Source organism: Larimichthys crocea, chromosome III (genome assembly GCF_000972845.2).
Source record: "Larimichthys crocea isolate SSNF chromosome III, L_crocea_2.0, whole genome shotgun sequence".
NCBI classification, from domain to species: Eukaryota; Metazoa; Chordata; class Actinopteri; family Sciaenidae; genus Larimichthys; species Larimichthys crocea.
Window position 1 is genome coordinate 21,046,158 of NC_040013.1, and position 288,358 is coordinate 21,334,515.

General features: G+C 41.8%; 9 protein-coding genes across 19 annotated transcripts in view; 4 read left to right on the forward strand and 5 right to left on the reverse strand.

Moving 5' to 3' along the window:
- Positions 1-6,491: 6,491 nt before the first annotated feature.
- On the forward strand, positions 6,492-8,535 carry olig3 (oligodendrocyte transcription factor 3). Its single transcript, XM_010746085.3, has one exon. It carries the CDS (start codon positions 6,936-6,938, stop codon positions 7,788-7,790), a length of 855 nt encoding a protein of 284 aa, XP_010744387.2. The 5' UTR covers positions 6,492-6,935; the 3' UTR covers positions 7,791-8,535.
- A 22,963-nt stretch (positions 8,536-31,498) lies between these two features.
- On the reverse strand, positions 31,499-35,459 carry LOC104931550 (amine sulfotransferase). Its single transcript, XM_019258969.2, has 6 exons — positions 35,223-35,459; positions 33,924-34,132; positions 33,722-33,848; positions 33,112-33,206; positions 32,820-32,994; positions 31,499-31,708 (listed from the first exon to the last, which is right to left on the reverse strand). The coding sequence occupies exons 1-6, from the start codon at positions 35,374-35,376 to the stop codon at positions 31,590-31,592; spliced, it is 879 nt and encodes a 292-aa protein (XP_019114514.2). The 5' UTR covers positions 35,377-35,459; the 3' UTR covers positions 31,499-31,589.
- A 22,985-nt stretch (positions 35,460-58,444) lies between these two features.
- atl2 (atlastin GTPase 2) lies at positions 58,445-73,707 on the forward strand. Its single transcript, XM_019258971.2, has 14 exons — positions 58,445-58,603; positions 64,284-64,450; positions 65,073-65,285; positions 67,515-67,646; positions 67,752-67,856; positions 67,947-67,997; positions 68,102-68,158; positions 68,317-68,409; positions 68,535-68,673; positions 68,779-68,906; positions 68,990-69,046; positions 69,147-69,218; positions 69,310-69,741; positions 71,761-73,707. The coding sequence occupies exons 1-14, from the start codon at positions 58,531-58,533 to the stop codon at positions 71,878-71,880; spliced, it is 1,839 nt and encodes a 612-aa protein (XP_019114516.1). The 5' UTR covers positions 58,445-58,530; the 3' UTR covers positions 71,881-73,707.
- Positions 73,708-75,040: 1,333 nt separating this feature from the next.
- On the reverse strand, positions 75,041-116,531 carry LOC104931166 (equilibrative nucleoside transporter 1). Of its 4 annotated transcripts, XM_019258972.2 has the most exons (14): positions 116,411-116,531; positions 98,940-99,053; positions 89,041-89,132; positions 88,827-88,908; positions 87,571-87,752; positions 85,834-85,973; positions 84,407-84,541; positions 83,847-83,944; positions 82,999-83,080; positions 82,163-82,248; positions 81,946-82,054; positions 81,134-81,219; positions 77,959-78,158; positions 75,041-76,728 (listed from the first exon to the last, which is right to left on the reverse strand). In XM_019258972.2, exons 3-14 carry the CDS (start codon positions 89,067-89,069, stop codon positions 76,617-76,619), a joined length of 1,341 nt encoding a protein of 446 aa, XP_019114517.2. In that variant the 5' UTR covers positions 89,070-89,132; positions 98,940-99,053; positions 116,411-116,531; the 3' UTR covers positions 75,041-76,616. The 4 variants fall into 4 exon arrangements, with proteins under 4 accessions (XP_019114517.2, XP_027133549.1, XP_027133550.1 ...); XM_027277748.1 differs by lacking the exons at positions 98,940-99,053; positions 116,411-116,531 and adding an exon at positions 98,537-98,816; XM_027277749.1 differs by lacking the exons at positions 98,940-99,053; positions 116,411-116,531 and adding an exon at positions 98,080-98,103.
- A 7,743-nt stretch (positions 116,532-124,274) lies between these two features.
- On the reverse strand, positions 124,275-127,036 carry LOC104931182 (zinc finger protein 135). Its single transcript, XM_010746127.3, has 2 exons — positions 126,738-127,036; positions 124,275-125,496 (listed from the first exon to the last, which is right to left on the reverse strand). The coding sequence occupies exons 1-2, from the start codon at positions 126,907-126,909 to the stop codon at positions 124,538-124,540; spliced, it is 1,131 nt and encodes a 376-aa protein (XP_010744429.3). The 5' UTR covers positions 126,910-127,036; the 3' UTR covers positions 124,275-124,537.
- A 2,868-nt stretch (positions 127,037-129,904) lies between these two features.
- On the forward strand, positions 129,905-150,213 carry adss2 (adenylosuccinate synthase 2). Its single transcript, XM_019258975.2, has 13 exons — positions 129,905-130,284; positions 137,950-138,052; positions 141,065-141,133; positions 141,239-141,289; positions 141,453-141,519; positions 144,148-144,255; positions 145,154-145,235; positions 145,319-145,445; positions 147,316-147,470; positions 147,814-147,938; positions 148,110-148,207; positions 148,656-148,805; positions 149,416-150,213. Exons 1-13 carry the CDS (start codon positions 130,057-130,059, stop codon positions 149,466-149,468), a joined length of 1,416 nt encoding a protein of 471 aa, XP_019114520.1. The 5' UTR covers positions 129,905-130,056; the 3' UTR covers positions 149,469-150,213.
- Positions 150,214-172,916: 22,703 nt separating this feature from the next.
- zbtb18 (zinc finger and BTB domain containing 18) lies at positions 172,917-183,174 on the reverse strand. Of its 4 annotated transcripts, none has more exons than XM_010746158.3 (2): positions 182,738-183,174; positions 172,917-177,546 (listed from the first exon to the last, which is right to left on the reverse strand). In XM_010746158.3, exon 2 carries the CDS (start codon positions 177,527-177,529, stop codon positions 175,832-175,834), a length of 1,698 nt encoding a protein of 565 aa, XP_010744460.2. In that variant the 5' UTR covers positions 177,530-177,546; positions 182,738-183,174; the 3' UTR covers positions 172,917-175,831. The 4 variants fall into 4 exon arrangements, with proteins under 4 accessions (XP_010744460.2, XP_010744452.2, XP_019114518.1 ...); XM_010746150.3 differs by lacking the exon at positions 182,738-183,174 and adding an exon at positions 180,443-180,622; XM_019258973.2 differs by lacking the exon at positions 182,738-183,174 and adding an exon at positions 178,855-179,124.
- A 21,107-nt stretch (positions 183,175-204,281) lies between these two features.
- On the forward strand, positions 204,282-254,753 carry akt3a (v-akt murine thymoma viral oncogene homolog 3a). Of its 4 annotated transcripts, XR_003462293.1 has the most exons (15): positions 204,579-204,846; positions 210,441-210,896; positions 231,793-231,918; positions 236,107-236,218; positions 239,175-239,319; positions 239,734-239,865; positions 240,054-240,119; positions 241,039-241,107; positions 243,557-243,679; positions 244,494-244,622; positions 249,585-249,799; positions 250,157-250,244; positions 251,446-251,548; positions 252,213-253,778; positions 254,367-254,753. XR_003462293.1 is itself a non-coding variant. In XM_027278006.1 (14 exons), exons 2-14 carry the CDS (start codon positions 210,851-210,853, stop codon positions 252,296-252,298), a joined length of 1,440 nt encoding a protein of 479 aa, XP_027133807.1. In that variant the 5' UTR covers positions 204,282-204,461; positions 210,441-210,850; the 3' UTR covers positions 252,299-254,753. The 4 variants fall into 4 exon arrangements, 3 of the variants coding, with proteins under 3 accessions (XP_027133807.1, XP_010744471.1, XP_010744488.1); XM_027278006.1 differs by lacking the exon at positions 204,579-204,846 and adding an exon at positions 204,282-204,461 and having other exon boundaries at positions 252,213-254,753; XM_010746169.3 differs by having other exon boundaries at positions 252,213-254,753.
- A 38-nt stretch (positions 254,754-254,791) lies between these two features.
- The window catches only part of sdccag8 (SHH signaling and ciliogenesis regulator sdccag8), a 46,796-nt gene continuing 13,229 nt past the window's right edge, over positions 254,792-288,358 (reverse strand). The window contains exons 14-18 of one of the 2 annotated variants that reach the window (XM_019252963.2): positions 279,500-279,627; positions 275,463-275,571; positions 271,661-271,792; positions 257,871-257,997; positions 254,792-257,583 (exon numbers count right to left, since the gene is read on the reverse strand). In XM_019252963.2, coding sequence (XP_019108508.1) covers positions 257,545-257,583; positions 257,871-257,997; positions 271,661-271,792; positions 275,463-275,571; positions 279,500-279,627 — 535 coding nt within the window. In that variant the 3' untranslated portion in view covers positions 254,792-257,544. Of the gene's footprint in view, positions 257,584-257,870; positions 257,998-271,660; positions 271,793-275,462; positions 275,572-279,153; positions 279,317-279,499; positions 279,628-288,358 lie in introns of those variants that run through there. The other variant, XM_027278005.1, reaches the window with a different exon arrangement.

The following is a 288,358-nucleotide window of genomic DNA, read 5'->3' on the forward strand; positions in this document are numbered from 1 at the left end:
ATCTTTTTACTTTTTAAAATGTTGAGATTTCATTTTTTTTAAATATATAAATCTCAGATCTCCTTTTGACGGAGGCTGGAGGGTTTTGCTTGGCTTCATTCTTAGATCTCAGTACTGGTGTTGCTGTCTTCCATCTGCCGTTCGAATGCTTCAACCTTTGTGAAATCTCTTTTTGCGAAGCTTCAAACTGTGGTTTGATGGCGTCTTTGACGGGCAAAATAAAAGGAATATAGATCAACAGTTACACATGCCTTTGACATAATATACTGCAGGACTCGGTGGAATGGTCTGGATTTTACTTCAACAAGTATACAAGTGAAAAAATCTTAAAAACCCCTTCTGATCCTAAAATAACAGGACGGCCAATTAAATAGAGCTCACATCTTTACCATGTACAGTGCAGGCCTACACATGAATAGAAGGAAAGTTTAAGCTCTTTTGTATAAAGTTTATAATGTAATTAAACATACTGAACAACATACATTCAAAGGAAAATCAAAAACAAATAAAACACTGTGCGAGCAAGCACGAAATCTCTCTAAAGCAAGACTCTTCATCTATGTTTCTGAAGAAGGTAAAGTGTTCATCAGGAAGAACATAAATATTGTTTATTAAATAAAGTTCTCAAATGTTGATTGGTGGATTAAGAATTAAAGAATATTTCTGCCCAGGATTTGTCGTCCTGAAGACCGATTGAACTGGTGGATGTTTGGATGTTTTTGGTTCACTGAATCTAACCAGCACTTTAAAAAAATGTAGTGGGATGATCTGATTTTATGGGAATCTTTTTGTGCTGGGACCTTTTTGACCCATATGGATGTAGTTACACAAAGAGAAAAACAAAAGAAATAAAGTAAGCGCACAGCTATAATTGAAAAATGTAAGAGAATAAATGAAACACATTATAAAACAAATATATGAGAAAACAATATCATTTTAAAGTAATGATTTCAACAAAGTGCAGCATAACATAACATAATATTTTATTATCACATTTACAAGTAATGCAAATATATCTGATATGGAACTGTGTCATTTTTGAAGATCTGAAGTAAATCTAAAATATATTTTTAACACTACTTTTTAGTAAACAAATGGAAGTGAAGGTTCTCTGTTTACTTGTAACTTACTTTTATTGTTTGTTTGTTTGTTCTCGGGTTATTAAAGTCATGATTGAATTTACACTGGAAGTCCATTCAGAAAAAAATGTTAGCAGTGTAATTTAGAGATACAGATTTTTTTTTGATCACATCGTACTGAACTGACATGCTGATAAAAAAGAAATATGCTACACTCATAGTAATGATTTATTCCTAAAATGTCTCTAAAGCGCGATAATTTGTTTGATTAATTCAACAGATACAAGTGTTTTAACAGGTTATTTAGAAGTCTGTCTTCGAGAATTGATTTATATAGTGGTAAATATTACAATTTTCCTTTAGGCCAAGACAACATGGCACATTCTCGGCTTTCAGCAATGGTTTGGTTCACACCTCGAACTTTTCAAGTAGTAACAGAAAGTTTCTCATTCGTCTGCAGATTTAATCTACAGATTTGAGTGATGTTACTGTTTAAGACAATTATTTTAGCAGTATTTACTCTTAACATAAATGTTATAATCCTAAAGCAACAGTAAACCCAACAAAACCCAATCTACCCTAACCCAATCCAATCTACCCCATTTTCTCCCTTGGGCCTCCAACAGGTAGATCCTGTGAGAGGAGTATTAAGAGAGTTATTCAGTGGTTTGTATAACCTGAAGAAGACCGGTTTAGGTAGGTTTTTAAATAAATACATATCTCTTTAATTAAGAAGAGACTCTCTCATTTCATTTTTTAAAATACTTACTGGATTTTTTTCCTTTTTCTGGAAGTGTTTTTTGTTTGAAAATATCTTTTCCGTAAGCACCATGGGTAACTGGACGGCGGTCCGTTATGGCTGATGCTGACGACAACCGCCCCGTGAACAGACATGGGACTGGGGTTACGGGAGGTCCGAGGGTTGGGTGGACCATGCACCCTCCTCCCCCCTCCGGAGGGAGAATGTCCCCTTCCCAACCCAACCCAACCCAACCTACCCTACCCTACCCTACCCTAACCTCCTTCGATCCTTGACCAGGCAACAGCTCCAGCTTACCTGCAGAGAGAAGAGAGAGAGCACACCTTCTTTTGTTTGTTATAAATAAAAATAAAACATAACCCAACCCAACCCAACCTAGCCTAATCTAACCTAACCCATCCTTTCCTATCCGATCCTTGACCGAACAGCATCTGGTAGTGAGAGAGGAGAGTTGTTCAGTGTGCTAGCCTGAGGAAGACCCATACCGGGTCAAAACATTGCATGTATTTTATTTTGCACACCTTCCTTTGTTAACTGTAAATATTTGCCTTTTGTTTTTTGTCTTTTTTAAATAAAATAAATACATATCTCTTCAACTAAGAGACTCTCCCTTAATTTTTTTTTTTCGTATACTTACCTGATTTTTCCTTCCTTTTTGAAAGTGTTTTTTGTTAAGAAAATATTGTTTTGAAGAAACAGAGCACCATGGACAACTGGACGGAGGTCCTAAATGGAAGACGCCTCCAGTGGGCCTACCACCAGCAGCAATTCTGGGACCGAGATTACGGGAGGCCTACTGGGTGGATGGCCAGTGCACCCTCTTTCCGATACCGGAGGGAGAATTTCCCTTATCCTAAAATAAAATTCCAGTAATTACTATAACAAAAAACTAACCTAACCTAACATTTAACCTGCGCTTTAATGGTTCCAAATTGCTACAGATGATCATAAACATTCATTGAAACTAACTTTTTTGTCAATTTGTCAAGATTTGGATAAATGTGAAATTTTGTATTTTATTTATTTTTGTTAAACTTTAAATGCAACCTTGATGCCTTCAGCAGCGACCTTGACCTTGTGTCTCATATTGTCTCCCCTTAGGCACTGTACTGTTTGTCACAGTGACAGTGAGACAGCCGTTGCCGACTACTGTCTTCACATACTGCTGGAACGACGCCTCCATTGACTGTTTACTGCCCTCAGCTTATTAGAGGGGGTCTAGTGACCTAGCCCACCCAGGAGGGAGAGACGGAGGGGATTGGTTGTTTCTGGAGAGCATAGGTTCACTTCTCTGATGTGTTTAAACCGTTAACGCGTGGGCGTTTGGCTCAAAATGTTTACATTTAAATCTTGTTACTCATGTGACAGGAACTGCTTTACAGACTAAACTTTGTAAAACATTGTATTAAAAATAATAAACCCGTCCAAAACAGACTTTTCTGTCTTTTACAATGACTTCTTTCTGAAAAGTTATTAGTATTTTTAAACATAGTTTGTTAGATATATGTGATGGTAACTGCTCGATGACTTTAATTACACACAAATTAGTCAGAACATTGATCACAAATCACTGCCACTGTTTTGAAGAGTATATACTCTATATAAAGTCTTCATTTGTAGAGTTAATGTCAATATAATCCATGATTACTTTGCTTCTTCAAGAATAATGATGAGTGAGTGTGGGTGAACTAAAACAGTAAAGTTGCGGATGCAAACTATGAGCTGATCCCAGTGGTGTTTTAAAGCAGCCTGTCTTGTTAACAGTGACATATAAGATTACTAACAGGCCTGATGGTGTTTGCACATTGTCACTTAACTTCTGCTGCTTGACTTAAGTGAGTAAGGATCATTATGAGGTTAAAATTAGCCACAGAAGATTTTGCAATAAATACTGGCCCAAGTGAGACAACTACATAATTATGCATTTTGAGTTAAGTCTTTATTATTTTTTTTGCGGCATCCACTCATGAACATTGGATTTCATGCCTTTGTCGTCCTGGGAAGTAAATTTCAGCTTGCACAATAAATTATGGGTTTAAAAATGGGTAGACCCAATGCAGACTGTGTATACCGTGGTCTGTATGACATGTTAAGTACATTTTAGAGGCTAATAAGGTTTCCCTGGATGAAGAGACAATGATTGTATCAAGTAATCATGCACATTCAGTAATATGAACATTTGAAAGAAGACTACATTTCCCATATAACCTTTCACTTTCTTACACTTTGCTGTTTGAGCCATTTGTGCTAAAAGCATATCTTCCTCTTGGTATCTTCAGCTGGGCAACAGCTTCCCAATGGGGTCACAGGTTAAAACCAAGGTTTTATGAAATGATTTATAAATTAGGGAAGCAGAGAGAGTCAAAGAAAAGGCCTGAAGAAGCCAAAAGTTCGCAAGTCTATTACATCTTGGAAGAGCACCTAATAGTGTTAACCTTACCTGGTACTAATGGGTTGTTTGAGCACAACAAGCTCAAGTTTCACCTTGAAACTATCACAATGTGCTTTTGAAATTCAAATATATAATTAGGAACCAGTAACAAGTTTAGAAAGAGCTTAATAATAACAGTTGACCCGCCAGTGATATAAAAAAAATGACACCAACACTGAGTCAAAACCCAAATGTTGACCCGGTGACTTTTACTGTGTAACTAACTGTCCTTTTGCTGCCCACAAAACTGAAGTGAGAGGCCAAAGAGCCACTTAAAGAAGCGAGAGTCTGGTGAGAAGAAGGAGCAGAGAGAGAGAGACAGTCTGCGAGAGAGAGAAAGTGTGAGAGGAGGAGAGGTAAACAACAAAAAAAGAGAAAGATACGAACAGAGGAATAAAGGGAAAGCGAGGAGCTTACGCAGTGAAAAGAGCACATTAGGGGCGACCTGCTGCGACAGTAGTGTGGGGGGAACGGTGAATAACTGCCTCCATTTAGACCAGGTGGTGGTGTGTGGAGCTAGGGGCCCTCAGATGGACACACACACACTCAAAAATACATAAATAAAGCAAAAGAAACTCATTCAAAAGCATGTGTTTCTGCACAAATTGATACCTGACACACACACACACACACACACACCTCCTCTGAGCTCTCCTCTATCCCTCTCATTCACACATTTCTCCACATTGGCCGGATTAGGAACACTTTCTCTTGGTTGTGCGAGGCTGCCCCGCACACAAAGAAACACTTGGGGACAGGATTAGTAGGCTTACAGCGGATTCACATATGTCCAGTTCAAGCAATTGGTATTCAAAGCTTTACACTTTCAAATGCCACCAAGAGAGAGCAAAGCCGACCAGCGCTTTTCTTTGCATTGGCAGCACCTTTATGAGAAGGGCTCTTTTGCTGGGCCAACAATGAGGCCGTGAATACACATTTTTACTGTTCTACCAGGGGGATCTCATTGGCGAAGGATAGAGCAGCGAGAAGAGTTTGAGGCAGACTTTATTATCCGGGTTTGAAGTGCTGGCTGGGTGGGTGGATGGGTGTACAGACAGACGGATGGATGGATGGAGGGATGGATGGAGGGATAGACAGATGGATGGATGGTGATGTGGTGATGGTGGTCAGGGGATGTTATTGTTGTTGGTGGTGGCGGTTGTGGCCCGTTTCCTCCACTCCACCTCCACAAAACAGATCTGGAGTAGACTCTTCAGAGTGGAGAGAGCAGCTCTCAGCAGCTCAATGTAGACAATACTGACTCAATTTAATGTATTCTCCTGATATTTTAATAAGACAATGACATTAGAGGACAATAAAAAGGTGTTTTATGATTTATGGATGTTTGATTTTTATTTGCTTGCATGTTTTTTTTTCTTTTTCTTTTAATTCTATTTATTTATTTTTTATTACTTTCTCTTGTTTAAATACTGTAGTTTGGCATTTGTAACACTCCATATTTTGTATATTTCAATTTTTATGTGTTTTTATGTTTGTTGTGTGCAAAAACAAACAAAGTCATTTGAATTAAATTCTTGAAATGCTCATCCTCATTTTCAAATAATCAAATGCTGATTTAAAAAAAATCTAAATAGAGTTTTTCTGATGGATACATTTGTTTAAAAGAAAAGAATTAAACATCCAGTCACAACAATAATGAATAAGAATAAGTAACACATGGAAGCGGTGAGAAGTTTTATGAAGGTAAACTCTGACGCCCACATGCTGCCATATGGCCAGCAGAGTGCCGAGTGTCGGAGCGGGCATGTTACCTCTGTCCCAGCGGAGGCCGCGCACCCCTGCGGCAGCAGGAGCCGCTGAATGGGAAAGCAATTTCCCTTCTCATTCCTCCTCATTCCCTCAGGCAACCGGAGACTTTGGTTTAAAATCTCACTGTCCGATAATAAAAACACCCCCCTTCTCTTCAAAGTGACCAGAAACGGTGTGTGAGAGAGGTGGATTTCATCCTTTTTATGCCTAGAATAGTGACATTTATGTTTTGCGATGTTCTAACATTGATGATTTTGTGCGTAAAAATGTGCATTGCGCAGAAGTCAGGCCACAACGAAGGTGATACACAAATAAATCAAGTATGAGACAAAACATCTTCTACAACATTTATAACTTACAAAAATCTTTATCAGAAAGCAGTAATAAAACTGACCGGTTCGTCCCAGCAAGAGAAACTTTCTGATCCAAGAGAATAGAAGATAAGAGAAGAGAAGAAGAGGAGAGACGCGCTGTGCCCCCCAACAGTGTCCTGACAATGGCAGTGAATGGTTGCGCACCGCGGTCACTGGGACAGTCAAAGCACACCGCCCCTTTTCTAACGGGCACGTCATCCTCCTAACTAGGCGTTATGAATAGGAAAGCCGCTTTTGTCTGCCCGCATGTATAAATACCCACTATCAGTGTCCTCCTCACCACAGAGACACACAGAGAGAGACAGAGAGAGAAAGTCGGCAGAGGCAAAGTGGTCACCGATGTGATAAGAGGCACAGAAGCGTGGGACAGGAGGGCTTCAGACAGCATCAGGTGACTGAGAGGCTCCAGAGATAGAAAGAGAGGAAGAGAGAGAGAGAGAGTGTGAAAGTGAGTGAGAGAGAGAGAGGGAGGAAGCCAGCAGCGACCTCCTACCCAACAACCTCGGAAGCGAACCCATAAAATGAATTCAGACTCCAGCCCGAGCAGCAGAGCCTCTTCCCCGGACATGGACGGCATGTTTCACCAGCTCCACAATCATCACCACCACCACCACGTCGGCTCCTCCGTGTCTTCATCCACGCAGGGTGGCGATCAGCTGCGTCAGAAGATGAGCGGCGTTGAGCACCTGCGGTCTGGAGACGGCAAGTCAGCGTCCGTGGGAAGCAGCAGAGACAGAGACAAGTTCAAGCTGAAGAAACAAGTCACCGAGGAGGAAATGTACCACCTCCGTCTAAAGATTAACGGCCGGGAGCGGAAACGCATGCACGACCTCAACCTTGCCATGGACGGCCTGCGCGAGGTGATGCCATACGCGCACGGGCCCTCGGTGAGGAAGTTGTCCAAGATCGCCACGCTGCTTCTCGCCAGGAACTACATCCTGATGCTCACCAGCTCCTTGGACGAGATGAAGAGGCTGGTGGGGGAGATTTACGGAGGGCAGCACTCAGCTTTCCACTGCGGCACCGTGGCACACCCCGGCGGACACTCCGGTGGTCCCGCCGCTGCAGCCGCAGCCGCAGCAGCCGCTGCCGCCGCGCACCAGGTGCACCCTCTCCTCGGGAGCGCGCTGTCTTCCTCCACGTCCTCCACTTTGACGAGCGCGCTGCCCGGACTCACGTCTATCCGTGCACCCCACTCCCTCATGAAGAGCTCCCCGGCTGCGCCCCCGACCCTGCAGCTGGGCTCCGGCTTCCAGCACTGGGCCGGACTGCCGTGCCCATGCACCATCTGCCAGGTGCCTCCTCCTCCACACGTCCCCATCACCTCCAGCGGCCTCACGAGACTCACAGTGGAGGGCAAGGACGGGATGAAATGATGGCCGGAGCGTGTGCCAGACACGCAGAGACTGAGAGATGTAATGATGTTTGTAAATAGAGAATTCAGGGCATGAGGGTGGATTTGGCCTCACTGGTGCATGTTGTTGTTTAGTCTGTTTTCTTGTTTGGCGTATGAGAAAAAAAAGTGTTATTTTCCTCCTTGTAACAAGGACATAAAGATGATTTTTTTGCCAGTTGAAGGTAAAAAAAAAGAAGAAAAAAAAGTTGTGTGTCATGCAACAAGATGCCACGATCCTCTTGTGTTTGTCTCACACCAGGATGTGAAGGGTGAAGGAGGATGCATGAACATTTTTTGATTTATCATTTGACTTTTATTTTAATTTTTTTTTAATGTATCAGGCGTCATTTTGTGAAAACGAAGAATGCTCTCTGTGCCTTGTACCAAGGATTTTAAACTTGAGTTCTATATGAAAAATAATGACATTCATGTGTTTGGCTAAAAATGATTCTGCCACAGCAGAAGTGATCTTTTCAAATCTAAGTTTTTTAGGTTTATTTTGTGTCTCCATTTGTGCTCTGATTTCCATTCTTTAATTTGTATATTTTGTTCTTTTCCTTTTTTCCCCCTGCATGATGGTATAATTATCGCAGCATGATTGTTTTTTGCTGAATTGAATTTGTTATGCCCAGAGACCCCGTGTCTTTATTTTTGTACATTGTTGATGACTGATGAAATATTTATTATCGCCCAGCGTCCCTGGATGAAATTTCAATAAAACTGAAATTATGGATCATATCTTCTTGTCTTCATCTCTGTTTCTGAACGTTACAAACGATTTAACATGTTAAACTAACTGCAGCCTACTTTGCATACATTTTATTTGCTATTTATTGCTATTAATTTCTTTTTAATGGGCCCTCATTGATGGCCCCAAAAATACTCCTTTATTTGAGCTACAGTATTTATTTCTGCACGTCTTTCAGCATTTATTTTAGACTATATTATATATATATTATATATTATACTATATTTTTATTCAATAAACTAAAGCAAGGCCTTAATACAAAAATCTAAACTGTTGGCTCTACAGACTCAATATTTCTGCTTTGCTCAATTACTTATGTGAAATAAATTGATATGATTACATTTAACAGAGTAGAGTCAATGTTTAACAAGAAATATGTTGATAATAGACCTAAAAGAAAAGCTACAAGTAAGAGGATGAATATTACTTTCAGATAACTTCATTTCTTTCTTTCCTTTAAATTATTTTTTATCAAAAATTGAATTAACCTTTTAAAACATGACTACAGCAAGACAAGTTTGTCTGTTTTTTTTTAATGTGGTCTGATTTTAAGTGATGAAAGTGGGCCTTCAGGTAGATTTTCTAGCCATTCGTACCACTCTACAAACAATATAAAACAGATCTTCAAACCTGATTTTATATCAGCTGGTAATTTTATTTTCCCTCTGTCTCATCTGTGCACCTACAGGCCCCATATTGCACAATAACAAGAGCTAATGATGAGTTAAAACACACACACACACACACACACACACACAGTCAAACAGCATTTATTCAACATTTCCGAGCAGCTCACAACAAAAAATGTTAAGAAGCAGAAAATGAGGATGAAATGAGGGACTGAGCTGCAGCCTAATGGAGCCCGGGTTGAATTGTTCCCTGTAGCAGCTAGAAAGTGATCCGCCTTGGGGAGCGCAGAGCAGTTTGTCCGCCGGGTCCCTTGGGTGTTTCTCCGTCTCATCTCTGCAGCGACAGAATGTATGTTTGTGGAGATTACAAGTTAATTGTTCATGGGGGACCAAGAGGAGAAAATCACATCACAGAAAGGCGTCGGGATTACAGGCTACTAAATGCAGAAGATTATACATTCAGACCCCCTCCTCGGCCTCGCCACATGCAAATGAGTGTGTGGATTAAAAAAAAAGAAGAAAGAAAGATAGAAAAAGAAAAGGAGTAGAAGCTCTTTTGTAACTTATTTGGAGGGAAGAAAACACAAGTTCGGTGGCTGAGTTGAGAAAGAGTGAAAGAGCTCATTTTACACTTCTTCTTTTTTGTCTTTAGGAATGAGTATAGCCTGTCCGTCCCTCGCAGGCTGCCAGATGGGATGTAAATAGCTGGGTAGCTGCAATGGCCTTTTAACCACACAACACTGAGGAGGATGTTGTCAAGGGAAGCTGGCGGTTTGCGAGTTAATAGTCATGAGTTGGGGTAATTACTTAAGGTTTATTATGCTCTGGTTTCAAAGGAAATGGACTCTTCAATGGGCTGAGAAATACTTCTTAATTCTGGCTAATTAGGAGCTGAGTAAAGCAACTGCTGCTGCTGCTGCTGCTGCTGCTGCTGCTGCTGCTGCTGCCACCAAGCACTGTTACATTCATGTAGGGCGACCGTTTGTAAGTAAGCCACAAAAATAATGCACAAGACGATCATGCACATGCAAATAACATGCACAAAACAAATGGCAGTTGCATATTTAAGAGGTGAATGTAAATCACTGCTTTTTTCCAGTTTCACTCTGGGAGTGTGAATGTGGTCGACAATCATGAGAATTTAATATTTCCTTTCTGTAATTCAGCTAAAATCCTGAAAGTACATGAAAAAGTAATTTGCACACGATTGAGAGATTGAATTATGGTGGTGCTTATCTTCATAGCAGGATTCACAAAACAATCAATAGACTCAGACTTTAATTTGCAATTTTAGCTACAACACAACAATTAAAACAAAGTAAAAGGTTGAAATATAGTTTCACACTGACCTGTGACTGAAGAATCACTTTTTCTTTCCACCAATCGTACTTTGTAAAACATCTAAACCTCAAAACACAAATGGAAGATAGATTATACGTGAATAGTCCAGTAAAACACTTATTAAAATACATAAAGAAGCAAAAATATATAAAAGATCAGCTAAAACAATATGCCTTAAAGTTAAAAAATGTGTTTGCACAGATATACAAAACACGACAACCTTAAAGGGTTCATGAGTAACCTCAGGGAGAACAGTTCACATTTAAAGCAGCATACTGCATATATAAAAAAAGACAGACACACAGAAGATTTAATTTCTCCAGAAATCGTGTGTGTGTGTGTGTGTGTGTGTGTGTGTGTGTGTGTGTGTGTGTGTGTGTGTGTGTTGTTTCGGGCTGTGGACAACTGAATGGACTTGTGGCCATCGGCTCCTCTTTTCATGAGGCTTGACAAACGACTGGTCCTTCACAGAGCACACACCTGTTACTGGGAGCCACTCGAGGTTTATCACTTAAAGCAACACTGCTTTGTTCACACACATTAACAGGCCTTTTTTTTTCACTCTTAGACACGGATGCTAACAAGGCAACAAACGCTGTCAGCACTCACTCGGTCGGCCCTGTGAGGAACCTTTTCCAAAAAATGACGATGACTCCCCTTCACAAATCTGCAGCCTTTTATTCAGATATGTTCAAACACTTTATAACTCCAGTTGGTATAAACATCTCATTTGGCAATCGTTGCATTCACTCTGAAGCGAGTGTGTGAGTTTGAAGTGGTCTGCTGGTTTGTTTACTTGCTCGGTCAGTGAGCCGCGGCGGCAGGGCCTGGTGCCTGAGGGCAGCAATTGAAAATAAATTTCAGTTGAATAAGGGGCAGCGGCCGCATCAGCCGAGCTGCTGCTAGGACAAAAGCAGTTGAGGGGATAAGTTATTGACCAGGCTGACAGCCTGAACGAGGCTGATTATAACTGCCTGGTCGTGCTCTGTGTGTGTGTGTGTGTGTGTGTCATAGTCAGTGAAGCAGGTGCAGAGGCCATTCCCTTTCTGTGTCTACCTCTCTCTATCTGTTTCTCTCTCTCTCTTCCTGCCCTCGGGGAAGCCTCGGGGCCCTCTGCCCTCCTGTCCTCAGCTGATTCCATAGACTAATGTTTAACCCATACTGCCAAAACAGAAAGCATATTTCCATCATAAGAGCGCTTTGCCATCGCCATTAGCGACTGCGCTCATTTGCATGTTAATTGTGCAGTTAGAGAGGTGGTGTTGACACTTCCCTTTGTCCATGCAGGGTCGCGGGAAGTGAGAGGATGGGGCTGCAGAATGACATCCATGTGTGTTATTGTTTCAGGCTGGTTGTATCATCTGTTATCACGGGACTTCCAAACACAAAGGAAAATAGATAAAGTTAATTTAATAAGCTGTAAGATTTGAATTGTTATTATAAAATGTGATGAAACTAGTTAAAAGTGAAGTCATTTTTAAAAATACGGAAAGCAACTAAGAACATTTACTTATTTTCTTAAGTACAATTCTGAGGTACTTAACTCAAGTATTTCAACTCTATGCTATTTTGTACTTCTACTCCAACATACTGCAAACACAGCCCTGCATTGATTTTCAGTATTATTAGCAAAAATATAAAGAATTGATGCATAAATGTGTCGGCAGATTTTACTTTTTGTAGCTGGACAAGGTGGAGCTAATTTCACCTACTTTAAACTCGAGTAACTATTATTTTCAGGTGAGTGTAGCTGAGTAAAAAGTACAATATTTGCCTCGTAGTGTAAGGTAGTAGATTTAGAAAGCAGCTAAAAAAAAGGGAATACTACATTAAAGTACCTCAAAATTGTACTTGAGGTACAGTACTTGAATAAGATGTACTTAGTTATATTTCAGTTAAAATTACCACCTCTGTGCACACTAGGAAGATAAGATGAGATCGACTTTATTGATCCCACGCCGGGGAAATTCACTTGTTACAGCAGCTCACAATATACAAGGTGGATAATAAAAATGTGCCTATAAAGGCAGAGGCCTTACTGTAGCTCACCTGGTCGAGTCCGGTTCGATTACGACCTGCGTGGCCCTTTGCTGCATCTGTCATCTCTCTCCTCACTTTTCTGTCACTCTTCAGCTGTTAGTATCATATAATAAATGTTAAAAAGCTCCCCCAAATCACCTCACTTTCCGGCAGCTGCAACATTAAAACGCTGCTCAAATATTAATGAATCAATAATAACTAATTTGATGATTGATAAAAATAAAAAAATTATAAAAATGATAAACATTCACTCATTCCAGCCTCTCAGTTGTACGTTTCTGATCATAAACTGAACATCTTTTGGAGTTCTGGGCTGTTAGTTGAACAAAATGAGTCATTTTATTGCAATTTGGGACATTTGATGAATCAACTAATTGAAAAAAAGAAGAGAATAATCCTTAGTTACGGCCTTAAATATCCCATTTCTATTCATGTAATGCATAATGAGTACTTTTTGATACTTTATGTGTAATGTTTTAGATTTTTTTATGCAGGACTTTTAAGTAAATTACCATGTGAGCATGATCATTGTCAATATTATTAATTACCGGCCTGTAAAATAAAGAAAATATAACACACAGACAACCTTCCTGACAAAACGGACATGCTGTGTTTACACAGCATACAAAATATGCACAAGAAGACAAATACACACACTTTCATTTGTTCACACACACACACACACACACACACACACACACACACACAGACACGAGGCAGTTTTGGTGTGAATTTTTGTGTGTAATAAATACAGATTCGGCCAGAAAGAAAGTGTGTGCATGTGTGTGTATATGTGTATATGTGTGTGTGTGTGTGTGTGTGTGTGTGTGTGTGTGTGTGTGTGTGTGTGTGGTGTGTGTGTGTGTGTCAGCAGTAATATCCTCCTACGGTGACTGACAGATGGCGTTCAGTGTTTGGCCGTAAATGTGCTCTCTGAGTGTTTGTCTGCGTGCCAGTCGCCTGTAGTTTGGAGACTCCCCGTGAGAGTCTAACTGTCCTGACACTGCTCAAAACCAACTGTCCTTGATTGTCAACCATGGATGAACCGCAGTGTATGTGTGTGTGTGTGTGCCTGAATATGTGTGTATGTGTGGGTGGGTGTGTGTATGCGGTGGCCTTCTGGAGAGAGCAGAGCAGGCCAGGGGAGCAGATGTTAATGGGAGAGATATGTCTATCTAAATCTCTGGCCACCACATGCTTCAAATCTGCCCGGAGGAACGAGTCTCTCAGCAAGATGACATGGGGAAAACAGAGCAGGAGAACTTTTTATTTTTTTCTTAAATATAAGAAATGGAGAGGAGCTAATATTGTGTATGTGTGTGTGTGTGTTTGTGTTTGTGTGTGTGTGTGCCAGCTCCAGGCCTGGCACAGTGCTGGGTGACAGTCCCCTCTCAGCGGGGAGAGTCGGGCGACAAAGTGAAACATGGTCGTGAGGAGAGCGAGCCACGACTGAAGCCAAGAACAGACAACACAAATAGAGAGATCAGACCACCTCTTTGTGACGGTCCAGTCCAAAATGAAATAAAAACCTGTTTGATAATGTTCCGCCGCTGAAAACAAAATGAAAAAAAAAATAAAAGAAAGTTCTGAAATGAACAGAGTTTGAATGTGGACCAAGTTGTTTGGGCTTTGAAGGCAGCGTGATGTCCTTCTGTGGTTGATGCCGTAAATGTTGATCTCACTTTGTTTTTTGCCTGCCATGAAATCACTTTCATGGTGGACATTTTCAAACAGCCAGACACTTTTCAGGAGATTGAATTTAGCCACTGACTGGTGATGCATGCCAAGAAGCCTTGATACAGATAAATGCACATAGATACGGTGGGACGAGTCTGACATTTATATCAGGACATCTCAGAGTGTATTATCAAGCTTATACCGTGGCCTAGTTTTATCATTTAGCTTTTTTCTCTCTCTCACAAGGCCAAATTTCACAGAGTACGGATGCCATTAGTTCTGTGTGCGCCACAGCTGTTCCAGTCAATGTTTCAAACCCCATCAGAAGTGCAGCAGTCCGGTTCAGAAGCGTGTCCATTGTATCTTTTGATGGACACCGTAAGAAGTCAATCTGCAGCTGGAGCTGACGAGGAAGTCAGACAGAGAATCCAGTCTGATCGGCAAAATGCTTCTGAAAGGCTCCTGATGGGGTTTGAAGTTGGTGGAAAATGGACTGAAAACGGGCCATGATGTGACAGAGATGAGCTCTGCAGGGATTCCCAGTTAGTTTCTTTTATACATGATCCAACTCTGCTGTCATTTCAGACCGACTTACCTGGTCAGCCTCATCACTCACCTGTTTGTCATTCCCCTCGTTACTCCCTAGTATATACAGTGTAACCGGTACTTCGCCACTAGATCTCTGTATCCCTCAGTATTTCATTAGCTGTGACACAGTGTTGACTGCACAGATCTGTGAATGTAGCAACAAAGAGTATGATGGGACATGCAGGTTGTAAACACATCAGCACCTCGTAGTCATGTTTCTGACTTCCCTTTTTGCTATGTTGCTTCATTTCCAGGTCTGAGCTATTAAATTGGTAATATTCCTGATGCAGGAATACTTAAATGACAGGGTAAATCTGGATTAGGTTACCATGGAAACATATCTTTACAGACTAGCTGTTTTTTTTAGGCTTACAGATCCAGTGTGTCAGATTTAATAGGCTCTATTTGCATAACTATGTTTTCATTAGTGTATAATTTTGCTCTTTTCTAATTTATCTGGGTAATCTGGGCTAATGTCACATGAGCACACCTGGAGGTTTGAGCTGAAGTATCCAGCCTTCTTTCCGTCTCTTTGTCTTCTTCTATCAACCGTTCATAGTTCAAGTCAAATGTTTTCCTCAAACGACCATCAACGAACATCAGTCAAATGACTTTATGACACATGGAAAGACTCGTCCCAGTCAAATGACTTGGTCAGAACTAACTGTACATCTGTACCACGGCTGATGGACTGAAGTGACCTTTGCTCTTTTTTCTTTTGCAGCTTATCTTTCTTTTGTAGCTGAACTTAAAAAAAAAGATTCAAACAGAGCTTTGGGAATTGCACAAACATCTCTGTTGGCATCGGTATGAAAGCAGACATTACACCCTTTGTGACTGGATGTACGTGGCTTGGCATCAGCTCACATTTACACTCTAAAGCCAGTCTAACCTTCTTGTCTATCATGAATCGGTTTGCAGCAGAAGTCAAATTAACATGGATCATACCTCTCTGCTCTCTCTCGCTCTGTCCAGATGTTACTTCACTTTACCTGCCAGCTGACCCGTTAAAAGCATGCTCCGAAAAGGTCTTCAACAAAGAAACTCACATTTTCAATACATACACATACACCTTGGGTCTGTCTTTGAGTATGTGATCTGGCAGTGCTGTTAACCCAGGCGTTAGCCCGCTACCTAACCCTCTCTGTGAGCTGGCGGTGACGTTAAAGCAGACATTAGCCTCCTCAATCTGGCCTGGATTCAGCTGGCACGTTCGGACCTCATTGATGGAGCTGCCAGGCGGACTTCATCACAGTTGGTGATTTTGATCAATATCAACGTTAACAACACCCAGACAGCTTGTTAGAGAACAAACAAACATGTAAATAATGCGTCAACACGTTCTGATGTTCTGGACGGGGTGGCTATTGGTGGAGGGGTCAAAGAGAGACAAATTCATTTCAGCGTGTTATCTCACACCTTTTAGCCGTACATCAAAGACATGGATGGACACGGTTGATTGGTTGCAACCATTGATTCCAGTTGGCGACCTTTCTTGCATGTCTTACCCCACTTGCACCCCAATTTATTTCTGTCCATGATCCATGATCCGCAAACTTGTCAGACCAAAAAAGACTAAACATAAAAACCTGATGTTAACACTTAAATTTAATCCTCCGGTTTGTAGTTTCCGATATTTCTGACATGGAGAGGCTGTCTCCATCTTCATAAAGGTTACTATGTAAACCAATGTCAACAATGAGATGTAGTCCAGGACTTAACTGTTCTATCCAACAAAGACATATTTTTCAATATGTTTTATATATCTTCAACAAAGTGATGTCCATGTAGCTATCTGACAAAACACTGGCTCATGCTCATGTGTAGTTTAAGCAGCATTTTATTGTCAGAGCTGCACATCGGGTCGATGTATTGGCTGGATTAAAGAAAGAGGAGTGGAAAAAAGCCTAGCTTGCAAACTGACAGTCGGTCACTACCGGACGGTAAATTCACACAGTTTATACAAAAGACACATCATCGTCCTTTCCTCTTGTGTGGAGCAGATTATGCTTCAACGGAGGAGGTTGAATAAAAGTGGTGTGACGTTAACTGTGTTTTGAATTGTGGCTCTATATTCCCTCAAAGCTGAAGAAGACACTTTCATATTGGTCAACGGCACAAAAATCCACAAAAAAACAACAAGAAAAATAGAATGCATTGATTTACTTCGGGAAACAACATAAACTGATTTACCGTTTAGCAGGCTTAAAGACTCACTCAACATGTGTCTGGTTTCCTTCAATCTGAACTCTGCTGCTGGGTTTAGATCTGACTACTTCTCTGCACTCCACAGTATCTAATAATAACATATAATTGTATTAATAATAAACAAATGTTCTTATTGCTACGGGAACATCAGTGAACAGGATCAACCAAAGAACAGGTTTACCATCCCGGCACAAAGATCACTGAGCAACAACGATCTCACCATGTTGCTGTGAAGACAGCCAGCCCCCCCGGCCAGGACGCACCAGGCTCCGCTTGGCAAGGCTGAGCGGTGTGAACGCGGCACCGGCGAGGAGAGGGAAACACACGGGGAAAGCACAGCTCTAATTATAAACAGGCATTATCATGGGTGTGAAACCAGAAGTGACAGCAGCAGTGGGCAGCCAGACACACACACACACACACACACACACACACACACACACACACACACACACACACAAACAGCGTCTGTATGGGCCAGAGTCATCATATGGACAAATCAAAACTGCTCTGGCTCAGTAATGTCTGGCAGATGTTAACGCTTTGTACTTAATGACTCCCTCAAGACCTCACCCAATCAGACAGGACACAGTGATAGGCCGGGGGATGTGTCTACTCTGTGTGTGTGTGTGGGTGTGTGTGTGTGCGTGTGTGTGTGTGTGTGTGTGTGCTGCAGTAAGTAGCCGTGTGGTAGAAATGATGATCTTCAAATTCATTCATGTCATTAAAACTGGTTGAACATCTGTAATATTTGAATCGTATGTGTCTCAGTTTAATCGGAGGTTTCAGACAAACAATTTAAAATGTCTGATGGTGTGTGTGTGTGTGTGTGTGTGTGTGTGTGTGTGTGTGTGTGAGAGAGAGAGAGAGAGAGAGAGAGGAACCCTTCTGTTACCAGAGAGTAATTTCATGCTTGACTACTGCATATTTCAAAGAATAACTAGATTTTTATTGCCCATCGCAGCAAAGTTCTGTAAAATGAAATGATCAAACCAAACAAGGCAGAGTACAAACACACTTACATATCTGCTCTGTGATAATTAAAGCTTGGTTATTTTATGGAAAATTCTAGAAATGTAGTTTTCGGGTTGTTTCGTACACATCTCCCCTCTAAACTGTTTTGAAGTTTCATTGCTGGTTTTGATTATTTTTTAGTGTTTCACTCGTCTTCTTTCTCCTTCAATCACGCACAAAGCGTTGCTGATTTTCCCTCAGGATGATGATGAGGATAACAATGACAATAATCCTAGTTTTTGTTATTATGTTGATGTTATCGGTTTTAATAATATATTGGAAGGATGGTTGAATCTAGCGACTCCTGACTGATTTCTTTAGTCATTTATCTCTTTTTACTCACTCAGAAGTGCCTTTTTCTGTTTTTAATCTAAAAAATAAAGAATAATATGACAATGAAAATCAAGTTTTTAATCTAAAAAATAAAGAATAATATGACAATGAAAATCAAAGAGATTAATTTTGTGTCTTCTGTTTCAATGTATTCTACATATTTGTTTGTGTGGTGTCTCCCAAAATGATGCAGATGGGCCTACGTATCCATCCATTTTCTCTCACCACTTAATCCTTAACAGGGTTTGCGGCAGGATGCGGGGTGCACCGTGGACAAGTCATCGCAGGAATGTAATGAATTGGCATGAAGAAGTGAAGTCGTAGCTTTGTGCAGCAATCTTTCTCTGTAGTACATAATATCATAAAAGCAGCAGTGCTCTGATTTGCTATATTGAAAATGTCAGCAGCAGCAGATGCTGTGCTAATAGCCACTGGATGCTGCACTGGAATCTAGCAGCTGGTAACCATGACACTAACTACCACCAGGGACAATGGCCAGGCTATCCACAACCCTGTTGCAGTCAGGTAGCGGTACACAACACTTTATCACAGATTGTTGGAGAATACATAAGCTTCAGTTTATTCTTGTTGGGGAAGAGTGGCTTGTTATCAGCACTCAGAGTCAGATTTGGACTGTTTAAAAGAGTACATGACACATTTATCTTCCTTGTCAACACTTGGTGCTTACAATACCCACAACACAACATGGCCGTCTACAGTTCGGTTAGATTTGAATGTGCCACCGTCCCGATCTGTACCTCCTGCTCGACTACTACAACTCTGAGTGCGCAGCTCTCGACAGAGATGAGAAGGAGTTGAGATGACTCACTCGTTAGTTTACAGTCATGATGTGACACGGTGACATATGTTCATCACATCTACTGTATATGCATGTATGTGTGAGTCATATGTATGTGTAGGCGATAACTTAAATCATGTTTTGCAAAAGTGGCGTCAAAGTTTTGCAAAGTTATTAATGCTACTTTAATAAATAATAATAATAATAATAAACTTTATTTATTTATATAGCACCTTTTAAAATATAGTTACAAAGTGCTTTACAATAAAACAAAGCACAATAACAACAAAAAGAAATAAATCAATTAAAATGAGACTAAAATATGACATCAGCTACACACGACTGTAACATGTCGTTTGTTCTGGAGCTGATTATTAAAGTAGTTAATGAGTGAGCTATCTTGCATCCTTCTCGTCTCTGTTGAGGGCTGCACACGAGCAGTACTGCTCAGGCACAAGGTACAGATCAGGAGATGGTGGAAAGGTGTGTTATGATGATATGAGATAATATAGATTCAAGCTGCTAACCTCAAGCAGGTTCGTGAGGTCTGATTGGTCTGATCTGTCTCCACACCCCCAGATGTTTTTGTCAAATTTCGAACTCGTAATCTCGAATTTATCAGACTTTCAACACAAAAGGCTTTTCCACACTTTTCAGACAGTTTTAAATGTTTTATTACAGCGGCTGAATATAGTTCAAGTTTGGCGCGTAGGCTCTGACCTCACCACTCCCCACAGACATAGAGGAGTAGGAGATAGGGAGTGATGAGCAAACATCCCAAAGCTCCTGGATGCAGGTGGATGCTGCGTGGTGGTGATACTGATGCAGGACAGCAGTGGCACTGACAGAGCAGAAGGAGAACTAACGGCATAATAGGGAGTGTGAGGCATGCCTGACTTAGCTCGCAGGCATTGCTGCATTAGTGCCATTAACCAAACAGACTTTGATCTGTAAAATCGCAGCAGAAAGTTAAAAAACCAGCATACACTGAGAGGAAAAGTTGTCCTCAGCAAATGCACCAACACACGAGCACTGTCGCTTTCTGACGCCCCACCAACAAGAACTGTCACTCACCCCCACCCCACCCTCCACCTTTCTCCGTCTGTCCGTCAAACAGGAAGAGCAGCCCCACCCCTTCACCCAAACCCCTCCATCTGTTATCATCTCCCCTTCTCCACGAGTGCTGGGGGGTCGGTGGGGGCCATCCACGGGCTGGTCATCCCGTTAGAGGCCTATTAAGAGTCCCCGGGCTCTCTGCTGGGGCCTACTGGGGAGAAATCCATATCAATACCTGTCTGTTATGCCTCCCACCGTTAGACACAGCTAGGCTGCCTGCCTGGCACAGACAGCACTGCATGGGCCTCCTGTCGAGACCAAGAGAGAGGATGGGGTTTCAATGTGAGTGTGGCGCTTGAGTGCGGACCTCCTGTCAGTCCTCCTGTTGCACCGATGGACCTGAGAAGACAATGCAGAGTTTGAAAAGGCACACTTCCAAGTCCTGTTGGTGTCTTTAATACCATCAGTTGTCTCTTTGGATCACATCTGGCCTGCAGAGTTTACAGCATGCCGCTTCCTCCAACAAGCTGAGCGAAAGGAGGTTACAGAGGTATGGAGAAAGTGTTTGAGGGCAAAGACCTACATGTAATCAAACTGTGATGTTGATGAGTTGGTAAAATATGCAGCGATTCACAATATGTTGCAATATGGACCAACTCATTCATGCACAAAATGTATGATTTTACTGTTTAAGCCACTTGACTTTGACCTTTTTTTATTAATCTTCTTTTATCATTCTCTTTTCTTTATTCAGTTTTGCTGACAAACTTTTAAACTTGTTGGTGTCTGCTATGGTCGCCATAAGGAGCACCAACAGAATCATCTTGGCCAATGCCAAAATATTGTTCCAACAACATTATTTGTCAAGGTAATGTTGTATTCAAAACAATGACACCAACTTAACAACAACTCAGGGTCTATTTTTATCCTAATATACAGTATGATCCTCCTCAGCAAAGTACCTGTTTGAATTTCAATTGTATCTGACTACCTTATGGTTACTTCTCACGGTATGTTTGCATGCAAGTTTAATTTCAGACTTTAGGTAAATGGAACAACTGAGTAAAACTCCATCAACTGATGAAGAACATGTGATATGAGCCAAAGCTCCAGAAAAACAACTAAATGGACATTGGGATGAGATTTTGCACATGATTAGAGCGCTACCTTTAGCGAACTATATCAACCTGACCTGTAACTAATACAAACTTTAACAAGAAACCTGTTTAAACCAGCTGTTTTCAGCACATGCTGCTAGTTTTCTCTTTGGCTGATAGTATTAAACAGGAAACCACGATGTGAAAGAGGATGAACAATAACCCTGGTTGTATTTTGTGCCATAAAAACAAGAAAGAAAGGAAAGCCTTGTAGCACTTACCGACCACACAGTGATACAGCTTTTTTAATTTCTTAAAATTAAAGATACTTTAATTATTGATTATAGTAGCTTTGATATGATTTTGATAGCACTACCAATCACATGCCTCCAAATCTAGTTACCCAGACCAATCAGCACTTTTCTTCCATCTAATCCGTCATATCAGTAGGAAGTTTAAAACAAACATGTCGTGTGCATCCATCTGTCTTGATGTTAGCAGAAAAAAGAGGTCTGTTCCCTCATTAGCAGCTTATTAACAGTCCCAGCCCAGCGGAGAGCACTCTCCCTGGAGGACAGGAGCCCGGGGGGAGGGCATTCGAATGGCAGAGAGGGCTTTGTTTCTGGGTCTGGCCACTAGACCGCCCCCCTGTCCGGGCCTGCCCAGGGGACGCTGTGTTATGCATGGAGGGGATAAGGAGAGCCAGAGGAGAGGGACGGAGAGAGGAGGAGAAGGAAGGATGGAGCAGGGAGGAGATGGAGAAGGAAAGTTAACCGGAGGTCATCCATCAAACCTGCTGTCAATTTTCCCACCTCCTGTGGAGACACAGAGAGACGGATTAAATGCTGCCGGTATAAAACCAAAGCTAAATAACTTTCTCTAAGAAATCATCATTGTTGGTGTTTGTCTTGACTTTATTTCATCAAAATTGCAAATCCCCAAAAAACATCAATTTGATTACTGTTCTGCAAGGTGGGGGTGAAATTTTAGACTTGCTAGGCCAGTACCATAATTAACAAATGGCTTTCATGTGAATTACAAACCTGATCGCACGATAAGTCCTCCCAAATGTTCGATGTTATAAATCTAATTAAAAAACTCCTTTGTGGCTGCATTTCTGCCAACTGCTACCTGAATCTTCACAGGAACAATCAACGACATGCGAGCAGGAACGCATTGTCAGCAGGTGGTGCTGCCCCCGGATACGTGCATGTGCACGGCAGCTTACACACACATGCATATGATAAACAGCTGACAGGTGTTATGTAGTGAAATTTCCTAGAGTTAAAACTTTCATGGAGATAAGTTTACAGCACTGTAGCATAGCTGCTCTGAGGAAACGTCAGTCTGTATCACTGCAGCAACCAACCACACAGTTGGCAACACACGAAGCAGTCGAGTACTAACAAACCATGCTTTATACTAAATTATGCATTGCATGATAAGATACATCAGTGGTCTGTGCTGCCGAAGACATCCCCACAATCAGTTAAGTAAAAGTCCAGACACAAAACAACTATTAGAGCTCGCTCTCTCTCAAAAAACGTCTCTGTTTCAGGACTCTGAGGTCAAGATTAGTCTGTAAATCCAATCCATTGTTTGAATACCAGGAGATCAGCATGAGCGAATCATTTCAAACATCCAAAATTAAGAAAGGAAGACACGATGGCACTAGCACTCGATGCTACTTCAAGGGGCTGCAGCAGCCTACCACTTCCCATGCTAATCATCAAGTGGAGCTGCACAGCGGCGTGCAAATCCAACAGTGTTATAGGGGTGTAGAGCTAAATCAGCGGAGTACTCTACATTCTGTGTGCTCATTAAATTATGAGAGAAACTGTCTTGTGATACAGTTTGCAGGCTACAGGGTTGTGACGTGTACCAGAAGTTAGTCGACCATGGAAATGCAAAGCAGTGCGAGCCCTCAAACCTCAGTTTACTCTGTTTGGATCAATAAAAATCACTCACAAAGCTGCAGAATCATTTTAGTTATCTATACAATAGAGTAGTACTGTAGCTTTTAAGATTTAATACATGTACATGTTCTAATGTCATTTTCCCTCTTCACCCCAATAGCTGTGACGCCACTTTTAAGAGCATTTCTCTGAGCTGCTATTTGTCCCCATACTTGAATAACACATCTGTTCAATGTGTGTTTGTGCCAACACAGACATGTGTTGACCTCAGACCAGAGCTGGACCCTGCAGGTCTCGTGGTATTTGTCGGGGTTTGTAATGACGATCAGAAAAAAAAAAAACAGGGTTCAAGTCTCCGCTGATCACACCCATGCAGCGCCCATCTGTCCAGCGTGCGATATGTACTGTACATCTGATGAATACATACAGCACGACAATAGACACGCAGACAAAAGCATGCTGTATGTTAGCACACACACACACACATGGCCAGCTTCCCAAGACGCACACATTTTTAACACCATCTTCTACTAGTTAACCGTCTAATTATACAGTCGTCCTCGTATTTACAGTATTGTAGAAGTGACACAAGCTGGCAGATCCTCACAATGCTTTACTGGGCTCTGTAAGGCAGCTGGTTAGCAGAGGGCCTGAGTAGGAGGAGGGAGCTGGCAACAGCTGTCGGAATGAATGCAAGTAGTTAAACACGAGTTCTCCAGAGGCTTGATGTACACAGCGATCACCTGAAGCTTTATAGTCCTACACGGTGAAGAAAACAAGATGAAAATGAGAGTATGTGGGAGTGAAAGGTGGCACAAAAGTTCAAGTCTAACAGAAATATATACATTCTCTGTCACTGCTCTGTTTAAATGAATCTGACACGGCTTTGGTTAAAGTTTGATTAGGTTTCGATTAAAAAATAAGTACTTTATCAAGGTCGTCATGGTTACAGTAAGAAGCAACAGTTCAGGTAAGATCGGTAACTCTTATTTGGAGACAGGAGACAAACGTTGATCTCCCGTGTCATCCGTCCACCTCCACCTGCTCCCCGCACGGACTCCAGTTAAAGCAGTTCACAACAAACATGAGTTTTATTCCAACTCTACTTTTTGTCCCCGCTCTCTGCTCGTTCTCCCTCTCTCCTCCTCCCCCACTCCTCTGCCCGGCTCTCGCCCTTCTCTTCCCAGCCTGCTTTGCGGGCCCGGAGGCGCCAGCCGCACCCTGTCCCGTGCAGTCTCCTGCCGTCCCGCTGAAGACCGTGAAATCGGCATGATTAATAATTATAATTATTGGCAAACGTGCCAGCTGCTCTGTGGCATTGGGCACCTCTGATTTATGGTTCTGTAAACGCAAACAGTCATTGTCCATATTCAGAGAAGAAAGGAGGGAAGGCAGGAGGGGAGACCGAGGCAGACGGGGAGTTTTGGACGCCTGCCCTCAAAATATGATTTTATCTTCGGAAGTCAGCAGCCCTGTCCTGCAGGCATTGTCCTCCGTCCCTCCCTCCTTGCTTCCAACCATTCGTCTCTTGTTCTGCCCATGCTCCTCACCTAGTCTGTGCTCCATGGAGCATTGCTTTTTGATCTCAGTGGGCTTCAAAGGAGTCTGGGGCCACAGGGTTTCGAGCATTGTGCAAGCAGACTGCTGGCTTTATGAACAGCCTATCGTTAGCATTGTATTACCATGGTCTTAGTTCTTAGTGTTGAGGTGTATGTCCACAAAGCTGCATGCAGGGGTTAAGGACAATTAATGATTCAGAAGAAAACTAGCTGTCCGAGATAAATCATCAATTATCTGGGCATAATTAGATTTTCGTGACTCAGTAATAAACTGGAAAGCAACCAAGAGTCTGTCACAAAGTGGACAACGCTGACGTGGAGTTCTTATTTGTGTTACCTGCATGTGTACGTGTGTGTTTACGTGTGTGTGCTCTGACTGATGGAGCTTCACAGTCTGTTCATCAGGCTCTGGGGGTCTGCTGATGTGTCTATCACTGACAGAACGAGACTATGGATTACCTCGCTCATTAATCACCATCAACGTTGGCAGCTTGCGCTCACGCTCCCTCACATAGACTTGTGTATCGCGTACATGCGCTGGTGCAAGCTCACACAAGTACGCCTTCATACAAACACACACACACATACACACACTCACATATTAATCTCTCCACACACAGACAGAGTAGTTGTGACAGCTACTGGCCACCAACCTGTCCGCAGCCTAATCTCATTAGGGTCCTTCTGGCATCTGGGCCTGTTCTGCTGAGGGATGGTCTATGATGGAGTGAAGAAGACAAGGCGTTCAAGCGTATAATAGATGTCTAAATCATCTGGCCTCAGCCAGTGGGTCCTCTTGCTCATGTGATGCTCTGGAAGCATGCAAGGGAAACTACAGAAGACAAACAGATACCCGGAGCTGTGCAACTCTGCAAAGTTTCAATTCAAGTTGCTTGAACAAGGTAGCAACAGTAATAAACTACATGAAACCGTGGTTGGAGGTGGCACAGTGACACTCATCACACCTGTCTGCCACTCTCCAGTCTGCTGCAGGCCTGGCCTGTCCTGTCTGGTCCTGGAGTGCAGTGTTGTACCTGTCAGTGTTGTGCAGATGGGCTCCAGCTCCCTCAGGTACCTGGGCTAAATACCCGTCATTAATCACCACATAAAGCCTCCCCAGCGGGAGATGCCCCAGGTTAGACCACATCAAGAAATAAATTGGCTGAAAAATGGCTCTGGATGAAAGCTCTGTCCCAGGAGAGAAGAGAGAAGAGGAGAGAAGAGGAGAGGAGAGGAGAGGAGAGGAGAGGAAAATCTCAAAGCCGCCTCCTCAAGCCCACTAAGTGATCTGTCAGCGAGCTAAGCGACATCATCATTCACTTGGCCCCTATCGCGTTCCCGCGGTGCTGACAATCTCGGCTGTTTGCTTTCAGATTTGTACACATTCATCTTCTTTATTTGCCAAAGTGGCTATGCTTAGACGGAAGGCTGCGCTTTAACACTTCAAGTGGGGGGGGGGACTTCAGGTCCATCAGGCTTTAAATAAACACTCCTGAAAGATCGGATGATAACATGAGAGGGAAAAAAAAAAAAGATGCAGACGAATGGAGAATAGCAATACTCCTCTCATTTTGAAGCTCCAAACTCAGAGGTTAATCTTTTGAGAACATAAAAACTCATTCAGGTGATTAAATAATCCATAATAATCTTTCTTTGACCCACCTTGAGGTCATGACCGAATCTTAGAACAACATTGCTTTAGGCCTCACACTGATTTAGGGGCCAATAACATCAGAAAAGCTAAATTGGGACACTGACCTCTGTAATGCAGGGTCCTATCAGCAGAAGAGAAACCTGTCTTCTTTTAGCAGTTAATCAATCAATCAATCAAAATGTATCCACACGTTTCATCTATGAAGACGCAATAAAATGTGTAAGAATATACCACAATGAAGAGCGTAAAGAGGCAAAGATGAGTTAAAAAATAAAATAAATAGAGGAGAAATGTGGATAAAAACATAGATAAGGTCAAGGACGTGTTGTAGTGCAGGTGTCCAGACCTGTCCACCTCAGAGTAGCATGTCTGTCCAGTCCTATGATTAATGACCACAGGGACGCCGCTGGTCAGCCACTGAACCTCTGCTCTATTGACACCGGTCCACCTTTCACGAGTGATGTTCTGCAGCACCTCGGGGCCTCGTGGTCACTTCAGTCAGACACCCTAAAAATTAAATATGTGCTGAAAGGTGTTAGAGCTAAACTGTTTTTGTCGTTGATGTATCTTTGTAAAGTTTAACTAATGACACAATAGGCGTGATATATAGATAATTTATCACAGCCAGTTAGTTACAAGTACATTTACTCATGGACTAAACTTAAATACAGTTTTTAGGTAAATTCATTCATTATAATGAAAGTTATTTTGCTGATTATGTTTCATACAAGCTTCTGAAACAGAGAGAAAAGTCTATTATTATATAGCTATAGATACTGAGCCAATAAAACGTCTGCCCGTACAGTGGGAATATTTCAACTTGTTTCAAGAATTTTCTAAACTCAACTTTTATTATTTATATTAGATAATTTTATAAGGTTATAAACAGCAAAACAAAATAAAGTTTTTAAGACTCTGGTAAAAATGATCCAAACCTTGAGTTGAGTTGTTAAAATCAACTTAGCTTTGACCAGCTACATTTAAATCCTGTATCATACTGTGTAACACCATAGAAAGGGCAGTACATTATGCTGATAGTACCTTGTACTTTTACTTTAAGGTCTAGAGTGTCAGATTTAAACAACTACAGAATATGTCACAAATGGAATACCATATTCATAACTATGTTTTCATTAGTGTATAACCACCTTTTGTTACTTAGAAGAAGCCTTTAATTAACATGTTTTACTATGTAATATTGCCACTTTAGATGCCACTAAATAAAACTTAAAAATAAAATGATTAAAATAAAATGATTGCTGTTTGTTTGTAAATATTGCTGTTGTTGAGTATTTCAAGCCGGAAAATCATCTTGATGATCATGCACTTTTAATTTAGGTGAAAAAAAAATGTATTAAATTGTTTTAATATAAGATCAGACTCATAATCCTGATTCTCTGACGTCCATGAATACAGTATATTTCTGTAGATCTACCAGATTGTTTTTAATCTGATTGTTTTTAAGTGTTGTGGAAAAGACAAAAATCAGTGCACAGCTAAAAATAAATGAACGGAAATGAAAGCACCACTTCCTGAAGTAGTTTCAGACTCAGCAGAGATCACATGCAGACTGAAATGTGTGCTGACTCTGAGCTCAAACGTGGCCTTTACCTCTACATCTCTGCACATCAGAATCTTCAACACAGCACACAAAGGCATAGCAGAGGACCACAGGCCATTATGTATTTTAAAAAGAGGGGCATGGTGAGCGGCCAGGTTATGCTCCTCTATTCTTCTTATTCTTCCTTCACCAGAGCGGTCGGTGTCAGTAGGAGATTGCGGGACAATGGAGGTGATCTCTCTGATCTCAGTGCTTCTATTGTGGCTCGTCGTATTATTAATGTTCATCTCTGAGAAAAGCCACGGCCTCTGCCTCGCTGCTTCTGCATCGCTCTGTCATTTTCTCTCTGCTGGACTTTCTCTTCAAACAGCTCTGACATCTCCGTGCTGTATTGTCGCTGTCAGACACACAGAAAACCTAAAATAAAAACACACACACCGTCAAAGAAAATGTAAGTCACTCTCTCAAAGTCATTATCAGGGTATCAGGTCAGATTTTTTTTGATAAGTACCTCTTTTTCCAAGATAATAATAAGACCATATGTCAGATCTAGACTCTGTGCCACAAAATAATCTGCAATGCTGCAGAAATTATCTTTAAATTCCTTCCCATCGTGCCTTCACTCCAAACCCACGTTCCCACTCATTCCCATGGTCTTTGTACTCCTACGATTGTGCAAAAACTGGAACACTTTGAAGGTGTGATGCCCACTCTCCTTTCAAAAACACACAAAAAACGAGAGAAGCCACGGTAGCTGTCGCTCATTTATCAGTGGTGCCGTGGGCTGCCCATGCCTTGCTGTGCCGTGCTTGGGGTCAGGCTTCCTTCACTGTGGACTCAGAGTAATTATTAACCTACTGGGATTGTCCTGCAGTCCTTTGGTCATCTGGGACTGCTGAGTGTCAATCTGCAAAGGTCATGACAAGGCAACACGGTGATGAAGAAGGAGCTAGAGAGTGAAAATAGACAGAGAGAGAGACAGAGGCTGACTTAATGATGAATTAAACTGGAAAATTAGACCACTTTCATGACTTTCAAGAGGCATGGCTGATGGATTACACACTTCTTTTCTCTGTGCAAACATTTAAAGGGTTATATTTTTATATTTTCTTATTGCTAACAATCCCATTTAAAGAGTAAACAAACAATGATTGATCGCACTAAACAGAAACTGATATAGCTTTTTTCCTCTGCAGTGTTCAGTTAGTCGGTAACACATTTCAGGGATTGTGATGCACTAATTACACTACAGTTACTAATTCCAGTCACTCTCTGTTACTCTATAGTTTGCAAGATGGCTCGGTATCAGTTTGATACCGCTGCATTCAGTGAACAGATCGCTGCAGTACATGTTACCTTGACTGCATATTTAACAACTCTGCAACGTTATCATGGCACAGTTATTATTATCATTGGTCAAGATGTTTGTGAAGTTGTGTGATCCGGCATTATGCTGCCAGAGTTTATTGCATCGGCAAATAGACAGTATAAAACATGAATGTCGTATCCATGACGTCACCCGTAGGTTTCTGAGAGACATTGTAAAGCTCAGAGTGTGGTGGCTCTGGTTGTCACCATGTTCCTCTGCCAGCTCCCCATTAATCGAAGACGGTGAGCGTGGTTGAAGCTGATGCGAGCTGAATGAATCCTTGTTGCTCAAACAAGTCACCTGTGATAGCACCCACCTGCAGTTATGTTGTTAATTATGCATAACTAGCAATAGAGACCAAAACCCCTTTTTGTACCAGGCTGTAAACATGTTTATTTCTGCTGTGAAGTTGGACATTATAACGTGGGGACTTATGAAGACTGACTCGTTCTGTAGCCAGCCTCAAGTGGACTTTCGAGGAACTGCAGTTTTTGGCACTCCGGTATTGGCTTCACTCTACAGCCACTGAGGTTTCTTTTCTTCACACAAGGCTGATGTTGGTCTGAATGTGGCCTTAAGCATTGCTTTTTTTGTTTACTGTTGAATAATTAGTAAACTTAATTAGTAACTTTAGTTAATTTCTTTTTTTATTAAGTAATTTAAAAAAAATCATAATTAATGACCAAGTGTCTGAAAATAGTAAATTTTTAAAGTATCCACGTAAGTAAAATGCTCAGATTTGACATCAAAATATGTCTTTCAGCCAATTAATCGATTAGCTAATTGACAGAAAATTAATCTGCAATTATTCTGATAACTAATTAATCATATAACTAATTTATCAAAAAAAAGAAAATCACTCGATCATTTGTGAGGATTTGCTGATTTCAGTCAACTTGCAGCTATAAACTGAACATCTTCAGACAAAAGCTTTAGGAAAGTTATGACATATATATTTATTTTCTGATGTTTTATGGACCAAATGATTCATTATAAAATACAAACATCCTTCACTAAAAGATTTTAAATGATCACACAGCTCTTTCTACCCAAACTAAACATGAGCAATATTGACAGAATCAACGATAAAGCTCCTAAAGCTTCCCACTACTAACTCAGCTCAGACCCCCTGTGTGTGATATAACCTGGGAAAAAGTGCTTCTTTTTTTTTAATCATGGGAAGACCATGGTGTGGACGTTCTCTACATAAAACCCACCACCTCAAACTGAAGGTAATTTATGCTGCTGCTGTGGCATTGTGGCCTACAGAGCCTTTGTGAGGCAGCGCACAACACATCTTCTAAAGATGTTTGGGTCTTGTGGGGAATAAATTGTGCGATTCGTCTGCGATCCAGCTCTATATCATATTCGGCTAGCTTGTCGGTGCCACTGAGGTGGTGAATGGGCCGCCAGAGGCCCAGCCACTAGCGGGTGGTCTGACACAGAAAGGTTAAATATGGTTCAGCCACGGATACTCTCAAAGGACCTTGCTGTTAAAAAAATAAGTTATGTGGGTTGTATGTCTTCACGCAGTCAGGAAATTGACAATACTGGCGCAGTGAGGCACAAGGCTGTCCCAGGGCTGAACTTCATGCTTGACCGTCCAATTGAAAAAAAGAGTCACAACATCACTTGTTTCCGGCGGATTTATTGACGGCTCATCAAAGCCCTGGCTAGACAAGAGGTGTAAAATGCAACACAATGACCATGCCTATATAATGGTTATATTCATCGAACTTCTTTGTACTCAAAACTATCAGGACAAACTTGAACCCAATGACAGGAAAGATGGAAGAAAACAAAAATGCAGCAGATAAATGGTTGAAACATTAACATAGTACAAGCATTAAGAGGTGCCTTAAATACTAGGAGAGACACCGAACCACATCCCCTGCACACACACCGCTATGACTTGTATGGTTAATTAATTATTTATGTCTGCTTTGTATTAAGTCAACAGCTCACTCAAATGACAGAAAAGCATATTTTTCACATAGTTCACACAGTTTTCATACTTGCCACCACCCCCTGAGGTTAAATATATTTTTCCTTACTTACATATTTGTGATCATAAAGAAACAGGAGGGCAAGCCTCCAAATTACATTCAAGTATGACAGGTGTTTTAATTGATTGTGAGCTCATGTTGAGGGAGACTCTCCAGTTTCAGGCTGATCCAAGTTCAAGAGGAGCTACTGTTTAATCTCCCAGACACAGGTCAGAGGCAAGTCACTCATCCTCTCCTCGAACACTTTGTCAAAATGTTCGTTCTGGGCCACGGTGAAGAAATTCTTCCAGTCACCTGCTACACCTGTTCAAACACAGAAAAATCAAAAATAAGAAACTTTTTTTATTGCCAAGTAGGTCTTGTAGCTGTTTTTGGTGCATAACAAACATTAAGTAAAAAAAATATAAGGAAGATAAACAAGTACTAAAAGATATCAATATATTCCCAATATGTTTTTAAAGTGAAAAGAGCTGTACAGTTTGTGCAGGAATGTGCAAACTATTTCGGGGGGAAAAAGGTATGACCCAGAAAATACACTGCATGAGGTATGACTCAGAAACGGCTCTGCTCCGGAACGACAGCGTACTCCGTCGTCCGCCAACTCACACATAATCAGTTTGTGATGCACACTGGTGTGGCTCTGCCGGACACCGAGCGTCACGAGATCTCGCGAATTCACACATAATCACGCAATATTGCTGGCTGTAGTCTCTTTGACTCCTGCAATGGCATTCCACGCCGCATCTTTTTTGCTGGTGTCATAAAGGATGTGAGGTGTCATAAATTAAAGGTTGATTTTAGACCTCCAGAATCAACTTCTCCTCATCCATGGTGTGGACGGGGTGAAAAGACGCCTGAAAACCTCTGACCTGTTTCCTACTTCAGGTCGGCCCGCCCATTATGTGTTCTTGTAACGAAACTCGATCCTCGGTGAACACTGAGTATTTTATTTTGAAAATCAACCTGGGTTTTATTTTGTATTTTGTAGCTGATTTCCTTCCCCACACAATCTGCTCTGTGCTGAATTTATGCACCGTGCTCCGGCGTCTGGGAAAATTAGAAGCTCTGCGTATGTGTTGCGGAGGGCTGCCGGACGCCGCAGTCGTTCCGGAGTCGTGTCGAAGTGGAACCGGAGACTGTGTGAGCTGACACATTGACTAAAATTGAAACGTATCGACTCAGCCGCCGTGGCGGAGTTGTTCCGGAGTCGTTCCGCATGCAGGGGTGAGGTTTTGGTCCTGATGGACCGCAACCTCCTGCCCGGTGGGGAGTATCTCAAAAAGTTTGTGTCAGCCACAGTCAGAGTCCTGAAGAGATGAAAGATTTCAGCCAATCACCTTCTGAGCAGAAAGTGAGAGGTGTACTGGTCTCTACTGGTCTGCTGCTTATTTCTTTTATTTCTATGGAATCAAACCTTTGCGCATGGTTTTCTTCTTGTAGCGGTTGGTTTCAATAAGGTCCTTGTAGTTTGCCTTAGGGTCGGCCTTCATGTTTTTGAAGGTAGACATCTCCACAACATGATCAATGGCTTCATCCGTCAAGTTTTTTCCCAGGAAAGCACAAACCTTCACAACTTCCCCTCTGAGGTCCTGTCAACCAGATGTTTTGATAATATTTCAATATGGCATAAAACAGAAACCCCCACATCCGATATCTTAAACTCATGTTACTGTGTTGAAATGTTAAACATCCAGAAGATTCACAACCTTCAGCATGCTTTCATACTGGACCCAGAGGATGTCCAGTTGATCTTGTGCTGCATGATATTCTCTCACATGATCAAACCATGATCCCATGTAAGCTGTTGAAGAAAAATATGTATGTCAGTGCTGAATATAGCCAGAAAAGATGAGTGAGACTTGCTGGTTTTCTGTTTCATAAAAAACATTCAAGCAGCAACCTCTGTGGCTGTGAAGTGAAGCCAACATGGAAGTGCCAAAAATCTACAGTTCCTTGAACGACCACTAGAGGCTGGCTACAAAACAGTGTGGCCTCCTTGATTGACAGGTGGGTGCGTTACAGATGGCTTGTTTGAGCACCCAGGTGACATCCAGCTCGCCTCAGATTAGCAGAGATGCAGAAGAGGTAGGACTGCCAACATGGCGATAGATGGTGTGAAGTCACGTCATGCATACGCCATCCATTCTTTATACTGTCAGTGATAAAAACCTAAATAACTACTTTTAACCTCACAAAAGTAAAGTGAGTTATATTTCTTCCAGCTAGATGTTGACTTTGATTTATTTCTCCCCTTTGAATGTACAAATAAACACAAATAAATGCATAAATGCAACAACATAGTTATACTGAACCTACCATTACCATCCAGGAACTGCTGAAAGAAATCCCCAAAGCTCTTAGGTGAGTCCAGCATGACCCAACTTTGGGCAAAATGATAGAGGGACACCAGGACATCTTTGGGGTTCCTCCATACATACACAACCTAAAGGAAAAAGATATTGTACTGTATGTGTATATCTGCTGATACAGTTGTTGCTTGAATATTAGAAATGGTTACCTTGACTCGTTTATCCGTCACTCCTTTGGGCAACATGTCAGGGGGGAGATGTGACCCAAAGATCCGAGGATCTGGTCTTTCTCGGAAAGGGTGGTCTGCAGTTCTCTCCTCCAGCCAAGGAACTCGTACCCTGTTGGTGGCATCTTCTACCCAGTCAGGCTGTGCAGCCTCCATGATCTTGACCAGGATCTGCTGCATCCACACTGTGCCTACAGAGTACAATAAAACAGAGGATGCTTGAAATACAAAAGAGTAGTAGGACCATACAGACATACCCAAATATTTGTAAGTAACACTTATAATGTTCAGTTTCAAACTGAGCATTATAACCTTTAATTTACTGTACTGAACAGACATGTGCTTGTTTTCACTAAACAAAAGTAACAGTCCAATGATCTTTTTGCTCTCACCAAACCATGGGGATACCAAATGCCAACTATTCACGCGTTCCTTTGGTCCACATCCGTAAACTCTCGACACACTGCTTGCACACTTTGTGAGGTGACTCATGGCTTGTCTTGATCAGCGAGTTTTACTTTAAAATATGCAAAATCAGGGTCAGAGTCAGGGTTGTTTAGGCATTTACGACGAGAAGTAGCAGGAGCAGACATGATCTGGAACAAAGGAAATATATACCTATGTAAATAAAACACTAAGATGGAATAGTTACAAGCTCTGAAAACTACAAAAACAGCATTAAACCAAATAGAACTTACAACGGTATGCCCGTGGCTACAAGGTTAAGAGAAAAGCCAGCACAAATCCTCTTTAATTCCTACTATGCTGGTTTTCTGTTTGCAGATATTGATAGTACTGACCTAATGGGAGATGCACACACCTCTCACCGTACGAGACAGTGAATTGTCTCAATTGTGTGTTACCTGGCATGTCATGTGATACCTGGCAGAAAGTTACCTGTCAGGAAAAGTATATGTGAGGCCACGCCTTTGATGTGCTATGTCTGTGCTGACTGAATTGTTTGAAAGTAAAGCCTAAGAGCAAAGAACTCTATAACAGCAGTCCTGTGTCATATTTTTACAAAGTGAGATCCACAATGTAATACTTTAGTAGACATACTGTTGTGTTACAAGTGTAAACCTTTGACTACGACTGCAAATATACACTGTTGCCCAGTGTTGTCACAATCATTTCCTGAGAAGAGGTAAACATATTTTGTTCCAACTTTATGGGCAGGAGTATTTATACTTCACATTACTGATGACTATTTTTAAAAGCATGTATGTGATATTATTTGTATTCAGTTGTGGTATAGCGCTAAAATCATTGCAAAAAACTGACCTGACTTGGGGTATGTGATGAGGAAGATATCCGTAGGACGGATCTCAACATGCTGGAGGTCATCAAGATCCTTTGGTCGCAATTTGTCCCTGACCAAAAAGTTCTTCCTTTTGTACCTGAACAGGTCAGGGCTCACTAAGTCCAGAGAATCCATGGGTGCCCAAATTTAATTAATAAATGAGAGCTGATCTTAAGGAAACTAAATTATTATTCTGCCTAACGAGTTAAAACTTTCTATCTTGCTGCTCTCACTCAGAATGATTAGTGACTTGACAGTGCAAGTATTTCACAAGGTGGAAGAACTTGTTCCTACAGGTGAGCGTGTACATTCAGTTGTATTACGTATGTCTGTGAAAATGTATATTTACATTGACATATTTTACTTAATAGTGTATTTAATAATAATACTGCAACCAAATTGTGTATCAAGAATAAAACTGTTTGCAAATTTAAAATATTTTTCAACTTTCAACTCTCACGTGAACAAGGAAACCACTGCACCCTTTTTCTAATAAACACAGAAGAATGTGACCTGATGTCACACCCAGTAAATTTGCCTTTTGAACCTGTCTGATATCAGACCCTTTGTTTATGTCTGGCTCTGAACTTAGTTAGAACTTACTTTGGTTTCCTTAATCTAAATGATCTAAGTGATCCTTAATTCTATAAAAATAGAGTAGCATTGCACTTGTCCACTACATATATTATTACTGTCATTATTGCTACCATATCTCCATTACAGTTTATAGTTAGTTTATGATTTGCTGCCTCTGTGCATCTGTGTCTCTCTATCACAGTTTCCACTGCTACTGTAATCATTTTATCATTCATTGTAGTTGTACAGTTTGCGTTGATTTGTTCTGTACATCCATTGCACGTCTGTCCGTCTTGGGAGAGGGATCCCTCCTCTGTGGCTCTTCCACCTTTTTTCCCTGTTAAAAGGTTTTTTGTGGGCAAGTTTTTCCTCACTCGAACCGAGGGTCTAAGGACAGAGGGTGTCACTCCCTGTACAGATTGTAAAGCCCTCCGAGGCAAATGGTACTTTGTGACTTTGGGCTATACAAATAAAATTTGATTTTATTTGATTCAGCAAGTCTGTTTTTTAGGTCGCCTTGACCAGATTATGGAGAAGTCAAGCACACACACACACCATACACACTCATGGGAAGCACACATACATTACTACACATTTGCTCAGAATATTTACTACGTGATCATAAAAAAAGTACAGGACAGTCGTGTCCATATCTGGTGATTTGACTATGTAACAGTGATGTAAGAATGGTTCTAAAAAGCTGTAAAGATTTTAAGTAAAGGAGTTCGGATCACAAGCAGCTCTCCGTGTTATGTGGTTTCATAATCTTTATGCAGATAATTGCTTTAAAAAAGCAATTTACAGTTGTGCATGTGCCAAATGATGAAAGGCAAGTATTAATATAAAAAAATATAAATAAGGAATAATATATAAAGATAAATATAATAATAAAAGCAGTAGTAGATTTACCAAGCCGATCTCAGCAGTTAGGTTCCTGAATTCCTGAGTTTGGGGGACCACAAAAGCCCAATCACCAGAAAGCCACCATCTGTTCTTAGATGGTCTCAGATCTCAGATCAGATCTAAGAGGGCGCCCAAACTGATACGTGGATAGTATATCTCTTAAATAAAAAGAGGTAAAAGTGAAATGTTTTAATCAATGCAAAAAATAACTGGAAGCCAATGCAGGGAGGTCAGAGCTGGAGTTATGGATTGAATGTAACAGGTACTTGCAGACTCTGATAGACACACCCCTAATGTCCTGCACACAGTTGTGTAGTCAGGTAAATCTCTGCAAAAAACCTCCAAAGACTGGGCTGATATTCTGCTTCATAAAAAAACAAGAGGAACTGTGTAAATGGGTTTGTTTGCCTCTGACATGGAGAAAGTCGTGTTTTGATATTTTCCACAGCAGACAGAGGTGGGAAGAGGAGGGGTGTGTGTGTGTGTGTGTGTGTGTGTGTGTGTGTGTGTGTGTGTGTGTGTGTGTGCGTGTGTGTGTGTGTGTGCGAAGAGGATGGGAAGGAGCTTCAAAGCCTGGGGAAGAGGTCTCTGGCTAGCCCCCCCACTGCAGCCTTGTTCACATGAGAATCAATCTGGTGCCAGTGTTTGATGTGAACCGCAGATAAAAGAAAGGAAACAAAGAATGACAGCGGGGAGATATGGAAAGATGGTGCACAAACAGACAGGGAGATTAATGGGACAGACAGATAAAAAAAAAAAAAGTAGAGGTATGAAGTGGTGCGAGAAAGAAGGGCGGGAAAGACACGTGAAGACAAACTCGGGAAGAGACTGAAAGGCAGGCAAGAAATCAAACTGACTGATTGACAGAAACACGTAAGTAGGAGGACAAAGTGAAAGACAGACTCAGTCTCTCAGTCAGACGGACACGATCCATCAGTCAGTCAAGACATCGAAGGGCAGAAGAAGGTTCAAAGCCAGCGTGGTGGACACCAGTGCAGCGTCTCCTCACACGGTCTCCCCGTGACACCAGGAACTCGCATTAGCATCACAATACAAACTGCATTATCATCATCGCCATCACCATTATCATGAAAAATGAAAATCATATTGAGTTCAGAGCAAAGCCTTCAGCTAGACAGCAGCTCTCGATAAAGGATTCACCCCACTGGAATGTGGAGGTTTTCTCTCTGCTTATCAAGAGCTGTGAATTCACAAAAATATGTTCTCATACAAGCACTCGAATGCTAACATACTGTGTGAAAGGTAAAAGAGCACAGTAATAAATCAGAACCCCCCCGCCCTGCCACTTCTTTAAACCTGAGTCTCACATGATCAGAGCAGAAAACTGCCCCCTTGCTGGTCCATCAGTCAGTCGTCATGCTCCTCATGGAACAGTGTAGGAATGTTGTTTTATTTGTACTAAGTTGAACAGAAAAGTCAGAGTTCTGTTATCACGGGCCGCGCGGGGACAATGAGAGGCGGAGAGAGCAGCTTTTCGGCCTTTTCTTGTTTTTATTTCAGTCGAAACAGGCTCTGACATTGTTGTTCTTTCTGCTAATTAAGCTGTTAGAGAGAGGGGCTGGTCTGACAGGGTCCTGCTTGGCAGGGAGGCAAAGAGTCAATGGGCCGAAGCTGAACAGGAGACATTTATGGGCTGCCTTAAGCCATTGTTTCCCCCCACCGAGGATCTTTTCAGGCCGGCCGCCTCTGTCTCGGTGACCTGTACAATGAGAAGAATGCCACTCCGAGAACCAAGAGCCAGCCACAAAGAGCAGCCCCGCAGAATGAGGATTTCACGGCACTGGGCCGAATCCGGACGCTGCCAAGATTCCACGGATAGTTCTCACTTCTTCTTCTGATTATCACACTCTGAATCACAGTCCAGAATAATGAAACTGAAGATATTTCGTTTCCTCAAATCAAAATATTTCAAAGTATAAATTTCCAATTAATATGCTCAAAAAAAAAAAAAGAGAGAGATGGGACTTTAATCAACTCTTACAGAACTGTCGAAGTTTGTCCAGCAGCAGTTGCTCGAGCCACCTGTTCCTGCTACAGAAGCTGTCGCCCAGCCTTGCAGATTAAACAGGTGAGATTAAGGCAAAGCTCTGGGCAGCTTGCAGAACATCCCTTAACACAAGCTACAAACAACCCTTCTGTGAGTGTGTGCATGTGTGTGTGTGTGTCCATTTGATGGTCATCCAAGCGTCTCTGTGTGTTTACTTGGACGGCGACGCTGATCCGTCCTCTCTTGCCGAGTCACACAGCTCTGTCTCTGGCCTGAAGATGAATTTGTGATCTGCTTTGCATTGTTGCAGAAAACTTTCTCTCTCTTTTTTTTTTAAATTGCAGTTTTCTAGTGACTTAAAACAAACCATTTCTGTGTCAACACCACCTGCTTATGTCTTATCAGTGTGCCAGTTTCTGCTCCTTTAGCAACTGCCATGTGTTGTCATAATGTAACTCCATTTACCACAAAGTGTTGATCGGCACTTTCAGATGAGCCAACACCTCGCACAACAAAGCGGCCCAATTATAGAGCCATTTATGTGTTTGTCAGGGGCTTCAAATGGGCACTGGTTTCTCGGGGTTGCCATATTGGCGAGGTCAGGCGCAGCATCTGAAAAGGCAGCTTTATTACAGAACAACCCATCCCTCTCTTAGATGAATACCCCCACCAAAAAAAAGAGAAAAAAAAAGGAAGAAATAAAAAATGACAACTTTGTTCTTTATAACAGTTTGGCTTGAGCCTGCCTGTCTGGCTGCTCTGCAGAGCGCAGCAGCATGTGTTTCAGGGATTGTCCTGGAAGCGGGAGTGCAGAAACAGCAGGGAGCAGAAGACAAACAGGCAATTCGTGACTCATTAAACAAGGCGACGGTGGCCAGCACAGTGGAGGGGTGTGAGGACCCGCGTTCCAACCGGGCGATAAACCCCCCCTGTACCAGCTGGAGCAGGCATCTGTCAGCCGCACGCCGCACCATGCCACGCCACCGATTATCAGCAACAAGCCATATCTGAGTTGCCGGCCACAGCCATTTTCAAACACCCTACACTTACATAACAGCCCTGATTGGCTCACATGGGACCCGCAGGTCGACTGACAGGCTTCACGTTGGAAAGTTGTTGCAGGCCGAGTCGTGGAAGGAGGCAAAGCAGGACCCTCTCTGTTACACCAGAGGTCGACTCCTGTCATTTTGTCATTTTTATTATGAGCAGCAGGTTGGCAGTTAACACCAAAGCAAGGAAAGGACACCAAACTCAGAATCAGAAACAACCTGCTCCCAGGGCAAAAGTTGAAGTCCAGGTAATAATACTACAAACTTATAGCACATGCAACTGAGAGTTACTTGTAATAGGCCATTGTGCTTCTATCTGTCCTTGAAAAACTAAATGAAATGCACATACAGATTGTACTGGGTGTGGTTTGAGACAGGTTTTTAATGAGTTAGAAATCTGTGAATGGTCGTAAAAGTGTAACACAGAGAAAACTGACCTCAAAATAGAGATAAACCGATATTTTTTAGAAAAACAATGGATCATGATGCAGCTTCCTTCATCTTAACAGAGCGTTTTAGGATCTTTCAGCTCGTTATTTTGATTTTTAAAGCTGAGCGTTTTAGGATCTTTCAGCTCGTTATTTTGATTTTTAAAGCTTACAAATGTATTGTTTTGGTTCTCATAGCGTTGTTTTCAGCATCAGCAGCATCAAACAGCAGTTAGTTAGTTAGTTAGTTGCTGAACATAACGGAGCATTTAGCCACTAAAGAGCAAAATATTTTGCACATATTTTGCAGGAATTGGTAGATACAAAAAACTAACTCCAAATTACGTTTGCTAATAAGTATAGCACATGAACCTAAAAGATGGTAATATGTCAGTGTATTGTTCACAAAATATTTCAGCTAAAAGGTCAAACAATCAGTTATTTTAATAATTGCTAAATTCTTGCAGTGATATCATGTGTAAGTATAGTATATGAGGTTTAAAAATTCTACTAGTGTGATAAATGGTAAATTAGAAGCTCTAGTTTCTTTAACAACTATTTATTCCTCCATCTGTCTCAATGAAAAAGAAAAACAATGTCAGAAGAGAATATTCTCCCTGAAAAAAAAAATGAGGTGCTAAAACCACAACATAACTCAACAATAACTTATGACACTGTGGATGCAAGGTAATCAAAATCCTCCATCGCCTGGAAAACCTCAACATCAGCACAACTTTGCAACGAGGTAAAAGTTTGCTCTCGATAGAATTTAACGAGCTGCTAACTGCCTAATTAAACGCTGAGAGCAGATAAAAGCATGAAATATAGATAAGCTGAAACGCTGCTTATAGCTCTACGGTCCGTCCTGAGGAAGACAGTGATGTCTCCTAAAGCCGCAATCAGCAGAGCAACTAAACTGCGCCTCGTCCTCCACCCGGTTGTGAATGTTTAATAAGAAAGTGAAGCTAAACATGCTGCCTCACAAGCCATGAATAAGGCCGAATCGTCTGCCAATGGAGCGATGTATAAAAAATCGTCTAACTTTCAATGAAAAGCCAGCGTTAATGTGGTACTTCTGAAGCCCATGGCACTTTCTAGGACTGAGGGATTGGGGCTTTAACAGCGCTCATGGTGTGACAGAAGGGGCCTCTCACTCTCCTCAACAGTGGTAGCCAGGGTTGTAATTCTGACTTTAGCAGTCTTTACGACTCCCTCTACTCATTTCTCTGGAATATGAAAACATCAGCATATGGCCGCCGACAGCACCGAGGCTAAGGAGTCAATTTCCCCTAAGTAACATTGGGACAGGGGTGACATTCATTTCAGTACTGCCCCCCTGGCTCAAAAAAAAGAGAGGACAGAGGAGAGACCGAGACAGTGAGAGGAGACAGATGGTGAGACGCACAAGGACAGAGAAATTCAGAGACAGACAAAGATGGTTTGACTCTCATTTTCTTGTACCAGCGGGTCTTCATTGCCTCTCTGTCTCAGTGTGTTCAGTGTGCAGTTCACAGAGTTTCATGTGGCTACCAGGAACAGAAAATCTGTCCGTCAGCTGCCAAAGGTTCCAGCGCCGCTCCGTTCCTCTGAGCGCTCTTAAAAACCCGCTGTTTCACACCCATGAATTACACTATTTATGGCCCTGGTTAAAATGGGCAGTTTCTGGGCACGCTGCATGTGTGTGTCTCTGTTTCTGTGTGTGTGTGTGGGTGTGCCATGTGGCAGATGGGAAGCAATATGGCACACCTCTGCCCAGACAGATGTGGCACAGCACATCACAGTGAGCCGGGAGAGGGATCGCAAACCTCAGGAACATCTGGACCTGTGGCAACCTTCACCCTCAGCCAACAAGCTAACTTTACCTAGCAGATAAAGACCTCTGAGGAGAGGAGAGGAGGAAGTACTGGCTCGTAACATGTCTCCAGTCTTTGCCATCCTTTACATCGCATCTTCATCTCTAGCCACATTTTGACTGACAGATGAGGAATCCCACCTCCCTCAGTGAGGGCTGTCAATCAATTGCTCTGTGGAGTGGAGCGCTGAGGCCTGTCCCAACATGGGCCTGTCATGGCCTGCTGCACAGGAGTACATTCCCACCACTCAGGGGGCAGCCCGACTGGTGCGGACTGGGGCTTCTTTTGGGGCCGGGGTAGTGAGAAATAGGGTAGGGCAATCCAGGAGAGACAGTGATGAAGAGGAGGACAGGAGATAGTGTTGTAAACACCTTTTCATTTACTCCCCTGTTAAGTAGGGATGACTATGTTTGGTCCAAAATGAATCATTTCAACAACTATTAGATGGATTGGCATCATTTTTTATAAAGATATTCATGTTTCCCAGATGATCCTCAAGAATTTTCCTCTACCGCCACAAAGTTTCCCAGATGATCCTCAAGAATTTTCCTCTACCGCCACAAAGACTATTGGATGGATCGCCATGAAATCTGCTCAGGATGAATCACTTTGATGATCTCACTGACATTTGTGACAAATAGTTAGCCAAGCGACAACCAACTGTGGCTGTGAGAGTGAAGCCAATGCAAGTGCAGGTGCAGACGGCATGTTTGAGCAACCAGGCGTCATTCGGCCCGTCTCAGGTCCGCCAATAATCCACATATTCGCCGGAGGTGGAAGAGGCAGGACTGCCAACATGGTGGCGGCCAGAGCCACAGATTTTGAAAAAACGTCTCCTCTGAAATCTGTGAGTGACGTCACTCATATGGCGTCCACTCTTTATGCTTTCATGCATGTAAAATCTTAAGGCTCGTTCTTTAATGTGAAGGTTTCTGAACAGCAGCTGACTGTAAGGAAATTAAGATAGATAGATAGATAGATAGATAGATAGATAGATAGATAGATTAAATTAACCAAAATATATTGAAATGTACATTTTGTCAAATCTATTGGATCTAAGTCTAAGATTTGAGAAAAAGAATAAATGGTTAAGTAATTTCGGGAACAAGTTTCCCTCCTGCCAAGACTGTGATGAAACAAAAAAAAAAGTGTGTTTCACAGATAATATTCAACATTAGGTAAACCATAATAACACACTGAAGCTCAATTAAACAATCAAAGAGCAATTTCACAGTAGAGCAGACAACAGCAAATTAGCTGACTTTGACTAAAACAAACATTTGTGTTTTGTTGTACTGTAACATACAGGACACAGAGATGAGACAGCAGTGCGAGGCGGTCAGAGAAAAGCTGTTTTGTGATATCGTGCATGATTAATTAAAATGTCGCACGTGTCGCTTCTGATGTAGGATACAAGCAAAGTCATCGAGCCACCCTTTAAGGACCGAACTACCTCTAACTCCACATTTCAGTAATATATCGTTTAAAGTCTTTTCACATATTTTCAGCAACTATTTTTCAACATAACATATTTCCTGCAACCTGCAAATCTAACTGGAGAAACCAGTTAAGCCAAATGGTTAGAAGAGTCTTTGAGGAACGTGTTTCAATCTGATGCTTAGCTTTGTGACTGAATTAAATAATAAAGGAGAGGCACATACTTGTGCTGTTGTCACTTGTACCCTTGTTTCTGCAAGTGTGTGTTATATTTAGAGTTAGTTAGCCCTGCCTCCCATGAACCCTGCTTCTTGTTACATGTTAACAAAATGCCTTGCATAATTATGACTCTTATGGCTATGACAGATAATGCTGGAATGCTACACATTTCATAACTGAACATAATGAGTCTTGATCACAGTGTTTATCTACGTGCATTTTTTTTTTCTACATCCTTGCATTGGTCAAAGGTCACATCATTTAATGGTGTTGTATTATTTCCCGTGCCATTACGAATCTCCCGTGGGAATAAAGAGAAGGCATATGTTGGACAGAGGTGTGCTGGATGCTTGTAGACTGAAGTCCAGATGTCCTCCTGTTCACACAAAACACCGTCAATATGGATCACATCCTCGTATTCTCGCTTCAAACCAAAACATCCCAAACTTTGGGGACTTTAAGCAGCCAAATAAATATTTATAACCCTCTGGAGTCCATATGTTAATTGGTAAACACATTTTGTCAGTTATTTTTAATATTCCTGGAGATTTAAAGGCACACATAGTCTTTCAATGATAAAGTAAAATTCCTTTACACATATATTGACTCTATTATAGTTTTATTTATTACATTACAATAGTGAAACAATACGTTCTACAATCTAGAGAAGTTCTATAATAAACTTTTGAGTTTTTTACATTTTTATAGGCGCCTGTGTCACTTGACATGCATTTTTTGGGGGGTCCCGGCAGCTTTATTCTGCATAGAAAGCCTCCTTGTTGTTTGCACACACACACTTGTATAAGGCAAAGAGTAACCTCACATTACATTACAGCAAGAAAACCAATAGACAGACGCCTTCCTCAGCTCCTCAGCTCCTCAGCTCTCTCACTCCCTCTCTCAGTTCTTTGAATAATTAGTGATGTGTGTCAATATTGTGGCCCATAGTAACCATATGGTGGGTGCAGGCAGACAGGCCATTGTTGGGAGCTGTGAAATATTGTGTATCCCTGCGAGGGCTGGAGCCAGCAGAGGCAGGAAGTGTTGTCAGGACTGACAGGGACATTGTGCGCTTGAATGGGCGAGTCCTCGGTGGCAGGGAGCACCGCGGACCCAGACAGAAAGTCTTGACCCTGGCGAGAAAGGCTGATTAGGCATGGTGCTGCAGGCCTCTCCTTCATCCACCCCCACCACCACCACCGCCACCCCTCTCATCCACACCCCCCACTGGAAGCCGTTAGAGCCGGAGCAGAATACAACAAGGCCACTTAACTCAGCGGCGCCTTTTCACTGCGCGCATAAAAACACTCATATATTCATGTCAGGGGTGGAGAGGAGAGGAGAGGGACGGGTTCTCGGGGCTGCACAGTCAGTGTGTGAACTGATTAAAGTGTGTGTATGTGTGATTTGTGGGAATGACAGTGTAACGTGGAGAGTGTGAACCCGACAACTGATCTGATGCCTCTTAGGTAGAATAAAGTATTTCAGATTTACTTTGAGCAGTCCAGGCTCACTTTTTAACATGCATCAAAACTAAGTGATGTCATTAGTGCGCTGTGTAGAGGACAGATTGGAAATGATGCTAAGCCTTTTGTTTTACAGTCCTCATATCGCCACAGTATAATCAGACAAACACATTAGTTCAGATGTAATAGAAGGAGGCCAACATTATCCTGTCACATTAACAAGCTGTGGAGTGCAGGAAAACGGAGCAGCTAGTGCATCCTGACACTACACAAATCCTTAAAACACCACATAAAACACCCCGACAAATATCCAAACTCTTAACTCGGTAAACATTTAAATTCAAGAAATCCTTCAAAATGTCGAGGAGAGGCATTTCACCGCAAAACTTCTTTGGCAAACATCTGAGCTTTATGGCCTAACATTTTATTTGTTAATTAACCATTTAACAAATGAAATATTTAAACACAGAAAAACATCATGTCACTCACAAGATTACTGAATAAATTAATGTGGTAATAGATTATCCTAATAGACTGGATTCTGTATATTTGTAATTATGGACGAGGGACTTATTTTCCTTCCTGAAAAACAAGCTGGGTAGCTTCAACGGAGGAGCGACTTCATCTGGTTCGGTTTCTTTTCACCGTCCTCCGAGTCTTCTGCTCCTCTCTGCTCCATAACTGCCTGATCAAATACACTTACATCCACGTCGCCTCTCCTCCTCGTCCCTCCATCCTTCTCCTCTTTCATCCTGTCCTCCTTTCCCCTCTCTGCCAATTATCTCTCCGTCAGTCTGTCACACTTTGTAGTCTAATAAAGGCGTCCTAAATTGATGCCCATCCCGCCTTTATCCCCCTGATAAAGCACAACAATTAAGGCTCATGTCTCTTTGCTCAGGGCCCTTTGATGGCGCACAAAGCTGCACCCAGAAAGAGGGAGAGGTGGTGGAGCTGCACTCATGTTAGCAGGCAGCTCTCTCTCTCTGTCTCTTTCCCTCTCTTCAGTGAATGCAGGTAAAAACACAAATCTGTGCACAACAACGCATATTAGAGATGTGGGCTTGGGTCACATGACTTGGACTCAAGTCAGGCTCGAGTCATGAGTCAGATGACTTTAAACTTGACTTAACAAAATCCTAAAAGATATTTTAAACACCCTGTGACTAACTCATACTTTAGCCCTTTGAATAATAATAACAAATCTACTAGAAACCTGAAACCTGATCAGCAACTTCAAGTATTTTACGATAGAATAAGCATCCAAAAAACAGCTATGACCAGCAGGTACCTCTACCTGCATTAATATGAAACAGCAAATATTTTAAACAATTTGTTTTATATAGGGTTATTTTATTTTATAGATTATTCAAAGACAGCAGGTAAAGTCCATCAGTATCAAATCAATATTTTAAGCTCATCAACCCAATCATGAATACGGACCTCAAATATTTAGATCAGTTAGTTTGTAATAAAGTGTAAAAGTTAGAAGACTACAGCTGTTTGATCAAAAATGTATATCTTCTGCTGTTCTACTTATTTCTGGTTTTATCTGCGGTTTGTGATTAATAATTAATCAGTGTAATTAGTAAGTCAAAATGTTAGTTTTAACACCTTGTAACGTCTATTCTGAGACTTACATGTCAGGCAAACACCAGCTTCAATATGTGTTTTAAAAAGAAGTAATAGTTGCCCTATATTATGCTGTAACATGTGCATGATGTAAATTATTTATATGCCTCTGTATAATGCAATCTAAGAATGTCCTATAAGAGAGATAATGTACCTTAAAAGACCAGACAAAGTTAAAGCGTGCTGCTAACTTTCTCCTTTTGCTTAACAAACAACTGACAAGTCAAACAAGAGAAAGACAAAACATGTCTGTGGAAGCATCAATAATGATGTGAGTTTATGTAGTGTAATAATATAACATAATTTGAGGAGAGTGTGTTATTATATTCCCGGCTATCCTGCTGTGAAATGTGAAAAATCAAAACTTCCGTCTGAGGCGAGAAACAAAAGTTTCTGTCTTGGAGGAAAAGAGAAAATTGTTTGGAAAATGATTGATAAGAGTCTTGAAACAGCAAAATGTGGCGAGCAATCATATTTCCTCAGGGTATTTCAAATTTGTTTGATGAGAATTAAAACTTAAGATAATTACTGAGTGAATGCCAAAACAAAAAGGAGGAACGTTTAAAAAACACAGCGTGATTCCCGCAAGAATGTTCAACATGTTACCTCTTTGTTTATTGAGTCTGTTTTTTTTTTTTGCTATATGCCATGACACTCCGGGGGGTAAGATGTAAATTTGAATAGTCAGTGGAAAGTAAATGGAAAGGTGTGAAGGAAAGCAGAAGACACAACGTTGTTAAAATCCATCTTCGGTCTGTGAAGGATTCAAATCTGCACCCTGTTATTATAACGCATCTTTTCACCAGAGGTGGATCTGTGCACACAAACTTTTCCACTCAAAGAAACACAAAATAATGCACGACGAAATAATATTTGTCTGAACTATTTAAATGTTAGATGGAAGGTTGAACTTACCTGTTCCTTCTTTGGTTGCTGTTTTTATTTCAGATTAAAACTATAATATTTAAGACTGCCCCCAATGCCTTTTAAGAAACATTGGGCATTTCTCGTTTACACAGGCTCTTATCCAAGTGTAAACCTGTAGTGTGATGTCACCCATTGGTTTGTGGATAACCGTTCTGAAGCCTGGAGCTTGGCATTATTGAGTTTGCCATCTTGGTTGCAAAGATGTCAAGCAGGTCTACAGCAGCCACAACCTGTGAGACGAGAAAGCAGAAAAACTCCAGGGAAGAAGCTAAGTTAGTAACGTGCATTGAAGCGACATGAATGTGTACAGATGCAGAGAGGAAGAGAGAACTGGTTCAGGACACACCTGAGCCACCACTAAAAAAAGAAACGTCTGAAGCCGACACTTAAATGCGGGGAGGACGTTTGCCTCTTGAACCCAAACTGGGAGTTTGTTTCACAGGAGAGGAGTTTGATAGCTGAAGGCTCCGGCTCCCGTTCTACTTTTGGAGACTAAAGGAACCACAAGGAATCCAGTCCTCTGAGAGCTGGGGTAATAGAGTACAATGAGCTCTTTGAGATATGATGGGGCCTGACTATGAAGAGCTAAACGGGAGAAATGTGATCTCACACTACGTGCTGCAGCATTGTGAATCAACCGCAGCATCATATACAGCATGAAAACATACATAAACAAATAGACAACAATGTACAATGTCTACACAGATTAAACAGCTTCTGTAAACTTTAAACAAGGGTACAAATAGTGCAAGGTGTGTTAGTGAGTTTTTGTGCCCGGTGGTTGATGTGTTCCACCACATTCGATCCAGATTCGCTGAGGGCTGTACTCGGGCTGTGAACTGTCTCTCCCTCCAGCAGCACCGGCTCAGCAGTGTAGTTACCTGGGAGGCAGGACTATGTGACTGAGTAATGCTGCTGAAACAAAAGCCCTGACAGCAGAAGTGTGGAGAGAGTGATGAGACCCCCTGCTGGTGTGTTAGCTAGCCTGGCCTCGGAGTCTCCTCCCCAGTTTCCCCTTTTACACTCCTGCCCCTGAGGGCTCGGAGTCCTGGAGACAGCAGGATCCAGAGAAAGTCCAGGTTCTGGTTTATCAATGATTACCTAATATGCAAATGTTGTAGTCAACTTGTGCTCTATTCCGAAACAAGTTTGGAATTGAAAAACTGAAGCAGGGAGTACAGTTTTGAGCTACTTTATATTTTAATTTTTACTACATTTCAAAGGGGAATATCATAGTTTTTATGCTACCACAACAATTTGACAGCTATATTTTATAATTGATGCAGTGTATAAATCAAACTATCCAAAAGTGATATAAAATATTTTAAATGAGCTCAACCAGCAACAATATGACAGTCAGTGGGTACTGCAAGATCTTAAGACTTAAGACCATTTTTATTATAAATAAAGAAACACCTGAACTGGGATGTGTAACCATTTTTCTGGTTGCTCTTAAAAACACACCATGAGAACAGATTTGATAGTGTGTGTGTGTGTGTGTGTGTGTGTGTGTGTGTGTGTGTGTGAGCTTTTCTTATTACAACGATGCATGAATAAATACACCCAGAGTACAATTTACTTTGTTGATAAAACATGGCATGTGAAGTTTTTGAATAAAGAAACAAAAAAACACTCGATCGTCAATGAAAATGTCTCCAACAATAGTCAGTATTTGTCTCACACTGGAGATCAAGCTTTCTGTGGCTATGACACGAGGTGACACAACTTCTCCTGGCTCCCCCGTCTTTGCCAGCCTCTTGTGGTTGCCAAGGTAAACGTCATGGCGACCATGGGATCGGCCGCAAGCTCGGAGGGACGTCCGGCTGTGATGGGGCGCGTGACATGATACTCAACAATCAGACACCATGACAACCTGGCAACAATGCTGTTGATTCAGCAACCCAAACTGTATAAGGAGTTGGAGAGAGGGGACAATAAACATGTTGCTGAGCGGAGCAAACACAGTAAGGTGTTACAGGATCATTGTACGGGATGAGGCTGTGTTTTAAGACCCACAGAGGAATAACAGGAGCTTAATGGATGTGGAGGTCTTTCAGTACTTTTGTCTATGTCTCTTTCTATGTGGCACAGACTTTTACATTTAGAAAGCAAAGGCATATTTAGATTAATAAACATCTTTGCAACATTTTTACTTAATGATACAGACCAACATGTACACAGAGACACCCGTCCTGAAGTTGGAAATATAATCTGTGAAATGTTTTTTCAAGATGAGTTGTCACCTTTCATTTTTATGTTTTATATTGATCTAAAAGAGAAAAAAAAATGCACTTACCCTTCTCTTGTGCACATTAATCCTGGGAGACTTTCTTCGATTAACACAAGGAGACCTGTGATGGTCAGCTACCTGATGCTGAAACAGACCTGAGTGATCATTTTATCTGAAATGGATGAAAACTGAAACCATAATATATATAATCGGATTAGTATATTATCTGTCTCTAAATACAGACAGGGCTGCCCTGCCAGATTTGTGTTGACATCGCAGCCTTGGCATGTAAAATAAGAGCCTGTAAAGCATCAAAGTTGGTGCTTGACGTGAAAATGAATCTTTATGCCGATGACATGTTGTTATTGTTGTCTGACATGTGCCATTTAAATCACATACTCTCATCGACCTTTGATTCAACTAGCCCTGTTTCTCCTCTGTTCAGTTGGGAATACAAGGTATGAGGTACATAAGAAATAATATTACATGATCATTTTCCAAGATATTACATGTAATACAGTATTACATATAACCTTGCAGGCCGTTTTAAAACAATAAGAGAAGACCACCCTCTCCAAATATGTGTGTCATGTATGCTGTGTGTTATTATTGTCTGTGAAAATATGAATTAAAAAATAGTAACAGTAATAATGCTTAACTCTATCATCTGTGAGAAAGTGTATTTTTTTGTCAAAATGTAAATGAACATTTTGTAAGATTACTCATTGCTGTTTACTTTTTACATACAGCACTGGTTCTCAAACCTTTTCCATCATGCCCCACTTCAAAAGCCAAAAAAAGTTCACACGCCCACACCTACAATTTTTATCATTAACAATGAAAAGATCAAAAAGAATAGTGAAATAAAGGTCAGCATGTCTCAGTAAACTCTTGTTTGTTTATTTTTCCTGCATAAATCATCATTCATTCAAATTAGCTTCGCTCCATATTTTGTGTCTGGTCATCCACCCACCTCCCAGTGGCTTTTTGCGGCACCAGTTGGGGAGAACCACTGATATACAATAAATAAAGAAATGTATCACAGCAACATTTAAAAACACAATAAAAAAGGAAAATAAAACCCAATAGATGAAAGTAACAGTAGACCAGAAATACAGTTACACTGAGCAGTAATACGTTTGTCATAGAGCTGAGGCAGCATCGGTACCACCAGGTGACTGCTTCCTAATGATCCACGAGACCAATTTGGTTTATATTCTGCAAACAGATCAGAGATGTATTGTGTAGCCAGGTTGTTAAGTGATTAATAAACCAGCATCGCCACTAAAATCTACTCTATAACTGACTGGAAGCCAGTGTAAAGAACAGGAGTCGTGTCTTGTTAAAACTCTGGCAGCAGCGCTCTGACTGTGCTGAAGTTGTCTAATAATATTTTTGGAGGAGGCCGGACAAAGAGGCTGTTACAATAGTACATCCTGCAAGAGATAAAAGGCATGAATGACTTCTTCCAAATTATGTTTTTTATTTATTTATGTTTGTTTGTTATTTATAGGAAGCACGAAGAGCACGAGAAACAAACAGAGAGATGTCAAGCGTTATCGTTACACTCTGACTGGCTGCACAAAACTCAAACCTACACTGCCACCATGTGGTGGTTTTAAAAGGTTTTCCATAATCTGCAGTGTGCGAGATATTCTTTCTATTGCTTAATAGCTCTCACAAGTTTAGACTCCCAGAACAATCCAGTATCAGTAGATGGATAATGGTTTATATTGTATAATAGTGTTAATGGTGACATGTTGCATCTGTGTATCTAGGTGTATCTCTGTGGCTTGATCATCATCAGTTACTGTGGCTGTATATTAGGACATTTTTGTCATTTCAGCTTTTAGAAAATTAGTATAACAGACTTTAAAGAGGTGTGATATTGTGTAAAAGAATACCAAGAAAATGTTAATAAATAAAAAAAAAAGTTGGTGCAAGTATGTGCAAAAATGTGTCTCTTTGAAAGCCTTTAATAAACAATGCAGGAATTCATTTATTTTATACAGTCATAGCTAGAAAGAAAGAAAGTAATCCACTAATATAAAAGTCTGTGAAGGTTCTCACTCGTCTCGGTCATCTTTCTTTGAGAAGGGGTTCAATCTGGGGCAACTGGACTTGGCTGTAGATCCATGAAGACGTCTACTTCAGTTCTAAACCAAAGAGAGGATGGATCCAGTTGACCCAGACTTAACCCTTTTCCAAAGAACATAGTAATATAAAATATAAAAGGCTGGATTGTGTTGCATTTGGAAAGTTGGACATCAAGATCTGTATTTTGGTAGGAATGTGTAAAAGGCATTCTACAGATAAACAATGCAAACCTTTTTTTTTACTCTTTAGTTAATTCAGAAAATTTCATGGATGCAGTATTTTTTTTAAATCTTCACTGTTGATCCAATCATAAAAAGTTCCTCACTTTTCAGGGAACTGACTTTATCAACATGAATCTGGATCCAAGGTGGGAAGCCTTCATCCACAGATCCAGATATTTCAGACATCCAGCTGCACTGGCTCATGCAAAAAAAAAGAAGTTTCAACATCACTCGTCAGACTGCATGAGGATTTCATCAGGAGAGAAGAGTCTCCCTTTGTGGGAGGGAAGTCAGCACTCCTGCTGACAGGCTCCTTCATGTGGAGACCTCCATGTGCTGGTGTAGAATCAGAAAAAGCAGAGCTGAGAGGACGAGGAGGAGGAAGTGACCGTTTGCATCAATGCTGGTGGACAAGAGATAAAGGAATACTGACAAACATGTAACTAAGATACATCTCCTGATTTTTGTTACATTAAAATGTGCAACTGATTGCAAGTTCTTCTTAAAGTCCTGAAATGTGTTTCAGACGTATATCAGCAAAATATAAAAGCAGCTACGAGGAGCTTTTCATTTACTTTATGAACCTTCTTTAAGTAATTTAAAGGAGAATCTGACCCAATGTAAGGCATTAACAATAACTATATAGAAAAAAGCAATGATCTCCTCTTGTTTGTTTGTTTATATAGCACCTGGTGTCTCCATGTTTGAAAATAATGCTGCAAAATTGGCTCCTTGGACATTAAACCTAATGCAAAGTAAGCTGTTTATAATATATATTATGACTTTATTTATACTGATGTCCTTTTTGTATTATTTTTCCTTCTTATATTTTTATTACTAAAGGCGACCAAGAGACATTCCCTAAAATACAGGGCTCAGGGTTCTTGTTTTTTGTTTGTTTGTTTGTTTGTTTGTTTTATGATTTATTAATATTATATTAGCATTTGTTGTTGTTGTTATTTTGTTTTTTATATGTAGCTGTATCTGTTTTATTTAGTTTTTTTTTATAGTAGAGAAAATTTTAAAACCAATAAATGTATTCAGAATCATTATAATCAACTGCTTTCTCCTACTTGTGCTTTAAAGCTTGCTTGACACATGGACACCACTTCTTGCTGTTTTTATTACGGGACATGTATTTGACACTGCAGGCACTAGAGGGAGCCCTCTATTCAATATCCACCACTTCCTGAGCTAAAACAAATTTACACTAGATGTAATTTTCTTCTGAACTGACTGCAACATGAGGCCCAGGGACTGGCTTTCAAATATGACGTGAATTTTAATGGGAGTGTATAAAGTATAAATAGGACGGAGCAGACTCATCCCTCAAAGAAAAGTCCCAGGTAGAAGGCTTTACACTCCTGGACAGCTCCTTCGTAACCATCCGGACACATCTGGATTTCAGTCCTGGTCTCGGGGTTCTGTCACTGTTCTGTGACCCTCTCTCTAAATTTATCAGGGCTTGTCATCACGTGTGTCTCTCATATTTCTGCTGGCCGATGGGACCAGCTAAGAATAGAAGAGCACTGACACAGATTAACACTGGCTGGTCTCGTCTCTCCCTCTCACTCTTTCTAAAAAAACAATTATTTTCCATCTGTCACTCTTACGGCCTTGAACCTTCTCCTCCCTCTCTGCGTGTGTCTTGACCTTTACGTTTGTTTAACTACTGACCTCATCCATTCTAGTGGATGGAAAAAGTGGGAGGAAGGAAAGGTGTCTCTCTGAGGAACCTGCTGTCCAAATAAATAAAGGACCACAACAACCTGAACAGGCCTGAGGGTACATACTGCTTGTGGGTTTTGATCTTTGAATCTGAGCCAATGCCAGACTTTCAAATACAATTTTCTTCTTTCTGTGAATGTGTAGCAGCACAGAAAAGACTAGAGAGTCCTTCACTGACTCCTAAATGTCACATCTAATCCCTGGATGGAGCAGGATCTCCAGCATTAGAGGGGTTGTCCCTCAGAGAGAGAGAGTGTTGATCCAGCACTAGCCAGACACCCAATCACAGTAGCTTATCCCTTGTCTCCTCCTCTGTATTTGTCTCCTTAACTGTATGTGAACCATGTTGCTGTGTATGTGTGTGTGTGTGTGTTGCTGTGTAGCTAAATGCCAATGCAAACACAGCTCATGCTGCAGCTAATGCAAACAGACCAAAACACACCCGCTGCAAACACATTTTTTTGTTTTGTTTGGACGTTATTAGTTGCAATAATATTATGATTCGTTCATTTAGTAACTGTTGTGAAGTTTTGTTTATATCACATGAATTCAAGCTGTCGTGAAACTGTAAAAGTACAAATTGACATTTTCTGAATAAGTGTGAAATGCCAAGAAAAGCTGACAAGAGTAGCGATTCTGTACAATAAGATAAACATTGGCATAAGACTATGCCAATAAAACCTTGTAAAACAACACGGATACCAAGTAAGGCTGTTTAAATTCTGCTTGTTCTTTCATTAGACGGTTTGGGTGATGGCAGCGTTGGTCTGTTAGATGGTTGGTTGATCAGTCCACCACTTTAGCCCATACTGAAATATCTAAACAACATTAATATTACCATGAAATGTTTTGCAGACATTCAAAGGATGAAGTCTTATGACGCTGACAACTTTTCCTCTTGCACCACCGTTAGGTTTATATTTGCAATTTTTATATAATTAGATGAAATCTAGGAGAGACGTGTCCTCTTTAGTGCAAATTTTTGCATGTTCATGCTAAACTAGTATTGACTAAAACAAACATTTTGCCTGGCACACATCAGAAATGCATTGTCATTGTGCAAATGTTAGCATGCTGCATGCTTTGAGAATTTAACTCAAGGCCCTACTGTGCAGCCTCATAAATCCAATAGCATGGCTGGAGACTTGTCTTTATCAAATCATCACATATTTCAGTGCAATTACTCTAATTACAGTATTCCACACAAGCAAACAGCAACGCCAGGCCTCCCCAGCCAACTGGAAACTGACGTAGGATTACAACGCTTGAAGAAGCTGCCCTCCTATTTCTACATCTCTGTCAGCTGATAGACGTGAACAGCTGGGTAAACACATGAAGCCTGTTTATCCACCTAGTTGAAGAGCTTTTATAGCTTCTTGTTTACCAGCCATCATCATTGAGAGCAGACATTATAAAGTTAGTAAGTGGTGAAGAGCAATTTCCCTCCTATCTACATTGCAAATATCTGGCTAAACAGGAGATTGGTCTTATCTTTACTGCAGGCTGATTGTAAATGCAAAGGTAAACTGTGGCTCAGTGTGTAGACATTATACCATGCCTACTGGAGGACACAAGGTACAGCTAGAACAGTGAATACATGAATGAAAATTGTATGTGCGTCACTTTTAAACAATGCCACTAGTGGCTTTGTGAGGTTATGCTTAGGCACAGTGGTGCTCTGAGCTGAATGTCAACATGCTGTGGACAATGCTGACATGTTGATGTTTACCATGTTAACCAATTAGATTAGCATGTCTGCTGGCTATCATTAGCTAATTAGCAGTGTTATAATACTTGAGATCACTCTTGGACTCCAGACTCAAAAGCCTCAAAAGCCATTTTTTTGAAGCTCTCTGTCTCCGCTTGGAAAGATTTTAAAGATTTATATCAGAATATCACTAAACAGCTTCTGTATTATCTGCAATTGAAGCAGGAAGTTTTTACATCCAATCAGAGGAATGATTAACAAATAAATCAACTAGCGCCTTTCTGTCGGGCCTCACAGTCTGCACTGATCCAGAACGTGGCAGTGCGCCTGGTGTTCAATCAACCCAAAAGGGCACATTACTCAACGAAGCTCCACTGGCTAGTGGCTACCTGTAGCAGCCTGCATTAAATTCAAACCCCCAATGTTTGCCTACAAAGTAGTCTCCGGTTCTGCACCTAATGCCCTTATCCAGGCAATTGTTAAGTCCCGATCGTTGCACTCCACCAGTAAACAACGCCTGGCTCTGCCACCCCTATACACTCAGGGTGATCCAAATTTTTCCCATCTGTTGTTCCCCATTGGTGGAGCCCTACCAGTTTCTACCAGAGCAGGAGCGCCCCTCTCTACCTTCAAAAACCTCCTGAAGACCCAGCTCTTCAGAGAGTATCTCCTCTCCTAGCACTACCAACAACTGGACATGCTAAATCGATCCTGCTTCCTGACCTGTCACTTAATTCTATGCAAGTAGTACTTATTGTTGCACATGTCCTTGTCACACTGTACCTTGACTGTTTTCCTTTTATGTAACTGTCAGCTGACTAAATGACTAAATGTGATGTAATGCAATAACTTGTCTCATTTCTAATTTTAAATTTTTGTTACCATTAACAGCTGTCACCACTCCCCGCCCTGTTTCACACATACTTATGTGCAGGAAATTCATCCAGAAATGCAAATCACTGAACAGATACATCAGGGAGGTAAAGCAAGTCAGAAGAGTCAAAAAAGTGAAGCAGCTTTGTACACAGTGAGTGTAGGCAGACCCAAGATATGTTCAGGAAATTGATGCAATTTCCTCGAAGCTCCCATCTCACAAACCAGCATTGTTCATGGTAATTACATTAGTAGATGGAGTACTGACAAATGTCTAGACAAGACAAATAACATGACCATAAGGCTTAGTAGCACAGGAAGAGATGGTGATGCTGTGGTCATAAATGCAAAGTTGCAGATTCAACGCACGTTCCTTCTTGTGAATGTGGATCAGGCTGTCTGTGTTTCACTATAGCACTAAATAGAAAGGATGGTAAACTATGGACTGTATTAGATAATCACTAACACCAAATCCACTGATCGAAACAGAAACAAACAAATAAACTCATTACATTTATAAAAGCATGCTGCATTCTTCTGGATGAGTGATCCAAGATGCATTTCTTGTAAATGGGTTGAGTCAAATTAGGGACCCTTGAAGTGATGAAAATACATTTACTCAGGTACTCTACTTTGTCTGAGTCACATTGTACTTGTTTTTAAATGTAACTTCCCAACAGTAGAAGTACTGTTTACAGCCTGATTTTTAAAAAAAGCTTATTTTAAAGAGGGCCAGATTTGATAATGTGAAGATGCCTGCAAGCTAACATTTTAAAAGCGTTTAAAGCGTGCTCTTGTCTTTAATAATAAAATCATTCAGAAAGTAATATTTTGTGTTACATCTACATTAACATAACACCAGTAATTATGTCCGTTAGAGGTTCATGTTTAACACATTCAAATGCTTCATTATGTCAACCAAAAAAAACAAAAAACTAATCTTCCAGCCATACAGTATTTGACAATCCTAGCAGTTGCATAAAATCTGACCGCCATACTTTGGACATCCCTGTCCTAAAGGCTGTTTCAAAGAAATGTTTAATCTGTTTTTTGTTTGTTTTTAATAAAAACTGTAAATTGAGTCTAAAAGGTGGGTCTCTAAAACCACCCTTATATCCTGAAATAATAATGAAAACATCATCTTGGTTCCCGTGGTCCGTAGAGGGTCTAAAACTCTTTACTCCACCCTATATTTTAATCACAACAAATAAAAATAAATACCATAGCCATTGTTTACTTAGATTACGTATTTTTGTGGTCAGGTCTTCAGGTTTTTTTTAGTTATCAGCATCAAAACCACAAAAAAACACATTTATTTGGAAGTCAGCTGTTCTTAAATTTGATTTAAAGTAGTATTTGTTTTGATAACTTCTTTGCCTTTATGCTGAAATAATAATGAAAACATCATCTTAGTTCCTGTGGTCCTTAGAGGGTCTTAAACTCTTTACTCCACCCTATATTTTAATCACAACAAATCAAAATAAATACCATAGCCATTGCTTACTTAGATTACGTATTTGTCAGGTCTTCAGTTTCAAAACCACAAAAAAGCACATTTATTTGTAAGTTAGCTGTTCTTAAATTTGATTTAAAGTAGTATTTGTTTTGATAACTTCTTTGCCTTTATCCTGAAACAATAATGAAAACATCATCTTGGTTCCCATGATCCTTAGAGGGTCTACATTTCTTTACTCCGCCCCTGAGTTCTGGCTAAAGATAGAGTCAAAGTTACCATTTTTATAACATGTCATTGCAGTATATTTAAAAATATATATTTTATATTTTAAAAGAAAAAAAACTTAAAGTAAGTAAACAATAGTTTGCATTGCAGAGCGAGCACGTGGACTTGACCCAGCTGCGGCAGCAGGCTCGCGGCAGCATGAACTGTGCAGACGGCGCTGTGACGTCAGCCAGACGTTAGATTTCATTAGTCCAAGATGGCGGAGGTGAGCGGGCTGAGGAGCAGAAACCACTTCGAGCCCAACTGCAAAAGCCGAGCCGTTAGCGAAGGTAAACCGTCTGTTTGTCACGTTAAATGTAGATTAATGACAGCGAGACAGCGTGCGAAGCTGAGGAGAGAGGGGGTTGAAATCCTAAAAGTGTTTGTTTTTAGTTTTTAAGGTCGTCTTTGTCTTTGTCGGTGGTTAAACTCTCGCTTTTCCGTTAGCCAGACGTTTTTTTCAATTGTGGTGTCCTGCCAAATGTGGTGCCCGTGCCAGAATATCCCCCCCTCTCTCTCTTTTAGCTAACAACACAGTCCAAACTGTGTAAGAAAATCAGCTAGAAGGTCAGTTTCTCTCTGTCAAAGTGTTCTCTCTCTCTCTCTAACTTAATCTGAAAAGCTTGGTGTTTTGAAAACTGATTTTGACCCGGATACTAAATTAAACGACCGCGACACCTGTCGTGCTCCGTGGCCGTCACTTTCACCTGGTCCCCCGGCGAGAAGCAGCGGGTGTACCCGCGGTGTCGTCTCTCTATAAACCCGCCTGTAGTTGCACAGTCACCGGGTATTGGCACCAGCCTGCATCGTATCTTAACTTTGAAACTAACTGGTTTCCTGTAACGGGGGGTGTTCAGGCTAACGACACACATACGTTAATCTAATCCCCCCTAATGACTCGGGTATTTTTACATACTCTATTATTAGCCTGTACAGACTTATCCACGTAATTTCGAGGCTAATTTTGTCCTCTACATACATGAGGTTGTGTTGTGAGTGTATTTGTTTAAAGCCATGAAAAGATGACACATTTTCTTAAAGGAAAGGGTTTAAAGTTTTGTGGATTTTGGTCCCTTATCACTGCCATTTAGAAAGAGGTCTTTAAAACACCTTAAACTTGAGTTTAACAGCTGTTTTTCAGGAAGACCTGAAAAAAATATGGACCTATACTTTAATCACAACAAATAAAAATAAATACCATAGCCATTGTTTACTTAGATTACATATTTCTGTGGTGCGGTCTTCGTTTTTTTTAGTTATCAGCATCAAAACTGCAAAAAAAAAAACACATTTATTTGTAAGTCAGCTGTTCTTAAATTTGATTTATTTGACTTCTTTGCCCAGCCTCGTGTTTATGGAGCCAAAACAATCAATTAGTTGGCAATAACTTTGATGTGAGTGTGTTTGTTGTTGTCTCTGTCGAATGAAGCAAAAAAGCATTTTTTTGGTAGAGCCCGACGAAATGCGAGTATCAGCATATACATTGTCTAATAATATATCTTTACAGAAAATTGTTTTTTTAATGATTACGTTCTTGGTGAAGTTTATTGTTTTGGTGCATGGATATAATGTTTATTATTAAACTGTATCCTGCCTCGATTACTGTTTGATTTTGTGCCTAATCCAGTGTTGAGGACGTTGCATTACACTTTGTTCTTCCATCCTAAAAGATAAAAAAACAATTCAGATGGCAGTGTATAATAAAAATATAAATCAAAAGTGCTACAGCACACACTTTGTGGCTCATCACTGAATTATGAGAAGCTCTCTACTCACGATAACCCTTATGTCTACTTTTATACAGGCCACTCTGTGGCAACATCATTCACTCGCTGCACTTTGTCCTCACAGAGACTCCCTGTTGGTCCACTTGTTGAAATTGAACATTTGCCCTCCTTGACTCTTGTCCAGGGAGGCCATGTCAGGTTGTCTTTTTGGCTCTGGTGTGCAGGGGGAAGTCAGTGTACCTGCATCTTAATGTGCTGTCGTGGATAAGTGGGAGACTTTTTCGATAAACTCTGCAGTCTTTTGACGTTTGATAAATGTTGCCTGATCACTCAGAATTATTTAAAATGCACAGCCTGGATCAGAGAAGTCTCAGGACGGGAGTTCTCGAACAAGACTAAACATAAAGTAGTATATTTTCTTTGCAGCAGCGATTTAAGGTCTAAATTCCTGCACTAAATCTCTTGAAAACACGAAACCTCCCACATTCAGACAGCTGGTAGAGTTAAATGGACCACAGCCTTATCAGAGCGTGCCTCAGATATAGGCTAGTGCAGGAGTCCAGGGAAAGAGAGAGCTGATTTGGGACACGAGTGTTGAGATGTAGGCTGGCTTGCGTAGATGCGCTCTATTCCTGCCGCACATGATTAAAGATAGACCCTCGTCAGAAGTGGAGGGATGCATACACTCGTGTGTTTGATGCACTGTCCCTTGGTAGCTGTGTGTGTATGAGCAGGAAAAACATGTAGGCCAGTTAACATCTGCTCGGTGCCTCCACAAGATAAGAAGTAACGTGGCTAATTTTAGTTCTGCCCTCGTTTTCTGCAAGCTGAGGAGTGGGACGGTGCATCAGCCACTTTATCACGAAGTGTGAATGTAGCATATCCACCGGCTGTTCGTGCTTCCTCGCATGCTTATTGTGTTTTGTCTCATCTCACACAGCAGAATAGTGTCTTTGTGTTGGTCTCCTCTGTGGCTGTAGTCTGTGCCACTTCATCTCGATGAGAGCAGCTTCGGACTCGAGGTGGGGGCCGCAGATGAAGGTGAAATATGCAGGGTTAATTTGTGTGCTGAGCAGATCACCGTAACTGCTACGAGGGCTCACGGCAGCTCCTCAAACACTCGCACAGCACAGCACAGCATTGCTGTTGGGAATTTGCAGCACCTTTTGCAGGTTGATCTTTTGAATGCCCCATTTACGGTTGTCAGCTTGAGCAGGAATATCACTTAATATCACTGAAAGCTACCAGTGCTGGGCCCTGGAACACTGCTTTTAAAAAAGTACATCATGCTGTTGGTTTTATAGTTGTAGCAGTCGATTGTTGTTTTTTTAACCCCTGTCGCCTTATATGTGTACCCATGTACTTGTGAAAAAGGTGTACTCTCTGGCTGTGACGCGACCTGGCTCCATGCGTCAAAGACAAGTTTGTTTGTTCAGTGTAAGCTGCTTCGTCAGCGTGTGTCAATCACATGTGTGTCAGCATCCAGCAGTGATGGCTGTACAGGTATAAGTTTGGTTCTGTTTCACCATTATCGCTCTCTCAGTTAAACACGATTAATTGATTTAACTGTTTAGATCACTGGCTCTCAAACTGGTACGCAACCTCCCTGTAGTGTTACTTGGACAAACCTCTGAAATGTTTTTTTTTTCTTCAAATATTATATTATTCAAATAAACAGTGAGCACTATCACTTATAAAAGAGGCTAAACAGGCTCTTGCTGTGACTTGTTCAGTCAAGTTTTGTGGTGTTTTAATAAAAGAATAACAAACAAAATCTAAACTGTCATAACTTTACTTAATGAGACTAATGTAACAGAGACAGTCAGTCAGAAAATATTAAAGCCTGACTCCCCCTCTTTGTCTGAATCACACCACCAAGTGAACAGGTAACTAAGGTGAAACCACACAAACACAGGCCTTGTGCCAGTTACCGGAAAGTCTTATGATTCAGAGAACCTGTGTGAACTCGAGCAATATTCACATTTCCTGTGTTGTTGTTTTTTTTGTGAATACCAGCCTGATATGTAATCACATTCAGGCAGGTAGCACGTATACATCTGTGATTAGTTTGTTATGAAATGAATGCTTAGCTTTGATTCTTGATGCTGGATTTTAACGTCCATCATCTGACGTTGTACGTGGTGTAAAAAGTTCGAGAAACACCAAAAAAATACAGAATAACTACTTGTGCAGCTGTTGATGTGTGCTGGTGAACTGAGATAAAATTAGAGATAAATAATTTAACAATATATAGATTTAGTATCTTTAGGCTTTAGGAAGTTAATAGATTAATTAAGAAAATAATCAGTAGGTTAATTGCCCATTAGATGAAGTCCTATTAGGGATGGGAATTGATAAGATTTTTACGATTCCATTATCGATTCTCATAATGATTTGTTTCTTTATCGATTCTCTTAACGATTTGTTTCTTTATCGATTCTCTTATCGATTCTCATTTAGGAAAAAGGAGAACAAACAGTTTGATCAGAATCAACTCTGTTTAGTTAGAAGATCACAACCTTACAAAACCAACAGCGAGGCCAAAAGAGGCCCATGGCCTAGAGAATAGTAACAATGTGTAACTGTGGCAAGAAGCACATGCCGTTAAAATGGTAGGCAGTGTGTTATTTACCTTCCGTAGTAACTGCAGAGGTGGTCATAGCCTGGCTGCTGCTGCGAGGTTGAGATTCATCTACAGTCCAAAGCGTGTCAAAAACACGACATTCATTTAAAAATATTGCATGTTGTGTGCGCAAATGTTTCTGCATGTTCGTCATGTTCCCTCCTGACGCTGTTATCTCCACTTTGCCATCTGTTTTGGTAAAATGCAGCCAAACTTTGGAGCGTTTGAACCGAGTGGGTGCCATTGTTTACTACTGATTGCACTGCACGTGCCAAACTTGCGTAAGTTACGTGGCGTAATTAGTCGTGCTTGCTGGAATCGAGCGTGCGTAACTTCTTGCGGAAGATACGTGACGTAATTCGTGCTTTTTGGAATGGATAAGAGAATTTAGATAAGTTAGATAAACTGCAAAACGATTCCATGGAACTGAAACACACAGAACCGGTTCTCGATTCCCACCCTAGTTGTTGTGCAGTCATGCGTCTGAAAGCGGTGTTCATGATTGTTGTTTTTCGCTCAGTCGGACAAAACAGAATATTCTCAATTTGTTTTTACTGGCTTGATTAGTCACAAGTCTTGCTCGAGAAAAACACTCATAGAAGAAGCACATGCTGTATTAGTTTTCTCATTGTCGGATGTTGGCTGAGTATCGCAGGTGCGTCTTCGCAGCAATAACAGGAGTAATCTGTCGGATCCTGCTGGTTTGCCTAAAACTAATTTGTATGTGGTGAGAGACGCTGCGGCCGTGCTGCGACTTAGAGTTGAGTGGTTCATCACTTGAAATATTTGAATGACGCTTGCTGTCATACCTGTGTATGGCAGAGAGATTGCCACTTTCTGTAAGTACTTCAGGGAGTGTTGTCTTCAATCCTTGCTCCAGTGATTTCTAGAACTGTAAAGAAAGTGGATAACGTTACAGGAAAAATATGAAAGGTTAACAGAACTTTAAATGTTTTACCGATCTTTAAAGATTAAATATTTGAATTTCCAGTTTAGTCACATCAATTAGAAGAAAAGAAGTTTAGAATAAATGCCAAAATTTGTCAGTTCCTTAACATTTTATAGACTAAATGATTAATTGATAAAATAATCAGCAGATCAATCGATTTAAAAAATAAAATAATGCCGCCAGGATGAGCTACCCGTCTGCCTGCGCTACACTTTGTGGTTTAGCAGCACACTTGCTCACACTGCAGTTGTGGCACTGCGACAGGAAGCCAGTTTTAGAGGAAACATGCTTTAGATTTACCGGAGAAGACTTCGACATAAACATCAAAAAGGCTGTCCTCGTAACTTCCTTTCCTCCTGTCCTTTTTTGCTGCCCCTTTTTTGTGATTGTCAGTGCAGGGCTATTTTGGAGTTGACCTAGATGTGTAGAGCAGAGTGGATAACAGTAATTTAGCCCGGCACAAAATGCTGGAAAGATTCCTGTTTCATAATTTGACCTCGTACGGGACTTCTCACTTTCTCTTCTGCTCCTCAGAACAACAGACACGTAAGCAAACTTGACAAATAATGAAACCTATTCCTTTAGAAAAAGCGATTTCCTCTCACTTCTCACTTTACGCCTATTGTCTGTTCACTAACATGCATCTTTTCCTCGTGGCTTTGTCCTGTCAGGTTTAAGTGGCATGGAAGAAATCCCCATTCGTCGGCCCGAGCGGAGACCTCGTTTAGCCAAGCTCGAAGACCTGGATGATGAGCCGCTACCGATAACCGCAGCCTCAAACTCTGGCAAAATTGTCAACCTCACCGCCTTACCAGATGAAGAGATTCAAGAAGAAGAGGTCAGTCTTGCTGTATTTTCATGCCACATTACCATCTAGGACGAGCAAGCTGGTGTACTTGAGTTATCTCTCAGTATTGTATCTAGAAGTGTTTTTGTCTGATTCTGTCTTCACTATAATGAAAGACACAGAAAAGGCAGCGAAACATCACATCAGAGAAGCTAGTGCTATCAAATATTTGACATTTTTGCTTGAAAAATTACATAATCGATTATCTGAATGCTTGACGATTCCTTCTCCTTTGATCGACTCGTCATTTCAGCCTTAATGGCAACACGGATCACCCGAATCCTGAAGACAGGATGGACAGATAAATGTATGAACATGAACTGCAGAGGAAAAATGGTAGAAAAAGCTTAAAAACTCCTCGCTGCATGTTTTCTTCCAGCAGAGGAAAACAGAAACAAAACATTTTGTGGATATTTAATGTGAAAGTCTTTAAATTCTAGCCGTGTTTTTCTTCTAGTCTTTCCTTTTACGTCAGGAAGGAGTTCATGTCCCCTTGTTGGCTAAACTGTGATTTCCGTGAAAGCTGCATCGTCACCGGTGTAATCACTTAAAGCGCTCTCGATGCCAAGGGGAAAGCCCTGATTCATTGCAAACTCATGTCTCATGTCTCCAGGCTGCAGCAGAGGAAGAAAAGGCCAAGCCCATCCAGATCGTCGTGGCCAACGAGGACGAGCACAGCTTCGAGCTGGACGCCGCGGCGCTGGAGAAGATCCTGCTGCAGGATCACGTGAAGGACCTGAACGTGGTGGTCGTGTCTGTGGCCGGGGCCTTTCGCAAGGGCAAGTCGTTTCTGCTGGACTTCATGCTGCGCTACATGCACCGTCAGGTGAGATAAATAATGTGTGATGCACATTCCCAAGAAAAGATTAACTACTTAACACAGGAGGTCATGTGTTCTTTATAGAAAGTTTATAACATACATAAAATACAGGTACGTGATGAGTCATTTGTACAAGCTGGACTTTGACTTTGTGTATTTCTACTTGAAAGAGAACTACTTGAAGAAGTTGATTTGTTTTTCTGTTCAATTTTGGTCACACAATATTAAAAAATGACCAATATCAGATGCATTGGACTTCTATCTATTATTACCTGTCATTTTAATTTAAATGTTTAAAGATAATGATGATCAGAGACATCGACTGTACGCTCACTTCTAATGTCAACACACACACAAAGCTGATTAATCACTTTCACCTCCTTGCTGCTGCTGGATGATAAACATTATCAGTTACACTTGCTTGTCCTTCGTCGACTTTTTTTCTTTTCACATCAGTTATTTGGCTACCGCGACAATCTGCGATAGCAAAGCTGTGTAGTGATATAGCCAGCTAGACAAGGATGCCATGCATGTGAGATCAGAGAGGAGACTAAAAGCTCATTCATACACATTCCTGATTTAAAACATGACTTGAATCGATTAATCAAAATGAATTTCTTTTAATTGACTAATCAATTTATCGGTTGAGCTCTAGTGTAAAGTTAAGTTGTATATTGTGGCTGTGATTTATTGCAGATGCAGACCTCTTTTAAAAAACTGATTTATTCACTTTTCTGATTTTATTATTAAATCCTACACTGTTCCTGAGGAGAGAATTAAGAGTTAATGTGATTTTTGATCTTTTATTTGTTCTACAGCTGACGAGTCCTGATCTGTTAATTAATCACAAGTTTTGATTTTAACTTTATCAATTCAGAAAAGGGCAGTGAGGCCATCATTTCCATATAAACAGCCTGGCCTGAAATTTGATATCAGCTCTGATACAGCAACACATTTTTAATCAATTATTTCCCGGCGCTGATACGTTGACTTTTATATGCCTGTAGTTCTTGCCCTCGTGCACAGCGTCAGTGAGATCAGTAAAGTCCGCTGAAGCTGCGATTACACGCGCTGTGTAAACATAAAACCGCTCACCTTTCCTCTGAGGCTTTGACGTTGTGCAAGGTTCGCAGGCAGTCGAGGTTGTGAAAACAGGTGGGCTAGAAGAACTTGTGACACAGATGATGAGATTACGACCAGTGCTGGCACGTGTACCAGAATGTTGACCGGGGCTTCCTGTTTGGTCTCATACTAAAAATACTGACTCAACCAGATGAGGTGCAGCAGAGGCGTATGAATAAGACAGGGTGCTGTCACTCTGTCTCACATTTCTGGATTTTATAGGATAATAAATCAGGTGTCGGTGTAACCCGCCTTTCTTTGCCTGTGTGTAAACACAAATGATGTCCACACAAACACACATTCACGAGCATGTGTGACACAAGTAGCAACAACTAGTCCTTCAGACCTTCTGGCAGCAGCTGGACACACAGAGACAGCCAGGATCGCCTTACACTCCCTCACATATACTCAAACACACACTGTTTATCACACACCAGAACAGACTGAGGAATGTTCAGACCGTTCCTCACAGCTGTTGAACAGCATGAACTCGGGTATTCATGCAAGTCTAACCAGATCTGCACGTGTTCACATTTTTCACCCAACACTGATGCTTTTTGTTCAGGCATTAGAAACAGCAGTTAATGTTGCAGGTATTTGTTGTTAATTACCATCTCGCTCTGCTCTGCTCTGCTCTGCATAAGATCCTGGTCAGCACAGATGTATTCCATGCTTTGTCTTGCAAATCAGGAATTTGCTTGTGAGGTTTGTTTATGCACTTCCTATTTGTGGTCAGCAAACAAGGTCACAGCCTTACCTTGCCCTTTTTTTTGATGAGATGCTCTGGTTGACTCGTGGTAGTTTTGTTTTGCGTCATGTTTTCAGTCTCAGGTTGAAGCCTTGTGCTGCAGCGCCTCTAGTCGTTTTACTGTGGGAGCCACATTTCATTCAGTGAACTGTTCACACTTGCTACTGTGTACACTACACTGTTTACAAAGGTCCAACCTAGATAATGATTAGCGGTTATCAGTCAACATTACTGATAGATGACAGGATGTTTATACACGTCTCTTTTCTGTAGTGAAGGTTGTGAAAATACAAAATAACATACAGTATATATTTCACCTGTCTCTCTCTTTTCTTACCTCCTCCCCCTCTCTCCCTCTGCTGCAGGGTGAGTCTTGGATGGGAGGTAATGATGAACCGCTGACTGGGTTCACCTGGAGAGGAGGCTGTGAAAGAGAGACCACGGGAATTCAGATCTGGAGCGAAGTGTTTGTGGTGGACAAGCCCGATGGCAGCAAGGTAGACAGTACTCAAAGAAACAGTGAGCCCTGACATGGTTCAGACTTATCCATGAGAAGGTGGTACGTATCAGATCCGTGCAAAAACTCTGTGCTGTCTCAACAGGTTGCTGTGCTCCTTGTTGACACTCAGGGAGCATTTGACAGCCAGTCCACCATAAAGGACTGCGCCACTGTGTTCGCCCTCAGCACAATGACCAGCTCTGTACAGGTGAGACTTAAAGCACGTCCTGTTCGGTGTAAAACACTTCTCTTAACATGTCATGCATGTCTCATGTTGTGTCTGTCTCTATGTTTTCAGGTGTACAATCTCTCCCAGAACATACAGGAGGACGACCTGCAGCATCTGCAGGTTCGTGTCATTTCTTGTTCCTCACAGAAAGAGGCAGCACTCGAGTATTTCACTGTAGCTTCTGTTTGCTGATCATAATTTTTGTTTTTCTCTCTCACATGTAGCTCTTTACAGAATACGGCCGGCTGGCAATGGAAGAGATCTACCAGAAACCTTTCCAGGTACAGTTGTTGACCGTCTTATTAAACATTAGACATTCATAAAATCTAGCTATTCAGTTAAATATGTATTTATTTTTATTATAAAAAGTATCAGGGCCACCACAGAACCATTATTATCTAATCAAACATAACGTGTGTGTGATGTTGACGTGTTTCAGAGCCTGATGTTCCTGATTCGGGACTGGAGTTATCCTTATGAACACAAATACGGACTACAAGGAGGCAACAACTTCCTGGAAAAACGACTACAGGTGAGCCTGCACGTTTGTTTTTCAGGATACAGGCTGCTGGATGAAGGAATTCAGACACACCACACCTCCTTACACACAATGTAATGTGTGTACACATTTACACATACTGTTGTTTGCTGACTCAGGTGAAGCAGAACCAACACGAAGAGCTGCAGAACGTGAGGAAGCACATCCACTCCTGCTTCTCCAACATCGGCTGCTTCCTGCTGCCTCACCCCGGCCTCAAGGTGGCCACCAACCCGTACTTTGACGGCAGGCTGAGAGGTGACAAAATAGGAAACATACACATGTATTAACAATGAAGAGTGACGGCTAAAAGCATGCTGGGAGTGTTTAGAAGACAATCAGGGTGTGTGTTTGTGTTTTTAGACATCGATGACGATTTTAAGAAGTCGCTGGCCAACCTGGTGCCACTCCTCCTGGCCCCAGACCGGCTGGTAGAGAAGGAGATTGGAGGCAACAAAGTCACCTGCAGAGATCTCCTGGAGTACTTCAAGGTCCTGCAGGATTGCATTAAAGTCCAGTTTTTTACACTGGTCACAAATCACGGTGTGATAATCTGTGTTTTACATTCCTGCAGGCTTACATAAAGATCTACCAAGGAGAGGAACTGCCTCACCCAAAGTCCATGCTGCAGGTTAGTTAGGGTCTCAAAACTGAGAGATCTTATTAAGTATGTTACACTTTTTAGGTTTGAATTCTGAGCATGAATCTTGTTGCGTTTTCCTGTTTGTCAGGCGACCGCAGAAGCCAACAACCTGACCGCCGTGGCAGGCGCCAAAGACATGTACAGCAAGAAAATGGAGCTGGTGAGGACGATCACGATCAGTTCAACAACATAAAGGTTACCAGAGATTTCAACGTGTCATTGAAGGGTGTCCACATGTCCTTCACTTTCAGATCTGCGGCGGGGACAAGCCATACATCGCCCCGGCCGACCTCGAGCGCTGTCACGAGGAGTTCCGCGAGCACTCGGTGCATTACTTCCGCTCCGTGAAGAAAATGGGCGGCGACGAGTTCTGCCAGCGCTACCAGAACCAGCTGGAGGCGGAGCTGGACGAGACCTTCACCAACTTCTCCAAGCACAACGACGGCAAAAACATCTTCTACGCGGCGCGCACGCCTGCCACACTTTTCGCAGTCATGTTCGTCACCTACGTGGTGTCCGGGGTGACGGGCTTCATCGGCCTGAGCACCTTAGCGGTGCTGGCTAACCTGGTCATGGGCGTGGCGCTGCTGTCGCTCTGCGCCTGGGCGTATGTGAAGTATTCTGGAGAGTTTCGGGAGGTGGGAACGTTGATAGATCTGGTGGCCGAGACGCTCTGGGAACAGGTGGGTTGTCGATCATCGGCGAGTGTGTGTTTGTCCTGGTTAATGTAGATTAATGTAGTATTAAGCTTGAGTCATATCATAGTACTGATGCACTGTCAACGGACCTGAGGTGATGTCCTCAAATTAAATGTCATACATCACCCAGAAACAAAAAGGTTTATTTTACTGTGATTAGAAAACTGAAGAAAAGCAACAGATCGTCGCATCGACACATTTTTCTGTCAGCTGACTGATTGTTTCAACCCTACATCGCAAAGTTTGTCTACCAGAGAACACAGACAGGTTTGTTTTTCAACTGTAAAACGTCCCACTCAGTACAAACACAACCGGTTAATAATCGGGTTTAATTGATCCACATGAGAAATGTTTAAATTAATTAACTTAATCAGCAGATATTTTGTTATTGGATTTTGTAACTCTCAGGGTACATTCAGACAGAATCTGCCACAGGTTTTTCCATTCATTTAAGTAGGGTTGGTGCATTTTTGTCGGCCAAAAAACACACAGCGTCCCACAGCGGAGAACTTAAGCCATATCCAACTTTTGGGAAAATGCCGCCCGACATCACGCTGAGGCTCTAATCAGACGCTCAGACCGGTCAATCCTCCACAGTCAGCCTGAAACTGAATCTAAACTCTGATACCATGCCTGTTGTGTTTGTTTATTTCATGAACCAGCTTCTAAAGACTTCAGACTTTAGTATTACGTATCATCAGTTTATTGACACCTATTTTATATATTCTGTGTGGTGTTATGGTAGAGATGAAAAAATCTGTGCTGGCAGTGTGTATGTCACTGCAGACATGATCTGACCTGAGGACAGTTTAAGATGTCTTTTCTCTCCATGAATATAAAGGTATAGAATATTTGTATGTGTTTTAACTAACTAGTTTTCTGTAAGTTTTCGTTTCCTTTCTGTCCTCGGCATGTTTGATTGTCGTCTCTGTCTTCACGTCCCGTCATTCATCTCACAAACTCATTGTTTCACTTCCCCTTTCAGTCCTCCCTCCACACAATCAGGAGTTTAAATATGAAGCCACAGTTAGTTTGTTTGAATGTTTGGGATTCACCACAAGCTCAGCCCTCGTGTCTCCTCTGACTTCTCCCTCCTTCCTCCTCTTTTGTCTCTCTTCCTCCCTCCCTTCCTCCCTCCCTTCCTCCCCTGCTTTACAGAAGACTGTCAGAAAGGTGAGAGGTGCTGCGTCCTGTTTCTCTGATCCTGTGCCTGCCGGTCTTAAACATCCTGCCTTGTTTCCTTTCCTTTTACTTTCTCCTCCCTCTCCACTTCCTGTTACCGGTCTCTTTTCATTTGTTTGGTCTCCTCACATCTATCTTTCTTTTTGTTCCTCCCTTCAAACTTCTGGTTCTTTCTCTCGGTGTCTGCCTGCCCGTCAGTCTTGTTCCTTGTTTAACTCTCCCGTTCCTCCCTGCTGTCCTCTCAGGTGTTTTCCAAACTTTTGGAGCCGGTCAGGAGTCGCCTGGCTTGGCCCGTCTCTCTCCTCACTTCGTTCCCATCAGGAGCGACACTCGGACTCGGAGCTCCTCTCAACAACAACTACAAGAAGACTAAATAGCTGCTGGACGCCCGGCGGATTTACAGACTGTTAACAGTTACTCGTCATATTGAAACTTCTGCAGTTTGCTGGCTTCTTTATTATTAATTTTCAGTCCAATGGTGCTGGATTCTTACACTTTTACACTCTCTGAACTTCACTGAATGTACCTGAAACACCGGCAGGCTCGGCCCATCTCGGGATCTCAAGGACTTTGAAGCCTGCTCAAACGGTTATTAAAGATCTTGGATGGCTGATTTTTCTTAAATAATTCTTTTGAATCTTTTTGTTTCTTTGGTCGGCATGTTGAAGACTTGTTCTTTTTATTTTATTTTATCTTCAACGTTTCGCTTCCCTAACCTACTTTTCTTTCAGTTTCTTTGTCCCCTTTTATAGACTTGTTTTCAGACAAAGTTGACTTGATGTATTCTCACGTGAAATCCTCCTTTTGTCTCCTCTCCGGCAGGTTTTGAAGCCATTAAGTGAACATTATATGGAAGACAACGTCAGACAGACGGTGGTTAACTCCATCAAGGCCAGCTTGACAGAACAAGTCTCTCAGCACACTAAGTTAAAGACTCACTGACGCTCTTCCTCCTCCTCATCTACCCTAAATCATCATCTTCATCGCCCTCCTGCCCGTGTTCAATCCTAGAACTGTGGAACTAGTTCAACACCAAAGCTGACCACCTTTCTTCCACCCCGACACCTAAAACACCCATCATCACACCACCGCCAACCCACCACGCCATCTTTTATCTGCTGTTGTGGACCTGAAGGCTCGCTGTCTGCCCTGCTCTCCATCGCCCCCCAGTGCCTCAGAGCAGATCCTGCATGTTTCACGAGAGGACCGAGCAGAGAAGCCGGCAGTGTCGCCTCTTGCCAAAAAACAGCCTGAAGGGACTGTCATCTTCTCCAGTGTGCCATGCTGTGATAGACGAAGCTTGTGTTGTATTGCATACTGTAGGCTCACACACACTTAGAGATATTTGCTGGTAGCGGACTGCACTCGCTTCAGGATTGAGCTGTAATTCAGGGAATACTGACACCGCTGTGGGCAGCTGTTATCAACAATGGATGCAAACTTTTCTCAGCTCAGTTCACTTTCTTCTTCAGCCTGTTTTTATTAAAGTTTCCTGCAAAGCACAAGCCACTAATCGACTCGGAAAACTAATAATGAGGTACTCGCCGTGTTCCATGTTGTTTTTGAGATTTTGGTAATTCTACTGACTTGAACGTAAACTGTCACGTACGAGCTCGAGAGGCTGTTTTAACTGTTCTGGTTAAACTGATCTGACTCCTGAGCTGAAATCTAGCAAAACTGTAAATCGCAAAAACTCGTAATTCTCCTGCCGGGCTGCCTCCACTTATTTATTTCTTCACACTAATGTTGTCACCCTGAACTGTAGGAAGAAGCCTCAAGCCTCTCGGCTGTTTTATTTTATTGAGAACTGATGTGTTTTATCTGGCCTTTCGTGTCTTACGGCCGACTTGCCAGTTGTGTTTTGCGTGGTGTTAAAGAGCTTCTGTGTTTGTGGCATTAAGCTAAGAGCTTTTAGAGCCTCTATAGTCAGGTAGTCATTTTGTGAACCATCATCTCTTCCACTGCCTTTCATCAAACACGCTCCAGCCCCGCTCCCCCTTCACATTTTTAGGACCGCTTAGAGAGTTAGATGAGATGTTCGATGCCATGTTTTAAATATAAAACCACTGCCAGCAGCATTAAGACTGGAGGCACGTGTTCATTCGCGAGCTTTAGAGGTGCCTCATAGTCACCTCACAGACATGAGAGCGGCATCAATCTGATTTAACTCTCTGCAACAAACTCGAGTAGCTTAACTGATGAGAAACACATCGACCCTCTGCCTTCCCGCCCTCGTCCTGTAGAGTTAAATAAATTTGAAACAGTTTTTTAATATCCCCTTTGTTCAACAGCTGCGTCACATCTGTCTGAGCTCTTCTGCATCGATTCCATCCACATTATTTCTCGCCTCAAGCGCCAGTCTGGTACTGTACAGTCTCTCGTTTCTCTGTGTTCACATATTACAAATCGGGCATGTATGTTGAATTAAATATTTAAATAAACTTTGTATACATTTTATAGTGAATCAGTTGACAATGGCTGTTTTGTTTGTTCTTTCTTCTTCTTCTTGATCAACAGTCTGTGGTTTGTTTAAGAACGATAAGTTGCTGCTGTAGGGTTTGCACTAGTTTTCTCCTCTCTTTTTTTTTTATGAGGACGGACGTCGATGGAAACGCGGTGTGAATCGATTCTGATAGGAAGATGTTTTGATTGTGACGAGTGGGTTGGAGATAATGTCTGTCTGCCTTTTAAAGATATCTCTGGTAATTTATTTTTGAATAAAATGTTTACCTTAAGAATAAATCATCGATTAAAGTCTTTTGGCTCATTTGTGTCTGTTTTTATTTCATGGAGATTTTATTCAGACATTTAACTTGTGTCTTATCTCTTAACATCCTTTGAACTGTCCCTGCAAAAATAAAGTTCAGTTTACACTCTGTTTATTGGATTAATAAATCCAAAAAAACATTTCTAGGAGGATATACCTGAATTGTCGGCAGTAGCTCAGTCTGTAGGTGAAATGAAAAAATATCAAAGTTCACAGCATCAGACACATTTTATGTGCATGTTTGTCTAATAGGCAAGCACATAATCACACACTCATACTGTGTTGGCGTGTTTGACAGCTCTCTGACCCGGTCATGGCGCCATGGTGAATCAAAGGGTGACCGGTTCAAGTTCAGCATGGTGCAGTATATAGTACACATGGAGCATGGACTGGTAGCTGGGTACTGCTGAAATGTTCAGCAAGGTTCACATTAACACCTTTAGAGAGCAGCTATAGGTTACCAATTAACCCATTAAGGTCGTGTCTTTGGTAGAACATACAAAGTCCATGCCTGTATATGTAAAACTTAACTGAAGGAATCAATAAAGTTAATGTTCTTCTCTTTTTTTCAAGCCAATAAGGGCAGTTTGTATGTAGCCTGAGAGGTAAAAAAACAGTCTGCTGCTCCTTTTGTGAAAGGTCTTGTAGTGATGATACTTGAAATTAACACCCTCAGCTCAGTTTTATGGAAATAATCAACATTATTGGAGGTTTAAACAGATTCCTTTGAGTGTGTGGCTGGGAAGTAAAAGAACAAAAAATTCCCAAAGAATATCAATAAACAATAAAAGCAAAAAGGACAAAAAAGAAAAGAGCATTTTGAAAAATGAGGTGGACGTGAGGAAACGGTGCACTTTAAATGTTTTATAACCAAAATGATCCTGGACCATTGTTTTTAAATTACTCAACAATGTTTCTGAAGCATTTGTGCATTTATTTTAGATGTCATTTCAGTGGGAAAATGTGAGGGTGCGTAGTGTCTGAGGAAATGTGTGTTAATGCAAGTTTATTTTCAGACGTGTGTAAACAATACAGAGAATCTGTAAAGACTCATACAAGGTTTATATTTGTGTTCTCTCTGTGATTTCAGGATATTTAAAAGTAGCTTTCTTTTAGTGACCTCGATTCATAAAAATGACCAAGAAGAAGGAGAAGGAATGGCTGCATTATTCTGTGACTAACCCTGTGTTGCACAGTTAACTTCATTTTTCAGTCACATGCAGAGGAAGCACACGGAAAAGATCAGCTGAGGAACGCAGCCAGTTTGTACTGTACTGTACATTCAAGGTGATTAAATAAAGTCTGAGTGACCTGGAGGCAAGACAAGAGGAGGCAGATTCTTAAAAATACAGATTTATTTCATCACAGGACTGCTTCAAGCTGCGACGTAAGTAACATTTTAATGGTCCGTGCCCGACTACGACGACAAAACACAGTCCAGACGGACAGACCAACGTTGTGCTATTAAACAGGCTGTTAGAGTGTATAGATGGTGTTATGAATAATATTGTGTACAACTAAAGCAGACTTTTAAAAAAAATGCAAATAAACAAAAAGTAACACTGACAGGCACAAGACCTTTAAATCACCGCCAACCATTCGTAACAAAACTAACTCAGTCGAGTGGTAAAGATACGACTATACCGAATACTAAAAACTACTTCTGATATAAAACTTTCATGAGAACACCACGAATGAGAAAAAGGCTCAAAAAGACTCACAACTTTCTGATTTTTTTTTTGTCTTATTGCTGCAGATTTCGTGGCAAAATCTTGTTTGTTGTTCAGGAAGACACAGTAACAATACTGATAAAAATAAAATAAAAAACTTCACGATGATTTGACTTCTGCCCCTGTTTGGTGAATCAAGACTAAACTAAAGTAACAGACCCACGCTGGCACGACTTCATCTCAAACTACACGAGACAAACACGACGAATATTCAGCTGTTAGTGGGCCAGATTATTCATTAAAACCTCGTCTTCAGGATCTCGTCTGACTCACTCACACACACACACACACACACACACACACACACACACACTGAAAGCAGAGGGAGCTAAGCGGTTTACTCGCCGTCCGATGGGTCATGACCTCCCTTCAAAGTTCATCATTTTCCCCATGTTGTCTTCATGTTTTTTTTTTTTTTGGTTTGATCAGAGTTAAAAGCTGCAACAGTCCAGAGTGATGTAACGTTCACCTTTCATGTTTGATGTGCAAACGTCATAAAAAAAACAACAACAACAACAAATAAACAGAAAAAAAGTCACTTTAAAAGAATCGACAGGTTAAATTTAGTCGTTAACGTCCACGAGCCTCGTTTGGAAAAAATGTGCCGCCGTAACTTTGCGTGAACTGTGTGAATGTTTCAAAACTAAAGTGAAAGAAATTTACAACCTAAAACTGCGATTTTAACATTTTTATCTTCCTGTGCAAAAGAACGTTTTCCAAACGAGGCTCGTGGACACGACGCGTGCAGACCGTCTTCGTTAACACTGCATGGGCTCATGTTTCGATACATTTGTGACACTTGGTAAGAATTTCTCACGTCATCTGCACGACGAGTCGACTACAATCAATGTTTTTTTTAATACGCTTTTGGTTTCCTTGTTGAATCGCACTCCTATCACACTTGATTAACGACACCAGTTCCTCAAGATTTTACACACTTGTGCTTGGAGGAAAAAAAGAAATATTCAGTAACCTTATTCAGCTTATATGAATGAGACGAGTCTCTACTGTACACTTCAGAAGACCGAGGTCCTCTAGTCTTCTACTCTGCTGTGCTGTCTCCGCTCAGTCGGAGGTTGTTGTAGAGAAGTAATCGAAAGGTTCTCCCATTAAAAGGGTGAAGACAGGTTGGAGGGCGGGTTGGTCTAATCTACGTCTACCGAGGGGGTCTGCTGGAGGTTTTAGATCATGGCCCGGAAGGCGAATGAGATTGCAGCTCCCAGAGCCAAGCCGAGGGACAGGAAGAAGGCCATGATAGCGCCCGCCGTCTCTGCCTCATGCGGTGGTACTTTCCTGCAGAGAGACAACAGAGGGACAAACTCCATCAGGAATGAGCGCTTCATCGTTGATGTTTGAGCTAAAGTAGGGAGGCGGAGGCACCACAGTGTCGGAGGACCAGGCTGGTCGTGGTGACTTTTCCATTTATAATTCATCGATTATCTTCCTTGTAAAGTTTCCAAAGACGCTGCCTACAACACTACTGTGGGAAGCTCTGAAGTCAGTGAGTTCAAGTCAACGAGAAATACCCAGCTCTTAACGCCAAAGACAGAGGCTGCTTTTCTTGGTGGAAGTGCGCCAAAGACGACTTTTAGCTCTAAATAAGTTCCCAAAAACAAACATGACCGTTGCGTGCGCTGTTTCTTCTACTCAGTGTTCAATCGTGCCGAACATAACCGCTGTGAAACGTAACGTCTCTCTCATTTTCTGTTATTTTGCAGCACAGACTGAAGTCAGACTCAGAAACGGAGGCATGATTTATAAAAATAAAACATGATGCACTCATGAAGGTTCAGTGTCTTCAATCAGGCAACCCACATGAGCTTTGCGTCTGAGGAGGAGACCGCTCTCCAATGTTTTGAACTTGGACTGCAGTGCCCATTTTAACCGCTAGATGTCAGTGTTGTACAGAAAGTTACATATTGTTCCTTGTGTATTTTTCCTGTCGTTCAAGAGGCTGAAGAGAAGTTGACTTGTGTACAGTAAGTATGGCGCTTACAGCTCAGAGCTGCTTAGTTTAGTTTGCCGATTGGAGGCAGAGTAGGACAGATCTTTACAGAACGCTGTGAACTGGAAGCAGGAGAAAACAGCTACGCCTGGCTCTGTCTGCACACCAACACCTCTGAAGCTCAGCGATTTATCTCATTGGTTTCATTTGTACACAGACAAACACTGAAAGACTGCAGGAAGTCACAGCGCCCAGCTGATCGGCACACATCCCGCCCAAAAAACCACAACAGAACTTTGTACATAAGTTAATTTTGAGTTTTAGAGGTGGTGGTAGTAGAACCTCTGATCGTCTTTTTCGCCTTGCAACAGCTGACTCACCTCGAGCCGAGATGACGAGTAGGCTCATAGGCGTCCGGTAACTCACTAATTTGTAACTCCAGCCCCAACAGATGTCATCAACTTTCCTCACGTCTGCAGTTAAACTCCTTAAGATCTATAAGCAGACTTGTAAGAACAGTGGAGAGTCTGTGTGTGTGTGTGTGTGTGTGTGTGTGTGTGTGTGTGTGTTTTTCATACTTGGGCCCGAAGCACATGCAGAGACTGGCCAGGTATCCGTTGGAGAAGGAGAACAAGATCATGAAGATGATGTACCAGGCGTCGTGGGAAAACAGCACGGGGAGGTAGTAACGAGGCTGGACGTTACACAGCATGAAGAGAGGGACGAAGACGACCCGAAGACCGACCAGGACGGGAAGCAAGATGCTGTCTTTACCCGGCTAGAGAGAGAGAGAGAGAGAGAGAGAGACGGCAACATCAGTTACAGGGACAGACGAAGAACTTGATAGAACTTAATAAAACTTTGAGGTGCTTTTATTTCCTGCAGACACTGTAAATACAAACGCGGAGTACTGTAAAACTTGACGGACAGCTGGGGCTTCCATTTTTTTCAATCGCTGAACTCATTTAATTCCTTTCATTATCGTTAATTAAATTATGGAGAATCACCACACATCATTTGTCATAAAAATCAGGGTTACACAGCTATTAGATGTTTTAATTTATACGATGTTTGTTCCTATTTATTACATGTCTTGAGGGTACTTCCCTTTATTGCTGTTTTCCTGAGACTGGCAGGGTAAGGTAAAGTTCAGGTTAATGTATAAGTAGAGGGATTCCAGAACAGAATGAGGGTCAGGGACAGGTCAGAGAGGTGACATCTATATTGGGGATATACTGGCTACTGATTAGGGGATATGTTGAAGAAAACTGTTTAGATGCTTTATATGCAAATTGTCTGATAACAATTTACAGGGGTTGAGACAGCCCATCTTTAGGAAACTATAAGAACCAACTGTCAGAGCTCCTCAGGGAGCCTTTTTCTCTGTAACCCCTTTAGTGTGTTGCACTGTGAAACGCTCCTCTTGTACAAGAACAATAAATTCAACTTAAACTTTGATAGTTTGAATCCGATCCTCCTTATTTAAGGGTTTTTCTTAAAAATTCCCATAACATCATTAGATACTGACAAAGGTTCAAACATTTATATCTGTATGTGTATGTATCTAAGCAGCTTAGAACGAGATCAAGCAGGCGACCCAGCGGGCTTCAGGAGGTTTTATACATCCAAAGAACTTTTAGAAAAACCCGACCCTGCGTCCAACAGAGGAACTTAAAGTTTAATTAAAGTTTTACTGCATGTGTGCTTGTACAGATTAAACTTTGGTGCCAACATGTGCAGATAAATCTATATATACTGGGAAATGCAAGCATTAGGGATGCTCCTGACAACTAATTTTGACGTTTATTAAAAGAAAATGTAGACTAGAAAACAGTCAAATAACACAAACACACAGGCAGGCTTCACAAGATACTCTGTTGCTCTGGTATCTAGGTATATCCTGAACCGTTTGTTACATTATCAGCCCTTAAATGTTAGTCTGGGGATACTGCTGAAATGGGAAAGACGTGTACAATATCGTCCTGATGGAAGAAAATGAAGCAACGTTCGTGTTATTAACGTTGCAGCTGTCAGAGAGCAGGTAAACTAACGTTATTTTTATGATGTGACTGATCATTTCTCAATGTTTAATGTCATCGTAACTTAATGACACGGGTATTTTCGACAAAACTTTATTCTTTCCCCATCAGAGTCATCTCAAACCAATTTTTTTCTGTGGGGTTAAATGTTAGAGAGTTCAAACACACCACAGTTGTGACAATAACTTTTGAAACTAGTTCAATAACGAACCCTCTTAATTTATCTCAACTGTCCGACGATTAGCGTTAACAATCTTAGACCTGGAGTCACAAAGCACCTCAGTGGAACCGTCAGGATCCTGATCAGCGTTGTCTTATGATGACAAATTAACTCACATGATCCTGGAGCAGCTGACTGCAGTTATCTGCACTAATACACCAAGACGCTGCATTCAAGTGCAGGTCAGACTGGGTTAACCGACTGTGCTCAAATTTGCACAGAATGAATTGATTCGATTTGATTATTTCCTCTGGATCGCAGGAAATTAAGACTGGTTTGTTCGTCTCTGGAGAAAGTTTTCAGAGATCTGAATTTATGCTGATACAGAAATAAAAACATTAGTATGATGAATAATACATACAGTTTTCTTTAGACTATTTTAGCTCCACGGTATCTCTGGCTGTCCTGTGTTTTTAGCATAAGTTAGAAGTGCCTTTGTATAACTTTGTGTAAAGTGTTTATTGCAAAGATAGATCTGCGGTCTCTGGACAATGATAGGCGCCAGCTCACGAAGAGGTGTACCACCTCCAACACCGCTCCGAGGACGACGACTGGAGCACCAATCCCCGATGTCCAATCTGACGGTCTACGTTATTTAAGTGGCAGCCAGCTTGTGTTTTTGTGTAGAGCTCACCTTTGTACTAAACTTGTGATTTAACTGTGAATGTTAACCGCTGTGTTTGTGTGGAAGTATTTAGTTTTCTACCTGGGGAACGGGCTAGATTTAGTTGTTAGGTTTACAAGTGCTGTCTCAGCATGTTTTTTTGTTATTATATAAATGACAGTGAGGTTTTTCTTTCCCATTTTGATTATATTTAGATAGTACAGATTGATTTTTATAGAGGACTCTTTCGGTGGTCTTGATTTTGTTGGTTTAAACAGCGTCCACTCGCCCTTTGTTCACGAGTCGGGACGTTAAAGCAGAATAAACATACACTCATGACACAATGTTCAGATGTGTGGCATAGCTGAGGGTTTATTATCAGTTTGTTTCGATGTGAACAAACATCCTCGTGTCACTCTTCTGAGCACCCAGACCACTTCCTTTACAAAGAACTCATGCACACACACTTTCTTTCAAAACAAACCTCTGATCTCAGCAGCCAAACTCGTCACTCAAACTCTTAAGAGGCTGATGTTATTCCACTCGGGACTCAGTGATTTATTCGTGAGTAAACATTTTGCGCCCAAAGGATGGAAACAAGCGCGTCTGCTGTCGACTAAATATTTTGATGTGGTCATTCTAAAAGTGTGCGTAAACATGAGTGCTGTTACTGGAGATGATTTATTAATAAGGAGTCTACAGTTCGAGCATCCATAACTGTTACTACTACTAAGCTCTGCCTGACACCTGAATAGATCACCTGAACCTGCAGGAAACTTGACATTATCTGGGATCAAGCCTGTGTACAGGCCGGCTCTGAACCCAAAGAGGAAACCCAAAGCTTCAGAGCAGGTTAGACAGACTTGAGAAAGGTTTGTGTTGTTACTGACCCACATACAGACGGCCGTCAGACTCCTGCCAGCCCAGTCCATCACGTTGAAGAGAAGGAAACACGATACAGGGATGAAGTAAGTTTCTGAAGATAGAGCAAAACAAACGAGCTGTTGTTAGCAACAACAAGATTTACATCAATTGCACAACCTCTGTGGGCTTGAAAGGTGAAGCTGAAAGGTTTGTAGCCTTCTCGTTTGTGAAAGACGACAGTCGTGGCCAGTTTGGATTCACAGCAGTTAGTTTGGTGACCCAGAAACATCTCAAACTACTTGGTGCAAACTTTTCAGAGCAACAGTACAAGCTCAGAAATCATAGATTATATTTCTCTATGATTGTACTTATATGAAACTATTTGACTGAACTTGAAAGAGAGGATTTAATAAACAGACAGAGGTGTGACAGAGTATTTTCTTTAAGGAGATAACTGTATGTGTTAAAGGGATTCAAATGAATCTGTGGTGGCAGTATAAGAACAGCCTAAGGACTCACTACGTTAACATGTTGGTGGGGTTTATGCATCTCTGTGATCTTGGGAGCTGTGTTGCCTGGGACAATAGCCCCTGGTAGGCTCTCCCAAGGCAAATTGGTCAGATAAAGACAGTCATGAATCAACCCGATCTGGACATTAGCCCATGATGTCCAGATAAAAATTTTGCCCCACAAAACACACACAAAAAAAAAAGAAAACAAATTTGAAATGACACAAACTTGACCGACTGTCAATTCAAAAGTCCGATCTCTAAAGTTACAGGCTCACTAGCTGCTGTAGCAGTGTAGCTGTTTGTACAGATGTTAGAAACAGACTCACCCCACGCGCCTCCATCTGCTACAGTGGACTTGACCTCGACTGTTACGGCTGGGAAGGTCCCAATGGTGACGGTGAAGATGAAGCACACCGACAGAGCCATCACCCAGATCTGATTAGAGAGAGCACGAGACCAACATTATAATATGTAACCAGTTTAATCTCTGTCATGCAGGTAGAAAGAGGTCATCAGATACACAGTTTGTGTTCGTATGTTCACCTGTTTGAAGATGTTAAACACAGACACGCTGGCACTGGCCTCTTCGTCTGTCAGACTCACCACCGGCCGCTTCTCTGCGGCACTTTCTGAGAAACAAACCGTTGTCTGTCATTATTGCTGTGAGTGTGAGTGACACATTGAGTTAAGAACATCATTCCCACATTTGAGTGGGTGCATGCAGCATCTGTTTGTTGTTAGCTTTCTTTTTCCAGGAGTAAATGCTCATTTTCTGCATAGGCATAACATTAGATGGCTCCCAGTTGGAGCACATTTAAGGCTCGGAAGAACAGAAAACTCTTCTGGTTGAGTCACGCATACAACAGATGAGCTACTGTTAGAAAATGTATGGTTCTTCATCTGCCTGAATCATAACAACAACAACAAAAACACTATGCCAAAAAAGAAACCACCATGCATGCACCACTGACCTCTAAGAGTAAGCTAAAGGTTACTCCAAACAGGAGAGTCAACAAACAGACCACTAAAAAACATGATTACTCAGCTGACAGTCTGCAGTTTGGCTGAAGTTGGACATCTTGATTAAGACACTCAGGAGGTAGAGCGGTTTGTCCACTAATCAGAAGATCGACTCCTTCTTGGGCAAGATACTGAACTCTAAATTGCTCCTGAAGGTTGTGCTGTGTGTGGATGGGTGAATGTGATATGTAGTGTAAAAACACCTTAAGTGATTGGAAGACTAGAAAGGCTCCATATACAGGACAGTCCATTTACCATACGGTCACAAATATCAATTAAAGTTACAGCTCCAAGATCTTCTCTGACTTTTAACGCTGAGGTCAAACTACAACAAAGACAGCCTCTAAGCATGTATGCACCTTTTTTGAGCAAGTCCATCTTGTTCTCCTCATCAGCAGAGGGTCTGGCTCCATTACTCTCAGTATAGAACTGGAAAAATTCCTGCAGACAAAAACAAACCAAAACATATAATTAGCTAATTCCTCTGAGCCAACAGAGCAACGATAAAAAGACACAGCGAAGACAACATGTTGAGATGTTGGCAGATGTGTTTTCTATCACCTCACAGACTGAACAGTGTGGCACTTGTCTACAGTTTACAAACTGATTTCCAAAAAATGGGAACACACTTGAAATGACTTTAAACCAGCGGTGTCCAGACTTCTTTTAAAACAGGGCCAGATTTGACAATGTGAAGATGCCTGGAGCCCAATACTAACATATAAAAAATGATATAATAAACAATAAGAGTTACATACAAATGCACTGTTGTGTAACAATTTTGTTTTCATTATCTTTAATGGTACTGTAACCAAATCTAAGCCAATCACACGGGAACAAATCTAAAAAACAGTTCTTCCCTTCCGTCACATCTGGAGTCATATAACACAGAACACATTGAAGCTGATACAAATCTAAACCTCATGTTCATTCTAAACATGACTTATTATGAGTAATGCAAAGTCTGTTAACATTAACACCAGCAGTTATGTCTTTAAAGGTTCAAATGCTTCGTTATCTATCCGCCATACAGTGTCTGATAATCCAACAGGTCATAAATAATATATTATAAAACGAAGCTGCGGGTTGCAGGAAATCTGTCTGTGGGCAGTGATTGGCCCACGGGCCGGACTTTGGGCACGCCTGCTTTGAACAAACACCACACGGTAAAAACAATGTTTGGTTCAGAGAATACGACGAGTCTTACCATTCTGGGCAGAGCGAGGTAGGACATTATGGCCAGGAGAATAACAACACAGGCTGTGATGAAGTAACCAAAAGCACTGTCCTGCAGGGCTGAGCCGCCTGTGGACAAGAGACAAGACCATACAGCATCAGTTCAGATTTATCACAGCAGTTTTTCTTGTGGGTCAGAGTTTTAGGGTGCATTGAGACAGGATCTTACCGTAATAAATACGGTATAACCGTATCTAATATTCCAGTGAAATGATAATAGTACTGTTGATTTCACGTGTACGGTTGATGTTTTAGTCCATATTTTAAAATGTCTGTAGCCATGGCAGTAAAAGAATGTAAAATATGTCATTAAATATTAGTGTTTTACTGCATAATTAACAATCTTTACATAATACTAACATACACTACTTTATTCTGTATAAATTCCTTTAAAATGCTGTCGTGATGATGGTACACCAGGAGCTGATTTGCTCATTCTTCAATTATAACAACAATAATATTAAGTTTGCCATTGAACAAGACAAAGAAAAAAAAAAACAGTGCAGCTTGTGCTTTGAGTGTGAGACATACTGGCCAGTGCGCAGATCATGGAGAAGGCAGCGAAGGTGCCAGCCAGCCCCTGTCCACTCATGATGGGAGTGGTGTAGGAGGCGGGAAGGATCCCTGCGAGCCCAAACAGACTGCTCTGAAGAATGGCCCCGAACGCTGGGGAAGGACACAGAAAACAAGACAAGGATGTTAAAGGACTTATTCTAAAGAATCACTGTGACATAGAAAAACACATTGCCAACAGGCTTTTTCCAAGCAAACCTGCATTACATCTATGGATCACAGCCGTTTATATACAGCCACTTTGGGAGTTAATTAGCTGCAGAACACTGATGTCCACTAAGAGGAATGTGCCGACGTCGATATCAAAGCCTGAAGGTCACGGCGTCAAACATCAAACATGATGGGCTGTTCTTCACGGGGACCTGGGGGTCAGGACTAGCCCAAACAGGGGGTGAGGAGGGAGGAGGGGGGTGAGCTTATCCCTGCTGTTCAGCGAAGCATTGTAAATAAATAAACGCAGTGAGATTACAGACTGTGTTCTGAAGCTCAGTGTGCTATGAGAGGAGGATTTTCCCAACACAGTGGATGCAGATGTTGACACATGGAAATAATAACTTGCAGGAGTTTACCCTAAAAATGAGGTAAAGGAAGCCGATTACAACAACCCTGCAACTGCTCTGTGTTTTAGAGGTGCTGATTCAACCTCATCCTTCCTGAGGAGTCCCGACAAATAAAGAAATTAAACTGAAGTCAAACCACCTCCTAAAACAGGTAAACTCTTAAAACAAAAACTAATTATAAACAAAAGAAGATACATTTTAAAGTCTGTTAGACCGTGTGTTATTGAAATTATAAACGAAAAGAGAGGCACCAGTGCAAACACTTTTAATTGATTTATTTCGGCATCATAACAGACTTTATATGCCAAATAAAATATCTGACTTGGCCTGTCTGTTTGTTTCAACCTAGATTTTCCTCCACATCTAAGATTTGTTCTGCAACAGGTTGGTTGTTGCGTACACGGACAGTCAACAGACAGTTTGCAGAAACAGTTTTTTGTACCAGGCTGTAAACGTTTATTTCTGCTGTCAAGTTTGGCATTTTAATATGGGGGCTTATGGAGACTGACTTGCTCTACAGCCAGCCTCAAGTGGATATTCAGTTTTTGTCACCTCTGCATCGGCTTTACTTCATGGTGACAGAGCTTGGTACCAGCTATGAGAAGCAGGTAATTGTTGTGTATACTTAAGAAGATGGGTTATGTCTCTGCTACATGTGTGTCTTCTGTCACAAACTGTCGACAGCTAGGGTTTGTCCGTGGAAACACTTCAAACACTACTTCTATATTATACTTCATTTTGTTCTGTGACCTAAACTTGTTTGATAGAGGTTTGAGACACAGTTATATCATGCCATTATAATTAGTTATAAACTTAAAAACTCACAGTTGATGCAGATGATTTTGATCATAGTGAGGGTGAAGAAGGGCAGTGGGGCCATGTCCACCTTGACGAGGATCGCCGTCAACAGGAAAACCACCAGGATGACCGTGAGGCTGCCAGAAACACGCAGCTTCTGAGGAATCCTGCGTCGAGAGAAATGAGGTAATGCATGTTTTTATGAACATTTTCCTATTATGATGTAGGCAGGTCAAGTTGCGGTCGTAGCAACGGGAAGACGAACATGGAGTGCATCGGGTCACAAAGAGCCAGGCTTTGTTCATGAAGAAAGGAAACGTATGCTCTGAGACTGAAAATAAATAAACTGAAAATATTGAAAATAAACAAAAAAGTTCATCAGAAATAAACCGAGTGTATTGAGGAAGCAAGGGCAGCAGGAGAAAAAGAATACAGACAGCAGTGTTTCCTCTACATTCATTTAGGAGTTGTGGACCACCACCACAAAAACTCCTCATACCAAAAAAACCTCAGACCAAGAGGGATGGATGTGGAGAAAATACCTTAAGTTAACTCCTGTTACAAAACAATTAGAAAGGAAACACTGGAGACGGAGACTGGAAGAGACACAGGAAGAGGTAAAGATGGAGATGGAGGGAGGGGAGTAGAGTAGAGAACATAAATAGCATTCCTGGGTGTGTTTGCGCAGGGGAAGAGTCGTACGTGGTCGGGGTCCACCCCAGATCTCTCTCAATCCGACTATAATTAAAGCAAACATACCGGAGGAATATATATATATATATTATATATATATTATATATATATGCTGTCAATCGATTAAAACAAATTAACTAATTAATCGCAAAAATCTCTGTAAAAATCTCGATTACTCTATCAATGAATGTATCAATAAATTAAATGCATTTTTCTGAGACTGAAGCTTATAATGAATATTTATTTATGTAAAATGATCAAATTAATGTAGAATAAACACAGAGAAAGTATATTTAAATTCATTCATTTTATTGGCTTAAGGTGCACATATGCACAGTGAAAATAGAAAAAAGCCAGAATGAGGAAATATGCTGACGAGTGCCACACTCCTGTAGTGTAGACTGGGTGTTTTGCTTTGAGGTGATATGTTAAAGTCGTGTTACTTCTGTGGAATTTAAATTCGGCTTTGCAAACTGTGCAAATTGCCTTGTTTGTGTCCAATGAGCCGTCGGGCAGGGTAGGATAGATCATAGACATATATACATAGACTCTCCTTTAGTTAGGATAGATCATAGACATATATACATACACTCTCCTTTAGTTAGGATAGATCATAGACATATATACATACACTCCTCTGTAAGTCGCTTTGGATAAAAGCGCCTGCTAAATGCAATGTAATGTAATGTAATGTAATGTAGACGCCTCATTGAGCACGTTGGTCCGTTGCTGCGATACGTTACCCTGTCTGCCATATTGGATGTGGCAGATCTGCCCGTAAAATAATACAAGCAGGGCATCTTCACGTAACAGGGTCATGTTACCTAAAGTGGCACGGGGTTACTGAGAGGTACCGATAAGCAGGAGAGTAGCCAGAAAGAGCGGGAAAGGAAAGGTGCCTCAACAGATAAACTAAATCTACTGGAGGACAGCATACATGCAGACACTAAACCCACTTAAGAGGGTTGATCTTATTGTGCTCTCTCTCTCCCCGACTTCTCACTTGTAGCTGTCGTGGAAAAATGTGTAAATGACAAAGACACAAAATCTCAGCGGAGCGTGGTGGGATACCTCTGGTGTATGAAGGAGTTGAGGCAGGTAAAAATGAGCAGAGGCACCATGGCACAGAGCGTCATCACGTTGTTAAACTTTGACTCCAGCACACTGCGAGTGTCCAGGGTGTCCAGAGTCATGTTGGTCGTCTGATTGGAGGAGAGGTCCGTGGGTGTGTCCTTCAGCCGACTTGTGAAGTACTAAAGTAAAAAATGGAGATGCGCAATTTTTTTTTTAATGATTGTTATCAGCTCTTGCAACTCAACAGTAACAGTTAAAGTGAAGGGTGTGTCATCATGAAAGTAATTTGTGGAGATCTAAGCAGCATTTAATGTGTTTCACAAAATTATAATAATAAGCCTTTTAATAATTATGCTTTCCAAATACTAAGAGGTGTTTCTAATATTTTGTTGAGCCCATTTATATCATTAAGGGTAAATTAATATTAGAAAATAATACGATTTAAGCAGTACCACATATTATAGTCTCTAAAATGACCACAGAGCTGAATCAAGACCTCTCTAAAAACAGCTTCAACAACAACTGAAAGTCCTAACGAGTGTAGGATTTCTTGTTGTTTTAGGCCACATTAGTTTCAGCTATATGTAATTTAGAGTGAATGTTAAAATGTTTCATACACGTTCCACTTCATTATTTTTTTTAAGTGTTTAAAATATGCACAAATTAAACTCGAAAATGGTTGAATTAACAGTCTATAAATGCAAAACTGATGAACTTCACACTTGAACAGCTTTTACAGTTATAGTTTGTGACCTTTTAGTCACTGCTTAGCCACATTTCCAGTCCACATCTTCAAAGTGCATCTTTAAAGTTTCCACTTCAAAATAAATAAGCTCTAGCTTCAATAAACATTTCTGCCTCGGGGTCAGTCCAAATTATCTCTCCCCCAGGATAACAAAACTGGAATTCCAAATTTCAAGAAGTTAACCCCTTAAAGCTCAAGAAGAATGGCCGGGGATTAGATAGGCCGGGGATAATCCACCTGGCTGGAGACAGGTCGGCAACCCTGAGTGAAACCAGGTGGTTTTAGAAAGAAAGGTAAACAAACCATCTTTGTTTTTTCTGAAGGGAGGGGAACTTCCTATAATTAAAGCTTAGCCTTCAAATTAACTAACCACAAGGCCACCAACAGGGCTCCTCGTTTCACTTCCATCGGCTAACTGAGGGTTAACTTCATTTGGCTGCAAATTATATTCTCACGTTCAAGCGGTTGCAAATGTTGCCAAGTTATGCAGAAATGCTGCTCCACTAACCATTGTTGCAGTCATGAAGAAATTCCATGGTAAGAGGGTTCCCAAGCCCAGGATGAAGAAAATGATCCATACAGCATTGTATCTGGGAAAAAGAGAAGTTCACATGAAAACATGAATGAAGTCATTCAGCGTCATATCAACAGTTTTTTCACTGGAGCTCATCCAACCCTCATTCTGCACATGCTGAATCTAACACAGAAAGATTGGCTCTTACTTGTCCCGAGGCGCGTTGATGGCCGTCATGGTTCTCGTTAAAGTGTCAGAAGCTCGTGCCGCCAGTCAGGGGTTTATCAGGAGGCACCAGGTCTGAAATGCAAAGATAAGATAAAACTGTGGCAGCAGCAACAACATCACGTGGCCTCTTTCTACATTTAGACGTTTTAATGAGACTGTTTAATCAATGTGTCAGCCCATAAACAAACAAATGCATTATGCAATTTGAACAGAAAATAAAACAGCTAATTAATTCAGATAAAACTGTGAGATCCAGATTAAAATCAGCTACGAAGTCAGCGGTAGAAAACCTCATTTGTGGCACTGTGAGCATTACAAAGAGCGACAAACCGGCCGGAGAAACAATAATTGCTTAAACACTCACAAGGTCACATCATAAGAAATCTTGTTAAGCTGCATAATAGTTGTGCAACTCACAAGACAAGCCTCACAGAGCACAGAATTTCTTTTAAACATGCTAAAAAGTTTAGAATAAATGCAAAAAACTTACAGCTCAGTTCAAATCAGGGTTCCTCTTCAGATGCAACTAACACAAAGGCCAACCAAGCTCTGTATGCTTCACTTTATACCATACAGAGGTTTAGAAGGTTGACACCCTGCTGTCTGCTGCTCTGCATTAGACCTGCCCTCTTTGCATTTCAACGTCCATCCCTCTCCGTCTTTACCTCGCACTGCCCTTTCTCCTCGACCCTCCGTACACATTCTTAACACTGAAATTTCAAACATGTGAGGCACTCTTTGCCAACCAGGCGTCAACTCCTGGATCTCTGTCTTTATCAAGTAAACGGCAAATAGTGCAAAAGTCACATCCTTCCTTCCTCGACAAGATTCCTGAGACAATTATGTAAGTGCTCAGAAAGGAAACACACCACAACTAGGATGATAACATGAAGGACTGTTTTTAAATTACATGACGTGTACAATGTTCTTGACTCTCTTGACTTGATCCCATCTGTTCCACTGTTATTTTTCAATCTGCACCCCTGTGTCTTCATTTCTCCCTCCATTTCCTCCCCCAATGTTTCCTGCGGCCTACTAATTTCTCACCTCATTGCATCTCCTGTTCTTCTTCAATGCCTCTATCATTATTTTTTATGTCTGCTACTCCGCTGGCCTTGATTGTGCAACTCACGTTTTTTCCTCTAACCGCCTTCCCATCACTCCTCTTTCCTTCTCAATCTGCTCTTATCTCCAATCTAACTTATCCAACATCATTTTCCCGTGGAGCTGATGGAAGACATGTGCTCAGATAACTGTGTGACACCTTCTCCAAACAGGATAACAATTCTTCAAGGACGCGCACTCCTAATAAACACAGAGCAATTTGGCATCAAATCAAGGTAAACAACACAAGGCAAAGTTTAGGTTGTCTCAGTAAATACGCAGATCATAAGCACTATAATGCAGCAGCTCTCAAATGAAATGCACAGATCCATTGTAATAGGCCAATAAAAGTTTTTAAAAGGCACTATAAATCAATCAGTGTGAGCGGATTCGCAGCAATGCGTCTGCACAGGCGGAAGAAGAAAAGGACTGCTCGCGATGCACGGCGTGCAACACGTTTGTTGGGATACACACAATGTGTTTTGGAGAGCGAGACAGAATGTAAAACACAACTTTTGTTTGTCTACAAGAAAACTCCATGGAGGACAAGCTCACAAAAAAACAATTACACTGTTAAGCAATGGATACTGACAACAGAAAACCAGACTCATTCATAAAATGAGAAGAAAATAAGACTGGCATGTATGATTTGATTTATTCACAATATGAATAGACTGTTGCTTTTGCTGACATGTTTGATCTGGCTGATCATCAGTGCGAGGACAGACTGCTCTATATGAAGGACACACACACACACACACACACACACACACACACACACACGACAGCCCATTATCATGCTTCGCAACTATACTGAAAGTCTGAGAAACAACGGTTTATGAGAAAGGGCTGTATGGCATGTGAGATAAGACATGGGACTGTTAAACAACGACAAGACCAACCATGCATACATTGCGTGAACATGACCGATAAATTGGCAAATATATCGTCTGATATCAGTTTATATTTCTGTCAATAGGCAACAAAAAGTTTTGATAGAAAAATTGTAGATATGTGACCTGAAACAGTGACCTAGTCACTAAAAAATTAATATCTCAAACACCAGTAATAGACATATTAGTTTGTTGGTTTTACCCAATAGATCGTCCACGATCAATCAACCAGAATCGCCTGGTTTGTGGCTTTACATCCAGCACCAATCAGCATCTCCATTCTCAAATTAACAGTAAAAAGCTACTGTCACAGATACACACACGGTAAAACAACCAGCCTCCTTCCATATGTAGCTTAACTTCCATTGTGAAAATGAGTTTGTGTGATCTAAAACCTGTTTTTGGTTTTCTTTGGGTTTTTTTTACTGACTTGTGGAGGGAAAGGAAAGTCAACACAGCAGACAGAGACGTAGAAGCAAAGAGGTGTGTGTGCAGAGGTTTAGGTGCATGCAACAGCTTAAATAAGCCTTGTACAAAAAAATGGTGAATTTTTAATCACTGACAGTATAAAGACTGGATGGCGTAGGAATGACGACACCCATACGAGGTTTCTGAAGAGCTGTTTCAAAGCTCAAAATCTGAATTTGGCCACCGCCATGTTTGTAGTCCTGCCTCTTCCGCCTCCTGGCTAAACTAAAAATGGCTTAAAACATGGATCATTGGTTGGTCGAAGGACGCCTGAGGGCTCAAACAAGCCATCTGTAACTCCACTTACCTATCAATAAAAGTGGCCACGCTGTTAATTCTGCATAACTTTAAGCCTGAATATAATTTGAAAGAGTTCCATAAAAATTCACCCTCAGTACAGTTGTCATGAACGGGGAAATTTATACCAGGCTGTTTATTTCTGCTGTGAAGTTGGACATTTTAACATGGGGACTTATGGAGATTGACTCGTTCTATAGCCAACCTTAAGTGGCCGTTTGAGGAACTGCAGGTTTTGGCACTTCTACATAGATTTCACTTCACAGGCCTGATTTTTATACACTTGTTGAAATTATATTGAGGCTTTAAGTAGTAATGTATAATTAAGAGCACAATCCCATAATGATTTGTCAAAAGGTGGCAGGACTATAATTTTAGCATCAAAATCTATAATAAGTGCATCCCTAATTACTTTTAAATACAGTATATGGTCAGTATCCAACTCACCCTGCATGCCTCCTTATTTCTTGTTTTTCTCTCTCTACTTCTGGTAGTCATGACACATTCAAACTTTATCATAGTCGAGGGTATTAGACAGTTTAAAAGCACACTGCATGAGCCATGTCCCAGATTCCTGTAATGTCTCCTAAACTAACGTGTGATGAAAACGAGCCAGCTGGCATGAGTTGCCTGGTGTTGAAATGGTGCCCACGACACTCACACACATTCACACAGACACTTTGTAGTCTGCAGAGTGGCACAAAACTCCAGCTTGGCATTAATCTGACACTTTAACTAGCCGGCCTCTCAGCAACATCCAACAGCAACAATCGGCACTCGAACGGAAAAAAGATTCAACGGTCAAGACAGTAATTTATTGTTTCCTCCTCCACTGTTGTAGTAAAAAAAGTACAGTTCAGGTTGTGCCAGACAGCTCTAGCTGCTCAGATTAGTCCGCTTACCATGGTCACAATTCTCCGCAATGTTTTAATTATGCTTACTTGAAATCCTGGTTTGGTTGATTTCACGGGACGTTATAACTTTCTAAAAATTAGATTTCCTGCTTGAGGCTTCTTCTTCTTCTTTGTACAAGACCCTATGATATCCACATGCAAATCTGCTGCTGGTCAGATGATTACTGAACTCTAATTCACCCCTTGTTAAAAACGAAGTTGGCATTTTTATTTGGCTCTGTCATCAACTTGTGGTTTCATTTCCCTATGCTTGACATAAAGTATATCCAGAATATGACAAGGATAAAGCATGTTCTAAAATCAAACTAATGTCATTGCTACCAAGAAAGATACATTGCAGTAAGTCCCTTATCAATGCAGCTCTCTAAACCCAAAGTAGTTGGCAGCATCAAGCATCAACCTCCATGGCTGTGAAGTGACGCCAATGCAGAGTCTGAATTTCTATTTTACTCACCCATTCAAATTATATAAAGACTTGAAGTTATGCATACTTAACAGCATGCATAGCATGCAAAGCGTAATTGTCAGAAAAGTATGCTGGAAACACTGAGAAGAAACAATAAGTTTGAAGGCGTACGATGTCAATGGATTGAACAGTTTGGAACCAGTTTACAAGTCCAATTTTTCTTGTCTCACCAGCATACCTCTCTAACAGGGTCGCCTTTATTCCCAGCCTGACGCAGAATAGTTTGATGGTGGTCATATGATGAGGTGAAGGAAGAACAACCGCTTTCCTTCGAGGTCATTTCCCAGTGCTTATACATGGTGAACGCTCTTATCAACATCTTAACATTTCCCCTGAATGGATAACAGGGAGATATTTCTCTTTACACCATCGGTAATGATGAAAATTAGCATGTCAAATTAATGCCAGGAGTTGTTGTGTTTGCCATCAGTGAATCACCTGTATGCAAATATACAAGATGTCATGTGGCAACACTGGAAATGTACAAACATGACCTGCTGGTTTCCATTCCAGTAATCTAATTACAGACTATTTTACAAATGGGATACAACCTGAGCGCAGTTAACTGCAATTAAGTAGCTAGTTGCAGAAGGACCACAAAATTGAATTTCTCACATCAGTAGCAGCAACAACACAGTATAGAGGGGCCTTTACATTTTCTAAACCAGACATTCAACAGCAGCAAGAACAGGACAAACCGGACACTTACTACTAAAATCTGTAGTCCTGAAAATTAACCGAGGCTAACAGGATACAACAACAACAGACAAGAGAATTATTATTCCCTCGTGGAATTGGATTTCCGACCGTTTAAAACTGCTTTCTATGCACAACTCAAAATATTTACAGATGATTCATGTGACGTTCACATCTGTGCCTGACAACCACGTTTCAAATTCCACATCATTCCTAGAATGACCAACACACGCACGCACGCACGGGACATCTTAAAATGACACTTGCTCAATAGCCCCGTCCAAGAACATTCAAGCAGCACATTGACCTTTACAACCTTAATCACTATTTCACGCTGTGTTTCCTCCAGCTCTTCTTTCAAGGACAGTGTTGCTGACTCGTTTCAGAACAAGTCCAACAGCAGACAGACTAGAGAAATGGAGGAATGTGTGGGCGAATATTTCCTGATCCTTCAAAGCAAAGATGCAACATCCTTTAAAGATTACATCATGCAGAAAAAAAACCTGACGAACCACCAAGATGTCCCGAGATGGTCGGTCTGGTTGATGAGAATAATGGGCGACAGGATTAAAGATGAATTAAAAGATTCAATCTGGATTCATGCCTCTGGTGTAGTCATTGATTTATAGTTACACAAGCTGGAGTTAAAACAGAAAGGACTCAGGACCCAGTTGAGCCACCAGAGCACCCCAATTTATGTATTTATTTGAGTATTTTTGAGAAACTGTAACAAGTGGGAAGGTTGCCATGAAAACTGCTTTCATGAGTAATAAAAAATAAATGTATCCACCTACAGAGTAACTGACGAGTGCAATCATTATAGTATAGAGTCAAAGTGGTCAGATGAAAATTCTCCATTCTTTAAATGTGTATTGATTACTGGTGAGTAGTCAGTTGAATAGGTAGGCATAAGGCAGACATATAGTGGTTTGGTGATATTTTAAAAAAGACATACAAAAGCAGGAGGGCTGCAACAAACAATCATTTAAATTATTATTATTGATTAATCTAAATCCAGCATGGACCATGCGTAAAAAAATGTATTTCCCAGAGAGGTAATAAAGTCTGTGGCGTCCTAAAGTCCAAGTTAACATACTAAACTTGCGTCTGACAAGTAGTCCAAATGGCTAACGATATTCAGTTTTTTAATTATATTAAACAGAGCAGCAGCAAGTGTTCACATTTCTCAACCTTAAGAAAGACCGCTGAAAGTGTTGCTGTGCTGTTATGTACATTCAAACACAACATTCAGACGGGTCTATATTCTGCAGAAATCATGTGTCTACACTTGCAAGTGCAAGTTAACCACCACTAACCTACACCAATCACATTTTGTGGTTTCTTTTAATATGTGCAGGGCATGAAATGTAGGTGTTATTTTTGATATTTGTATTTGCAGCCAGTCACCTAGGCAGCAACTGCAACATTAAACTTCGCATCACATGCACACACTGTGGTTTGGTGGGAAACGCTCAGAACTCACAGTCAGTAGCCGCCGTCCCTTCGAAAAGCTTGTCTACACGAGCCTTTCATGTCAGCCACTGGCTTTATACTAGTGGCCAACTTAAATCCCGTTGATACAAAAATAAAAGAAATAAAACTCAACAGATTAAACAACTTCTCGATCTGAACTAAAGTTCAGTTCAGGGAACATAAGACTGAACAGAAAGACCCCTGACAGGTGGCCAAATACATAGTCACCTCATCACTTCCGCATGGTCAGAGAGGCATTTTGGTATTCAGAGGCAAACTGAGCGGAGGCAGCAGGCCTAGGTAACACTGTCAGGGTCCTAATACTGTGATTGACAAAGAGACACAGAGAGACCGATGAAATGAACTCAAACAAACCTCAAACAACAGTGGCTGGTTCTTTATTTTCTGAGAAGCCAGGGGACAGAAATATAATCAAAACACAAAATATTAGCTGTTTTCAGTCCCTCGACAATAGATGACACTACAAACCCCTGATGCAAATGTTCTCACATCAAGATTGCCAATAACCTTCTTTATCACTGCAAAACATCTTTGTTTTAAAAGACAGGGTGCAGCTTCGGTCTAATCAACACCATTTCTACGCCCTTTTCCCCTTTCAGAAATTACCTGAATCACGTGAAATCCCCCATCGCGCCACAGAGAAGAGCGTCATGCTTTTGTAAAACGGATATAAACAGGATAATACACCTAAGAGCAGGAAACAACAGCTCAAAGAAAGGAAAAGAGAAACTAATGAGAGTGGCATGGAGGTGAAGCCTATGGGGAAAATCTCTCATGCCTAAAAAGGGGAGGGGGGAGGACTTATAATCCATTGTCTTCACCCTGACCCGCCTGCTTTACACCACAAATAATTTCCCGCCTCAGAGAGCGAGCGGGAACAAAGCCCATCTCAAGCTGCCTGTCTTTTTAGTTGGTTCAAGTGGCGGATTGGTAAACTGGCAACCACAACTCCCCCTATCGCTGTGACTACAGTACAGTCAGCACTGATGAGTTTAAATGAGTAAGACTAAGTGAGGGCAACAGTTCCCATAATCTCTTTGATGAGTCAGTTCAGTAATCTTATCTTCACACGAGGGGTTGCCACCAGACAGAAATGATAACTAATTAGTTTTCTTATTTGATGTGTATTACACCAGTCAGCTCGCTCAGTTAACACATTGGAAAACTTAACTCCCACTGCCCTACAAAACAGATGCTCATGTGGACCCAGCGGTGGATCGATGCTGACCCATCAGCTGTTTGAAAAACAAAGCCTCCATTATAGTGTGCTCGTCTCCTTGCTTCAGGGTCAGCTGAGTCACAAATAGCACAGACATGTGTGACATGGAGCCAAGCCAGGAAACACTCACACATCCTCACTCTCAGGACTACAAAAACTACCCCCTAAAATGATTAAAATACCATGCAAGTACTTTTCTTATCTACTTTGTGTACTGGGAGTTGTTGTAGCAATAAAGTCCACCTTATCTTGCATACATAACTATGTTTTCTTTAATGTACAAATACCCAAAAATAAGAATCATCATGTTTTTGAGACTTTTACATCTAAAAGACACCATCACGCCTCGTCCACTGAGTCCGCCATGTCTCGACAGACCAGGACGGACAAACTTACATTGGCTCCATATTGGACCTTTAAAGTAACATAAACAGATTTGACATAGATTCACCTTGCAGCAGTGCCTGATGTTAAAAATGACTGAACCGTCACGTTTTTGAGACTTTTACATCTAAAGACACCACCGGTCCCTCTTCCACCACATTTCTACAGTAGCCTGTAAAGGAAACATGTAGGTTTCACCACACCGCTTGATGCCACTAAATCCTCCACACTGCACCTTTAAAAGTAACTAAAACATCATGACAGGGATTCATTAGTACAACCTACATAAACACAGATTTAACCTTGCAGTAGGAGTTAGTTAGTGCCTGATGTTAAAAAACAATGAATCATCATGTTTTTGAAACTCTAAAACACACCGTTGGTCCTCTTCTACTGAGTCTGCAATGTTGCAACAGTAACCCTGGATGGACAAACTAACATTGGGTCCATATTGGACATTTACTTTCCTACATACTGGATCTAAAAAAAAAGTACAGTACAATGACATATTTTAGCGACTAAAACAGATTGCTGCAAGGTGCATCGGCTCTATATAGGACATCAACTCTTTTGTAGGAGCCACAGAAACATGTGGGTTGCACCATGCTGCTAGATGCCACTAAATCCTCCACACAGGGCCTTTAAAGTAACTCAAACAACATCACAGCGATGTATTAGTGTAACCTACATAAACACAGATGTGACATAGATTTAACCTTGCAGCAGGAGTTAGTTAGTGCCTGATGTTAAAAACCAATGAATCATCATGTTTTTGAGACTTTTATATCTAAAAGACACTGTTGGTCCTCTTCTACTAAGTCTGCAATGTTGCAACAGTAGCCCAGGATGGACATTTACTTTCCTACATACTGGACCTTTAAAGTAACTAAAAAAACAACAGTACAGTGACAGATTGCTGCAAGGTGAACAGATTCACCGGATCGGCTTTATATAGGACATCAACTTTCAAATTTTTTGTATGAGCCACAGACAAACATGTGGGTTGCACCACGCTGTTAGATGCCACCAAATCCTCCACAGAGTAACTATAACAACATTACAGCGATGTATTAGTGTAACCTACATAAATCAGCTCTGACACAGGTTCACCTTGCAGCAGCAGCTTGGTGTTAAAACCAGTCACAAGCTCATAAAACTTGTTTAACTTGACGGATTTAACCATTTTTCCCTCCAGTCAGTCAGTCACGTCCTGTGCTGCCACACAATATCTAACCACGTGTTCGTGCGGGTTTGCATCAGTCACACACACACACACGTGCTCTCGCACGACTCTCGTGATTAATCACCACGGTCACTTAAAATGTTTAACCTCATTAAATCTACATTAATCACGCGTTAATTCAGACTTCAGAGCAACATTTAGGACTTTTAACAACGTTTTTGCGGATGTTATTTAATGTTGTATGGAGGCAGAAGATAATAATTAAGTCATTTCAGTCATTAAAATAAACTTAAACAGTATTTTTATTGTTTAATTAAAGACACTTTGACTAACTCTAACCCAGAGTCGCCTGGCTTACCCGTCTGGTTAACGTTAGCTGGTTTGGTTAACGCTGCGGGCTTGGCGGTAAATTTAATATTCCCAGCTACAATCAACAAAGGAGGCATGTCCCCCGGCGTCCAGCATCCAAACACCGGGTACCCTTGTCTTCATTTAGACTCACATGAGCAGTTAGAGACGTCAAAATGAACCGCGGAATCGATAAAAAATGAACAAAATTGACAAAAAATCGCCTGAAAACACACGAAATAAATCAGAATACCACCTTAAAACGGTTAACGTTTATTTAATTCGAATTCGTCTCTAACGGTCAGTTTTCGAATGGAACGGCCGCCGTCTCCTCGTAGATAACGGTTTTAACTGACACACGGTGACAGTTAGTTGGTTAATTAATTAATTAACCACACAGGTGGTTAACTCACCTTTACCATACGAGTCTGTGAAGCCTGTTTCAGTCCGGTCCAGTCTGTCTGCCTCCTCAAGAAGAGCTGAGCCTGCCATACAGCACCATGGCAGTGTTGCGTTCAAAGCTCCTCCTACAAATTAGAAGCAGTACACTTTTTTTCAGCCATAACATTAAATTTAAAAAAAAAGATAACAAAGTATTACTAAAGTATGGCGATTAGCCAAAACACGATGTAAAAATATCATTTTGATGTTTTAGTTAACTTTAGGTTATTCTGGAAATCGTAATTTCCCATCGTCATGAAAGGCACCAGGAGGCAAGGGGGAATTTCATAGTATTTGTGTGGGATGACATTAAAATGTCAATCCGTTACCCATGACTTTCTGGATGTGTAACAGTGTGCCAGCTCTGACTGTCTTCTGAACATCTGTGGTTATGAATAATGTCTTTTAGGAACCCCCCCTGGTGATGTGGTGCAATAAAAGTGCTACGACTTTCAGCCACTGAGCGATAGCATTACATATCTTTTGTATATTTCATGTTTGGGCTGTCGAAACACCACTAAATGCAGTGACAATGGTTTATGTAATCATGATGTATTATTACTGAACCACAAATTATTTCCAATATTACCCACACTACACCAAGAGATATGTGCCATACTGTTGTATTTTGTATATGTGGTGGGAAATGACTTCATCTCACAGTATAAATCATATTACATAATCTTGTGCAGTGATAATTATGGTCACTTGAAAGCGATGAATACAGTCGGTCTCTTATTTAGGGAGATTCTTTCTGGCTGCTTGTCCTTTTTTGGGGGGACAGAAAACTGAAGGCTGCTGGAAGTAATTTGTGACTGGCTTGAATTAATTTCCTATCTTTCTGGAGCATTAAACACTGTAGCTGCTGGCATCAAATTAGTCGAAATAACTTGCTAGAAATTGATGGGCTGTTTGTATCCTGTTTATTCATATTTCTACCAAAAGAACAATGGAAATATAACGCTGTTTCCAAAAAGGTTGACACACTGTGTTAAATATAACACGAAATGTGCTGATGTGCACTGAAACCCCATATTTAACTAGGGGTACACAATGACAACTTATCAAATGTTGAAACTTTTATTGTTTTTTGGAAAATTATATGCCAAAAAAGTTGTGAAAGAAAGAGCATCTGGAGAGGCTGAGACTTTCTGAAGTGAAGATGAGGAGGGATGCACCACTCTGTGAAAGACTGCGTTGGCAAATGGTGCAAACGTTTAAGAATAATGTTTCTCAATGTACAACTGCAAAGAATCTGACGATTTTGTGGTCTACAGTTCATTATGTCATTAAGAGATTCAGAGAATCAGAAGAAATCTCTGTACACAAGAGACAAAGCTAAAAACCAATATCGTACAATGGGGATCTTCAGGACCTCAGATGCTCAAACATGCACTGAAACTCTATCATGCAAAGAGGAAACTGTAATCAAACAAATCCAGAAACGCCTCTGTCTCCTTAAAATGAAGTGTGGCAAAGTTGAAAACTGTCCCGTGGACTCAAAATTTGAAATTGTTTGAAAATTATGTATTAAAAGAGTCTGGGTGCTAAACTGGCCTGCCTGCAGTCCAGACTTGTTGCCTATTGAAAAAGTTTGGTGCATAATGAAACATAAACCACAATGAAGGAGACACCGAATTGCTGAGCAGCTGAAATCATACATCAAGCAAGAACAGGAACGTTTTTTAACTTTTTAAGATGACAGCAAAGTCTCATCAGTTCACAGATGCTTAAAAGCAGAGGTGGTGAACAGAGTAGTAAACTGTCCCAACTTTCTTGTAACATGTTGCTGACATCAAATTCAAAATGGGCGTATCATTTTCCAAAAACAATAACATTTCTCAATTTCCGCACAGCCTGCCAACTTTTTTTTGGAACTTGAGCCGTACAAAACAAAACAAATTTGGACAACACAATAAGCAATTCATAGACTGATTGATTCACAATTAAACTGTGGTTTGTGTGAATATATAGGTAGAGATGGTGCTTGAATTGAACTGTATAATCATGTATTCTCAGCATCAATCTCACTTATTCCCACAGTGTTTTTTCTAAATGCAAAGACAGCACATGTATTCCAGCGGAAGGTCAACGCTAACTTTGTTTAACAGTCTGAGGAATTTATTGAAGGTCAAAACAAACTAACTATAACAAACAAACTATAAGAGAGACAGAGTGTGCCTGTGGGAGCTGTGGTAGAGTGGTAAAACTGTCACGAAAGTAAGATTTATCCGTACACAAACAATTCAAAATATTAAACTATTGTCTTTTATAATGATGTGGAAAATATGACTAACTTCACTAAAAATGTGCAACTCAATGTCCTGCTGTAAATCAGCCTGAAAAGCAATTTGTTCTATTCCTTTTAGAGTACAACTTGTTTTCTTAAGTGTCTGCGAGAAGTGACACCAGAGTATAATTTCATCATAACGCTTAGGTCTGTCTGGCCCGCCGTGCCGAGGCGTTGTTTACATGCTGCTTGTGAGTCAGGACACACTAAGCACTGGTCTCTGCTGTTTGCTCATATAGTCCTGGTAGGTACAAAGTTATCCACACCCTGTCTCTGCCCCTGTCTAAAAAAAGCATGCTGTGGTTAAGAAGAGAAACCATGTGTGAAGGAGCTCTAGTCTGGCTGCTTCCTCACTAACACAAACACAACGAGGAGGAGCTGAGAGACTGAAGACTGAGGGACTACTGTACTGTCTCTCTCGGCTGGTGTGAAGACACAAGACTACGCTTCGTTTCCACCAGTGGCCATACAAATGTCCTTTACTCCGTCTTGTTGAATATGTCTCTACTCTGCATTCCTCTGAGGCTTGTTTACTGGCTTTGTACCCAAAGGGTAAAGTCAGTCAGAACACAGCCTTGAAGGGGTTTTTCCATGGAGAAAGAAAATAAAAGAAAAAGAGAGAGGCGGTGAGACAGAGACAAGAAGAAAGAGAGTGAATGTCTTTTACGAGACACCATTATCAGCTGAACATCCATGCAGAAATTAGATCAACTGTAGCTTAACAGGTGCATTGAGGTGGCTGAGGTCTTTGCCACTAACTGATCTTCACAAGGCACCTGTGCGACAATAAATCTGCCATAAACAGGCCATGTGTGGCCCCGGCAAAGGCTGAACACTAAGCCCATCCCATATTTCAACACAGCGGCTTGGAACAAACTGTCAAGAAGAACCTAGAGGAACATTCAATTGCCTCCTTTTTGTTGCATGGTTGTAGGCATTTCTATTGTCAGATGAAAATCATCAACTCCTACACTTCCTGCTGACCCCAGACAGTTCCCTCTCGTGCCATTTTTAGAACACACGTTTCTGAGCAAATAAACATCATAGATGTCTAATTCGAGAATATCCTGTGAAACCTGTGGCATAAGAGGCGAGCTCACGGAGAGGAGGAGGGCATGACATGAATGGGCTGGAAGTGGCTTTCTGACCACATACTGAGATTCAAGAGCACAGAGGTAGGAAGAAGGAATTCCAATGGATGGCCTCTTCAACCTCTAAATGTCTCAGGAGACTCAGCGAGAGTGAAGTAAATCCCATTTGGGATTAAGGCCTGTCTCCATTTTGGAGGATTATGGTTTGGATTGAAGCGACAAAGACAGGCAAACAAAGAAAAAAGTCCCTGGGCTGTGGGTGGACTGTGGTTGTTACTCTGCAACCACAGAAATCACCCTGAATCCTCAAAAACAGATTGTTGAGTTCACTCCGTTCAATCAAACTCGTCTAAAAATGAATGAAGATGAAATGTTTAGCATTCTGTTGAATTTCTGATGCATTGCTCACTTTTTCCAGGTCCTTGCTCTGTAAATGAGATCTAATAACATCCTTTGTTTCCCCCGTCTATCAATAACCTCATTATGTATTTCAGCTGCACCCAAACAAGCACAAGCATTCATGTGATGTAAATGAGAGAAACTGAAACAGGACTTGAAGCAAAGTAGGAGTACACATCAATCATTTTGGCCAACAGTGAATTCTAACTCTTCTTCTGCTCATTAATTTTAGGAATTATTCAACATCAACAGTTGCAGATGTTGTGGAGGAGGAGAATTGTGTGAGCGGGCATTCCTTTAGTTTCTGCATTCCTGTGCTGTTTTGCTTGAATTTAACGTGTGTTGTGATGGTGGGATCCTGATAACAGAGCTGGTGTTAAAGGTTAAATCCACACATGGACAAAAAGCTGCCGCCATCTACGAGTTGGAACTTTGAGTATGGTTAACCTCTGGACAAACCCCAATTTGTGATGTTACAACATTATATTTTTCATGAGTAATTAAAAAGTTATCGTCTCAGACAAGCAGCAACCTCCATGGCTGTGAATGAAGCCAATGTGGAAGTGCCAAAAGGCGTCATTCAGCCCGCCTCAGGTCCACCGACAATCCAATTGAACCTGCCTGGTCCTGATATGAATTAAACATGGGAACATTAGCTTATTCTTTTTATAAAAAAAGTGCAGCATCCCTTCCTAGGAGGAAATTGGGTTGTTGTAATTTCTACGGAAAGCCCTCCTTGAGCAAAGTCAGGTCATGGTGACCTTATCCAGATCCTGGAATTCTTTGGTATTTTCCCAAAAAGCCAAAGTTAAGAGATGTTGATAACAAGTTTGGCCGTGAAGTCGAGCCACATATGGAAGTAACCAATTGACTAGTAGATTGTATGCACATGGAAAAGCTGTCCAAACTGTACTTGATGTATGATTCAGAGGCAAGACTGCCAAGATGATAATGACCAGAGCTACAATAGTACCATATTAAGCTTCAAAACAGCTCTTCAGAAATCTGTCACAGATCACATATGTCTATTCTCAGTGGTCTCAAATAGTTCATTTCACTTCTCTTCTTGAAACTTATTGTCAAATAAGAAGCGCCTATGTTTAGTTTTGTCTTTCATCACCACACACTGCATAGATAAGACTAATTGACACCTGGAGGAAGTAACAAAAACACCACCCTTCAGGCCTGTTAGTTCCTTCTGTTTAAAACAAAGAAAGATAAGATAAGGATTTACTTATTTACTTAAATGCTTAGCAGATTGTTTTGCTCTGCATGTTGTTTCCATGTTTAGTAAAGCCTGAAAATACCTAAATGACAAGTCAGTGGATGCTTTAATGATGACCTGATTTATTTTATTAATTCAGTCCATGGTTTATTCTGGTTCTGTTCCGGCTTTTCGTTATCTACACCCTTCTCTACTAATAATAGATTGTTGGAACGATGCTGTGTTTTCTAAACCAAGCACTTTTCGGTTGTTCCAGAGATCTTAATAGAAACCTCTTCTATACAGCAGGTGTGTGGATGACGTCGATAATAAACATTGTACATCTACTGACGCACTGGAACGAAACAGCAGTGACAGCATTATCTCTGGTTGTCACTGTTAGCAGAAACATTGCTCTGCACTGTAGACTAATACACTTATTTGAAGAAGTTACGTATAATTTCTATCTAGAGATGCCTCTGTTAGCAGGGCAGCATCTAACCCTGGTCGGGAAAAGGGTTGTCAACAACTTGCATTAATGCTAAAGCTGGTGTGTCATTGGGCAGTGGGCTTTATAGGTTTACTGTGTGTGTATGTATGCATTTCATACATCTTAAATTAAAGGTTTGTTTTGGTTTTTACTACACACTATTTAAACACCTTAAACCAGTACAGAGCCTTTGCTGTATATTAATATGATTAACTAAAAAGAAAAGCAGCTGCACTTAAAGTATGAGGGTCATTTTCTTTCTTTAAGCATTCAGAATTTTTTAGCTGGAGACCATGAAATATTTCCAATTTGCAGCAGCAAAAGAGGTCAGAAATTGCAGTAAAAAAAAAAAAAAGAATCTCCAAAATAAGTTTTTGACACAAAAATGCGAGTGTTAGTTCATACAAAATAAGTTTTTGACACAAAAATGCGAGTGTTAGTTCATAGATTCTCTTGCTGGGGAAAGTTGCAGCAGACTTTTAGATAAATTGGTACAAAGAAATTCAATTTATTTCTTAAATGACAAAACGTTAAATATTACATTTTGTTTACTTTTATTGGTTGCAGAGCGCAGAGGTTTTCATGTTTACTTAAATGTATTTGTGTCGTGTTATGCGTGAGCGTCAAAAAACAAACAAAAGAAAACCATCATCTGTTGAATCACTTCAGGAAATATGAATTCCCAGCTGACTGTCTGTTAAAATACTCTGTTGTTAGTAAACTCTGGTCCTCTGTATATTCAGCTTACAACCATCTATAGATCTGCACTTCACTGATTTTCCTCTTTAAAAGATCATCTATCCTCATCCTGGCCCATCCTTTTATCTTATCAGACGCCATCAGCCATCCTGCTGGGCTGTCCTGATAAGGAAAATAATCAAACAGAAGTAACTGAGGGCAAGGTCTTATTTTTCTAAGATTTTGGAGTGCTGCCATTATCATGTTTTCTGTGGCGTGGCTCTGTCAATTTAACATCCTGTTTGCCCATATGAAACCCATTACTCAATTGTTCTCTCCCTATTCCTACGTGAGAAGGCACCAATGATCTTTTCCAGTCTTATTGACCATTAAGCCTCGACTGTTTGCAGCTCACTCCTCTTGTTTGCTTGACTCTCTGGATCCTGAAGGGATATCTGGTGAAGCCATTTCGACCCCCAAAGACAATACTCAGGGTTATTATTGTAGAAAATTCCACTCATTCCATTGTGTGGACCCATCTAAATACCTGGGCAAAATATTACTAGAGGTAAAATGGAAAACATATTCTTTGTAGTTTGGGCCAATCAAAGGTGTGGTCAGAGGTGTGCTCTGTTACAAGATGCTCTGTTATATGTACTACATTTTACAGCTGCTGCATGTGAGGCTTTATAAAGTGGCAATAATAAATATTTTTATAACAACTATATATCAGACAAATATAAAACCTATATTACAATCTGAAAGAGGTGCATATAAACCTACAGTGAATTATTACCTGAATCTGCAGCTCCCCTCAGTTTTATGGTTGAGTCTCAGCTCATTGCATTTATATAGCTTTCATCTGAAGTTTTACAATTTGCCTCTCACGTGAGCTGCTGGTCTGAGCACCAGGAATGATTTTGAGTGGTTTGGTATCTTGGGAATACTTTTGGACAGGAGCCGCTTAGGATCATATAGCCAAACCTGTGTCCAGCAGACGACCTTCTCTTCGTCCTGAACCACAGTCGGCCCTGTTTAGCTGTCTGACCCCTAACTTTACTGTTTCAGTTCACTCGGACTGCCCTCAAAATGTCGTTTTTGTTCAGACTGGGTATCTGTTTTGAAAAAAAGCCCCCCAAAATCCTTTAATGTCATAACTAAGGCCTTCCTTGTGTCACTATTTTGTAGTGTAAATCGCGAGCCAGAAACAGGATTTAAAGCTTGGTACATGAAATAAACAAAGCCAAAACACAACAGGTAGAGTACCAGAGTTGAGTCCATGAATCCACCTAGATGGTCTAAGTTTCAGAGATATATCATGCTGACTGTGAAGGAGTTTGACTGGTCTGAGCGTTCGATTGGTGGCTGCAGCATAACATCGGGCTGGGTTGCAGGGTTGGACTCACTCCTAGCTCTGTAAATAGGAAATTGTCAGTCAGGATTTGTGTCAAATAACATCAAATTATTTGCCCCAAAGACATGCAGCTCACCTTCTAGTTGTCTAGTTGTCTACTTGCATATTAACTCCACAACAGTTTACGAAGCTACAACGTAGGTAACATTACATAAATGAGTTGTGTCAGTCATTTGTATTATAAAGTGGTATTTGTCACAGCATTACATTTCTCAAGAATCACTCACTCCACCTTTAAAAGCCATGCACACCAATACAGGTGTCATTATTATGGCTAATTACAGGACAATCTACTAATAAAAATGTTTCAAGCACAGTTGCACAAGCACACAGCTGGGCAGGGCTTTAAAACTATTCCTCCTGATGTAAAACAGCTGAATGACGAGACTGCATTTTTAATATATGTGCATCCATCAAACCTTATTTTGTTCTTGAGGTTTATTTTTTACAGGCAAAGATAAAGTCATTGCAGAGTCTGTTACCGGATCCCACAGCTGCACATGATAGCATATGGCAGCAGGGATGCCTGCAGTGTGACACGTACATGATTAAGTGAGATGCATCTGCCACATGCAGGATTGACAACCGCGTGTGATACATGTCCCAAGCCACAAACCTTGGTGAAACTCCAGAACTGGAAAAAAGTTTAATTCCACGTCTCTACAAATCAAGATGCAACAGTTACACTATGATATCGCTATTAAATACCAAAAATGTTGCATTTTAGACACTTTTTAGGTTCACTACATAGCTCCAAGGTCATTATCTTATTATATAAGATGTGTACACATGGAAATCTGATAGAAGAATAAATGAAAAGGTAACATTAGGCAACAGAATGTTTCTTAAAATCATTTTTGTAAATGAGCTGATGATTAAAGTTTACATGAGACAGAGGTCAATCAATTAAAGGTTACACTGTGCAGATTTTGACCACTAGTGGCTCTGTAGAGCAAACATATTGTGTACATATGTGTGTACACAATATGTAATGTGGAGTGAAAGATTGCAGAGGAGAGGGTCCATAAAAGCTGCTGAGCCCAGTTGCATTCTCCTCTTCCCCAGCTCCGGTTCTGGCACGACACTGGCTCCGCTCCCCCTTAGCGTTCACCCAAATCTCAAGCCTGAAAACCTCCTCTGTGGTACAAACACTAACACACCCCCAGTGTTCAGCAGCTACAGTTCAAAGCAGTTTACTCTACTGTCAACAAACAGTCAAATTTAAACTGCAATATATTTAATAGTATATGCAAAATATAGGATAAACTGGAGCGTGACTGATATTCCGGTAGGTATTGGCCGATATTGGTCTATTTATGTTTTAATGTAGAGTTATTTCTATTTTTTACATTTTAAATAAAAACATTTTTCATGTTTTATTTAAGTTTATTATAAAAAAAACAATCCTCTACACCATTTAAGTATCGTCAGGCTCTACCCTACACTGAAGCCTGTCCCGTCCTCTCATTTCTTTAATCACGTTGGCCTCCAGCTACTCCATTGTGTTAGACGATCATTGAGCTTGTCACGGCACAGGAACAGTTAGCTGACCAGTCTGTGCTGAAGTTAAACTGTGGTTGTCTAGACGTTGAATAAAGCAGTCTCAGCAGTCTGTGGAGTAATACTGTCAGGATCAACAAAACTGTAAACCTCAAAAAGGATGTGTGCATGTGCAAAAATGAACCCAAGTTTAAGCTGAGGACTCGAAGGTAATTTCCTCTCTGGAATATGAAGGAGCTTATCCAGCAGGCAAAGAGTGCAGCAGCTTTTGTCCTTCACTATCTTGACTGTGCGGACCTGCAACTTTTAAGGTCAGAGAAAACGCCTCGATCTGAGTGTCTCAGCTTTTTCTCACACAACATATTTTATGTATTTCCCAAGTGCATCTCAGTATCTAAATCTCTAAACCTAACCTCCCTAACATTCATATATTTTTTTGGAATCTGCATACATACCAATTCTCCTGACCTGAAATATTCTCTGTTTCTGCCATTCCTCATCATTTGACTGCCTTGAACCTCATGCACCTGCTCACCTCTTATCACCCCACCCCACTCCCTGCAATACATAGCCCAATTTCCACCCATTCCCTGTCAGGTAGTGTTATATGTTTCTCATGAAGCGGTCCAGGAGCTTAATCTCCGCGCCTGGTACTTGTCTTCTATGATTTTCTGCCTGTAAACCATTTTTTAAGTTCCCCACCTTCAAATTTGGCTCTCTATGTTTCTATGCCTGATGTCTTGATTCTTGCCCTTTGACTCTAAATATTTTATCCCTGTCTACTTCGTTTACAAGTCTTTCTTTTGGCTAAAACAGTTTCAAACAATGCCACAAACCTCTGTCGAAAAGTGCAGTATTGCCCAGAAAGCGGCAATTATATCTTTAAATCTCTCTCTCCAGATTTACTCTTGTCTGGCGGCCTCTTGCTCAATTACTCTCTTTTTCTTTTCTTAGCTTCCTCCATCACCATCACCCTCTGTCTTTTCGCCTCTCGGCTTCACAGAGGCTGCTGAGCCTGATTACATCACCTGCTTGCCCAGCTCTATTTCTGGCACAACTTCCCATTTTGGAGATGTTATGGGTAAAAAAAAATGCAATTATATATTTCCCCATATCTTCAACTCTCACTTCATTGTACGCAGCAGTAAACATCTATAATTCACACCAAGATCACTGGCCAGCAAAGATACGAATTCAACAATATCTTCACAACACAGACCAAACAAGACAAGCTCCAAACCTCAGCAGCACAATCACTGACAGAAGAAGGAACAAAGCATTGTATTAGCTTTGACTTGTGCCAAAGATGTGACCACAGTTCCAGCTCCGGGAATTGGGTTCATGATTTATGTCTAATAAGTGTTACCTCTCCAAAGTAAGGTGAAGGTCAGGGTGGTGGTGATGTAGCATGTCAGACTTCTCTACAGGAAATCAGGGTTTTGTATCCTGTAACTCTTTCCAACTTAACCACACAAACAACAAGAGATCATTTTTTTTCTTTTCTTGTGACCTTATTTGAACCTGGTTTCTGGTGGAAATTAAAGTTATAACCACTCCCTTTCCTTTAGATTTTATCAAGCTAATGTGGTTGACCACAAAGAGGTTTGGATCCTTGATAGACCTCTTGTGAACAAATTGTTATTTAACTCCAAGAAAACTAAATGAACTTTGTTTAAGACTTGGGCGGGATAGTGCTGCATACTGTCCACAGCAATCACACATATAGAGAATCTCATCGAAGCCAACTGAAGTAGGAAGCACATGTTCAGTTCAAAGTGAGCAAAAGTCAAAGTATCAAGATGTTAAAAAGGATGTAAAGATATCCAGGATCCCGCATAGAACATCAGGTTTATAGCATTTGGCATTCAATCTAATAAAATCCAGCTGACATTGAACATAAACCAGGGTCTTGCAGAAACGTCCAAAATCGACATTCTTGTAAATGTTGCAACCTCTCTATCAACCTCTCATCCAAAAACACCATGTTCTCACAAGAGCTGAACAGATACACATAACACAGCTGAACGCCTCCTACAAAATATATACAGACCTCTCTATGATACAATTAATACAAGGATGAAATTGGCGTGATATGCAGCACTGGCTATGTTGACTGTACTGCTTCTAACTCATCTCAGCGTGGTCCATTTTCTTGATTGCGTCTTCCTTTGTTTCGCTAACGTTGTGTTCAGAGATCTCTTCTTTCGGGTTGTCTTTTAACTTTATCTTGCTTCTTTTTTTGCTTACTCCACCCATACCTCAATTTTTCTTTAGAGTTGTACTTATTTTTTGGCGTTTTTTGGGGTTTTTTCAACCAACTTGGGTGAGCTATTTAACTATGCTCCCACTCTCTCCACCATCTTCCCAGAAGTCTAAATCTAAAGCTTGATCGCCTGCAAGCAAAACTATGCATTCTGGGTATATACCCAGAAAATTTAGTTAGTAGTTTGTCAGTATTGACAGATTTTGGACTTCTTCAAGCTTAGAAAACAAATGCTCTCTTCTGGAAAACTAAACAAATGATATAAAGTAAAGTTATGATTAAAGGAGATTGTCTTCATGTTCTAAAAAGTTTAAAAATGTTCCACTTAGATTGTTTTCTGAATACTGCATTTCTGTTGCTAAGTGTTTAAAAGGCTCTTCAGTGTGTGCAGGGTGAAAAACATGAAACCACTGGCAACAATGACGATCTTCCGATGTTAAAATGGCAAACATATGTTTGAGATTATTCCAAGGAGTTTCCCTGAACCAACATGGGGAGTTATGTAATCATTCCCTGCTGAAAAAAAAGGGGGCTTTCTAACCCTTTCAGTGCAGGAACATTGAGACACTACCACATTCTTTTATTGTGAAATATACTGTATTCATTTCACCAGAGTGATGTGGGTCTGTGTGGAAATGTGCTGATGAAAGCCAAACCTACCCTCCTCTAAACACAACAAACTCATATGTGTGTGTGTGTATAAGATATTTTATCCAAGATGGGAAAACAAACCTAAGCTTATCTAGTTATGGAAAGTTAATGAGACCACATTCCAACCATGTTTAAACTGAGATGAACTGCAGCAAGAATTATTTTCTCAACAAATATGCTCAAAGAATTTTTACCTGAGGGGGTTTTTAAATCTGTATTTTCTTTCAGACAACAATAGGAGCTCTCTCAGCTTAACCTTTCTCCTCCCTTCCCTCCATCTTTAAGGCTTCAGATCAGTTTACATTTAAAGGAACAAGATAGTGCAGCTGGAGAGACCACACACACGAGCAAGCAACAAATACTAGTGCAGAAACCATTATCAAGCGAGGTCAACAATACAAGACACAGCAGCCACCTAATAAGCTCTCGCCAACAACTAAAAGTCAGTCTCAGATTTATTTTATTTTCACTTCTTACCTTCCTCTGTCAACGTCAGCCCACAGAGGCTGCTATGTCTGAGTACATTGCCCTCCTGCCAAGCCCTGGCTTTGGCATGACTTCGCGTCAGCATTCACCTGCACCCGGACCCTAAAAAACCTCCTCTCTCCTGTGGTACAAACACTAACACTCCCTCCATCAGGAAACTCTGTAAATCACAGAGAGTTGATGCGGACCTGCTGGAGGAACATCAGATGGAAAACCATGGATACCATTCCTGGTCAACATGATTTAAAATGGTTACGTTATAGTAGAAAAGTTGCGTGCTGTTAATTTAACATTTGCTAAATAGCATTAATAACAAAGTACAGCTGAGGCTGATGGGAATGTTTTACAGGTATTTCTGTCATAAACCAAAGTATCTAACAAAATGAACTTTTGAACCTTTGGTGGTGTCGCTGGATGAAACATCAGATGATCACCAAAGCCAAATTTCATGCCCATCCATCCACCAGTTTCTGAGACTTTTGAAAACCCACACGCCAACCTCATGGTGGCACGAGAGGAAAAGTCTTTAGGATACATCGTCCCATGAGTGTCTGTGCAGAAGTTATGTATTTGTCTTTGATTTTCCAGTCTGGACCAAAGTGCTACCTCTTTGGTTGCTGATATTACCATCCATACATCAACAAAGCTGGCATGGCTAAAACAAAAATCCAAACATTTGTTTGTTCTAGCCTCTCAAATGTGAGGATTTTCTACTTGTTTCTGTTTTATATCATTGTCAATTAAATGTTGAAATTGAGTTTTGGACTCCAGCTCAGACATAACAAACAATTTGCAGACGTCCATGCATGCCCAGGCGAACGGTGAAGGGAATGTTTCAGTATGTATGAAAAATAATCAACAGATAAATCTGCTCTTGCTTTGCCCTCCCTGATTCATCAACATTCTTGACCTCATGTACCCGACGACATCTGGTTGTAAACACAATAACGCTTTTTACAATCCAATCTCAGTCACCTGGTTTCACCCACCTGCATCATGTTACCCTGCTCCATACTTATGCGCTGTTACCCCTGTGTGGTTTTTAGATTTCTAATTATAGTCATTTAGTTGTCCTCATGGGAGATCAGGTGATTGAGAAAGAGTTGAGTACAACTGGGTTAAGGAGGGCAGAGCAGAAGGCTGATTGCAAGTCTAGCAGGAGATTCAGTGTCTTGCACTTCATCAGGAAACATGTCTGTCTTTATACTCTGCGACCTCAGTCATGGGACTTCTTTCCATACAGTGCTGCTACTTGAGGAGACTCACGTCTGACAGAATAACCTCACTATGACGTCATCTGGGTTATAAGAGAAAGCCTCAACACAAACTGGAGGTTTTGGGGTCTGAAAGACGTGTACGCTCACCAGGTGGAAAGGGCCTGAAGAAAAAGATGCTATTATTAGTTGCATTGTGGGAAATGTAAGCCCACATGGTGCAATAAAAGTCAGGATATCTCAGCCTCTGCCTCTTTGTTTGCTTTTTTAAAATTATTATCTGTCTCTTGTGAGTTGCCCCCGCTTTAGGGACGCGCAAACTAAACTGATGATGCACCGCTCTATTTATTTTATTTGTTAACTCTAAAATACTCATGAGCTTGTCTTGCAGTTGCTTATTTTGTCTAAACAAAAGTTAGTTTATAATGACATGAGATAGAGAAAACCTCATCAATATTTCAGCTATAATAAAAGGTGATTGTCTTTTGTTGTTTGTCTTCGTCTTATTGTGTATTGTAGCAACCTTATTGCAACAATAAAAATGTATTAAAACCAACAAAAGTTCGAGAAAAGATGCAAATCTTTACTCGGTAAAGCTTGAATCTACAACTGTTTGCCATTTTTATTTGATAACTTACTTCAAATATTAACTAATGGTCCTGTCTGATCAGTACGCCAGCCAGACGTGTTCTCATGTGTTGGGTAAAACTTTACAAACTGAGTTGTAAAATAACCACAACCCACAAAACTATGACAGAAATGCAGGGCGTTGACTTTAGACGACTGTGAGCAGCAGCATGGGAATAAATTAGCCTACAACACAATAAAGTTCTGTGACGCGGTCAAACACAAATAGATAACTGATGACGTGGCAGCACGACACTGCAGACAGCAGACAGACAGACTGCAGGGAGACAGACGAGCACCGTGCAGCAGTGAGTTCTTCAGACTATCTGGAGGAAACCGACAAATATGAATCTGTAGGTCGATGGACGTGTGGCTGGAGAGCATATGAAAAAATTCATTATGTGGGTCTCACGGTCAGAGAGGAGAGTACATGTGAGGGAACAAGACACTGCCAATAAACCACACAGCTGGACAGACCACACACACACATTCTACTTGTTTCTGTTTCATATCATTGTTAATTAAATGTTGTTGAGGTTTGGACAAACACAGGTTCCTCGGGCACAAGACGTCCTTGTGTGCCCTATACCAAACCGTGAAAGGAATGTTTCATTATGTTTGACATCTTCTGAAAAAATAATCAACAGATAGATCTGCTCTTGTCGTCTTTCTTGCTCTTGCTTTCCCCTCAGTAAATGATGACCTTGTGTGCCCTGATTGTTCAGTATTCATAACCTCGTGTACCCGGCGACATCTGGTTGTAAACACAATAACGCTTTTTGCAATCCAATCTCAGTCACCTCTGCATCACGTTACCCTGCTCCATACTTATGCGCTGTTACCCCTGTGTGGTTTTTAGATTTCTAATTATAGTCATTCTGTTGTCCTGGTGGGAGATCAGGTGATTGAGAAAGAGTTGAGTACATCTGGGTTAAGGAGGGCAGAGCAGAAGGCTGATTGTAAGTCTAGCAGGAGATTCAGTGTCTTGCACTTCATCAGGAAACAAGTCTGTCTTTATACTCTGTGACCTCTTTCCATACATTGCTGCTACTTGAGGAGACTCACGTCTGACAGAATAACAGAAAGCATCAACACAAACTGGAGGTTTTGGGGTCTGAAAGACGTGAATGCTCACCAGGTGGAGAGGGTCTGACAAAAAAAATGCTATTATTAGTTGCATCATGGAAAATGTAAGCCCACATAGTGGAATAAAAGTCAGGATATCTCGGCCTCTGCTGCTTCAACTTTGTTTGCTATTTTGCTATTATGTGTCTCTTGCAAGTCGCCCCCGCTTTATGGACGTGCAAACTAAATTGATGACTCACATCTTTATTTGTTGACTCTAAAATACTCATGAGCTTGTCTTGTCTTGCAGTTGCTTATTTTGTCTAAACAAAAGATAATTTAGTTTATAATGACATGAGATAGAGAAAACCTCATCAGATCCACAACACGCAACATCTCAACTAGAATTGCGCAAACTAAAATTAAATCCATCCATCTTCTGTAACCACTTATCAGGGTCAAGAGGTGGGCTACGCCCTTGACAAGTTGCCAGTTCATCACAAGGTTATCACACAGAGACAAATTCACTTTTACATTGACCCCTTTTAGAGTCACAGATTAACCTATTAGCAGCATGTGTTTAGAGTAGCTGGTGAAAATCCACACAGTGCTAGTGCTAGACAGTGCTACGCACACCCGTAGATTTCAGGAGAGACGTTTTGAAGCTTGAAATTTGTGCCGCTGCTACCATGTTGGCAATCCTGTCTTTTGGATCATCGGTGGACCAGAGGCGGGCTGAATGACACCTGGCTGCTCAAACAAGCCACCTGTAACGGCACCTACCCGTCAATCAAAGCAGCCACCTTCAGTACAGTTGTCATGAACAGGGAAATCAGCTATAGAGGGCTGTAGACATGTTTATTTCTGCTGTGATGTTGGACATTTTAACATGGGGACCTATGGAGACTGACTCACTTCTGGAACCAGCCTCAAGTGGTTTGAGGGAGTGCCGTTTTTTTTGGCACTGGCTTCACTTCACAGCCACTTCTTGCTGCTTGTTTAGCACCCACTACCTGCTGGCTGGAACTCATGTTGTATTCATAACATCCTCTTTGTGTTAACACAAACAGACCCAGGAGAAGTTTGAATTTACAATTATTTGCCACTTTTATTTGATAAATTACTTTAAACAATTCTCCTGTGATTCAAACTGCCATCTATTAGTCTCCTAATGATCAGCTACTTGATTAAGGATGAATGTTTTGGCAACTTGATCCAGAGCTAAGCATCTTGAACATCGCTCACACCATGTGAACAGCTTATCACTGTGTGAATAGCAGCTTTCTCAAATCCCCAGCACGGCTGATAAGTAAGCAGTTACAAAAGTTATCAAATACACTCCACCAACATTGTATCAAGCCCACTGAGGTAAGAGAGGTTTGAAATGTGTGTGTGTGTGAAGACAGTGTTTACATGACAGCCTCCAGTAGTGCTTTTTTAGCTCAATGGGGTCTATTCTAGGAGCTCTTTCATGCTGCCCCCTGCTGTGTGAGTGTGTGTGATTGTGTGTGTGAGGAGGATCTATATTCTCACACTGTCACCTGCTGTGATGCCTCAACTCAGACTGCGTGCAAGTCTCAATCCGTGACCTGCAGCAACTTTGGAGTCCAAAGCGAGGTCAGCTTTCAACTTCCTCTGCAGCTATAACAACATGCACGCTGGATTATTGACACAGAGAGAGATATTCCAGATCTTAATATAGACTATCAAAGCGGCGGCATGGATGCTATGTAGTCTGATATCACGTATCAAGTGCAGCTATCAGTAAATGGCCTTATTAGTCACACATCAGCCGGCGCGCTCTGCGCATTGTGATGCGTCTGTCGCGTCCAAGGCGCGCACTGCGACTTTGCGACCATTTGACCTTGTCACGGTTCCAGCTGGAGCTCCATCAGCTCGGTTATAAACTAAACAAATGCATTAACGCAGCAACATGCAGCTAATGAGCATCCCATACACTACCCTGTGCCCCCTCCCCCTGCATGGCTCAGTGTTTTTTTTCTGTGTCAGCAGGCCGAGCTCCGTCCTTCACTTTCTGTCATCGACGCAAGAGAGAGAGAAACAGACTTACCCTCAAATACGAGCAGCGCGTCGCTTCGTGGGCAACAATGTTCATGCATTCATTCGTCTGTCTTTCTGTCGTCCCATTCAGCTGCAAAAAACTTAACGCGCCGTCATGCAGCTGGCACACACAGAGACAGGCTGCACAGGGCTGTGGAGAGGAGGAGGAGGAGGGGGGGTGATCTGCCTGGTCCAAATTCCAGACAAATAACAGATCAGCTGGTTACTTTGGGTTTTTACAAATAAACCACCACATTATAATCCCTTTAGAGCAGGAATCAGAGTTCAAAGCCAGATACTGGGGCAGGGCTACGAAGGTATTCATGCAATAAACTACTCACTGTCTCTGTGATGCACTCCTCTCCATTGATACTTCAGGGCTAAAGAGTTTACTCGAGTATTACATTAAAAATCTCAGTCAAGTTTTACATATATAAGCCTGAAACCCCCTTTGTTGGGCTGAAATTTAAAGTACAAACAGTTAAACACAGTTTATTGTATTCGCATGGGGGTAAATGTGCAGGTGAGTGGGTGGTCAAGTGGATTTGGGTGCAGAGCTGGTGGTTGCAGATCTCCAAAGTGCACATGTGGAGATGTGCAACAGTTGGACGTGGCAGGCGAGGAATTTCTGAGTCACAAGAAGAAGAAGAAGAGTTTCCACCAGCACAGCAACAAGATTAAAACTAGAGTTGGTCATAGCATAGTTACCACAAGGGAGTAATTTGTATTTAACTCACCTGTTTAAATATCACTGAGGCTTAAAGCTATGCAAATGCTCTGACTGACAGCTAGGTGCTGTTACAGTTGGCTTCTTTGAGCACCCAGTTGTCATTCAGCTCGCCTCAGGTCCACCGACACTCCAACGTCTTCGACCACAAACATCTGTTTTCTCTCATTTCTTCATCAATCATCAAGCAGCTGGAACTGAAATCAGCCACAGCAACCAAAAAAAATACAACCGAAGGGCAGGTAAATGTGAGCTAATGGGTTGTTATTGATGGAAGAAAGTGTTTTCTGTTGCATGTCCTATGTGGGATTAGATCCAGGTAACAAAAACACTTTAAACTTTTTGGGTTAAACACATGGTTTAAGTCACTGACATGCTGTGAGAGCCTAAACACATGATTTAGTTGCTATGAGCAGATACTGGGAGAAAACAAAGGAAATATGTTGTTAATGAATATTATCTGGATACGTTCTGCATAAACTATTGGCAACTTGGTGGATATGTTCAATAAAAATGTTTTTTGGCATTATATTTCTTTAAAAAACGTAACCGCTACAAATAAGCATTATACTGCATGTAATCCTGAAGAGACAGGGTTGCACTTGCATCACTCTGGCAACACTCAGTGTGTTTGCATTGACACACAGCATCAGTTATATATAGTGCATACAGAAAGCTATATAAAGCCTGATTTTTTTAAACAATGGTCCAACAAATAATAAGAAACATGAAAAAAAAAAAGGTTTTGGCAATCAAACATCTTCACAGCGTGCAGGCCAGTAAAGATAAAAGAGTTGGATCGTCCCTTGGGGTGTATTCATAAAGCTTCCTAGTACAAAGAGTTGCCTCCTCATGACAAAATACTAAGAATTATATCATTTTCTCAGAAGATAAATCTTGGTAAGTTATTCACAAAGCTCTTAAGAGAGCTCCTAAGGTGGAGCAGTGTGTGGGGAATAGGGAGGAGGACGTTTAATAGGCTTAACAGAGGAGATCTGTTGGTGGTGGTGGAAAGACGAGAAAGTAGGAGGCATATTCTCCAAATGCTGACTGATAGTGAGTTAATTAAAAGCTGGTAATCGAGTATGCATGGATAATCAATCTTATTAGGGATGTGCTCACAAGATGGTTTGTGAGGCTATGGTCACTGTGTGTGAATAAAACTTTCACTTCTAGTGGAGATACAGACATTGTTTCTCTGTTTTATGTTGGTGAACTTTGAGTGGCGATGTCAGTGGCTGAGCGTATCACATATACTTGAATGCACATCAATAAGCATTGCCTTATTGAGGTGAAATGTAGGCAGTGCGGTACTACTGGTTTGTAGCACGTTTCAGGGGTCAACTACACCTATAGTATTTGCAATTGGTCATAGCTCGCCAGTCAAAGTTCAGTTGCATGCAAAAGTAGAGATGCAAATCTGCTTTTACACCATTTCATGGTGGATTTTCGTGTGATTTCATGATCTTGTGAGTCCAAGTGCCTCGTAAGGTTAGGTTAGCATTGCTCTACTAAGTCACTAAGAGTTTGTGAATACGACCACTGAATCAAATTTTTCTGAGGGTTATCTAATGATCAGTGGTAATGAGGCAGAAAGTGAGTTGCGCAATGCTCGTTTCTTTTGCAGTACAACATTTAAAGATCCGTACCAGCCGATATCTTTGCAGAACGTTGGAAAAAAGTTAATATTTGTGGTTAATCAGGAGCGGTTTGACAGCTCACCAACAAAAAAATGGGAACTCTTCTCTTATAATATTAAACAAATGCTTTGTTTATAACCTTTGCTTGCATCTTTTCATTCATGTTCCTGGCTAAAAATCATTTGGGAAACCACACTGTACAAATAAAGTAAGAGATGACAAGTGAGGCATCACTCGATCCGGTAATCAGATCTGTGAAGGACAAGTGTGCAGAGGTATGTGACGAAACAACTGTGTTGGAAACCTCGCCACAGCAACAACTGCAGCAGCAACAGCATTGGTCATTCTCTATTCCTTTAATAGCATAGCTCCTCAGAGCATTAAAGGTCCAGCATGTACTGGGATTAGCAATAAACTAAACAATACGACAAATGTATCATCTGGACTTTCTCAAGGTTTTGCTACAAAACAAGCTGTCTTTGAATCTACACCATCGATCTAAAACATTTACTGCAGAAATGGGTTTTAAAAATGTTTTAAAAATGAGTTTCAGTGCTCATGGTCCTGCACTTTCTCTTACAGCGTCACCTCCCATCCACTCCCACATTAAACAGATGTGTCAACATTATAAAAAATATGGAAAATACTGATAGATTGAAGCCCTGCAATGTATTTTGTGTGATGTCCACCAGATGTTTTCTCCTCTTCTCTGCACCAAACCCACCTCATGAGGATGATCCTGAAAGATCTCTCACTCCATCAATCTCCTTTGCATCACAAACACCTTTGGATCACCTCTTGGATCCGCACCTGGGCGATGATTTGGATCACCCTCAAATACTTTGGGCTCCCTTGGTGTTTGCAGAGACTTTTCACTGGGTGGGTTGTGCAGTAATAACCTAGTTATGCAACCGAGGGTCAGATGAATTCCTGTTGATTGCTAGGGAATGAATTTTTTTTAAATGTTTCACACACCCTACATACACTAACAGAAACATTGCCAACATAACCTCTTTCCTCCCCTCTTGAGACACAGTCTGACCCACATAAAGAAAATCCCCCCAGTTCGCTTGAGTAACTTTCACATAATTTAACTTCACAGAAGATTAACCTCTTGCCCTCATTTTTCTTTTTCAGAAAAGTGGGCCAATATTCTCAAGTAGCCAAAGTCTGGGTCAAATACCACTGAGGGAACACACAGAGCAGTATACAGTATGGTGTAGCAGGTAGTTTGTTCGATGATTTAGCAGTGATTTAAACAGATCAGACCAGCTGAGGTTACAGATTTCAGTGACTGAATCCCCATTATGGCTAGACATGTGGGAACCTGTTTCCAAGGATTCAGGGGGTGGGGGTTACATAACCAGATTAGGGTAGTTGGTTTTAGTCTTGAGGGTCACTGATGCCCGATTAGCTCTTTAGCTTTACAATCTAAAATCTGAATCGCCTGAAGCGGCTTCCCAACACAGAGATTCCTGAATGAGCTCCTGTTCTGTGTGAGACTTTCAGGCCACCTGGGAGTGATCCAAGTTGAGCTTTTTAGGCCCTTTATGGTCCGGTGATTAGACCAAAACATCATGGATGACTGGCTCAAAATCTGGTGACTGTGTGAATGCAATCTTGCAGCTGCATTTTCTATTAGAGTGAAAAAGTAAGTTCAAATAAAATCTTTGATCAGCAAAGGATCTGCTCCCTGATGAATTCAGCAGAAAATCCTAGCTTCTGTAGATTTTGACTCGCAGTAATATTCACTTGGCTGCTTCAGACACTGATCGTACAACCCTGATTTTAAAGTTTGTGGACCCCTTGTAAAAACACAACTGAAAACAAAACCCATTTTTGACCAAAGACAAGATGTTCAATCTTCGAACTGATAAACATCCGTTCTGATTTTAAACAAATATTTTGAGTCAGGGTTGTACAAAATGTTCCAAATGTCATGATAACAATGTTGTACTTTGTCAGTAACTTACAAATACTTTTTAACGGTTGAGTGGTGTGATAAAAACACAGTCAAATGACCAAAAATATAATGTTTTAAGAAAAAACCTCACTGTCTTGAAGGATGACTGGATAAAAAAGGCTCCTGCAGTGCCACCTACTGGTAAAACATCTTCCAAACAAGCAGATTATTTAAAGTAGTTATCAGCAGCTTAACTCATCCTGTGGTGCATTAAAATAATGAATGATGACAAAATAGTGTTCATTAATAAACACTTTATGCTTATAAATGCTAAATAAGGGGCTGTTAAAGTTAAGCTTTAACCTCGACTTGATCTTACACACACATGCAACCTGGCTTGCTGACAGCAACAGCACACATTGCAGTCAAATACCAGCTGGACAAAGATGCCTCTATCAGTGTTAAAGTGAACAACAAAGTATGAAACTCACTTTCTCTGGCCTGCTCACTGGCAGGAACATCAACGCAGGAGGCCAGAAGCTGGATAATGGCTTGGAAGACTCTGGAAGTTTCTTCATACTGCAAGAGACTTCGGGAATATCAGAGGAATCTGGCCTCTCATAACTCTTATTTAGCTAATCAGCTGCAGATTTATGTTCACTCTCCTACATGTTGTAAATGGGCATGGCAAATATCTGTCAGTCCAAATCTGCGTCTCAACTGACAAGGTTTGAGTGTAAAACTTTGTGTTTACAAGGTGCTTTTTCACAATCCTAAACCAAAAAACTAACTTGGGGTGAGTTTGGTTGAAGCCAAAGAAAAACGTCAGGAAACATGTTTATATTGTTTTTAGTGATTCATGAGTTTGTTTCTGCCCAGAAGTTCATGTTGCGTAACCACCACAATCCTTGTCCCACTAGTAATCATCTCGGCACAAACATGCATTGTGGCCGATCCGATCCCAAACATACAGCTCTAAATACAGATGTGAATTAACCCCACTGAAACACTGCCGATAATAAGACGACAAATAAAATGAGAAAAAGGTTGTCATAGTGAACTTCTATGGATATTAAAGCTCTAATAAATTAATATTTTTCATATTTAGTGGTAATAAACGCAGAGTTCTAGTGTCAAACTCACAGAGCAGTATTACCCAACTTGAACAGCAAACAAAGTTAGCAACTAACTTAATTAATTAATTCTAATTCATTAGTACAACATAGAGATTCAAATAGAGTCAGTACAGTGCAGGTTGGCAAGCATACAATTCAACATTCACCAGTTAACCATAATATTATGATCACTGACAGGTGAAGTGAATAACATTATCTCATGATCATGACGTGTCACTGGGTTAGATATATTAGGAACAAAGTGAACATTTTGTCCTCGAAGTTGATTTAGAAGCAAGAAAAATGGGAAGATTTGTGTGACGTTGACAACAACTTGGTCAGAACATCCCTAAACCTGCAGCTCTTGTGGAGTGTTCCCTGTCTGCAGTGGTCAGTACCTATCAAAAGAGAACTGGTGACAGGGGCATGGGTGGCCAAGGCTTGTTGATGCACTTGGCGAGTGAAGGCCGGGCTGTGAACGCCCATGTTTCTCTCTAATTTGTACACATACATAGAAACTCTCAGACCTGTTAAATAAAGCATCGCCATTTAAAGAGTAGAGAATACAAACAGTTTTTTTTCTTGTATCACCTTAACAACCCCAGGGGTATGAACGTTGGCAACGCATATTAGAGAGTAGTGATACTAGAATGTTATGGTGGGCAATTGATTAGAAAGGAGAGTTTTCCTCAACCCCTAACCAAGAGATGCAATCTGAAGTTTACTTGCAGGAACATCTGGAAAGGCTGTTAAATCCCCCTCCTGGTGAGGGAGAAATCCCACCACATGTAGAAGACTATAATGTGCACATGCCTCTATTAGACCACCCTATTACACTAGCAGAAGTCCAACATGTGATCGACCATCAGTTGAAGCCAGGAAAAGGATTTTTGTATCTGGCTACTCACTAAGCTGGACCCCTGCTAGATTGATCATGTTATTTAAGAAAGGTAATCCCCTGAAATGTGATAACTATCAGGGGATAAGTGTGATCGATAGTGTTGCAAAGTTGTATGACTATGTGCTAAATAATCTGTTGATGGCCTGGTATAAGTCATCTCGGGAGCAAGCAGGAGCCCAGCCACAGAGAAGCTGCACTGAACATATTGTAGCACTCAGGCTTGTGTGAGATTGCTTTTATAGATTTTTCTAAGGCTTACGACAGAGTAAACTGTACCGAGTGTTAAAAAGTTTGGGGTGTGGTTTTACTATGATTTTAGCTTTGATGTCAATGTACAATGTTACTACAAGTATCTTGGGCTCCACCACAATAACATCTACTATCTGTTTAAGACAAGGATCTCCCACATCCTGTTTGCAATGTTTGTCGATAGGCTTCTTAGACAGATTAAACAACAGCGTGGAGATGATGGATTTCTGAAGTGGCTGCATGTTTTAATGATGACACTGTTGTCCTTGCAACATCCAGAGAAAAGCCGACCGGGAAACTGAAAGTTTTGGAAAAATACTGTGAAGAATATGGCATGGTGGTTAAAGAAGATAAAACAAGGACACAAGGACAGGCAACCTATTCAACTGAACTCATTTATAGTAAGGCACTGCAACAGTTATGGCATGCCCGAAAATCTCTTGATAAAATGAAGCACTTAAACAAACTGATAATTTTTCTATTAACTAATTATGATGTTCCATTTTGTGCTAAATTAAAAGTGTTTGCTTTTTCATCAGCTGTTTTATATGGGTGCGAGTCTCAGCTAAAAATTCCCTTAAAGTCTGTTGAATCTTTATATGACTGGGGTGAAATCTTTATTAGGGGTGAGGTCTACCACACCAAACCTTATTTTCCTGGTGGAGGCAGGGCTCCCTCCAGTGCAAGCGGCAGGGTATCCAAGATGACCCCTTATGGTTTGTTCTTGAAATGACAAGAAAGGAAAACAAGGTCATGGATTCATACCTAAAGGACTTGATGGATGACCAAGACCACATTGAGAGAGATCGTGCAGACATGATTGTGAAAATACGCTCTAATAAAGGAACAAGATACAAAACCTACCAAGTCATCAACCCGGACATGTCCATCCACCCCCTTTTATTCCAACACTGCCCCATACATTGAGGACCACTTGTTGCAGCGTGTAGAAATGGGAAGATGGAGCCGCATACCCCCCACACCTACGTGTGTGTCATTGCAAAATTAACTAACTATCAGACAAGCTGCTGCTGAAGAAGAAGCAGAAAGCACGTCAGCTGCAGAAAACCTGAAAAAGTGTGTCTTACTACAGGTTAACTGAGTATTTCAATGACTGTTAATGACTGCCAGCAGCACAGCGGCCCCCAACCTGTTTCATTTATACGGACCGGAGGATAAATATGACGAAGAAACAAAGATAAACCAGCATAAAAACAAATATAGGGTGCATAAAAAATACAACTCACCATTACCCTGAATTAATGGAAGCCCTGAAACAAACTGAATGACGGATGTATCTGGTCATTTTTCAAAATAAAACATCTTTCAGACTCTGATAATCAATAAAATATTTTTTTATTCACTCCTTCTGTGTGGACTGTTAGCAAATGACAAATGAACCAGTACCGGTCTGCGGCCCTGTGTTTGGGGACCGCTGGTGTAGATTCTTCTACCTAAAAGGAACAAAATGGCACATATGTGGTAAACCTTGCCTCAGATTTACTGTTCCTGCACCGAACATACATGTTACTAATCATGTTATCGCGAGCTGCTCTTAAAATCTCAAGACTGAACTTTTTTTTTGACAACTAAGTCGACGCTTTAGCACTTTTTACGTTTCTGAGCGTGAGTCCCTAGGTGGTATTTCAGGTGTGTGCTCTGTAGAAACCCTCTGCCGCAGACCTCGCACTGGTGCGGCCTCTCTCCTGTGTGGCTTCTCATGTGCTTCTTCAAATGTCCGCTGTGGGTGAAGCTTTTGAGACAGTACGAGCAGCAGAAAGGCTTCTCGCCCGTGTGAATCCTCATGTGTATCTTTAAATCTCCTTTGCGGCTGCACTCTTTTCCACAAACGTGACAGCGATGCAGCTTCACCCCGGCGTGCCTGGCCATGTGTTCAGCCAGCGCGGTCGTGCTGTTGAAGTGTTTGCCGCACACGTGGCAGCATTTTGAGCGTTTGTGTGATTTAAGGTGCGTGTTGAGACTTTCGGTGGACTCTAAGGTCTGTCCACAGACGGCACAGAGGACGTCTGCTTCCTTTGAGTGCAGGCGGGAAGCATGATTGATCAAGTGATGGTCGGAGGAAAACGATTTATCGCAGAGGTGGCAGCGATAATTAGGTGCAACTGAATTCAAATGTGATAACTCGGTGGAAATGATAACGGCGCTCTGACTTTGGTCTGTCTGTGTATCATCTGTAAAACTTGCATCGGGTCTTTTGTTTTCCCATCCCCTTCGGATCAGAGTTTGTGAAGTTGAAGCAAGAGGTAGAACGAGCTGTACCGCTCTAGTCTCCTGAAACTGCTCCTCGCTTTCCTCGCTGCTCCTCGGTTTTAAAGGCGGTTTTGTGTCCTCCTGCTCATTTCTCTCCCAGTCAGATAAATGAGGTAGGTATGACACATCAGCTCTAAACTCTTCAACATGCTCTTCTTCTTCTTCTTCTTCTTGTTGCTGACAGGCCCAGACTTCATGATCTTCCTCCTTTATGTGTCGAGGCTCTGCGTCCCTCAGCTCTTGCTGCTCAGGGGGCGTTTCCTCTTTACAGAAGGACGACTGAGAGAAGTCTGGTAAAAAAAAAAAGAATAAATAAAGGATTTAAAACTTCCACATCTTTCATATTCTTATTCCTTTATTCCAGTTCTTATCCAGTTTTTGACCTTGTTTTGATATTACACTTCTAGATTTTGGATGCTTCTCTTTTAACCACATAAGGTTTTCAGTCATCACATGTGGATTTTAAGAGTTATAACGACTTGTCTTCTGCTCGGGCACACCCTGAAGAGTGTGAATCTGGAAATCATCATTCATGCATTCATAACCAGTCGGCTAGATTACTGTAATTTGTTGCTCTTTGACATAAAAGTAAAAAAAAAAAAAAAATTCTCTTTTGTCTCCAGCTCATCCACAACTCTGCTGCTAGAAGTTTGCCTTGGACAGAGAAACATGATCACATCACACCGACTCTGGCTGACTTACATGGGCTACAGAGTTTATTTCAAGATTTTATTGATTACTTATAAAGCCCTGAGAGGCCTTGCTGCGAGTTATTTAGCCGATCTTTGTGGCCCTTCGTCCTCAGATGCTTCATTCCTGGTCGAGATTTAGACAGATAGATCGAAGAGAGGAGATCAGGATGGCAAACTCTTTTATAAAAAGAGCATTATTTGATCTTTTTATTCTAATTTTTATTGAGTTATTGTTTTTCAAGCACTTTGTAACTGACTTTGAAAGGAGCTATATAAATATTTTTTTATTATTATTACTAATATTATTATTTATCGATCAACAAAAACAAGATATTTAATTATTATACATTGCTTTAATTTTCTAAAAATATTTTATCATATTATTATTATTATTATTATTTTTATTATATATTTTGTTAGTCAGAATTTATACCCTTAGATTAATCAGTAAATTATGCTGCACTTGTTATTTATTTTCACAAACAACAAGATATTAATAATACATTGCTTTAATTTTTCTAAATATTTTATATTATTATTTTATTTTTATGATACATTTCATCAGTTTAATCTCTTCGATTTGAATGACACATCAAATTAATTTGGATTTGAATATATATTTTGAATATGTCAAATTTTTACCTGAAACTAAAAACAAACAAACAACTAAATTATGACAAACAATCACTAGTTTCATCACCAGAGAGTGTTCAGAGTCATGACAAACATATTAACATGCAACATAGATGTAAGTGAACAGAGACGTCCTGTGCACGCTGACACACCTCCAGGCTCAGGTGTGCTCTGACACTGACAGACAGGTAACGAGCTGCACACACCTGTTTGCTGCCCGGACACGCACAGACCTCTGAGACGGTCAATCTCCTGTTTGCTGCTCGAAGCTTCTTCTTCATATTTTGCGATTGTTCGTTCAAACACTTGAAATATTTCCTCGGCAGCAGCTGTCAGTCGCTCGTTTACAAAAGCCCTGAGAGTGAGCCGTGTAGACATCTTAATATTAATTTGATATAACTCTTATGAGGGTGTGAATGACCCCACAAAAGAGTGATGCACAGAGAGGATTTGGTGTGGTGCTAACTCACATGCTACGGAAGAAACAGCAGACAGTGTATGCGCATGTCAGAGCTGTGCTGCCCCCTGCATGTCCAGATAAAACCACCTGTGTCTGTGAATCCGCTGATTTCTTCTTAGAAATTAAAAGAATTACAGGTACTACTAAAATTAGAATCATTGTAATAGTTGTTTTATTCAGGCAATTCAACATAAAAGGTGAAACCAACACATTTTATAGACTCATTACATTAGAGCAGCTGCCCACCCAGTCCTTTATTATAGAGACTGTGTCTGTCCCATTATTTAAAGATAAAAACAAACAGAAGAGGAGTTCATCATAAAAACTTCATAAAAATTAAATCAACATCTCCAACAGTCCAAAAATAAGATAATTAAATGTGGACTATTGAATATCAGGTCCCTGTCCTCAATGAATTAATATCTGATTATGATATTGATTTAGTTTGTTTCAATGAAACCTGGCTGCAGGAGGATGAATATGTTAAATGAAATGAAATCTTCTGTGGCTCTTCCTGAGGTTTCTTCTTCCACCTTTTTTTGTGGGCAAGTTTTTCCTCACTCGAACCGAGGGTCTAAGGACAGAGGGTGTCACTCCCTGTACAGATTGTAAAGCCCTCCGAGGCAAATGTACTTTGTGACTTTGGGCTTTACAAATAAAATCTGATTTTGATTTGAAAGTGAGATATTTCAAGCTTTTTTTTGTTTTTGTTTTGCTGATTAGGACTTGCAGCTTCATAAAACCTCAAATTCATAAACTCAGAAAATTAGAATATTGCTTGAAATAAAAATAAAAGAAAAAGGATTTTAAATACAAAAATGTCAGGCCTCTGAAAGTAAAATCTTGCATCTGTACTTAGTAATCTAATTATTTTGGATAAGTAAATCACTCACATGCATTTCTGCTCACCACCAGAGGGAGGCAAATAGTTGAAGATACAACAACATCTAACCAGATAATTTTTTTTTATGTTTACTGTATATACAGTATATACTGTATGCTTGAACTTCAATTCTTAAATTCATTTTAATTTCAATAACAAAAAAAAAACACTTAAAAGTAGTACTAGTTATTTTGGTGGTTGTGAAAGGTCCAATGTAGAGCCAGTGTTTGGTGTTTTGTCCTTTCTGAACCTTTACTTTGGTGACAGGTTTTTGGTTGTTTGCAATTATAAACTTCACTTTTTGAAGGAACAGTAGCCCAGAAAGGACAAACTCAAAGATAAACACTAACAGTGTAAAGAATGGACAGAGCATGTCACCCATAAGTTTCCAAATCGCCGCTTTGACTTTAGCTGTGCTACATCTTCCACCTCCCGGCTAATCTAAATATCAGCAAAGACATGGATCATCAGTGGACATGAGGCGGGCTGCAGGACGCCTGGGTGCACCTGTAACTGCACCTACCTGTCAATCAAAGTGGCCATACTGTTGATTATGTGCAACTCTTAAAGCCTTAAAGGTCCAGTGTGTAGGATTTAGCGGTACCTAGTGGTGAATTTGCAGATTGCAACCAAATGAATACTTTCTTTCTTTCTTTCTTTCTTTCTTTCTTTCTTTCTTTCTTTATTCTTTATTCACACACATATTGATATCCAGTAACTGTCATTATTTAAACTTAAAAAGAAAAGAAGATTATATATCTGTGTGTGAATCAGATCTCCTGTAGAAGCTATCTAAAGCTTATTGAGGGAGCCTGTGCACATGCAGAACAAAACAAGACAATACACTAGATAAGAACATTAATAGACATTAGACAACAGACAACATGGTCCCCATACATACTAACAGTAGATTTATCAGAGGTTGCAGCTCTCTATATAAGAATTAATCAGTTTGAAGGTGGAGATTTCACCATTTTTAAACTCTCATCGAGCTCTTTCCAGATCTGCGGTCCCCTGCATGCAAGAGACAAGCTGTTACTTTTTAGTCTTCTTTTTTCCCCCAGTCATTAGATGTTTATTTCTGGTATCATATGCATCCTGAGGACCGCAAACCAGAACCAGCACACATAGTCCTAAGACTCACCCTCTTCTTCCAAGCATGTAGGAAAAACTCATATAAAATTCACAGTGTTTGGTTTGTCCATGGTGGACTCTGTGGGAGAGGACCCGCTCTTACTGTAGCTATAAAAAGCTGATTTTAACCCTAGAACACTAAGGTCGGGTGATTTTCACCCACATAATTCTTGTCATGTGTCCTATCTATGGTTTTTTCAAGAGGCATGCGTTCGGGTGATTTTCACCCGACGTTAGTGATAGAGTGTGCCATTTTTTGTCTGTCTCTCCCACAGTTGTCAGTGATACAGAAAGACTGTGCCTTCACCAGACAAGGCTCACATGTCCCAGGAATGGGTGGACCAAAGAACAAGTTCCCAGCTCCATTATTTTTTTTTGTTAGGAAATTACTCGTTAAGGATTACCTGATTTTTCAATAATTTTGCCGCCTTTTTTTATTTTATTTCATGTGATATTGTATATTCGGAAATTAAAGAAGACTACTACAATTTGGCATACAGTGTTGTACTTTTACATAAATTGATGAAAACTGTTTTTTATCCGGGATATTATATCAGGTAAAATATACCCGACGTTAGTGATAGAGGGTGCCATTTTTTGTCTTAGGGTTACGGCCATAACAAACCACAATGATTCATATAATCAGGTGATTACAGACTAATGAAAACATACTAATATAATATTATATTCCATTCCTGCCACTTACATGTCACACAGTGGACCTTTAAGTGGAACCTGAACACACCTCCAGAGTGGTCCATCAGATTCCAGAAACCCATATCAACCATAAGATATTAAACAATCTTAAACCTTTTTAATTCATCCTGATTAAACCTGCACGTGATTAATCTGTAAGATTTTAAGCTGTGTTTGTCTTTTTTATGTCCACACCTGGGTATGAACTACGCATGTGCAGGGGGGCAGCTCCTCACTCAGTCACTCAGTCCTCTCTCGGCTGGATTTGGTGCAGCAGCAGCAGTAGCACGGCACGGCACGGCACGGCAAGACAGGGGCGCACAAGTAGTCAGCTAGCAGCGACCCAAGTGAAATGTCGGAAAGTGGGAGTCAGGAAGCAGCAGCAGCCTCCACAGGAGCAGGAGCAGGAGGAGGAGGAGGTGCCGCTAACGGCAGCAGCGACAGCCCCACGAAAGGAGCACCTAGACCGGCTGTGGGCAACAAAGTGACCGTGGTGCTCGGAGCTCAATGGGGCGACGAGGGGAAGGGAAAAGTTGTCGATCTCCTGGCACAAGACGCGGACATGGTGTGCAGATGTCAGGTCGGTGTGTCCTCCTCCTCCTTCATGATGCTAGTAACCGGAAATCCTGACAGGTAGACAAGGCTAACGAGCTCACGAGCGCCCTGAAAACAAGGTGTACCAACAGCTCGCGAGCTTTAAAAAAAAACAACATCTCCAGTCAGTCACTGTCTGTGTTTTTTATTTATTTCATTATTTTATTTCTTAAAGCTAATGTCACCTTGAATCCCTGCTAGCTGCTTTAGCTCCTTTTTAAACGCTTGTGATGAGTTGACTCCTGTCGTGTGCACATGACAAAGATCAGCTGGAGCTACCTGCCAGGTGCATCACTGTTTGGATTCATGCAGGCAGATCATTACATAATAAGCTTCAATCGCTTAATAATCACTGAGCCGGGAGATGATGATAACACTACTAAGCTCTGGGTGCATTTAAATGTTTGTTTTTTAGCTCAAATAAAGGTGTAACCAAATAACTAACATGTCTATTGTTGCTCAGTGTAATGAGCAATGCATGCACGCTCTTGTTCTTTATAATCATAGGGATTAATATAATTTCTCACCACCAAATTTGTCTAAATATTACAGGGAAACCCATCACAATTTGGTGATATGTGTAAATAAAGCCCAGCAGATATTGGCCTATAGCAGACATATGGGAAATTATAAACCCTGTGTTGTTTTCTGGTATCAAAATGCAAAGTTTACTGTGATTCACAGCTCTACTGCAGTGTTAACTAGATTTCATTAGATTATTTAACATGTTAAAGGATGTATAACCTAAAGAAAGCTGCAGCCTTCTGACTACACTATATACTACGCTTTATTAACTCTGGGCTTGTGGTGCATTTAAATGTTATTTTTCCTGTTCTTAAAGGCTTCTTTAGCCAAACTAAAGGTGTAACTAACTAACTAACATGTGTAAACTTAATGAGCAATGCATGCACGCTCTTGTTCTTTATAATCATAGTGATGAATATAATTTCTCACCCCCTAATTTGTCTAAATAATTTGGCCTATAGCAGACATATGAGAAATTATAAACACTGTGTTGTTTTCTGGTATGAAAATGCAAAGTTTACTTTGATTCACAGTACTGTAGCTCTGCTGCAGTGTTAACTAGATTTCGTTAGATTATTTAACATGTTAAAGGATATATAACCTAAAGAAAGCTGCAGCCTTCTGACTACCTTTACATGGACATATCAGTATCAATATCATGTCAGTATCACAATCCATAGTGTAGGTCAAAAGTTTTGCTCTGCCTTATCTGTAATTGTTGAATCTTTCCGCTCTAAAATCGATATCCGCTCTCAAAAAGTTCATATCGGTCTGTCAGTGTCAGTTCCAGCCATCTGTCCATCAGGATTTAAATAAGTGTTGTCTTGATCCTGCAGGCTGCACTTAGCAGACATGTCGGTATAGGCTTGTTATGAATATGCAGACTATTTTTTTGGTACATAAAGAAAGAAAATGCAAAGTTTTTTCCAGCAAAGTGAACTCTAGAAAGGATATTTAACTTAAAGAAAGCAGCTTTCTGAGGACCTTTAACATAAATAGACATATGGGAGGAGGATCCACATAGAAATTTTTAATTTTAATTTTAAAAGTTTGGCTGCTGTGTCTGTAATCGTTGAAATTTTCCGCTCTAAAATCGGTCTGTCATCGTGCATCAGGAGGCTTTTTTCTCTCTCTTGTTTTCAACAAACTTGTGTTGTCTTGGTCCTGCAGGCTGCACTTATCCACGCTTTGAGGGGCCCATACATCCACACCAACCTTATCATTTGACATAGGTTGGGAGGGCGCAAAACAAGACAACAGAGTGCGTACATGTGACGATAACATTTACTCAACCATGTGAGGATGACACTGCTTCCTTGCTAAAGCCAATATAACATCAGAGTTTGGGGTGTGTAATCATGGTGTGGTGTACTTATGAGTAAGTGATTGTCTAGCCTGGCCTTCCTGCAGCGTGTGAGCTCATGAAAAGATTGTAATTGTTGTTATTTTATCTTATCAAGCTGCCCTCCGTTCTTCTCTTTATCTGGACTTGGTCGTTGGCTCAGTGGTTCTGATGCTTTGTGTTGCATTTGTCCTGTACCCGGTTTACCCAGAAATAGGTGAGACAGTAAAGAAAGAGTAGAGCGAGCTCCTTCCCTAAAAGCTTCTGCTGCCATGGCCCACAGCCACATACTTAAACCACATCCAGTCCAAGAAAGCTGCAGCCTGTTGCGTACTGGTCATATTTGGACTACAGAGTGTAATTGTGTACATTGTCTTCACTCAACCTGTCTGGACTTCAAATAATAACAACCTGTCTGGTGATGGTGATCGTCGTCTGGGCAACAAAACATGTGAACAACTCGGTTTGGCTTCTTAAGCACAACAATGTGGAGTACTTCCTATTTTTGTTGAACGGACTACAAACCCTCGCAGCCGCCCGCTGTAGTTTCTGTTGACACTCTGCCTGCTGTGGAGTCTGTGTACATGTACACTGTAGTGAGAGACTCTTCAGAAACAAGCTGAGCTGTGCTCACGTAAGGCAGACGATAAAGTCAGAACGACACCTCCAATCCTGTAATTCATTAATTTATTTCACAACACCACAGATGTATAAAATCCAAGCAGCAACTTCGGTGTCTGTGAAGAGAAGCAGCCACTTGAAACGTCCACATGAGGCTGGCTACAAAACGAGTATGATCAACTTATGGTGACAAAAATGCTTTTAAACTATGGCTGCTGTTTTTTCCTTCATTTGGTTACGTTGCAGTTGCATGAAAGCTCAAATTGATTTACAAAAGTCTGTCTTGATTAAGGTTGACACACTTTCAACCACAGACTTATTTTTAGTGTTTGTTAATTTAACACAAACGCCAAACTTTTCACACACCAATTGCCTGAATGTTGTCTAACCACAGTCAGCCATACAGGAAGCACGGTTAAATAAAATGCAGTCTAAAATCGGTAAACTTCTGATGTAAATGATTGACCTGACCGCACATTGCTTCACAGTTTTTAAAACTCTCTTTTCTAAAAGCATGTTTCTGTCAGTACCAAAAAAATTGCTACAGGTAACACTAGAGCTGCAACAGTTAGTCAATTTTATTGATAAGTTGATTAACAGAACATTAATTAGTGACAGTTTTGATTATGGATTAATTGTTTTAAGTGGTTTTTCATGCATGAATGACAAACACTTCTTAACTGTTAATCGTATCTGATTTTAAATGAAATATCTTTTGGTTTTTGAGTGTTGGTTGGACAAAACAAGCACGTCTTCGACCAAATTGATTAATCAAGAAGATAATCGGTAAATTAATTAATAATATAAGTACTTTTTTTACTTGCATCTCTACTTAACAACCATGTTCTTTAGCCCCTGTAATACTACGGACGGTCCTGCTAAGTTCAGAAGACTATTTGTTGTCTCTGTTGATAACACGTTGACATAACAAGGATTCTCCTGAGCTTCTGACCTTCCTTACTTCTGCCGACCTGCCAAGGCAGGAGAAGTGTAAAAATAAACCGCCTTCTGGCAGTCGTCCGGCACAGCGTCCCCACCATACATTACGATATGTGGGTGTGTGTGTCTGTGTCTGTTGGGGCTTGTTGGTGTGTGTGTGTGTGAGCGAGCTGTGAAGTGCTGCGTTGATCTTTTTATAAAATGAGCTTTGCCAGCAGTCTTTGCTCGGTGTTCTTTACAGCCGGGACCTCTAAGATCCTAGAAGTCACAGTTGCAGTTACAAGAAAGGAAAGAAGGGTGTGTAGCTGACAGCAGCGTGCTACAGGCAAAACACATCTCAGGAGTGTTATTGTGTTACATATCAAATATCCATATCATGCTTCAAGTGAATGGTGCAAATATTTGCTTATTATCCTTTCCTTAAAGTCTCCAAGGCGCTGTTCGGTTGAATAATCCGAGACAAAGTTAACACAAGGTGTATCTTTGGAATAAATTAGTCAATAATTAATCAGCAGCTATTTAATGGATTAATCATTTAACTCACAAAACTATAAAACTTTCTCTGGCTTTGCTGCTTTACTTATGTATGTTATTATATTCATATATAACAACCGTTATAATAGGCATTTTTTCACGATCCACAAACAATGAAATTGATTAGTCAATAAAATAATCAACAGCTGGAGAAATCTAAGAATCAGCCAGAGACTTAGTAGAAACGTTGGTGAACTCTGTGTAAAGGCAATTTCTTTCAAAATACATTAAATATGTTGGAAAATAGTTGCTGAAAACATGTGACTTTGAACGATATATTACTGAAATGTGGAGTTAGAGATTAAAACAGTCAAAGATTTTGTGGGCGGTCCTTAAAGGGTGGCTCGATGACACGCTGAGGCCACCCTGAGCATACCCCTGCACCCAAGAGAGCGCAGCAGAAAGACGGAGATGAATTCATCTCGCTCAGAGTGCTTCAAAGTTAGTCATGTAATTTTCTGAACTCGTCTTTCACGTTTAAGTCACTTCAAAATTACTGCTTGACTGCTCCCAAGAGTGGGCTTGGCCTCAGCACATTCAGCAGACACACCCCCACAGTCGTGGAGCTGAGAATACTGCACTTTATCTGTCTAATTATGCTCCTATTCTGCTTGGAGAGAAGATACTCGAAATAGTCTGAAAGGCTCGGAAACAATTTTATCAAGTTAAGCGGATGGTTTCCTGTCTGTAGGAGCCCAGCCGTGTTTGCACTGTGGGTTTAGCCAGTTTTTGTTCATCAGGAGACACTTTATATGCTGCATCATGACGATACCACACAAAAATTCAGCGCCATTGACATGGTTGCTATGGATATGTTCACTGAAACCAAAGTCTGGTTTGGCCAACAGAGACTATTGTCTTATTGTTAGTTCTTTCACTGGGTATTTTGGTAAATAGAGGCTGTTTGCACAAGATCTTTTACGACTTAAAGGGGATAATTAAAAAGGTCAGACACGTGTTATGTCATGTATAGAAGTCAAACCTGCCTAGCAGCAGAAATACCAACACAGCTGCTGATTAGTCCTCCAGAAATGACTGACATGTATCTTAAGTTTCCTGTCAAACAATACGTAAAACAGGCAGGTGGTTGCCAACATCAGTGCTTGAACTGGAGACCTTGAACCTATTCAGGAGGTGGTTTCTGCGCCCTGCTGCTCAGAGACGGTGTTAGACACAGCATATGTGTTTGTAGGCATTGTGTAATTTCTTTAGAAGATATCAAGTAGCATAACTCAAATTATGTAGATCAGGGATGTCCAAAGTACGGCGTTACGTTGAGGTTTTAAAAAATATTTAAAAGGTATGAAAAGCCCCCACCTTGAATATTTTTCACCAGCTGCAACTGCTTATGAGTAATTTTTTAATCAACCTTCTGTATATGAGCTGCTGTTAGAAGTGAATTTACATCAGTGGTGGATCACTGAAGTGTATCTCATCTTATCTTTGATATAAGAAAAGTGCCAAACATTTGCTTGTTGTAGCTCCTCAATTACATGATTATAAACCAAATAAGTCTTTTGTAGGTTGTCGGACAAATCAATTTGAAGACATCGATTCATTAAATTTTTACTAGTTCTTACATTTTCTAGACTAAATGAATCACTTATGAAAGTAATCGCTATCCTCTAAATGTTAAATACAAAGTCACATTTCCGGTTGTGTTTTTATAGTATGATGGCGTGTGCTCACAATTTGGTTTGAAGATTGTATGTATTCAGTTTGCGTCTTAGAAATATGTGTGAGAACTTAAATATATAAAATAATAAATCTATCAAAACAAGCAGTTGATTGAAGTAATCACGGATATCTAGCTACAGATTACTGTATTAATCCTAAAATACATTTTCTAGTTAAACTGAAATGGTTCAATCATGTTTCGTATTTCATATAATTACTCATGATTAATTAATTCTCATTCTTGATTAATTTTCTGTGGATCAACTCATTAGTTAACTAATTCTGACCCACGTGTGCCCTTTCAAACCGGGGGTGAGATCTGTTTTTATCCCTAGTCAGGAGCGGGGTCACAGGTCCAGATCAGGTAACACATCTTTGATCGACCAAGACCAACAGTTAACTCACACCAATGGAAATTTCTCTACGCCCTCGTTCAGAATAAAGCAACGACCTGTCGTTCACATTTCATAGCACTTAAGTTTTTTGTCCACACTTTGTTCCTGGGAATGTGGAGTCTGTTTTATTTATATCAATATCATAAATCACAAATTAAAAATATATCTCCAGGGTGCAATCTGTACAGCACACGATGTTCTCTGTCCTTGGAGAAGAAGAACTCCCCCAAAAATAAGCTTTAAATTCAGGAAGAGCAACAGAGGAGTGTCCCCTCTGTCAGGACGGACAAACATGCACTAGATGTCTTGCGGTGGTCAGAATAAATCAACACAGTTTGGACAGATTGTAAATGTCTCCATCTCTTATCACTGAGCTCAGGTGAACTTGCAAAACCGCTCATCTGTGACGCCGATCTGTTAAATCAATTTCTTTCTCTTATTATTATAATCCTGGTGGATAATCAGTGCACAAACCACAGCTGCACAGTAGCAGGTGAGTAACGTAAGCTGAGTTTCGGGTGATGGGAATAAGAGGCCGATCACGGGACTGTATGAGTGTTATGTTCGGCCAGGGGAGGAGTGGATCATAAAAGTATTTAAAAAGGAGAGGCATCTGCCCCTCCCCGTCTGTTCCTCCCCCTTCTCTCCACCTTCAGGGAACTGCTGCGGCCAGGAATAACTTCATGTGGTCAAAGCACATGCTGGCCTTCATTTATATCCACAGGCTACAAGCAGTAGGAACACATCCTGGTCACAGGAAGTTGAATTGGCACCTTAGGTAGCGGGCAGTGACGCAAACTGCAGAGGCATGAATGGATCTTCAGCTGCCTTACCATCGCCGCAGCAGAAAATAAAAGCACTTGAAATACTTCATTCATTTGTCCCTTCCTTCCTCACATTAGTGAGCTGCTTTCACTGCAGAGTTTAACCTCTCTGGCTGCGAAACAACACAGAGAGTGGCAAAGCAGGCCAGATTGTGACGTTCTCGTCCTAGGACTTACTGTTCTCCTTCTGGGCTCCACTTGAGCGTTTTTATCTCCATTGTCAGTTGTGCTAAATTATGTGCAGGCCTTCTAGATTAACAGTCATAAAGCATATATCATCAGCATGCCTTTTTAGAAGGGTTAGGGTTAGAAGCAGTTCTGTGTTGTGGCTGTCACAGAAACATTTGATTTATTTTCTCCTTCCTGGGGTGTTAACAAGCCTTATTTTAAGAGAGGATCTACCATGGAATCAACAAAACATTTAAATGTAACATCTTCTTTAATATAAAATGGCTTCGCCTCAATAAAATCATACTTTCTGGGTCGGCCACAGCTTGTCTTTTAAAAGTAACTTGTCACCCAGTTTGAACTGCGTGTGTGATATTAGGCCTAATGCAGGAACCACTTGTACGAACAGGTTTGTTTTTTAGTGTGAGTCGGAGAATTTATGGCATAGAACACTTTTCAAACTATGCACGAATTAAATATATGTATGATGCTTGTTGCTACACGCCAAACTATTGGGTGTGCCTTTTCAGCTCAGCCAAACAAAGTCGCATTAGTCCTCCATTAGGGCCGTGCCTCTCTGTGTTTCTGTTTGTGTCTCCTCATCGGTCTTTGTCTCTCCTCTGCAGGGCGGCAACAACGCAGGACACACGGTGGTGGTCGACTCGGTGGAATACGACTTTCACCTCCTCCCCAGCGGCATCATCAACCCCAAGGTCACCGCCTTCATTGGTGTGTAATGCACACACGCATTCGCTCACACAGTTCACACACAGACTCTCGTTCCCAAGGCCATCTTTTCTCGCTATTTTCTTGATGAATTGATCGAGACTCCTTTTTAGCCTGCCGTTAGTCATCGCCAGTGTTAGGGCTTTCATTTTGACTCCCATTACAGTGGGTGTGATCAGCTTGACTCAGAGCCAGACTACATCACATCCTCTCATCTGCAGTAACTTCATTAGCTAATGCGTCTTACTCTTTCTTTCTGGCTTCTGAACCCGCCACACATTTGCACTTAAACATACACGGCTGTATGATCTGTCAACATTTCTGCTCTCTGCAAATTAGTTTTATCCTGCATGCTCAAACACAGAAGTAGCATGGCGTGTCAAGTGTGACATGCAGTTAGAACAATGTGCTTTTTGCACTTGTTCCACCCATATTTACAAAATATTACTTGAAGGATAATCCATTAACCATTTATTGTCTTTTCTTGCCATTTATTTTATCACAAGTAGCTTTTTCTGAGCCGTTCTTGTCAAAAGTGAACCGTTAACTTCAGCAATAGACACTATGAACAGCATTATCATAACAAATACATTCAATTTGTGCCCAACGGTACCATAACTGTACATAACTGTCAGCTCTCTCTCAGCTTATTTTTCCAGGAGGTGCGAAATACTGTGAAATAAACTGAGTTTGTGATGTGTATGACATGGTCTGTCATTCATAATTGGTCTCTTCCTCTCACTGCTGTCCATTAAAATCTGCAAATGGATTACAAATATAGAGCAAATTGGAAATATCAAGCTTTGGCATCTCTTCCTCGTTGATGCTGTTTTTTTTTGTGTGTGTGGATGTTTATAGCCAAGGTTTCATGGATTGTAGTGCAACCTGCATGTCTGGAGTCAACGTGGAAGTGCTAAAAACTGCAGTTCTTCAAACGTCCACTCGAGGCTGGCTACATAACAAGTCAATCTCCATAAGTCCCTATGTTAAAATTTCCAACTTCACAGCAGAAATAAACATGTTTACAGCCTGGTACAAAAAACAGTTTTGGTCTCTATAGTTAATTTCCTGTGCTGTACTGAGGGTGAGTTTTTATAGAAGTCACGTTTTCAAATTATATAAAGATTTAATATAATTAAATGGGTGCTGTTACAGGGAGCTTTTTTGAACACCCATGTGTCCTTCAGCTTCAGGTCCACTGATGAATAGGGATGGGAATTGATACGATTTTCACGATTCCGATTCCATTATCGATTCTGCTTAACGATTCGATTCTCTTATCGATTCTCATTTGGGAAAAAAAGGTGAACAAACAGTTTGATCAGCATCATCTAGAGGAGGTAGTGAACTGGAGCGAGTACTAGTACAGCTGCGAGCCTCTGAGCCAGCCAGACTCTCTCTCTCTCGTCGAGGTCATCTTCTAAATGTAATAAGAAGGCATTCGTTTAATGTGAACTGTTATAGCATGTTTTACAAAGAAGCACATCGTGTTAACATGGTAGGCAGTGTGTTATTTACCTTCCGTAGTAACTGCAGAGGTGCTCATAGCCTGGCTGCTGCTGCTAGGTTGAGATTCATCTCCAGTCCGAAGCGTGTCAAAAACATGACATTTAAAAATTTAAAAATATTGTATGTTGTGTTGTGCAAGTCGCCCTGTTGCCATCTGTTTTGGTAAAATGCAGCCAAACTTTGGAGCGTATGAACCGAGGGGGTGACATTGTTTACTACTGATTGCACTGCACGTGCAAAACTTGCGTAAGTTACACATGGAACCGATTCTCAACAAGAACCAGTTCTCGATTTCCATCCCTACTGATAATCCACGTCTTTGCCTATTTTTATTTTAGTTGGGAGGCAGGACTACCAGCATGGTGGTGGCCAGAGCCACAGATTTTGAACTTCAAAACGGCTCTTCAGAAACGTACGAGTGACACATGTGCTGTCCATTCTTTATACCGTCATTGGTTTATGTATCTTTAATGTATTTTTAAATGACATTAAGCGGATGCACAAAACAGAGGATGAGTCAATCCTGTAATCAGTGCACTGGTTTCAGACTCACTTTTCATAAAGCCATTTATAACTTGTCCCTCTCAAGACAGTTATTACTACATCTCATCTGCTTGTTATTTTGCAAAGAAAGTCTACATCAAGTACTCAGTGTTATTTGTGTTACAAAGTATTGCTCACAGAGAACAGCAGACATTAATAATGTGTACTCTGCGTTATATTGATTTCAGTGCCAGTGAGTTTTATGTTTGTTTTGTACATTCATGACCTCCAGCACTGGGAGTAAATTTGTTTTCAGGTCTTTCCTGTTCTTCAGCTGCAAATGGTATATAACTCTATCTCTCACATTATTTCCCACGGAATCATTGAAAGAGTGTTTATTGTTTTTTTTTTCCATATTTCTTACATTTAATCTGGTCAAAGTAATTACCTCAGCTCTGACAGTTAATGCAACCCAATTAAAAAGATAATTATGGCCAGCTGTTTGAATACTCTTGTGAACAGGCATCATGTGGGCCAGCTCTGTCTGACAGAAATACATCCCTTAAGCTATTGACTGTGGTTTAGATGTAACTTATAATTAATTCATTTAATTAAACGATTAAAGGATTAAAGATGCCTTTTAGAGTGTGCAACAACATCAGTTGTGCAATACTCCGCAAGAGGGGACGTATAAAATCTTGGTCACAATGTGTGTCTGGCTGTATGTTATCAGACATAATCTATGTCAAAACATAACGTAAGAGCTACAGTATGTTATAAGAGTTATGTTAGGACACGTAAGAGTTATGTCAAGGAGGATTACGTTATAGATTATTTTAAACTGGTGCCAGTGTATTCTGTGTTATTTCATGTAGTATTTTGATTAGTTGTTTGTAGATGGGGTCATAGCAGTCATGAAGTCACATTAAACAGGTGTATCTTTCTTTGCACACGACTATCAAACTCTGTAGAGTTCTGTTTTACCAGAGACTATAAACATCACCCTATCTTCTTCTTCCTCAGGCAATGGCGTAGTGATCCACCTTCCAGGCTTGTTTGAAGAGGCTGAAAAGAATGAACGCAAAGGAAAAGGTGAGCATTGTTTCAAACACATACAGTATATAACAGGCTTTAACAGAACAAGAGTGTACTTGTACTGTGTGGAGACTCAACATGTTTTTGTGTGTGTGTGTGTAGGTCTAAAAGACTGGGAGAAACGGTTGATCATCTCAGACAGAGCACATATTGGTGAGTCTTCCCAGGTCCACCTCTGGACTTCTTTTTATCTATGTGTGAATGTATGCATGCAAAAATGTGTGTGTGTGTGTTTGTGTGTGTGTGTGGACGTATGAGCCCTGCTTTCTCTGAGGTGTGTGAGAGTGTGTGTCCCTCCTCTCTCCCTCCTCCGCAGTGTTTGACTTCCACCAAGCGGTTGATGGCGTTCAAGAACAGCAGAGACAAGAGCAAGCAGGCAAGAAGTAAGAAAACCTGTTGCTTAAAGATGGCTGCTGCACACACACACACACACACACACACACACACACACACACACACACACACACACACACTCTTATCTAGGATCTTCTCAGTCATAACTAGATTTATGCTGAGATGTGCATACACCTACCTTCTGTGTTCATAAAAACAAAACTCCAAACACAAAAGCAGCTCATGGATAAAACAAATGTAGCACTCCCTGCATTCTTCCCTGCCTTTATCTTCACGTTAGCAGTGACTCATGTGACTTTGTCGAGCTATCCTTTCTTATTTATTATAGTGTCACTGACTGTAATAACACTGTTTGACATGTTATAGACATAATGCTGCACAGTCAACACGCTAAATGTGTGCAAGATTAATTTAACTGTAACTAGTAGTATATATTCTGCAGTCTTGTTTGCACTCATAACTTGAACGAGACTGTGGTCTTAAAGTGACACTGTGGAAACAATGTGAAAGGTGATGACTTACCCAAGTCTGCCACCTTTCACTTTTACCGCTCTCGTTTTTTAGCCACCAGAACCTCACTGCACACTACCTGCTCAGCAACAAGCGTCACACAACCGTTTAACAGCTAAACAGGAGCCAGATATTTCCCTCAGGAGTTGGTAGAGACTATTTGAGTGCAGACAGTTCACAGGTGTCTTAAATGTTTTAATAATTTGCACGTCTACATTTATCATCACTTTCCATATGCACACACGCGTCTTTCCACAGTGACACGCGTGCATATACAGCAGTCGGCCATAACATTATGACCACTGACACGTGAAGTGAGTGACACTGATTATACGGCACCTGTCAGCGGGTGGGATCTATTACGCAGCAAGGCGATGTGTTTGAAGCAGGAACAATGAGCAAGTGTCAGGATTTGACTTTGACAAGGGCCAAATTGTGACGGCTAGACAACGGGGTCTCCATAACTGCAGCTCTTGTGAAGTGTTCCTATTCTGTCCAAGGAAGGAAAACTGGTGAACCAGCGTCAGGTCAAGGCTTATTGTTGCTCTTGGGGAGCAAAGACTGTGGGCTGTATGGTCCAATCCAACAGACGAGCTACTGCAGCTCAAATTACTGAAAATGTTGCTCCTGGTTCTTGTGTCAGTTTGTTGCGTACAGGGCTGCGTAGCTGCAGACCAGTATAAGTGCCCATGCTGACCTCTGTTCACTGCTGAAAGCGCCAACAATGGGCATGTGAGCATTAGAAATGGACCACGGAGCATTGCATGAAGGTGGCTTTGGTGGCAAAAATGGTTCAGCGAGTTGACTTGGCCTCCACATTTCCCAGATATCAATCCATTTGAGCACCTGTAGGATGTGCTGGACAAACGGGTCAGATTCATGGAGGCCTCGCAACTCACAGTATCTGCTACTAATGTCTTGGTGCCAGATAAACAGCACATCTTCGTAGGTCTAGTAGAATCCATGCCTCGACGGGTCAGGGCTGTTTTGACCCGTTATGTTTTTATCTAACGGTTTTGCTCAAGGGCATTATCATCCTAGGCGGTGAAGCATACCAACGTACGTGAGGAATGTTAAGCTGAGTCTGTGGAGCATTCAGAATATCGAGCTCAAGAGAGATCCAGTGTACTCCTGTTCAAAGCTGGTTGACTTTACCAGCTCAGCAAACCAAAGCCCCGCACACACACCAGCCAGCTACAGTGCATGTGTGTGACGGGGAGAGAAAATGTTCACCAGGGTGCTTTAATGGCACAGTTATAAGCTTGGAGCAGATTGTGTGACAGGCTGGTGGATTTGCAGCATCTCCAGGCATCTTGTGAGCTCTGCTGCTGGAGCAGAATGAAATGACAGAGGCGGATCAGAAGAGTTTTGTTTAGCCAGAATTAAGCTTGAACCCAGGTTTAAACTAGGTAGCTCACTTGGTAGCACGTGCGAGCCATGTACAAAGATCAGTCCTTGCTGCAGCGGCACAGGGTTCAACTCCAACCTGTGGCCTTTTGCTGCATGTCATCCCTTTTTTAAATTTACTGTCATGCTTCAGCTGTCGAAAAATTGCAATTGGTACTTCTACTAACACTGGCAACATGTGTTGACTTTTCGCTCATGCACTGAGCACACATGGTGACTGGATACTGCATGTTTTACGTAAGCTGGTGCCGATGGTGAAACTCAATAACCATAGAGGATCTCTGGCTATTTCCATTCTGTAGTTTGCATTTAGGGTAAGCAAATGTTGCCGCGTCAAGCCTTCCTTTTAATAGGCCGAGTTGCAAGTTGAGTGTGTCATATGTAAATGGTGTCTGCTCATGTTTATAGAGATGCAGAGAATGGCCTGATTATGGCTTTCTGCATCTGCTTTTATGATTGAATAGATAATTGAGCATCAGCAGTGGACTATTCAGATAAGCTTTACTGTCACAGTGCTCAGTTAACAGCTCTGTTTAATGCATGATTTACTGTCATTTGTACCCATTTTGGTGTTTCTATAATTAGACATAGCTCCAGAACAGTCCTATGAACCTCTGCTGGTTAAAACTACTGTTCAGAGGTGTTAGAGTTGAATGATGATACAACATGTAGTAGATTGAAATCACGTGTTAATGCTACTTCTATTTTTTCTTCCCCCCCCTCCCTCCTCTCTTGGCCAGCCTCGGGACAACAAAGAAGGGGATTGGTCCAGTGTACTCAGCCAAGGCAGCACGTAGCGGCCTCAGGATATGTGACCTCTTAGCTGACTTCACTCAGTTCTCTGAAAGGTCTGTGCAAAAGAATACAATACAATCTTTGTCTGGGGTTTTTGAGAAGTCTGTATTCTTGTTTTTCCAGTGTGTCAATGATAATACTCTCCAATAACCTATAGGGCGATAAATTAAGATTAAGTATCAATTAAAGTCTGCAAGTAATGCAGTTGTTTATTTAATGCTTTACAGACGTGTTTAATGACTGAAAACTTTACCTACATTTCAACCACATATACGTAGCTTCAGATTCAACCACAGGAACCTTTCCAGGAATCTTTACCTACATTTTTATTTAAAGAACTCAAGTCTAAGCAGCCGTTCAGACTGAAAACAGCCCTATAAGCAATGCAAGGGGCAGCGTTTGTGGGATAAAACAATCCAAGAAGTCCAGTTTGATTAACAGGTTCAAGAGTTTAAAAGCTTATCAGATGCCAAAACACTGCACAGTGCTTTATAATACTCTGAGACAGGGGAAATTAACACATTGCTTCATCTTTACATGGTAAACATTGAAAAATATGGTGCACACGTTAAAAAGTAATCCACCAGGAATGTGTACTTGTATGTATTTGATTGGCTGGATGGCGGCAAGTTGCCAAAGTTCAACTCTTTTGCAGACGACACTGACTGCTCCAATACCATAAAATGCTTCAGAGATAAAAGTTTCTGATGGAACAGGAACTTCACAGACTGGTCACACCACTTACAGCTTTATCATTATTCGTTTAGTTCGCTTACCATTTTTCCAGTTTCTTGGGCTTCCTTCGTATCGTGTCTGGCTGATTGATAAGGGCCAATGAATCTAATACACAGTAAAAAACATTGCAACAGGATGCAGAATGTTATCATTACCAGCTCAGTTGGTGGACTGAACAACAGTGAGAGGAAAACTGATCAATGTTGCCTGTTACAGGTATAAAGTGTTGGCCCAGCAGTACAAGGCTATGTACCCCACTCTGGAGATTGACATAGAAGGAGAGCTGGTCAAATTAAAGGTAATAAAAATTCAACACAAAAATATTTTTAGAAACATTAAACTGCCCTCTTTCCAGTAACATTTTGTGTTCTGTAATTTTAGGACTATGTGGAGCGGATCAAGCCCATGGTTAGAGACGGGGTGCACTACATGTACGAGGCTCTTCACGGTCCTCCTAATAAGATCCTGGTGGAAGGAGCCAACGCAGCGCTGCTGGACATAGACTTTGGTCAGTATATCGCTGAGTGTGGATGTGTGAGAACGCATGTGCACCGCGGTGACGCACGCCTTACTATTAACTTGTTTGATTCTGTATATTTTCCAATTATCCCTTAAACAAATGAGCCTTCTCTGTGCTAACCTGTGCTCTGAGAATAAATGTCATTTCTAATTGCCAAGCGCTGTTGAGTGCATTTACAGTGACCGAGCAATGATGCCCCTGAAACACTTAAGCTTTTGTGGTGCTCTTTACAAAAGCCTGCTTGGAGCTCAGACTAGAGATGACGGTAAGTTTACTAACTGCTACTGAAGTGCTCTGGCATCCGGGCTTGACGTGCACGCTCACAGTTTAACCACTCAGTCTCACCTGATTGTGCATGAGCACGAAGGCATCCTTTCTCAGCAGTCTGTCGATCGCAATTACAATCATTAAATACAGAAATATTCTCAATAGGCTGTCTGAAAGCATGAAACACAACAGACTTAATCTTCTTGACGTTATAGTTTGTCCTTGTAACAGAGCAGACCTGTCATTATTGAGAGCAGTGACGCCACTGAGCGGATTATCAAAACACCATGCTTGTAATAACTCTGGTGGTATCAGGGCACAGTGTCCTGCACACTGATAGGCAAGCACCCTCTCTTTCTGACGAGACAACATCTATACTTGATTAGAAGTCGTGGCAAATGTCACAGTCGCATCAAGCTTGAACTTAATCTGTATTTTACAAGAATCAAATGTGTTCGCAAAAACTATATCAACATGGAACACGGAGGACACTTTGACAGGACTCACGACTGCTGATGGACACACTGGCTGCTGTAAACCTATTCTTCTTTGATTACACAACAATGTCTGTACTCTGCATGTGGGCAGTCTCCAGCACCTAGGTGTGGAAACTCCTTGTTTGCTTTTATTGCTGTCACTGAAAGACAATTTCTAAAGCACATCATTTTTTGAATATCTGAGGTAGAGCTAAGGTAAGTGTGTTTATTGTCTCTGGGACACCCTTGGGTATGGTTACGGTGTGGTATGGACCAGTGACGCTGCTTTTTTGTCCTGTTTCAAAAAGGTTACCTAGAAGTCACTTGACCTCAAGCCAAACTCGGTCAGTTAGTCAGTTGAGAACTTTTAACTCAATTAAGTGAACTTGCAGGAGCAAGTAGATCAGGGTGTTCAGGTACAAGCCGAACTAGTCAACCAACTATATCAGGACAGGTGCTAACACATCTACTGTCAACACGCCTAAAACAGCTCATCATCCTCACCTTGCCTACACCGCAGCTAATGAATAAAACATTTAGAGATTAATGCATCAAGAGGATAACAACAAGTGCTGGCATTAAATTCAATGCAAGGCGGATTCAATACCAGAGGTTTTTCAAACTGTGAGACAGCGTGAGAGTTGCGGTGTGGGGAGGGGAAAGACGTGAGACTGGGATGCTGCGTGAGGTGAAGAGACAGGTGCAGGGTTTTTTTAAGAACAGCAGGAGGTTAGTTATTGTAGTTTGGTCTGCTGATTTGGCTGCTCACCAACACGGTCAGCAGTCAGAGCTGCAGCTGAGGTTGTGACACACAGGTCATGGTCGCAATGAAGGTGATTTTAAAGTACCTTATTCCAGTCATAACTTCATGAAATCTGAGCACAGACATGACACATACAGAGATTCAGTGTGGATATAGCAGATATAGCAACATTCCCCAAAGCTTGATCTACCAAATAGAAGTAGAACAAATAAAGCTGAGAAGTTAAAATAATCCATGGATATTAACTTTTATATTCGTCCTATTTTTCATTCGGCTGCATGTTTGTTCAGACATTGTCTACGGCATAAATTAAAAAGTATAATAATCAGTGTTTACTCTTGTGTCATTGCAGGTACGTATCCGTTTGTGACATCGTCCAACTGCACAGTGGGCGGGGTTTGTACGGGTCTGGGAATGCCACCTCAGAACGTCGGGGAGGTTTACGGCGTGGTCAAGGCGTACACCACCAGAGTCGGCATTGGAGCTTTCCCCTCAGAGCAGAGCAACGTAAGAGACATACAATTTAGTCCTTTTTAAATCATGTAATGATTTGATGTGTAGAGTACACAGCAGAAGGTGAGGTTTGTTTTCAAACAGCACCACCTAGAGGAGGTTTTGCTACACTGCCACCAATAATCAGCTGTAGTGAATTCATTAAAGGTCAATTAATCTGTCTGTGACGCCTGCTCATAACTAAAACTGAAACCTAAAGGCAGAGCCTGATTTATTCAACTCTGCCTCAAGTCACGTAGCACAACAGAAAGTCATTCAGACATTTACAAAAATGCAAATCAGTGACACTAATGGCCTGAGACTCAGGAACCGTCTGCGCTCATCTCATTGTCTTCAGGACATCGGAGAGCTACTTCAGACTCGGGGGAAGGAGGTGGGCGTGACCACAGGCAGGAAGAGGCGATGTGGTTGGCTGGATTTGGTGCTCATCAAATATGCACACATGATTAATGGCTTCACCGCGTGAGTTGTGTGTGTTCATGTTGATTTGTCTGCATTTTTTTGCAGCACATGTTGTTTCAATATTTGTTGTTATAACAAATCTTTAGGATTGGCGACCTGTACGTTTAAGAAGCTCTGCTGTCTGTGGGTGCGCACTTTTATAACCCTGTTGTCCTGTTTTTGTCTTCCCAGTTTAGCTCTCACCAAGCTGGACATACTTGACGTCTTCACTGAGATCAAAGTGGGTGTAGCGTACAAAGTCGACAATCAAATTATACCTCACTTTCCAGGTGAGCCGGTGTGTGAATGAGTACTTTGTGTCGAGCACTTATGAAGAGAATAATTCTAAGGACTACAGGATAGGATAGAGTATTGATACATATATATTGATATATATTCAGTATCAGGTGGTGGGAGCAGTCTCAGAGGAGTTGAGTGCAAAATACTTTTTCCCATGAGACGTTGTTGCTTTCTACCTTACAAGTGGATCACACTGTTACCGCCTTTTGACATTAGGTAAACTAAACCGATGTTGTTGATGCGTCTGTGCCTTCAGAGGATATTATCTAACCTCTCACTGGCTCCAGTCCACAAGGTTATTTATAGAGAGCTCCATTTCAAAGCAGAAACCTATTGATCCGTTGTCATAGCTGTTTGTTTGCGGTCTCCTGTAAAGCTAATGGTGTGATATTACTCCAACCCCCCCCAATCCAATTTCTTTCATTGATTCTGTGCCAGCCAATCAGGAGGTGTTGCAGCGTGTGGAGGTCCAGTATGAGACCCTCCCAGGCTGGAACAGCGACACCTCGGCTGCAAGAAGCTTCGAGGAGCTGCCTGAGAACGCCCAGAAATATGTCCGCTTTGTTGAGGAGAACGTGGGAGTGCCTGGTATGAGCCCACACACACACACAAATCCTTTATTCTTCTTTTGTTAACTTAGCTTACTGAAAGATAAACATGTTGCAGGACAGGAACACAAATTTAAATAAGAAATAATTGTTTTTTTCACAAGCTGTGACCGTGAAGTGAGGAGAGATAAATCTCATATGCTCTCATATATACAGAAATCAAAGTTCAACTCAAACAGAAACAGACATATAGAATGAAACTGTTTCCACTGCTGAACATTTGTGACTATTTGTAAAATTCATGTTTGTGCAAAGCTCTGTTCTGTCATACTGATACAATATAAAGCAGTCCTGCCTCTGCCGCCTCGTCCTTAATATAAAAATCGGCAAAGACATGGATCATCAGTGGACCTGAGGCGGGCTGAATGATGCCTCGTTGCTCAAACAAACCACCTGTAACAGCACCCACCTGTCAATCAAAGTGGCCACTGGAGATTGACTCGTTCTGTAGCCAGCCTCAAGTGACAGAGGCCGTCGCTTCATGTAAACATGTTCTGCGTAACCCGAGTGCATGTAAACATACTGATTGATGCACATGAGAGTCTACTGAAGAGACATTAACACCTACCTCTGCTCCCCTGTTTCCTCAGTCAAGTGGATCGGAGTGGGCAAGTCTCGGGAGTCCATGATCCAGCTGTTCTAGACGAAGAGGAAACGCAAGCAAAGAGGATGCACAGCAGCGAATCAACTGAACCCTTCTTCCCCTCGCCAAACACTCACACACACACAGCCTACCTACCTGTCTCGACTCTCCGACAAAGACATGACTGATCGTGTCTGTTCTTAATGCTTTATCACTCTGTCATTGGACTGTCCCATGTTACAGACCAGATCTCTCTGGATCAGACTCCCATTAGACTGACCTCCCTGTATGAATGGTACTCAGTGTCTCCATCTGGATTTTTAACAGTTTAAACCTTTTAAGATAACACTTCTGCGGTCACATCCCTCTTTTAATTTGTCCCCATTTATACTGTAGCCATTTACTTCAGAGGTAACACTCGGCAACACCAGCTGCCATCAGGTCTGAAAGAGGACACGAGGGAACGGACTCAGCACACACACAAACACAAACAAACACACACTGACGCAGACGCGGGATCACTGCCCGCAGGAACTGTCCACAGACGTTTGGTTGGTCAAACTTTTAAGTGTATGTTTGTTCATCTATGCTGTGTTTTAAATGGGCTGTGCCAGTCTGGTGTAAATCAGTTAAAAAAAGTTTTAACCTCGGCACTTTAGATGCTTTGGACTATATCTGCTTTATGTTTTATTCTGCCAGGTTTACGGTACATCCTGACATGATAAAGGGATCCTTTAATATTTGTAATGTGTCTTTTTGTGTTTGGTTTTTTGTCGTCAGATGACAGATGTTTGGAGTAAAGACCTCTTATATTGCCTTGTCACTCAACCAAAAAAAAGAAATTGTTTGTGTCCACTGTATGCTGCTTCCCGTGAGAAGGCTCGTGTTTTTCGGTTTAAATTTAGCAGGTGAGTTTTCCATGAACCCGTACGAAGAACAAAATTGAACTTTTAGTTTAATGTTCAGTTAGTGTAGATGAAGTAACAACTTTAACACATAGAAGTCTAAATATTGATTGATAAATACCGTACAGGACGGTTTGTCTCTCGTTTATTGAGAGAAATATACAGCTAAACAAGTTAGTCTTGTCTCCTTTAACCACTGAAATGGCACCACCCAAATCAAGCCAATCATAGCTACCTGCTGATGTGATGTCACAGCTGGCAAAATAGTAATGTGCCCAATGGTGCATTTGCCCAATATTTGCACAATGGGAAGAACAGGAAAACCTCCCATGACTCATGCATTATTGCACCCAAGGCGCTTATTCTTGTAATCACATCATTTAAATGACGGTGTTACGCCACCAGATCCGTATAAACTGTGTAGAGCTCTTTTAAATACACTAACTCAGTTGTATTAGTGTTGGGGGTTTATTTAGACGTTACTGCCATCACTGGCTTTAATTATGGGCTTAACAAGATGTCATGAATGTAGATGATTTAGTATTGGTCTTCCATAAAGTTGGGACTAACGAGACAAGGTTGAATCTGGGGTAACTGGGCTTGATTATAGACTCGATGTTTGAACCTAAATTAATGCTACTCCATACCATTTTTGTTAGTGCCATACTCAGGCCAACTGGGTAAAGGCCTGATATTAATGAACTTGCCATGTGAGAGTTTGAGGCAACTCCACTACAGATCTTCAACCAATTCCAGTTGCTTAATGACTTGTTGAACGTTCACGTGATCTGATGGTTGATTGACTACAGAATTTGTCATATGAGCATTGGAGGCAGCTGGACTTGGCTGCAGATTCAGGAAAGATGTTTCAACTCATCCAAGAGGTTTCTTCAGTTCTGACTGACTGGTGGAAACAATGGCCTGGTCGACCAAATACTGGGTCTCCCCACCTGTCCGTTGGAGGGGAAGAAGCCTCTTGGACAAGAAGGACAACAACCAACGTTTAGTCCCTTGTATGAGGTTAAGCTCCTCAAATGTTCAGTCCTACATTAATGCTGCCCCAGGCGATCCTATATCGTGCCACATTCAGGCCATATGGGATGGATAGGATATTATTAACAACTTGTGAGCGGTCATGTAATCTGATGGTTGTATGACGCTATATCCATTAACTCGTCCATATTATGAAGTGCCAAGTTGGATGTGTCAGAGCTTTCAGAAAAGTTTCCTAGATGAAAGTACCACTTGGACGCCGACGTGAACATTTACAAGCCAGAAACTCAATGGCAATGACGATAACTTCAATATGACATGAATGCAGCATTATTCCTTAAGTGGTGGTCTGAATCTACAGTTAGTCTAGTGTTTTAGTATTGCTCTTGCATAAAGTTAAGGGAATTGTTTTTTGTTTTTTTGTTTTTGGAAAATGGTCAAAACTGAAGCAGCAGCAGACACGATAACCTGACTTTTAGTCCCTTGTATGGGTTTAACCTCCTAAGACATTCACATTCAAATTCAGGCCATATGGTTGTTAGACTACAGAACCTGTAATGTGAGAGTTGATTCTATAATATTATATCCATTAACACTTCCATATTATAAAGTGCCAAGTTTAATATACCAGAGCTCTCCGGAAAAAGTCCAAGTTTCCTCCATGAAGTTACCACTTTGAGGTTGACTCGCAATTACAATGACTTAGATATGACATGAATGTGGCATTCGACCAGAAGAAGCCACAGAAGAACTTTGTGTAAAAGTGACAGAAGGCTCCTTTTTTTTTTTTTAATGAGCCCACAACAGCTTGTTTGATCCGAGGTGGAGGTGGAGAACTGCAAACCAAACAACAGCTGAACGAGTTTGGGTGGAAAAATTGTCACAGATGTTTCATTGACACACTGCTGTCATGCCGATTTGTCACAAAAGTACAATTTCCACTTGCATGTTGTGGTAATTGGAAAGCATCAACAGATTCTTAAAATATTCTATTTTCATATTACCACAAGTTTTATTTGCAGATGCAGTTAAATGTGTTTGGGTTTTTTATGTCGGATATTAGAAACTCAACCTGTTTTGCAGACCGTTACACATTAGGCCTAAAACACATTGAGGTACAAACGTGCATTCAGTGATTTAAAAGAAGCAGGAGGCGTTTAGTCAAATGATCGATATGTTTGTCGGTGAAATTAACCTGTATCTAATCCACCTCTTCTCTGGTAAACTAAACACGACCACTCGGTCTGAAACGTTTCTCTCAGGACATTGATCAAAAGGGGATTTTTAAAAATGTATTAACTCTTCATGCTCGTTTTTTTAAGTCTTAAGATTGTGTGTACACTGCTGAAACGAACAACAAAACCTTGAGTGTAGTCTCAACAAATGAAATGTACTTCATTTCTCTTATAAAGTAAGTCTTTGTCATACTTTCTGATTCATTGACACACAGGTTGTTCCTGTCTGGCCTCTCATGGTAGTTCAGAGGGATGAAAACATCACACAGTCATCTCTATCTCCTCTACTGACCAGTGTATGTGTGATATATATGTCTTTGTTTTCTCTATTTGCTGTGCTATAATAATCTATATATAATTTATCCCTTTACACCTTCACACTGCCAACTTTCACCAAATCCCTGGAAATCTTTATTTCTGTCTTTCCTGCTTTCTGTCTTCCTTTTGTTTCCTTTATTCTTCCTCTTCCTGTCAATGTTTAGCCCATTTTTTTAAGTGCAGACTCACATTTTGACATCTGATTAAGACTAAATGAATGTTTTAGGCTATGTACGCACAATATACACACAAAAACCATGCTTGTTTAACCCCTTCACGTCTGGTTTTCCCCTTTTTTATTAACAGTTAAGCATTTTTCAGGTTGGAAAATCTCATCACATTTCTTGAAAATTTATCCTGACATAGTATTTGTTGTCTGTGGAAACTTTGGGATCTCCACTGGAATTTCAAATAAAGTTCTGTGGGTTTGAACAATTGGTTGCTGATTTCAGTTAAGCGTATAATTTTCAAATCCACTTTTAAACATGTCTGGTAAAGTTTGAGTCTGAACCAGACCGGCTTATCTTTCTCCAGTTATCTGTCGAGATATTGAGAATAGCTATCGAGGTTGCTATCAATATATCTAACTTTCGAGATATCAAACTAGCCATCAAGCAAGTTAGCAATAGATTCAACTGTTTAAAAAGCTACTAAATTGTTTGTTGTTCTAGATTTATTCATTCAGATTTATGGCACCATTCAGCGACTTCATTTGACCTAGTAGGAAAAGCCCAGGTGTCAGTAACAACATTAACGATGCTTCTGATCTATTTAAGGCATCGTTCGTTTCATTATTATTTAGGCCTGTGCTCTGTGCATTCACACCAAAACGATCAAATTGTTTAACTTTTAATTCATTTGACTTCCTGTAGTTATTTTTCACATTTGGTTTCACAGATTTTCACACCCCAAACTACTGAAAAATAAGTAGTCTGTCACAGGAAGAACCAGATAACGAAGACATTACGAGACTAGTGTGAAAACCTCGCAAACAACCAGGAATACATCTGGTGTGTTTGTTAAATATGACACCCACAGTTTACATCTTATAAATCAAATAAATGAGCTGTGTATGCTTCTATCATTTATTAATATCTATCTATCTATCTATCTATCTATCTATCTATCTATCTATCTATCTATCTATCTATCTATCTATCTATCTATCTATCTATCTATCTATCTATGCTGGCTTACCCATTTTTTTAAAAGATCATACTGTCTGTACAACATAGTCAGACACAATCAATTCTTCTGTTTTGTTCATAAAGTTTGTCGGATTATATTCTCCATGCAAACATCTATATAATTACAAGAGTCTCCTCTTAAAAGGGTTGTAAAGGTCAGCCATGACTGTTGGTTTTGAGGTACTGGGTTGCCAGGTTGTGAAAGCATAGACTAGTTCTCTTCATGAGCACTAGAGGGAGGCATTTGACTATAAATGACAAATGTGAATCAACAAACAACCCAACTGAGACTTGTTCTCTTGTCGGGAATTATGAACAGTAGCATGAAGTCAGGGACAGAGAGAGGCTACAAATTATTTTAATATACGGACTTAAAGCCAAACAAACCGCACAGCTAAAGATCATTCTGTACTGCAATTATTACACTTAATACAATACCTTAATTTGATAACTTTACTCACCTTACAGATTGAGATTATTAATACAAAATCAACAAATAAAGTCTGATGTTTTATGTTTGTTTTTTTATAGACTTTAAACCATGAGTTCTCCAGCAGTATATAATTAAAATGAGCTCTACCTTCACCTGATGCAGCATTAAAGTGAATCAATCTAATATACAGTACAGCACATATTCTGACTTCTTAGCTTTTCTATTACTGTAGCTTCTCTTGTACTTAAAGCACCAGTGTGTAGGATTTAGTGGTATCTAGAGGTGTAGTAGTAACTCCTTTGCCTCTCCTTCCTAGCGTGAAGTAGAAACTACAGTGGCCTGGGTTCAGTCGAATAGTCTATTTAGCTTAGAAAGGTTCCTAACTGAGTGAAATGACTCTGAAGTATTTACACAGAAGCCATAAGAGCTGTTTGAATCCTCTAAATGTTAAGGAAGGATACACCGGACCATGTTTTATGAAGAGGAAAGGAGATCATTCACAACCAGACATTGAAAAAAAACATTGATTTAAAAAGTGTGGTGCAGTCTGCAGCAGAGACAGGATGTGAATATGAACATACACGATGACATGATATAAAAACTTTGATCCTGAAGTCTGATGTTACTCCACAGGTCTGTAGTTTATCAGTACAGACTGTCAGACGCTCGTCTCCTCTGTGAAACCTGCTCTGTATCCTCGCTGCACTGCATTATTACGAAGTGATGAATTGTTCAGGAGTCTAGCCGCTGCCTCGCTCTCACTTCACCTCCTGCAGTTCTCTGCATTAAATCTGTTGTTGGCTGTAGAGCTGCGTTCACATACAGAACTGTCTTTGTCATGAAAAGCTTTCTTAAGTTGTTGTAAAATGTAACTAAATACCTAGATAGGGTTTAAGTTTTCCTGACCATTCAAATTAATATATATATAAAACACGAATATCACATTTAGTGTGACGGTCAAACCTTTTCTAACACTTAATTTCACATTTGTGACAGGTGGACTTTATTCCTTTTATTATTTTAATTCTGACATTGATAATTAAGCCATATTTTCACCGGGTCGTCCATAATTATGTATCCTTCATGAACCACCACGATAAAAGTATCAAAGCTGCACGTTTTATAGTCCATCTTCTGAACTTTGTAGTTTCACTCCAGACAGGTCGATAACATTTGGCGTCGAGGTCAAGGGAAGGTGTTTAGAAAAGGACATAGGAGCTCATTTTGACTGTACCCTGTATCTAGAGCCAGTGTTTACTTTGTCTGTTTTCATTTTAAGGTCACAATTCTCATTTCCAGGTGATTATACACTAATAACCACATAGGAATGCATATTATACTCCATTATGTTATTGCTGCTTTAAGCAAAAGAGCTGAACATTAAAGAGAGAAACGTGTTTGCCAATGCAAACACGTCTCTCTCCCTCACTCTCACTCTCGTCTCTGTTAGTGTTTACTATTAATACTCTCTGTGACCACAGCTTGGCTTTAACCACAGCCTCACCTGCAGCTCATTTCCCTTGCCTCCACCAAGCTTCCTCCCTCCTATTTGACTACATCTGAATGCACCAACAACCTCTAAAAAACCCACAAACTCTCACACGTGCAGGCGTTCAACCCAGATGCGTCCAGCTTTTCAGAGCAGGATGAAAAGCGCAAGAAAACATCTCGCTTGATTTGCCATAAACTGGACATTTATTGTCTGGTGTACCAAACTCCACAGCTGTCCAGAGTGAGGTCATCCTATTGAATAAACTGTGTCACCTTGAAGCACACACACACACAGACACACAGTGGCATCTGGCATGAAGCCTAGCCTTCCTCAGTATTGTGTGACTACGTTGATGAGAGGCCGGACAGCGTCGCAGCAGGCCGAAGGGCACCGCTGCCCCGTGATTTGGGTCGGGGCCGCGCTAATTTTGTGACCAGCCGCCCCCCCTCCCTCCTCTTTACCCCTCATCATCTATCACCTCCTCCACCCAGCCTCCCCACCCGTGTCTTGTACAACTCATTCAATCCTCCCAACCTTCCAAACTCAACCTCCGTCCGTACCCCATCACCACCACCACCACCACCACCACCGACCCCTTCATCCTTTCTATGAGCTGCTCCCCTCCTCCCTCCTTCATTTGAATCCCACAGTGAGGCCTCTTTGTCCAATGGCTGCCGCTGTATTGTGCTGCAAAGGGGAAGCAGAGTAAATGGACAAGCAAATGAGTTTTCTCCTTCAGCCAACTGTGATGTTAGGACACACACACACACACACACACACACATGCAAAGATATATGAACCCATTCAGGAAGATATTTTCTTTAACTGAACGTCTTTACTTTGTGTGTCCGTGACCTTTAACCTGAACATATTGGCCTTGCTGTACATATCATCAATGCCATCTTTTCCTCCATCAACCTCGGCTGCTGCAGAAAAATGCTGTTTTTTTAATTGCTTTACCTTCACATTGTAATATGAACAGATTCTGGCCATTCAAATGAATGTATAAATGTGACAGTTAATACCTTTTCTAACTCCATTGTATGTCCAGCGTCCCTGCAGATCAGCATATATGTTACAGTATTCAGCATCCATCTTCTGTCATGGCTTTAGGAAGCACATCAGATCCTCCTCGCACATGGAGAGAGATCATGTTTTTAGACTGCTTTAACACAACACAGCCATTACAGCCAAAAGGGGCTGGATTTGACCACCACCTAACTGCGTGGACTTCCAACTACCTCACCAACAGACCACAGTATGTGAGACTTCATGACAGCGTGTCTGATGTCATGATTTGCAGCACAGAGGCCCCACATACGGCGCTCTCTCCTTCGCCGACAGCTGTCACCTCCAGAAGTTCTCTGATGATACAGCCATCGTGGGACGTGTGTCGTGGGGTGTTCGTCGACTGGTGCGATCTCAACCACCTTCGAGGCGAAGGAGATGGTGATTAACTAAGATAAACAGGAGGAAGACGCCTCAGACCACACCAGGGAACATCCACGGATTGCATGTCGAGATGGTTTTAACTTACTGAGAGGTCCTTAGGAGTGTGCAGGACCCTGTTAAAAAAAATGTAATGCACAAACTGGTCTGTCCTTGAGTCTCCATAGAGAAAGTTAAGGAGAAGAGGATCATGAACAACTCCTCTCACCTCCTGCATGAGACCGTGTGGGCCTTAAACAGCATTTAAAACTGCACTATTTGATTTTTTTGTTTGGTATCAATATAGAAAGCTGTAAACACAATGTTAGCATATTATCACAACAAGAACCAACACTAGTCTTCATTCAGTTCTGTGTCTGGCCATCTGATGAATACAATACTTCTTCTATCTTTGTTCTAGTCTCCACAAACATCTGGCTCTTTTTTTTTTTTTTTTTTTTTTGCTCCAATATGTTCAACAGTTAGTTGCTAACTTTTGTCTTTCTGCCTTTTGGTGCTGGGGAGGTAGCGTACAATCCAGTTTATGTGAGGTTTTTTTTTTACTGGAAACAGCTGCACGCTGCAGCTGGAAACACGATGAAAGCGGTGAGAGTGAACCAAAAGTTTTTTAAAAGAAACAAACAAAAGAATGAGCTACAGGCCCTAAAATAATCAGAAAAGCCGAGGAGGTGGATAATTCTCTGTGTATGACACATAGTCAAAACAATATCTAATCATAAGATGGCCCCTTAAACACATCAGACAAAACAAAACATCAGCAGACAGAGGAGAGAGTAATGTCTACAGCCTTTATGTTGAGTTAAGCTTACGGCCTTCCTGGCTTTAGCTTCATATTTGTTGCACAAACTTGAGAACAGTAGGCTATCAGTCTTATAATCTTAACTCTAATAAACATATTTCAAAACTGTCAACTGCCCTTCCTTAAAGTAGCAGAGACTACATGCTGTCTGGGGTTAAGGCGGTAATATGCATTTGATGAGTTCCTGTTAAAGTCTCTCTCTGTCTCTCTGTTAAGGTGGTCTGACTTGTCACACATGTTATCACATTCTCATGTTTAAAAGAGACAATCCACCACAAAGCAAAGTAGAAAGTAGAAAGTCTAGCATCTAAAATATTCTGCTTTTTACTGAAGCTTGGAACATTTTGCTACTTCAACTCTGAACTGCAAGCCAAGCCTTGAAAAACTCAAACGCAAAGCAAACACAAGTTTAAAGGTCAGGTCAATGTTATGATTTTTATTTCTTTAAAGGAACAGCTCAATGTCCTTCTTCATCTCCTACCAGTGTAGTTAAAGAAACTATGTATTCATAAGGCTGATTTAAAGGTTTTTGACAGCTCCACAGTGATCCTGAGCAACCCGTATAACCTCTACCTGCTCTGCTCTGCCGCTGACCCGTGACTTCTCTGAGGAATGCACGGCTGTAAAAAGCCTGTAAAGTTGTTTTTACTCACTAGCTCTCTTGACCCTCCTTCACCTGCTTCAATTCTTCTCTCCTCCTCTTTCCAGGCCAGTCTTCTTGTCTCCTCCTCCTCCTCCCCCACCTTCCTCCCTTCTCCTCACCCCCTGAACTGTGGACGCTCTGTAAAAGAGCCCAAACGCAGCAGATGTGTGACGGCCGACACCGTTAACAGCTGTCAGCTCTTATATCAGCTCCTGTTTGGTCTCTAAACCCCACACACACTCAACCTACAGTATATATGCTCTGAACAACGATCACCAACAGTTGTGGCACAAACTTCAAGGGTGAAATCCAACCTGCCAGCAGAGAAAGGCAAAAGTGTGTTTCAGAAATTCAACATTTGTAAGAAACAATATGTGTAAGGATTAATTTGATTAAAAGCAACAAATAACTAACCAAAAATCTGCAGATGTACACATATGCATTATTCATTAGAGCCTGAGCACACTCAGGATTAACTAAACTTTAGTCTTTATGACACAAGAGCTGTTATTTTAAATATTATTCAAGTCAAAATGAGATTTCTTGTTTTAGTGACTGTGAAAATTTATTTATGCTTAAATAGTTCAAGGAAGGTCAAGGAAATAAAGACTTTTCAAGAATTAAAGAAATAAAACACAAAATACAATTAACCCTATCATAAAAATAATATTTATTATTAGTATATTAACTGATCTGTACTGAATTATCATCAGTTTTTGTGATAGATTGTATTGATCCAAGTGTATTAATAATTCCCTAGTGATGGAAAAGTACTTGAGTACATGAGTTACTTTACATTTTCTGATACTTTATACTTCAAATACTGTACTTTGATTATTTATAAAAAATATATTAAGCAAATAAATTCTGATGTATTATTATAACAGGCGAAGTATACAAGCAAAGTACATATTATCAATCTTATAATAATAATAATCAATATTTATACATGAAAATAGACCTTTATACACAATGAGTACTTTTATTTTTCTTATTTAAACACACTTTGCAGTATTGCAATATTTCTACATTTTAATGGTAAATTGACTGCAAACCACCGATCATCTGATTAGTGCCGATCATCTGCCCAAAATATTACCCCAGGCATTTATACTTTTACTTGAATAAAAGATCTGAATATTTCTTCCACCACTGGATCTTAGGAAATATAATTATGAACTGTATTTCACATGTGTACCTGTAGAGATGTGCTTTATCTGATGGCGTTATAAAGTCTGCAATCTACATAAAAACCTACTTTAATAGGACTAAGATGAGTATATCTGCTTGCATATTATTTTCTACATTTCCCTATCTTGTCAGAATGGGGTGCTTGTAGCGAACATTGTCTCAAACGCTCCTCGCACACCTTTATGCTGTCAGTATTAGGGACTGCCTCCAACATTCATGTCTACTTCCTGCAGCGACTGGTCAGGTTTGTAGCAGTGAGAAAGAAGGTGGGAAGCTGAAGCTCTCTTTTTTATGTTTTACACAACTATTTCCATCACTTTTCATGAGTGTGGCACCATGTGTCTCGCCCCTCTGAAAGGGCTTTTCACCCCTCCTTCAAGTCTAGTTATTGGAAATAAGTATAATAGTCACTGACTCGTTTGTTTCAGCATACCCTGGCCCAAACTCCACTTTATCTAACCTCATTGTTTCTTTCTGGCATCCATCCCCTGCTCAGCATCTGGCTGCCTTCCAAGGCCTTGCTGCCCATCTCTGGCAGCTCCATCCCTAGCCTGTTGCCCCTACTGTTTCCCTTCCCTCAGTTGAAAACTCACTCATGTCTGGTCTTTACCATATCCGAAGCCCCAGCTTCAACCCTGCTCCCACTCCCAGCCTGTAAGCTTCGGACCCCAGCCCACGACCTCGACTCCAACCTCAGGTCCCAGCCTCTGGCCCTGAGCTTTTACCTTCTCCCCAACCCAGCTGCTGTCGCCTTCCCAGCCGTCCAGCTCAGCATGAGAAGCCTAGCAGCTGTTGATCAATGGGCAGCCGGGGCCAACGCCTGCCTGTCCCCTCCCCTGACCTCCTACCCTTACACATACACACACACACACATAGACACACAGATGCATGCACACACTCCCCAGGGAGGCAACAGATGGGGGTCAGCCAGAGGAAAGGGGTGTGGTGGGCTACAAAGGGCTGGGTTAGGTGTGTGTTTATGTGAGTCTAGGTCTGTATCTGTGTCTCCAGCTTCATATTCCACAATTAGATCGATTCAGGCACGTTTTTTGTGTGATCTTTGAGGGGCTGTGGCTGGACATTTGCTCGCCGCGTGTCTCCAGTATGGACAGGTGTTGGCGTCAGCAGTGTCCAGACTCGTTTCGGCAGCTGCTGTCACCCCTCTCTGCTCTCCTCTCATCTCTCCCTCCCTCCCCCCTGACAGATGTAGCCACACCACCACCACCACCTCTCAGCTTTTTATGGGCCCAGCCTGTTTTGACTTTAAATATTTGCCCAGGAGGCGCTTGCTCTGTTCTGGTCTCTCTGTATGTGTGTGTGTGTGTATGTTGGGGGGGTGGTGGTGCAGGTTTTGCAATCTGAAACACACACAGACATTTTCTCTGTGTATGAATATGTACACCTATGAGCACACACACACACCTGTACGGGCAGAGGTGGAGGGCTGGTTTGTCTTGTTTTCGTCTCGCCAGAGCGACTAACGGCTAACAGGGACAAATAAAACTGATCCGTGGCACTGATGGTGAAGATCAGCTGGCAACTGGGAAAAACACCAGGAGCTGACAGCTGATAGCAAATGGACCTTCAGAGAGTTTTTTTTTTGGCACCTCCACGAAACAACAGTGAACAATCCATTAGTTTCAGTGTGTGCTGATGAAGTTATTAACAAAGTCTGAGTCATTGTTTGTAATATTAGTTCATTTACTGAAAGTTTCAGCAACTTTAAAGGTCCAACGTGTCAGATTTAAGAGGCGTGCTTACAGAATAAATCTAATAAAATCATATAAAATATGCATACCTGTTGTAATCTTTATACAGTGACAGTATAAAGAATGAGTGACCTCACCTACAGGTTTCTGAAGCTACCGCCATGTAGGCTGTCCTGCTTCTCCCGGCTAATCTAAAAAAAATCGGCTTGGATGATCAGCAGACCTGAGGCGGGTTGAATGACACCCGAGTGCTCTAATAAGCCATCCGTAACGGCACTTACCTGTCAATGAAAGTGTCCACGCTGGTAATTATGCATAGCTTTAAACCTTAATATCATTTGAACAGGTGAGTTCAATAAAAATTCAGACACAGTACAGTTTTTAGCACTTCCACGGAGGTTTAAAACAAGAATCATTGTGTTCTTGTTACCTTCGAATGAGCCTCCCCCACAGAGTCACAATGGACAGACGGACAAACCGCAAAGACTTTACATAGGGCTTATTTCATGCACTTCACAGCCCCCGTAGGAATTAGTTAAATTCAATGCAGTGATCCTTTGACAACTGGATCCAGAAGCAGTTCTAATAAACCCACTGTAACAACTCTACCTGCTAAACAAACAAACCAATATTAGAGACTATCTGTGGCTCAAGAAAGAGAGAAGGCCGTCTGCTAATCAGATGATCAATGGTTCGATCCCGGCTCCTCTAGTCTGCATGTTGAATTGCCCTTGAACTCCAAAATAGCTCCAGAAGCCTGTGCCATTGCTATGTGAATGTGTGTGATTGAGATGTGTAATGCAAAAGTGCCTTAGGTGGGCAAAATACAAGACAGGTGTTATATAAATACAATCCATAGAGGACCATTTAGCAGCTAAAAAGGAGAGTGAATATTGGATTTACGATCATGAGGTGGCCTGAAACGTGTCTTTGAATTAATGGATTTCTGTTCGATGAATGGAGATTAATAGGAATATTTCAGCTCACCAGTTACAGTATCCTGTCAAATAAACTCCTGAGTTAACAAAATAATGTATAATATATATAATAGCTGGCTCAGTTGTGTGAAAGTTCCTGATTCTGTATGTATCTGCACGACGGCATATATACGTACGTATGGCGCTTCCTGATTGGTACTATATAGAAAGAGCGCAGAAGCACTGTGTGCCATATTATGTGCACATGAAACTCAAAGGGAATTTATGATTTTCTGCAAGTATTTCCAAATAATTCCTTCTGGGTTTTAAAGCAACTGCACAGCTGTGGTAGAGCAAAGAGCTAAAAGGAGGAATCAATGAACGGCTACACCTGTTGTCAATATTTTCACATTTTGTCCAAGAACAACAAGCCAACACACGAATAGGCTAAAACTATGCATCAACAAACACTAATCTCAAGGTGACACGTGCGCTGTACGAGTGTCTGTTTTTCTCCGAGGAGCGACTGAGGCTTCTGCTTGTGATTCATCAGAGAAAGAGAGGAGGAAATGCAAAGAGAGCGAAAGAAGTTAGAGAGGAAACGTGGATATGAAAGAATGATATACAGTTGGGGTTTGGAGTTGAAAGATAATTAGAACAGCAGTGAGGGATTCTGCTGCTGATCCCAGAAAAAACACCTCCGCCAGCTGGGTTCAAAGTCCAGGAGGGAGAAAAGACAAGGAGGAGAGAAGACAGAGAGAGGGCCACAGGAAAGGAGAGATTTGGGGGATCTAGCAGAAGAGTGGTGGAGCGCACCTTGTTGTGCCATCTGGGCTGACTCCCCCCCTCCACAAACACACATCTCTCCTTTTCCCGTTCTCCTCCTCCTCCTCCTCCTTCCTCCTCCCAGCCCATTAGGATGGAGGATTAAGGTGGTGGCAATTACAAGACACAGCCGACAGGAGCGTACCTGGCAATACATTTAACTGTCCAGGGGAGGAAAATGGGAGGTAGGGAGGAGGGGGGGGGGAGATCGAGAGGGAGGCAGCAAAGGAGGAGTAACAAATGAGATGGGTGGGAAAGGGAGATAATTAGAAAACACACACACACACACACACACACACACACACATCAGGATTGTGATAACAGCAAAAAGAAACTTTCTTCATCGCCAGCTCGGCCGACTCATCTTCAAAAATGGCCGAGTGAGCAAGTGAGTGCCAAACAGATGCTGGCACAATTGCTGCTATGCTCATACCCTCCCTCCACCCTCCACCCCAACACCACCAACTCTACCCCTCATCCCCTCCACACCCACCCAGCCAGCCAGGGTGGAGGGGGTGTGGGGGGTGTGTGTGGGGGGGGCTACGGCTATGGATGGCGCCCATATGGCCGCAGCTGATGGGGGTGATTGTCGGTATTGTTCACTTTGTCAGCGATCCTGGGGATGCGGGAGAGAGCTAATGATAATGCAGAGTGCAGATGTGCTCCGGAGCAGCCCAGTCGTTAAGCAACAACAGCTTGTGTTTTGTGTGTGTGTGTGTGTGTGTGCGTGTGTGTGTGTGTGTGTGAGAGAGAGAGAGAGTATGCGTGCATGTGTGGGTTAGGTTTGTGTGTGTGAGAAAAGAGAGTTACAACCACAGCTGCTTGCCAGCCTGTCTGCCTTCTTGAGAAGACCTTCTGGAAGACCTACAATATACACACACTAACACACAACCATACATGTCACATGCACACACGCACACACATATACACACACAGCTGTTTGTTTTATGTTGATCTGCATGTTTATCCATCCATCCAAAGTGCTTTCTGTCCATGAGGCTCAAACTTTTTAGATCATTTCATGTTTTAGATGAACAGAAAAACTTTCTGAAGCGGTCGAGCAGCAACAGTTCGTTTTTAGATTTACAGTCAGATCTGAGCGACGCGGTGGTCGTCTGTCCGCTCAAGCTGCACTGATCCGATACACGGGACCCAATCCTTAGTGAATACCGCTTCTTTGTTAGTGTCTGATACTGATTATTCATTATTTGGAGAAAAGAGAGCACCGGTGTTACAGCCAGCCGTTTTGTGTCATATGTTTGTGACCTCCTGTGTTCGTGTAAAGATGCCTAGGTGTTGATCAACTACAGCTGATCCAGGTGATCAGGGCCTAGACTCAGGTCTTACCAGAGACAGCAGGAACCTGGCTGAGAGTGCAGCTTTGGTTTGTCTTGATATTGAGAATTTGCTTGTTTGTTTCACCTTTGGATATTGTGGTCCTGTATTTCATCAAATAAACACTGTTAAGACTGACTCGGTAGGAGTTAAGTGTCTTTTCTCCTGTTTTTGATGAAGTTTAGGAAGCCAGGTTTAGCACTTGTTTGTTTGTTTTTAGTTGTGTTTATTGTATTTTTGTATTCATATACTTCAATAAACTGCTTGTGTGGACTCCTATTTAAGTTACGCGCCCTATACCCTAGACAGGAAAGTAACAGCTGGTATCAGATCGGTACTCGGTATTAACCTGAGTTGAGGTATCAAAAAAAGATTTGAGCATTGCATCTGTATTGGAAATAGTCAAGCCGAGTCGAGTTTGCATGTTTTCCTTGGTTTCTGTCAACAGTCCAAAGATATGCAAATGAATGAACCGGAATCCATAGTGTGAATGGTTGTTTGTCAATGTGTGTCAACCACAGAGAGTATAAATAATGAGCAGCGTATCTGTGACATCACCCACAGGTTTGTGAAGAGCTGTTTTGAAGCTGGTGGTTCTGGCTGAAGCCGTGTTGGTATCCCTGCCTCTTTTGTCTCTGGGCCAATCTAAAAAATCGGCAAAGATGTGGATCATCAGGTGGTGGCAGGCTGAAATGACACCTGGGTGCTCAAACCAGACGCTTGTAACGGCACCTACCTGTCAATCAAAGCAGCCATGCTCTTCATTATACACAACTTTAAGTCTTAATATAATTTGAACAAGTGAGTTCTATAAAGATTTACCCTCAGTACAGTTGTCATGAACGGGGAAATTAACTATAGAGACCAAAACTATTTTTTGTACCAGGGAATCCTTGTGTGTCTCTTGGAAACACTGGATAGTTTTGAGGCCTCTAAAGATATTCAACTATAGCAGCAATCAGTCAGCCAGTGTAGGATCTACTTCAATTGAAGATACAGTCACAACTGTCAGCCGATCGGTAACAAAATCAGTGAACATGATTAAATGCGATACGTGTCAGTCCGTAGGGAAATTCTCACACAGGAAGGTCAGAGGTCAGGATCGACTACAAAACAGCTTGTGGGAATTAAATGTTTTTCAGCCTGTCGTGAGATTCGCCGATCTGTCTTTTTTTTCTCCTCCCTATACCAACTCTGATACCTAAACTCAGGCAACAGGCCGATACAGACCACACATCTGACACCATCGTCCTGTTTTATATTTCACTGTGCGGAACTGATTCGCTGTTTTTCCGAGTAATGTCAAGAGCTGGATTTTGTTCTAGAAGCTAAGAAACAGTAGCCTCTTTGTTGTTCGACAGTCATCTGATACAAATCAGTTCAATAAAGTCAGTATTGACACAAATACCAATGCACTGCATCGACTTGCTGTATTGCTAACTGTCACAGAGGTTTGTATGTGGGCTTTCCCTTGAACAGAAAGTCCCTGAGGTAACCCGACGAATCATCCCGATGACCCATTTTCTTTCCCTCTACATCGAAGCAATTATATTGAATCAGGACAAGAAAACTGCAGCATCTACTTACAGTACTTTTTTTTATAGTGTGCAAGCTGCACACTGTAAAAAAGTACCAAGCGACTGATGTTGCCATCCCGAGAGGTGTGGACGCTAATGGAAAACAAAATAGAAATCCATAGTTTACTGCAGCAGAACAGAAGTTTTTCCAGTCTGAGAGGTCCTGACCTACTATTTGGAAACGACTATCCTGCGTGAAAGGAGCAGACCTGAAATGTGCAGTGTATTCGCGGTGATGAATCCGGGGCTGCTTAATTCAGTTGTGTTTAATTTGTTTGCACAGATGCAAAATAAGGAAAAGATTAAAGATGCAAAAAGAAAAAAGTCTTTTTTTTTTCTGTCTCCTCTCCTCCTTCTGTACTTCTTCCCCACCACCATACAGATGGTCCCAAGCTGCCTTCAATAATCCAATGCACAGCCATGCCAGTACACCCCAGGCTACACCCCTGATGCTACACTACTCTCACACACATACAGTGAGACAGTGCCAGTTCCCTAGGCAGGACCCCTGTCTCTCTAGCCCAGATTGGATCAGTTTGGTTCAGCGTGGAGCAGTAACACTGGGCCTTAGGGCTCTACATGGGCCTGCAGGGTCCCACGTTGGCCTCAAGTAGCTGGAGCTGCAATGGAAATAAGCTCTTGGGCTTGATTGTGTTATCTTTTGATGATGACTATTGTTATTAGTACACAAGCTGGAGTGGCCACATGTTTTTCTTTTCATCTCTTTAAGCGTGGTTGGTTTAGAGCTGACACAAGCAATTAAAAAAGCAGAAAGAAAAAAGGGCGAAGATGAGCCAACCGCCGAAAAAGAAACTTCTTAAAGAGGAGATGAAGAGCACGAGACGGAGAGAGAAGGAGAAGAAGAAGGAACAGAGTGGGTGTGAGGGGGGAGGGCGGGTTGGAGGGTGACGGAGGCAGAGGGAGATGGAGGGATGGAGGCAGATAGAGAAACAGGAGGGATGGAAAAGAAGGATGGGTACGCAGAGGGAGGGATGGATGCGACGAATGGGGGAGGGATGGAAGAAGGGATGGAAGGAGGAATGTGACAGATGGGTCGTGCCTGGCCAGAGCTGGGAGGGAGCGGAGAGGTTGGCATCACAGGGTGAGAGAACACACAAACACACACACACACACACACACACACACACACACACACACACACACACACACACACACACACACACACACACACACACAATAACTGTGCGCCAGTTAACTCCTCTCATGCACGTTCTTTGCTGTCAGGAGTGTTTTCAATGTCTTTCCCCGTGTCAAGAAAACGTTGATCATACGATAAATAGACAAATAGATGGCGCGGAGGACATGTTTGGACATATTGTTTTCATAAATTAATTTTTCCGCTCTTGCAATCAAGCTCTGATGTTGGCAAGCTACGATAATAGTTCAATATGCTGAGTCTTATCCGTGCTTTTACGTCAGAATATCCTAAAATTGTGCTAGAAATCCAAATAATGTTTGCAAAAGTGGAACGACAACATGACGCGAGAGTAGCAAACATGCAACTTTGAAGTGAATAAAACTGTAACAGGCATGCTGTTTTGTAACTTGTTAAGGAAAGTGTCACGATCTTGAACTGTGGTAGCCAAAACTTGTTAAACTTCAGTTTGTCGCTGTGCACCGTGCACTTCATTCACCACGTTGAGCGATGACAGAAACAAGACGCCACACACTGTTTTTGCTCTCACTCTTTCTGTTACTTTGAGTCTAATGAAGACAACATCAGAATCCATAATTTCAATGTATGTTATGGTATTGGACTGTGACATATGGCGTGATATCACACCGCATCGTATCATACTGTAACCTACTTACACATAATTCACTATATTACATATGTTGGACTGCGCTGAACGTTTGCCACAGCAGAAGAGAAAGAGAGGGTTTGTGTTTTTTATATTAAGTTGTTAAAACCTTCATCATCATCATCAGTGTGTCTACCTGCTCAGTCCCTCACACATTTATTATTATAATATAACATTGAATGGCACCGTGACAGACGGTTTACCACCAGCTCCAAGTGCCCAGGCCACTAAGTCTGCAGAGTGTATTTGATTTAGAAACTTTTGTGAAAACTTGATGTAATCATGAAGCAACAAGGAAGGTAAACTCTAATGATTTATTAAATATTAACAATCTATAGCATTACTGACATGATATTGTCCTTCACATGGATACCCGATTACACGGTCAAAAACTTGTGACAGCCTGGCTCAGTTGACTTTTTATGACCATGCTTATCTACTCATTTTCTGCACCCATGTGCACTCCAAACTCCCTTATAGCTTTTGGATTCAATTTGTCTTTTTTATTTAAATAAGTGTTTGCTGTTTATGACCGAATCAAATCAACTTAACTTCACCAGACGTTTTGTTCACTTGAGGGGAGATGATTCACGCTCCTGTCACCACGTCTCATCTGGATCACATCTGCTGAGAAACTTCTCAGGAAGAGCTGTGATGTTTCAAATCTTAAACTTCGATCAAAGTTAAAGGTTATTATAAAGCAACACATGGGTGTAAGACACATACTGCTCCAAATATCGCATCTTGACAGCGAATCTGTCTGTGAATTTTGCGATTTTTACACTCCCAATAGAGCACAGCTCATAATGTTAGGGGTATGAGCTGTGTGTGCCATAATGCTGTGTGTGTGTGTGTGTGTGTGTGTGTGTGTGTGTGTGTGTGTGTGTGCCCTTTTCATCATGTCTCCACTGTGTTTCAGCAGGAGGAAAGACATGACAGGGAGAATGAACTTGACTCTTCCACTCTTTACACCACAGCTGGCTGACTGCTGCTCGCTTCTCATGGTGTGTGTGTGTGTGTGTGTTTGTACTTGTGTCTGTATGTATGTGTGTGTCCATACATGTGTACAACTCAGCAGGCAGGTGCAGCAGATGTCCGGCACTCACACACACACACACACACACACATACACGGTAACACTGTTAACATCTAACATGGCAGCAGCAGCAGCAGTAGCAGCCCGGCAGGTTGAGTTAGTGACACTAAAGGACCCCTCCCTGCGTGACCCCGTCAGGTCACCATGGCGATGATAAAGTGCTGAGTCGTGCACATGTGTCCCGGTGCCAGCAGTTTCCAACAACACCCCGAACACGCCCTGGTAATGCCCCTTATCTGGCAGACACACACACACAGCTGGGACAGGATGACTGAAGTACGACGGGGATAAAAAAGATGGTTTCATTTTAATTCCTGTTGGTGTTTTAACATCAAATCTAATTTTGACTACTCCTCTATAAATGAATAGATTCATGTCTCTCCATCCTCTTTATTTCTCACTCTGCGGCTCTCTTATGTCGAGAGTTCATGGGTGCTCTCCTTCCATACAAGAATCACACAAAGGACAAGTACTGTTTAATCCCATCGTGGCCCAGCCCTAAAGACAGACCAGCTGGAGGCCTTTGTTTGTGTATGTGTATGTGTGTGTGTTAGTGTATGTTAGTGTGCACACTACACACGACAGGTTATGTAAACCTGTGTTCTTACAAGTGTGTGAAATGCTGATTGAATCTGAGTTTTAATTATGAGTGTGCTGATTTATGTTTATAAATATATATGTGTGTGTGTGTGTGTGAGTGTGTGTATGTGAAGGGAGGGGGTTATGGGTAAGTAGTATTTGGGGCCCCCCTCTCATAGAGACACACAGATATTCAAGTTCGAGTTGCGTCGCCTTTTGTTTTCATGGGAAGGAGGAGGAGGAGGAGGGTGGTGTGGACGGCTGGATGGATAGATGGTTCGCTGGGACACTGGCTCCCCCGATTTTCCCAAAAATCCCCCCTTTTGCCTCCCTCCTCTCCCTCTCTCTCTCTCCCTCTCTCTCTCTCTCTCTCTCTCTCTCTCACAGACCTCCCTCCCTCCCTCCCTCCCTCCCCAGCCAGTGTAGTGCCACTGTATTGTCTGCTTGCAGGCGGGCCGCTTGTTGCTTGCCTTCTGTCCTGCTGTGCTGAGTGCCTGACAAAGGAGCTCTTTTAAATATGCAGACAATCCTCGATCACACACACACACACATGCACGCACACACACACACACTCACACACACACAGACACATTTGTCCCTGCTTTCCTCTTTCTCTCTCCGTCAATTCTTCCATGGCTAGACCTGGCCTGGGAGTGTTTCCTTTTTCACGGAGAATCAACAAGTCTCAGACATGAAAAGGATACAGAAGGCTTTTCTCCCTGTTGGTGCGGTATAAGCTTTGAATGAACGTTGCTGCTTTGTGGACTGGCCTTCTTGTCAAGGCTAAAAAGCTGGAATCGTGTTTGTTGTGGTCTTTGTCACGGAGCTTTGTTCTTACTGTATATTTAACCAGCTTCTTCTTTTTTTTTTAATGTACAAGAAAATCCTGAATAAAAAAAAACATAAAAACAGCAACCCTCGACTATTTTTACACACATCATAAAACAACCACACCATGACAAGACGCTGGATGTACTAACGCGCGTGTGTGGGATGCTTTAAAAACTGATGAAAACAGCTGTCTTGAGCTCATTTTGGAAGTTGCAACAAAGTTAAATCGGCAGTTTCCTCAGCCAAACCTGCAGATGTCAGTTTAGAGAAAGAGAGAGAGAGACGGGCTGGAAACTGGTTTGAAAATATGGCACAACAGTCAAACATCAGGACGCTTTGAGTCCACATGACACTCTTCTCTTTATCTTCTTCCTCCCCTCTCTCTCCTGGTACGGGGAGCCCTCCTTTGGCAGCTTGGCAGAGGCCGCTCCCTCACGCGAAGCAGCAGAGTGCAGGGGCCCGGGCCCCAGACAGGAGCCCAAGCTGGTCTCAGCCTCCCAACATGTTGAGCTGGCCTGCCTTGGGCACAGCCAAATGGTTCTGCAGCTGCCCCTTTGTCCCCCTTCCTTAAGTAAACAAAGGACAGAAACAAATTAATGACCTACATTCACAGCAAACCTCGCACGGCCTCCTCGCACAGAGAGAGAGGGAGAGAGAGAGCGCAGTTGTCTATAAGCAGATGTTCACTTACAACACTGCAGATTGCAATTAATGATCACCAAGCATCGCATGACCAAAGGATGGGATTGTTGTATTTTCTACAGCAGTTATCATGAACGTCTGCTGTACGTCTGAAACAGGTAGCACAAAAACACTGCTGACTTTTTTGGAAAACAGTTCAGCTCCAACATCGAACACGATAAGATATTTCAAATTTTGCTGACTTCCGACTAACAAAGTGAAACGTTTGCGACACTTCAAAGTTTCTTGAATCAACGTTAGGCATTCTTCAGACTGAAGACAATGTCGTAAAGATTAGAAGTGAGCTTATCGCGTGAGTGTGTGCGTTGGGGGGCTTACTGAAGAGACCATCTGTGGCCTAATGAACGCGACTCCTTGGCCTAAGAGTGCAGGGGCTTTTAATGCATGTAAGAGGAGGTTTACTGAGCAGCAATACATTAGCTAAAGCTGATTTCTTTACTGGAAAACTGGACTTGAGGGGCTTTGCAGTGTGTATATGTGTGTGTGTGTGTGTGTGTGGCAAGCTGCTACACATTTTCTTCTCGAATGCAGCTTACACCTCAACCAGTGCAGCAGATATAGCAGGAGTTGTGCAAGCACACAAACACATACACACAGCAGAGTGTGCAGGCCATCATGCTGTGTTCAAGCGCTGCTTGCTGTAGAGCTTCTCTCTCACACACACACACACACACACACACACACACACACACACACACACACACAACTTCCACCCACATCGCAAATCACTGAGGAACAGGACGCCGAAACCATCCTGCAACCTGTAACTGTATGTGTGTGTGTGTGTGAGAGAGAGAGCTGTAAATAAGACAAACCAAAGTTTCTGGATTATAAATCGAGTGTTTCTGTGCTTAAAAAGATGCTAAATGTAAAAAAATTCAGTCGTGTTTGTGCAGTAAAGAATCTGTGAGGTGAAACTGAAGCATTGACATGAGCAGAAACACAGTATAATGTAGTGAATTGAGCTTTGAGTGAGGAAAACAAACCAGGACTTCACACGTTAGGTTTGAATTTCAAGATTCTTATAATTTATTGCAGTTTGCACACAATTTAAAAATGTCAACAACAGCACACCAAAAAATTACAAAACTAAACACAATTAGAATTTACTCCCCTTGAGAGAAAAAATAAAATAAAAATCAACCCAACTATGATTGTCAAAGCTAAAAATGACTAAATCTGAAAAAGGAAAAGAAAATCAAAGAAACATTTTTTAATCTCAAGAGGGAGCAAATATATCTCAATCAAAATCTGCTCGTTTTTTTTTTCTTCCCCCAGACAGTGATTGTCCTTTTTCAAAAAAAGCCACGACCCCCACCCTCCACCCACCCGTCTGCCTTTCCATAAACTGTCTATGACATTTGAACATTTTAGTTTTATACCTTGCTTTTTAAAAAACAAAAACAAAAAATCCCCCTCCCGCCCCGTGTTTTCAAGTAAGCACAGCAAAAAAAAAAAAAAGATGGAGATTTCATGACAGGGTGGTTACTTCACAGCGTCTTGAGCGGTTGACATCGCTCCCACAACTCCACCCCAACACTCACACTTCAAGAAAAAAACAAAAAAAACAGCCCGGACTACAGCAGTTTAAGGCGGTCAAGTACAACCAGAGAAAACAACAGCAGGATGGAGTGAGTCCATATGCAGAGACGCTGCCAGTGAAGAAGTAACAAGAGATTTTTTAAAAATGAGCCGATGCCACCAGATGACAGGACGGCACATACGACCAACCCACCCACCCACCACATGCACATCAATGGAGGAATGCACACATACATATACAAACATACACACACACACATCGGACTGAGGGGAGATGTGGAGCGTTCACCTCCTCGTATCTCAACGTATAAACGCTTGAACGTTCTTTTTTTTTTTAATTATAACCCAAGAATGTTTGAGATACGAAGGTGGAGGTTGAAGAAAACGTTAAACTGATGTAGCCCGAACGTAAATACAACATTCACATACCAAAAAAAAAAAAAAGTTTTCCAATCACATGAGCAAAATATAAGACATCATTTTCTGATAAATTCAATGAATTTATACATGATTTTAAACAATTATTTCCCAATGCTCTACAGTATCAAATACTTCCATAGCGCCAGAAATGTTGTTTTTTTTAAGGTTTTTTTTTTTAATAAAGGCATCTTTTCAGCAAAAAAATCTGATTTCATGTCTTTGAGCTTAAAAAGGTGCATTCAGGCATGCCAATTCTCTCCCATCGATCTCAAAGTGAAGATGTTTAAAGAGGAAAACACACACACACACACACACACATACATACACACACACACACCGCTGCGTCTAATGTGATATACGCTGCGCTGAGTTGAAGTGGGTTATTGCACTGAATCAGCACGGCCCCGTTCAGCTCAGCACAGCTCGGCTCGACATGACTCAACGGTGCGACAAAGATATCTGACCCTTCAACTTTCAGCAGGACAGCTCAGTTTCAGCTTCTCTCTCTCTCTCTCTCTCTCTCTCTGTCTCTCCGTTATTCTTCACACTTTTTTAGCCAAGCCAGAGCCACGTGACTGCACTCGACAGACCTGAAATAAGTCTCCAGTGAGCTTAGAGATAATTAAGAAAATGGCTTGGAGAGGACGGAGGCATGAGAGGTGGGAAAAACAAACATACAGCAGTGGAGAAATCTAACGCCTGAGGAGGAGCAGGAGCAGGAAGTGCTGGGTGGACGTAGATCTTCAGTAGGTTTAATTGACTGGTAATAACCAAGCCCCACACACACACACACACACACACAAACACACACACATGCGCAGCAGAGAGATCAGTGCATATAGACACAGGCTTAAAATGCTTCATCATATCGCTTCAACATCCGACGGAAACACATTCGGTAACATTCTTCTAGGAGCCCAGCGACAGACCTACGACGAGTAGAAAACTGAGAAAAAAAAACAAAAAAACAAAAAAAACTTTCCACTGTCAAAAGTGTTCATGTTCAAACATTCCCCCTTCCCCCCGCCCCGATGCAAAAACCACAACTTAAAAGGTTTAAGACAAAAATCAAATGTTCATGCATTTTTTTTCCATAGTCGTGAGAATAATATTCAGTTTTTCAACAGACCGCACCCTGGAGTAGTATTCACAAAGAAAAGAAAAGAAAAAAAAAGGAAAAAGCCCATTGTCAAATATTTGATCAATTACAATGTGTACAGTAATACAGCAAATTCACATTTTTTTTATTTTAAAATATACAGGTTTGGACGTCATGCAACAACAGCAGGTCCCATTACAAAAAAAGTAACAAAATTAATAAAAATAATAATCATTAATTTAAAAAAAAAAAAAAAAGTAACGGATTAAAGTCCTAAAACTATAGCAGAACAATATACAACAACCTTAAATTAAATACCTTTTAACAAGAGATGATTTTAAAGACTGCCAGCTACATTTAAGAAAAACAATTCTATTAATAACAATAATAATAATAATAATTATTATAATAATTTGTAAAGGTCTTTTTCATTTTTAGAAAATACTTCAAATTGATTGGAAGTGAAAAAAAGGAGGCTGTGCATTGCATGAGTGCCATCAGTTTGTCTGTCAGTCAGTCAGCTTTACCCTGAACACACGACGCCACCAAAGAGCTTAAACGAGAGAAGCGGGCAGCGCTTCGCCAACGACACCTCCATGCCAGTTAGAAAATAAAAATTGATACACACACACACACACGAAAAAACACACTCACACACACACTCACGCACGTCAGGTGAAAATTTTTGCCAGAGTAGTGCAGTATCACGCACGCACGCACATTCACACACACACTTCTTCAAACCGTGTGTGTGTGTGCGTGTGGTGGTGGTTATCGACTTGTGATCACAGTACCCGTTTAGTGTATTTTAATGCTTTTTTTTTTTTTTTTTTCACTTCAGTGTGTTCGACCTGAACTCCTGCGGTGGTGTTTGCTCGTCTGTGGAACTGGGACCGACAACGCTGGCCAGCGTCGGGGAGTGTCTGAGATGAACCAGAGTGAAATATTCTTCAGGGGAGAGGGGAGAGAGAGGGAGGGGGGGGGGGGGTGGGAATAAAAAGGCGAGACATTCTCACTGTGGGACCCATGTCCTCAGACGCAATGCAAACCACCAAACAGAACGTATGCCAATAAAATAAAAAAAGTTCAGAATATAATAAAAACAAAATTACCCCAAAACAGCAACAACAAAAAAAACTCAGTAGTAACATTTTCATGTGCTATTAAAGTGCAATTGAATGAGATTTTGCGACACACACAAGAACATGACTCACTTGAACCCCGAATATCAAACATCGCCACCTCCCTTTCACCTCCCCATGCCTCTCTGCCCTTATTTCACTCCGCGCTCTCTTTCCCTTCTTCAAACCCAGCAGTCTGTTTCTACTTCCACAGTTCCTGGGAACTGTCCTCAATCGCCCAATCCCTGACATTGGGCAGTGCCAGTGGTTCGCTCTTCACTGACAGCGAGTTGACCAGTTCGCAATGGAACTTGCGAATGTGTCGGTAGAGGTCCCCGGACTGCGTGAAGCGCCGCTCGCACCACTTGCAAGCGTGCGGCTTCTCGCGCGTGTGCACCACTGCGTGGCGGCTGAGGTTGTGTGAGTATTGGAAGCTCTTGCCGCAGGTGGTGCAGGTGTAGGGTTTCTCACCGGAGTGTGTCCGCTCGTGGCGCTTCAGCGTGTACATGCAGGAGAAGGTCTTGCTGCAGATGGTGCAGGTGGGCACGTTGACGTCTCCGGCGGGCTTGGAGCGGATGCCCTCCTGCTCCCTGAAGTGGGAGCTGAGGTGGAGCTGGAGGATGTGCGGGGAGGGGAAAACCTTGTTACACAGCGGGCACATGAAGATCTGGGTGTGCTGAGCTGACAGCATGTTGGAGACGTAGGGGAGCAAGGAACTATCCATGCTGGCCACCTCGGCCTGGGCGCGCTCGTTTTCACCCCCCAGTATGTCCTCGTCGTCTGCCGTGGCCGAAGGCTTCTCCTCCCGCTCCAGCTCTGAGGCCAGAGAGGCCTCTCGCAGAGCCGACAGGTGAGCTTCCAGGCCGAGCCTCCGCTGGGCCGACAGAGGCCCTCCGACCCCGTGGTGGGTCAGGCCCCCGTTGGTGCTGGGAACCGTCGCCTTGGGGATGCCGCTGTGCTCCATGTCATAGTCCCCACCTCCCAGTTCCTCTTCCTCATCTGAAGCCACACCCCTCTCCACCTTCACCCTCACAGCCAATGGGCTTTGGAGGCTGTCCGGTGTAGCTGCCCCACTGAAATAGGACTGGTGGTGGTTACTGTGGTTGCTACCGGCAATCGGCTTGACTGACAGATCCAGGACGCAGTCAGCCGCGTCGTTTGACACCCTCCTGCCTCTGTGCCCTCCACGAGAGCTCACGGAGCGGTGGGACCTCTGTGAGAGGGATCCAGTGGAGCTGGTGGGGCTGCCGGCCGGGGAGAGAAGCTTCCCTCCCTCCCCGATCGCTTCTCCGCCCTGCATCTCCGCCTCGCCATGTCCTGGGCTGGTTGTAGCCATGGCTGGTGTCCCTGGTCTGTCTGCTGACGGCAGCCTCAGCCACAGTGGTCCTCCCTCGGCTTTCCCCTCCTCTTCTTCATCACTGTGCAGCAGATCAGCTGTAGCCGGCCGGCCTATAGACCCGTCTGATAGACTGTCAGCCTTATCGGAGCAGCTCGATCCACCGTCTTCCTCTCTGCGCGTGCTGTCCGCCTCCGCCGTGGCCTTCTGCTTCAAACGTTTCTTACACACCTTGACTATGTCATACATGTGCAAGTAGCTGGCCGCTGCCAGCACATCCTCTACGGGAAGGTCCTTGAACTGCAGCTTGCCCTCGTACATGAACTCCAGGAGCAGGGAAAAGGCCGGGGCCGTGACAATGTCGTTGTTGAGGTGCACTACGTCTCTCTTGTCCAGCTGGTCCTTGTAGAAGAGGTGAAAGTACATGCTGCATGAGGCCAACACAGCACGGTGGGCCCGGAACTGGACATCGCCCACCAGCACCGTGGAGTCACACAGGAAGCCCTGGTGCCGCTGCTCGCTCAGACACTGAAGTAAATGTCTGCTGTGGTCTGGGAACTCCATCCTGCCGTCCTCATAACCTGCAGCCACACGGAGACACAGAGGCAGAGTCAAAGTTAGATACATCTTATCCAGTGTTTCTTAAAGAAGTTTTGCAATTTAAATAATTTCAGTAGAAGTCTATACCCGAGAAAAAAAAGGAAGACGATTTAAATTCAAAGATGATTCCTAGGAGGAAGCAACACGACAAAATCTTCATTTAATTTTTAAAAAAGAAATGTGCATCTGAGGTAAAATTCAAGTTAGATCTAGAGATCATATCGTCGTTTAGCAATTTCCGTGAACGAAATTATCTTAAACGAGGCCGATTAAAATAAAAACGAGATAAACCCGAGAGAGTCGAGACAAATGCCAAAAACACATATGGTGTGAGAGGCTGAAAACAAACCACAGAGAGAGAGGGGAGAGGATGAGCGGGCGAAAAGTAACACATCAGGAGACGATAGGTCGGTAAAACCAGGAAAAAAGAAAATTTCAAACACTTAAACACATAAAAATCACACAAAATATGGAGCAAAGATGCCATATATAATTAAAATTTGAACAGCCAAGATTTTTTCCCCAATAGAAACATTTCTTAAAATTTAGAAAACTGTAAAGTCATGCACACATTCCTTCATACAACAAATGTTCATTTTAATTCTGTAATTACTTATTTTAAATAAACAAAAAGAAAAGAGGGGAAAGAGGATAAAAGGATGCTAATTGTTTAATTAAAAAGAATAATTAAGGTAATTAAAGAATAATCACTGGTTCAGCTTTTACCCACAGAAAGACTTAATCTCAGGTAAACCACCAGCGACAGATTCTTCTACTCTTGTCTCTCCGTTCTCTCTCTCTGCATCTCTCTAACTCCTCTGCCTGCACTCCTGGATTGTCGCTGCTCCTACGCTGGTTATTTTTATTAACCCACTTTGGCCTGGCCTGGCACAGCCCTTTTAGGTAACCGGCTTTCAGCTGCACACACTGTCCTCACATACGTACACACACACACACAAACACACACACACAACACACACACGCACTTAGTACCAGCCTACCTACCAACCACCTCCACAGGCTAAGTCGAGCAGGAAAACTGGCCAATTGAAATAGCAACGCTGAAAACAAAACAGCTTGTCCCTCGTTTAACCTGCGAGCGAGCAGCCGCTTTAGGTGTGAGATTAGACAAGAGGGGGGCAAACAAAGATAGAAAACTTGACGCTCTTCGGATAAAAAAAACCCAACGAGATTTATCTATTTGATCAAATAAATTAAGTAATTAGGCAAAATTTCTGATGACAGAAGGCGATAACGAGAACGAAATCTGTAAAATCATTAAGTCCCACCTGTTAACCAAGTCGATTTGTCCTGCCTGAGAAAGTACATTGGTCCCGCTCTGCGCTGTGTTAACCAAAGCAGTTAAATCACTTCATTTGAATGAAGCTAAACCAAGAATGTGTGTGTGTGTGTGTGTGTGTGTGTGTGTGAGAGACTGTGGGTGCGTGTTGTGTTGTGTATAAGTGTGTGTGCGCTCGCCCTCCGGCTCGTTCAGACTGCTTTTAATGAGGGGGCTTACGGGGACAAGGGTGTACCACCTCCCACCTCCCCCCCTATCCCCCTATCCCTCCCCTCTGTCCAGCCAAACCCCTCTGCCACCTCCTCCTCCTCCTCCTTCCACGCACACACACACACACACACACACACCATCCGTCACTCACACACTCCTTCCCATCTGAATCTTACAAGAAAAACCCTGCACATCCACCCTATAGTAGAAACTGCCCTCTTCCTAAACCCCCCCTCCTCCGCCCACCAACACCACCACCACCCAGAAGAGAAGATTTACAGTACAATCACTGTAAGTGCCCTGCTCGTCACAGCATCAATCCTAATCCTTAAAGATGGCTAAAAATAAAGACTGAGGCGGCGGTGGCAGTGGCGGTGGCGTTGGGGAGGGAGCCGTCGGCGGAGGCTCAGGAGGGCAGCAGCCCGTTGTCCAGCCCCGACCCGGCCCGGGCAGGGGTCTGGGAGTTAGAGAAAGAGAGAGAGAGAGAGAGAGGGGCAAGGAGGGAGAGGGTGAGAGAGCCAGAGGGAGAGAGAGAGGCTGGGCCGGCCGGGGAGGGAGGCAGGCTTACCCACATCTGATCCAGCTGACGGGGGCCATATGGCAGCTGCTAGCCAGATAAAGAGATTAAGACTAGGAGGAGTGCGATTACAGCTGTCTAGCCAATTCAGGCAGCTCAAATCTGCAACTTCTAAATTAGTCTCCTCTACTCCAGCCGACAGGAGGAGGAAGGAGAAGAGAGAAAAAAAAAAGAAAGAAAAAAAAAAGACCGCACATGCTTTCAAGTAATTTTTCAGCGGAGTTAGGAAAAAACTGATTAGATGATCAGGATTAAATAACGGCTTAAAAAGTTTGGCTTTTATTCTATTAACTAAAAAAAAAAAAGTGTTGCTCAAATATAACCAATTAAAAAATAAAAAAGACATTAAAAATACATTTTTTAAATAATTAAAATAAAATTAAAAGCATTACTTTTCACGCTGATTTTACTCAATAAGTTCGATTTAAAGAAAAACAGTTGTAACTTTGAATAAATGAGAACGCCTGACAGCACAAATAAGAAACAAAATAACAGCTAAGTTTTTTAAATGCAGCTCTCTATGGACTACTAACTTTAAAAAAAAAATAAAAATAAATACACCGCAGAGTGTTCCCGGACTGCAATTACCCCCTCAGACAGGCAGCACCGACACGAGTTTACTACAGAAGCACTCACCAGCAGTTTCACACAGCGCTCACACTGGTTTGACACACCGGAGATCCCCCCCACAACAAAAACAAAATAACTACTCCCGATACCCCGAGACTCTCCTCACAAAACACACACACACATGCAGACACACACATATACACAATACACAAAACGATACCTGCAGCAGTATGCATCAACTTGATTAACTCCACTGTAGCAGAATAGCTGGGCTCTCTGGCTGGGAATGGCTCTGTGTATATCTCCCCTCTCTCTCCTCTCTCTCTCTCCTCTCTCTATTTCTTTCTTGCTCTTTCTCTTCCTCGCTCGCTCTCTCTCTGAATCAATGAGTGGGTAGAAGAGCGAGAGAAGAAGAAGAAGAGGAAGAAGAAGAAGAAGAAGAAGAGGGAGGCAGGCAGGCAAAAAAAAAACACACCAAAAAAAAAAAAAAAAAAGAAAACACGCTGTTCAAACTGCGAGGGACAGATGCAAAGTGGAGGAGATGTTGGAGGGGGGAACGAGATACCACCTCCCTCCCTCCTCCTCCCTCCCTGCCTCCCTCCTCCTCCTCCTAACTGGCGCTGATCGGCAGCCACAAACACACACACACACACATATACGTAGCGTGCACACACACATACACAGCAGAGCACTAACTCTCCCAGGCTGCCGCTGAGACTCACAATAAAGGACTGGGGAGGGGTGGAGGCGGTGGAGGGATGGAGGAGGAGGAGGAGGAGGAGGTGGGGTGGATGGCAGCCTGTCAGCTGCTCTGACATCATCCTCAGATGGAGATGCTACCTCCAGCTGTGCTCTTTCTACAGCCATATGCTGCCTCCTCTACACTCCTGCCACCAGACTCCTCTTTCATTCTACCAACACCAACACCACGCAACTTTGTCTCTCCGTCGCCGTCTCTCTCTCTGTCTGTTTCTCCCCCTTTTTTCTCCCCCTCTCTTTGCAGTGTTGATTTTTTGGGGAAGAGTTTACTCACCAAATCATGCAACCGCAACCAAAACTAACAGGAACAAAACAAAACAAAACAAAAAAAAAAAAGGGGAAAGTTTACACAAAAATACCCAGAGTAAAAAAACTTCACGCCAACCTTTATTTAGCGTTTTTGAATCTCATATCTCTCCTTCCAGTAACCACAAACAAAGGCCAACACTGCACATTTGCAACTGACAGACGCACGCAGCTGATATTGTTTTCCACTTCTTCACGGTTCAGTGCCGCCGCCACCGCCGCCGCCACCACCACCGCTGCTGCTTCTGCCTTGTCTTGTATTCATTCACTCATTCATCTAACTATCCATCCAGGCATCATCACCCCCTTCCACCACAACCACCACAACCTCCACCACCTCCTCCTCCTCCTCCTCCTCCTCCCTGCTGAGACTCTTCGGACAACTGACAGGAACAAAAAAAAATAAATGAAATGAGGAAACAATGGGGGGAACAAGTCATAAAGAAAGAACCTAATGAGTGTAAATCCTAAAACAAAAGATAAACAACTCTTTAATAAACCCCCCAGAGAAAGAGGAGGAAGAGGAGGAGGAGAAGGAGGAGGAGTGGGAAACTTATACGAACAGCTTTTTTTTCTTTTTCACTTTCATTTTTTTTTTAAGTGTGCAAGTTTGATAGAGGTGATTATCAAGCTTTTTTTTTTTAAATTATAGGCGAGCTCAGGGATATATAAAAATTAAAAAATTACTTTCATTTTCTATTTTGATAACAGAGCACTCAAATATTTCTTTTTTTTTTTTTTTTAAAACAAGCAGATTTTTAAGAATTTTTTCATGGATAATACATGTAAACTTTTCTGATAAATTAACACTTTTTTTGTCAATCTTGCACAGAAATTCAGCTTAAACTTTAATTAACTTAGCATCTTTTTTTTTAATATATAATTACACAGTTAGAAAGTCTTAATTTTAACGTGACACCCTTATTATAAATTATATATAAAAATAACAGCAGCAGTGACCGTGTTTGTTTGTTTGTAAAGCTCCGTGTTTGTAAAATTAGCATTTAAAAAAAAAAAAAAAAAAAAAAAGTCAGGCAAAGACATGCTTGTTTTTAAAAAAAAAAACAGCCGGGCCTGGTGACAAAGTAACAACACAACACATGTTGTAATTAATTACTTAGCTGAAGACAGAGACACAGAGACACAGAGACAGAGAGAGACACAGAGACACACAGACAGACACTGACCCACGCAGCTAGCTTTAGCCCGACGGTGGCTAACAAAAGTGAGCTACAATATTGAGCTATTTACAGTTGTTGCGAAGGCCCCGGTGCTATGACAACAGCTGCTAAAACACCGAGCTAACATGGCAACTATTAGTACGAGGAGGCAACACAGTCATGCTAAGGAAGGTTTAGCTACTTTTCTCCGTAACCCACCCTCTCTCTCTCTCTCTCTCTCCCCCTCCTGAGCCTCCTTTAATCGGACTCCGGTATTAAGAGGCACTTACAGACAACACAGTCTTCTCCTCCTCCTCCTCCTCGTCTTCTCCTTCTTCTTCTTCTTCTTCTTCTTCTCCAAAAACTAGATTGGACTAATTTCCATAACGAAAGGCTGCAACAGCAGCAGCAACAACAACAAAAAAACAAAAAAGAAAAAGCCAACAGAAGGACGGGGGAGTCCTTTAGCACTCTGCGGCGGCCAGATGTTTCCGAGCTTGTTGCTGCTCAACTCGGGCTGAGAGAGAGAGAGAGAGAGGAGAGAGAGAGGAGAGAGAGGAAAGGAGGCGAGTTGACTGGCACGGAGAGGAAGCCAATGGTGCCGGAGGAGGAGGAAAGTGAAGGCAAATTGGAAGCGGCCCTCCAACAGAAGAGAGAGAGAGAGGGAGGGATATGTCTTCTTCTTCTTCTTCTTCTTCTGCTTCTTCTTCTTCGTCGGCGTAAGCTTGACACCAGGCAACAACAACAGCAGCGACAGCACACACACAAACACACACACAGTGTGAGAGGGAGTGAGTGAGAGGGAGAGAGGGAGAGGGAGGGGAGAAAAGAAGAAGCTGGGCCAAACCAACTGGTTCTGCGAGTCAGTCAGTCAGTGTAGTGTAGTGAGGCGGACTGGCGCAGCGGAGAGCGCTGGAGAGTGGCGCGGTGCCGTCTGGGTACTGTAGTCAAGAAGCTCGGGGTGGAGGTGGGAGGGGAGGGGAGGGGAGGGGAGAAGAGGGAGGGAGAGGGGGGCGGAGCTGATGGGAGCAGGTGCACCACCACCTTGACAAACTTAAAGGTCCAGTGTGTAAGACATTACAATAGAATTATACAATATTCTTTAGTGCGTTTCCATTAGTGTATAATCACCTGAAAATAAGAACCACGTTGTCTACGTTGACGCTCTTCTACGCAACTTCAAACCCCATCAGGAGCATATTTAGCCCGCCAGATTTTGTTTACTTGCTCAGATTTGGTCTGTTTACATGCTTCCAAATATGCTTTTACGTGTTTACTGTTTTTGCACTGGGTGTTTTTTATTTTGAAAATCGACAGGTTTCTCTATGCTGATGTGAGCAGGTGCACCACCACCTTGACAAACTTAAAGGTCCAGTGTGTAAGATATTACAATAGAATATACAATATTCATTAGTGTGTTTCCATTAGTGTATAATCACCTGAAAATATGAACCACGTTGTCTACATTGACGCTCTTCTACGCAACTTCAAACCCCATCAGGAGCATATTTAGCCCGCCAGATTTTGTTTACTTGCTCAGATTTGGTCTGTTTACGTGATTCCAAATATGCTTTTACGTTTTTACTGGTTTTGCACTGGGTGTTTTTTATTTTGAAAATCGACAGGTTTCTCTATGCTGATGTGAGCAGGTGCACCACCACCTCGACAAACTTAAAGGTCCAGTGTGTAAGATATTACAATATACAGTATTCATTAGTGTGTTTCCATTAGTCTGAGAATAAGAACCACGGGGTGTTTTTTTATTTTGAAAATCAACAGGTTTTTCTATGCTGATGTGAGCAGGTGCACCACCACCTTGACAAACAAAGTTGGTTTCCAGTGGTTAATGCTTACAGGTCCAGTGTGTAAGACATTACAATAGAATATACAATATTCATTAGTGCGTTTCCATTAGTGTATAATTACCTGAAAATAAGAACCAGCGGGTTTTTTTGTTGTTGTCTACGTTGACGCTCTTCTACGCAACTTCAAACCCCATCAGGAGCATATTTAGCATGCCAGATTTTGTTTACTTGCTCAGATTTGGTCTGTTTACATGCTTCCAAATATGCTTTTATGTGTTTAAATATGGAACACAGTTAACTTGTTTGACTGTTTTTGCACTGGGTGTTTTTTATTCTGAAAATCGACAGGTTTCTCTATGCTGATGTGAGCAGGTGCACCACCACCTCGACAAACTTAAAGGTCCAGTGTGTAAGATATTACAATAGAATATACAGTATTCATTGCTGTGTTTCCATTAGTGTATAATCACCTGAAATTTTTTGTTGTTGTCTTAAAATGAGCTCTTAAACCGGGGCACGTCTCCGTTGTTGTCTTCTACGCAACTTCAAACCCCATCAGGAGCCTGGCAAATTTTGCTTCTACGTGTTTAAATATGCTACACAGTTAACTTGTTTGGCTGTTTTTTTACGACCAGCAGTTTGCACAGGGTGTTTTTTATTTTGAAAATCGACAGGATTCTCTATGCTTTTCGGTGCCTGGCTTCCGGTTAGTTCGAGCTGCTCTGTGCAGATTGAGTACATCCGTCAAAAATAGAACAGCTGCGAATTCCCCACGGAGCCGGAGGAAACCATGGCGGGCCCGGTGGGGTTTGAAACCTCGACAAGAACGGCTGTGTTAAGCTCCGGCAGGCGCGGTGCACACGCAATGCGCCTGGTGGAATTTGGGTGTCATATCTACAGTGAGAGCGGGTCCTCTTCCACAGAGACCGCCATGTCGAAAAACCATTTCTCTACAGTAGCCCAGAACAGACAAACCAAACACTGGCTCTACATAGGATCATTCACGTTTCTCACAAGATTCACAGCCACTGTCGTTCCTCCTTCGTGCTTGAACCAAGAGTGAGAGGTGAAGGGTTTTCAGTTGGTTGCTGAAACATCGCCACTAAATTCTACACACCTTTAATCTCATGACATAAAACAGGTGAACCACCAAACAGCAGCTTTTTTTAAGCAAACATCACTCAAAAAGAGTGTACTCGATGTATGTCGAGTAATGTTCCTTGCCACAGTCGCTAAGTGCTTACTCATGGTGGGAACTGTTGAGTCTCTGTAAATAATAATATAAAGAATACAATACAATACAGCAATAACGAGTTAGCACAAGACCTGCTTCATGTAGAAAGAGATTCCTTCTGTTGTGATTTGGTGCTGTATAAATAAAGCAGAATTGAATGTATGTTGGATTGACTCATAAACTGGTCACCCGGTGCAACAGTGGGGCTCTCGCGTGTTTTTGGACAACGATGAAGGAAAAACATACACAGGCAAAGCATGTACCAGTCTTATCTTTTACAATAGGATATAAGGAAAGAATATGCCTAGTATAGGGTATTAGTAGTTTACCATTCCCTTTTCTTTGGCAAGTGCTGACACAGTTAGTCACATAATCAATTAGTCCATCCAGTTTTAGAATTTTGGATGGACAAAACAGACAATTTGAGAGCTAGAGGGTGTTTTGACATTTTGTTGACTAATCTATTAATTTAAGACTTGGAAGAAATTACCTACAAATAAATCTGTGATTAACTAGGCCTGTAATATGCTGTTAGTTTCTCTACAGTCTCCAACTACAACCGCCCAAAAAGAGAGCAGACTATAGACATACTGAGGATAACCTCCTCCTTTTGTCCCACTATATGTCAGTGTTGATTACAGTTTACATGCATGGCTGCCTTCAGTTTGTGATGCGCTGTCAGATTGTCAGTCTCAGCTTCACGAGTGGAAAGGACAAACCCTCGGTGATGAAAGGCTGTGGATATGGTGAAAAATGCAGCTTCAAGAAACAGATTTGTTTTATGAAAACAGAGTGTTTTCATTTGATTTAATGCATGTTAAAGGTGATTTAAAAGCCCCAAATGAGTCATTAGAACAAAAAAAAGGAGTAATAACAAAAGTAATAATGTGGACTAATGTGGAACAAGCAACGGCATTGTATACAAAGGAGGGCAATTAAGCCTCTGGTGAGTATAACAGGTATAGGTTTCATTTGTCTCCTCCAACATGCCTCGCTGTTTTTTATAGGAAACCTAAGTCTTGTAGTGCCTTCCTGAAGAAATACACTGGCACGTCCTGTTTAACCTGTAAGTTGCCGTTTACAATAAACAGGTTGTTGCATGTATGCACAAAGGACTGGTGTGTTTCATCACTGAAGTATTAAAACAAATCTTATTTTGTTTATCACTGCAGTGGTCTTCAACGTGGGACCCCACAGTCACATCTATGTGAGATTGTATTTTCCTTAATATTTCCTTTTTTTATGAAGAATGTCAGTGCATGCAGTGTGATGTGCTGCAGAGGCATTTGGGCTGTAAGTTTCCTACATGACATCCAAGAGAAGAGAACAGCAAATCTAGGACACAGAGCAACATCAGCAGCAGTGTTTCTCCTTGTCCAGAAAAAAGGCAATCTGTTTTTTTGTTTTTTTTTAACGAAAGGTATGTGCTCAAACCAGAGTGCACACAGGGCACCCAGGGGACTTAGATTAAAAGAGGTCCTAGAAACACAATAAACAGCAAGTTAATTGGAAGGTTAAATGAGAAATCTGATCATTCATAAGAGTCAAAAATAGGCTAAATAAATCATTTATTACCCTTAAATCTGAATCTATTGCAGTAAAATAATTTCTAAAAATGTAAAAATCCAGACATGGGTCACTGGGACAAAAACCTCTGTCATGGGAGCCGTGACATGAAAAAGTTTGGGCAGCTCTGGTTGTCTGAGTTAGTCTGTGGGCCTATTTGCATCCTCTAAAACCTGTCCCAGTAAACTAATTGGCGTTACTAATAGATGGCTGGATGAACTGCAGCCCTGTATGGTAATGAATTCACACGATCCGGTGTCATAGCTGAAGGAATTGTTAAAATGCTAATGAATGATGACCCTGTTATGTGCCTATCAATTTGGAGATCCACGTTACCAGCGCATTACAATGAGCCCCTTGTTCACGCACGAAAAATACAATCAGGCCCACGGGCAGGAACAGTTCAACAAGAGGCCCGTATAGAGAATAGGCTTTAAAGGCAGACTTTCAAAACTATTAGCTAATTTGAGCAATACATATTAAAATAGTTCAACCATTTTGCTGCAGATTTTTACTGAATATTAAGCAGCTCATGTGTGTTGGATACTGTAAAGAGAAAGATGCACTTCAGATAGACTTGCATGCATTGAAATCTGTTGTGTGAGTGTGTGTGTGTGTGAATACCTCAAGAGATTCCCGTGCAATTTTCTAAACTTCTTTCACCACTCCCGTGTTCCCCCCTCTCTGATCCACATATTGTTTTGCCGCTGACAGATGCCAGAATGCAGTCTAGTGTGTGTGTTTCTGCGAGTGTGTGTGAATCAAAAAAGCAGAGGGCTGTTTGAAATATCACAACTATTTCTGAAAACTAAAGACAAAGCAGAAGGCAGGTGGAAAGAGAAAAAATCAAAACATAGAAAGAGCAATGTGCAAAGCAGAGCTTGAGTTCACAAATTTTGGTTTAGATTTAGTTCTGCGTGAATCTGAGAGGAAATTTAATACGCAGATCCACAAAAATATTCATATATTTCATCAGATCAGTCCTTTAAATATGAATTATACAATACACTTTAAAGAAAGTGACACAGTGCACAGTTTAATTGAGTATTTATGATGTAAATAAAACAGCTGATTTTCTACTTTCCACCTCTGGAGGTCGCTGTAGATCCCATGTTTTACACTCCAATTCTCTCTCTCTCTTTATTCAGTTCAGTTCAATGAAGCTTTGTTGGCATGACATTTCGATCTAAAAATATGTTGCCAAAACATCCATATAGAGGAGAGTGAATAATAAATATAATGAAAACATTACAAAGTATTAATCTACAGCGCATGGAGTGAAACAACTTTAGCGAAAGCTGAAATAAAGTGAGGAATATTTTCAATTATGTCAATTAAAGTAGATTTCATGGAGATTTACACTTGTAGCAGTGCTGCCTTTTGTGTATTCACTGTGTTCTTTGTGTCTATTTCACACACAAAAAAAGCACGATTCTAATATTCATCTTTTTATTTCAGTCCCCCTGAAGCAGACAGCCCGAGTGCAAGCTTATTTCTTTTGTCTAGAGCAAAGAGAAAGCACTTCATGAATCTGGCAGAAGAAGCGATTCAGAGAAAAACCTCTGGCCATCCCTGAGACATTACGACTGTATGCTTCACAGATTCTGCCTTTCCTTGCCAGCATTAATTATATTTTGCTTGTCAACGGGTTTTAATATTCGAGGGTGTTCAACACAAACAGCTGTTTGAAAGCAACTCTGAAAAGAGACTCGGATGATGGTCCTTATTTTGCAGCATTAAATGGCGCCTCAGATTGCTTTATGGGGGATTGAAAACACATACAATAAAACATTTTAAATACCTAACAGTCTATTTTACAAATGCTTGATGTAAAAACACTTTTATTTCATTATATCTAAAAACAAACTTTTTATTTCTTTCTGTTTTTTAAAGAAATATTGCTCCATCTGTTGCCAGCTTGCTGTGAATCTGACCTTTAATTTACTGATAAATTTGGGGATCAAGATGTTTAAGCTCATTTGCATTCATTGTAAATTGTTAAGCTCCGCTTCAAAGCAGCAGGGGGCCAAAATAATGAAATAAACCCATAAAAAGCAACTCACGGGTACAACAGAGAAAACAGCATCTAAAATCATCGTCTCATTCCTTTGACAATTTCTGATTTATATCTGAGCACAGACCATAGACTAAGTTATTCTATAGAGGAGGTAAGAAGGGGATTCTCCAATTTGGGCTTGGCCAAATCACCTGTGCTGCCCTGGTGGTTTGAGGGACACTGACACCACTTGGTACAAATCCTATCCATCTATCCATGCATCCAAGAGCTTCCCAATCCTGCAGCCGCCTGCAGTCCTCCACAGCTTCCCTCATCATGCCCGTAATAGAGGCAAGCAAGAGGGGAGACTCTCTGGGAGACACTGGCTGGCTGACAGAGGAGGAGGAAGGGAAAGCAGGGTGGGCAGACAGATGTTTGAATCCCAGCCCCGGGGCCTATGAGATCAATTCATCCTCCAAGGCAGAGACAGAAACAGAGAGAGATGGAAGCATGGTCTATTAGTACAATTGGCTGCCCTCTTTCGTCTCCGAATCCAAGACATCCTGATCCTCCTTTTTTTTGTTGCCGAGGTGAGCGGCATATCCAAACCCATTAAACATCCAAACACCCTGAGTACCCCTGGAGCTAGCTGCCACAGCGAGTAAGAGAAAGTCTATCAGCTTCAGAAGAATCATAAATGCACGTTGTGTGCTCATATTTATAGTGTGTGTAAAGTAATAAGACAAGTGCAACAAGCAGGACTGTAAGACGGCTAGAAGTGTGTCAAAAATAATATGACACTGGAGCTCGACAAAAGGTTCTCCGCGGGAGTTTCCCAGTTGTACATTTTAGCTTTTCTCACATCTTATCGAGGGAAATTCAAAGACAGGAAAATGAAAATACTCTAAACACACTTCAACTCTACAAACCCAACGCTCCCAAAGAGAAGACATCTACCACATCACAAACTTCTTGTCTGTGTCAGAACCTCTAAGAAATATTGAAGCACTTTTTTTTTTTGTTCAGCTGACATCCATATAGTTTAATGATCTGATCATCTGGCCCAGTGTGGCTGCTGTTGTAGGAGTCTGGAATGCAGCCATTTTGACTGATGTAAAATATTCATGAACTACCAATGGGACCCCATCTGACTGGCTGGGGAACAGCTGCTGGGTCTCTGTGCCTCTAGAGGTGCAGCATCTGTCCATTTGAGTAAAGTGAATATGTGTTTGTGTAAGTGCAGGCTGGAGTTTATATGTTTGTGTGTGCGTCTGTGTCCTTCCTGGACATGCATGTGTGTATGAGAGCACACATTTTGACGTATGTATGTACATATCTGTGTGTGTGTGTGTGTGTGTTTATGTCTCAGGGGGACTAGACATCAGGAGAAACAACTGTGTATTTAACTTGCTTTTCTCCAGATGGTGGAGGATCATTTTTAGAAATGATCAAAAAGCGAGTCTCATCTATCAGGATCTGTGGATGTCAATCAAATATCACCCTCACACACACACATACACACACACACACACACACATGCACACACACACACATTCAAGGAGCAGCAGCACCGATGCAGTCGCTGTTTGTGTGTGATGTGTTAAAGTGAATGCGTCTTGTACATCTGAAGTCTGCCATTCTATATGTATCTGCGTCTCAGCATCAGCACATCACAGCCTAGCAGTGTGTGTGTGTGTGTGTGTGGGCTGTTCACACCCGTGCGTGTGAAGCTCACAGAGAGCGATGCAGCTTTGGCTATAGTCGTATGATGGACATCTGGAAGCTAAATTGGTTAATGGCGCCTCCAAGCCAACAGCCAGCCGGCCATCCCCTTGCTGAGCTGAGAGACGGTGTGTATGTGTGTGTGCGTGCGTGTGTGTGTGTGTGTGTGCAATAGAGGGGGTAGGTTGGAGTGGTGAGGGGACTCTACATCTGGCCAGCCGTTCTGCCTCAGACAAACACCCCTGCTGGACATTTAGGGGGCCTTTCTCTTCCAAATTAATTTTTTTGTGTTATCTTCAGAGTATACTCCAAACAAAATCAAATTTGTTGCGTTTGAGATCATACAGAAGCAGCACATTTGGTTTTGATTTCACCAAACCACAATCCAATGTTGCTTGTGACTCTGTGAGTTATACTAATCAGCTTATTATTTAGATTAATTCTTATTTTTAAGAACCTCAAACCATGTCTGCTTTCACAGCGGTTAAAAGAATATGTCTTTTTATTCAGTGTATTGTTTTGTACACGTGTAAACAACATAAAAAACAATTATGTAGTTGTCTCACTCACTCATTGTCTCACTCTGTGGCTAATGTTGATTTCATTACAATCCTTACTCATGAAAGTCGAGAGGCAGAAGTTAACCGACCATGTGCAAATACTGTTGGCCTATTTTGGGGTGAGCTAAATATGCAAACGTATTATTATATGTCACTGTTTACAAAACGGGGCATTTATTCTTTGCTGGACAGGCCCTGGGGGCATTTAAGAGTATACCCACTTCTCCAGGCACCACTACACCACTGTGCATCTACAACAGCAGTCTAGCAGATGCTATTGATGAAAGTCAAGAGAGTAAGGCCAAAGCAGAATAAAAGGAATAACAGATTTGTGACTAAGGACCCATATCTGCCATCATTCATTACAACAACAATGTAGCTGTGATGTAACAGGTTAACCACGCGTAATCACTGTAAAGAGTGTCATGGGAGGAATCACGCCATTTCACCTCTGCATGGGCATTGTGGGAAACATGTAATAGTAAACATAAATCATAATAAACAGCAGAGGAGAATAACATAACACTGCTCTATAGGTACCTGAACATTACAGGAAGAGTGAAAAAATGTCTATCAGTGCTTTGTGTGAGCTGAAATTACTTGCAGACTGAATTGATGCATAGCTGTTCCTTGATAATTATGGAGATAAGCTGCACAACATAACATTTTATTTGTATTTTTGAAAAGAGACAACGTGCTTTGAAGTGAATTTTTGTTCATGATTTTCCAAAAGCCAGATATGGAAATGTTGCAGGCCTGTTAGATCTGTCCAGGCAGGATACACACACAAACAATGAAAGAGAGAGGCAGAGGCAGAGTGGGAAACACTAACATGGACAGAGCTTTAAATAAATACAGCCACAGCAGATACATAACAACCCGAGTCCGGGCCAAGAATGCACAAACAGCACTGTGATCTCCTCAAATCTTTATTGTAAGATCTCAGAGATCATGTTGAAAAGAAGAGTGCCACTGTAGCCTCTGTTCTGTCTGACTGCCTGCCTGCCTGTCTGTCTGTCTCTCTTCAGTCCAGATGTCAGAGGAACTAGCCAACAGCTGCGGCAGGAAATGAGCCCCCAGGCAGTGAAAAGGCTAATACACTTCCACACAGAGGAGACCAAAACAAAACATGCACACACACACACACACACAAAGCAAGTGGATGATGGAAACTGTGCAGGGGATGATGAAAAAAACTTTACATTACAGTATCTCCTTGAACATAAATCTGTATCCGCTCTATAAACATGTATTTCAGTACCTTTGTATGTCTGTGACAGTATTCATGTGTGTGTTTTTTTCTCTCCTGGATTCATCCATTTCGCGTAAAGTGTGTGTGTGTGTGTGTGTGGACGAGCAATGGTGTGCCAGCCTGCCAGCCTGCCTGCCACATCGCCAGCCCCCGAGCCAGCGGGAACATTTGCCTTGTGGCTTCAATTCCCAGGAATGCCTAACCTGCGCCAGCTGTTGAGAACATGTTACCTGTGCCAACAATGCGCCGGCTCTGCCCACCACATCAGCTGCCGCTCTGTCTCCATCTGGGTCTGAGACTGGATTTGTGTGTGTATTTGTTTGTCTGTAGCTTACTGTAGCTTTAACTCTTTCCACATCTGTAATTGTGCTTGCATCTGTGCACACGGATGCACAGGCTCTCTCGTGTGTGTTAGTGTGCATGACGCCGAGGTGTATTGATGTTCTTAATGTTGTGTGCACTGTATGTGTGTGTGTGTGTGTATGTGCCGGCTTTGGTGTGTATGTGTGTCTCCATCTGTGTGTGCTGGGCCTCCCTTGCCTGCATCTGGAGCAGCATTGAAGAGGCTTTCCAACAAGCCTGCCAAACAGCCCAGATGTTAGTTCTGTAAGCCTCGGGCTAAATGGAGGGAGCCATACTCTCATTATTCAGGAGGAGTAAATTGCAACCACTTTTTTTTTTTTTTTTTTTTTTAGCAGAGGAAAGAAAAAGAGACACCATGAAGGAATAAAAGAGGGGAAGTAAGTGAAAGAGACAGAGGTGTGGAAAGGGAGACAGATGAGAGAGCGAGATGTCATTAGACGAAGCCTCTTTACAGAGACCACAGAACAATTATAAGAAATACATCTGACTTAAGAGCACTTTGATAAATGACCTGTGTCAAATAAGTTTCAAGACTCTGCAAGTTGATTTGTGCTTCATACAAAAGCTTTATGACATGCTTTGAAAAAGAAGAACATTAAATTGTAATTCAGTTTCATTGCAATCTAGGTGTTGTATCACCAATTTAAGCAACAGTGCTATGAAGAAGTTAGACTAGACAGGAAACTGTCAATCATTTTATCTTGACCTACTCTACTTACCAAATGTGTCTGCAGTTTTCCTGTGCACAAAAAGACTATGATAGACACTAACTGTTGGTTTCTTCTTTGCCTGAAGACATTTGGTTAAACCGTTGGTTTATTTACAACACCTTAAATTATCTGATCACCAGTTGAGACGTCATATTTAATGTTTGCAATGTAGTTCTTTACCCGTTAAATGCTTCGCTATGTTCATCCGCTAGTGCTTACTTTACGGGTCCTGAACAAGAACCTCCAAAATATTCTTTTTCTAAACAGGAGGGCAGTTTTGGAAAGAAAAGCATTCATTCAACAACAGTAAAACACAATTATCTTGATCATCTGGACGAGTGTAGCTGTGATGTTTGGGCATATTTGGCTGTATTTGTGTGTATGCATGAGTGTGTGTGTGTGTGTGTGTGTTTGTGTGTGTGTGTGTGTGTGTGTGTGTGTGTGTACTATGGTAACCACAGAGGTGGCATCTGCCAGGGCGCTTTAGCTCTGTTTGTGAGATCCATGTGTGTGGACTTCCACAGGGCTTAGAGAACGTCCGCTCCCCCCCACCTCCCCCATATGGTGAGCTGTCACTGGGGCAACACGGTGCAGCCCTCCCCTGTGTGGGACCTCCAGCTAGCCATCAGACTGACCGAGTAAACAACAACTAGATGTGGGGTGATGGTATTGTATTTGTGGGGATATTTTTTGGATAGGATATTGTCTCCTGTGATGAAAGACCACAGATGACATTGGGGATAATCTCACATGAATTACCTCTGTCATATGTCGGTATTTATGCTTCAGTGATATCCCGAAATCTGTCTTTTGGAAAACATTATTTGTCAACAAACTCCAAAGTCACAGGGGTTAAATATATATGACTGATGGCTGAGCAGGTATAAAATAGCATGACAATAATAAGGACACAAGGTCATATCTTTTGAGTTTATGAGAAAAAATACATGCAGCTAAGTAGCTGTAAATCAGTTTTATCCTCTCCACATTACTCTGCACTGACAACTTTCTATCAAACACATTTGGGAAATGCAAATTGCTGAGAGAAAAACATGACTGAGAGACATCTCCTCCCACGACAGACATCGTTCTCATGTCTGCCTCTCTCTTCCTGCACACAGATGTTACACAGCAGTTTGTTCTGAGGAGAAGACGATGCCTCCTGTGCCTCCCCAAGGAGGCAGTAGCCTGGGGAAAATCACATTTACGCATAAAGTGTTAATGTGTCTCTGTGAGCATGTGTGTGTGTGTGAGACGACAAAAGAGAAAGGGAGACAGGCAGAGAGAAATCTGTCTTATAAAGGAAGCAAAACAGGCACAGACCAGAAATAGGCAGTGGCAGGATTGGAAACTGGGGGCCCTCGGGGGCCATCAGAGGCTTTACAAGTGGATGTGTGTGTGTGTGTAGGAGGGGGGTTACTGCTGATCTATCCTCTGGCTGTACTCAAACTGTGTGTTTTTGTTGTTGATCTCACCCAGTTGTTGGAAAGCCAAATACAGTCTGTGCGCCCAGATGTTGACAGATGTGCTGTGTACAATCTGACTTCCTCTGAAACTCACATACACACACAAACACAAGAGAGATAGTAACACATATCCTTCCTGTGCCCTCTCTAGAGACTCCTCTCCTTGGCTTGCATGAGATACTCAACAAATACCACAGCATTTCCTAAAATCAACCTGCGCTCTTGAGAGGCCGCGGTCCACTGCACTGTTCCAGATGTTCTATAAATAAAACACACAGACTTCATGCCTCATCCAGATGTGTTTACCTCATCAGATGCAATCTCAAGGAAAGATAGAGAGAGACTAACAGCTGGAGGCCTCAGTGGAAGTAGAACTAATGCAGCTCTCCCTAGTGGCCTGGAGTGGTTCTTGCACACGTGCAGCTGTATTTGACATGACGGCATATTTAGTAATCATCTGTCTTGCAAATGGATGTTAATGCAATGAAAAGAGGCGTTATTCACACATAATATAAACATGTTTTTTAATATTCTGTGGACATTTATATCTGTAAACATATCATTAGTTATTAAGTTATGACTAAACATACAACAAAGAGTTTGGCAAGAACATCAAAGTGACCATTTATTAAGAGTTTAAGGTCATACACTACAGGCAAAAACAAAATTTTTTAATGCAGTGGTTATTTTTCAGGTTATTTTGCTTCCATATCATGTCCATGTCTTCTTTTAGACCAGTGTAACGTAGAATTATAGATTTTTGCTTGTGTTACTTGTTATGTAAGCTGTTTTTCTTCCTAAGAAATCATTCTTTGGGCTTAAACAACGTGACCTTACACTATGATAACGTCCAAACCTGTCTGAACCAGTGCTCTCTTCTGGACATCAGTATCATCTGTTATAGTTTCTGATAAAACTATTCAAAGACAGCTTGATTTTCAGTTTTTTTTTTAGTTTTCATTTCAGTCTCACGCCAGTTAATTAGACTTTTTACTACACTAGTGAAAAGTGAACACACAAAATTCACATTTAGGTGTTTGTTTTATTACACCTGATCTATTTGTGTCTGTAGATTTAGTGTTAGATAATGCCTCATTTGCATATTTAAACACAGAATTTCAGAAAAACAATATTTATAATTTATTTTTAATGCAGTTTTTATTGCCTAATTCATCTTTTGCAAAATTTGCTTTTTCTCAGACTATATCCTAAAGAGGTTTATTATTAAAACATGGAGGGAAATGATTTGCAGGCAAAAGATCCTGATTTATGGAGTAATAAAAAAATACATATACAAAACTCACTTTGTAAAAAAAACTTTAATATCTTAACAAAATATTCAGTGTCGGATTTCATTTTTAATTAAATGAGGCCCCATGTTTATATTTAAACATGACATTTCAGAGAAATAATTGTCAGTGTAAGTAATTTCAAAGTAATATCTATTAGTTCAAATTTTCAATTCATTTTTACTCATCTTGTCTCCCCTTAAAACCTAAAAACTCTGTCACCAATCTGCTTCATCAGGACTGTGTGGTTTGATCAGATTTGACTGAGTGTGACCTGCAGAAAAACAACTCCACAACTGTCATCAGATTTTGATTGCAATATGCAATAGGCTCTGCCTACCTCAAATAATGATGAGACAAACACAAATACAGAAATCTGTCATGTGAAATAATCAAATAGAAAAAAGCATATTGTGAACGTTGTTTTTATTTCTAATCCATTTTGTAAGTATGTGTTCAGCCATATGTCAAGGTCACACCTCAGTTATGGCAGCCGTCCTCTGGAACAAAAACAGATCAAAGTTCTCCCCTCCCTCCCTGCCTCCCTCTCTGTCATCCTCCCACTGCTTCATTGACTCCACCGCTGAGCAGAATCTACTGTGATGGCACCCGGTGGAAATCCAGCATGCAGCTGGAAGAGCAGTGAGAGAGGAAGTGTGCATGTGTGTTTAAGACAGAGACTGAAGATTCATATGCATGCTTATGTCAGTCCAGAGTCGGAAGATGTTTGTGAAGGAGGAATGGGGTGCTCTGGCTGCTCCCACTACCTCATGCAGGTAACATCTGTCAAGATCCACATAGCTAATATTCACTCAAAACATTTCCCATAGCTGACAACATCACACAGTATAATAAAACACAATATAACAAAGTGTGTGTGTGTGTGTGTGTGTGCATCTATTCTGTAAATAAATGTAACCTCAGCTTACAAACTGCACCCTTATTCTTACAGTCACTGCCAGGAGCTCATGATGTTAGGAGGCGCCAGAACAAACCTGAGCACTAAATCAGGAGCCTTTACTTTGTGGCTCAGCTCTCTCTTTATCACCATGGTGCAAAATGACTCCTACATTATTGCAGCAGCTGCCGCTAAGCAGCGGTCAATCACATAATAGCTTTTACCCTCAATCATAAATAATCCTGCAGTCAAATGCCATTACTGATATTTGAAATACAACTTGCAGACACAGACATTGTACATAAACATCTGCTCAGGCTATTAATGCAAGTCTGGGCTTCAGAAATAATTTTGATATACACGTTTAAGAGATGAGATGTTTCACTGGACTCACGACTCTTTGAATTTGAATTTACTACTCACTGGATCCATAGTACTTACTTTAACTCTATTTTTTTGCAAAGAATTAATATTTGTTAGGCTAATCTGTAGGATTTAATGGCATTTAGCGGTGAGGTTGCAAATTACAAGCAACTAAATATCGCATAAGTGTGTAGGAGAACCGATGATTACCCCGAAACTCAGGGTCTATCTGAAGCCAGTGTTTGGTTCTGGGCTACAAGGCGGTGCAACATGGTGGACGCTGTAGACAAAGACCTGCTCCCATCATTCAAAAGTAACAAAAACCATCCCCTAAATCTTTCATCATAAGAATAGATTTCAAAATATATTTCCTCAATGTTTCAAAGTAAAAACTCAAAGGTAGTAGTTTCAGAATTAGGCAGTGAAAACTGTATCATAGAAGCTTTAGATGAGCATAAGTCAGCAAAGTAAGAATCATAAAAACCTTCCAAAGATAAAAAGTACTCAAAGGAGAGAAGTAGTTGTGATGTTTCAGACTGATTAATTTATTAACTGCAAACTTTGAAATCATTTGTAATATTATATATAATGTTATCAATATTTGGGACTCAAACACACTCAAACAAACAAGCAGCTAAAATCAATAACATGTTTTTAAATCTTTAAAAGTATTAATATTAGTCTATTGCTTGCTACCACTGCCTTTAGGCAATATACACTTATTTTAAGGCTCTGCTAGGGAACATTTATTCTAGATTATCACTTCAATGAAGAGGTTATTACAGTATTACTGCTTCTCTTGTAAAGTTAATCAAAATCTGTTACCACTCCTCTGGCCCCAAGCCCTTAATTTTAGGGCAGAGCAGCTGCACACTGCAGAAACCAGACTGCTCCAACCTGGGGGTGGGGGGCATGTGTATGAAGGTGGAGCTGGGCATTGAAGACAATGTGTGTTTTGTGCATGTGTGATGGAGGGAAGGGGGACAGGGGTGTTTTTGAGGGCTTATCTGCACGTGAGCAGAAGGTATCCACGTACGCACAAGTGCAGACACACACTGCATATGTGAATATGTGAACATATGCTCAAACAGGCCAGCACATAAACACATGTAGGCACGTATGCACAGACAAACAAACGCCCCAACACACATGTTAACTCTAAAACTTTGTCCAGGTCTAACTTGCAAAACTAACCTCATCTTCTCACTTCCCACAACAAACACACTCGTGGTGCTAAAGTATTTTGATATAATAATATAATAGAATAGAAGGACAAGATAACACAGACTTTACAGTGTGGTGCAGTCGAGCGGCTCTATTTTAATGTGTCATTATGGTGATATTTGGAGGGCCCAATATTTTCTGAGGTGGTACGCTGGTGTAAAAAGTTTGAGAAACACGGATTAAGAGCACCAGTTAGTTTTACAAGCAGGTAAAGCGTATCACCACCCTGATGGCAACAGAGAAAATTCACTTGCAAGAAGAGGATTCAATAATCAACAAGAGGAACAGAGACGAGATCCCTTTGCTACAGTGATCTTACAACAGATTTTAACAATACTGTTTAGGTTGTTTCTGTGTGGCTGTAATGTTCACGTTGTTGACAATACATCAGAGAGGTGGAGAATAAATTAGACTGAAATGTGTGCACATGTAGTTTGTGGAGCTGTATTGTTGTTCCTTTTTTTTTGTCTAGCCCCTGTGTTAGCGTTGTAAATTAATGTTAAGTGATGAAACATAGGCAACTAACAAAGTAAGAGCAAGTTATTTTTAGGACAGTGTTAAATTTAATGTATCTTGTAGATCTTATATATGAAAATGAGTCAAATCATTTTTGATCAACGTTAAATCTAAAGGTTGAGTTTATATGCTGGAGGTTGCTTTAACTATATATATATATTATCTGGTCATCTGGTACTCTACAGACTACATTTTACACCTGAGTGCAAAATAGGTGACCCAGAACAGAGCAGAGCAGAGCCATGCTGGACCATACTGGCTCCCAAGCTGTCCTGCTGTACAGCACACCTTCAACACCGTGGCTGCAGCTGCTCTGTCCTGTCTCGTGTGTGCATATGTGTATGTGCGTGTGTGTCTGTTCTTGTGTGTACATATCCCCTGCACAGGGTCTGTCTGGCCGCAGCTGTCCCTACCTCTATGCGGGTCTCCGGGGTGAGGCTGACCTCCCTCTCATGAAGCCACTTCAAAGAGACCAGGGATGGGCTGAAGAGGTACGGGGTGCCGGACTGGCCAGCATGGCTGCTGCTTCCCTGGGCTTTGGGAGCTGGGGAGGTGGGACTGAAGTTAAGGTAGGCGGTGGAGTGTGTTGCAGGATGTGTTGAAGTGAGGGGGGGGGGTATTGCATGTGTGTGGCATGAGGACAGAGACAGGAGGCATGGGAATGGGGTTAGGGATGTTGTTATAGACGAAAGCTGGAAGTTAAACTTTGTGTGTGTGTGTTCAACCTGGACAGACCTTCTGTGCTCTGGTGTCACATCAGAGTGTGTGTGTGTGTAATTCACTCAGCAGCACATCATCTTACCCACAGGGAGCCAGAGGTCCAGCTCGGTGAGAACTGATGGCATAGTGGAGCCGAGGGCCACTGTTACATGGAGGTCCTGATGGAGAAGACAAATTACTGGCCACACACACACACACACACATCCATACAGAAGGAAAGACAAAAATCATGCAATCTAGTTTTAAAGCCATGAAAATAAATGTGAATACTTTTACACAAACAAACATTTCTGATCTCTAGAGGAGGACGTTGCTGATCCCCTGATTTGTCCTACAGTCTCACCATGATATTGAATGTATTGGTCCACACGTTCACGTCCCACTTAAGGTGAATTCCAATAACTCTGATAAACACTTTTCATTTAACACCTTTCACTTTCACTTTGTCTAACACTTTATGACTAAGTACTAAAAGAATGACACTCCCATCATCCTCAACTGTACTTTGTATTTGTTACTAATTGACAAACGTCAGCTTATTGACATGCTAAACTAAGACAGTGAATGCGCTACGTTAAAGGTTCAGTGTCCAGTAAGATTTAGGCTCTATTTACAGAATATGGCAAACTATAAATATGTTTTCTTTCATATAAAATCACCTAAAATTAAGAATCGTTATGTTTCTATCACCTTAGAATGAATCTTTTGTCCACCTTGTTGAACCAAAATGTTTCTACTTCAGCCCAGTAGTTTATCCTTTATACTAGGAAGGAGAGGCTGAGGCGAGAAGGTTACAACTGGCAACTAGATGCCACTAAATCCTACACAGTGATGTTCCTTTAAAGCATTGCTGTGCCTTAGAGCCACCAGTGTGGCTTGCTTGTTTTTCCACCCCCGAATGCACACTCATATTTTTATTATTACTTTATTATATAATATATTGTATATGTTATATATACAGGGACTCTGCCACACATTTCACATCATGCATTATGCACTGTTTAAAGGTAGTGTTTAGAGCTTTTCTCCCTCTCTCTCACACACATCTACATGGAAACCTGACATGCCTGAAGTTCACAAACATACACCATGTGTTGCACTTGATCATGAGATCATGCACTGATGAACAAAACATACCTAGAGGATCCCACCTTAAACTGTTGTTCTTCCACAGCTGATCTGACTGACTGGACAGACTCAGTCCTCCACCACAAACATCGTGCATAATGATGCCTCGAGGGGAAACAGACTAGTGCACTGATTATAAGATTATTGTTTATCCAAGTCCCTTTGAAATGGAGGTCATATAGAGAAAAACATATCAGTATGTATGTAGGTTCATAGTATGAAACTCTATGAACCAAGTATTTTTATATTGTTTCATACGGCACACATCCTATAAAATATGTATGTATTCATATGGTATATTGGCGGCAGTATTATTACAGTATATCACAGTCCAGTTTTTAAAATAATAGTAGTAGTAGTAGAATTCACTTTTTACAGAAAGCAACACTTCCCCACACATCATTATTAATATGCAAACATTTAAACATGCCTTCTCACAAACATTTGTCCCTCTGTCTGCACATGAAAGGGGGAAGTGAAACAACATGTTTTAAGATCTTCTTGATGGATTGGACACATTCAGGTATCCTTTTTCCTCTGAGCTTGACATGTGTGGTTTAGACTGACATATGTCAATAACTATGGATCGCTATTGAAATTTGGTACAATGTCTGTGACCGCTTATTCTCATCAGGGTCATGATGGAGCATATCCCAGATGACTTAGGGCGAGAGGACAGGTACACTCTCATCGCAGAGCATATAGAGACAAACAACCATTCACACTCACATTCACACCAAAATTTAGAGTCACCAATTAACCTGCATGTCTTTGGATTTTGGGAGGAAGTACCTGGAGGTAACCCATGCAGACATCAGGAGAACATGCAAACTCCATACAGAAAGGCCTTAGCCTAGGTTCAATATATGTATATGGACAAATCTTCATTTATTAAGTTATGCTTTAAATTTGAACATAATTTATTTCATTCATTTTTCCTGTCATGTTTTTTTGTAACAGACATGACTTACATTTTAGCCGAAGTTGACAACTGAAGTTGTTTGCATGTGCATGTGTGTGTGTGTGTGTCACAGGGACACGTCTGGCCACAGCAATGGCAACAGAAGGGCTCCCCTGTGTCGCCTTATTCCTTTTCAAGCTGTCTGTCCCCCCCTCTCCAACTCCACCCCTGTCACCCCCACCTCCACCGCACACACACACACACACACACATGCACACACACACACACCTTCCCAGGCTGCTGGTTTTTGCACATACGCCCCCTCTGCACACAGGGCTGTGAGCAAAAGGCCAGCTGATGGCAATATGTGTGTGTGTGTTAAGAGAGGGCACACATATATTATCTGACACGATAGGTCCACCTGTGTCTGCACTCTGTGCCTAGTGATGGCCTCATACCTATACCCTCTGCCACTGCTGCTATAGCTCCACACTCACACACCATCTGGGGAGGCAGATGCAGAACAGATAAGAGAAGGCGTTGTCGTCCTATTATGTCAGCAAATTAATACTTTTAAGCTTCCATCATTATCAAATTTAAAATGTTAGCTTATTAATCATGTGAAATGAGGGAGAGAGAGAGATGAGATTTAGTAGGGTGGAAGAGAAGTAGGATGTACTCTCAGGATTTAAGGCTTTTGAACAACCAAACCTTTGCTTGGATGCACACCATCACCCTTAGAAATATTTAAGTACCATAATAGGCCAGCTGACCCCATTGGCTTGAAACGACCTGTACAGGAATTCAGAAAATGCATTGTATCAACAGTCTGAGCCTTAAATGTCCACTGAACATTTTGGTTTACACTGTAAACATCAGCTGTTGAGAAGAGATTTGAGTCATATGGCAAGCAGCTGTCTGATCCTTCCGGCTGTACACAGTATTTAAGATACAGTTAAGAGGCTGTAGGGATTGCTGACACAGCTGACTTACAGTTAACTGTCTTTCAAGTTTCACAGTGTGTCTGTAAAGCTGATGAGGAAGGAAAAAGACAAATAGATATATTAAATCCATCAATTAGTCATTGTAGATTGTGTTTACCACACATTTTAATATATCAATTTGCCGTGCCACCAATTTTACAACTGTAAGAAAACCAAAAATCACAGTTCCTATTATCCGTAAAATTTCATTACCTTGAGCTCTTGAGACAACTAATCTGTTATGTCGGGATGACAACATTTGTTATTCCGACATAAATAACAGGAGATCTCGAGAAAACAAATAAAATTAACTCGTTATCACGAGAAAACGGAGGGCATGAAATGTATGAATGTATGTCCACCTATGGCTTCTGTAGTTTTAATATACTAGACTGTTTTCTTGAGATCTCAAATGGATTATCCTTTTATTTTGGGATAACAACATGTTAGTTCACCAAATTACATAACTAAATAAATACCATGAGATCTCAAGAAAACAAATTAATTTAATTTGTTATCATGAGAGGAAATAAAATGTATGAATGTATGACGGCTTAGGGCAGCTTCACTTTTATAATATATTATTTATAGCCTGCTAGGATTGTCAGACACTGTATGTAGATTTTTTACATTTTTGGTTGACATAACGAAGCATTTGAACCTTTAAGGACATAACTGCTGGTGTTATACTATATCTGTAGATGTGACACAAAATATTACTTTCTGAATGATTTTGTTAAAGACAAGAGCAAGGGTGACACGTTTTTAAACTTAGATGTTAACAGACTTTGCATTACTCCTAACAAGTCATGCTTATGATAAACATGACAACTTCTACAATTTATTCTTTGTTACAAATTGAATTAATTTAACTTATCACGAAAGGGAAATAAAATGTATGAATGTATGACGACTTAGGGCTTCCATTGATTTGTTTGTGTGCATGCTGGCTCACTTGGTTTACTGAGACATTTGTTAGTGTCATATGCCTAATAACACCTGTTTTTCATACAGTTTGGGGGATTTTTTTTGAAACTAGGAGGTACTTTTTATAGACCTGAATTGGGAACTAAGTACTTCTTACATCTTCTGACACTTCAGACCCAGAGATAAACAGCCTTAACACCGGTTCTCGCGATGGTTGGATGGTTATTAGCCGGCAGAGAGAGAGACATGTTGGGAATGGGATGATGATGATGAGTCCCAGAGTGCAGAGAGAGAGATAGAGAGGGAGAGGACCAGATACGGAGCTGATACCTTTAAATAAATAAATAAAAAATAAATAAAAAAACGAAAAACTGGAAGACGAAGCGACACGGTAGGTAGGCTGTGTGTGTGTGTGTACGCACACGCGTGTGTGTGTGTGTTTACGTGTCTGTGCGCGAGCGCAATAAGAAGAAGGGGGTTTGCCGTTTGTCTTGGTGACGTCACAAGTTTTCCCTGAAAGTCAAAACAGCCGTTGGGCTGCGGTAACGGTCGCTCCGGTAGCTTCTTACGGAAATACGGTTTAAAAAAAAACGGACAGCCGACCGTTAATTTAACGTTTTTTTTGTGTGTGTTTGTTTTTTTTTAAAGCTTAACTTCGCAGTCCAGCTTTTTTTTTAATTTATTTTTTGGTTACGGTTAAAGGGGAGGAAATAAAAAGCGGTGTATGAACAGCAGGTGCACCACCGGGGAATACCACACAGCACCTGCCGCTACAGGTAATACTGTTAGTTACCGGTCAACATGCCATAACCCCCTCACACCTCTACCTCCGGTAAAGCTTAGCTACTGTGTGTGTTAGTGTTAGTCCGTCTTTGACACGATGCTTTAGTGCTCATTGTTAAAGGTTCAGGCGCTGTGTGTTTTTGTTTTTATGTCATGTTTCACCATGCTAACCTGTCTCCTGCCCTGCTGCTGCATGCAACATGCGTCACTGAGGTGACGTAGATGATGCAGTGCTGGGAAGTGTCCTTACTTACATTCATGGTCTGCTAAAATAACATGCACACATGTATGTGGTTGTGATTAAGAGGGTATGGCATGTCTTTCACAGTCTTTCTGTGATTAGAGAATGAAATGTGTCCTTACAAATGAATATCACAGTCCCTAGCATTGTTGTTTGATCAGGTAATTTATGTTTATATTGCTTAATATCTCTCTGTGGAGTTTGCCTCTTCTCTCTATGTACCCTGGCTTCCTCTCAAAGTCTGAAGACATGCACTTAGTAGGTTAATTGGTAATAATGATGATAATAATAATACATTTTATTTCATAGGCCCCTTTCTGTCACCCAAGGACACAATAAATAAAAGTAGACAGCAAATAACAAAAACAAACAAAAAGAACCATAAAAGTTTATCAAATTACCAGAATACAACATTAAAAACAGGTTAAAATAGGACAATGCAATTGAATCAGTCAGATGGAAACGGCAATAATTGGTGACTCTTAATTGCCCATAGGCGTGAATGGTGGTTATTTGTCTGATGGATGGATCCTACACCTTCACAGTCATCCTAACAGCTAAAATAATGATTAAGAGGGTATGTCACACTTAGAGAATGATGTCTTTGATAATGATGATGGGGTTAGTGTGTATTATGCTGCTCCTGTATCAGCGCCAGACTGTGGATGAGACCTGTGATGAGACTGAAACGTGTCCTTACCACTAAATATTGCAGTCTATAGCACTGCTGTTTGATCGGATAATCCCTTAATATTTGTAAAAGTGAAAGAAAAAACCATAATGTGTTTTTTTATATATATATATATATATATGTGGTACGGTGGTGCAGTGGTTATCACTGCCTCACAGCAAGAAGGTTCCTAGTTCAAGCCCCAGGTGCGGGTTCTCTCCGGGTACTCTGGCTTCCTCCCACAGTCCAAAGTGAAGGTACTTTATCAGCCCTGTAATGAACTTCCTAAATGTCCAGGGTGTACCCCGCCTCTCACCTAAAGTCAGCTGGCAGAGGCTCCAGCCCCACCGTGACCCTGATGAGGATAAGCGGTTACAGATAATGGATGGGTGGATGGATGGATAGATATTTATCTTTCTTAAGTAGCTGTGGTTATCACTGCCTCACAACAAGAAGGTTCAAACCCTGGCTGGGGCTTTTCTGTGTAGAGCCTGCGTGGGATCTCTCCGGGTACTCCGGCTTCCTCCCACAGTACCAAAGACATGCACTTAATAGTTTAATTGGTGAACTTTGCCATAGGTGTGAATGTGGGTGTCCAGCGTATACCCTTCTTTTCACCCAATGAAAGCTGGGATAGGCTCCAGCCCCCAGTGACTCCGTTAAGGATAAGCGGTTACAGGAAACGAATGTATTTCCTAAAGTTAGGCAGTGGTTCTCAAACTGTGGGGAAAAGAGCCACTGAGGGTGGGGCATGTATACCCCTGAGGAAAATATGAAGTGTGACTATGCTGAATAAATATGACATCTATCTGTAACCGTTTATCCGTCATGTTTGTGGCACTGGATGAGAGGGGTAAGGCGTGGGGTACACCTTTGACAAGTCGCCAGCTTATCACAGGACACATAGAGACAAAACCATTCACACTCACATTCACACCTACGGGCAATTTAGAGTCACCAATTAACTTATTAAGTGCATGTCTTTGGACTGTGGGTGGAAGCTGGAGTACCCGGAAAGAACCCAAGCAGACACGAGGTGGATACAACACATAAAAAAATTATTTCACTAAAATGTGCACAGGGAGTGGTGGTGTGAACCTTTTTCAGCTTCTGAAGTGGGTCATACCAGAAAGAGTTCGAGAACCAATGAAGGAAGACAGAATTTCTTCAAAATTTCTTTTATCTCTTTTATTTTCCTCTTACATGGACTACACTATCTGCTAACAATTCTTTATATTAACCTGCTAATTATTTTCTCACTCAAGCAAAGACAGTTTACTTGACAGTTTCAAGTGTTTTGTCTGACCCAAAGTAAAAAAAAAAACTCAAATGCCACAAATTGCTTTAAAAGATCAGTAATCAATCATTCAATCAATTAATCAATCAATTAATTATCGACTAATCGTTTCACCTGTACTCTTACACTGTGTATACACAGGCTGAGTAGTGACAACAGATCTGCCCTCCATTAATCTAACACAGGTTAAACATATTACTGTGTGGTTACCCGCGTTTTTCAGAAAACACACTTGAAGCGTGTAAAGCTCTGTGTGGTCGGCTGTATCGATCAAAGTAAAAGCGTTTGACGAACGACTGAAAAACGTGTCTGGAACACAATACTTTGTTAGCGGAGAGTAACACTTGAGGTACTGCCAATAGCTGGCTTGCACTTTAGGGAAGAAGAGATTTGGGCTCACTGCTGCTGATGTCAGCCAGGGTTTGTATGAGGCCACAGTCCAGGGTGAGAAGATGTAAGGTGAGGTGACATGAGATGAGGTGAGCTGTCCTCACAGGAGGGTGGATGTATGAAAATAATACTATAGTGTCCTCTTCTCCGTACATGATCTGTATTAAAGAGCCACACCAATAATTTTGTATGTTTATAGATAATGTATCCTGCACCACAGTGTATGCTTACCTGCTTTATATACTGCATATTTGAAAGCAGTCATCGGTATGTTAATTGTGTTTATGGGCACTGAGAAAATCAATCAAAACATTTAACAACCCGACTGTTTGGGAGTTGTTGTGGTCTAAAACATGCTAACCTCCGGTGTATGGAAAAGAGCCATACTTGTTGGTTTCCTGTCAGAGAGGATAATTTGCTGTTGTCGAACTGTTGCCACTTTAAATTATTACTCAGTGTTTTGCTTGTCTTCACCACTGTAGTATGAGCAGAAACTAGGGACGAGTTAAGCAGTGTGACAATGGCTTTTAAATGTAAACAGCAAAGTATTAGTCATGCTTAATTTGTGTGTTTTGATTTGTTTTTCCAGTTGCCATCCTTCATTGCCTTGCAGTGTTGCTTGACACACTGAGACTGATTAATTGAGGGGTAGCTGACTGTCTGGGCCCTGCCCTCTGTTCCCATTTTTCTCCACCTCTCTCTCTCTCTCGCCATGTTTTCATCCCTTTCTTTTATTTTCTGTGATTCTGCATTTCTTCTCTCACTATCCTTCCTTTTCCTCGTCATTTTTCTGCCTCTGGAATGAAACATCATGAAATAAATGTTGTCTGGCAGGTGCTTCCCCTGGCATGGTTGGTTCATCATGGCACTGGATATCTCCATAGCAACAGCTGCCCTGGTGACAAGGGGTTGCCACTGTCTGGACATTCTCCTCTCCTCTCCTCTCCTCTCCTCTCCTCTCCTCTCCTCTCCTCTCCTCTCCTCTCCCCTGCACCATGCTTACCCAGATTAAGGTTAAAGCTAACTGAAGCTTCATTGAATTACACTGTAGTCTTAAAGCTTAATCCATAATTGTACTGTGCCTATAAAAACAGATTCAATCCCCTTGGATGTAATTACTAGAGCTAGGTATCATTCATTTTTTCTAAATCAATTCCTCTCCTCTCCTCTCCTCTCCGCTCCTCTCCCCTGCACCATGCTTACCCAGATTAAGGTTAAAGCTAACTGAAGCTTCATTGAATTACACTGTAGTCTTAAAGCTTAATCCATAATTGTACTGTGCCTATAAAAACAGATTCAATCCCCTTGGATGTAATTACTAGAGCTAGGTATCATTCATTTTTTCTAAATCAATGCAATAGCAAAGTTTCAGAAACAATCTTTTTTTTAAAACTTTATATCTTACTTTGACCAATATAAACACGGTTTGTACAACACCCTTTTTTCACTTGGCTAAAGTTGTCAAATATCAACCGTAGTCTAATCACATGCAGCTGTATCTGAGAACTTTACCTAAATATAAGAAACTAAAACTGGCTAAAGTTTGGTGTAAATCAGAAACTCTGAATAAGCAAGTCTGATCAGACGTTTATTGGCTTTCAATAGTTTTCAACACTACATAGACATTTTAGTAAAATATATTGATCTGCACCAAAAACAAATTGAGGACTGATAATTGATCTTATAATTACATCCACTGTGGTAAAATAATAAAACATGCAAAGGTCATAGAGGAGTGAAAAGCCTTTGTTTGTACCGGTAAGAGTGCAACTAATAATATTTATTTTTTATTTATTATTGATATAACGATCAGTCATTGCATCCTAAGGTACTTGCATGGCTACTAGAGAGAAATAATAACAACCATTGGTGGTCTGTTTTCTGTTTTTCTGCTTGGTGTTAATCTCTAGCATAGTTGTTGTCTTTAACTTCGCTGAAATCAAGTTTCTTCATTGACAGTTTGTTCAGGTTTAGCTAGACCTGAGCAGAGAGATGAAACTTGATCATCATCTCTAAAAGTTGGGCTTTGTACCATGGTTGAGATGGGGACAAATCCATCCATCCTTCTTCTTATTAATCCTGAGTAATCAAGCCTGTTGTTTTGCCAGCTGAGGACATGAACGGGCCAAAAATGTGTAATTTGATGAAGCTGATGGCACGCTGTGCAACTGAGCTGAACACTGTAGCAGCCTTTGTGACCACGAACTTTGATGTGTTAGTCTGCATTTGTTCGTCTGGTCACTATTCTGCTGCCTCGACATTAAAAATGTTGGGTGTGTGCGCGTGGGTCTGTTCCAGACTTCATTATGATGCTGCAGTCCCTCCAAGTGTCGGCAGCAGTACAGACACTAGCTGATCTGAATACTGATCTCCAGCTAGATGCTAGATACCATTGCTAGCCTAGCCCGCCATAGTGCTGATCTCCATTCAAGCTGAGCTGCGTAGTGTTGTTGCGCGCGGTGCAATACAGTGTAGTAGAGTGCATTTGAGGTGAACGCGGCAGCTATGCAGAGAGAGAGAGAGAGAGCGAGAGAGAGGGAAGGGGGAGCGGGAGTGAGACGACAGAGAGGCGCAGAGATTTGGGCAGAGAGAAAGAGAGTGTGAGAGCATCCCTAACTGCCGCTGTTGCTATTTATAGCCGAGCCCTACTCCACAGTCCTGAGATGCTCTCCCACCTCCCACATATAGACAGACAAATCAGCCCACGCATGCACACACACACACACGTTGACAAAATAATCTGACATGCAGAAATAAGCAAGCACAGAAAAGGTAGCACCTCCTGCACACCAGAACAAAAAAAAGATCTATGAATGAATGTGAAGTAGAGCTCAGTGTGGCAATCAAGGGTCAGTTTTTTACTGTATGAGAGGGCTCTGGAGGAGAAGATGGGAGAGAGAGGGAGCAGCAGAGGAGGAGAAAAAATACATCCATGCCTTCTTTTTTCTTTATTATTATTATTTTTTTTCTCCTTTTCACTTCCTTCCAGGCTGAGTCACTGCTGGTGAGGAGGAAGGTCTGGAGAGGGAACGAGAGAGGAGGAGGAGGAGGTGGTGGAGGAGGAGGAGGAGGGGGAGAAGAAGAAGACGAAGAGGGGAGGGGGAGCAGGGAGATAAGCCACAACAGGAAGCAAAACGACACACGCGCATACACATACACACCGCGTGCTCCGTGTGTGTGTGTGTGTGTGCGTCTGAGAGGGAGACTGCGCGAACAAGAGGGTGAACGGGAAAGGAAGGGAGGGAGAGTGACGCGGAGGCTGGGAGAGCCGGCCCCCCCCTCCTCTCCTCCTCCTCTCCCTCTCTTTCTCTCCTCTCCTCCTCCTCTCTCTCTCCCTCTCTCTCTCTCTCTCTCTGTGGAGCAGGCGTGTAGCAGCATCAGACTCGGCGTGAAGGAACCATGAGCGATGTCACCATCGTTAGAGAGGGATGGCTCCAGAAACGGGGTAAGTACATCCAGTACCTCTCTTCTTCTTCTACTCCCCTCCTCTCCACCTCTGTTCTCTCTCCTCTTCTTCTCTGCCTCTTGTCTAGACTGAGGGCCTGGCCGTGCCTGTCCACATGTGCCGGTGGGAGGATGTGAGTGTTTGCGATTGAGTGTGCGTGTGATCACATGGATGTCTGATTATCTAGCGTGCAGTGAGTGTATACGTATGTGCGTTTTTCCCCCCACAGGGATGTGTCTCTTTATTATAAGCTTGGCTGGCTGTTTGTTTGCTAAGCCTCTATGTGCTTCAGTCAGGTTGTGTCTAAAAAGAGTGTCTGCATGGGTATGTGCATGTATTTGTATGCACAAGTGTGCAGCTAATAACATCTACCAAGCCCGTAGTTACACTGCTGGTGCATAGTGCTCTGTCAGGCCAGTGTGTCTACTAGTCTGTGAAAGTTAGCTCTGTCTCTCTGAGGTATTACTTAACACAGTTGTGTCTTAAGTTTGTAGAAAATCCTGAATCATATGACATGGGGTTGAGGACATGGTTTGGGGTGGAGTCAGGGGGGTGTTACTGACAACACATCCTGCAAACAACTGAATGAGACTACACTTCCCCTTTTTCTCAGACAATAACAGCCTACGTTTAGTGAGTGTTTTTTTCTGCAACAGGTGAAAAGTCATTTGTAAAATGGCCAAACTGAACCAGGAGCAGCCAAAAAGTGTCACACAGCAGCTCTGTGATCACTGCAGCTCTGACTGTTAGGCACTTTTAGACTTGTGTTGTTTTTTTTCTAACATACTGAACATTGCCCTTAAAACCAGGATTTTATGGTGTCTTGTGGCTGCTGATGCTGATTCCTCCAGGCACAAGTGCATGCGTACATGAAAGTGTGTGTGTACGTTTTAGGGAGAGAGCCTCGGGGACAGAACAAGGGGGATTTCCAGACTTTTAGGCCAATGAGCATCATCTCCCTGACTATGTGATGGTGTCGAGGAATGTGTAACACAAACTGTTGAACAGGAAGTGACATGGATGCAAAACACACAGCAGACTTCTGGGTAATGTAGGCTAACACTGTGGCACACAGCAGGAGAACATGTTGGACAGCAGAGTGCTCCTTACTACATGGAGAGGATGCTTTCTCTCACATGCGTGTAAATACAGTACACACTCCTGTACTGCTGAAGTAGAGGGGAGAATCTTTGTCTGTGCGTGCCAGCATGCCAGTGTGATCCTCAGACAGTTGTCTGTGAATATTAAGAGGAACACATCGCCCCCAGTCACGACGCAGCGCTACCAGTGTTCATCAGTATGTGAGAGGGATAGAGATAGAGGTTGTAGGAAAGGGGGGGGGTTTGTGTCGGGAATATGAATGTTTGTCTGCATCATATGCTAAACCATTGTCTGTATTTGTGTGTGTGGAGAGGAGCAGGGTCAGGGTGCTGACTCACTGTCCAGGTCGTGATACAGCAAAGACTGCAGTCTTAGTCATTAGACTGGCTTTATACTGAAACGAAACAGCAACAGAGACCGAGAAAGTGTGTGTGTGTGTCAGTGAAACCCTGACACACACAGACACACACACACACCCACACACACACAACCTTTCATAAGTCTACACTGAGTTGTGTTTTGACTGTCTGGAAGAGTCTGTACTTTCTAAGTCTTCTCCCAAATAACGCACGTTGTTTTGTTTTGAATTGAGCGGCATGAAGCAGGTGACACAGTGACTAAATGAGTGGAAGGTTAGAAAGAAATAGATGGGACAAGGACGGAGTAAAGAAAGAGACAGACTTGTAATTAAATCAGTCAATGAAAACAAGAGGAGAACCCAAATAACCGCTGAGTTTTTGTGGATTGTTTGCCTATTAAACCATTCAGCTCAAAAGAGTAGTAGTGTTGTGAGTAGTAAGAGCAGTAATGCAATAAGCCAGTAATATATTGTGTCCATTCTTGTTTGTGTATGCAGGTAAGTGCTTATTAAAACAGGTTGTGTTTTTGATAGTCTCATAATCACTTTATGTTAAACTTACTTTCTGCTGTTCTTAACATTTGTTAAGTATATGCTTCCAATATGGTGCCAAAAAGGCATTTAACGATAATGTTATGATTATAGATAATGAGTTTTTTGCCAGTTCTTCTTACACAGAGGTTTTTTCTTAAAGTATGCAGCCAGGTCACCATATTATAAGTCAACTTAATGTGCAACGCAGATTTATAGCGCTGTTGTTGTAAATTTTATTCTTGGAGCAACACACTTGTACATAAATTTCATATGTGCTCTACTGATGTGATGGCCTGGCTGTTCAGGACTTATTGTTTATGTAAAACAGCTGCATGCAGGGACTTACATTTGCACACACTATGATGCTTTGATAGTGCTATAAGTTTTATAGAGCACAGGAGTCCTATGTGTAGATCGGATGCCAGTTGTGGCGACTACGTAAATATGGGCGTTTATTGGACATAATTTGATCAAAATGGGTAACTGATCATGAGGTGGTCTATTTTATACTCTTTTTCACTCTATCATTTGTGGTTTGACTAATTGGAGTGATTGATTGATTGATTGATTGAATTCATAGTACAAAGTATTGGTGATAACTTCCAGCTCATGTCGTCTCATGGGGATGCTGGCCCCTCTGCATGTTTCATGAAGGAACTATGTGTGTGTGTCTGCGAGTGTGTAGTTTTTGTTTGACAAGCCACTAACCTTTAGAATAATTGGTCAAACATGACAGATGTGTACAGCACACAAACACACATTGTGCATCTACAGTGTGTGTTTGGGCGCGATCAACTTACACATGTCAGAGGATACTGATCAGTGGCAGCAGCAGAAAGACTGTCAAGAGTAAACATTTGTACAGAATTGATGGAATTAAGGTTTTGCTCACTTGGGCTACCAAAGCAAATCGCACTGCAACAATATAAAAGCTTTGGGGTGTTTCTTTTTATTTCCCCTCTTCGTCCTACAGTCAGTCAATAAATCTAACTTAAAATACAAAGTGTTTCACAAGATTTATGAGATATAAAACACAAAACAGATGATGCGAATAAAAACAAGCATTAAGGACCCGTAAAATAAAACTGTAAAATGCCAGTATGTAACTGAAGTATAAAACCAAACCTCAGTAACATCACCCTTGCAAAGTACAGTACAGCGTGTCCTCAGATGACCGAGCCTTCCAGTACTCACTTACTCACTAGCATGGCAAAGATTTCCTTCCTCCTTTCATTAAATCAGAGTGGGGAGTGCATTCAGCCGCATCACTTATTTATCTTTGGAAATAATGAACAGTGGATAAATACCAGAATTTGTCACAGCGTCTGATATAAAGGAAAGATACTTCCAACATAAACAATGTTTGGGAAGATGTTCTGTTGTTAATGGTGACAACTGATTGATTTAAAAGATACTTTAAGCGATAGATTATAGAAAATCTAGTGGATAGATGTTGTGTTGAATGTTTTTGTTGAACAGACGGTACAAGGCTGTTTTATTGCACCGTAAACATCCGAATTTGAAGTGAACTACCGCTTCATTTTCGCCCAGGTCAGGAGTTTACCTTCTGTCAGCCCTTGTGAGGCCACGGAGGTCACAGTCAGCCACTGTAGTCGAGGATACTGTTACCTCCACCAGCATCAGCCCACACAGCAGTCAGCACAACAGATGGCCAGGAGGGAGGAGAAACACTGAAGGAGAGAGACAGGGAAAGCACCATCATCTTTTCTCTGACATTTTCTGTCCCCCCAGAAGTGTTCTTCTGCAAAGAGCTACTAATCAGATGAGATACGGCTATGTCAAAGTGGAGCGAGTCTTGTTACTGACTCGTTTTTGAAATAGTCTAAGATCAATGATTCTTTGTCTCCTCCCTGGAGGATTCAAGCAGTCACACACACTGTTAGATAAACAAGACAAAGAGGATGTCACTGTTTCTTTTACAGCGGTGCTTCAAATTTTTCCGATTCATCGTTCAGCTAAAAGAATGGGAGCTCTTTAAAGAGAAAATTAAACAAGCCCGCGCGGTGAAGGCTTTGATAATAGATAGTAAGTGCAAATGTTTATTTCTTGACTGCAGAGAAATTACAAGCAAGTCTTAAATGATCAGAATTTTAATTTAGATGTTTTATATGAGTGTCAGAATACATATTGTATTTCCTGTTTAGCCCTTTATAGATAATAAAGATGTTACTGCCTGGTTCAGTTTCACTAAATGTAAAGGGCACTTTACAAAAATGCGTCTGTTGTAGATCAAAGCCCTAAACCCCTCTTGACACAGGATAATCAAATGCCATGCACATACTAGAAATCTCACTGCAAGTAACTGACCATATTTCATTAAACACAGTCATATAATAATATTAGAATCAGCATGTCAGTAATTGAGAGTTTGTTCTTCTTCATGCGGTTCAATCATTGTGTTATCTGCAGTGGAAGTTATTGCTATTGATTTCTCTGATAGTATTTTGGGTAAACGTCAGGGGGCTTGTCGTGACGATGGGCACATTTGTACTAATATGATTATGTATTGGATGATGCAGTCTTAAATTACATCACTGCGTCCCACAAACTGACTGAAATGTTTGTTCTGCACGTCTTTACTGTGAGTCGTGTGTCTTTAGATCTGTTCTGCTCGTGTTCCTCATTTCTTTACATTGTTTGTTTGCAAATTGCATCCATGATATGCAGGATTCTGTTCACAGTATTCACTCTGGAGATGGTCAGGAAGTGGCTCCATTAGATATCCGATGTCTCCCTTTCCGAAAATCCATTTATGTGTCCCGACCTGTTACTTAATGCATCTTGGCATGATCGTGTGATAGACACCAAGCTGAAATCCGAACACCTGTCCTCTTTTACACTCTTTTCTCTGTACTCCCCATCTCTCTACAACTTAATCCCTTTGGGAACTGTATGTGCTATGCTGTATACCTCAGACTGCTGTGGGGTTCATTGGGTGCAGTGCAGTGAGGCAGCCATCTTGGCTCAGTGAGTTCAGTGAGTTCAGTGTTGCTAGAGGCTGGGTGGCTGGCTGGATCAGGTGGCAGTGCCAGATCTCTGATATCAATCACCAGCCGCCGCCGCCGGTGCTGCTGCTGCTACTGTCTGCTGTGTCGCCCTTCTACTCTCCTCTCCTCCTACTCCTCCTCCTTCTCCTCCTCTGTCCTCATCCTCTGTCCTACCTCTGCTGTAGAGCCTGTCATCAGAACTCACCTCTTTTATTGCAATTCACCCTCTGTTTCTATCTATCCACGTATCTCCTCCCATCTCCCTGCACTCCTCTTTCTATCCCCTCTGTTTCTCAATCTCATATGTACATACAGGGCAGTAGCAGACAGGCAGACAGTACTGGCTTTGTTATGAATGGCATCCTCTTGCACATCCGGAGGAAGTGTACGCTCCAGTGTGGCTTTACAAACTGTCTCTATTGTCCTAAGAATGACTCACTCTACACTGCAGAGAATGGCAGTCAGCCAGACAGTCAGACGGACCGACAGCACAGCGCAAACAGACAGACTAGTCTGCAGAGCCTACAGACAAACAGCACAAGAACGACAGGCAGAGAGACAGATAGTTTGTGACAGATACAGCCAGCAGAGAACAGAGTCAGACAACTTGCCAATACAGAAGAGACCTGCATCTAGCGGGTACAGACACCGAATGAAAGACAGACGGGTGACATACGCAGACAGGCAGCAGAGAGTGTGTCACCTTCGCTTACAATCAGAATATGATATTTTTTGTTTTGCAAAGTGATTGAGTAGAAAATTGAGATAATAAACCTTGAAATTAAATTCATGTCGAAGCTGCACCAGGGAGAAAAATGAATGAATGAATATGAAAATACACCTGTCTTATCTGACGCAGTCACTACAGAGGAGACGGTGCCCTTCTGGAGTTCTGTAAATCTGGTCCATGCACTGGAGGATGTGATGAATAAAAAAAATAAATAAGAGCACAGTACGAAACTTAACTTTCTGTTCTTGTTTCTTAGATGATTTTTTTTCAACCAGTCAGAGAACGGAGTGTAAATAAATTGTGCTGGCATTACTTTGACTTAAATGTACAAGTACTCACAGATAAGTACAGAAACATACTATGATGTGCAATCTCTGAACTAAATGGTGTGAAGCTGTATAACTCTGCAAACTCAGTCAGTCAATAAGATCTGTGGTAAGTGACAGGAAGCATATTCGTGAAGATCATACAGACAGAGAGATGGATTAATGGATGGGCGAGTGAATGAACTAATGTAGAGTGAGGCAGTCTCGGATAAATGAATGAATGGATCAATGAATGGAGTGCTGATCACTGCATAGGGAAAACTTCAGATAGAGGAAGAGAGGAGGAGTGGAGGGGAGAGAGGTTTAGTAATGGGATTATTTTATAGCTGGAAATGCTCACCTCAAACCTTTGATCACAGTCTGGATGGATGCATGCACATGCATTCACACATTTTACTTTTCTGGATTATTATTGGTGTTGCCATTTTTATTTAAGATATTCACGATCACCCAACTGTACGAACCAAAATACAAAATTTAAAAATTCTTCATTAAAAATGTATTCACATGCCAGTGTTTCACTCAAGACCAACTGAACTGAGACTAAGTCATAACCAAGACTAGAGGGTATCGAGACCATGCCAAGACCAAGACTTTGAGGGTCAAAACCAAGACCAAGACTTTGAGGGGTTGAAACTGAGTTAAAACCAAGATTAGACAGTATATAGCCTACATAGGTAGCTAATATTTACTAAAACATGGTTGCTACATTGAGTCACCTTGAAGTATTTACATTTAGATGAACTCTTTTTGGTTTAAGAAACCACATTTTATTGAAGATTTGGCCTATGTCTCCTCGCAGACAGTTAATAAATAAATCAGAGAATGCACAGATATCTCCGCAGTTGTGGTCTCCTCCGATCCTCCAATCTCAAGACCAAGACCAAGACCAAGACCAAGACTCAATCTTGAGTACTTACAACACTGCCACAAGATATACATCACCCGTTTACTTGATTAATAATGATGGTGATCACCATATTGTATATAATTAATCAAATATCAGAGGATGATATTGCAAATTGTGAGAAACTCATGACTCACTTAAAGTTTATTAGAACTTTTTACACCAACAAACTATTTACTATAAGTTTCTATAAACAGTTTATTATACTATAGCCCACTATAGCCCACTTGTTGCATTCACATTTTAATGTCGAAATATAACTGCATGACAGTCAAATGCTGTCACACAGAAGTTGTTCAAGAGTAGACCCCCTTATGAATTCCTATAAATCGAGGGTTCTTGCCCACCCTAATTTCCTCATCAACTGGTTTCTATCCACCACTATTCACCAGGCGGCTGTTATTTGTCTCTATTTGAAATCAGATTCTGTGTTAAACTGTGCTGACGCACAGATTAGACCAGGGGGCTCATGTGTAGTCTAACATCTTGAGGTATTGTGGGCTGGCTGGAGAAGGCTTTGGGCTGATTAGAGAAGGCAGGTTAGAGTGGGGGTTGGTTTGGCTGATTTAGGCCAACAGATTAGTGCCTATTGGCTAATGGCTAGTGTAAGTGTTGGCTGGCAGGAGAAGGACCCCAGTGTGACCATTTGATCTCGTATTTTTCTTTGGCCATCCAAGTTATAGAATATTGAGAAATTATACTAAAACACCTGTTTTCAACAACTACAAAAGAATACAGTGTCATACAATAAATAATCATATATAGACTCATTCGAACCCTTAAATGATAAAACAACACAATCTGATCAGAATGATCTCCAGTAATAGTTTAAGTGATAATTATGTTACACAAGATTTATCATGAATGTCAGGCTTTGGCACACATTTGTTCTGTGATGTTGTTTGATTTTTAATTACGCACTTAATTTAACTTGTTGAACTGAACATCAGAAGACTGTGCTCCAAGTGTTCTTGTTTTTTTTTCTATTGCAGGAAAAGTGTTTTCAAACAGGTGCAATCACACCACCCATATTGGTGGATAGTGGTCTACATCCAGTTGCCAAGGGCAACTGGACAACCATTGTAACCAACATCGTTTTCAAACCTGATGCATTTTCTCCTCTTTACTGCTGTAGTGCAAAGCTCTGTGAGCATCAGAGCATCAGTCCCAGAGGCAACCCTCTGTTATAGAAGCTTGTGTGAAGACCATGAAGGCAGCAACTGTTGGAGGCTTCTGCTGACACGTGATTATCCAGTTTGTTTGTCAGATAAGACACAGAGATGCACTAATGTAAAGCAGAGCCACATTACTCAAGTTTACATATGACACCAAAATCTGTACGCAAGGGACAAGATTCTGGTGTCAGAAATGTTCTGGTTTCTGTTTGTAGAGGCCATACTGGAAGCCGTGAAACTCATCACCAGGTGATAGTCGATGGGTTCTGAGTACCTTGCTCAATTGTTAAAGATATTTTTTAGCTTTATTTGATAGAGACAGTTAAAGAGTAATAGAGAAGGGTGGAGAGAGACGGGATGACATTTGAGAAATAGCGACAGCGTTGCAGCAAGACCATTGTACTTGGGGCACACACTGTACCAGGTGAGCTAACCAGCACCTCACCTTGCTCAACTGTTGAGCAAAGGTGAGCAGAGATTTGGAAATCCATTAACCCCTGTTGGTTGAGTGTGAACATTTTTGACACTGACTTGTCGCAATCCAAAATCTGCTATAGTTAAAATAAATGACCTAATTTAATAGTCTACTCTACTTTATTGCCATCTTAATCACCTTAACACATTCTTTAGGGTATGACAACATTCATTCTAATGGAAAATATATTTAAATTATATAACAGTATTATATTTGTAGGTCATACGTTGACTAAAATATTAGCATACAATTAGGCAGCATTGTCAGAAGCTACTGGTAATTTCAAGACCTGCAGATGTGATTGCAGCCATGATATTACCTTCACAACAGCAAAGCTGCTAGGTGTAGCTGTTGTGGTAATTACTGTTTATGAGTACACTACAGATGGCACTGCTCTGTCACCCAGATGTGATGTAAAGATACAGATGAAGCTTGTTTGTGTTCCGCGACAACCTGTTGAAACATCTGGTCATTGTGGTTGCGTGTAAATAAACGGCTGCGATGTGCTGCCGTTGTGCCGGCGGGTTTGGTTTGAGTTCGCTCCTGTTATGCCTGACTTAATAGTTGAGCTGCATGCTGATGTCACAGCGTCCAGGTTAAAGGGACAGTCATTCTATTTATATCGTCCCACCTGTAATCTGTCTCTGACAGGATTAACTAAGGCACTAGCTCCAGCCTGCCATGCCACAGAGACACACTGAAAATGTGAGCCACGAATAAACACACGCATTTACAAAGATGTACAGTGTGTACAGTACATGCAAAGCTCACGTGTATAAAATGCGATCAAAATTAGGATATTCCAGGAACATAAGAACAAATATATGTCTGTTTTTAAACCAACCAGAAAATGTGACACTATGTAACCACGTTACATGTGTGAAACATGCGTGCATGCTTCACGTCATTTATGTGTATGTGCATGTTTCACACAGTCTCGGTTAGCCTGAATTAGTTAGATAGCCTAACCTTAAAAACAGCAGGAGGAAGAGACCAAACAGTGAGAGCATTTTTCATCCTCTCTCGGTCTTCTCCGTCTCTGGTTGCCAATCTCCAGTCATTAATTAGCTGTCCATGACAAAATTCCCTGTTCCCAGTCCGACACTAGAGTAGAGAAACGGATGGCAGTGGTAATCATGTCAGCGAAGCTTGGCTCAATGTTCTGAGGTGGCTAAATATCCCCCATATGGTCCACTGGCTGGGGCCCGCACCTCACCAAGCTCTTATTAAACTAGTGCTTAATATACCAAGGTAGAGAGGGACTCACACACACTAATGCATACGCTCAGCTGTAAGAAACAAATCAAGACATCTGACAGGGGATTGGGCACAAAGGGACAGGAGGACAAGGAGGTGGTGTTTGTTTGTGTGTGCATGTGATGTGCGTGTGTGTGTGTGTGTGTCTGTGTTTTGAAAGACTGATGCTGTACAATTGTTGACTTGCCATCTGTCATCAAGAAAAGACTTCTATCTGAGTGTGAGTGTGTGTGTGTGTGTGTGTGTGTGTACAGAGGAAAGATGAGACGGAAAAGAAAGAAAGAAACAGTGAGTGAGGTGCAGATGTCTCACAGCATAGAGGCAGCAACATGAGGTTCAATGGCAGACTGCTATATTAGAGGAGATGGAGGGGGAGAACAGAGAAGAAAAGAGGATGAACATCTGCCATATTCAGATATTGCTCCGTGGTTTGAGTGTTTCTACACAATATCTTGAGTTTGAATAGACCTGGGAAATGGCCTGCTCATTAAGTATCTTGCAGGGCTAGGCAGGCACGTCCAGGGAACACCAATATTATGGGAGTTTCATATATATTCTTGAGTGTATATATCATGAAGAAGCTGAGATTTGTTTGCATCTCAAGAAGAAGAAAAAAGAAAGAGAAGAAACTACCTATTGTGAAGAAAATATTTAGTGCATATTTTTTTTAATATTATTGGGAAATTAACACATTTGTGAAATTTCTGTTTTCTCCTGTAGTCAAGGAGACTTTTAATTACCACCTTTCAAAGGCGAACATCTTTCACCGGGCTGTTCCAGGTCCATGCTATATAATAATAATAATAAGCATCTAAGTGTCCTTGAGAGATACACAGAGGCTGTAACAGCACCAGTGGATCTGGTCTATAGCTGACCTCTGACCGCTGTCTGAATGTACACACAGTGATCTGTGAATTTTCACATTGCTCTAACCGCTTGCTGTAATAAGTAAGTTTCATAATGGGTTTGATAAAATATTGAATTTATAGTGTCTCCATTTGGTTAAACAAATTTTGTCTTTTCGGCTCCTGATGGAGAATTTGATAAAAGTTTGTTACAACTCTAGTTGTGACTTATTTTTCTAGATAATAGAGAGTAATGCAAAATAATAATACAGAAATATAGTTAAATAAACATATAATGATATTTTTGACAAGTTATTTGATTTTCTTTCTGATGTATATAGATTATAATGCATAGGCTGTAGTCATCTTTGTTTCTTTTCCATTGTCTCTGAGCCTCTAAGTGCCTGATGCTGGCCAGCTGAGGTGGACACGTTGTCTAAAACAGCCTCTTACAACAAACAGACGTTACAACATGACAAACACCAGCTCTCAGGGAAGGAGGGAGAGAAGTGTGTGTCTGAGATGGACTGACATATAGAGCTGTCTGTCACCTCAGAGTGTGACAGACAGGCACACAGCAGTCACTAATTGCAAATCACACTATGATTTTGTTAGTCCAAACTCTGCAGTGGTTCATGAAGTTACGCCGCCTAATCACGGGCAAACGGCATCTCGTAAACAAAAGTCGCATGGGCTTACATGTAGCTCTTTTATTGGACAGCGTTTTGGAAGACTGTCTGCGTGAAACATCAGGGATTTTTAGCAGCGGATGAGCCAAAACAAATAGGATTCCAGTCTCTGTAACTTAGGCATGTCAGTTACGCGTGATGGAGCATGACTGATTGTGAGGGAATCAGACGAGGCTGTGTTTTGCCCTTATTTAATTTCATAATGTTTTGCTTTACAAGCATGATTAACTGCAGCCTATCACATGTATCCTTATAGCCATAAAACTGCGATTCATCCGGATATTCATTGTACCTCGACCGAACATCGTTGTCATCTGTCCACACAAACAAAAGTGAAGGGGTAAATGATCCAGAGTTTCAGTTAGAGTTAGGCTCGAACATGCCCAATGTAAATGCACCCTGATGGACAGATGGGCATACACTTGGGCAGGTGGAGAGACAGGCAGGTAGCCAGGACAGAGGGGAGTGCAGAGAGCAGCAGTTAGTGAGGTGGAGAGCACTTACTGTTGGCCCTTCAATGCAACACATGAATGGAAGCTTTACAATGAAGTACGGCTGGGCTGGTGTGAGTGTATGTGTGTGTGTGTGTGAGGAGGGCGGGGGTGCACTTGACAGTAGTTGGGGGTATAGTACTTGATTGTTTACTCTTGCCTACGGTGCTGGGGCTATTGTGCCCTGGAGTGTGTGTGTGCATGTGTATTGACAGAGTATGCTGTGTGTGAGTGTGTGCATGTGTATAAGTTTACAGGCAGACAGGGGAGACATACAGCACAATGCTTCTCTAGAAAAGGAGGAGGTGGTAGTGGGGGGGGGGGGGCTTCACAAAAGACCAGGGGGGGTCTTATGTTCACACACACGCATGCACACGTAGCGCCAGCTGCCGCCCACAGCCCCAGTCCAGCATTTCTGAATTAATAATACAGAGCCAACCACTCTGGAATAATAGTGACTCACACACACACACACACACGTGCATAAAGCTTTGCACCTGTTCACCACTGCTCAACTGGACTGGGTTGGGCTGGTTAAGTCCCCCCCTATACACACACACACACACACACACACACACACACACACACACACACACACACATATGCACACACTCCTTGTTGTTGCAGGCAACAGTTAGACAGCTGTGTCCGTCTCTTGACCCTCCCCTTCTTGGTCTGATCGACAGCTATTCTCATTGACTGATTGGTCCAGCTGTCTTACTCTGTTCCTCTGATTGGTTGATTTTACACCCAATGAGGTAAAGTAACAGAATGGGAATTTGAATATGAATGTCAGATTTAAATGGAGAAGGGGGGGGGCCTCAAAGAAATCCACTCCACTGTGTGGTGAGAATTACTGAATGAGCATTATAATTATTTGTCATATCATGTGAATATATAAACAGCACCTCTGAAAATTGGTGACGGTTATTATTTTTTATATATTTTTAACGGTTCCTACTGTTTTAAAGATGATATATTATAATTACAACTAATAGTTATATGTAGAAAAGGATATAGAGCGTTTTGAAACTAATGTGAACTTGAATGATGTAAAATAAATGAAAGAAATCAATTATGCCAACACACAATGCCGTCCAAAGGAGAGAACAGAGAGAGGCAATATACCGGCAATCAGTGCAATTTGATTAGCTTGCTCATTGGCTGCGTGCGCCTTTCCTAATCGCATTGGATCCACTGCTTTCTGAACACAGGCAGCATGGCATTCCTAATGCTATTGAGTGTTTGAACGCAGGGGCTTTTTGTACTGGTTAGCTGGGATTGTATTTTTACCTTATTGACATGCTAGAAGACATTCAAACAGACTAGTCTTTGTGCTTTCAATGGCATGGGATCCCTTGGTAGTTGTGTGTGTCTTTATGTGTGTGTGTGGGTGGATGTAGGGGACCATCTAACTGAGCCGTGTTTAGTATTCTTTATAGGGTTTACTGTGATCTAGACATAAACCTTATAATAACTCTAGTGTATATACCTCCTACTTACAGTATGTGCTTTACTCTTTGAATTGTAGTATGACATCTATGTGTACATGTGTTAGTAAGAACAGGACTTTCACTTCCTTTGTTACATTTCTTTTCTATTTGTTTCATTTCTTACAGTATGTTTTTAGCTTCATTTTCTCGTGGCGGAAGCTGTGAGAGCGCTGCTTTTAAACTCTGACAAACAAACAATGAATTAGTGTGGCAAATCGGTCATTTTTGTGGTGGATAAAAGAGTAGAAATGGTTTGAACAGAAGCCACTACTGTCTAATGTGTGAGAAGAAGAGTTCTTACTGGACCGGAGGCTGACCCGTACAGGAGGTCATACTGGGCCCAGGTGTGTCTCCTGCCACTAATGGTCCTGCTTCACAGGACAGGCCTCTGCAAACAGAAGAGCACAGAGCAGGAAACCAGCATCAGGGCATAGGGGCCAACACAAAGTCCTTTCAGTTACATCATTAAGGAGGAAAACTTTAACTTAAGTTCTACACATTTTCTCGTTATGTATTTTATTCTTTGGTGTGTATATAATGAAAGAACTGACATCTACATCTGAGATTTCTACAATTTCCTGGTTCCAAATTATTCATATTTTTTGTATGTCTAAAAAGTCATTTTAAAGCTTTAAATGATACATTTAGGGATAGAGATCATCTCTAGTCAACTCTGTCTTTCAGGCATAATAGATCAGCCGGTAACCACATCACCTAAGATCAGCATTTTGTTTTGCTCATCTGGCTCTATGTAACATGTCAGCATTTAGTACTAGCAGTAGTTTTTATTGCATAAAAATAGCCGTGTACTGGCATTTTTAATAGATTATTGTAATGACCAGTACAAGTGTTCTTTATGTAATTAACCTTCTCTTCCTTCTCTTGGAAATGTCACAGAAACCTGCTGGATTTTCACCTTGAATTGTTGAAACTGAAGTGAAGTAAATTCTATTTAATGTGACTCTGTTGTAATAATGTGCAGCATGTTAAGAGACAAAGTAGATACAGTAATGAATTGAGACAGTAAGCTTGAAGTCACTGTAGCTAAGTGACCTTCACCCACCCACTGTGTGTGTGTGTGTGTGTGTGTGAGAAGAGTGGGTTGGGGGTGGGGGGGTTGGTTAGTTCGGTAGCTACAGCCTCCTGTCTGGCACAGGTGGTGTTGAGCAGCAGCCCTCCAGCTAAGATGCTAATATGCTAACACCACACTAATCCTAGGGTGCTTTAGGAAGCGACGGACCCTGCCTCCTCCCCAACAACACACATGAACAAACACTCATGTATAAACACACACACACACACACAGATTTAAGCTGACTGAATCCCTGCATGAGTAAATACACAGACATACACCAACTGACACACACACACACACAAGATCCTCATCTTATATATATATGTATATACATGCATGTGTATATATATGTACTGTACAAACACACACAGTGCTGTGAGGGGGGATTAGGATGTGAGGCGCCTTGGCTGCTGTTTGTCTGTCACTCACTCTCCAGCTCTGTCAGCGTCGCAGCGGTGGTCACCATGCTCCAGGGAGCCACCGCCATCTACTGGACTGCAGTGGTACTGCAGGAGAGGAGAACATTCAGGAGACAAAATGAAGACAAGGAAGAGAGACTTTAGTGCTAAATCATTTAGTAATTTAGTATTGATTCACAGTGTTATATAGTTTATGTTGACACTGTGTGTGTACATGAATGTTTGTGTGTGCATGTGCCTCCTTCTGTACCAGCTGGGGGAGCAGAGGGGCACCAGGGCAGCCTGCATGTGTGTATTTGTGTGTGTGTGTGTGTGTGTGTGTGTGTGTGTGTGTGTATCCAGCACAGCCTACCAGGAGGATCTGGCTGTGTGCAGCTGGCTGGATGAAATTTCCTAGTGGCCCCCAAGGGATGGCCACACTCCCATGGGTTTCCACTCAATCTGGCTGCCCTGTGGCTGCCCTGCCCTGTCCCGACTCTGTCACTGTCATAGCTATAACTGCATACACTGAGGTCTCTCTCTCATTCAGACTCCTGCTGTAGCCTCCACATAGTCTCGTTCCACAGATTGAGCCACAGGCTCGTACAATTACTCCAGAACTAAACCATTTTGCAGCCTCAGCTTCAGACTGAATTTAATTGTTTGATCTTTTTTCGTTCACTCGTTCTAGTCTTCTACCGTACTATCATTACACAAGTGGTAAAAATGCCGTCTGCACTTTTAGAGGTAGGACACAGCGACACTTTTATGTTGTCGCCCTATTTAAAGCACTCACGCACAAATACACACTAACACCAGTCCAGCACCGATGTGGTAATGAGACTAATGCACTGTAAGTGGATTGGCTTTGAAGAGCCCGGATTCGCCTTAAGATGTCTGAGCAGGCTGGAGTTAGAACTGCTGGGATCGGGGTCACACACACACACAGCCGTATCTGCACAAAACACACACGTGGACAATAGAGTGTACACATTGTGAAAGCAGTCTTTATATTATTCATTGTTCTCTCTCAGTGCTGTTTTGTACCAGTAAGAGTGGCTGTGCAGCTCTGCAACATGCGCTCTTCTCTTCTACAGCTCATCGACAGACTGTGAGACAGATGTCTTCCTCAAGCGTCTTACCGCTTACCACCACAATTCCCCTCTATCTTAACCCCTAACGCCCCTGCTCCCCCCGCTGCACACACTCACCTCCACCTTTCCCTCACTTCCTTTTCTCTTTAGTTACTTGCCTGATGTTTAGCTAATCTCTCCTTCGCCTCCTCCTTCTCCTCACTGTGCATTACTGCTTTTACTTAAGTGTCAGCCCCTAATGCTCACATACACAAACACATGCAACCCCTCCCCACACTGTTGTGTCTGGAGTTGTATTGATCTTTACCTATAAGGAGATCGGCTTGACCCCATACTGCTACACTGTGCATTAGTGATTTGCATTTCACTGAACTTTGCCTAGAAAGTCAAGATACTTTTGTACTTTAATGCTGTTGAGCCATGATAGGCCTGCATCTTAAGATTATTTTTGTTGCTGCCAATAATCAGAGAAGAGTTAAGAATGCCTTTTAAAGTTCCCAGAGCCCGAGGGGCCATCTTTTTTTATAGTTTTTGTTGCTCTGACTAACAGCACCAAACCTAAAGATATTCAATTTACAAGGGTATGAAAAGATTAAAAAAGAGAAAAGCAAAAAAAAAGTTGCATCTTAGAAGGTACAACCAGCAAATGTGACATTTTCTGCTGTCTAAATGCCTAAAAAGTTAATTTATCATCAAAATAGTTAGATTTATTATCTTTTGATCGACTAATCAGTTAATTGAATCATTTTTGCACCAAAATATGGTGATAGTTTAGTCCAGTCAGCACACTCACAATCTGCCGGTCAGGTTGGGAAAAAGTCCACCTCCACTAAGCAGTCGTCTTTCCTTTGGTCAGTCAGTCAGGTACTTTGTCAGTAAACTTGTGATTTATTTCAGCCAAACAGTACTGCTCTGAACACTCAATGTGAGTGTGTGTGTGTGTGTGTGTTGTCATGTGGCCAGACGACGCATTCCTCTCCCTGCCGGTGAGCTGCTGTGTATGTGCTGGAACGTGGCAGAACCTCATCCTCCATCCTCCATCCGCCTCCCCCCTCCACTCCCTACCTCTATACACCACCACCACCACCACCCGCCACCGCCACCCCTCCAGCTCCCAGAGTGCCAGTCACACAGCCCCGTCTCTACGCCATCTGCATATCAGCTCCAGCCTCGGCCAAAGCATTAAATTAAATCCCTGTTTGGGTTGATTAACAAATGGCTGGTGAGCTCACATAGTTATGGAGTTATTTATTTAATTGTCATCAAGGTTTTTCCTGCTTTTCGTCTGCCTCCGTCTCTGCTGAAACGTGGCAATACGGTGAAGCAGACGAGCAGAGGTGTGCTCGTGTCCTGAAGGAGTGAGTGCGAGACAGAGAGATGGAGAGAGACTGTAAAGTTTGTGTGCCTCATTTCTGTTTTGCTGGCTGAAGTTCAGCCGTACCATTTGTACCTGTCTTCTATTTTTCCTCTCTGCATTTCCTCTCTCTCTCTCTCTCTCTCTCTCTCTCTCTCATTCTCTCCCCATTCCTCCCTCCTCTACCCTGAAATGAATAGTTAATCAGTCCGCTAATTGAGTGACAGCTATTCAGTGCGTTGTCGTAATTGTCCAATCAGAAAGCTTGGAACGGGCACAGTCACAGCTGATTCATCTCTTCCTCTTACTTCTAAATCCACAAGCTGCAACTGGAGGATGTGCCAACAAGATTTGTTTCTCCTAGAAATTCCAAAATAACTTTTAAAAAGTTTAGTTTGTAATCCTTTGTGTTTGTGGCTCGTGCTACGAAAGCTGAAAACAAAAGGTCTCGATGGGTAGAGACACCTTTACTCATTCTGTGGTCACAAAATCCGATGGAAGAAAGCACTTAAGAACTGCTGCATATGTCTCTATTTTATCTGTTTAAATACATTCCAAAATATCCAAAATATCCTTTTCTTAGATCTTTCAGATCACCCACATTGTCCTGTATTATTGATATCTTGTCACCCTAACAAGAAACAAGAGACTCCTGTTGTCTTAAGCACTGCATAGTGTAGTATTTACTAATTGGCCTTAAGGGAAAAGTAAAGTTGTGCAGAAAACTAAATGAAACTGAAGAGTCCGAGAGAGATGGTGTGGGAAGGAGACCGGCTGTTCTGTTTTCTCCAGCAGTCCAAACTAGAGACATGTGGCTCCCCAGACAAGCTGTCCAGAGTGGGAGAGCTCGCTGGACTCATTACAGGCAGGGCCAAGACGGGATAGCTTGACAGAACACCATTGGATCATTCGGAGAATTGGAACGGTCGAAACTGAATTGTGTTGGTTCTGTGAGTGTGTGTGTATGAGAGTGCACACGCCTGTGTTTGTTTGGAACGGCATGTGTGGACAACTGTCCATCTCCTCTCTCCGTCTGTGCCACCCCTGGCTGCCCCCTCCCCCGCCCCCCAGTGGATGTGTGTACACACACACATGCACACACACACATATATATACACATATACACGCTGTCTAGGCCTGGCCAGAAGGATTGCTTAAATGTTTTCAGTTGTACTGGACAGCTGAGCGATGAAGTGGCCAGCCACAGGCTTCCATTGGTTGGACACTTCATCTAGAAACTGACTCAGAGAAATGACTGGACTTGGACCAGCAAGCCAGTCATCACTGCCAGTTCATAATAGTTTTATCAGTTTAACTTTCTGTTTATCCTCGTTTTTTTTTTTTGTCAGTCAGTACATCTCTTTCTCCTATCCACTTTAAAGTCAACCAGAGTTTCTTTTTTCCAGATGATCAGTTTTTCATATTAGTTACATGTTTTGTCTGAGGAAGTTCACCAACACCACAAACTGCAGCCTCAGATATTTCCATAAAGTTGAATCATGAGTCTCTGCAAAACTTTTTGGCTTGCATGTATAGATTTTGGATTCGAAAACATGCATCTTCTTTTAGGTTTTTCACACATTAAACTCAAAAATGTATTAAATACACATTGAGTTCTGTTGAGTTCACTCACATTAAGTTACAAAATACTGATGAAAGTATCTTTCTGGTCGAAGTTTGTTAGGCATGCTAACATTCATACTCACTCCAGGGAAGCAAAACCACACAATGCACATCAAAATGCTGAACTGATTACATGCAGCCCTGATCTCTAGTTTTGTATACAGTATTGATTTGTTGGGAACGGATGAGATATTCTCTTCTTTGATTTTCTTAATTTATTAATTTTTTCCTTATGTCTCGCTCCATCCCTCCTCCCACCCCTCCCCATTCAGCCTCTCTCACAGTTGCGAGTGATCCAAAGAAGATGCTTTGTTTCTGAAAGAACAGGAGAAGGAAATGGGAGAGGAGGGGAGAGTGGGTGGATTTGTGAAAAAGAGAAAAATAGAGTCTGAGAGAGGAGAGGAGAGAGAGGTGTGATTTGGTAATCCTGATGACGCACTGGCATCCAACAGCATTTTGTTATCTGTGTCTCTCTCTGTCCCTGTGTGGTTAGTCAAATCAGCCGCTAACCCCCCCACCACCACACACACACACACCTCTACCACCAGCACCACCCAGAGGTACCGGCAGGCCCCGCAGTCGCATGGTCCTGTCGGCGGAGCAGGTGTTTTTCTGCGACGTGTTAACGAGCGCGGCCTGCTGTCATTTCCGCTTTAAATGGATGTCACAAATAGAACACACACACACACACACACTCATACACACACTGCCTTTTCTCCTCTCCCAGCGAGTTAGCCTAAGAAAGGTGATCAGAGCTGTTACCAAGCTTTTTGTATGTGTGTCTGCTATGAGTGTGCTCATGCACCTTTGTCTGCTCGGATGTCTTCACAAGGTGTGTGTGTGTGTGTGGGTGCGTGTGTGTGCGTGCATGTCAAGGAATGGCTGGTTAATTAAAAGGGATTGAGAAGTAGGGAACATTTGTGTCCTTCTGTGGTTTTTATTTCTGTTGTCTGAAAGGAGAAAGTGAAATGTTTACACAGCTCTCAGCTTTGGAAAGTGTTGAGATTGTCAGTTTCTTTTACCAGAGTTGTGTGTCTCAGTATTACTTCAGCCATGTACACTGCGCGTCCGTGCAAGTGCATGTGCACGGTTCCGTCCCTGTATTTGTACTCATTGTACTCGTCCAACTATGTGTGAATCCACACACACGTGTGTGTACTTTAATCCATGTGTGTGTCCATGCTGTTTCCAGTAAGTGTTATCCGCCTCTGTGGTGTGGAAATGTTTGACACTCATGTAATCCTGCAGCGGGTCATCTGATAAAGCTGTGGTGCCACCTTAGTGCCAGTCTGTGCCAGCCAGTTGGGTAATACTCTGCCACCAGCTGCTCAGCAGATGTTGTTATTTGTTGCTGTGGTCCAAGAAGGGTTATTCTCTAAGTGTAATCTTATCTCGTGTCATCTCATTGCGTCGCACGCCTTGTCTCTTCTTCCTCCTTTGCTGGTGACCATGGGTTTGTGCATCCATATAGTACGTGTGTGTGTGTTTGTGTGTGTGTGCGGTATGCATTGGTGTGTATTTGGTAGAAGGGTCATCACCTCGACACCTGCCCATGTATCAGCCAGATGATGTTTCTGGCATGCATAGTTTGGTTGTTGTGCCGGTAAACATGTTTTTGTAATTTTTTTACACGATAATCCGATCTGAATCTGGCAAAGACTGCGGTAGTCATAGGGATACTGTGTGTATGTGTGTGTGTCTGTGTACAGCTTGTATATGTGTGTGATATATCCATCGGACAGATGAGAGTTGAGTGGACAAGCTCTTATCTGTCTAGGGAATCAAATCTGTATTTAAAATCATCATTATTGCTATTAATACTTTAAATATGTCATCATGATTGTCGTAATCACTGTTACCCCTGAGCGCCCTCGTGCTTTCAGCGTCATCATCACTGTTACCCTTCAGCTGTGTTTGCACCAAGTGGCTGAACCTCCTCTTGTGTGTCCATCTCTTCTTTCAGGTGAATACATAAAGAACTGGCGGCCGCGTTACTTCCTGCTGAAGACAGACGGCTCTTTCATCGGCTACAAAGAGAAACCTCAGGATGCCGACCTGCCCTACCCCCTAAATAACTTCTCCGTAGCAAGTATGTACCGTACTGTACCTACTACCTAATGTATCATATTTCTTTATAGCCTCTTGGCTCTATGCTCTACATCCTACTGTACCTGTGTCTTTACGTTGGGCCACAACTGTCCAATCATCCCTTGCTTATAGATCCCAATCTGAAGGATGCAGCTTCTAGATTACTGACGCACTGATTTGGAGCATCTTTTTTCTTCTTGCTGGCTTTTTGTACGCTAGCCTTTGCCGTAAAAACACAGTAAAATGCTGTAAACTATAAACAGGAGTACAGAGAAACTAGTAGAAATGTGTCCAAGTATCTGCATACTTCTCTGTAGACTCTGTAGATAATTAGCAATGATGATGATACTCTGACTCTCTACCACCTACAGAGGTTCTGCTTTAAGTTAAAATGGTGTCGCCGTCTTACTCTAGCACACTTCAGCAGTGAATTAAACCCATGTTTATTAGCCAATATCCTTTAATGAATTATATTTTTATGTTTCTTAAATGCAAATCATCTCTGTCATGTAAAGTTCCACGAGATGTTGCTGCAATGTTCTTGCAGTTTCATCACAGGGAGCCACGGCGAAACAGTTATTGCATCAGTTTCACACACGCTGCGTCAAAGCGTCTTGTCAGTCATCAGTCTTCACAGCGTTGGTATGTTTTACAGATTTCACAGAGGGCTCTAATTAACCATTTATCATTATATCATCTGCCTACACCTGGTTAACAAGCTCCACAGAGTCATTGACATGTGTAATTAACCAGCTAATGAGTTAAGATTAATTTTAATGTCTCTCAGTCTCATTACCACCATCACCTCTCATTGTTCGTCAACAAATGCAGACAAATGCAACTGTGGCTGCGTTTAGCTAGAGATAAAAATGGTCAAATTCCTAGAATCTGACAGAAGACACACCTGACTTACTACTACTTAACTTAAAGTACTCACAGGATGGCTTTTGACACTTAGGCTGATATAACTTTGCTGGTCAAGCCTTGAATACTTTGCTATTTAGAACTAGGTGTGAATATTTGAAGTTCAGATTTTTTAAATGTTTCTTCTTTCCAGACTCTGCTGCTGTACACTAGAAATATACACAGTGCACCGATAGACATGGCAGTAATAATAGCCGTTCTTGAAAATCAAATGAAAAACAACCACATGAATTTACGTGCATATGTTAATAACCACCCAAAAGACTAAAAAAGAAAGACAGGTAAGAAAATTAAACCAAACAAAATAGTTTTACTGTAAGTATTATCAATAAAAGAATAGGTATGGTGGTCTTTTAGCATTCCTAAAGCTGCATTTAGTTGAATGCAGGAATGTTTTCTCTGGGTTAGACCAGATGAATCACTGTAATAAGGTTCAAATGAGGCATTGGACGACCTTTTAAAAAGGAAACAAAAATATGTCCAGATTATTTGTAGATCAGCATCTAAGATTGTGCTGAATAAAACCAATACAGCATATGTCCATTAATGAACAAATGGATGCATGTTGTTTACTTTATTACATGATAATACTGTGCTGTCTACTGAACATAATCTGATAGGTGTTAAGCTGGTATTTCACCTCTTGGCCTAATGCAGATGCCACTGTATTTACTAGCATTTATTTATAGATGTATAATCAAAATGTAATTGAATAGGTTTAGTCAGTGAAATCCTGTCAGTTGAATAGTTTTGGAAGAGTTCTGTGTGAAATATCTGCAGAGCAGTGCAGTGAAGATTGGTGATGGAGGGGACGGTAGGACGTAGACATAGGTGCGAGATGAGGACGAAAACAGAAAAGAAAATTATGACAAATGGTAGAGTACAAGCTGATACCTCAGAGAAAATGATAAAGAATGGTACATCGAGGGACGGAGGAGGGGAAAGACAGATAGGAGTCCGGAAGGGAGGACAAGTATGGCGAATGAGCGATGGGAGTCGATCCGAGGGGGCAGAGGAAGAGAAAATTGGAGACGTGGGGAGGAGAGAGGGAGAAGAGAGAGGACAGAGATGGAAGGATGATTAGGGTGGAGAGCAACGGATGAGAGATGGAGAGAGGGATGGAGGGATTGGAGAGTGAGGCTTTTGTGGATGGAATATGGGTGAGAGGAAGGGAGGATGAGGGAGGAGAGGAGGATCGTCAGTGCTGAACAGACAGGGAGGAGGAGACGAAGATGGGATTGGAGAACGAGGGAAAAAGGGGAGAGGAAAAGAGTTTGTGAGGAGGACAAGCCAGGCCATACATCCGGCCCCGGCTGCTTGGCACAGCACTGGCACTGCCACATCTGTTGCCCAAAGCTGGGAGGCCAGGTGGTGTGTGTGTGTGTGTCTGTGTGTATCTGTGTGTGTGTTTGTTTATTTGTGTGTTTCTGCGTGTGTGTTTATGTGTGTGTGAACAACAGAAGTGGTCAGATGGAACAGAGATGGTACAGGCCTGTTCCCTGCAGAGGGACTCATACATACAAGCCTGTCGCTCACACACATACACACACACACACACACACACACACACACACACAATGATGCATGCACTCACATACACCCACTAAACCGCTACACAGATTTCACAATTGCCTGCTGTGGCAAACAACCCAATTTCCGCTAACGTTCAAACTTCAATATCACTTTTACGTGTGTGTGTGTGTGTGTGCGTGTGTGCGTGCATGCGTGTGTGTGTGTGTTGTCCAAGCTTGGGTGAGAGTGTTTTTTGGCATCAACCCATAGCATGACCTTGTTTTCTGGCAGCACAGCAGGCCATGTTCACGAGTCAGGTAGTAACTTCGTTTGTGTGTGTGTGTGTGTGTGTGTGTGTGTGTGTGTGTGTGTGAATTTACATTGAAACTCTGCCGCCTGTACGACCTGAGCGGTGTTGTCATTAACCTTCCTGTCTATATTTAGGCTGAGCCATGACGTGCTGTGCTGTGCCACACTTAAACAGAAAGTAATTGGAAGAAGCGATAGCCGAGGACGGGAGGTGAGAGCAGGGAAGAGGAGAGGAAACGGGTGGAGGAGAGAGAGTAAGGGGAGAATGACAGGAGACAAAAGGAGAACAGAGGGGAGGAGAAAAGGGGAGAGGGGAACGGAGGGTGATATATGTAGAACAAAGAAGAAGCTGAGAGGTCAGAGGATGGATCATTATGCTCTTTTACATCAGCTCTTGTCCCCAATAACTACAGAGACTGCTGAGGGACAATGAAGATGCATTCCTTCCCACAGAGATCTCACAGCCCCATCTGGCTATGTGTGCGTACGTTTCTGTGTTTGTGTACTGTATTATGCATTTGTGTAATAATGGCCTACTGTATTGCCCATTTTCACAGAAATGTGTCTCTTCGGATATTCACCAGATGCGTATCTGCTGCAGCACATAATATCCCTTTGGCACAGCAAAGCACCTTTTATTTGAATCATGAGCGGCTGAAGTTATTGCCTATTTTTAAACTAGAAAATTAAAAAAACTGAGCTGCATCTTTTCTTAATTGTTCAGTTAATCGCAACTCAAGTGTTTTTTATTCTCTTCAAGTTCACGGAGAAGGTTTATACTATTTCATATTAAAGAAAATAGTTATCAGTTACCTGATTTTGCTCTTTTAAGCCAGTTAATTAATGCTCAAGGCAAGCAAGTAGTTTTAGTAGTTTTATGAGTTGAAGTTAAAGGTCTAAGACTTCTTCTATGCCAAAACAAAGTATATTTTTCTCAAATTTTGTTCACAGATCTGTTTAAATTGGTGTTAGTGAACACTTCATTAGCTAACCCTGATATTCTAATGAGTGCACGCTAATCAGAGGCAGAGTAGGGCAGCCCCCTTGGGGGGAAAAAACAGTATCTGTATATGTATCCCCATGAGAAATATCCATAGTTCAGTTCTTTATAAATATCTTTTTTTCAACATAAAACATTGTAGAGTTGCCCTTTTTTTGTGACAGTCCGAGGCACAGCTGTGTTTAGTCATGCTGTTTAATCAGCATATTAAAATGCCACACCTGTAAGGTGGATGGATTATCTAAGCTGCTCACTAACATTTGATTTGAACACATTTGTGAGCAACATCTGAGATAAATAAATAAACCTCTTGTGAACTAAAAGCACCTTCACTGGAACTGAATCTAATGTTAAGGCACCGTTAGAAGCTCCTAGCTCTAACCTCTCTGTGAAACAGGGTTGTAATTGTACTGAAAAGCAGTACTGAACCTCTGCTGTTTTCAGAATGTCAGCTGATGAAGACGGAGAGGCCGAAGCCAAACACCTTCATCATACGCTGCCTCCAGTGGACCACCGTCATCGAGAGGACCTTCCACGTGGACTCGCCTGATGAGAGGTCAGCTCCCTAAAGAGTCTTAGAGCTCTGTGTCCTCATAATCAGACAGTACATATCAGCAGCAGCTTGGATGAATTTGCTGTAATGCTGTGGCCGAGGGTGTTAAACATAATTTAGTTTCAGCTCAACTTCAGTTCTGTTCAAGTGAAAGAAGAAAAACAGGTTAAAAGCTTGACATTGGACTCAGCATAAATAAAAAAAACAAATATATTTTATGGGTTAAAAGGATCATCAAGGGCAGAGGTATGTCTGTACTGTAGAGTTTGTGTTTGTTTTCTGGTATATGTGTGTCTGAGGCAGAGAGAGGGTGAGAGAGACCGAGTGGAAAGGAGACCTTTCAAGTAGCGTTGGCATAAATTCTCCAGCTGCTCAGTTCCTTTCTGAGGAGCTGAGGTGTTTATCTCCAGAAAATGAACAGCTTTGCCCAGAAGACCACAGATGCTTCTGTGCATCCTTTGAGTTTGTGTGTGTGTGTGTTTTTTTTATGTGTGTGTTGCAGCTGTCTGTCAAACTTTGTCTGTGTTATATGTTGCTTTATAATAGTTTTGCCTGTCGATAATCAAACAAACACCTTTCAGAGTAAACATAACAACTAATAACTTTCTGTTGATGATGATTCAACATGCAAGTGTATAAACGGACGGCTGTAAGCTCCAGATGTTGGTGTGTTTCTGCTCTAGAAGTGTGTGCATCATGATCAAGTTTAAGTGGGTTGGAAAGAAGAGTGTGCGCCACAACTGGGTGTCAGTGCTTGTGTGTGTGTGTGTGTGTGTGTGTTACTGTATTTGTTGTACTGTACCAATGCTGGCAGAGCTCCAGCTACCACAGTCCCAGCCGTGAGCAGAGAGGGTGGCACGTGTTGGCATGGTGCCCGACTGTAGGCAGGCCCATTATCTCTCATTAGCAAAAAAAAACTCATTATACAAAAAAACACTCTAACCAAGAGAGAGAGCATTTATCTGCTGCCTGACCTTGAGAGAGTTCCCATTGCTTTTCATGTAGCTACACACACTCACACACATCATGGGTGCCACAAATTGAGTGCTCTATTGTCATAGATGGAGTGTAACTTGAGTTTGCCCTTGTTTTGGAGTGTGTAGGGTACGCTCAGAAGTCTAGAAAGGGATTCAGATCTTAAAAACACACACACACATTGCTCTTTTTAGGTTCAGATGGTGTGTTCTTCCAGATCCCTCAAGGAAACATATGGACATCTAACTCAAAACAAAACATAAGACACAGGGGTGATCGTCTGGGAGTCAAACAGGTTTCATTATTATGAACTCCTCAAGGCTTGTGCTGGGTAAGAGTATTTGAAAGTGCACACTCCTAAATCCCGACTTGCTTCTCTGGAGTCCTGAGGATTTCTGAATATTTGAATATCATATTTGGTTCACCTCTGTTTGGTCTCTGTGGTGTTTTCTGCGAACATGTAACCCTTGCATGTAGCACAGGATTAACACTGTTTGAGTGGAGATCAGCGGGGAAAACAGTTCAACAGAGAGAGAGGGAGAGAGAGAACGCTTTCTGAGCCAAGTTCAGTTTTTAGGAGACAAGCGTTTTTAGAATTTGAAATATTATTGACAAACTCTTTTCATAAAACCAGATTTACAAATTCACAATATGGATAAAACCTTAGAAATAACTTTAACTGCATTTATATAGCACCACCAAGTCATAACAAATGTTATCTCATGACACTTTTCATATATAGCAGGTCTGGACCGTACTCTTTATAATATTATCTACAGAGACCCAGCTATTCCCACCATGAGCGTGGCGACGGTGGCAAGCAAAAGCTTTCTTTTAACAGGCATAAACCTCGAGCAGAACCCAGCTTCTTATAGTGGGTGGCCAGAGGGAGATAGAGATACAGATGCACAGCAGCAATAAGACAATGAAAACTAGAACTACAAACTTTAATGGAGATATGACTAAAGGTAGTAATAATGATGATAATAACAATAGTATTTATAGTCGATGTCTAGCAGGACCACAGCAGCAGGCTCTTCTCTTGGCCCTGTTCATCAACCATTATATTCATCATCGTTAAGTACAGTTAATGTGTCGACACATCCTGATGCATGGCTGGCCTTCTGCTACACATGATGATCACACGCAATATACACAATATCAAACTCACACGTTTTCTCCCAACAGATGTTGAACAACACCGCTAATGGAAAGTCAATGGGGAGGAACAATGTTAGCAAACAACAATGCATTGTCCCCACTAATGCATGGCTGTGCGTTCGTGCACACACTTATTTACCCTCACACACACACACACACACACACACACACACACGCACACGCACACGCACACACACACATGCACAGACTGGTAGGCATTAGTTCTGCTCCATGATCATTGCTCATTTGGTTGATTCTCTAGTTGACCATGTTTCCTCTCTGTTGAACAAATAGGTGTTTATGTTAATTGAAAACACTTTAGCGCCTTAAAGACCTGGTTAAATAAGGGCACTGGCCATCGTATTGGGGAATCTGTGTCCAATATTATATCTTACACGTGTGTAATGTATTGTTACATCAAATGGTTTCAATTATATACTACTGTATGTATGTGCGGAGCACATGGGCTATAATAGCAACGACAATAACAGCAAAAGTTGGAGAATATCATGTTGTATAAGGTGATAGCCCTTTGATACCTTTTCTATGTTCAGTTTCATCAGTTTCTGTTGATATTGTATCAGAATGATGACTTTAAGGTAAACATCAACACTAATATTGACCAGAACATAGTATAACATGTTCAATATTCAGTTTACCATCATATATGATCAAAAATATGGTGTGTTTCTGTCAACTGATGAATCGTTGCAGTTTTCAATGTGACCGTCTGAACACGGAAGAACACTTGATTTAATGAAATATAAATAAAGGGTTGCTTCTCAGTCTTTAAACGTTATCATGTTGTATGTTGTAAACTCAGAGATGAGTGGACAGAGGCCATCCAGATGGTGGCTGACAAGCTGCAGAGACAAGAGGAGGAAAGGATCCAGTGCAGCCCCACCTCCAACATCGACAACATGGTCGAGGAGGAGATGGACATCTCTACCACACACCACAAACGCAAGGTGACACACAGCGACCGACGCATACACTGACAAACAAAGACAAACTGATTCTCAAGCACACTCAAAATGATTCCAGCTGTTCATTGTCATGTAATGATTTATTACCTCTGACTGCTTGCAATTTAAAAAGAAAATGGTCCTCTCAGTCACAGGTTTGTGTCAACATGAAATGGCCCCTGTAACAACAAGGTTGTAAATTGTTTTCCCCAATTGAAAACATGATTATATTAGTTAAATCAAGGTGTCTAAAAGAAGGTTTCAGTACTCAAACTCAGATATTGTATTGGCAGTAGTATTGAAACAAAGTCAAACGATACACAGCCCTGCACTACTGGTGGAATAAAGTTATAACATATACATTTGAAGCATAGATGAGTCACTGACATTGGTTCTTCTGTGTTTCTTTCCTCCAAGACAATGAGTGACTTTGACTACCTGAAGCTGCTGGGAAAGGGAACCTTCGGTAAAGTGATTCTTGTCCGAGAAAAGGCCAGCGGGAAATACTACGCCATGAAAATCCTTAAAAAAGAAGTCATCATAGCCAAGGTCAGTCTGGCAGAGGCGGTTCATCTATTGATCAATCTTTACATCTTTTTACAGTTTTTTTAGATGAACCACATGAAACTTAAGCTTTTTTTTCTGCCTACAGTGTCAGATGTCACTATCTGATGTTTTTAATGCATTTCATGAAATGTCTCCTTATTTAGATGTTTGTCTTTACCTTATCTGTGCAGGATGAAGTGGCTCACACACTCACAGAGAGCCGAGTGCTGAAAAACACCAGACACCCCTTTCTCACCGTAAGTACCTTTTTTATACACTAAACACAAATAGTTTAAATTCAGACATATGTGCATATGCAAATGTGTACATCTGTAAGAGTGTGCGTCACGTCCACGCACACACACACAGCATATTGGTCCAATATGTACTCGAGTCTCTCGAGGCTAATTATGAGTTAGACATCAAATTGTTGTCTTGTATTTACATTAACGACTGCATCTGTCATCATATATGTGTTCACAAACACACACACACACACATACACACACAGATATATATATATATATGTGTGTTCACAAACACACACATACACACACATATATATATGTGTTCACAAACACACAAACACACGTGAGAACAATTACAGTTCACATCTGAGTTCACCCCCATCACACCTGCAGCCACAAAGAGACTCCAACCAACTGTTCTTTTGTTTAGCGTCTCTCTCCCTCCAAAGAAAGAGACACACACACCTACTTGCTTTGAATAAGCAAATACAGACATAAACAGTTTGAAGCGATGAATGATCACGTTTTGTTGCTCCTGCTGTTTTAGCTCGATTGGGACCAGACTTCTCGCTGCGTACAAAAACGTTCACTCATTCACTTCAATGCACCATGAACAGGGGACTGCATGTAGAAGACGAGCACATGATGTATTATCTGGCAAAAACAATATTTCATACTATTCAAGTCGTCCCTCTGTGCGACTGATTATGCCTGTGCTGTTACAGAAATTAATAAGAAAGCTGTTGTGGCAGTAAATACATCATGGTACATGTAGTTAGCATGTCATTAGAAGTAATCACTTGAACCACTTCCACTGCACTGTGGGATAATTTGAGGTTAACAGTTTAACATTGGACTGAAACTGTTTGTGACATACATAAAAAAATTATGTTTGTCTGTTTGTTTGTTTGTGTGGTTCTCCTTTCAGTCATTGAAGTATTCATTCCAGACTAAAGACCGTCTCTGTTTCGTCATGGAGTATGTGAATGGTGGAGAGGTAAGACGCACACACAGACGCTCTCATGATGATGTGCTGTATGTGGTTACCCATATTTGTGTTACTGCTTTCAGCCAGTCAGCCAGTCAGTTGAACCACAACTTCACCACACTAACTGACAGCGATTAGGCGTTCAAAAAGCTCAAAGCTTTGTTGAATTTCATGGCAACAGAAAATTGGCTGTGGCTACATATTTACAGCATTTTTAAAGAAAGGCGCATGTTGTCTCAATTTTGAGTAAATATTTAAAGGTCAGTGTGTAACACATAGGATGATTTATTGGCAGAAATTGAATTTTTCAAATGAGTTTTTATTAGTGTATAATCACCTGAAAATAAGAACTGTTGTGTTCGTTCTGTTTCATTACCATAGGATGAGCAGTTTATATCTACAGAGAGAGCGGGCCCTCTTACACAGAGTCTGCAATGTTTCTACAGTAGCCCAGAACGGACAAAAAATCCCATTAGTCATCTAGTTGATGCTTGTAGTTTGAGTTTTTTTAAAGGTAGAGAGAGACCAGCAAGGGACAACAGATGAGAAAATGGCTCTAGATGGGGGCCTTTGCAAGTTTTGCAAGTTTCATGGCCACTTTAGTCTCTCATACACACTTGGCTGTATTCAGTTGTTTGCCATCTGCAGCTTCACCTCTAGATGGCACTAAATTCAACACACCAGACCTTTAACTGAAATAATAATTATTTATCAGGGTTCTTGTACTAAACTAAGTAAGTGAGTTGTTTTTAAAAATAATTTCAAAGATGGTTAAACACTCGTCTGGGTTTCTAAATGTCTCTCTCAGACAGATCCACAGTTTTTACATGGGTAGTACGGTGTGTAATTGGAGAGTGTGACAGTAATGCAGCAAAGGAATGTTAATACGTGCAAACACTCAAGAAGTGGCTAAAGTTTGACTGTTGGATTGCTTTCTAACACAGTTAATTTGCCAACCAACTGGCCTCTCGCTTGCCTTCTCGTCTCTCTTTTCCGTTCCATCCCTCTTCTGCTTGTGTCTATTTATGAACACACCTATGGGGCAGATATAGCCAGAATGACAGTCGGAGACGAAATGAGTTTGGATTCCGCCACTTCTCCACTTCTCAGATTTTTAATCGGGCCGTTTTTTGCAATCTTGGTTCATTCCCTCAGTGTAACTGTCACCTGCTCCCCTCCCAGTTAGTTAGGCAGTTCAGCCAGCGCCAGGCCTGAGCAAAAACACACACACACACACAGAAAACACCAGCAAACACACTCCTACTTACACAAACACACACACGGCAAATTTTTACCTCAACGGACAAATTGTGACCAAACATGCCACACACACAGACAAACACACACACACACACAACCCATTACAAACCTGCCACAGTCACAGCTGCCAGTACACTGATGAAGGCCCACCTGTCGTGTTACCCCGTCTCACCGCACCCCCCACCACACACACACACACACACACACACACACACACACACACACACACACATTACACACGGACACCATTTGAGCAAGGTGGTCTGTGAGCATCACTCCAGCGGCCATATGCAAACCTCCCTGAACAATTAATGGGGAGATGTGTGCCCCTTGGCCTCATGGGTAATTTGTACAACTTGACTGGTGCGCCGCAGCAGGCTGGTGTCATTTCGGTGCCACATGTGTAGCTGTGTGACAGTGATAACTTGACAACTGAAGGCTAGGGAGAGAGTAAGAGAGAGAGAGAGAGAGAGAGAGATGAAGTGAATGTGAGGTGAGCAAAGACGGATGAGAAACGGGAGGTCACGCCACCTGGGAGAAAAAAGACGAGTTGTGTAGTCTTTAAAGTCGGAAAAAACCTGCCAAAATCAGAGAGGGATGGATATAAGAGAATGGAGTAAATAAAGACGGAGGCTGAGGGTGCAAGGCCAGTTAGGCCACTAATGAGTGCTGCACTGGAGGCTGTTGGGATGCGAGGGGAGGTGGGGGAGCGGGTGTTGGCGGCGGCAGCGGCGGCGGCGGCGGTCGGCCTGTCTTTAACTAGACTGGTGTATTGATTAAACCCTTGATTTGGCCCCCGTCGCCAAACTCCCAGCCAGCACCGTGCCAACGTAGCCCAGAGGGTAACGTGGAAGAGGTATGTGAGTGTGTGTGTGTGTGTTGAGGGGGGCTGCTAGATGAGGCGCCAGCTGCCAAGCGCCTCCACCCGCCCTCCTCCGAGACACCCCACCACCACCACCACCAAACCTCTCTCCACACACACCCCCTGCTCACCCTCCCCTCCGCTATCTATCATCTCAATATGGTGCGGGCAGCCAGTTTGTGTTGTGCTAATTTCCTCCAATAAATCAGTAATTATTGCTGTGCCGTCCCTGCTGTCTCTCCCCTCTCTCTTTTCTCCCCCGCCCTCTCTGCCTCTCACCCTCTCTCCCTCTCTATCTCTCTCTCTTCTTCTCCTCCCTCCCTCCTTCTCCCGCAGCTGTTTTTCCATTTGTCCAGAGAGCGGGTGTTCTCAGAGGAGCGCACGCGCTTCTACGGCGCCGAGATCGTCTCGGCTCTTGACTACCTGCATTCAGCCAAGATTGTGTACCGGGACCTCAAGGTAAACAGAAACAGAGAGTGGGGGATGCTGGTAGGGGAGCATGGATGAGAGTATCTGATATTTGAGGGAAAACTTTTTTTTTAAGCCCCTCCATACACCCCTATACACACACACACACACACACACACCTCTTGTGTTTCACAGTTATTTATGTATTTTCTTCGTCCAGGAGGAGAGGAGTGGCTCAGGATGTGTGGTAATTAAAGAGAAGGACAGGGACAAACTCACGCAGACATAAAGCAGTAAGGAAGCGTGGGAGATGGAGGCAGGCAAGGAGGCAGAGAGGGAGGGGAGGAGGGAGTGCTGATGCCACAGAGGTAGAGAGGTAGATGGCTCTGTCTGAGCGTCTGCCTGGCAGCCTTGGCCCCAGCCCTGCTGCACAGCAGCCAAGAAAACAGAAAGAAGAAAAGGCGGACTGAGAGTGAGAAAAACACTTCAGCCATTAAAATTAAAAGGTTGAGTGGCTTCACTACACGCCTGAAGTTTATTTCCCTCCTCTGCTCGGAGTTTGTGTGTCTTTGAGTGTGCGTACCGCTGCTGTGCGGGGTAATGCAAGATGGTTTTCTGCACTCCTCTTCAGAGCCGTAAAACTTAAAACCATACAGAAAGCGAATTTTAGTCAGTTAACAAAGCAGTACAGTGTGTGTGCTGATTCTCACTTACAAAATATGAGAATTAAATATTATTCAAGACCTTTGACAAACCCAAGACACTTTCCTTCTTCACATAACCCCCAAGAAATGCATCATCAGGATATCTGCTACGTTAAATTTCGGTGGTGAAAGCAGCGTTGTGTATTTTTTTTCCCCTCCAGTTGGAAAACTTGATGCTCGATAAAGACGGCCACATGAAAATCACTGATTTCGGCCTCTGCAAGGAAGGCATCACAGACGCTGCTACCATGAAGACCTTCTGTGGCACGCCAGAGTACCTCGCACCTGAGGTAACTTTTTTTTTTTTTTGATTTTTTCCCCCCATTTTCTCTGTCATGCCTTGAACATCTGCACCTTCTTTCTTTTCTTATTCTTTATCTTCTGAGATGTTTCTTTTGTGATTTGAGATCAGCTTTGAGATCACCTTTCTACATCTTCAGTCTCTCTCCCTCTCTCCCACCTTTGTTTTGCAGTTACAGTAAGAGTGCAACAGTACAGTAAGCTTTATTTCTTAGGTGTCTAACCCTACAAACAACCAAAATGTAAAGTATGAAACACAGTGTAAAACAGCTACTGCCACAGCTACAGCTACTAGTACTTATACTATACTAGATGCAAAACAGCTATGTGCTTTGGCAGAGAATTGAAAGGAACGGAGAGAGATTTTATTTCTCATTTAATACGAGCATCAACTCAAAGGCACAATTATTAGAATTAATTCAATGTCTTTGACTACTACAGGACATATGCGCATAGTATGGCAGTTCATGTACAGGTACAAATATATACTGTCAAATTACTGTATATAGCTCCATCAATTGTTTAACAATGTCAAGAGTCATAAAACATAATTCAAACTTACAGTACACCTTAGATTGACATAAGAACACATGATTGCTGAATTAGGACACGTGTGAGACTGATCATGTACAGTGTTTTGGCTACACGTGGCCTAACAGTGATGGATTTGATGACATCATCCACACCACAGTGTAGACTCTTAATAAATTATACTAATCAACTGATAAATGACAGAAAATGCACAGACTGTACGTTAAGTTCTGTAAGGAGAGCAGATTGACTGAGGCGTTGTAGTACATAAAAGCATCTGCGGCATGCACGCATACAGCAGATCTCTCTGTCATGAAGCGATGATCTAGGTGATCTCTTGCAACCCCTTACCCATGATGCCCCGCGTTTTGTAAGGACTGTGATATGATGTTTGAAACCTTCTTATTGTGGATTATGTATGTACATTTCATTTGCAGCTTCCACAGCCAAACACTTCCCATAATATCTGGATGAGCAACATATACGCAGCTCATGCGTGTGAATGAGGGTGTTGGCTGAATTGGAGAAAAATGCACATGAACACACACACGCACAACTATATTCTTGCAATAGTTATTTTTTTGCAGCCATCCGCTGTCCAGCCATCAGCGCTGCCTTACTTGAAGGCCAGCAGGTCAACTGGCGACAGTGCTGCAGGACTGTGGGTGGTGGAGGCAGAGCGATGTAGATGTGGAGATGAAGGCAGGAGGGGAGAGGCATAGTATATATCCCACTTGAAAAAGTATGGAGGACAATTTGGCGCAGCATTTTGTGCTTTTTTTTTTAGAGTCCCTTCCTTTGCGTGCCAAAAGCTGATTGGAGGCTGTTGGTTATTTTTCACAGGATGTGCGTCTGTGTGCATTTATGTGTGTGTGTTTGTGTGTGTGTGTGATTGCAGTAGAAAGTGCGGGCTAAAGCGAGGCAGATGGCGGCAGATGGGCGAGGTTGGAGGAAGGTGCTCGGAAAAAACCTGGAAATCTACACCACCGCCGCCGCCACTCACCCGCCCGCACGCTCTGCTCGCCCGCCCGCGTGTAAAAATAACACAGTTTGCTCTGAGCCAAGTTACAGAGATGCAAAGTAGCCGGGATTAAAAAGAGAAAGGGGGAGGTGGGGGTTGAAGACAGAGGAAGATGAGAAGGGAGAGAAAATATTTCAGGGTTACAGGAGTGAAATTCAGACAGTTCCCATGTTTGCCGTCAGTGAAAAGGGCAGATGAGAAGTGAATAAAGAGGGTTTGTATCTGCAGCGCGCCTGAAGGGACTTATACACAAATACTTGAGCAAGACAACGCCGTAAAGCGAATAATTCTTCAGCCCGACTTGCAAAGCATCAGATTGAAGTGTTATTGTTTGTTTCAAGGATAGTCAAACAACAACAACAAAAAAAGATTCATGTGAGATTAATGAACAATGAGCAGTGTAAGGTCCTTGTAAAGGGATGGAACAGGATCAGAGGAAACACATGCAGAGTGTTTTTCTCTATTTTATCATATTTTTGTGTTTGACACATTTCCTCGTGGCTATTTGTTTGTTTTTCTAAGTGTTGAAGGGGATGGATTTGGGCTTTTTTCCATTTATTTGTATGTGTTTGTTTTTATTTTGGTTGTATGTTGTATATGTCGGACATTGTCATGTATTTTTTTATTTTTTTTGCATCAACATAGCAGCAGAGTCAGTAAAACACTGCAGAGCAGTGTCAACATAAACCGATCTCCCGGGTTTCTTTGCGACACCAACAATATGTGAGTGTATGAGTATATGATGTGTGTGTATGTGTGTGTTTGTGTTCCTTGTAGCCTGCTGGGTACTGGGCTGGTACAGCCACAGGCTGTGTGTATGTGTGCCCGTCCCATCCCATCTAGTCCTGTCCAGGCTGCCAAAGCCCCCGTCCCGCGAGCAGCATCTCGCTGCCACATGGCTGCCCCAACAGGGACCAGGACAGGACAAGACCTTCTCCCTAACGGCTGCTTTTAATCAGAGCTCTCTATCTCCTCTCCTCGTCTCTCCTCTCTCTCCTGCTGATTTATCTAATTTGTTGCTTCTTCTGTCTTGTCCTATTTATTTGTCCTGTCTATTTCTAAAATATACACACACATAACTGCACATACTACACTCATACACACACACACACACACACACACACAAACACACTCACTCCCATGCTCCATGCCTTGGGCTGTGGGGCAACATTCTGGCTCTGTGTGGATTAATCTGCTCCCTGCCTGCAACCGAGCTGCCACCACTTTCTTTGGTCCCAGGACACACACACACACACACACACACACACACACACATACAAACACACCCACACTCTTACACTGACATCCACGTACATTTACATGCCCAAACTGGACAGCTTGCACTTGTATGCATACATACATTTCTGTACCTTTTTAGTACAAAGACTCAACACACAGCCCTGTGGATCAAAAATATAAGCTGCTCTGAATTTCATTAACTGCACACTGTGTGCATGTGTGTGTGTGTGTGTGTCCCTCCTCAAGGTGCAGGAACTGAAACAACACCAAACATCTTAGTTTGCCTCACTCTCAAAACTTTATGAATTTGATGAGGGCAGATAAATATTCCATCTGTTGTGTATAAGTGTGTGTGTGTGTGTGCATCCCTGACAGTCTCCCAGCAGTCTAAGCCAGTGTTATCCCTCCAGCCGTACCAATCAATAGTATATCTGGAGCTGGCGGCGCACTTCGTTTCCCCAGCTCTTCTCTGCAGCTGCCAACAGGGTGACCAGCTTAATTCTCGCACAAACACACAGACACTCACACATAAAATAACTCTCATAACTCTCTCTTATTCACTTCCACGCACATGTTGACTTGCCCACACTGCAGCAGCCGCCTGCATCATTAGCATTTTAGTGTCGAGTGTGCAAGCTCAGGCAGCTAATGACCGGCTTTTCCGTGGCATCGAGCTGCTGTGGAAACTCACAGGCGGCTGTTTTCTCTCACCTGGTCTCAGCACAGCGACATCTCGACGACATAACCCCATTTGAACCTTCATCTGACACTTTGTTTGTTTTCCTGCCTTTACAAATACAGAAAATTACAGCTGGTCTCGCACAGAATTGTGGATTCATGATATTTAATATCAAGATAATATTGAATATTAGAACTTCTTGGCTCCTGAGTGAGAGGCATTCACCTTAAAGCAGTAATTAATAGTCAGAGCACAAGTACATAAATATTAGATTAAATATGCATTACACTTGAGTCTTCTGTGTCGTATTTAGGTTGTTGGTTATATATTTTCACAGCTTTGCCAGCCTGCAGTTACTTTTCTAATCAGTCTATCTGCATCTGCCACTCATCTCACAACTGCTAACAGCAGATATTATATTATTATATTTATCATGTCATTTATAATATTCATTTAAGTGTGAGTATGTTTGTGCGTTCATGTATTTGTGTCTGTTCGCCTGTGCTCACGTCCACTCCGCCTGGTCCATTATTAACAGTGAGTGAGATGTTATTATTATTGGCGAGATGTACAACATATGCTGTTCTGGCTGCTCTCCAGCCCTGCCTGTCTGTCTGTCAGTCACACACACACACACATGCAACACAAGCATGCATTCACACATGTTCGCTCATCATGTTAATAAGCTTATTATGTTAACGAGGGCCTCAGCAGCACCTGAAATACCTCTCTTCCTGTGTCTGCATCCCTTTTTTCGTCCTTCTTCCTCGCTCTTCCAGAGGTGAGAGGATGAAAGAGAAGGAGCAAGCGAGAGAAGGCATGATTAGAGGACGGAGAAGGCAAGGATGAGACAGGATGGGGAGGACGGCACGATGAGAGCAGGCAGGAAATGGGAGTAGGAAGGTAGTCCAGATACAAGACTTTGATATGGGAGTGACTCCTTTCACAGGTTCTCTTTTGCCTCTGCACTCTCAAACACAGCAGTTACACAGTTACAGTACCTGTGCTAGCCAGCTTGAAGGTTGGACTGGCCCTGACCCATGTTGCGGGCTGTTCCTGCCTTTTCCATCCAGGGACGTTCCTCTCTGTCTCTGCCAGGAGACGATAAGTGTGCCAGAGAGAGCTGGCAGGGACCAGAGGGGGCATCTGGTGGGCCACACCAGCACACGGTCTCCCTTACTGTAACAGAGGCCTCTGAAGACCCGCCATCCCATGATGTTTGCCTCTGTATGTGTGTGTCTGAGTTCTTGTTATCTTTGCAGCCACTTCTTCTTCTTCTTCTTCTTCTTCTTCTTCTCGGACAACTTTATTTTTCCCTTGAGCTAAATGGCACATTGACTCTCCGTCCTCGCTCGTCTGTCTCTTCATTGAATACCCTGGGCAGTTAGTATTGTCCAATAAAATAAATGCAGAAATGCAGAACCAAAAAAAGCAGATGTCCAATAAAACAAATTGTCCCATTTCTATCTCTACCCTCCTCAGGTCCTGGAAGACAACGACTACGGGCGGGCGGTGGACTGGTGGGGTTTGGGTGTGGTGACGTACGAGATGATGTGCGGCCGACTGCCGTTCTACAACCAGGACCACGAGAAACTGTTTGAACTCATCCTCATGGAGGACATCAAGTTCCCGCGCACTCTTTCGGCCGACGCCAAGTCCCTGTTGTCCGGCCTGCTCATCAAAGACCCCAACAAACGGTGTGTGTGTGTGTGTGTGTGTGTGTGTGTGTGTGTGTTTGTGTGTGTGTTTATTTTACCTGTAGAATCTCTGCATACCTGAAGAAGGAAGCACAGCTTGAATACAAATTTCCACACACATTACTGCTGGTATATTTGTTTTATGTTTTCAGTCAACACAACCTTCATCAGTGGTAATGTTTAAGAGTCTTTAAAAGTTTTAGATATTTTTATTACCTGGATGGCATTGTGTTCCTCAAGGTGCTTCATTCATCAATTGACCTGACTTCTGTCGTCCTCTGATTGGAAAATTTAAATCAAAATGTCGCTTCTGTTGATCTCAGTTTAGTTTTATAACATTCCTCTCCTCTCCTCCAGGCTCGGTGGAGGACCAGATGACGCCAAAGAAATAATGAGACACAGTTTCTTCTCTGGTGTTGACTGGCAGGATGTCTATGATAAAAAGGTATGGAGCTACATGACGGTAAAAACATATGTTTACGTGTACTAGGTGTTTCTTAAGTTAAGATTTGAGTGTATTGTGAGTGTGTGATGAATTGGATTGTAGAGATTCAGGGTTAAGTCGTGTAACAAATGTAAGTAAGCGTGCATATATCACACATGATGTGTGCATCAGAACAGACAGCAGTGTAAAGAACAAAGCATTGTGTAGACATGTGATCTGTATCCTGGAGGTCTGTCAGTGTGTTCATGTGTTTGCTCCTGTAACACCACAGAGTGTAAGTCGGGTCCTATGTGGCGACACCTATGTTGACAAATGTGTCGTGTGATGCAGCAGCTTGGAGCCAGTTTACCTGCAGGACAATTAAGTTTATCTTCACTTAGCTGTAGCCTGTTTGACAGGTGCTCAGCTTCCTCCCTTCACTCTTCTATCCTCCCTGGATCCCTCTACCACTTCTACTGTTCCTCACATCCTTCCTCTCCTCTCTTCTCCCTCATTTCCTCCCTTCTCCACATTCCTTTCCTTTCCTTCTCTTTCCTCCCTTATTCTTTCCTTTTCCTCCCTCTCCTCTCCAACCTCCTTTCCTTTCTTTTACTCTCTTCTATTCTCCTCTCATCCTATTTCCTTTCCTTTCCTTTCCTCCATCCCTCCCCACAGAGCATAAAACACCACTAACAGCCCACATCCGAGTGAAGGCCTCCAAATTGTCCATTAAATGATAGTAAGTGTGTCCCTTAAGCAGTCCCTCTAGAAATGGACAACTCTGCAGAACAGGATATAAGTTCACCAAAGTGTGCACAATCTTCCTTTTAGCATAGTGCTTTGGACCAAAAATAAACAAACCAAAAGAAAAATCCTCCAGGACATCCTCAAACCAGCTCTTTAAAAGTTCACACCGTGCTGAACAAAAAAATGTGTCAAGGTCTCAACGCGCTCTGTATCTGTTTGTAGGCATTGCCCTGTGCATGACCCTCCAATGGAGGTCTGCTGTGGCAGGAAATGTGTGGAGAGTTAGAGAAGGACATGCAACAAATGTTGCAGTTTTTTGGGATACACTTTAACGATTTGTCCAGTCCAAACTGCAAGAAATATCAGAACAATCCAGACGTCCTTCAAGCGGCTGTGTAGCAGTGTATCACGTTGTGTTATCATACAGTCTCTAAACTTTCTTCCTGTGTCCTCCTCACGCCTCTCTGTCTCTCAGCTGGTCCCTCCCTTCAAGCCTCAGGTGACGTCGGAGACAGACACCAGATACTTTGACGAGGAGTTCACAGCCCAGACCATCACAATCACTCCACCAGAGAAATGTGAGTCTCTTCGGTCTCTCTTTGTCTCACACGTGTTTAAAACTTGACGACGGCTCCTTATCATTTTTTTTTACATAGCAGCAAATATTCTCAGCAGAGCGAGAAATACAGAAAGAAACAGTGACAGAAAAAGTTCATTCTCTGGGTTGGAGTACAATATTACACGTAAATGTTAAAATACATCCCACATTGCACTTTTAATTTGATATTCCTGCATTACTTTTTTCAAACAATCGATCAGTGCTCCTTCTCTTTCTTCGGTGAGACATTTCCACTTAAATCAACTGAGGGAACAAACCCTCAAAAGTGCTGTTGTCTGTTTATTCAAGTGTTTCTGTAATAGTCCCCGGGCCACATGCAGCTCTTCACAGGCTTTTTTTTTTTTTTGAAAGAAAGAAAGAAAGACGGCGGCCTCAAAAATGTTCGCCACTGAATTATGCATGAGTGGAATCTCTGCGCGACGTGTTTCTCTGCGCTAATGTGAGGTTTCACTTGTTTTGTAGGTCGCACATCAGTTAGTTAGCAGGAGATTGGCACATCAAAGACACACTTGTTAGATGTTAGGTGTTGCGTACAATAATGCATCACAATGCTGATTTATACACTTCCTATTGGATTTTGTGTATTTATATTAACTGTGCTTTCAATCCACGTGTTTCTGTAGTTGACGAGGACGGGATGGACTGTCTGGACAACGAGAGAAGACCGCACTTCCCACAGTTCTCCTACTCTGCAAGTGGGCGGGAATGAACTGTCCATCACGGTGACGTCATCACAGCTGGTCTCTGAAGTCATCAATGTGGGATAAAAAAAGACCCACAGCTTTGGACCGACCCAATACGACCGTGACTTGAGGGATTTTGCCCTTCCTCCTCCTCCTCCTCCTCTCTTTTTCACCTCTCTGATTATTTTATTTTTGTGAATCCCCTCTTAGAGAGAACTTCCAGGTTAAAAATGACTTTCTAATCCTGCACTGCAACCCTAGGTGATCCGAACTGTGATGCGATCAGTTACTATGTAATGTCCCTTTAAAGACAGGAGCATCACCGGTGGCCTGCTGTGCTTTGACATGTGTCGGTCCTGCCAAACTCTTCAAACAAAAAAAAAACAACAACAAAAATCGAGTTAGACGACAGCTGATCACATTTTTAACGCATACTGTTTTTGTGGCTTCTTATCTGTAAGATGGAGATACAGCATTTTAAGTCATTCAAACCCAAACTGCCGTTACTGGTTGTATCTCAGGCTTTTACAAACAGTCACATACTCGGACTCAGAGAGACACTCGGGTCTGACTTCAAATCCTCACATTAAGTAATTCTGGGACTGATTGAGGCTGCCTGGCATTGAGCAGAATCCTACACACCTCACATTCTCAAGCAGGATTTGACTCAGGTTTTGCTCAGTGCAATTCATTATTGTTGCTGCTATTTCAACTGCTACCACAACTACAGGTAGTACTACTCCTCCTCCTTCTACTACTCCTACTACTACTACTGCTACTACTAAAACCCGGTGCTACACTACTAGCTTAATGCTGCAGATCATGATACAGGCGCCAGCAACACATCGACCACCTGTATTGATGACTATGCTTGTACAGCTGCAGAACAGGTGTTGCTACTACTCCGAATGCACTGCTACACATCAACTCTGTAGATCAAGATGATAGGATGTCATGATTGTGTGTGTGCGTGAGAGAGAGAGAGTGTGTGCGAGGTATTATTCTGGGTTTGTGTTTAAGAAGGCACCTCAAAGCACAGCAGATCAGAAGGATGAAGCTCCCAAACCATGAGCTTTACTACATTACCCACAATGCAGTGCGAGGTGGTTGATATATACATATATACATCGCCGCAGAGGTGAAAACGAGAGGAAAATGGTTGGTTTGAATGTCTCCCCACACTCTCCCAAAGTTTTTTTATTTTTATTTTTATTTATTTCCCCAAATCCTTCTGAGTTTAAATCTCTTTTGTCCCAAAAGGGAAAAAAACAAAACGAAACGGTACTTTGTGTCGACGATGATCGAAAGCTTTACTGTGACATGTTGTTGTCATGGCTTTGGGAACCACACGGCTGTACCTCTCTGTGTTTGTGCAGGAAAGGAAAGAAAGAAAGGAAGGAAGGAAGCAGCAGGAACAGATTCACCTCAGTGTGGAAAAAAAAGAGATGTCCAGCATGGCAGGTTTGGGCATTGTGATGAGAAGAGACAGAAAGAGAGAGAGTACAGGTGAAAAGCTCCAAGAATAATATGAAATTATTTATAATGTGATAATTTATGACGTATTGAAGAGTGAGGTGACAGCTGATTTCCTGTGAGATTCTTATGAAGGATTTTTTTTTTAGAAAAAAGAAAAGACATTATGGTCTGTGAGGAGGTACGCATCAACAGTTTGTGGGTTTACACCAATCACAGCAACGGTTATAATATATCTATGTTCTATTTATTGTTCTACTCATCGGTTTTATATTTAACTTTTTCTATTGTTATTACATTATTCTAGAAAAAAAACAAGAATTATTTCTTAGGGCTGAGAGGAAAAAAAAAAGAAAAAAAAAGGCACATCAAGAAACAAAAATGGCTGAAGAATGTAGGAGGGAAAGCAGATAGCCTTCCTGCTCCATCGTTTATTTTAATGATGTTTTTTGTGTTGTTTTTGTGACCAAAATGTGACAGCCGAGAGGCGACAGGACACTTTAAAGACAGATGATAGAAACTCATCATTCTCCAACTCAGGCAATGTACTATGAAGGCACACTTCTGACCTGGTTGGATACTGACCCAAACGTCCCCCTTCCATATTTAATCTCACTACAGGTTGTTGTGTGTCGGTGAAGGGCTCGGACAGAGAGTTCAGAGAGAGAAAGAAGAAGTGGAAGTTGAGGAGAAAGAAAACAAAGTGCAGCACAGAAGTCTGAATGTAAAGCGGTAAGGATGGAAAAGATTCAATACCGAACTGTAAGTGCTACTGTTTACTGTAAGGGTGTCGAGATAAGAGTCGTGTAGAAAGTCGAATAAAGAGGTGTGATGTGAGATTTAAAGGTCAGTCAGTGATCAGAGTTGGGGCCCGACCTCTAAATCATCCCTTTGCTCTCCTGTCTTTAACGTGTGCTGTCATTTCTCCGGTCTGGACTTTGTTTGTTTGTTTGTTTGTTTGTTTGTTTGCGTCGTCATGTCTTCCAGTCTGACCAACAAAATTTCACACAAAAAAAAAAAAAAAAAAAAAAAAAAATCCCCACCTCAATATTTGTCTTCAAACGCCAGTAAGCCTTATGGTTTAGCTCAGAATAAGTAAAAAAAAAAACAAACAAAAAAAAACTCTGACATCCAGCACTTCAGAGTCAAAATGTATGAGGAAATATATTTTTTAAAGATTTGAACTCTCAACATGCATGTTAAAGAAAAACAAAAACAAAAAAAACACGTTATCATGTGGAAGACGGCACTTTCGATGTGTGGATGACACGGATTAAGAGAGAGCACCGGGGGATGTGCTCTCATTAGGCATAGAGAACTGTATTCCAATATATTTATTTAAATGTTTTTGTTATTATCGTTGATGGATAACTTGAATTTCTTTTCTATTTTAATTTATTTGATGTCTTCTTTTTTCTTTGTTTTGTTTTTGTTTGGAGTTTAACAGTAAGGGGGTGTAGTCGTGTTTCACTCTGCAGTTTAAGTCTAAAAATAAATGCCTCCTTTTTTTCTTTACAGATATCTCTTATACGACACATTACCTGTTTTCCGCTGCTCTTAAGTCCACATGCTTTACTCTTGCACATCCATTTGAAATTGCTATTAGCTAGCAAAGGCGCTTTATGGCAGAAAGTATAAAAGGATGGCGCTGGCCTGCATGCTGTAGTCCTCCTCTGTCCACACTATCAGTCCTGAGTCAAAGTGGCACTCAGAACTCTTATGAAAAATACTTCTCTGTGATTGATTGAGCTTGTCTGGCACAGCTGAAAGCAGCCGAATCCAACCCAGCTGGCACCCTCGACGGGCTCAAGCAAACGCTCGCAAGTATTTGGAAGGATTTCAGCTTTGATTTGACCCAGGTCTGCGAGTGTCTGAGGAGTTCTAGCTGTATGTGCACGCTTACCGCCAAAATCATTAGACACCAGAGTTCATAAAATACCGCTTTGTAGCTTTGGCCACAGCACTTTTCACACCCATCACTTTTTATATGATTCAGAGGAATCTGATTCAGCCCTGCTTTAAAGGAAGATTTTTAGCTTTTTTTATGTTTTTAAGAAAACGAGGATTTTTAAAGCACATCTCTCCTCCACAAACAAACCGATAGCTTTGATGTTGCGTTGTTGAGTTGGCGAGACCTGGATGATTGTGTCCCACATGCCAGAGACGGAGTCAGTGGTGCCACCGCAGAGTGGGCCGTCGATCGCGCCCGGTGGATTGATCGGTCCTTGTGAACTTGGAAAAATCCACCGAGCGATCGCTGCAACTCCGCTGACGTCACTGACTCTTTCCTCTTCTGTTTTGAGGTTTTCCCTCCAGTGAGCCTTTCGACTCTCCTCGTTCAATACAGATAAAAGTTTATTTACTGGCAGCGACAACAGATTTTAAAGGTCAGATCATAAAAAAAATGAAAGTTTTCCTCCAATTTACTGTACGTGGAGAAGGTGGAGCTTAGTAATCCTCTCCATCAATGTAGGGTTTTCCCTTAGAGACTGAGTCAGTCGAGGGGAAACATTTAACTTTGTCTGAGTTGTCGTCACCAAACAGAGGCTCTCAAACTGGACGCTGAAGTTCAGTTTAAGCCTCCTTACAGCTTTACTGGTGCCCTCGACTGGTGTGAATCGACAGTATGTGAGATATCGGACGCTGCGCTGACAGCGTCCACTCTTAAAGCTGCTGCTGCTGTTTGTACTGTTCATCTATCACACAACAGATCTCACTCCAGTAGTATTTGAATAATATGTAAAATCCTGTCAAAGACCTCAGCTGCTCTGCGTTGATCTTGCCACGTGGTTAATGAACGGACGGCGTCAGCCAAAAATCACAAGCTGCGCTCAGGCCTGGCGTTTAATGCAGATAATAAGTAAATGGCTCAAGTGTTTGGAAGGATTTCTGAAAGTATTTGACCTCATGTCTGCGACAGAATTCCTCCCCTTTCCTCTCTGGTTACTAGTCTACTATCATCACGATTATTAACATGAACAAGCATGAGATGCATTTATTTATAAACAGCAAACAAAAAACGGCAAACATGTACAAATATTACAAAGTGTAACTGAGTTTTAACTTCACGTCCATGTCCATCTACTGTAGCTTTACAGTTGTGTGTGAGACGTTTCTGGACAGCCGCCAGCTGTTCGCAGAGTGGGCCACGTTTCCCCGAAGCACTGTAGTACTAAAGTCAGCTCTGCTGATGTTGAGTCTGAGACGCCGAAGTGTCGGGAAACTCAAGCAGATCGATCAAACAGCCTTTTTTCTGTCCCTCATGCTGTTAGGATGCAGTGCTGCTGGCCAGTGAGGCCGCGAGGATGTGAAAACAACAAATTACCATCAACATGAAGCTGTTTTTTACACTGTACATCCTTAGTATTTTTACACATAAAATGTATATGATAGGGATGCACATTATTTTCCTTCTTACAGACAGCTTCAATAAAGCACTATGTCAATCTGCTGCGATGGTGTCGACTTGTTTGCTTTGTGATGCTCTTGAACTTTCAGCTCAGTTCGAATGTTAAAAAAACAGAAATATTCGTCACAGTTAAGGCTCAACTTGAGGCTCAAACGGTTTATTTGTTCTGAGTAAAAAAAAAAAAAATTCATCAGTGCACCACTGAGTTTGTTTAAAAACATCCCAGTAACCACAGTAACAGCCTTTTGCCGAATGTAAAAATCTGATTTTCAGTTCTCATAATGAAATATTTGTGCAGAGATGAGCACACCTGCCTCCCTGCACACACTCCTGGGTAATTACAGTCTGACGTGTTTTTGTAGATTTCTGTGAAAACGTCCAGATCCAAACTCATGTGGCCAGAGCGTCGACTCGTCTCGTGTTCGGGAGCTAGAAAGACACAAACACACACACACACACACACACGCACGCAGCATTTGATAAAACCGCAAACAGACACATAATCTGTCTGATAATGAATCAGAGCAGAATACAAGCCAACAGAACCAGACAGAGTCATTAGTCATGAAGGGACAAACATCTTCTTACTGGTTTTATTTTAGTAAACTGACAACTATAATGTGCACCTGGAGAGAGACGACACCGTCGCAAATGCATTTAGCAACAGAACAGTGAGTCACACACTCTGCTGAGTGTGTGAGTGTGAGTGTGTGTACCTCCATGTGTAGGTTCTGCATCTCCTCGGTGAGTGTGTTTCTCTCCTGCATCAGCTGGTTCTGTTTGGCCAGCAGCTCACACACCTGCTGGGCGCTGCTCTGACAGTGACGGTCCAACTGCTGCAGTCTGCAAAACACACACACACACACACACACAGACACACACACTCAATACTGGCTGAAAGTGTGTGAGAGGAACGTACCCTCCTGGCTGATATAAAACCAAATGTTGTAAATATTGAAAGAGAGCTGGATCCACAAAGAGCTTTTAATATCACTGGACTTTGTGTTGATCAAGTAATCAACACTGTTTACATGAGAGTGACAGCAGTGTTCGTTTTATAGTCAGAGAGCAGACAAGGAGCTGGAAAGTCGTGACGCACTGATCGGACAATACTGGTCCTAATGAACGGAGCCCGAATATGGCCGCATCTAACAACTACTTTCTCGTTAAACCGATGAATCATTTTGTCTATAAAATGTCCCCAAAGCCCGTGGTGACGTCTTTGAATGTCTTGTTTTGTCAGATCGGCAGTCTAAAACTCAAAAATATTCAGTTTACTTCCCCCATGAGAAAGAAAAGAGTCAAATCGTCACATTTGAGATGCTGGAAGCAGTAAAAAAAAAACAAAAAACATGTCTTTCTGTTGGTCAACTAATAAATTAATTAAATTAATTAAAGAGATCAGTGTGTAGGATTCAGTGGCATCTAGCTGGTGTCCGTGAAGCATTAACTCTGGAGGCTGATCTCAGGACCTGAGGCGTCTGCAGATGTACAAGTCTCATTCTAACGTAACAAAATCATAATGATTATTATTATTATTGAAGTTATTCAGCCATGTTCCTCTAAATCTTAAACACTGGGCACTTTAAAATTGTTGCAGCTCTACTTCAGATATTATCCAAATGTTACTGATCCACGTGTTTTTTTAGTGACTGTCGTCAAAAAACAGTTCAGGAAAATGTTAAACATTATTATCTTCTGTATACCTATTGACAAATATCACTAGAAAGTATAATTTAAATTATTTTATTGAACTGATTTTCTTTAATTCAGTTTTTAAAATCAGTTATTCATACTTCATGTTTCATCAGCCCTACTCTGTTTCATTGTGGGACAAACTTAAGAACTTAACTCAAAGTTCAAGCGACAATTCAACAATACCCTGAACTGTTTATTTTAATTGAACCAACTCTCCTGATCTGATCTATGTGGCCATACGCGCTCGAACGCCATATGCTGATCAACAGGTGGCGGTATAATGCACCAAGAAATGTAGGAATGTGCAAACAAAGAAGGCTGAAAGCTAGTAGACGTGAATGTAAATACAGAGTTTAACGTGGGCTTTACAAATGTTTTATGAGCATTCAACACATTTGTTTCACCAAAGATACATGGTGTGTTTTGCTGAGTGACTTATCTGACCCTGACAAGCTCATCATGTGTTCATCTGTAGCAAGACTACCTGTTGAACCTGCATCAATATTACATGACGTCAGCGTGTCGTAGCACAGTTCACAGTCCAGTGAGGAAGTTGTGTGTTCGTGTTAATGAACACTTTGCTTCATAACGCTGTGCACAACTTTCTCAGGACGTCCCAATTAGTGTGTCGCCCTCGATACAGGCGCTCTGCAGACAGTGAACTCTTTCACTGCACTCTGTGTGTGTTGGGAGGTGGTGTTTTCCAGCTGGGGTTTGGGGGTAAGTCTCTATGAATAGTTTGTGTGTGTTGACTGTGTTCGAGAGGAGGAGGAGGAGGAATTTGTGTTTAGAGATTTCCCACCAGCAGCCCATTATTTCATTCATTCATCCATTCAGTCAGTCACCCCCTCCCCTCTTATGCAGCGGTGAACTCATTCTCTCTCACACACACTCACACACACACACACACACACACACACACACACACACACACACACACACACACACACACACACACACACACACACACACACACACACCTCCTGATAATGAGGCAGCACTGGAATCCACATTTGCATACTCAACCAGCCATCCATATTTGTATCTCTCCCTCCCTCACACACACTCTCGCAAACATCATTCACAGGCGAGTATGAGTACTTTTGCTTGTGATACATGTCTGTAGTTGGATATTAAACATTACATCTTTTATAGAAATCTACACTTTTACCCCTTTAGGCCTCAAATTCCAATTAAAAAGAAACAGACGGACACTATTTGGTTGAACACTTTAGAGTTTCTTGGATATAAAATGCCCCAGAAGCTTTGAAAACTGCACTGTGTGTTGATCTTTCACTTTGTCCGTTGCTGTCTCAACAGGTTCAAAAGGCGACGACCAAAGCAGGAATGATGTGTGTGATAAAGATGAGCAGGAGGAGGAGGATGAAGAGAGTTGTGGCTCGGGGGCAGAGAGAGACTAAGAGGTAGCTTGAGGGGGGGAGACAGATGCCCCTGCCCTGCTGGTCATGTTGGCAATAGCAGGGCTGCCTGCGTGTGACAGACGGGGGAGGCGAACATCCCGACTCTCCTCCGCAATCTGCTCCCTGCCCCCCCCCCGCCCCACCACATTGTCCTCACTCTGCCCTGCGCTGTCTCCACTGCAGGGTTTAATCCTGCTCCAGCCTGCCCCTCCCCAACCCCCCATCATCATCATCATCATCATCATCATCATCATCAGTCCTCTCTGCTTGCACCCAGCCTCCTTCCCTGTCTTCTGCATCCTGAACCGAAGGCCCGCGGGACGGTTTATCTCAGACCTGGAGGCTCTGTCCAGTCCTGGAGGCTGCGGGCGATGACTCCCCTCCCCGCCTGGTGTTCCTACAGCCGGCTGCCAAGCTGTCCTGACCAGCCACCCCCTCTCTTCCTCCTCCCACTCTGCCTCCTACACCGTCACACAGCAGGCCACCGCCACGTCACACAGTAACACACACACACACACACACAGAAAGAGCCCCGCTGTGGCGAGCAAAGACACAAGATACAGACGCAACCGATGTGCCACATGCAAAGTGCAGGAGATATCAGCCACACACACACACACAGCAGAGCGCCTAAAGGTCAGAAACGGAGCCTGTTGTTCTGAGGCTGTAAATGTTTGATGAAGTGTCGAGAAAGTGTCTTTAACTCCACACCAACAAACTAATCTGACTCACACTGAGGAAATGCCAATCCTCGTCCAATCACAGCCTCTGGTCTCGGTACGTGTAGATGCATGGAACGCTTAAAAAAAAAAAAAAAACGTTTTAAGAGATTCTGCGGCCAAATCCGAGAGATCAAAGTTCGTAAAGCCTCGACGTTATTTGCCAAGACGTGTTTAACACTTTGTCTGTTAGCAGAGGTTGCTGAGATGATTTATTCACTCACAACTTCTGCATCTCTGATGAATCATACTGTGTATTTATGATCGAAGTATGTAGCCCTATCTGTAAACAGATATTTGGTTTTATTTGACTGGATTGGCTGGTTGGCTTCATTATACATTGAGTATACGTAAACCAGGTCAGTGAGTACGAGAGCCCTGCAACTGGATCACCTAATTCCTCCTGTGTTTTCCCTCCTTTGACAAGACAAAATGTTTCCCGTGAAAAGAGTCTATACAGGAGTTTCATGGCATTTTATCTGTGGCGATAAAATTTATATCTCTTTCCAGAAACAGTGTCCCTGATGATTTGTGTAATCCACAGAACAGATATCTCAAATCTGATCCAATAAAATTATCAACATTAGAGATAGGTGAGAAAATGTTTTTTTTTTTTTTGGCTGAACTGACTCTTTAATTGCAACATTCAAACTCCACATCCTCATGTTTGACATCAGCCGATTTCACAGGTGAAGTCTTTCGTACCTTCAGAAAAAGAGCGACCTAGTCTTCACAGTCAGTCTTTATTGGCAACGCTGGTTTTCCAGTTCCAGACAGAAACTCTGCAGCTAAATAGTTATTTAGGAGAAAAAACATTTCTGCAGTTTAATCCAAACACTGCAGCACAATGCCAGCAGGCTTTCACACAGCAGTCTGACAGTTAAGTGAGCCGAACAAGAAGCCAGTAAATTAGCCGGTCGGGTCGTGGCCTGAGATGTTTAAAGTGGCTGCCGGTTGTAAGCTGAAGGTTTGTGTAATGCAGTAAGTGAAGCTTCAGCTCTGGCACAGACAGAAACAACCACACACACTCAGTTTGTCTGGGCAGAGAGGAGACAACCTCTGGCCTTCTTCAACACACACATACATACAAACTCTCTCTCTCTAATCCACCTCTTGTCTCACCTTGCATACTCCGCCTCAGAGGGGTGTGTATGAATGTGTGTGTGTGTGTGTGTGTGTGTGAGTGTGTGAGTGTGTGATTAAGGCAGCGCTCCTTCCAGCAGCTAAAGCAGCAAATCCAATAACTGGCCTCTATCGACTGGCACACTCATTAATTAGGGCTTAATACGGCTTAATGCTTGGGCACTGCCCTACACTAACCCACACACACAACACACGCAACACGCACTGCAGACTGGCACGCCTCTGCTCGCTGCCTGGAAGTGGTGAGGGAGGAAGGAAGGAAAGAAGGAAGGAAGGAAGGAAGGAAGGAAGGAGACAGATACATGGATGTTTTAGGTGAAGATGATCTGCAGTCGGCAGTCGGCAGTTTGTGGTGTCGGACGGAGTGAAGGAGGGACGACAAAGAAGAAACAAAGAGGCTGAAGAGGCTCCAGCCGTCACCTCCCTGCCGCCTGCTGCTGGCCTGGCTGACGGCTGATGGGAGGGCTGTGGTGGTGGTGGTGGTGATGGTGGTGGAGCTGGGGAAGGAGAGCCTCCCCACTGACCTGGTGAAAGGACACCACCTGCTGGATCCCACGGTTTACTGACACACACCACGAAACACTGCCTACCCCCCAAAAAAAATGATCCTCCAAAATACCTGAAACCTCTTCCAGAGCGGCCGTGGTATTAAGTGTGTATTTTGCTCTCCAGCAGACATAATAAAAGCAAGTTTAGCTGGGAGGCAGTTTGCAGTAATTTCCCCTGACAGCCCCGATAATCAAACTCTGCTCACAATCTGCACCTCGAACCGCCGCACTCTCTATTGACTGCTGCTACTAAAGAGATTAATTACAACACACACGCAGACACAGTTACCTCTCTGCGGTATACATCAGTCGTAGCCCACAGCTAGTGTCTAAACTCTGTTGTGTGTGTGTGTGTGTGTGTGTTTGTCTGTGTTTGCATATTTATTTACAGGTGGGAGCATATGTCCTAAAGGCACGGTCCAAAGGGAAAGTGCTAACGTCATGTTAGAGATGCAGAGAGATGGTAATAGAAAAAGAAGATCTGGAAGCGACGTTCAGGTCTGTCATTCAACAGCCCCGTACGAGTGTGTGTGTTCTTATTAGTGTACCAAACAAATCAGCCGGCGGAGCGTGTCACTTAAAGAAAGTACTTACTGGGCGGTGCGTGCATTATCAAAATGACGTTCTTCCACTCAGCATGGCTCACACTAAGACACACTATGAGATGAAATACAGATCATTTGTTTTTATTTGTAAAAAAAAAAAAAAGAAGAAGTGTAAAGATGAACGTCGGCTTTAATTAAAGAGAAAACTGCTCTGTAACGAGATGTGCAGCACACACACACACACACACACACACACACACACACACACACCTGAACACACACTCCGGAAGAAGTGTTAACTCTAACCCTAAAAGATACAAAAAATCTCAACGTTTGATTAACTCAACTTGTGTGCGTGTGTGTGTGCGTGTGTGTGTGTGTGTTTGTGTGTAGCAGGCGGGGGGCCTAGGGGGTGAAGAATGCAGGCAGACGGCCTTGGCTTGCCTGGTTACAACAACACTGCCAGGGGCATGAAGGCTGCAGCTGCCACACACACACACACACACACATCTACACAAAACCATATTTCGCCCAATCCCAGGCCCACCATCACCACCCTCACACCCCAGCGCTCTAGCTAAATCTTGGCTAGCACACAACTGCACTCAAGAATGTGTGTGTGTGTGTGTGTGTGTGTGTGTGTGTGTGTGCCTGAAGGCCATGTCCCTCTCCCCTCCACCAACCTGTCATGCCAGTTGTTGCTCTTGCTAACCACGCGCATTTGACATGGGAACACGATTGGTGACACCGTGTGTTTTGATCAGGATGAGACTGACGCCTTTCTCGCAGTTCTTTGATTTTCTTTTTAGATTTTTTGTGCCGTCTTTTCGTTTAATTAATGAAATTGTTTCCGGCAGATTAATATGCAGCAGGAGTCTTGTTTGAAAACCTTTCTGCTCAGGACCTCGTAAACATTTGTGTAACTCTTCGTTTGAAGCTCAAGTGTGAACAGAAAAGAGTCACACAAGAACTAAATGTCTGAATACATAGGCACACTGATATTTTATATTAATTTATATTTATATATAAAATAAATAAATGTGTCATGTGCTGCGTTCTTAAGACAGCACAGCATTAATTTATTATTTTTAATTAAATTAATTTGTTAAAGATGCAAATTAGTTTTCATTGACATTCACATGAATTACTAGAAATCTATAAAATCAAAATCATATGAGCAGATTATGAATTAAATCAGAGCTGCTTAACTTTAACATATGTTGTTTAAAAAAACATGAAGATCATCAAGATTTGACATTTTAAAAATAATTAAATTCAGGCCAAAATATATACTCACGCTTAAACAAATGTAGGGTTACTCACGAGGGGTCGAGTGACCTCGACGTGCTGCATCACAGAAGGCAAACACATCGCGGTGATGATCAATCATTGAACTGATAAATAAGTGTGATGCAGTCTGTGTTTGAAGCAGCAGAGAAGAGAGAGAAGGAGATGTTATTTGTTCTGTTTGCACTGCAGCTCATCGGCCCCGTCATGTTTGAATGAGTCAGCTAAACAGCGACCTGTGTGAAACCTTTAACATGCAGATGAACAAATATGATAAAAAAAAATTATCTACTGGGCCAAAATAGTGACGTAAAGTCTTTTAGGTCGGCTCACAAACATCATCTGAATGTTCCCAGAGCTCAGGGCTACGACTATTGACTGTTTTAGCCATGTAATTGTAAAATAATGTACCTGTAAATATTTGATCTTTAGTGACTTTAAAAAAAATAAATAAATAGATATACAGTATACATGGAATATTTTTCCCAAATCAAAGAAATTAACTCATCAGTGCAGATCCTGCATGTGTGTAACTGTCATTCCCTTTGTTTGTTGTTTTGTTTCTCGCCTTTTTGATATTTGGTGCTAAATGTTTTTTTATTGTAAGGCACTCTAACTTTTATTTTGAAAAGTATACAGTATAAATGAACCTTCAAACTTTATTTACTCATACAGTCGAGGTCTGAGACTACTACTGAGTGATGTGAGTGATGGTATTTTATTGAAAAGTATGTTTTTGTAAGAAAAAAAAATCCTTTTCACTTTTTTAGAAAGTAAATGTTTCAAAGTTCAGATCGGTGTTTAATATTGTTTACTACAAATCTCATGCTGCATTATCATTTTTTTTAAATTGAAAATCAACTTGCAGTGATTTGAAACGCTCTTCAGGTAGATAATTAAACACAACTGATCACAATGTCTGAATGTGCACGTGCAAATAGATTTTAAAAGTGACTAAAATTATATTATAGACAGATAAAACGTTTAAAAAATCTAGCTCTGCAGATATGTTAGAAATAAGATTTAAAAAAGTAAACACTGGTGTGAGCCTTAACTCTTTTATCAATTATTGTTTCATTTGCATAATATAATATAATGCAAAAATGTTGTGCACTCCTCACCTAAACCTCTTTAAAACATCCAACAGTTATCTTCTTTTTATATTATCTATTTGATATCATTTCTATTTTATAATGATCACAATTAAGCTGTAATCATCCAGAAGTTCGAGACATGTAAGTCTGTCTTTTCGGTCTAAATAAAGAATAGAAACAGGAATATATGAATAAAAAAAATAGGTGTGAAAGCATTTAAAGGTGATATACAACATGAACAAAGTCCGAGCTGATGAGGCTGATGTGTGGTTGTCCCTGGTATGTTGGTGATGGCGTTTGAGAACCTGAGCTCACACGAGATCAGAAAGTGTAAAATGAATAAATAGATTCAGAGCCTTTAAACATGAGCACAGAAGTTGTCGCTGCTTTCATTTCGTCGCTGCATTAACAGAGGTTTCAGTGCTGCTGCAGGCTTTTATATCAGCTATCCAACATTAAAACGTTTGCTGCCGTGAGGCCTGCTGACTCTTTTTAAGTCTCGTGTTTGCATCCTGGCATTAAAGTGTTTTTCTGCCGTTGTTACTTTTAGCATTTTCTAAAGAAGGGGCAGGTGTTTCTGCGCTAGTTTTCTAGTCGTAGTTTTATGAAGTAGTGTTAGCGAGTGTCACTGACTGGGGTTTGAGATGTGACGCTTTGCACAGTTAACGCTCCAGCTTGCAAGCCTCTGGCTACAGCCTGACATCTGAGCTGCAAATCTGTGCATGTGTGCGTGTGTGTGTGTGTGTGTGTGTGTGTGTGTGCGCGCATGTGTGTGTGTGTGTGTGATAGAGCTGTAAAGCCACCGTTTGACAATGCTCTTTCAGCAGGCCGCCCTGCAGTCGCTCCCGGCTACAGAAGCCAGCTGGGCAATGCAGAGATAAAAACGATGAGCAGAGACGGAGAGGAAGATGAAGGAGAGGGAAGGACGACGACAGCGCCATCCGGAGGTGAGGACACTGTTCCTCTCCATCCTAATGTGATGAGACTTCACCACATTTTCAACAAATTGTAAATCAAATAGTTGTGTCATTTCTTAATTTTTTTTTAAATGGTGCCAATCAATTGTAACATTTTTTATAAATTTAAATTCTATTTTCTTTCTGTGACACTCAACTTTTCTTACAGGGTAAAAAAACATGATATGTAGAAGAGAAGACAATATAAAATGTCTGATTTTAAAAACAAATGAAGGAAAAATGAATAAAAACGAGGTGACAGCAGTGATGTGAATATAAACGACGTGTGGAACGTGAATATGAAGCGCCACAAAGTTACATTCGTTAACGCCGCGCCTCAAACTGAGCCTTCTTTATTGTCTTTATCTGCCGATTTCTCCACTCTTTTATCATCGCTCTCTCGGTACGTCTCAGATCACACACACAGTTGCAATTTATCATACACACAGATGCATGCGCACGCGCACACACACAGATGAACAGATGAAACAAATGAAAGCTGTCCCGTTTCTTCTGCCCGGCCTGTGCCAACTTAATTTGCAAATGAAAAGTTTTGCAAGGAGCGTCCTTTTGCTTCTGGGGCATGGCAGCACACTGTGTGTTTGGGGGTGTGGGGGCGAGGAGAGAACAGGGTTTGACAGAGGGTGCGTGTGTGTGTGTGTGTGTGTGTGTGTGTGTGTGTGTGTGTGTGTGTGGCAGGAGCCCAGATGAAGCAGCCCTCGCCCGGGGCTCGCTGTCCGCCCGCGGTAGCAGCAAGCCTGTTCCTTCTTCCCCGGCCCGCCGCGACCATTTGTTCCATTAACCAATCTCCTGGAGCCTCTGGTGCAAGCACACACACACATACACACACACAAACACATACACACACACATCCACAGGCATACATACTTCAACAACTGCTTGCACAGCTCATACCACACATGGCCCTCCATCCCTTCTCCATCCTCCGCTCCATCCCCCCCCTCGCTCCTCTGCTCTCCTCCAGACGCACGCACCATCTTTCTTCATGGAGGCCATATGGCCCAGTGAAGCCTGTGGATCTACAGGCACATCTGCGTATATGTTGCTGCTCTCCTTAAAGGGCTGCATAAACACTCGCACACATTGCTTTCACACGCACACCCAGGGCTGACGAACACACTCTGCTGTCGCTATGTGTGGTTAAGCAAACGTTGGTTTTATGTTGTGTGTGTGTGTGTGTATGAGAGAGATCGATAGAGTCTGTGTATGTGACCTCAGTGTGTACATGCATAGTGATAATTGGTGAAACAGCCTGCGAGCAGCTGTGAGGTGAGAAAAGGTTGCGTGGTGTTTGGTACAGAATGCAGAGGGGAGGAGGAGGAGGAGGAGGAGGAGAAAGAGGAGAGGAGTAAAGTTGGAAACTAAGAGAAGGGCAAAGAGGAAAGTGAAAAGAGATAAGGAGAGGAGAGGAGAGGAGAGGAGGACACAAACTGAGGGCAGAGAGGAGAGAGGACGGCTAACGCTGAAAAACAGCAGAGAAACTTTTTATCTGCCGTTTTTTTTTTTTATCAATCTGTCAGGAAAAAAAATCATTTTCGTACAAAATGTTTGAACTTTCTAAAGGTCTTTCTTCTTATATACACGTAGATATCATTTGTTCAAAGATACAAAGGAGGAATAATTATAGATTTTCTATTTTTAGGCTGAACGCAAAGAAAAGAAACTACGATTTCCATCAAGGTGTCGCTCTGGTGTCTCGTATCATTAAGAACTGTAACTGTAAGGCAGAAATCAGATCTATTTAATTAATATTATTATTGTTTAAGAGATTCACGCTAATTAAAAACCGTACCTGAGCAGCAAATATTTAAAGAGCTGTGTCAATCTTCACGAGCAGTTTTATAACTTATAACATATTTATAATTCGATTGTTTCATCTTACATGTTTCTCTCTTAATTAATTTTGCTTTTGTCGTAAATTTATGAACGACTTAACCCAATCACATCACAGTCATTTGAAAATAACAGAACAGATGTGCCATTAAGTTTTCTGTATTCAGCTTTAAATAAATTGTAACATCTATTCCCGGTATTTCTTTATTTCTGCATCTGTAATTTGGTTGCTTATATTTATAAATATTCCTCACCAACATAACCTGCCCTCTCTGAGAAATGAGCTATTGTATTATTATTTTAAACGACTAATAAGATAATAAATCATTGTATTTGTTTTACTCAGTATAATCATTAAACAAACAAGCAATTAACGATTCTGGAAAATAAAGTTTTAGAAGGCTTGAAGAGTTAAAACATTTCCAGTTGTGCTCACTATCTATAAAATGTACATTTAACTTAATAAGTCAGAATGTTATGTGTTATTTGATGGATCACGTCGCTCCTAAAAAACACATATAACCTTTAAATTAATCATTTACATCTTCCCCAACTCCGTGCTCCGCAATCTCTCCATTCTCCGTTCTCTCTCTCCATTTCCAGGCAAAGAAAAAAAAGCAACAACACAGACATAGCGAAATAAATAATTAAGTGGTGAAGCAAAACATTGTGTGCTAAAACCCCTGTGTAGTTTGGCAATCAGCTTGCCCATGTAAAAATAAATCAAGCTGATTTTCCAAATGTTTTGTGCGTGGTGCGCTGTTGCCGCTCTTCGCAGCACAGATTGCAGGCCGATGGAGAGGCTGTGGGGAGGGGCGGGGCGCTGGATATTGAACCCACTTGCACCAGCTTGTTAACACGTACACCTTAACCCCCAAGCGGCGTGGCGGGGCGCCCATCGAGCGCTCAGGGCCTGCAGGGACCAACTAACGTTTACCCAATGTATGGATGCACAATGAGGAGTATGAGAACAGCGCCATATGTAGAGAGACTGACACGAGCGTGCACACATATAGAAAACCGAGATCTACAAACTGAAAGACATGACTGCAAACCGAATGTCTCCATTATTTGTTGAAGCTAAAAACAATATGATAAGAATATATTTGTGGCAGATATTCAAGTTTTCTCGTTTTGCCCTCAGAGTACGATGACTACCAAAAATACAACCACGTACTGAAAGTACCAGCTGCAGTGTGGATCCCCGTAAACGTGAGTCATACATCCCTCGCCTCCCTGTCTCTCCTTTAACTCTATACTGCGCCTCCTTACAATGAAACAACATACATAATCACCAAAAAATAATCATTTAATAAACCTAAAGCGTTCCCAAACATGCAAGAACGAAATACAAAAATGTGGTCAAGCGGCTCCAAAAGTGACCTCATGTAGAGCTGAACTCCAGAGATTTTTAAATATCAGGAGGATTCATCAACCCAGTAAGTGTCAAAGCAGAAAATAAAACTCACTAAATGCCAAGAGTGATTATCGTGGTTCAGTTGGGAGAAGAGAGAAGTTAGGTGCCAACTTCCCAGCCAATCCACTTTTGGCAGCCGGATTCCTACTCTGCTAAACCTCCTGAGAACATGCAATAGCAACCCATACACACACACACACACACACACACATAAAAATACCACCATAACATATGCGCGGAAACATACAGAATATTCATACTTCACACTCCCAGACAACTTAGATTGTTTTTCTTTCCATGAAACACACAAAGAGTCACACACACAGGCAGGAGACAGCTGTGACTTGGTAAACTTTGTTTTTTTTGGCAGCCTTCTGACTGTCGACAGGTTAACACCGGTGGGTGGTAGACAATATGTAGTGTCAGTGATGGAAGCAGGAGAAAAAGGGTGAGTGAGTGTGTTTGGTTTTGTGTAAGAGAAAGGTGGAGTTGGAAGTATGAGGAGGAGGGGTGAGGGTGGGTGGGGGAGGCACTGGGGTAGAGATCCTGCAGAGTGGGGCAACAACACCCACACACCCTCGCCCACATTGGCAAAGCCAGGCTGTATGCCAGGCACCCTGTGGAGACACACACCAACTGGCCTCCACACTTAGGGAGGAAAAGACCCCCGCATCTCTCTCACACACACACAGATACTGTAACAGAAGCCAAAGATGGACCCACTTTTAGCTGCAGCTTTTAGAAGTCAATGTTTCCGAAGTCACTCCCTATGTGCGTTATATATTTACTTTTTACCTTTTTTTAATTGAGTATGTGTAAAATTATTGGTGCCAATACTTTAGGGCTGCAGCTGATTGATGATTATTGTAGATTATTTTATAATAAAAAGTACAAAAAAGCCATCGCAACTTCCCGAAACCAAAAGTTTACGACATTCAGATCGCTTATTTTGTCCGAGCAACAGTCCAAAACGCAAAGATATTTTGTCTGAGATCATAGAACACTAAACAATCCTGCACGTTATCAAGACAAAAGACAAACTCAGCTGTGCTTGTGCTATTGTGGATGTAGCTGCGAAGACTTTATGAGTCTGACTGGTGCATCGCTGTGACTTCAGCCCGGTTTGCAGGTAGTATTCACCACGAAATCATGCTGCTTGGTAATTTCTTATTTAATTTTCTGCCTTACACGTAGTACACGTTATATTTGGGCTCCTCAAATCCACAAATTAAATGTCCTCCTTTGACCACAACAAGTGATTCATACAGGAATCTACAACTGGTTTATTCTTTTAGGTCTACAAGTGTTTTTTTGATTAGGGAAGAGTTTGATGTGCAGCCTGATGAAGTAGAAAATGTCACCACTGCACAGACAGCAAGAGAGTAAACACCGTGTCAACAAAAAATAAAACAAGTCTTGTCAGAATTCAATATTAGATTTGCAGTCGGGCTGGTTAGGGACAGATTATGACAGAAGAACTGCACTTATTTATTGTTGTGTACAAGTCTGCTGCCAGATTCTAACTGAGAGAAGTTAAAAAGCACTTGGGGAACATTCAACTCCAACAAGGCTGCTGTTATTTTTAATAATACAAAAAGTTTTGATCCTGATATTGACTTCAAAATACACACAGTGATAAACAACCATGAGACACGTGCCAGTTCTTGGAACTAACAAATCATAATTGCATAAATTAAATGTTTATTTGCAAGTAAATCATACAAACATTGCCAAAAAATACCCCTAAAAATTCTGAGGAAGGTGTAAGATGTGCTGTCTGCAGACTGTGTAGTCGTGTGTTTATTATTTTGTGTATCCGCGTACCTGCCCTTCATGCGCTGGTGCATGCGGCCGTGCTGGACACACTGTTCCTCCATGTCGGAGCAGCGAGCTCTCAGACTCTTCACTGTTTCCTCTAGGTGTTGTTTCTCAAGAGCCAGCTGCTCCATCTCACTTCTGCACACACAGACACACACACACAGAAACACAGTTATTACAGATGTACAAATGTACCACAGAGCAATGCAAGCAGAATAACGGGACAAGACTAAAGAAAGACAAAGAATAGAGGCACAATGCAAATGTAATAAATTTGACTGAGATAAAACTAAAGAAATAAAAGTCTTTAAAGGACAGTCTCCACAGATCGTAAGCTGACAAATCTGATTATTTAAAATCTGTAGTAATAACTTAACATGTGTACAAAAGGTGGCAGTTTATTCTGTTCATCTACAGTAGCAAAACTAAAGCAGGCTTATACAACAGTTCTGTATAAAATGCTGCCTTCATGTCAGTTGTAATCAGTCTTTGTTCAAACTATTTAAAGATGAACTGATTCATCTGTGGGGTCATCTTAGAGGAGGTAGTCTGTAGTGCTTTTGGACTTTCTCTAACTCTCTCTAACACATTAAGAGTTCAACAGCACCTGAAGTTGCTGATCCTTGTTTTTCCTTATCCTGATGTGAGGTTAGATGGGGAGTTACTGACACACGCCGAGAGTGGCTCATCAGAATAACTGTGAGTGCCATAAAACTCTGGTTGACCAAGCAAAGGGTTCAAAAACATACCTGTACAAGTCTGTGTGTGTGTGTGTGTGTGTGTAGATCATACAACCCACTTCAAAATACCACAGCTATACATAAAACCTTCCATGATGACTGTAAAGGACAAAAAATGAATATAGCATAAACAAATCATTGCAGAAATAATTAAATGTTTGAATGAATGTTGTATTTTTAGATTCAGTTAGGATATTATCTAAATTCAAATCCTAAAATCATTTTAGGAGATGCATTTCTGTAATGTCATCCGAAATCGAGACAGACTTAAAAATGCCCCAGGTTCCAACCAACAACTCTACAAAAGCTACAAAAACTTCAAAATACAAAATATAATAAATATAACAATATCTGAACAAGTTTTTTTTTTGTTGTTGTTTTTTTTAGGGGAAAAACCCACAATACTTGGTGTTATTTTACTCCTCCTCCCTCCTCCTCTTCCACCTCTTTGGTTTCCTCAACCCCAGAAAGTGACGGACTCTCTTCCAGACAGAGGGTGGTTCTGCTGTCCTCTGTGGAAGATTTCCTTCAGCCGCTTTCTGGGATTCGAGTCTCCTGCTGGTCGCTCGGCATTTCCTCTGGAACCTCAGCCTCTTTTGTTGGTTCAGAGGGCTCTGCATTAGGCATAGATTCCTGCTGCTTGCTGCGCTCATCCTCACAGTCGTCATCACGGCCGGTGATTTTTTTGGGGAACCTCTCTCTCAGCCTTGAGCTCATTTGAGAGCTTCAGGTTGAGTGAGATCTGAACACTGAGCTGATCTTTCAGCTCTTCCAGCTCTATCCCAATTTTTTTCTCCTTCTCAAACGCATTTTGTTGCAAGACAGTGATCTCTTCCGCCATCTTTTGATGGAGGGCTTCCTGCTCAGAAGTTGTGGATCTCATGCTGAAGGGTGTCAACCTGTTCTATCACCATGATGACATCTGATTCATACCGCTGGCTGATCTTGCAGTATAAAATATGAATCTTGTCTAGATATTGCTTGACAATCTTGTTCTTCTCCTGCTCTATATCCAGCTCAGCAGAGAACTTGTCCTGGTTCAGTTTTTGGGCATCTTGCAGCTCCTTTCTTCTGCAAGATCTCGTTATCAAGATCACGCTGAAGGGCAGCAGCCTGCTCTCTGTTTTTGAGAGCATCATCTTCACACCTTGCAATGAGCAGTTGGTATGAAATGCAGAGCCGTTCCAGTTCCTCTTGGAGAAGCTTGTTTCTGTTCTTCTCCGCCTGGAGCTCATTGGTGAACGTCTGCTCATTGACGATGTGAGCTCTTCGTGGTCCACTTGGGGTAAACCTTGTCCACAGAAAACAGGAGTGGATGGTCTTTTTTCTGAGCAAGCTTCATCAAAATGAAGACTTGACTCGTTTGAGTCAGCTTCGATAGCTTGAGGGTCTGACTTGTCATCCTTTTCATCTGATGGGTTAAAGGACGAATTTCATTAAGATTTAAAGGAATCCACCTTCTCTCTTCCATCAGGTCCCAAAGACTCCTGTCCAGCATTTCAAAGGCCAGACAGGAGAGGTTATTGAAGATAAAATCCTCCATAAAACTGACAATGTTGTTTTTGCACTTGGATTTCTGGATTCATTCATGAAATTAAAGCCCACCCGTTGACCACACAATAAAAATGAAAGAAGCAACTTCCTTTTTACATTCTTACAATCTTTCAAGATTGAATAATTTCTCCTTCCATATTAATTTCCTTTATGAATGAATACCAAAATTAACTCAAAGCATCTTTTACAGATTTTTGTAAACTCAAAAATTCAACATGGCTCCAACAGCATCACAAACTATGCCCCTCCAAAATAAACCTTTAAGTTCAATCATATTATATCTTCATGAAGGTTTATTGATATTTTTAGCTTGGTGTACCTTAAAAACTGTAATTCTGGAAGTAAAAATGTTAATCTTCTCTTCGAATGAGGTCATAGGCTGAGACCGTTCACCGTGTTATTAATACTGTAAAGCAACCAATGACAAAATAACTACAATTACAATACAACTTATTATTAATTTGTATGTATTATTTATTTGACATCAATAGAGATACAGACAGGTAATGCAGGGAGAGAAAGAGGAGTGTGACATGCAACAAAAAGCTCCCTGATCAGACTTTGCAGTTATGTTTTCTGCATCTTAACCACAAGTCCGCCAGACACCCTGAACCACCGATCAGTAGGAGCTGCATCAGACTATCAACGGAAAACACTTCATCAAGAGTTTCCTTCTTCATCTCGCCGCAACTGTCTCAGCGTAACCTCACTTAGCCTGACTGAAGCCGTCCAGCAGGACTTTAACCGCTACACTGGGCTTGGACTCCAGGAGCCCGAACAGCCCGAGGCACAAAACACACCAACACCACACTGTTGCTAAACTACGTAACACACACATACAGCAGATGTAGGGTATGAGCCTTCATGTCAGTGTGTCAGCGTGGGCGTGTGTGTGTATGTGTGAATCCCTCCCCATGAAATAAATAAATAAATAAATTCAAGGTGGTTGCCGTGTGCAAATGTGTGTATTTGATATTGATGTCCATCCATGAGTACACAGGGTACTTTGCTGCGTGTATTGTGTGTATGTGTTCTGGCGTGGCTGGTGAGGCCAGTGCGGTCTGGCAGGGCCAGATTGGGGGCTGTCATGTGACTAATGTGCAGCACAGCTCCAACAGCTGACAGGACACTGGGCCCAGGGTCACTCTCATGCACGCACACAGACACACACACATAAGTACGCAAACACACACGGAAACATGCACACAGGCAGCCCAGATGGAGAGCTGTGCAGGCCTGCTGTGACTACTGTAGCATCAGGTTAACAAGAAAACAGGTCAGACTGAGAAGCAGTATGTAGTATGTTGACATGATCTGCCCAAACAGCCTGGATAGATGATGCCTGACGAAATGATGACATGGACGTCCAACAGAAAGACGGAACAAACAACTCAACGAGTAAATAAATGACTGGAAAAATTGACGAATTAATCAGTTAGGAGTGAGAAGGCAAACAAAAGAAGAAGATGAAGAGGATGGAGATGTGATGAACGAATCAAAGAGAAAATACTGACCGGCTGTTTTCTGTCAGCTCCTCCAGTTTGACTCCCAGCGCGCCGCACTCGTCCTTCAGCTTTCCAATCAGGGAATTCTGGGAACTCAGCAGACCGTCCAACTCTGCGACTGCAATGGATCAGGGGAAACGTTGTTTGTTGCAGTGAAGATTGTAGATGATTTTGTGCACAGAAACCGAAAACATCTTCACAAATCTGAAGACACATGTGCAGCTTTTGTTGTTTTCTGTATTTTTTTTAGCTTGTTTCTATATTTAGATCAAAATTCTGTGCATATCAAACAGCTAAAGGATGTTTTCTTAATTTTCAGTGACCTCTCATGGCCACCGTAGATAGGGGTTCAAGCAATATCTCACTTCTGTTAGACACTTTGACTTTTCAACACACACACGTCTACACTGAAGTTCAGACATTGCAAAACTCGATAGCCTGCCTCCAGGATGTGTTGTCACAGGACACCACCATCACCTCTCTCTAATAATGAAGCCACGTTTATGTGCCTACTCCTGCTCCACTGTATTTATAGTACATTATATAACATCTATGTCTGTCTATATCTCTAGTAAATCTTCACCCTGACCCAAACCTAAGTGTGTATAGTCAGGGACCATGTAATGTAATTTAAATAGGATGAGTCCACCTTAAATCAAACACGAAAACAAATTACAGCATGAGTCTATGTCAGGTCGTAATGCTGTAAAAAAGAGACAGATAATGATAAAAGCCCTCTCATGAAGGGCGGAGGGAGGCCTGGCACAGTTTCTCCATCACCTCCAAGAAAAATCTAAAATACTGAATGTCAAAAAAGAAAGAAGTAAAAGATTTAACATTTAAAATTAGATTCATGATTACAATTCACACCGGTAAAAGAAAATGCTAAAATGTAAAACACTTAAAAAATAGTGCACTTCATTGCAGTCTTTCAAATATTCTGCAGGACTATTGTAGGACTTTATGCCTTTGTCTTACATGTGTTTGAATAATTAAAAAAAGAAATCACCAAATAAAAGTTTTACCTTCGTCAATCTACTATTTCATTTTGGTCAAGCTGTTCCAACTTAACAAACAAAACAAAAAACACGACAATTTCATGCTATCCTGACTTAACAGACTACCTAAATACTGTTACTATACAGTGTAGTACACACACTAACATAAACCAATCAAACGACCTCACGCACCAGAGGAAAACATCTACTTTACAGACGGAGCTGAACAATCAAATCTATTGTAACAAATAGCGCGGCGACAGCAAGATACATGTCTCTTTGAATGTATTCCCAAAAAAATGCTTTAGTCGACACTCGCATTAAAATCACAACTGTTCAAACGGCCGGCAGAGATGTACAGAACAAAAAGCAGAAGTACAGAGAGCCGACAAACGGTAAAACGAGATGGAGAAAGAAAAGGGGGGATTGCTGTTTGAAAGCACTTTCTTTCTCCTTTCCACCCTTCCTGCCATGTCCTCATCCGCTCATGGGGGCCCTCTTTCTGAACAATCCAAACACTGGGCTTTCATCATTCCTTTGAAATGATCCACGTTCTGCTCTCCAACATATGTCTGCTCTTTTTAAAATAACAATGGCTGCCGTTTGGATGGAAGGAATGATCCACCTGCTCCGGCATTCTGTTACAGTCAACTGAAACCAAAAACACCAAGGACTCGCAGTCTTTGAAAAGTACTCATGAAGAGGGTTTTTTTTTGTTGTTGTTGTTGTTGTTCCACAGAGTAGATACTGGGGTGGAAAAGTAGAGGAAGAGCCATGATGGTGGATCTCTATGATGCCGACCATTTACCTGCAGACTGAAATCTGACTGTGTGTGCTGTAAAGGCCAGTGCCCACTGATGTTTCATCCCTAGCATGCAACGTAATATGGTTTAGTGACTCCACATTGTTCTTCATTCCACTATATACTGTCATAATACAGTATATGTCTCCAGATAACTGCTGTAGTTAATGCATGGAGGGCGGAAATTGGATGCTACAGAGCATGAAACTCCACAAACTCACAGGCGTGCACACACATGTACACTCAACAAAGTTTGGTCAGTGCTGGAAAAGTTGCATGAAGAATGCTAATTAGCTGAACAGGCTTTGAATGCGTCTGGCCATGCGTAGGCCAAAAAGAACCCTGGGACACAGAAACACAGCAGAACTGGCACTGGAAACAAACAGAGAAAAAAATGAGGGAGGGAGGGATGGAGAGAAGAAGCGTGGCGGGGAGGGAGGGACGGAGAGAGAAACAAATATCTGATATCATCTAGAGGCTGCTCTGTACGCATTTACTCAAAAAAGAAACATGAAAAAAAAAAATCTGAAAAAAAGGTGGGAGGGAGCGGAGAAGAAGGGAGAGAGGGGGGGACGGATGGATGGAAGGACAAACGGATGGACAGAGAGGCGGGATTTGGAGAGCAAGAAAGCTAATTATCCAGCTCGTCTGTTGGGTTGCACGGGGAGAGGAAGTGATGCGAGCTACTAAAGGACGTCCACCCCTCCATCCCCTCCCCATCCACAGTTTCCTGCTGTGCTCTGATGTCAGCTCTCTTTAGACAACATGTGTGCTGCCGAACACGCGCCAGAAACAAACCCTTTGTTTACCCCCCACCCGTTTCCCTCCTTCCATCCATTCCTCCCTCTATACCCTCCATCTTTGTTCTGCGTACCAGCAGGCTCCCTGGTTGTTGAAGGGAACCACAGGTAAATAAAAAGATAGGGGAAGGGAGGGAGAGAGTGGTTGGGGGTGGATGGTGAGTGTGTGTGCGGGTGTTGGGGTGGGGAGGGGGATCCAGATGGTGCAACAGATGTGCTAGCAGCAGCAGCTCTGCTGTGCAGACAGACAGGGAGCTCCGAGCTGGGTCTCTCCGCTCTGCCCTGCTATTCTCTCTTCTCCTCTTATGGCTTCTGTTTTGCTCTTTTTGCTCTGTTCTGCTCTTTTGAGGTCACTTCAGCTAAGCTTTGTTCAAACTCAACCGCTTTGTGTTCCTGTTCATCCCCTCCCACTCTGGCCATGCTGTGTTGGTGGGGAGCAAGGTGGCACAGTGAGAAGGCAAAACCGTCCTTTAACTGGAAGACGCAGGTTCAAGACCCCGTTTCCAGCAAAGATCCACCCCGCTGAAGTGTCCTTGAGGAAGAGACTGAAAACATCGCAGCTCCAGCTGCTATTCTGCGGCTGACCCTGATCAATGCCGCTTCCTTTCTTACAGTTCTGAATATTCTGTTCTGTTTTGTTCTCTGCCCCCCACACACATCACACTCCCCTGCGTGTACCACAGCGGCCTACAGTAAACCTACTGAAATAGCAAATGTGAGAGCTGTTGCTGCTGTGCAGCCATGTAGAGATGTAGAGAAGTGTGTGCCACTGAAAAAAAACCGCTTTGCTTTAGCCCTTTGGGAAGCCTGACCCCTAATGTCCACCCGATGTCAGACATGATCACCTACTATTCTAGCTGGCAGGCCTCAAACACAGGACTGGAGAATAAAATTAAATAGTGAATTTATATAAATGCTGATATCAGATCAAATGAATATTTAATTAATTCATTATTGATCACTGAGTGTTAAACGACCTCCCCTTTTCTATTTTTGGAAAAGGAATGCTACATTTTTCCTTCTGTCAAAACAAAAAAACAAAAAAATTAAGATAAGATGTACAGTAATTAAAAGAAGATAATAAATACAGACACAAAGTTTCTGTTACCACATTATGAATGAGCTGCAAACATGAATCTATTATGACTAAACTGCTTGAAAAATGCTTCTAGTGAACATGTGAACTGCACCACAGATGTTGCAGCTGCATCCAGTTGACATCTGGAGTTCCACTCCACAAGACACCAAATTAAAAGGGTACACCTTTGATGAACAAAAAAAAGAGGAGGTGAAAGCAAAGACAGGGTTTTGAATAACTGAGGATCTTTAAAATAGGTCAGATATATTTGAGAAGTCAGACAGGTGGGGGAGGAGACAGTGAGCTGGGACAGTATTTTTGGCCTGGATCAGTCCAGTGCCACCACCGCTGCGCACAGAAACACTGACCTCTCTGCTGGTGTTGAGCCTCTGTTCGCTCCAGCAGTGCCGCCAGCTCTCTCTCCCTTTCCCGGGCTGAAAGTGTCACAGATGCCATGTCCTCGTCGTGAGCCCGTTCTGCACTCTCTCTGTCCTGTCTGGGTAAAGAAGCACCAGGAACATTTAAACCACAAACCATCTCATAATAATAATAGTAATATGTCCACATTTTATTTATGTATGAAAAATTTGCGCTGTGTTTATTTGCCTAAAATCATCCAAATAGAGACACTCAATGTTTGTGCTTGAGATGACAGATTACTCATCTTCTACTAGTGGCAACGCATAAAAAAACATCTTTATATATTGTACTTCTGTCTTAAACATATCTAAAAGTAAACATAGTTATATATATATATATATATATATAGTTTGTCTAAGTGTACAAACAATACTTAAATACTTTAATCAGCTGTTAGTCTGTACATTTAAAAATATTCCAATCAATACTTGCTCTCAACATGAGCTGTGCAAACTGAGAGTGACATGAAATGTCCAAGATCACCCTCATCAGTGTCCACATTAATGAAAAAAAAAGAAAGTAAGCCATTAGTTTGTTTGGGAAAATTAAAACATCGGGTCAGGCTCAGCAGACGATCGCTCGGCGCATCCCTGATAAATTCCATCAAACTTGACTCGACTTTGTGGAAAACAGAGACTGATGGATGAACACAGTGGTGAGAATAAAGCAGGAGGAGGCAACACAGTGTACAACAAGATAATGAAAGAAAGGACAAAAAGGGGAATGACAGGAAAGACTCGGGGGGTAGACGGGCAAAAGCGTCAGGCCACTGTCAGCTTGAAGACCCCTGAGTGATACTGCAGCTGTCTACAAAACACACGGGTCAGTTACAGACTGGTCCAGAATAAACGCTTCATTCAGTGATTGTATAAAAAGTCAAGGATGAAGTTCTGAGACAAACGTGATATTACTTTTTGCTTGCTTCACTTCGTATCACACACCTCTCTTATTAATTCAGACAATTAGGTGATATTTGGTAGCGATCTAACCACTTTAATCTCCGCTTTAATTCCTCTCAATATCCGAATTGTGCAGGTAAGATGCAAACTAAGGTGTGCATCACTGCAGGCTTTGAACGCTGCATTTTATTCATGTCTGAGCCAAACTTTCTAACTCAGCTAAGTCCAAATGTGCCCAAACAACAGAGGAACAGACAAAGAAGGAAAGAAAAGACTACAAAGACGGGGGAAAAAAAAAACGAACAAATAAACAGAACTCTTCCTGAAGTCCAAAGGCGCTAATGAAGAGAGAATTCTCCAGTTTAAGTGAAAACTTTTCTCCCCTACAGCGCTTGGCCTGCATCTCTAAAGTGACCGCGTCTGTCTGTTCCTTCGTGTGTGTGTGTGTGTGTGTGTGTGTGTGTGTGTGTTCTCCTGCTGTCCTGCTGTCTGGGGTGTGAAAGCGGGTGGCGGGTGTGCAGGGGACACAAGGAGACTGTGTGTGTCTGTATGTGCATGTGTGTGCGTGTGTGTATGTGTGAGTGAATGAACCCCCGCTGGGCTTGAACAGCAGCCTGAGCCACCAAAGCGCACACCAGGGCTCAGCGGGAGATGGCGGGCAGGCGTTGCCAGCCATTTGGTCCTGCAAGAGGTTCCAGGGGGCCGTGTGTATTTGTGTATGTCTATGTGTGTGTGTTTGTGTGCTTTCTTTTTTTTTTTTTTTGAGGGTTGGTAGTGGTGGTGGTGGTGGGGGGGCACTCACACCAGACCTGTTTACCCACCAATTAGCATCAGACAGACCGCCAGAAAGTTCCAGCAGTCAGCAATAGAGTGGTGGTGAGAGGGAGGAGAGCGATGAAAAACAGAAGATAGAAAAGCAAAAATACAGAGAGTTACACATTTGGCATCTGTTTGGTCGTGCTCATCTACTAAACCAACATTTTACAAGTACAACCTAATAAAGTTGCACACAACGCAACAGACTCGGGGTCTTCTTTTCTGAGTGAGAGCGGGGCAACTTTAAAGAATCAGCAGCAAAGAGGGTTGCTGATCTTAAGTTTCGGTTCAATAAATGGGGCCCGGGGCCTCAAATCCCTGTGACAAAGACCTCAGAGTCTTGTCAGGGATCAAATTAAAGCTGGGATGTCAGCCTGTGTCATGTGGCTGTTTCCCCAGCGCCATTTTGTATCCCCAATCAACTGCAACATGTTCGCTTGCAAAATTCTGTCATAAAATGGCTGCTGATGAGCACGGTCAAATTAAAGCATAAAAAAAGAGAAAGCAAAGGAGAGATGTCAGTGGAGAGCCAAGCCCTGGAGCAAGAGTTAAGGGCGACGGGTAGAGCAGAGGCTGAATGTGAGGGGCTGGAGCTGGATAATTCTCCCTGGACAATAATCTGCCTTCCAGCTAATTGGTGAATGGACTCTGGGTTGCTGCCTGTGGCAGGAACTCTTGTTTGGGCCTAGGAGGCAATAGACTGAATGTTCAGTTAGCGGATAGCTGGGCCTGTTTGTATATGCCTGGCCTGATGCACTGTAGGACAGCTTGATAAGTATGGCTAGAGCTGCATGGGCCAGGGGCCTAAGGTAGGCTGGAATGGCTCTGGGGCTGCGGCCAGGTACAGTGGCTGCTGGGTAAGTGGGAGGTGGCAGAGGCGGTGGCTGGCTGGCTAGCTGGCTGGAGCGGCGAGGAAGAAGAGGGGGCCCAGTCTGCACTGTCTGCCTAAGTGGGCACTATTCAAGCTGTTGCCCATTAGATGTGGGGTGCCAGGGCCTGACCAAGCACGGAGTTTGCAGCACCCCATGGTGCAGCCGGCATCCCACGCCAGAACCACCAAATGCCGCGGTTTATCAGAGAACGAGCACAAATTGGAGTCAGACGGTGGACTTGGAGGAATTGGAGACATTCGCCAACGCCAGACACCACTGACCGCTGTTTGGACTCAAGTAAAAGAGAGTATACTCTCTCTCAATAAACACAATATGACCAAGATACACATGCAGACAAACTCAAACCTATGAACACACACACACAAATCTGTGTGTTAGTTAAATAAAAATACAAAAAAGATACCAAATCTTTGACTATAATGCTGGAATTTCAAATAACTCAACATGACTGATGAAGTTCTCCTCAAACTTGAGTTACTTTTTGGAAGCAAACATTGAATATAACAATTTCTGTCACAGTGGGTCGCCTGTACTACAAGAAAAGATAAAGATACATAAAAGCTAATAAGTAACTAAAAACAACAATTCTTCAAATCATTGCATATTCATATTTATGCTCCGCAATATCCCTGCGTTACAAAAGAACAGGTGTGAAATTAACATACAGGTGAACAGATGAACCCAGCCTATAGCACAGACATGCAACACAAGAGCTTTGTTCGCAACAAAGACGACTGATTGTTGCAAGAGATCGATGATCCCTGCATAGAGTCGTTGGGGAGGAAGAGGAGCAATACTATTTCTGTCACAGAGGACCATCTGTACTAACGGGTATTCGTGGAAATGTTCATAACTATTCATAATATTATCAACATTTTTTAAATTTGAGTTGTTGTAAATTAACATTTATAATCAATTACAGATTTGTGTGTTTACCTGTTACCCATTGTGCTATAACTAAGATCTAACACAATCAGAAAATAATCTTTAAATACCTTTAAAATGAAACTGATAAACTCTACAGCTAGATTTAAAAAAAAAACATTTTTAGTGGGACTTGACAGGATTTAACTGGAACGAACTGATACTGTACCGTAACATTACAACTGTTAACTATTCAACTGCCCAAAATGGTGACACTCGTGATGATTCACTCTTGTGGAGGAATTCCAGTGGATCCACAGCTATTTATGATAGACCGCATCAATCAGACGACATTAATATTCAACAGTTTGATACGCAGAACTACAAAGATGATTCCTGCTTATGTGTGAGCGCGCTTGTTTATCTGAGAGACAGTGTAGGCCTATCTAACGGATCTACTGCCAACAAAGGATGAGTGCACTGCGGAGAAAATAAAGTGACATATTGAACATTTTCTGCGCCGTGTATCATTGATGCTGCGCACAATAAACATCTGAATTGTTTCGTGTGGCACACCGCGCGCAGTGTCACAATTTTCTCTCACACGCACCTCAATGTGTTTTAGCACATTTTTATTAGACCTCGGGGTGATGCAAGTCAATCACTCTGCTCCCACATTTTTTCCTCCGACACCCCTCCCTTCATCTCGCTGCTCTACTTTATGAACCAAACACATCAAACACAGAGGCAGCCTGATGCAGCCTCACCGCTCGTTTACTCCGTGCCCAGCCCATCTTTCTATCTATCCGTCCATCTATCCGTCCACAGCGTTCTCATCTCTGCTCCGATCCTTTTTTCTGCTGTTTCCATCACTCCCGCCTCCCTCCTTTTTTTCCCTCCCACCCTTTTTTCCTGTAACTAAACTGGCTGTGTCTCTCTCCATCTGCTGGTTCTTCCTTCAGCGGCCCTGCACCTGTTCACACCTCCTCTCCTGTTGGCCACCTCTTCTCTCTTCTCCTCTCCTCTCCGCCCCACCACCCCCCCTTTATCTCTCTCTCTCTCTCTCCCTCTCTCTCTCCGTCTCCCTCTCTCTCTCTCTCTGCTCAGTGCGATGCTGCCAGGCCCGTTCCTGGCTCAGTTAGCCTCTCTGTCATTCAATCCATCTGTCAGCAAGTCAACTTTGTTTACAGCGGGCGGCCCAAGCCTCTTTTCTTCTTCAAGGAGCGCTAAAGCCCCCCCACTGCCACCAAGGTCAGTGGTGAGCCAATCATGCCCAAAAAACAAAAAACTGCAACTGTTAAATTAGCACAAAAAAAAGAAAAATTGAATTTGCCGTCCTCCCTCCACCACACACAACATATGCAAGTATGGACAATAAGTCTCTTGAAATATGCACATCTTAAAAGCTGTCTTTCACTCTCATGCATATAAATAAATGCATGCATGTACAGATAGTTAAAAAAAAACTCAGAGAAACAAACATTTGCTGTTATAGCACACGTTCCTTCAGATGGAAGAAAAAAAACAGCTCTAGATTGAAGTAATTAGCTGTTGATTGGCCTCTGTCATCATCTATCTGCTCACAAAACAGAGCGAGATAAGTTTAAAACTCTTAATTGGCACAGACGACTGATGGTCTTAACACAGGAAGAGCAAACTGGCAGCGCAGGCATCTGTGATTTTTAAAAATAAACACACAGCATACATACAATATGTTCTCATACTGACCCAATCCAAAAACCCAGGACTCAAGAAGACTGTCAAATCTGTGCCCTACAGAAATAGTTGTGGTTAGCATATGTGGCAGGGCCTGGGGGTCAAATCAATTTAAGCTGAGAAGGTAAATGAAGCCTAATATTAATTATTTTAATCAGAATACCATCTTCAAGTTACTTACTCATTAGATAAAACGTATAATACATGTTATATGAATTTCACAGTAGAAATGTCAAATATATTAACATAAAAGTACGATGAGGGAACAGAAAATAAATTTGCATGTGATGTTAAATATCTAACATCTTTCAGATGAGGGGAAAAGAACAGCAGTGAGAGAGAAACGCTCTGCAAACTTTGTTCATACCACATGCGGTGTTTTGTCGTGGTGTGAGCGCAATCAACTTGTGTTGGAATTTACTTCACACCTGAGACTTTACCTGATGCTGCTCAAAAGCCCCTCACCCCTCCCACCTGGTTATAAGCTTGAGGGGCAACTGGCAGAAAAGAACATGTGTCATCTCCTCTCTCCTAACCCAGCCAAAAAATCTTCAGTGAACTCCTCCTATTATCTCCTTACTTCCTCACCTATTCGCCCCCCGCCCCCCTCCTCATATCACTGACACCCTCTCCTCTCCTTTCCCCTCTTCTGCGAGCTCCTGGGCCATTAGATCAGACGCCTAGTGAGAAAGAGGCAGCCATTGAGGTGGAAAACAAAGACGGGCTCTTTTAAACTCAGTGGGGGGGGAACTATGGCTGGAGATGGAGCTGTAGGGGGGCTTGTGCCCATCCGGTGCCTGCCTTCATATACACACCATAACTAGCGTCTCTTTTCTTCTTCCTCTCTGCCACTTCCTCTGTATTATCCTGAACCCTCTCCTCTCCACCAACTCCTGTATGTCCTCTTCTCCTTCGTCTTCCTCTACATCTTATTTACTTCCCCTTTTTTTTGGCATTTTCTCTCATCTTAATTGCTTGTTCATTTTTTTAAATATACATTTCCTTACTAACAGACTGCACTTAACAGCATCAACGTCAGGGTTGTGTCAATGTGTCTTTCAACCTGGTTTGCACAGCGCTTCGTTTGGAACGAGGAGCTCATCAATATGCATAAATATAGCATTGGCATTTGGGGCATTTTCACCATGTGCATGGATATAAAAAAAAAAGAAGCTGTAAGCAGCGATGAAGCAACAGACCTTTTGAAGAATATATATATCTATTGGAAATATGTAAAGGCTGTTAATATGTTAAAAATCATAATCTATGAAGATTGCTTTTCTTTTTATGACTTCCTATAGTAATCATTACACCAAAAAAAGCAAAACAAAATCAACATTAATTCAGTGTGAATGCACACATATGCCAGCCTTGGGAAAAAAAACTTCTTCATCTCAGTCTGCAAGTATTTATTTTATTGGATGTTTCTTTCAGATGCCATGCAACCTCAAAGTAACCTGGGGCAGCTTTTACTGACTCCAAATAAAGCATCATCTTGATAACTGAGGCCGATGTCTCACAACCAGCGCCAGTGGAGGAGTTTGCAAGAGCACCATCCTGTCTTCTTTCCTTTTATAAAACTGAGTATTCCTCTTTCAGACTGTCTCCACTTGGCTGCTATCTTGAACATATCTTATCCTCCTCCCTGCTATCTCTGTATATCTTTGTGATCATCTCCCAATACAATCTGCTGATGGGGGCAGTGCCCTACTACCTAGAAGGCAATGTTTGGCAGTGCTGTACCCACAAAGGGTGACAGAGAGAAGGGAATGGATTTAAGGCAAAAGATGAGAACAAAGAGCAGCTGTATGAAGGATAAAAATGAGGAGGATGAAACGATAGATCAATCAGGTTTAAGGGAGTGACAGAGGTAAAAGACAGAAATGAGAGGAAAGGAAGCACAGAGAGAGGTTCTGTCATGTTGGATGAAAGCTGTGCCTACTGGGCAGCGGGCACAGTGTAGAGTCACTGATGGTGCCCCCCTAACGGCAGGGGGTTGTGAGGGCACAAAGTTGACCAGATGACTGACACATACACACATACACACACACATACAGATTCATTAATTCAGGATGCACAAGATCCATACACTGTTCTCACAATACTGTAACAAGCAGTGCAGCCCTCTTAAAATGATGTTAAACTGCTCACTAGCAGAGACGCCCTCTATTACACTGAAGTGGAGCATAGAAGGTAGTGAAGGTGAAGAGTGCATGGTGGGTGGATGGATGCCATAGGGTTGGTCCTCTGCCTTTCATTCTCTGTCCTCCAGCAGTAGTGTGTGTATGTAGGCCATTGTCCCTCGGCACACTTGGCTGAGGTGACAACAGTTGTAGCTGACAGATTTGCCTCCATCTTGCCTGAGGTCTCCCAGTCAGCGGTCTGTCTATTCGATGCATTCCCAGCCCCGCAGGATGGACAGATTACAGCTCTGCTTGATAATCCTGGTAATCGTGTGTCATTTCCCACTTCTGAATTTAAAGTATCGACATTTTTTAACACACCGGTGCAAAGTTCAATTCAATTCCAGAGTCAGAGTTTTGAGGCATGCACACAGGGGCTCATTTATCGTCTAAGAAACAGAGAGATGATAGATGGATGGAGCTAAAGAGAACTTCTAGCATCTTTTACTACCTGACCTGCATGAGGAAACAGTAGAGAAAGAGGTGAGGAACCATCCATCCATCCTTGCACTGGTCTTGACAAGAAGAAGGAAGAGTACTTTATTAATCCTTCAAGGGGAAATTCAGTTTTATCACTGGCCTGAAATACACCCATGCACAAACAGGTCCTAAAGACATGTATTAATGTATGTCTATAGCACCAGAGAAAGGGGACTTAGGCTCAAGGGAATCTCAGTTGTGCCCTGGAGGCAAACTGGCACCTCTCCAGCTATCACACTCTGTACTTAGTCTGAGCTGGACACTCCAGTTCCCAAGCGAGGTCCCCATGGACTGAGCTGCACTTACACTTAGTGTATCTGCTGTAACACTTGACACACCAAGATAAGGTGAAAGTAAAAGAAACGCAAACAATGAGGAGGAGCATGTGTGCACATTTGCATCACAATAAGCCAGTGGTTTTATTTTGTTGTTCAGTGAACATGCATACAACATTAAAAGGTTTTGATGGGATTTAAAAGGGGGCAGCTCACCCCGAAATCAAAAATACATATTGTTCCTCTAACCTATAGATGGTTTTGGTGTAAATTGTCATAAAAGTCAGAGAGACGTCTACCTTCTCTTGAATACAGTGGAACTAGAAGACTGTTTTGCGCTGCTCAAAAATATACAGAGATCCTGACCCAGTGACTCAAGATAATCCACAGATCATTTTGTGAGCAGCTTTATATACTGTAGGAACTATTTTCTTTATACAGAACTACACCCGGCATGGACAAGATGTTTAAACTGAGCTAGATAATGTTACAGCTCAGCCAAAGAGGGCACCATGGATGTTTACATCCTCCGCTGTCACAAGCACATAATGCATTTCAGTAGAACACAACAAGGTCTGTGAATTATCTTTAGTAACTGGATGATTATTTCTGGAAAATACATGGCTGCTGAGCTTTTCAAACATATTTGTTTGGCACCGTGAGCCGAGTACCACCTTGTTT

What these genes read in the sequence shown, in the direction of transcription:
- atl2 (XM_019258971.2), top strand. Translation starts at nt 58,531, where the DNA reads ATGGCGGAGGTGAGCGGGCTGAGGAGCAGAAACCACTTCGAGCCCAAC. An exon ending in CTTTGACGGCAGGCTGAGAG is followed by an intron (nt 68,674 to 68,778) that starts GTGACAAAATAG and finishes TTGTGTTTTTAG; the next exon opens with ACATCGATGACGATTTTAAG. An exon ending in ACAGCAAGAAAATGGAGCTG is followed by an intron (nt 69,219 to 69,309) that starts GTGAGGACGATC and finishes CTTCACTTTCAG; the next exon opens with ATCTGCGGCGGGGACAAGCC.
- LOC104931550 (XM_019258969.2), bottom strand. Translation starts at nt 35,376, where the DNA reads ATGGATTCTCTGGACTTAGTGAGCCCTGACCTGTTCAGGTACAAAAGG. An exon ending in TGACGGATAAACGAGTCAAG is followed by an intron (nt 33,849 to 33,923) that starts GTAACCATTTCT and finishes TTTTTCCTTTAG; the next exon opens with GTTGTGTATGTATGGAGGAA. An exon ending in GAAGAAAACCATGCGCAAAG is followed by an intron (nt 31,709 to 32,819) that starts GTTTGATTCCAT and finishes GTGTTTGAACAG; the next exon opens with GTGTAGCAGGTGACTGGAAG.
- adss2 (XM_019258975.2), top strand. Translation starts at nt 130,057, where the DNA reads ATGTCGGAAAGTGGGAGTCAGGAAGCAGCAGCAGCCTCCACAGGAGCA. An exon ending in ACATGGTGTGCAGATGTCAG is followed by an intron (nt 130,285 to 137,949) that starts GTCGGTGTGTCC and finishes TCTCCTCTGCAG; the next exon opens with GGCGGCAACAACGCAGGACA. An exon ending in GGAGAACGTGGGAGTGCCTG is followed by an intron (nt 148,806 to 149,415) that starts GTATGAGCCCAC and finishes CTGTTTCCTCAG; the next exon opens with TCAAGTGGATCGGAGTGGGC.
- olig3 (XM_010746085.3), top strand. Translation starts at nt 6,936, where the DNA reads ATGAATTCAGACTCCAGCCCGAGCAGCAGAGCCTCTTCCCCGGACATG.
- LOC104931166 (XM_019258972.2), bottom strand. Translation starts at nt 89,069, where the DNA reads ATGACGGCCATCAACGCGCCTCGGGACAA. An exon ending in ACCTCGCTCTGCCCAGAATG is followed by an intron (nt 83,081 to 83,846) that starts GTAAGACTCGTC and finishes TTTTGTCTGCAG; the next exon opens with GAATTTTTCCAGTTCTATAC. An exon ending in AGCAGATGGAGGCGCGTGGG is followed by an intron (nt 81,220 to 81,945) that starts GTGAGTCTGTTT and finishes CTCTATCTTCAG; the next exon opens with AAACTTACTTCATCCCTGTA.
- zbtb18 (XM_019258973.2), bottom strand. Translation starts at nt 178,894, where the DNA reads ATGTACTTTCTCAGGCAGGACAAATCGACTTGGTTAACAG. An exon ending in CAAATCGACTTGGTTAACAG is followed by an intron (nt 177,547 to 178,854) that starts GTGGGACTTAAT and finishes GTGTGGCTGCAG; the next exon opens with GTTATGAGGACGGCAGGATG.
- LOC104931182 (XM_010746127.3), bottom strand. Translation starts at nt 126,909, where the DNA reads ATGTCTACACGGCTCACTCTCAGGGCTTTTGTAAACGAGCGACTGACA. An exon ending in CGTGTCCGGGCAGCAAACAG is followed by an intron (nt 125,497 to 126,737) that starts GTGTGTGCAGCT and finishes TTTTTTTACCAG; the next exon opens with ACTTCTCTCAGTCGTCCTTC.
- akt3a (XM_027278006.1), top strand. Translation starts at nt 210,851, where the DNA reads ATGAGCGATGTCACCATCGTTAGAGAGGGATGGCTCCAGAAACGGG. An exon ending in GTGGACTCGCCTGATGAGAG is followed by an intron (nt 236,219 to 239,174) that starts GTCAGCTCCCTA and finishes TTGTAAACTCAG; the next exon opens with AGATGAGTGGACAGAGGCCA. An exon ending in AGGATGTCTATGATAAAAAG is followed by an intron (nt 250,245 to 251,445) that starts GTATGGAGCTAC and finishes TCTGTCTCTCAG; the next exon opens with CTGGTCCCTCCCTTCAAGCC.